Here is a 288,358-nt window from a genome sequence, read left to right as displayed (position 1 = left end):
ATTCTATGGTTCTACGAAAGAAATCTGAGGCTCTATGTTCTTCACCATATGGGAGCTTGTGTAAGACCTGGAGAGAACCTGTTGTGCTGGAGACCTTTTGATCCCATGCAGCAAACTCTTGTGAGAAGACCTAGGACCACCAAGGGCACTGAAGCTGCTGTTTGGCACCACAAAGGTGCAAAGTCCAAGAAAAAGCTGCCTGAGCACTGCTGTTTCCCTCTGCAACCCATTTTTCATCAGATCCTCCTCCTTGTCATCCTGCTTTCACCCCAAGGACACAGCATGTCTGAAAGCGGCCCTCAGAGGGGGCAACACTCAATTTCTGGCACGCTGAACAGAGCACAGAGAGTGAAAATCCTGATGCAAACAGCAGAAAAAGCTGCTGTTCCTTTTATGAGACAATTCCCCTCAGCTCTTTGACATACATCGCTTTGTTTCTTCTCCCGTTTAGGAAAATGTGCAATTATGTGCATAGCTGGGACGTGGAAGCGCCGCGGCGGCTCTGCTGGACGTCCCGCGCCGGCCGAGCTCCCAAGGGAGCTCCTTGATCTCCTCACGCCTGACTGAGGCCCTGCACCAGGCAGAGAGATTAAGGAAAAGTCGGTGAGAATTTAGGCACGCTTGGCTCCAACAAGCCATTTGCACCAATTCACAAAGGAAAAGCATTGGAAATGTTTCCAAAAATACAGGCTAGTCGTGTGAGTTAAGGCTGCAAGGGAGCCTAACGCACAGACTTTCCCCATAATCAGGGTTTACCTCAACTCTGTTTATTCTGTAAACTCTGGTTTCTCAACAGAAACAGCTCATCACGCTACACCCGAGCTCGACAGACACGCAGAAAGCCTTTGTAAAGGGCTAGCAGGAGAGCGAGCCAGCTGTTTCTTTCATGAAAACTGTTTGTTAGCAAACTATCTCATCATTTTCCAAGCATTTATGGGGAAAAAAATAGTATTAATAATAACTGCATGCAATCAGATGCTGCCAAATTGATGGCACTGGAAAGTAAGGGAGTATCTCAAACCACCCTTTACCAGGGTGGACAGTAGCAGTGACTGTCCCCAGAGCTCCTGCTTAGAGGGCTTTATCCTAGAGACAAGTGAATTATTTAGAGCAAGCCATTTGCCAGACTGCCTTTTTTCATCTACATATGTACTTTTCCTTTTGATTAAGGGAGTGGATTTCTAACAGGCCCTTATGATTTTGCAGCTTTATTCTTCAGAATTATTGAATAATTCCTGGCCTGCGGCCTGTCCGCAAGCAGCTCGTTTTGCCACGAGCCTGAGCAGTGTTATGGTGTCAGTGGTACGTGCAGCTTGGGGCTTGAGGCCACCAAGGCAGAAGAGAGAGCTCACATGGTGATCGGAGGACAGTTGGACTAGGTCCTTTCCAACTTTGTGATTCCATGATTCTGTGGCTCATCCCAAAGGCCAGAGTGGTGCTAGCCAAAATGGGATGGCAAGGCCTCTTTTGATTGTGATAGGACAAGGGGGAGTGGTTTTAAACTGAGACAGGGGAGGTTTAGGTTAGATATTAGGAGGGAGTTTTTCACACGAGGGTGGTGACACACTGGAACTGGAGGTTGTGGATGCCCCATCCCTGGAGGCATTCAAGGCCAGGCTGGATGTGGCTCTGGGCAGCCTGGTCTGGTGGTTGGCGACCCTGCACATAGCAGGGGGGTTGAAACTAGATGATCATTGTGGTCCTTTTCAACCCAGGCCATTCTATGATTCTATGATTCCTGGGGCAGAGCTCAGCTGCCACATAGTGCAAGTGGAGTTTGTGGTTGCTCTGTTCATGGCAACATATCAGCTGCCCATGCAGTGATGCCAGATTGACCCTGCTGAATCCCCACAGCTAGCAGCAGAGGTATGGATCCTGCATGCAGATGTCACCACCTGGCCCATTGCGTTTCTGTCTCCATCATTTTTGCAACCAAGTGTCAGGGCTGAATACCTGTTTTCATTTATTCAGCATTCGCTTGGCCATCAAGCTGAGTTTCCATTACAGAGGTGCATGAACAGGATCAGCATGAATTCGCTTTTCAGAATCAATCAGTCAAACATATTTGAGAAAATAAATGCATGCTGTTTTGTCTTGCTTGATATTACTACAGAACAGACCCACCAAATGGTGCGGAGGGGAAACAGTGATTCCCCATGCACCAGGGTGGCTAATAAATTGAGGGCAACACAACCTGGATTAAATTCAAACCACTGTAGACTCTTGACTGTATTACTGCCAAATCCTGAGCCACCCAGTCCCTCTCTCCCTCACCCCCAAAATTATGTTTAGATTCAGAACACAAAGCCTAATTGTTTATTAAGGAAGTGGTTATGATGGGAAAATAATGACGCTGTGGAAGAAAGAGCAGGAGGGTTTTACAATATGCAGTGGGATTTATCACCATCTCCTTCAGATCAGCTCCCTCACCCCTTCATTTTTCCTCTGCTTTTGCTTTAATTCTTGCTGAAATAGAAGTGACTTCTCTGGCTGTAGACAGAATGGTATGCAAATCCTACACAGGATGACAGATTTGTATTGATATCATGAAACAAACAAATAAAAAAAGATTAGCTTTCCTTTTATTCAAGCTCTATGAGACCTTATGAGAACATGTGGCCTTATTTAACCCCCATTTTCATCTCATTGAAAAACTGGTACAATTACCAACCAAACATCTTTTACACCTTTTTGTAATTTTTTTGCTATATCTCCTGCTAAAGACAATAATTTCACACCCGGAAACTGGAGATAATTTTTCCCTTTGAGGATGCAAGATTGTCAGTTGGCACCTATTGTCTCTTCTGCATTATGATAACCATGAAAGCAACACAAAAATCTGGAAAACATGGGCACGTATATAGTCCGCTCAGAATTTAGTGGCATGTTCCCAGGATCAGTCATCTCTCTCTGTCTACTCCCACTGAGCTGTACATGGAACAAACTCACCCTAAGGAACTGCCAGTGGCAGAATCAGAAGTTTCCCAATAACTGAGCTAGGCACAAAAAACCCCATCTCATTCCTAAATCCACAGCGCACACATCATGTATATCTTTACTCAGTGATGCAGGATGAGTCACAAAAATGTTAGCTCAAGATATATTTTAAACTCCTGAGCTAGCACTGTCCTGAGACAAAAATTCTAATTTTGCTTCCTGTGGGCATACTTTTGAAAGCAGATTATAAATCTAAGTAGTGAAAATTACACTCCCTTTTTTTCCACATAGGCAGTTTTGGACGATCAGGATTTTTCACTGTAAAAACAGCAAATTGCCCACACAAACAATTTACATGCACACCCAAAACCACATACTCCAAATCCCATGCTCCTGTTCTCCACCCTTGCACAGCATGTTGCTCTCCCTTCTTTTCAGCTGCCTGGTTGGTCTAAGCCTGGCTTTCTGAGATTGCCCCTAGCCTTGTAATAACTAATCAAGGCCTTTCCATTGGCGCAGAAAATGTTTATGCTCTAAAACCAGCTGAGTTTTATTCATTTCTACTTGGATACAGTTGGATCTCCATGTTGATTCCAGGTATTTCAACTGAAAAGCTGTGTTGAAACCATTTTGAATATCTAGTTTTGAATGCCAGGCATGGAATGAGTTTAGAGAAAGTTGGTCCTGTAGCAGGGCACAAGACAGCTAGTGCTCAACAAGATAGCTCTTCTAGCCAGAGCGGCAAAGCTGCTCTGCCTAGGCTGCCTAGCAGGCTCTTTTTCTGCCAATATAACTACACTGCTCCTGGGAACTCCTTCCCTGCTTTTAGAGCCAGCTGAGGTTACCTCAAGGTGCTCAGATGACCTTGATCACAACTGAAGTCCAAGGTCCCCAACCCCTATCTATTCCATCTGTGTCTTAGTTCTGGGTTTTTTTTGGACCAAATCAAGTATATCTCTCATAAAAATGAAATCCAGGTAAAATTCTGGGAACAACTGATTTCAAGGGTTGCTCCCTGTGAGGTTACAACTGCTTTAGGTCCCTTCTCTCTATCTTCCAGTAGGTTTTCAGAATCACAGAATGGCTGAAGTTGGAAGGGACCTCTCAAGTCACCTTGTCCAACCCACTGCTCAACTAGGGCCACCTAGAGCAGGTTACCCAGGATGATATCCAGATGACTTTTGAATATCTCCAAGAAGGGAGACTCTACAGCATCTCTGGTCAATCTGTGCAGGCATTCATTCACCTTCACAGTAAAGAAGCATTTCTCGATGTTCAAATGAAGATTTCTATGTTTCTCAGTTCTCTCAGACTTTCTTGATACTTTATCTGCTTCAGTCCCTTCCTTGGTCTCCAGTATGGCCATGTCAGAATGGGACACGGCACTCCAAGCGTGTCCTCATCAGCGCTGAGTTAAGGGAATAGATCATTTCCCTTGACCTGCTAGCAATGCTCCTCTTTATGCAGTCCATGATTGCATTAGTCTTCTTTGCTGTGAGGTCACACTGCTCACTGATGTTCAACTTGTCCACCACAAACCCAAGGTTCTTTTATACAAAGGTGTTTTCCTGCGTATACTGGCACTCAGGATTATTTCCCTCCAGATGCGTGCTCAAAACCTTATTGGTGTGATCCATGCTTGTTGTCTTGGAAAAAAAAAAAACAAAACAAAAAACTACTTTGCTTTCATTTAGAATTTATTTCCAAAATTCAAACTTTTATAGAACCAAAAAAGAGGGAGGGGAATTTTGGCTATTTTTCTCAAAAAAAAAAAAATATATATATATATTACTTGATGACAAAGCCATATTTTCAGCAAAAAGTAACAAATCAGACAATTAATTCCATTCTACCCTATGGGCTGGATGAACATGGCTGGCGTGCACAAACCAGAAGTTTCTTGGAAGGGGAGAAAGCCAAGAAGGCATCAAAGATAATGGAAAAATGAATTTGCTTTCTGATCAGAGGAGAGCACCAGGTCATGAACTCGATTTGCAGACATCTTCTGTATGTTCTTCAGTATTTGTTTGATAGAGTTTGTAATATTTGCCAGAAGCAGCAGCTTCTACTAGATCCCATGGGAAGTCAATCCCCAGCAAGCAAAGACATTTAAGTGTTTCTGTTTGCTCTCTGCGTTTTTTTACTTCCCATGCAATTCAATACTGACCCTTACTATCTGGTCACTCATTATCAAAGAAAATGGGATCATAAGAACACCAAGAAGTTAGTGTAATAAACAAGAATCCTGCTCAATAGCTAGAATAGATCCTGAGAAAATTCTTGGATCAGTCAGGCTCGAGACAAGTTTCAGGAACCTTGAAGAGGCCACTATGGATACTGGCTATGTAATATTTGGGATTTGGATTTTGTCCCATGCCAACATGGGATATGTGTTTCCACCATGTGTCTTCCAGTCATGATCCAGAGTTTAACTTGAGTAAGAGGATTTTCAGCTGTGCAGTTTGAACAGATTCCCCTTTATGATGGGTGAAACTATCCAGTAGGTAAGGAAATAAATTGTGCTACAGCAACGAACCGTCTCGGGGACATTTTGCTTACCAGTATTTAGTTCTTCAGTAAAAAGACAGCATGATGTGCCACACCAGTGCTGAGTGTGGAGAGTAGTAGAGTAAGGAAGTGCTGCAAGAAGCAGCATTATTCAGTCACAAGAGCAATATGTTACCTCCAGCCCATCCCTCTGCTCCTTCACATAATGCACTGGATGAATTTTCAAGAGGTTTTGACCATGCTGTGTCATCCTAGACCTACCCTGGAGCATCTTGACAGTCAGAGATACACACAGGAAATTCACTTAGCTTTTTAGTTGAGTGGGTTTCAGTTTACTTTGGATCCCAGGTCACCATCTTGAGATCTTTCTCCACTGAGTTGGGAGGGAGCCTTGAGTAACTACAACTGTACCTCAGTAAGTTTTTTTAGAGAGACCTTAGTGATAAATGTAAGGCAGATTTTCCAAGACATATCAACCAGAAAATGGTGGATCTTCTCCATCGCAAGTTCCCTTAGCTCACAGACCAGTTCTACAAATAGCACACACCATCCCACCATCCTTCTCACCTGACTTCCCACTAGTGACCAGCACCTACCTGTGAGTTGGAGGCCATCCCTTGCTTTTTGTGTGGGAAACTCAGCACATGCTTTTTGGGAGGTGCCCAGACAGTGCACAATCCGGCTGCTTCTTGCTACACAGTGGGGTTTTCAAAAGCTGCCAGCGCTGGCCTTACTCTGCTTGCATTTAGTAACACAACAATTTTCAAATCCATCATCTTTTTCAGTAATTAGTGCATAATAGTATTCAAGCAGTATATCATAATTAGTTTCTCCCTTGAGACTCCTCTCTGCCACACACAGATTCAGAACATCTTTATTTTCTTCTAAAAGGCATTAATCTTTACTATCAGGCATTTTGGCTTTTTCTCCCATCCCAGGAGAAGCTCACTTCTCACTGTGAGTCAGTTAGGCAAACCTACAGAGCTCTGTTTGGACTAACACATAAATCCAGTAGCATTTCAACACTGGACTGCTGCTACACTTGGTCCAAAAGTTTGTCCCAGTCAATGTGTGCAGCCCTCTGCAACTCACGATGTTTTGAGCCCATGCAATACTTGCACAGAGGTGTGAGTAGCTTACCACTGAATAACTTACTTCGATCTCTGCTGGTATGTATATATATATATATATATATATACATACATATTCTTTTTAAACAGTTTAGGAAGGGAGAGGAAAAGCATACTTTGGTTTTCAAATGAGCCTTTTGGTTTCCTTGCACCAATCTGCTGATGTTATGTGAGGCCATCACACTGACTGTGAATGAAGAACTGGATCTGGCCTTTGCTCCAGGAAGAGGGGGGTTAATTTGCCTGAGTCCAACCACTGGACTTAAGAGAAGAGGGGATTTCACACACCACTGACTTCATAGGGCCATTCCTATTTACTCTGTGGATGAATGGAGAAGCTGTCCCAAAATACACCATCCTTCTGCTGCTCAGCTTCGGGAGATTTTAGGGTGGAAACAGGGGTGGACCCCAGCTCTGCCTCTCATCACTGGATGTTCATTATGCATGTAACATGCTTTGCTCTTGAAATTTATTTCAAGGTCAGAGAAACTTACCTTCTGTGTATATTGGGTTGAGACATATTTTGTTAGCAAAATTTATAAGATGGCTTGTTTTAACAGTTGTTACGGTAGATTGATTGGGTAATATTTACTTGTGCTATAATTATCTTATTTCATAGCAGCGAGTGTAAGGAGGCAGCTAGGCGTGCTGAAACCAGAATAACAGAAATCAGGAGCTTCGCAGCAGGAGGCAAGGTGTTGTACTGTATATACTGTTGTGTCTTGTTATTTATATCAAGCTAAACTTGTTTTTCCAGCTATTTGTGCAATTGACCAGCTACCCAATAAATTACATCATTTCCAGCACTGAATGGCACCATGACATGTTAACTAGGAATTTAAGCACCAGAAAATAATCTTGACTGACTTAAAAGCGCAACTATAAAAGCCCAATGAAAGCTAATTTTCTGAGGCAGGATGGGGAGGGGGAGAGGTAGGAAACAGGCGGGAGGAGGAGAACGAGGCTGGGAGACAGACAGAAAGAAAGCCACATGCACAGCCAGATTCACAGATGTACACAAGTTTTAAAATTCTTAGTCTAAAAATACATTCCCTGTAAAAATTCACTTGTAGGCTGATTGCTCTCTCCTCCGTGTCTGAACCTACTCTCTCTTCTCCTACTTTCAGGTGTAGACCGGCAACTGCTTAAGGGTGAACTGTGAGGAGCTCACACATTAAATATGTGTAATGATATGCCCCCAAATAGAATTGCAAAAGCGGAGATGCATTCCCCACCTTTATTTTAAGCTCACCCTGTAAATAGCAACAGGCCAATGTGGAAAGATGCAAAAGCTTGGGAATTATCTATTTTTTATTATTTTTACCAGACAGACACAAACTTTCTCAACCTTTCACATAGGCAAACAACCTTGCAGTGGCACCATGGGCTGAGGCAGTGAGCCTGGGGAAGGCTGGTCCATTTCCACAGGGCTCAACATGTTGTAGCATCGGAGCTATACAGTCCAGGCAGATCTGTGGGTCCTGGGTCTCCCCCAGCCCACTCACAATGGTTCCACTGCCTGGGTCTCATTCTGGCACAAATTCAGGAAGAAGGAAGGATCTTCAAGTTTTCCAGGGCACATGTAACCCAAGGAGCCTCTTCTATACAGTGGTGTCTTCTGTTTCCTGGGTAGAGGAGGTCTCTCCCCTCTCATGCCATTGCAGCCCAAGGACCTTTTCCCACAGTCTGGCACCAGGCTTTGTTCCACCAACCAAAGCTCACCACAAACCAAGGCTCATGTAACCTTTGGTTAATTTTAGCTTAGGAAACAAGAATCCTGCAATTGCTCTGTCTGCTTGTCTGCCTGTCTTCTAGCCTCCCCTTCCCCTCAGTACACACACCCTAATAAATTCTGAATCCAATTCCATCTAATATTAAGTGAGGGGAGAGAAGATAGACCCAAATTTGTGACCCCAGTGAGGGAAGGACGCGCCAAACCCAGCTGTGATATTTGGCAGGGCCAACCTGGCCAGCCAGCACAGGCTTACTGGCTGGCAAGTGAGCATACATGTGGGCTACAAATGTGTGCCTCATGGGCTGGGGAGCTGGAATGAGCCGGGACACCAGCAGCTAGAGGATGCAATTCTGCAGAGGACAAGGAGGGAACAAACCATCCCTGCTCCAGCCACTTACAGTACAATACATTTCTCTTTGATTTGCATTGTTGTGTTGATGGGAGGGATTAGGTGAGCAGGTGGACTTTGTTTTTTGTGTGAATGCACAGCGTGGAAATTGGGATGTATATAACTTACATATATAAAATCCCAAATGGTCCAAAATAGGATGACAGAAACTATTCAGGATAGCTCAGTCTCGTCTCCTTTTTGTATATATGTATTTTTTTTTGCATGGCCACTTACATGAGCAGAGATGTCTGTCTCCCTTCAGTCAAAAAGCAAGGTATCAGCCCAATCTCCTGGGTATCAGGGCAAAAAGCAATGGCCTTACGTTGCATCAGAAGAGGTTCAGGTTGGATATTAGGAAAAATTTCTGCTCAGAAAGATTGGTGAGGTGTTAGAATAGGCTGCCCAGGGACGTGGTGGAGTCACCATCTCTGGAGGTTTCCAAGAACCAAAAGATGCTCCTTCATGTCTTGAGCAAGTGGGCTACTTACCTTTGGGGTTCGCAAATTTCTTGCCCATGCATCCAAGCAAAGAGTGACCACAGCATACTGAAATACAGAGATGCCTGGAAGAGCCTGAAAACCTGGAGGATCAAAGTTCAGAGCAGCTCTCATTGTCTTTCCCCTGAAATCCACACATTTATGTGCCACAACATCCTGGAGTGAGAAGATTCATAAGCTTCCTCTGGCTTTCTGTCTCCCTCTTAATGTCAGGGTGCTCAGAGAAACTGGAGCTACTTGCACTTTTCCATCAGTCCTGCCACTTAGACACAGGCTGCCACCTCCACAGACAAGGACAGGGCCCTTGGTCAACAGGTTTGCCCAAGTGTTAGAGTGCAAAAGCTGGCCCTCTATCAATGGGGTTTGATGCTATTTAATGGGATCAGCCAGTTCCACCCAGTGCTGGTTGCTACAAAGGCTTTTTCTCATGTCCCAGTGACGTGTTATGTCTTAACGTGTGTGGTCATATCTGCAGTCGATTTGTGCAGATCTTTGTTCTTTGCACATGTTTTTATTGCCTAGGGGGCATGCAGCAACCAGCCAGCAAGCTTTCATGGTGCCCAGTCTACTTGGCTGTTTATACAGTTAATGCTCCGTAGCCAAAATAAGAATCTGCAATATCAATTCCTAAAAAGTAAAGCTGGATGACAATTCCAGAACAGTTTGGGATTGGCAGCACTTTAAGGATTCAACACAGCCAACAGCCTATGGTGTAGCCCAGGCACATCTCATTTAACATTAGAAATCTACTCTATTGATTGAAGAATCATAGAAGAATCATAAAATCAGAGAATGGCTTGGATTGGAAAGGACCTTAAAGCCTGTCCAGTTCCAACCCCATGCTAGGGGCAGGCTGCCCAAGGCCCCATCCAGCCTGGGGATGAGGCACCTTCAGCTTCTCTGGGCAGCTGTGCCAGGGCCTCATCACCCTCATACTGAAAAATTTCCCCAAACATCTAATCTGAATTGGCAGCTAGATATCCACCTCACTCTCTGATAACAACACCAAAGAAGCAGCAGGTCATAGGGCAGTCTGTTCCATCTCCTGCGGACACTTACTGAAGCTAAGATGAAACATCCTGCAGATGTGTCTCTGTCCCTCTCCTCCCCATCAGCTACCAAGGGAGCCTCACATGGCTCCCTTTTCAGTGGCCAGTGATAGGTTTTGTCCATCCAGTGATATTGCACAGGACTCAAAGCTCTTCTTAGATGAGCCCCAAAGCCACAGGTAGAGGGAAGAAAACTTAATAAGAGGTGATCTGTGGTGCCTGTGGACATTTTTCTGGAAGAAGTAGAGAAGTAAAATGTTCTATTGCCTACTGCCAGCAGATATATGCTCATTCCTGCTCACAGAGCATTTATCATAAGACAATGAGCCAGCAGGCACCCTGACAAAATTATTGCCCATTCAGTGGTGCTTGAAAGGTCTCCCAAACCTGGCACGTGACATTACTGTAGCCCAATAAACAAAGAAACATTGCCTGGTAAGTAGTAGCAACCCAGTTTCAGCCAGCAAATCAAAATTTGGGGAATTAGCCAGGGTGAGATTATTAAGAGTGCAAGGAGTTTAGAGCAGTAGGGGAATATATACGAGAATTTTCAGAAATAATTGAAGTTTCAAAATGGTCCCACAAACACGTTAGTTATAAAAATTGAAAGTTACCGTGAAATTGTTTTGACATCACCAGCCAGAAAATGCAGAAGGAATATTTACGTATTATTACTGATATAAAGTGAAATAAAACTTACCTTATCTGAAAATAATAATTCATTTACATCCTGGCAATCACAAAAGTTCTTACCTCTATATTCAGTTTTGAATTCCTTTGTTTTATCGCCACTCTCTCTTCTGCTTTTCTGTTCTTTCAAATTCTCTCATGATTTTTTTTTTTCAAATTAAAAAAAAGTAAAACAAGAACAAAAAGTTTGAGGATTCTTGAGAATTCTATCGCTTCTTTCCTACCTCCAACAGTCTTCCTGTTGGATGGATGGAAGGAGGGAAGAAGGGAAGGAGGGAAAGAGGGAAGGAGGGAAGGAAAGAGGGAAGGAGGGAAGGAGGGAGGGAGGGAGGGAGGAAGGGAGGAAGGGAGGAAGGGAGGAAGGGAGGGAGGGAGGAAGGGAGGGAGGGAGGGAGGGAGGGAGGGAGGGAGGGAGGAAGGGAGGGAGGGAGGAAGGGAGGAAGGGAGGAAGGGAGGAAGGGAGGAAGGGAGGAAGGGAGGAAGGAAGGAAGGAAGGAAGGAAGGAAGGAAGGAAGGAAGGAAGGAAGGAAGGAAGGAAGGAAGGAAGGAAGGAAGGAAGGAAGGAAGGAAGGAAGGAAGGAAGGAAGGAAGGAAGGAAGGAAGGAAGGAAGGAATCACCAAGGTTGGAAAAGACCTCCAAGGTCATCCAGTCCAACTGTCCACCTACCTGCAAAATTTCCCAACTAAACTGTGTCCCTTAGTACAACATCTAAATGTTCCTTGAACCTCTCAAGGGATGGTGATTCCACCACCTCCCTGGGCAGCCTATTCCAGTACCTAACCACTCTTTTGAAGAAGAATTATCATTATTTTCTTAATCATTAAATGTTATCTGTAATCATACTTCTAAATATCAAGAATACAAACTTATTGGGGGGCATAGGAGAAAATGGTAGACATAGGAGAAAATGATACTTTGTTTTCCCCACTCTGGAAGAACAGTACAGCGTGCCCAACTCTTCATTCATGAGCATCCCTGGAGAGATGGACTGGGTGGTTTTTGGGCAGCTTGCCATGGGACAGACTGTTGTCTGTCCTGGTTTTTCCTGGTTTTGCCATTCCTTATTGCCAGGGAGAGCTTGAGCAATCATTTCCATCCACACCACTCTCACATGCACTCTCCTGCAATGGCAGCCTCTCCAGAAAGTATCCCCACACCAAACAGGTTAAGATGTAACAATGAAATCAGAAAATGTCTGGGGCTGCTTTTCCACACTCTTAATCCTTGATAACAGATTAGCACACCAGAGTTTCTGAGAGAATGTAATGACTCCTTCCCTATGCTTCCCTCCCCCCTCCTCCCCCAGCAAACCTATGGCTGGAAAACCTATAAATGTGCTATTTCAGCTGTTTTAAGCAGCTTATCATGATTTTCTGAAAGTCTGGCCTCAAGATTCTGAATCTCCTTCTTAATAACATTTAATGCTACCATTATGTAATTGAATCCATTTTGTCTGTGTGGTGGGAATATTATTAAACTGTAATTCATTTCACTGTCTTGATGTACTTGGATGTTCATGTCCAAGTCTGGAATGTCAAAAGTTTTCAAAAAAGAGGAGAGGAGAGGAGAGGAGAGGAGAGGAGAGGAGAGGAGAGGAGAGGAGAGGAGAGGAGAGGAGAGGAGAGGAGAGGAGAGGAGAGGAGAGGAGAGGAGAGGAGAGGAGAGGAGAGGAGAGGAGAGGAGAGGAGAGGAGAGGAGAGGAGAGGAGAGGAGAGGAGAGGAGAGGAGAGGAGAGGAGAGGAGAAGAAAAAAGGAAAGGAAAGGAAAGGAAAGGAAAGGAAAGGAAAGGAAAGGAAAGGAAAGGAAAGGAAAGGAAAGGAAAGGAAAGGAAAGGAAAGGAAAGGAAAGGAAAGGAAAGGAAAGGAAAGGAAAGGAAAGGAAAGGAAAGGAAAGGAAAGGAAAGGAAAGGAAAGGAAAGGAAAGGAAAGGAAAGGAAAGGAAAGGAAAGGAAAGGAAAGGAAAGGAAAGGAAAGGAAAGGAAAGGAAAGGAAAGGAAAGGAAAGGAAAGGAAAGAAAAGAAAAGAAAAGAAAAGAAAAGAAAAGAAAAGAAAAGAAAAGAAAAGAAAAGAAAAGAAAAGAAAAGAAAAGAAAAGAAAAGAAAAGAAAAGAAAAGAAAAGAAAAGAAAAGAAAACCACCACCTTCCATTACTAGCTTGAGCTTTTCCACAAAGAAGAATTATCAGTTCTTTTATCACCCCTGTTCTTATATTTCTTAGTTTTTTACCATAACTGCACAAAACCCAGAGGATTCCTATTCATTTGTCAGAGCTTCATCCTTTCCTGATATGGGGAGATTCTTCATTATCCTGATTTGCTGAGTCTTAACTTTTCTGCCAGAGAATTTTTGGAAATGCAATCATGTCAGGGATGGTACTTTTTTACATCTGTTGCCCCCTCCATATTAAGTGCCTGGCTTGTGGCCAGCCATCTTACAAGTAGCCATATTATTATTGAAACCACATGCTCATTAGTGAGGCTGGCACTGACTCAACAACCACTGTCCGAGGCTAACATTATATTCCATTATATCCCAGACAACAGGACAGTATAGCACACAGTTTGTTCAGGAGAACAAACTGTCTCCCTTGACAAAATCTGCATCTTAAACTGTCAGAACTGCAATCCATTTTCTCTCTTTGTATGCGGGCTCTCATCGTTCACAGAGAGATGTGTTTTGAAAGAAAATACTGCAGCACCAGCTTATCTGCTAGACTTTTAATTTCAAGGTTTGCAGGGACAGCAGGAGTTCCTGGGCCCTTCTCGGGTGGGTTTAATCACTTTACCCCTTGGGAGGCATGCAAGAGTATTTCACTTAATATACAGGAATGACTCATAATCATTGCTTTCAATTAGGAATGTCCTCTGGGATTTCTGGGAACGGTGTTCTCTTAGTTGGGGGAGGGAAAAGAGAATAAGAGGGAGAAACATGGATGGACTCAGACCAGTTCAGACCAATTTTTCCAAAGAAATGCCTTTCAAAGTGGGTAAGCTCCCACTTTCTCTCATGCCCCGAAACCATTTGTCTTACCCACATAATTATTAGTGCAGTCAATAGACATCAGTTTCATAGTTCAAACCAAGGATTTAACTGAACTTCATCTTGCACCAAAGCCCTTCCTTGTTTATTTTTGACAACCATAAGAAATGACACTAACCGAGGTCAGAAATGCTGGAGAATAGTGTAGGACATTTCTAGTATTTCTCTTTCAACTGGAAATATCTGCAGCTGAAGGTCAGTTCTTGTTCTCTTTGCTGCAACAGGTATTACACTGATGCCTGTGTACAGTCTCAGGTACAATATAATTTTTTCTCAAAGTCTTCTGGACCGACTTCAGCTCTGCGATTTCTCACAGCAGTAACCTTATTCCATCACACTGCTTTCATGCTGGTGACTGAGGCTTGTAGAATCACCAGCGGTTGAGTCCAACAGTTTTCAAGGTGGTACAAAAGGCAAAAGCAAGATCATCCCACCCTCATCTGAAACATGAGAGAAGAGCACTTTTCTTGGGTTTAATCATAACTGTTCTTGTACAAAAGTACTGTGCCCTGTTCACAGAAACAGGAATAAACCTGCATTTATCATAACTCAAAGAGAAATAAAGGCTTACATGAGAAAAAGCAGTTATACATTCTTGCTGTTCAGAGTTTTATAGAGGCAAGATCCATTTGCAAACACAAGCTATAAGAAGATAGCAAATACGCTCCTTTTCTTAGAGGAAGGGAAGGGTTAACCCTGACAAATGACATGCTAAATTTAGAGTCATTTTTGCATGTGGTTGCATGTCTAGTTGGAACAAGTCTGCCAAAACTCATTTTACTTATGACCCTTTACAGCTAGCAGAGAAAGAGGTCCATTGTTTTCTTTGTATTAGCGAGATTAAAAACACAGTCCCCCCAACTGAAAAGACGAGCACTGGAAATACTGTCTGAAGCAAAAAGGCGCGTTTTTAATTCTTAATAAACCACATACAGACACACATCTATCTGTGCGCATCCAACACGTGCAAGCATGTGCATACCCTAGAGGTAGGAACCCACTCTATAAGCAGCTACGTGTCATGTGGGTGAAAACAAAATGAGGGAGAGGGATACATCTCACTTCAAACCCTGTGGCAGTCTTCCCCTGGTAGCAGGCCCTTGAGGGACGCCTTGTATGGTGGAGTCTGTCTGCTCTCCACCAGATGCAGCTAGGGAGAAATGCAGATGTGCCACCTCCCTCCTGAGGTATAAGAGACAGAGTGAAGTGGATGTGCTGGGGATGGTTGCAGCAGGGTATTACCAGGTTATTGAGCCCCAGGAGTGAGATCAGAAGATCTGTGGGTCCAGCCAGTCTCAACAAAGAGATCAGCATCCACTCACTTCAGCTTTGGCAAGTGCGTGCTTAGGATGGGATCGATTGGATGTAGATGTCTGTGCCTGAACTAGTCACCACAGGGCTCATTTGGCATCCATAGGGGGAGAGCCAGACACTTTTGGACACGCTTCATCTCGCTGTAATGCAAAATGTCTTAAATACATCTCCATGGACTCTCAGGGGAGGTAGATGACTAATGCAGGTGTGGACTTCTACAGGCGTGACATCAGCAGCTAGCTGGGATGAATCTCACCCTGGGTATTATACTGTTCTTCATACTTATTGCAACAGGTAGTCTTTGCCCTTCACCTGTTCCTGGTGAAGAACTGCCATTCTATATTTTGCTCTGTATGACAGGGCTCATGGAGGAGATCCTCCAGCATAGAAAAGGAGTCAGTCATGAAAAATAGCAGCACAGCTGCATTGCTTTTCTATGCAGAGCACAGAGGCTGAGCAGCAGGACTGTAATAACTACTTCTACCTATACAGACCCTCAGTTATCAATCAGTGGTCAAGAACTCCTAGCTCCTTTCCCCTCAGGATCAAAATATTTGTCTTCTGGTTGCAATATGGACACAGACAAAATTCTGGGTTTTCCTTTGACCTGTTGAGAGTCTCAGTGACATCAGATGTGTTTTTCTCAGGCACAGTACTCTTGGAGATGTAATGCTTTCATGTGCACAAGGTAAAGTTGATACAACAAAGTCATATCTTACCCCCACTGAAATGGGTAGGAAAAAAAATAACACGGTGTAGAAGCTATTTTTCAGTTCAGAAACAGAGGCAACAAACTTCCAGACTAAATCTGAAGGAGAGAAATTGCTCTGAATTTGCTTGTGTTAATCAGCAAGATGATTTGGGAGAGATGTTTTCTACTGGTGGAGCAAAAAGGTGTGCCAATGAGAAGTCCTTTTGTGACAGATAACAGATAGACAAAGTGAGAGAGAGATAATCATCACCAGTAAATCACCAAAGGGTTAGCTGGAAGGAACTGGAAAATTATAATGTGCACGAACCAACTTCTCAAGCAGCTTAGGCAGAATTTAGTCACCCATGTCCAAATATGTGATCCACAAAGGATTTGCTTAATCCTTTAGATGTCTGAGAGTCTGTAAGCACTTGAGCTTGGACAGGAAAGCTTAGTTTGGCGTCAACATTTCTGCTGCAAAGCATGCCCAATGGAACCATGATACCGACTGAGCCAAATACTTTTTCTCCATCTCTGCCAAAGGCTGTGAGATTCATGGATTGTGCCTCTGCTTCTGGAGGCAGGATCCAGTAAACATGTTCAAAGCACACCTAAAGCTCCCTGACAGTCCTGGAAGTTCAGTATGTTATCATTAACAGGAGTTGTAGTGAGAGTATTGTATAATGGCTCAGCAGTTAGTCCATGATTTCCCAAAAAGAGCTACAGAGAGATAAACTTCTATACCTTAGGATGGTCAGACTCCTTCTCACTCCCTCTCCAAGGAGGTATCCTGGCCACCCTGCTGTGGACTGCACCAATTGCTGGGAGGCAGTTCCTGATAAAGAGGATATAGATGAGCCTCAATGACAGAAGGAAAATGAGAATTCATGAGACCAGAGAAAAGACAGGCCATGCTCTGCAGTCTTTTGCTCTGGATATTTTCCTCAGCAGTGGGGACTTCTGGACTCTCACTTTTTGAACGGTTTAGGATCAGTTCAGCCAAACCAGCAGGATTTCTGAGTGTACACAGCTGCAGAGTTGTAGTTTTTTTGGCTTAAATTTTGGCACCTGGATACAGTCTAAATCACACATAAGGCTTCCACATCTTTCTTTGGATTTTGTCCTAAGGGCCCTATATATGTGCATCCACGGCAGGGGCATCTATGGACCAATAGATCTTGGGATCTTTAGGCAGAGAATTGCTGACAAGGATTTGCCACACAGCTAGGTGCTGTCCTTGTTGCCCCATTACACTACCCTTTGCTTGTGCCAAATTCAACAGCCCACCAAAATCCTGCTGTTTCAAGCAGATTTGAAAGGTGCAAATGGTTGCATTCAAAGTACTGACATGAAGAGGAGGGCACCAGCATGTCCCCCTCTTATCCATCCTACTGACACAGCTTCCTTTCACTCCAGATGATTGTCAGTTCATAATCAGGGCCACCAACCTGTATCCAGATGTATCAAAAAGACTTGATAAACAACAGGAAGGTTTTAAAAGTACCCCCACCCAATACAGAACAACTTATATTTTTCTGTTTATTTTTTCGTAGTTAAAATCCTCACAGGTATTTCCATTCCACAGAAGTTTCTGTACTTCTTCGATGCTCTCCATCTTTCTGATGGCAGTGATGTCCCAGAATAATGACTTTCATATGCTAAATATATGTTGAATAATTGATTTTATCAGTTTTAATTTGCTATCTCAGTTTCACTGTGTGTTCCCTTGCACTGTGTGTAGGAAAATTGGTGAGGAAGAGCATCTGTGATTCTGTGATTCTGTGATCTGATTTATCTCCCCAGTTCTATTAACTAGTTTGGATAGCTCTACCATACCCTTTTCTTTTTCATTTCCTCTCTAAATGATCCTAACCTTCACAGTCTCTCCTCATATGGAAATCATTCCCTGTCTCCAATCTTTTTTTTATTGTCCATCTCCCTATCTAGTTTTCTGTTTGCTCCCTGGGGCAGGGAGACCAGCAGCAAGCACAGTATTCCCAGAAGCGGAATGACTATCATTTATGCCATGACACAGTGGGATGCGGTGTTGTCAAACTGTGAATTCCATTTTGCACTTGAGCCTCCATTTTGTATGACAAACTGAATGTGCCTAGCTCCAAGCCAGGATGTGTAAACGCACTCCAGTACAGCTTGCTGTCAAGGAGAGGTATTAGATGCTACCCAAGAAAGTCATTTTGTAGCAGTCTGGACCCAACAACTGCAATTGGCTTTGAGCAGTTGGCCCAACCCCAAAGGAAAAATAGATTTTAAACAGAAGGTGCTGGCATGCCTGGTGGATCTGCAGCTTCCCAGCCTTTGCACATGGCAAAATGAAAGACACTTTGCTTAGCTAGGTATGCTGCACTCAGCAGACACGCTAAAAATTATCAATAGGAAAAGAAATCCTCTTGTTCTGACTGATGAATAGATCTCAGATCCACCAAAAAAGGAAGGTTGTGCAGAGGGGAAGATGCATTCTCCAGATGCTTGTTATGAGGTAAGTTGTACGGTGACTTTGAAAACAAAAATGAGTGTGGAGGTCCCATGTGGCAAGGAAGTGTCCAACCATGACTGCCAGCATGGTCTATGTGGCATAATATAGGCTGGCTCTGCTCATGGGTTGTCTCCATCCAGCCCCACACTGCCCTTTCTCAGAGAAGTTAAATGAGTACTGCCCTGCAAGATGGGCCAGCATCCTCTATCCAAAGGTTTTCCTTGGGCATGCAGCCTCTGTTGCTGCCATCCCATCTACCCAGGGCATTGGAAGCACATATCCATTTTCACACATGCAGTTACAGCCACTGAAAAGAACCCATCATGTTCCAGACTCACTCTTCCTCTATCTTTGTGCTGCTGAAAACTGGCCCCTTAGTCCTGACACATCATACACCACTGCCATAATCAACCAGTGCATGACAATGAAAAACAAGATTGTCAGCTTGATACTTGATGGGAGAGAAAGGCAAGACGTGTCCTCAGGGTTTCATAAAAGCTGAACCAAAGCAGAAGTGAAAAAGCAAATTCTCTGGACGCTAGGAAAGGCAAAGGCTCTGAGGCTTGGTTAGAAAAGCAGAAGTGAAAGAGAGAAGTGTTTTCCAAACAGCAGAGGCAAACTGGAAAAGAAAAGAGAATGGTAATGGATGCCTTACTGCCTGTGGTGCAAGCTTTGGGAAGCAGTTCTTGGCTTTTGACAGTAGGTTGTTACATGCTTTGCACACACAGCAAATAAATATTTCTTTCCCTCTCTACACAATTTATTCTCTTCTGTTGTAGAGTCTGGACAATTATTTCTGAAACACCTATGTGTTGTTTTGGCTGGAGTGTTTTGTGCACTTTTTTTTACTGTTTATAACCAAGTTAATAGACTGAACAGCAAATGCCCCCTAATTCACACTGGATACTCATTTTTGATCACTGGATTTACCAAATTAAAGCAAATGAAGAAAAACAACAACAACAACAACAAACAAGGATAATTAATCAAAATATGCACTTACTTCATATTATTGCACTGTAATTATTTAATCTGTGACTGTCTATTTTATAGAAATTTCAAAGCCTCCATAATGCAAATCAAAGCTGTAGAAGTTTCTCTTTTATTAAGTATTTGCTGATAGAGAGTAAAGCTTGCTTTTCCTCTGGCCTCTCTCTGTGCCAGGCAGTGTAAAAGAGGAAGGATCCTGTGTCCTCTGCTCTGAGTTAGTGTACACTAGGAAAGCAAAGTACATGGAAAATTATCTATATCTGAAGGAAAGCCCATGGCCGCAAAAGAAGAAATGATTTTCTGATCTTGCTGTTAGTAGGCTCATCTTCATGAACAGAGAAAAACTACTGGGGCTAAAGTCATGAAAACCCTGGGGAGTGGAAGGAATGGTGAAATATATTGGAGATTAACATTTGCTTCTGGTGTCTCACTCCAGAATTCAGGTCTGTGAAATGCCATTGAGCTTTTGGATAGCTTTGGGGGCAGTTTAAAGCTGGCTTCTCCAGGACTTCCTGATTCCCTAGACATGTTGGATAAATCCATCTCCCCACAAAATGTGAATGGAGGAAGCACAACAGCAGTGGTACTGCTGCCTCTTTTCTGCACAAGCTTAGTGGGAATACTTACTGAGTATGTAAGAAACTGGGTTCAGTGTCTTCTTCCAAGGGAGTTCAAACCTCCTCAGAGAGAATTCAGATACTTGATCTATTCACTCACTGGGAGCCAATCAAAGTACTTCTCCTAAACCCCACAAGTCCAATTGGTATATCCCACGTAGATGGAGAAGTGATGGCAACAAAGGAAACTTTGGATAAGTGATAGAATGGGAAGCAGTATTCTCATTTACACAAGATGATCTAACTTTTTTACCCAAAGAATGGATTATAGTTATCCCCTAATCAGGAACCTGACTGTCTCTTACATCATCACAAGAAAGGCAGCAGGCATCTCTTCCCCACTTACATTCAGACTTGCAAATCTGGAGAGTACAGGACTCATTTCACAACCTCAGGCTCTGCTTGGCAGGAGGAATAAAACCTGTGCCCCCAACACAATTTGTACTGTGAGAGACTCAAATCTGCTCCTCCAAAGCAGGAGCTGCACTAGGGCTTCTCAAATTCCAGATAAATAGAGACCTGTGGGGTCTCTTCCTTCTCTTCGCTCCTCCAAGGTCTCTACTGCGCCCCAAGGCAGAAAGAATGGAGAAGACTCCAAAGCAGTTTGGAGAAGGCTGTTGGGTTCCTGCTCTGACTCTAGCTGATAAATTTGTTAGTAGACCTCAAGTCAATAGGTCCTGGCTCTCTGTTACATTAAAGCTGCCTTACAAACCTTCGCAACATAAAGAAGTTCAAAATGTAATTTATAACTTAGCCAAATTTGTTTACTTACACTGACTCCACTGTAAATGTGAATCAGCCTAGTAGGCTCCACAGGTCATTGGGGTTTGTTTAAGAAAACACCCACACTTGATTTGAAGGAACTACTATTAGCCAAGAAATCACAAGCAATAATTTTCCATTTCTAGGAATGCAATAGCTCATATTCATCAGACCAGACAATCCTCATCAGGGGGCAAGGGCTGTAACCAGCTCATCTGTAGTGGAGATTTCTAATGTATGCAATTTCCAATTGCTAGTGGAAATTCATGCAAAGTTGCCAGATAACATTTATCAGCATACAGTGAAAAAATAATAATAATAGTAATAAACATAAAAGAAAAAGAAAAAAAGAATTCCACTGAGAAAAGGCTTTTGGCCCACATTTTTCTATGAAACCTGAGTGTCTTTCTTCTATACTATCTCTAGCGTATAAGGAAGAATTAACCTACTTGATACAGGAAAGCTTTGTTTCAACAATTATCCAGTGAACTACACTAAATACAATCACAGGATTAAATGTATTATTTGAGATTAGTTGGTTATTTTGTATTTTGAGAGCGAAGTAGCATAGATTTACTATGTCCAGAACAGACCAGAACTTGTCTGCAGTCTGTGCCTTGAGGAATAGATTCTTTCTGACAATCCAATCCAACAGTGCAAGAAACACCTACCAATCCTAACCAAGATAACCTTCTCCACAGAGGTATTTGAAGAGAGGGACAAACAGAGCCCTTCCAAGCCCATCTTTATTCCAAAGAATTCTTACATATTGCTCTATTCACCAAAACATATGTGACTGGGAGAAAAAAAAAGAACAACTTCACATCAACTCATTTGCAGATAGTCAGGCAAGCTTTGAATGTTCTTGTTTAACCAAACTACTGCCTTAAGAAACAAGCTCTACTGTCATGTTAAGCTCTGGCAAATGCAGTAAACATGTCTGGATCCAAACCACATTATAATTTGTGTGTGCCCTACTGTGGATCGATCACATTAGTGTTTTTATAATGTGTTTTACACGTGAAGCAAGGATAAAAGGCTTTTAATGCATGCTGTAATGAGGCTGCAGAAGAGAACATGCACATGAACCAAAAAGAAAAGAAAAATCTACGTCTTTGTGCTCAGAATCATTCTTCCTCTTACATCAACTGTACAAAATAAAAAATTACAAGAAAATTATTAGAAGTAGAATCATGCAAAAGCTGCAACATAAACTTGTCACTTCTGCTTGAGATTGTGGAAAAATTCATTCAGGTATGGACAGAAATTTCTCCATACCAGTGTTGCAAATCCTTTTGCATTCACTTTTTGGGGACAGTCGAATGGTCATTTTTGCAGCCATGAGTGCTCTCATTAAAATTAATGTTAAATTGATGATAAAATTAATATTGCAGAATTCTTGTGCAAAGTCAAGTTGAAATTTGTAATGGAGAGGAATTGCTCTGGAAAAAAAAAGATTCCAAATGTTGAACAACCTCACCTAGGAAACATTCCTTGCATCCAGCCAAAACAGCTTGAATTTCAGCTATCAATATGCTGAAGACAAACTGATTGCAAACAAGCTGCAGACCAAGAATTATTCAGCGAAATTAATTGATGAATCACTCTGAATAAATGAAATGATGATCAAATGAAAGAAAATTGTGGTCAGATGATGGAAACTTTGTGAATGGAAAAATGGAGGTGAGATTTATTATGTTACTTGTTAGGAGCTATTTGTCCTGCGCTGCCTGCTGCCGTGTGCTAACAGAAAAGCTGTAGGAAGCGTCTGCAGAGCAGAAGAACAGCTTATCTGGTTCCATCCCAAAAGGTTTACAGTGGCAAAAGGAAGATCAAAATCTTGTCTTTAGTGGATTTTAAGCAATTGTCACCTAAGAAAAGAATTGGATCACGTTCTGAATATGTCTGAAACCAAGTTACTTCTGACTGAGTGACTAAAGGGTAGATATACACACTCCCAGGGGTACGTGTTTCTCCTATCCAGTTCTGCAAATGGCTCAGCTTTCCTCACATTTATTTTCAATATGTGATGCCTCTTTCCTTCATCTAAGATCCTTGGCTCTGTGTGAGGATCTATGCATGAGGAAGGAAGATTGTATCACCATTGACAATAAAACTACAATGCAAAAATGCAGCAAGCGCTTTGGTTTATGAGTGCAAATAAAACATTTCACTGGAACACACTGCGGACAGATTTATTTTCACTTGCTTCTTTATGAAATGGCTCCCTATACCACTGCATGCATTTGCACACACATGCAGGCAGATTAGAAAAGAAATCATGCTGGTTCTTGGTTACCCCCAGAACTGACAGAGAGTTAACGTATGGTCCAAGAAGAGTTTTCAAATGGAATTTTAACCTTTTCTTCCAACAGAGATTCATGGATTTGATTCCTGTCATCACTGAAGCCAACAACAAAACTATTGTTTATTTCTGTGGGAAAAGGATCAGGTCCCTTATTTGCAATTTTGGCTTTTTTCAGAATCATGTATTTTTTTATTAAAAGGAAATAAATCCCTATCTGCATTTAATCACACAACTAGCATGAAAATGAACTCAATGAATAAAAATGTCAGGAGTGGGAAACGATAGGGTTCTCTCTTAGCCAAGTTTTCTGTCTAAAATTAGCCTGCCTTTCTGGATTTACTGCTGTTATTAAGTGAATGTCCTTTTGACAATAAAGCAGTGCTTCTTGGATTTAGACAGTGTTGTGAAGAATATGATAAAGTGCTCTGTGATGTATGACTTTGATTGACTCAAGGGACCTTACTGTTTCGATGCTGTGGTCTGTTCTTTGTTTGCTAGATGAAGACTTTCTGTTCATTTAATACTCGGTTCAGGACCAGAACTTGGAGAAGGATATGTGTAAAGATGTAGAGTACCTTGTTTCTGCCATGCTAACATGATGAATTATAGCGTATTAAGGAAGTGTTGACACATGTGGGAATAGGCTCTTGACATTCTTGCCAGTAATTAAGGCACATTGTATGTAAAGTCACTAAAAATGTTGGAGGCTTATTCTTTGTTAGAGAAATTGTTTGCCAAGTGGCGTTACGCGTAGTCTTGATGGAAAATACTTCTATCTTCAAAATTGTTGTGGTTCGCACAATAATGAAGGCAACAGACAAAGATTCATTAGTCTGAAAATATTTAACATTTCCAAGACCCAGATAGGTGATCATTTTCCTGCTGAAGAGAAAAAAAGTGCAGTAGGACCACTGCCTCACAGATAAATCAGCTGAATGCTACCAAAATAGCCACAGTGCTCGAGGAGATGTTGATCATCTGCAAGAAGCACTTGCCCCAAGAGGTATTCTCCAGTTACATCTCCCCATGCCCACATCCATGGCTTCCCTACCAAGGGCAGCCTCCATGCCTAAGCAGGGGGCTCTGGGGTCTTAGTTTCCTCTGGGTTTTATATCGGCAAGATCAGTATGTCAGTCTTGTGTAAACACGGATCAAGCTACTCACGCTACAGGCTCCTCCTATCACTCACTCCAGATGTGCTCAACAGAGATTTAAATCTTTCCTTGGCTTTGTTCCTATCACCAGTGAATGGTGCACATCTCTTCAGCAGTCTCAGGGCAGGCTCAGCTGGGAGTTAGCTGGATACCAGTTTCCTCAGTTGCCATTAGGGAGCTGCTGAGTTCACTGTAACCTAGACTGCCTCGATCTTCCCTTTCTTGCTTTAGGATATTTTACTTCCTTTCCTTCTGAATAACATTCTTTAAGACTTAAAAAAAAATCATGAGATATTTCAGACAACTCCCTGTTAAATCCTATTATCCCACTTTAGATCGTTTTTTTTTAATGTGTAATGCATACACTTAGCAGTAAGTTTTTACTCAGAGAGTTGGCAACTGATGTTTAGTAAATGCTGAGAAATTTGGGCTGAGAGAGAACTGAGTACTTGATTCAAAATTACACCACTGAAGGAAAGACATTAGGTAGACAGAAGAGCTCTCATAGGCTGCCATTGGCTCAGGCATTTTGTATGAACAGATGCATATTTCTCAAAACAAAAATTCTCAACAAGACCATGCACAATGTAGCTGCTGAATTAATTTCATCACAATTGACATGCTGAACAGCACCAGTATCGGTTCCCAAAAAGTGGGGGGGTGCTGCTCCTCCATAACAGGTCTGTGCCCCCTCAGGCACTACTCAGCTCCATCTTGGGGTAACACAACTTGTATAGCAGCTGGCTCTTTTGCAAGCAGCACAACCAAGCAACAAATCTCTCAAAAGACAGAAGTGATCTGAAAATTGTTTCTAAGAAACTTTTTAGCCTTTCTTTTTTTCTCTACTTTCTGGTACTCTCTTCAGTATCAGAAATTTCCCCATCGGTTTTACCTAAAGACATATGCTTAGATACGAATCCCAGTGCCTATTGATTTATTCAAAACATTTTGTTCAATGGATTGTATTATTTACATTGCCAAGTTCCTTTATACTTCTCCATTGGCCAGCATGGCCTCCAGAGTATACCAGCCAAATATATAAACTCTACATATGTTTCTATTAGAGCAACTAGTCTTACAATTAAGTCCAATTAGTTTTTACTCTCAAGAATTTAATCACATCTATCATAACACATTCACTACATCAGAGTTCTATTTCTTTTTTTTTTTTTCCTACCTCGATAGAGATTTTCTTCAATTTTTCAGCTCCTGGGATTATATCAACCTTCCAGTTCTTTGAGGAAATGATAAAGGGAAAAGGATGACGAATAAAAAAACTCCTGAATGGTGCAACAGAGGCAGGTAGGGAATTGTGTTACGAGAACTATGGGCACCCCGCTAAAGCCATCAGGCAACTGGCTCAAGGAGAGCAGAGACAGACATTCACGCATCACGGGCCAAGTCCTGCAACCGACTGCAGCCGTGATTTGTGGAAGGCGAAGGTATAAAAGTGGTCAAAAAGGGATTATCCAGATTAGCGGAGAATAGGCCATTAGTGGCTATAAAAATGATGGCTTAGCTGCAACCTGAGACAGACTGCTGGAAGGGCGGAGAGGAAGCAACCCTCCAGCCTGCCTCACGCTCCTCTCTTCCCACCCAGCCACTGTTTACGCCTTTTTAGACAATTATTGGTTTACCGTAACTTCTAGCCTGACCCAACCAGTCTGGCAGTCCTGACTCCCTGTATTTTCCGCACAAACATGTTATTTTGAGTGGTTTGTTACACAAAGATGCTAGACTGTTTGAATAAACCCAATCAAACATAACATAGGCCATCTTGTTGGGGGAAGACTGAAGATGCGCCTTCATCTGCAGTTCTGGAGTCCTTTTTGATCCCGTTTAACAAGACGTGGAAGACATTTAAAAGATTCCAAATGCTGCAATGAAAATGATTCAAAGAATTAATAGCGTGGGAGGGAATTTCTGCAGGAGATATAAGTAAAAAAAGAATAAACAGGACCATTTATTTTACAATGGACAAAGGAAAACATATGTTAAAGATATATATAATACAGCATATGTAGAAGTCCAAATGCATGTTTCCAACCATACTCTTTCAGCATTAAAAAAAAAATGCAGTCAGAATGAAACAAAATGCAACAAGTGAAAGAAGACAAATTTGTTTGCAACTCCAAAATACCTTTTGAAACTTACTCCTACCACATAGCTTTGAAATAAATATATCATAGTAAGCAGATTCGACTGTTTTCCTAGGGAAGAGCTTTTTCCCTTCTCTTTGCTCTTAGAGGGTTTCAGTCCTCTTTTCACTTGAGAAGTATCAGCATCATTGACGTTTTTCTTTTTTCAAGCTACATTTTGAAACGTGCTTTTAAGTCATGATTTTTTTAACAGTTAGAATAAGTTAAGGAAGAATCTCATTTTCTCACAGTTGGCATTGGCATTTGTATGCTTTTTTGTTCAGAGTTGGTCTGTCACTTCTTTTTTATGGGATAAAGATCTTTTTCAAAATGGGCTAAAGACAAAAACATCAGAAATGTTGCTATTTTACTTTCAAAAGTGAAAAATGAAAATGAGAAAAAGTGATGGTGATAAGCAAGGAAATTCTTCATATCAGACCATTCCTCTTTCTGAAAGTCCCATCAAAATAAGTGCACTGACTTCCCTTTAGATCATAAAGTTCAAAAACAGATAAGAAAATGAGAGGAAGAGTAAGAGGAGTCAGGCTGAGAAGTAGTACGCAGAAGGGAAGAGACATAAATAGGTACAGTCCCATGTATTACCTATCCATTAATTAATGGGTTAATGTAATTCTAGAGAGCAAGCAGGTAAGCACAGAAAACATAGTGACAAGTAACCTCCAAAGAAGTGTTCTAGCTGTTGTCAGCAATGCTGGGATATTACTACAGATAAGCAGTGAATAAAATGCAATTTTTCAGTTCCTGTATTTCTGACAAATACTTATGCCCAGTTTGGGATCTGATCTTGTAACTCTTATTCATCTGATTTAATAGTGTCCGACCAAGAAACACTTGTAGGTCATCTTCTGGAGCTCACACTTGGACTTTATTAGGACAAAATCTTAACTGAAGGTAGTGAGAGTTTTGCCTGAGTCAAATCCTAGCAAGGACTTCCAGGTCTGGCCCAGTGGGACCACTCTCAGGAGTAAGGGTTGAATTGTTATAACACAAAATACCAGCTGTAGTTACGTTAACAGGATAAAATTTCAAGGGGTATCCAATCCCAGTGCCTCAATGTAAAGCTAATCACCAGCTGGACTAAAGAACAAATTTCCCCTCTGGTATAATATCACACAATTATATGCATTATGAGGGTTTAAAATCTGGCATTGGCTGTGCTATTGTTGGAACCAGGAGAACCACTCTGGTTCCAACAAGAGGCCATTCATCTGCACTAATTTGTAGGTTAGGGAAGGTTTTAAAATAGGAAGTCTTTTCTTATGCAAATAGGGACATGGTAAGAAACCAGGAGCCTGCATCTATGATCTGATCATCACATCACAGAGGTTGGACATCACCAAGCCCACATGCCAGGGCAACCTTCAAAACCAGATTTCAGTGGCATCATGGTGTAATACAAACCTTAAGGCTGGGCCTCTACACAGGGGTGAATTTAACTGCTATTTTGAAATCAGCTTCTAAAATATTGCTAACAGCCCTCTAGCTCAAAGATTTGGGATGTAGGAATAAAAACAGGGAAACTAATTCTGATAAATTATTCTCCTGAAGAAATGCTGCCCCTTTCCTAGCTTTGGCTGGATTCACATGAACTGTATTTGAAGTACTGAGCAAACTCTTTGTGCAAATGATGAGTACTTTCTCTTTTGAACGATGGCTCTGAGCTGTTTCATAGCTGTGTATTTGGGCATGCAATATGTATGGCATCAGCTTGTTAGATATGGAGCACCCACTACAGCAGAGTAAGGCAACCCCAAAGAGAAAGAGATTCCTCCCTGCCATATTGCTTAAAGCTGCGACACATCTCCAAATCAGAGAGCCTCTCTCTTCCCTGACTGGGGAACAAGTTCTTCCACTCCTTTCAGCTTTGAATTTTCCAGTGAAGGAAATATTTCCCTGTAGAAATCTTGCATGTATCATCTGTTGTATATCTTATATTGGCCTTCTGCTCTGAGTCTTCTCCTGCATTCTTCCTTCTATGTACCTGAGCATGATCACTTCCCTGCATTGCCAATAGCATTTGGTGTCTCAAACAGTGATGTATAGGGACAGGATAATAAAATCAACCTCAGGTATTTCCAGCCCAAGCCTTTGCCTTTACATGCTTTCTGTATGCATATACAAAATTGAGAGGAATTACCATAGTAAATAATTATGAATGGTCTTTACAGACAGATATGAAGACAAAATTCACCCTACTCTTCTTGAAAGTAGCTGAGTGTATGTTCCAGTGGAACTGCTACAAGTGGAAGACACTGACCCCCTGGTGGCCCCCTGGACAATGACGCCTAGACACATTTCCTAGGAGCCACCCTCATCAGACTCCATACTGGGTGCCACTAGACGTAGCCTCCATTGGCAGATACTTTGAGCTCTCCTTTCTCTGAATCTGCTGCCTCAAAGTAGGCTTTGATCTGAATTACATGTTTCTCCAGCTATGTTGCTCAGCCCATGGCCACGCATATTATAAACTGCCATTGTAAGCCTGGACATGATCATGGCTGTCATCTCAGCTCCATGTCATCTGAGTATAACTCCTTAACATAAAACTTATTTATTAATTTTTAAAATCAGCAGCAGCCTTGACACTTGTAATGGGAAATTCTGATATTCCACATTGGTAAAAAAGAAGGTGGTGACAAACTCCCTTGCATGAAGAAGCAGCTGGACTCCACACACAGCTCAACACCCTCACATTGCAGTGATTTTCAAGGGGTGCCACTTCCAGGATTGCAGCACGCCAGTTACACTTCCAGCTCCAGATATTTCTGCACTTAAACTCAGGGAACTCTTTCTGTACCTGCTTCTCTTATCTACTTAATAAAAGCAATCTGCCATCCTGAGTAAAACTTAAATGCAACAAAAATGCTTTGATAAGTGCAAAGAATAACGTAACGCCTTCAGTAGACAGGTATTAAAGAACCAAGTATGTATTCCCAGCTTATATCACTATGGTTATAAACACATCAGAAAATTCCCAAAAGTGTAAGAAAGACAATAACCAGGGTAGATGAAAAATCAAGATCTTTGGTAGCGATGGGGAATGGTGCTGTTCTGCAGTGAGGGGAAGACGATGCATACGTTAGATAACATTACAGCTCTAATTTAATACTTTATACCCCCAACATCACCAGGGTGCTTTTACAGAGCAGCTACAAAGGTTAACCGTGTTACACTCCTATTCTGGTGTAGCACACTCCTGCTAATATTTGAATTTAGCACTGCACAGCATTCTAGAAAATGGATCTGTTAGAAAGACAGTACAGTGCATCTGAAAGAGGCTAAAATCTGAGGCATCTCCAGAGTGACTCAGAGGAGAGTACCCTTTCAGTGGGGATAATTTACAGGAGGCCCATTTTGTTATTTAATACGTTTATCTGTGATCCTGTATAAAAATCTGCACCCATTCCTTGCAAAGCCTGTGGATGACACAAAAATCATGGAATGGTAAATAATGAGAAAAGCAGATCCATCCTACAAGCAATCTGGTTAGTGTGGTAACCTGAGCTCACTAGGAAAAAAAACCCACATGTTTTATTTTGCCGTTAAGCAGAATTCTGAGTATCCCAAACAGTTTGTACACAGAGGATGTGAGATGCATTTAAGAAACAGAGACTTAGAAAAGGATTTGGAGGTCACAGCTGATAACCAGCTGAGCTGCACAGTGTTCCCCATGCAATGCACTGACAAAGAGAGAAGACGGCTCCTGGTATGTCCAAGCATGGGACTATAAAACATGAAGATGGAAGGGCAGATGCTCTCTGCTCCTTGGACTATTAATAGTAGCAGAAGAGAGCAGGTCCAGCTCCGATGTCTGTGTTTTAAAAATGACTACTGGCAAACTGGAAACAATTCAAGAAAGAATTTTAAATATACTTGCAATTGGCAAAAGCTGTTGAGATACTAAAAAAAAAAAAGTGTGGTTCATCTAATTTATCCAATAGAAGAATAAATGGTGATTTGTTTGTGGTTTATAACAGAGCTGGCTGGGTATTCTGTCTCAACAATAGAAAATGAAATTTCCACACATATTTCTATAAAGAAAAAATAACGTTACTTTTCCTTCAGGACAGGCAAAGTGAAATGTTTCACTTTAGGTCACTCCACCTCAATTTGTTCTGTTTGAGGAAACTTTAAACTTCACCTTCTTGGGAATGCACTTCTCCGCAGCTTAGGTACCTCCTTTCTTCTATAAGCCAGCCACAGGGTAGTTTGTCACTTGGTTTGGCGTCATATATAACATTACAGGAGCTGCAGTACAGCCAAGAAGTCTCTGCCTAAGTTGAATAAGGATAGTGTTTGTTCAGGCTCCAATTCCCAGAGGAAATGCAGTATTATGGGAAAATATGGTTTTGTGTTCTTCTTCTTATTATTTTTTTAATATTGAATTGACACAAAATGAAAGCTCTTGTCAATGAATTCAGGAAATTCAAATAGCAAGGGTCTTACACTGTAGAAAATGATAGCTTTGTTTAGATTTGTTTGTGTGTTTCCAGTTTGGATTTGTCCTGTTTTGTTTGTTTTGTTCTTAAGACAACTTTTTGTGTAAGAGAAAAACAAATGCTGATGAGTTGTATCTGCCCACTGTGTGAAAATTCCAAATTTTGTTTGGTTTTAGCTTACAAGTAGCTGTATTATGTTTCTGATACCAGGGGGATCTCCGAATTAGCAGACAGAGACACGACATCCAGTAGGTGGAATCTGACACTAGATTAATCCAAACTAGATAAATGCCAAGATTCTAACAGGGGAGGGAATTAAACACTGCAACAATTTATCTAGGAATGGGACAGGCTCCCTGCTGCTTGCATTATTTGAAGTCAGGCTATCTCCTTATCTGGTCTAGCTGGTGATTCAATCCCAAAAGCTGTGTTGCAAGCAAAAATACCTCCAGCCACGGTATCTAAAAATCCAGGCAGTAGCATTGCATGGACAGAAACTGCTAGAAACCCTGTGTCTTCAGGGCTGGAGAACTTTGGTTGGTTAATGTTGTACATATCTTTCCCTGTCCATCCATAACGCATCTTCTGTGTAATAAAACATTTCATGGAAGAACCCTGTAATTGCTCTGTGGTTTGAGGTCTGACTTGTTGGACACAGCTTCCTTGAGCCCAGCCAGCATCTCTGGTTCCAGGGACATGACCAAGTGTGCTCCAGTCTCCTCTTGCTTGCTTACCTAATTTTCTGATAGTAGTTTCCAAAGACACGAATAACATTGCAAATGGTTTGTTCTGGTTCTTGGCCCAATGGAGGGCATTTAAAACCCAGTGAGAATATTTTTATATGAGAGGCTGAGTTAGTGTAAGAAGCATTAAGAAGGCTAGTGAGGCACGTAGTGAAAAATCATAGTAAATGTAATGCTGCCACCATTGCTCACCTCAAACAACATCACAGTAAGAGTTAACCCTTGTTTTGGGACTGTTGGCACAACAGATGGAGATGAGAGGCAGCAATGAGTAGAGCAGGACATTCTAGGCTCAAGTTATCCATCCATAGAACAGGAAAGCCTTTCAGTAACAATCTAGACCTTTCTAAGGCCAACTATACGACGCTCCATTAACAAGCAACCTCGTTCTGAACACAAAGGAAAAGTGACTTTTCCCTTTTCTTCACCGCAGTTGGTCAATAGCTTTGTTTTGGTCTGCCAGCCAGGTTGGATTATGAGAAAAAAGCATTGTGCAGGGACTGTCTTTCCATGTGCAACATCTCCTGTTGGTGTGCTGACCAAGCGGCTTCACACTCATGACACTACCGCTGACCTTTCACATGACAAAGTGTTTGAGAGCCATGGTCAGTGATGTAGCAGGGGCTAGTTAGGTTTCAAAACCTACAGTGTTTGAGCATGGACCTTGCTGTTCAACAACAGAACATTGAAAGCCCAAACAAATGGCATTTCATTGGAAGTGCCATCTCACTTCTTAATGTCTTATTATTCAAGTATTTGAATAATGTTCCTTATGGATTCTCACAAGATAGTTCTCTCTTGTGGACGAGCTGTAGGAAAATAACAGCCTCCCACTTTAAAGAGGTGGAAACAAAGTTAAATAAAAAAGAGACTGATGTCACAAGGGCTTTGTGTGAGATGCGACCAGGGCTGAGGGCTTGCCTATCTGGGAAAAAACTCCCCAGCATCCACAGGAGCTCTTCAGACACAGCTGAGGAAACAATGCAAACTCTGAACGTCCCAGGTCTGGCCTCACTCTGGGCTCTGTCAGACTGCTCTAAAATTAGACTTGCTGCATTGAGCCTGCCTCGGCAGCCTCAGGAAGCAGTGGCAGCGCGTGCCAGCCTGGCGTGATCCTTATTCAAAAGAAGGGGGAGCAGAGAGGCAGCCCCAGCCCACTCCATAGTCAGCACTGGGTGGAAGCCTCACCGTCTGCAAGGGCTAAACAGGGTGAGGTGGGGCAGTGAGAACGTTATTATTAGTCCTCATGGGAGATTTTTCATACAAGCCCTGCATTTGTTTGATAAATCTGAAATGGACAGTGGAAACTTACTGCCATCAATGATGTGGAGGAAAAGTCCCCCCTAGAGAAACTACAGGCCCCATTGTGTCCTGCAGGAAGGTGGGAGATGAAGTCCATCTCCCTGCTTGATCTGACTCCTAGTTCAGCTTCAGGCAGAGCACATCAGTCATGCTCAACTGAGCCTACATTCTGCTGAGATTTGGGCTCCTGCTCAATCACTAGCTTCTCCCTCTGGTCCCCGCAATGCCTCAATCACTGGGAGCAGAGGAAGGGAGGACCTGAAAGACATCCACGCTCCATGCTACCTGGGGAGGATGGCAGCACCTTTCACTCCACGTACATGTGGGAGCTCCACAAAGCACTATATTTCTCTGGAGTAAAGCCCCTCATACACGCTTTTTCCTCAGACAATGTGGCTCTGCGTTGCTTTTAATGAGAGATTGCAGCATCTAAGCATTATGTTTCCCCATGAAACAGAGACCATCATCACACTAAGACGTTTAAAAATTAGTTCTTCTGCAGTTCTGTTAGGAACTTATAATGTTGACACTCCTGAGTGTAAAAAGGGGAACTTTTCTGAAGTTTGGAGAAGAAGGATCGGTTTACTCTCTGCTCTTCAGGAGCAGCACACAGGATCGCCCAGTTCCCAACGCCTCACTTTAGGAACGTTGGTTTAGCTGCTATCCCAGAGCCCAGGCACAGAACATCAAAACAATATCTCCAAGCATTCAATAAACAATGACAGTCCCCGAAATAGCTTTCTAGTGTTCTTATAATGTACTTCCATGCATCAACTTATGTGACCTTGAACTGGTATCATTTCTCACATGGGAATTTTCCCTTAGCATTTGTTGCTGCAGCTCTTGAAGAATGAAGAATGAAGTGCTGGACTCTTAAACTCCTTCGTTTCCTTCTTTCATTTATTTTGGGTCTGATGGGGAAAACATATGACTGGATATGCCTTTACAGGCAGACAGACAATCTGATAATCACTGGTTGATTGGACAGTGACTCCAAAAACGGTCTGTAGCCAGTTCATTCTCCTTTTGTAACATCATCAGGCTAGGTGGGATCCAGGAGGGAAGTTACTTTTATTAAATTTCCTTAAATCCTACAGCCAATATCCACCATGTTCAAGCCTTCTGAAGCGGAAATTTTGGAGCAAGACAGGTTCTTTTTTGCTTATTTACAGTCATTATCCAATATCTCTTTTCAGAGATCTATATGCATGGCTGTTTCTGTGGGATTTTTGGTGGTCCTTATGGGGTTTGAACAAATGTAGATTTTCAAGGAGCAGTTGTATGTCTTCCCAGGATGTAAAGATGTGACCCCAAAAACCCCTCTGACATTTCACATGTAGGAAAGGCAAGGGATCCCATGATCTGCATCCTCCCTAGAATCACAGAGTCAGAGAGGTTAGAAAAGACCTCTGGAAATCACTGAGTCCAATTCCCGTGCTAAAAGCAGGTTTCCTACAGGAGGCTGAACAGGAAAACCTGTGTGTGAGGGTGCTCTGCTGCTTGGCAGAGGAGACGCTCTATGGGCACCAGGTGGTGGGAGTGGATGGCCATGGAGTGGGTAGAGCAGCTAGATCTTCCCATCCATTTCCCTACTGCCCTCTCTTTTAAGTCCTTCTGTGCTTAGGCCTGTTGTTCTCCAAACTCTCTTCTTGTTCTCCATTGGAGAGATCACCTTAGTTGAGCTGCAGAGAGGGGAAAGAGGTCCTGGGATAGTGGGCAAAGGAGAGAAGCCTAATGAGAGCTGGAGCACCTGAACAATGGAAGGACAAAGAGACCTGATTGGGATTTGGGATCTGGGTAGTGAGGCTCCAGGTGGGACAGGCATGACAGCTCCCTGATGAAAGCACCTGCAGCTTTTATGGATGCTGAACTCTTTGCCCACCGTGTCCCTCGGATGCCGTGGTTCCTGAGGGCCTGCTTTACTGCAGGAGCAGGGAAGGACAGCCTCGGGCTTCTCAGCATGTAAAAAATACAAGGGCTCAATTACACAGAGGCACCTCATAAAGTACCCCTTCAGAACATGTGCGGATTTACAGGAGGGAAGTGAGTGGCCCTCAGGGGGCTTTTGCTTGCTTGTTAGTGCTGGCCGGACCCCGGGATGTGTCCAGCAATAGCATCATCTCATTTCCTTAACACTGTTGTATGCTGAGGACATGCGGGATGAAGCTGGGGTGAAGCCTGGGGCAGCACAGTGATAGAGGAGCAAGCATATCCCCATCAAGCAAAAAAAAACTCAGATAAGCCTGGGAGCACAGAAAGGCAAAAAGCATAGAAAAAGAAGAAGAAGAAAATGAGGCCAAAAAAAAAGAAGGAAGAGCAGAGTGGAAGAAAAGGAGCAGGGAAAATGCAGGGTTTCAGGGGGAGGCTTCTCTGCTGATATGTGGCACAGTGAGCAAAGAGACTCCTCTGAATCATGTGGGGAAGCACAGGAAGGAGGGACATAAAGGAAAGAGTAACATAATGAAGGAGGAAAAGCAGGAGACAGGGAGAGGTAGAGAAGAAGGGATCTGACTAAGGGAAGGAAAAAATAGCATCAGAGCAAAGAACTTCAGGGCAGGGAGAAGGAAAATGATGAGCTGGAGAAGCTGAGTAGGGGAGCAGAGAGGGAGGAAACGAGCATCCAAACGAAAAGAGATAAAAGCAGAATAGTCCCAGAGGAAATGAACTGGGCACACTGAAATAGTGTCAGATATAAATAAATCAGACAGGAACATTTGGACACTTGGAAAAACGGGAGGAAAAATATGGTGTGATATACAATAGCAGGAAAAAAGTGGGGTGATGGCAATGGGAGAGAGGGAAAAGCAACAAAGAGAGAGAAAGGGAGTGAGCCAGATAGCCCAAGCGGTCCCGACATATTTACATGCACACTTTGAGGTGTTTGCTCTAATGAGCAGTTAGGGAAGCAGAGAAAGTACAGAATAATGCAATCACATCGTTTATATGGGCAAGTGGGGATTTTGCAAGCCAGAAGATATATGCACGCAATAATTGTTTGTGAAAGTTGGGAGGCCAGTAATTACGGCAGTAAATCATAATCCTTTTAATATATTATCAGTTTGATACCCAAGCAGTAAATGCAAACGCATATGGTTTTTGTGCTTAAGAAGCAGCAGGAAACCTGAGTGCTAAAACAAAGGGAAGGGAGAAGCTCAGTTCTCTCTCTCTGTTGCCTGAGAAAGCGTAAGGAAACTCACTCCCTCTCTCCTTCCTGTGAAGGCCATCGTTACTGGAGTTGCCCAGGGTAGTAGTTCGCATTTAATGGGAGTGCAACTCCTCCAAAACTGAAATTTTGCAGAAGATTTTGATTTTGCTATAGACAAAAAACCTATGAGGAGAATTTAAACCAAGCGTTTCACGTTGGGCGACTTCAGTTCAAGCCAGAATTTTAGAAAGCTGATGTGAAACTTTCTGTTTCTTTTCATTTTCAGGCATGAACAAAACACATTTGAAATTTACCAAATAAACGGAGTCTAAATTTTGTTTCAGCTGTGGCTCTGCAGAGGCAAACATGCCTCTGTGTGTGCTTGTGTGTGCATGCATTTCCCCATAGGCAAACAAGTGAATAAAATAGGGGGAAATAAAGAGAATAAACAAACATTCAGAGAGTTTATCCTAATTTTGAGCTGATTGCAGAGGAAAGCCATTGTGTAAGCACTCTACCAGGCCATCTGTGTCTTTTTTTTTTTTTTTTTTTTTTTGAAGGGGTTCGATGATCGTATTGCAGGGAGGGAGAAGGGAAGATTATTAAGCGGTAATTTGGAACATTCCTTTAATAAAAGCACAGGCCTATGTTCTAAGATGGTGCAGGATAAGAAATGTGCCACAGCCTTTAGTAAGCAGCTCCAGTGATTAATTGTCTTCTTGTTTAAAAATACATTGCTTTCTTCTCCTCTGAGTTGCCCAGTTTCAACATCCGGCGGTTGGATCTTATCTTGTCCTTTGTCTGCCAGATCAAGTTTCTGTTCCCCACGTAGATATTTATAGATCATGATCAAGTCTCCCCTTAATATTCTTTCTGTTAGATAAACAGAGTGAGCTCCTTGGGTCTATCGCAGTAAGACACGCTTTCCAGAACTTTCATCATTCCCATGGCTTTTCTCTCTGAACCCTCTCCAATTTATTCAGTACTCTTCTCCAACTGTGGAAATTAGCACTAGGAACAACATGCCAGGGACGGTCCTGGCTGTACCAAAGACAGGCATAGCCTCCCATTTTTTATTCAGTTGTGTCAGGACTGGATCTTTGGAGGACAACCTTTCCTGCCCAATTCATGTGCCATACCATTCCGTCCTAATTTATAGCTTCAGTCGCCACATCTATCCTCACGCTCCCATTTGGTTCAGTGGTGAATTTTAGATATGAGTTGTGGCATCCTCCTTCCAACTTCACCTACTATGAGTCTTGCAGGTCATCTGTGCAAGGCTGCTGCAGGGGAAGCCAGATGCAGAGCTTCTCTGCCACACAAACACATGTACCCCAGCCCATGACAGGGCATTTGGCTCTGAAACAGCAATGGATGAGCAGTTTGTGGGAGTTGGCAAAATCTGGACTGGTATCAACACTACACCTCCTGTGGAGACTCCAGTGTGAGGTGCTTCACCTGCTGTTGCACTCCTGGTTGCCTGAATTATTTGCTAATGTAGGTAAGGCTGGTGATTCATGGGATCTTACCAAAATACTGAAAGAAAAAGCCTTTCTCTTATAGCCATCTTCTCAGACCTTCTACAGACCAAAGAATTTTCTTGACCTGTTCTTTTCAAATTTGTGGACAGAAGTTGTTCAAGCCTTTCATTTAATGTACCTCCATTATTAGCTGATGTTTAATGTTTTCCTGAAATATTGTTGCAGTGGAAAATACATCATCACTTTCAGAGGATTATAAATTTTCACTTGTTTTTTCCAACCAAATCAGAAAGCTATTCCTGTCTTTTCTGTGTTAGTATAAATAATTCCACCATTTCTATCTACTGAGAGAAACATCACTGATAGGTTTTCTTCACCATCATACATCAAAAACTTCTTGTCCTTAACATGTATGATCTTTAACTCTGCTGGCCAGATAATTCCTCTTATATTTCTTTTGCTTCCCTTATGAATTTATCACCATTCCTATCTCCTGATTTAGATTAATTTCTGTTGCCTCACTCTTTTGTCCAATTTTTACATGTGGGCTTTTGTTTTATAGAACAGCTTTCACTTAAGCTATGTTGTTTTTGTTTTATAACAAGTATGGCTTTTTGGTAAAAATGTTTTTAAACAGTTTGCAATTATCATTCACATTTTTCTGTTTAAATTCTCCCAGTAGATTTGTATTATAATTGTTTTCAGATTTATAAAACTGGCCTTTAAAAAACCAAGAAAGTGTATTACTGTTTGTATTTTACTCCTTTCACACACAAAAATAATCAAGACACAATCTTGTGCACATAAGCAGCCATTTCCTTCAGTTCTGTAATCAATTTCTCTCTATCTGTCATAATTAGATCAGATTGGTTTTTTTTGCTGAACTTCAGTACATTTCAAATGCTAACAGAAGAAATAAAGGCTCTGCAGAGTAATTAGGGAGGGATGGACTCAAGTCCCTGCTCCACATTTTGCAGAAAGAAAGTTTTAACCCTTGCTGTCCTGAGTGAGCACCCTGACCCCTAACCTATGACCTTTTCAGCAATACCCTCCTAATAAATCAAACCTTTCTTTCCCAAATGTATTCTGTTTCAAAAATAGCTTTAAATGCTCTCAGGTGATAGTGACTTTTTGGTCAAAGTTTTACCTTCTTATTTATCACACCTAGAATGAGAAAATTATTTCATACACTCCCAATACGATGATTTAGTTGAGTCACAGAGGAAAAAATATCACTATTCACTTTTTTTTTATTATTATCCATCAGTTAATATTCCACTTTTGCAAGTTAACTCACTCAGTTTGGGTACTGTTACATGAAATATATGCCCAGTTACCCATCACCGATGAGTCAGGAATGACAAAGAATGTTGGCCTCGTGTCCTTGGACAGCGCTGTTCTCTACTTGCTCTGAAGTCTGATCTTTACTCAGTGAAAATATACTGGTCCCTTTTTTAACTTCTTATTTACTATTACTTTAATATCTTCCTGGCTATCCAAGCCAACCCTTCTGTTAAGAAATTGTTCCTCTTTCTATTGAGTCAAAAATATCCAGACTTTACATACTCCTTGGGGAAGGCAGACAAACATGCTCAAAACCATCCTTCCACTTCCAGACCACTTACGCCACTCACCTATCTGCCACTCCCCTACCCTGCCTTTCAGGTTGTCTCTCTCTGCTTCAGGGATCAGAGCAATCTTTCAGGAGACCACCTGGCTCATTCAGAGTTGTCATCACAGTGTCTTTTCCTTTGAATGCAGGGTAAGAAGCTGAATGAGCCTAGTAGTATAAGACTCCGTTGGTATTTCTGAGACCTGTAAGGTTTATACGTCTCTGCTACCCAGTGCCCCCAGCTCCCAGCACTCTATTTGTATGGAAACACTCTTTCATTCCTTACTGATAGTACAGGCTGGGAGCAAAGAAGCCACTGAGAGGAGTCTATCAAAAGAGACTGCAGGGGACTAGGGATGTTAATGGGCAGTGCACAAGTACAGGTGGTGTTTTGCCCTCTTTTTTCAGTGGCAGCAAGGAATACTGAGAGGACCAGGAAAACCCATTTGATAACAATGTGGCTAAGAGGCCAGTGCCACCTCAGGAATTTTGGCTTTTTCAACCCTGGGGTGGTTTACTCAATGCCTGGCCTGATGTGTGCAAATGGGATCTACCTGGGTCAAAGGGGAAAGAGAATTCTGGCCCAGGACCTGTCTGGGTTCATTGGCAGGGCTTTAAACTAGGTTTGAAGGAAGAAGGGGCTGATAGTGAACCTGTCCATGGCAAAGTGTGGGGTAGCATAGCAAAGTTAAAGGGACAAGGTGCTAGAGGGGGCCCTCAATCTGCTGCATCTTATGATGTTGAAGGCAACAGGGACACTAAAGGTACAAACTTCAACTAAGGAATTATCTTCCAAGAAGGTGGCAAGGTAAGCTGCCCAGCTGAAGTGCCTCTACACTGACACACACAGCTTGAGAAACAAACAGGAATCAGAAACCACCATACTACTGGATGATGTAGTTGCCATGACCAAAATCTGATGGGATGATTTTAATGACTGAAATGTGGCTATTGATGGCTACAACCTGTTTGGAAGGAACAGGTGAGAAAACAGGAGGAGGCATTGCCCTCTACATCAAGATAGGAAGAGAGTGTGAAGAGCTATCCCTAAAGAATGGCCACAAGCAAGTCGAAGGCCTATGGGTAAGAGTTAGAGACCAAGGCAACAAAAGGAGCCTTGTGGCTGGGGTCTACTACAGGCTACCTGATAAAGTGGAGCCTGTTGATGAAGCTTTCTTCCTCTAGCACTGTGACTGCAGGCTCTTGTCCTCATAGGGGACTTCAACCATCCTGACATCTGCTGTAAAAGTAGCACAGTGAGATGTAGGCAATCCAGGAGGCTCCTGAAATATATCGAGGGTAACTTCCCAAGCCAGGTAATAGACAGCCCCACCAAGGGGGATGCAGTGCTGGACCTGTTGCTTACAGACAGGTGAACTGATTGGTGACATCAGAATTGGAGGTTGCCTGTTGGGCTGTAGTGACCATGCAATAGTGGAGGGATATCAGACAGGCAAAGAGTAAAATCAGGAAGCTTAATTTTAGGAAAACCAAATTCCAGCTCTTTAGTTAGTCAACAAAATGCCCTGGGAAACTGTTCTCAAGAGTAAGGTAAAGTGGAGCAGAGCTGGCAGATCTTTAAGGAAGCTTTCCTTAGGGCACAAGAGTTCTCCATCTCCAGGTGAGATGGAGCATGGCTGAACTGGGACATGCTGGTCAAACTAGAGAGCGAGAAGAAAATGCACAGGAAGCAGAAGTGGGGAAAGGTAACCTGGTAGGAGTACAGGGAGGTTGCTAGACTCTGAAGGGATGGGGTCAGGAAGACCAAGGCCCTACTGGAACTAGACATGGCAAGGAGCACAAAGAATGGACAAGCAGAAGGTAGAGGCATCCAACAACTTTTTTTTTGCCTCAGTCTTTACTAGCAACTGCTCTACATGCAGCCCTCGAACAGATGGTACAGAAGGTGGGACGTGGGGGGCACTGCCTCTCCCACTGTAAGCAAAGATCAGGTTCATGACAGCCTGAGGAACCTGAACATCCATAAGATGATGATGAGATGCAAACCAGAGTCCTGAGGGGATTGGCTGACATAGTCACCAAGCCATTCTCAGTGATATTTGAAAAGTCATAGTTATCAGGTGAAGTCCACAGTGATTGGAAAAAAGGCAATGTCACACTCATTTTTAAGAAGGGTAGAATGAATGACCCAGGGAAGTACCGACCTGTGAGCTTCACCTCAATGCCAGGGAAGATCATGGAGCAGATCCTCCTGGAAGTTTTAGTGATATGGGATAACCAGCACGGCTTCACCAATGGCAGGTCCTGCCTGACCAACCTTGTCACTTTTTATGATGGTGTAACTGGATCAGTGGACAAGGGAAGAGTCACTGATGTCATCCATCTGGACTTCAGTAAGGTTTTTGACACAATCTTCCATAACAGCCTTCTCTCTGAACTGGACAGATATGGATTTGATGGGTGAACTGCTAAATGGATGAAGAACTGGTTACAAGATTGTACCCAGAGAGTGGTAGTCAGTGGTTCCATGTCCAGATGGAGATCAGTGATGAGTTGTGTCTCTCAGCAGTCAGCAAGTTTGCAGATGATACCAAGCTGTGTGGTGCAGTTGGCACCATACAGGTGGGATGGGATGCCATTCAGAGAGACCTAGACAGGCTCGAGCAGTGAGACCAGGTGAACCTCATGAGGTTCAACAAATCCAAGTGCAAGGTCTTGCACCTGGGTTGTGGCAAGGATGGAGCACAACACAACCCTGCCAAAAAGGACTTGGGGGAACCGGTGGATGGCAAGCTGGACATGAGCCAGCAATATGCACTCACAGACCATAAATCCGAATGTATCCTGAACTGCATACAAAGAAGTGTGGCCAGCAGGGCAAGAGAGGTGATCCTGCCCCTCTACTCTGTGCCAGTGAGACCTCACCTGGAGTACTGCATCCAGATGTGGAGTCCTCAGTAGAGATGTCAACCTGCTGGTGCATGTCCAGAAGAGGACCACCAAAATGATCCAAGGGAGGGAACACCTCCGTTATGAGGACAGGCTAAGAGAGCTGTGGCTGTTCAGCCTGGAAAAGAGAAGGCTCTGGAGGTAGAGCTGAGAGTGGCCTTTCAGTATTTGAAGGGGAATTGTAAGAAGGAAGGGGACAGACTTTTTAGCAAGATCTATTGTGACAGGACAAGGATAAGCTATTTCAAGCTAAATGACAGGAGATTTAGATTGGATATAAGCAAGAAGTTTTTACAGTGCGGGTGGTGAGATACTGGAACAGGTTGCCCAGAAAGATAGTGGATGCCCCATCCCTGGAGGCATTCAGTCAGGTTGGATGGTGTTCCTAGCAACCTGATCTAGCTGTAGGTGTCTCTGTGCATTGCAGGGGAGTCACACTAGATGGCCTTTAAGGTTCTCTTCCAACTCAAGAAATTCTATTATTCTCTGATTCTATGATTTGATGGTTCTAAGACTCTATGATACATGGTCCTCTCCCTGCAGCTGGGCTACATCCACACTTAGCATTGGGCATCAGAGATTTCTTTACATATGCCTGTTTAAATGGACACAGTTTTTACTTTCAAATTGGTAACTTGTATTCATCATCTGTGTTGTAGTCATTGCTGGCTTAGTCCTGCAACATATCTTTTCATGGGACTACACTGCAATTTAACTGGAAGCAGGTTGTGATGCAAAGACAATCACACACGTGGTAAGTACTTCTCTGTCCTGGGATTCGCTTCAGCTACTTTAGAGGGGACTGATTTGAATGTGATAGCTTTAACCTAAGAAGCCCAGAACCTCCAGAGAAGATCTTTCCAAAAACAAATACACTGTGATGCATCTTTCAGAGATGCAGGCAGTAGAAGCACTGATGACTGGATTATACTTCCTTCAATTTAAGAGAGAGATAGCCAACAAGATGGAAGGAAAGAAGGCTACTGGAATTAATCAACATGGATTCACCAAGGAGAAATCACACTTGATCAATATGGTAGCCTTATTGTCATCACTGGCTGGGTAGATGTGGGGATAACAGTGAATGTTATGTACCTTGATTCAGCAAGGTATTTGACACTGGCTCCCACGACATCCTTGTAATGAAGCTTAGAAAGCGTGAGATAAACTATTGGACAGTGAGGTGGATTGAGAACTGGCTGCCTGGCATTCCTCAGAGTGTTGCAGTCAGCAGCTGGAGGCCTGTAGCTAGCAGTGTTTACCAGGGGTCAGAGCTGGATCCAGTCTTGTTCAACATCTTAATCAGTGACCTGGATGAAGGGATAAAGTCCATCCTTGGCAAGTTTGTTGATGATATGAAGCTGGGAGGAGTACCTGACACACTGGAAGGCTCTGCAGCCATTCAGCAAGACCTGGACAGCCTGGACTGTTGGCTGGAGAGGAACCTTATACAGTTCAACAGGGGTAAGTGTAGAGTACTACACCTGGTGAGAAATAAGTGCATGCATCAGCACAGGTGAGGGGCTGACCTGCTGGAATAGAGCTCTGCAGAGGTGTAGTTGGGTGTCAACAGGTCGGCCACGAGTCAGCAGTGTGCCTTTGTGGTCAAGAGAGCCAATGGTATCCTGGGGTGCATTACAAAGAGCGTGGCCAGCAGGTAGAGGGAGGTGATCCTCCCCATCTACTCTGTCCTGGTGAGACCACATCTAAAATACTGTGACCAGTTCTGGGTTCCTCCACTCATGAAAAACAGGGAACTTCCAGAGAGAGTCCAAGGAAGGGCTACAAAAATGATTAAGGCATGGAGCATCTCCCATAGGAGAAAAGGCTGAGACACCTGGGACTGTTCGGTCAGGGGAAAACTGAGGGAGGAACTTATCAATGTTTACAAATATCTAAAGTGTAGGAGTCAAATGAATGGGGCCATGTTTCTTTCAGCAACAGAACAAAGGATAATGGACACAAATTGTTCCATACAAACACAAGGAAAAATTTCTTTATTGTGAGGGTGACAGAGCTCTGGAACCAGCTGCCCAGAGAGGTCGTGGAGTCTCCTCCTCTGGAGATATTCAAAACCCACCCAAATGCTTTTCTGTGTGGAATACTCTAGGGAACTTTATTTAACAGGGGAGTTGGACTGGATGATCTCCAAGAGGTCTCTTCCAACCCCTATGATTCTGTGATTCTGTGTAAGATACTCCCCAAAAGCTTCCTAGACTTCATAAAACCCTTCCTGCAGTCTGAAACCATCATATTTATTGACTCTTAGGACGTACTACAAAACTCATGTGTTGGAGTAGCTCCTTGAGGATCCTTAGGGGTACTGGTTGATGAATGGGGTGTCAGTGTTTATTTACTTCAGTTTGGTAGAGGAGTGAGTCAATTATATTGCATTTTGGTTTTGCAGTTTTATTTTGGCAGAGTGCTTAGAGCCTATGTAGGACCATATTTTATTTATTTAAAATATCTGGAAAAAAAAATTGAATAAATAAAATGATGCAGTTGGTGTAAGATTTATGATGTCCTGAATTTTCCATGATTTTAAGTGGTTGGGTTTGTACATGACGTGTTAGTCAAGTATGCAGTCCATTACCAGTCTTGTCTGGCTTTTGAAACAAAAGGTCTTTTGTTGTGGTGAATCATAAAGAAAGCCTTGCAGGTCCTATTTTTATGATGACACTTACAAGAAAGAATCCTCACAAAGTCCCATCACCCTTCCTGGAGTGCAAGGGTGAAGATTCATACAGCAAATATGCTCCTATCTGTCAGTCTCAGAAAGACTAACAGTGAAAAAAAAAAAATAGTAATTGCTGAATAACTTTGCAGTTTTTGCCATAATTTTCCCATAAGGTATCCAACATATTTGCATCATTCAGCAACAAACAGACAGAACCATAAAGTCTTTCAACGCCATTCAAGTGGTTGTGTTCCCTACTAATTTTTCAATCAGATTAATTAACAACAAATTGATTGCCTACCAAGCTCAGCTCAGTACTGACAACTGTTTGCCATGGTGTAGTTGTCAGTAGATTTGTGAAAAATACTTTTATTTAATAAGATAAGCTGAGTGGGTTCTAGAACACACCATTTACAGGCATTGTACAGTCCCATGAATGTTAGCATCTTCAAAGCAGATGCTCAATTTTGCCAACTCCTTGCTTAAATGTCCCAATAAAATACATCCTGAAATCACTGGGAGCCTTTCTGCTGGCTTCAGTGGGCATTGGGCTAGCCTCTAAAAGGCTTTCAAGGCTCAACAGATGAGCTTTTAGAGGCTTTTCTGACTGTTAGGACAAGCTTTCCTTAAAATAAATTTTGATGTCAGGAAGACTCCCTAACACATTTCCCAAAGGGCCATGAAAAGTTTGGCTGATCACAAATCCTTCCACACCAAACAGAAACCTTCTAATATGCTGGAAAGCCACAGATAGATCTAGGAAATTCTTACGTAAAGAGATTTAAGGTAAATATGGAAATGAATAGATTAGAAGAAAATGTGTAGGGTGAGTTATTAACGGAGGTAATCCAGGCCTCCTTACCCATGTGCCACCATGTGCTCTACGTTCTTCCTTAAGCCTATCCTAATGTGTTTTCCTTAAGGCTCTTTTCCACTTCCTTAGTTCATGAAATAAAGTAACATTAGCTCGTCTCAGTGTTAACAGATGTTGTGAGGAATTATTTTAAAGTCACTCGTATCCTGTATCTCTCCATATCTTTTAGCTCTATTGCAACAAATTCTAGGAGTTTTTTTCCAGGAAAAGAAAAAAGAAAAAAAGGCGAGGATTTACACCGTACTCTCACTATCATTAAATAAACCCAACATGAAGTTAAATCACTGCAGTCAAAGTATTTTTATGTGTCTTAGGAATCTTCCTGTATCTCCACTTCTCCCTTGAGCTGGCAGAAATCCAGTGTGGGACACAGCTGTACACTAAAGGGACTCCGGAAAATCAGAGAGTGGTGAAACTGAAGGGCAGAGAGAGGCCATCACATCCACCAGTCTGTGCTTTACAGGCAAAACTCTCCTAACAAACCTGATGTTTCAGAGGGGAGAGAGGCCCTAGTGGATGCTGACTGCTTGCAATTTTTCACTGCTTTTCAGCAGTATCCCTGCCCTTATGCAGCCATCCTAGAAGAGGAGAAATTGCAATCTTATTTCAGTGGAGAAGGGATGAATGGATAAGTAGCGGTAAAGTTTTAAAAGTACACTTCTAGTAAATTCATGTGAGCATGCAAAATGTAGGCTACTCACCCGGAGCCAAACAACAGGAATGCTAAGGAGCTTCCCTGATAAGAAGAAACTCAGAGTTCAAGGAAGGCAGTGGGAAAAAATCACATTTACTTCAATAGGCTGCAGCTTAGACCCTTGCCATTCCAGAATGTGCTGGAAGATACATTTAGGGAACACTTTTTTCCAAGTTTTTTATGTTGTTTTTCTTTTAAATCTCAGTATTATAAATACAGCCCATGCACTGTGAAACTTTCAACTCTTCTTCTGCCAGCTCATCTACAAGGATTGTGAAGTGACCTCAACAGCCAGCGAGTGGCACACATGCTGCAGCGGCCTGGCCTGAAGTAGGAATTGGCTGGGACACACAACCATTGCCACCAGGCGGGTACCATCAGGTTTCTTTGTGTCAAAAGATAGGGCAGGAGGGAATACTGAAGCTGCAGTGCAGACATTGGACTCATGCTCTGGTCCTGTTTCACTGTAGTTTTTTCATCTTCATGGCTTTGAGATAACAGAGCTAAGAATTTAACACAAAGATCCATGTTTTTCTATGCAGAGGTCTCAAATTCAGTCTTCTCGATCATCGAGGGGTGAAATCACCCCATTTCTTGCTTATAAATGTATCTGTGATGTGTTAAGTATACACAGGCATGTGTGATCCTGTGTTAACAGAAAGACGTAATGGAAGATAAGTTTACTTAACTATTTTTATTGTTTGTTGTTGATTTGAGAGTAACTCCACACAGTGGCTGGCGCTCTTACATCTCATTATCTTCAGAGAAAGCATGCACTGAAATAGGACTGAATGGAGATCATACTTTCCTCCAAATAGACTCCCCACAATTCCTCCAGCATTAACAGGATTGAAGCAGATTCATGTCGGGGCGGAATTTGGCCCATTGTCATCTATCTGAATGCGCATATGGTATGCTGTAAAGCCAAGTATTTATGATGGCTGGACCCTGAATGTGAAGAGATAGGGCTGAATCATATTCATACAGTCAATGAGTGATGACACCCTTTTATCCAAACAACAACAAAAAAAAATAATGTCTACTGGAAGGACAGCCTGGGGCAGTATTGCCTTAGGAAAACAAAGGCACTTGGTTTGTTGTAGCGTATGTGGTAAGAGTGCCGACAGATCAAGCAAAAAACACAGCTTAGCTCAAGAAAGACATTTATATCTACCCTGTGGATGGGACCAGGTGTCTGGTATTTGCAGATTACACAACAGGGACCAAAATAGAAAGCAGTTACAAAAGTTTGATAACAATAGTTTTTTTAAAGAAAGAAAGAAATATGAAATGCAGTTCTCACATGTGGTCACTGTTGCAGAAACTTGGGTCACACTTGACTTACAAGATAAGCGGGGAAGCAGTATCTTGTCTGGTGGCTTAGTGGGGAAGTGGGAGGAAAATTACTCAAAAAAAAATATTGCGGTTTATATATCTGTGAGCACCAAGTAGTTACAGTATTTGTGAGAAACTCTTTTCCTCTGATGAAATGCAGTGTCTTTTGACCCTCAGGCTGCATTTTTGCTTCTTTGGTTCTACATCTGTTAATCTGCCCCAACTCCAGCAGCCCCTGAAAGAGGACCAGCATGATACTGGGCAAGGACTTCATCCTTCAAGCTCTGAGGGGCACCTTGTTTCTTGGGGTACCGAGCAGCACAGCAGTACCCCACTGCTTCGTGTTCATTTTGGTGTCCACTTCCACACCCACACAGAAGTGCCACCATGCCCAAGCCATCAGTCCTTAGGGCCGCCCTCCATCTTGCCAAGGAGTGTTTCCTGAAGGTGCAGGTAAAGAGCAGGCACCTTTTCTGGATGGCAAATCACAGGGTTCCAGCAGTGCTGCTGGTCCACCAGCCATCCACAGCTGTTCCACATCTGTCCATGTGATTTCATGTTCCTCATAATCACTTGTTTGCAGCACGAAGGCTCCCAATCATACGCCCCAGGCACGCAGTATTTGTATGATTTATTTGTGTGTTTTATACCGCATAGAGAATACATATATGTAATGCAGCCATGGCCATGCCCTCCTTGGATGACAACATTGCAGTGCAAACATCACATCACTGATGCCAAAACACAAATATCATAAAACAATCATCACACTATTGGGGCCATAAACATCACAACACCAAGGACCTAACAGGCTCAATTCATTCCTTTAGGCAGTGCTCCAGGAAAAATGACCAAAAAAAAAGGAAAAGAGAGGGAGAGAGAAAAGGCAAAGTAGATGCATGGAACATAGAGGTGGGGAGTATGGGTACCTTCACAGACCCTTTCCCATAGCACATCCCCAGGAGGTTTCTATCTGCACTTTATTAAAACCAGCTCTTCTCAATCCAGATTCATGCATCTCAAATCGGTATAAACTCTTGTAACCACATTAGTCAATCCAGACAGATTCATCCATTACTTAATGCATTACTCAGATTTCAGTAACAGAAGGTATGTGATCTAGAGTCAAGTTCTGTTATGCTTGGATGAAAATAAAAACAGAAAAAAATGCTCTTGGTAACTGCACCTGTGAGACAAGATTCACTGATTTTGGGAATGGTGGCTAAATGTTTTCAAGGAAGTAATTTTTAAAATCTGCATTTTTTTTCAAGCTAACAGCTTTGTTCTGATGATCATGTAAAAGGCCTAATTGACTAGCAACAAGAAATCTCTGTCAACAAGAAGCAAAAGAATTCTTTCCTCATTGAAGTTTCAGTAACTAGGTTTGGTTGTCTGTAGTTACCCCTGCAGTAGCAGGGCAGCACAAAGGATCCGTGGCTGTTCACTAGGAAACCAAAACAGTCAGGAACAAAAAAAACACATTGAAGTTAAAATGAGGAAATCATGGAAATCATGCTCACTACCTCATGAGCAAATTTGTTACTCCAGATTTTTTTTTTTTTTAAGGGAGAAGAAAGAGAGAAAGAGAGAAAGAAAAAGAAAGAAAGAAAGAAAGAAAGAAAGAAAGAAAGAAAGAAAGAAAGAAAGAAAGAAAGAAAGAAAGAAAGAAAGAAAGAAAGAAAGAAAGAAAGAAAGAAAGAAAGAAAGAAAGAAAAAGAAAAAGAAAAAGAAAAAGAAAGAGAGAAAGAAAGAAAGGAAAGAAGGAAGGAAAGGAAGAAATAAAAAGAAAGGGGAAGGAAGGAAGGAAGGAAGGAAGGAAGGAAGGAAGGAAGGAAGGAAGGAAGGAAGGAAGGAAGGAAGGAAGGAAGGAAGGAAGGAAGGAAGGAAGGGAGGGAGTATCTATAGCTGAGTGTTGTTTAATTTCAAATTTATCTGTAAGAGCTTGTGTGGGCAGGAGCTAAGTATGGTTTTCTGCCAAGAAATATCTCCCAAAGGTTGTGAGTGGTTTGGAAATGAAGAAAATACATGTTAAAAGGTAACGAACCTCTACCACTATTCACCCCCTCTTGGTTGCACACCCAGCCAAGCGTTAGTGAATTCCTTGAGTTCTTGTGTGTGATTCATGGCTGCATGCGTGCTGCCTTCTCTCAGTAACTGCCTCTGCTGGAGGTCTTCCTGCTGGAGGATAAAGAACTTTTTACTTTTTTGCTGTTGCTGATAAGGAAGACTCCTTGACCTTTTAAGCCACATCCCCAAAGATGAAGCAAGAGTCACAATGACAAGTGGTGTTTCCAGCATTCCCATCCTGGTTTCTGCCCCAAGCTTTCCGCTTCATCCTCCTCTCCAGCCTAGCACAGTGGCAACTCCAAGGCATCAAGACAGGTAGAAGGAATGAAATGCCTTTGGGACTTCATAGGACCTATGTGGACCAGGAAGATCTTCCCAGATTCTCATCACGTCAGAGGAAGCATTGCTCTCCAAGCCCACCAATACCAACATGACTTCCCTTCATGCTGCTACTCCTCTACATCAGCTTGGTACCTCCTTAGCTAACCTCACCTAATGTACCCTTCTGTAGTCCTTCCAGCCATCGCCACTGCCTGCTGGAGTAACCACACAGACGTGTAAAGGAGCAACAAGGAGAGTGATTGGCAGCAGGAAGACCTGAAGAGCCAAAGTACCTGTGAGGACCAAATGTTTTGCTTGCCTCAGGTTCAAGACCGCCCCTGGGGATGGTCCCCCTTATTGACATTCAGTCTAGAAAAGAACAAAGAGCAAATGTATTGAATCAGAGACGATGACTGACACTGATAATGAGAAGTGACCTAAAGGTCATCATTTGGCTTAGGCCAAATGAAGACACACACTTTAGTCCCCAGGTGAAGTAGAACTAGTAGAGCTTCAGGAGTTCAGCTCTGTGGTTGATTGTGGCTACCTCTTCTCTGCAGGAATCAGGCTGAAGACCTCAGCATAATTTTACCCCATGGTCCTGGCTGCCAACTTCTTCCTGGCACTGCCACGCATGGAGCCTTCACCAAACACAGTTTGCTGCTGCGTGCAGCCTGATGAAATTTGCTGTTGGGGTGACACATGTCACTCAGACCCAGCAAAGGAGACCTTTTGAGTCAGACTTTAATTGTAAGTGTAGAAATACCAGGAGAGTGTTTGGGAGGAAAGCCAGGAGGTGAGTTTGTGAGACTTTATATCTGCAATCTTGTCGATGTGTGTGTTGAAATCTCCCAGGATGACAAGTCAGAGTATTTCATCACCATTGTCAACAAGGTATCAGTGAACTCCTTTATGAACCCTTTAGTCTGTAGAGGTCTGTAAATGAGCATAAAACTCTATGTTAGCTTTGGCTCAGGTTTCTATTGTCCGATGAATGAATTTAAACCTTACTCGCAGCCTCAATTAGAGCTGCCAAATCCCACCCAGAGGAAGTATCTGGGGCAGCAAACCGCTTTATCAAACCTCTGTGCCCCTGCACTTAGCTGAACTATTTACCAATTGCTATGGACAACCTGCCTGCATTGCAGAAAAGACCATGCACATCCAGGGACGTTTGCATACAACACAGATGCTTTCTTCTGACACCGTTCATCAATTGACAGGCCCCCTCTTTCCCTAGTGGGCAGTGTATTCTCTCATCAAGGACTATCAAAAGCTCCTTTGACCATAATCAAATTGTATAATCAAGGGCTCCAGCTGTTCACCTGCAGCCACCTCTAAGTGTTGGATTTTTCCTCCAGGTGTGCAGCTGGCTGCATGATTTCTCTCTGGTTTATTTCTTCCTTACTTTGCTCTGAAGTTTGGCTGCAGCCTGAGGTGCAACACTGATATGGCTATCAAGGGTAATCTCTGTGACTTTTTGACATCTCCTGTGGTAGCAGAAGTCACTCCAAACCCATATTTTAAAACTTCACTGTCAGCTAAGAGACCACTATTCCCTGTAGCAGTGACAGAAGTCCTCTCAGAAGGGCTCAAACCATTGGGGGACACTTTTCGGAGGCTCATCCACTCCCACCTTCCCTAGGTTTTCATGAAGATTGTTTGAATCCCACTCAGATTAATGCATGAGCCCCTAGCTAAGGAATCCAGTAGTAAGAACATCACAGCCAGCAGTATCCACAACTCCACAGGGAATCAGTCAACCATGCACACTCCAGGTTAAACCAGGAAGACAGTGACCATGATGCTAAGCAAAGGAAAGCACTCTTTTTCCATGCATATAACATATGGGTTATTTGTAAAAATTGCCACTAGTCAGCAGCAGTATGTTACTCACATGTGTGGGCAATATGAGGACAAGTTTATTTCCAAATCCCCTTTCTCCTATCAGTCCCTCGCCTTTGATTTTATGTGGGTTATCCAAGGACGAAGGTTATCTGAGGTCTTATTTTCAGCAATAGATATTTTTAAAGGACTGGAGGTTATCTGAGGTAGAAAATAACAGTATTTTGGAGAGTTTGCAGCCCCGCCTAGTATCGTTTAGTTGAAGATATGCCCACATGCACGACTGGTCAGTTCACTCTGGTAATTTAACAGCGTTGTTGAATTCCTCACTGATGCAATGGTTTCACTTGCTAACTTTTATAAATAACACTTTCTAAAAATCTCTGTTTACCCAGGACATCCTGGCTAACAGTGTTTTGGCACGGGTTCCTCATTCCTTCATCATCTTGCAGCAAGACCTCAGCATAGCAGTCCACACAGACATGAAGCTGTCAGCCCTTCCAAAACTCCAGCTCAAAACTGAATAAAATCTTCCTCAGTAGTACAGATTAACAAACCGTATTAAACTTTTTCTTAACTTTCTACATTGCCCTCCCAAAACGGTTCATGTTCACAGTCTCAGGCTTTCCTGAAACAGTGAGCATGGACTGTGACATCTAAAAGCTCACCTGAAGCTATAGGAAGAAGAGTGGCTAGCAAGCACAACTCTGATACATTAGAATTATTTACATCAGGACAAAAACTCAGCTGCGATCATTTCCTACAGGCAGACCTCAAAGCATGCAAGAGACCACCCAAAAAACTAGAGGGCTTGAGAAATCTCATTTCTACTGTTGCTATACACAAGTGTACACTTGTTTAGCTCCTTTTTGCTCTTAAAAATCCAAAACAACTTCCATGGAAGAAAAGAGAAGTTGGCAAAAACACATGACCCCATGCAAGACTCTGCCACCATGCCCATAGCTCCCCATATCCCCAAGGAGAGGAAGAGGGAATGCTATAAGACAGGCAGTCACCCTGACCAACATCTGCTGGATGGGGTTGAGACGTCCTGGTGATGAGATCACCCCACCTGACCCACGCAGGTTTTATACCAACTCACAGCAGTATGTTCTTGAGCATGGGTTGATCTGGAAGGAGCTTGTCCTGCAAGACCTCCAAATCATAGAAACAGCCACAAGCCAGGAGCCTGTGTCCTGCTACCTCCACGTAAGCAAACATCGGCAATTTGCCCTTTCTCCTGAAACCTATGCTTTTGTTTTAATTGAGCTGCTGAATAGAGGACACCGTTGTGGCTAGAAATAGCATATTTTGAGGTCAATAATTCAATCTGTTCTAGAGAGGCCTACTGCTGGTGCTCTTGGCAGCACTCACACGGTGCTGCAGTCAGCCAGTCCCCAGGAAGCACTCTCCCTCACAAAGCAATAGCGGTGCAAGTGGCCAACATTTGGGCTTGGCTGCCGAACCAGAAAAGGTTTTCAAAACTTTAGCTCAGATGAACCTAAATCATTTTCTTGAGACACAAAGGGATGGAGGAAACTGAAAAGTGTCCTTCACTTTTATTAAGCACCTCACAGTTCCATTTTCAGCCACCTGAATGAAAAGAAGAAGGAACAAAAGGCCAGGCAGGTCATTCATTTCATCCCTTTCCTATCCCACAACCCAGCAGTCAAAGAGTCCAGCATATGAGTAATCCAAATTCAGTTCTTTTTCTCTCTCTTTTTCTGAAGGAATTTAAATCTACAGCTCCTCACTCACTTTCATGAGAGGGTTTCAGAAACATTCCTTCAGACATCCCAGGCATGACCCAAAAGCAAGTGATATCTGGTCCCCAGGAGAGACCAGGAGAATCTCTCCCTGTGATATGTGGTGGTGAATAGGCTCATTGGAGTTGAAAGAGTGAATTTGGAGCCACCCAGACAGAACTGCAAGTCACACCTGGCTGTCTCACACTTTCAGCAAATGCCCCATTGAGTTTGTGATTGCATGAGGGGATTAGGACAACATTACAAGTTTTGGAAGTGGCTCTCATGCACACAGAGCTCTACAGGCCCATAGGTTTGTGATTCATTAGATGATGACTCCAATCTCATGGATGGATTTTGTTGTTTCATCTCACTTTTTTTGAAGCTTCAGCTGCAACTGCAGAGAGATCATCCATCCCAAAGGTCCACACTTCGGTCCAGTGTTCCACAGGCCTGAACCTGCTTGGTATAAGAAAGGTTGAAGCTTGGCTGAAGAAGAAGTCAAACCTCTCTGCAGCCCATATCCACAGAATACTGAGCAGCTGCATCTAATTAGGAATAGCATTCTGGGGTTGCTGCATATGATGTTGATTGTATAAACCCTTTCATTACTCTCCAATGGAGAGATATAAAAGCACTTAGAAGAAAAAGACCTAACAAGCTATGTTAAAGTGGGCAGTGAAGATAGTAAAGCATCCTTCTGGAGAAGTTAGTTTGGAAAGGGCAACATCTGCATATATTTTTTAGCCCCCCAAAAAAGATGAACAGAAAGGGAGACTTTGACATGTGCTTGGAGGAAATCGTTCAGCATTAAGAGATTGCAGAAAAACACCCAGATTTCCTGCTGGAAAGGATGCCATGGAGCCAAGTCAGGTTTCCCTGCCCCTTCTGGGCAACGTCTTTAACCTCAGCATTGGTAGAAGCACAGAAAGTGCTCATCTGCAAAAAGTACCAGATTATGAAGGGATTCCTTGTCCCTCTGAGCAGTTTGTGTCCATCTGTGTAACTGCTGGTAGCAGTCATTATCTCTTCCAAAAGAAAATGAACAGCGTTTGAAAAAAGAGAACAACAGCAATCTTTGCCTCACTGGGACAGGACCACCAAAGAGTTGTTGTTCTTTTTAAAGAGCTTATTTTACTAAAAGGGGGTAAAATGTGTGTCCTTGTGAAGCACTGTGCATACATGTCACTTACAGGACAAACTGCATCTTTTTTTTTATAAACAAACATTGGCATCCATGTGACATATGACCTTTGTTCTCTTGGCAATTTTTTTTTGAGAAAAATATGCATCACTACCTCAATATGTTTTCTTAGAGTGCAGCGCTTATATTAGCATAGCAGTGTCTTACAGCATCACTTCAGCTAAGCTTGTGTCAGCATTTCCATTACAACTAACCCTCTTCAGGGCTGTTTGGATGAAGCAGGATGCATAAAGGACTGTTTAGAGGCTGGGTTTCAGTCTACACGTTGAAAGCATTTGTTTTTGTTAAGTCAGAAGATGGCCAGGCTTCTTGGCCTCACATTTGATCAATCATGACTTCAATCCTATTCTGGGCAGTGGTGGTTTTGTGGATAGGATTGTAGCTATCTTTTCATAAATAGGAAAAATATCTTGCCAAATGACATGATTTTAACATGAGTTTTGCTGTATGCATTGCTATTCCTAAAGGTCCAGCTCCTGGCTTGTGTAACTTCTGAACAATTCCTATTTTGCTTTTGTTAATTTGCTTGCTGCTATTTAAAAAAAAGTAAAAGATATTTCTGAAAGAAACCAGGGCACGTGGATCTTAAAGATTCTTATACCTCACATCAAACATAAGAACAGCCAAAAATATTCACTTTAACTACTATCTTTAACCTATAACCTTGAGAGGTTATAGGCCAGTGACAAGATTCACGATGCTCAATGAAATAAACTGGCAGTGTTAGCTGTGCAGTAAAAGGGCAGAAAACTCAGAAAACCCTCCAGTTCAACCCACATAACAACTGTAATTTAATCAGGAATTCTGGGTTGCAATATGATTACAAGTTACAGAGAGGAGAGAAGCTCCATCTATGGCAGCCCAAGGTTTTTGCTGGGTTAGAGCACTGTGCATATATTTAACCAAGAGGCAGTCCAGCATTGGGAATGTTTACGGTCAGACAGCTCAGACAACTGGAAGGCACCACAGGATAAGAGCGTTGTTGTGATTATACAGAGAAGTTGCAGATACACATCAGAAAATAAATTTCAACGTACACATATCAAGAAGCAGTTCTGACACAACCTATCACAACTACAGATCTTTTGAAATATGAGGTTTTGCATGGTTTGTGGAATATTTTTTCAGTGCAAAACTAAAAGAAAAATAAGGTGGATAGCAGTATAATTTACACTTAATCAATATTTACTATGTCAGATGACCTTAGTATATAAATAATGCTAAATATTTTCCTAGTGAACACCAGACATATTATATATGAATTTATTAAATATTTATCTGACATTAGAGAGAAATTAATGAAACTCTAATAGTACATCAAACGACAGCCTTGAGTATCCTTTAGCTTATTGGGAAATATCTATGAGTGTTTTTTTTCTTCCCACCTCATATATATTCCTTTAGGGTAGGAGACTAGGAAGTTGTCTTCCCTTAAGGAAGAAATGAAGAGATAAGACTTTTTACTGTGAGGGTGGTGAGGCACTGTCACAGGTTGTCCAGAGTGGTGATGGATGCCCTATCTCTGGAAACATTCAAGGTCAGGGTGGATGGGGCTCTGAGCACCTGATCGAGCTGTAGGTGTCCCTGCACATTGCAGGGGAGTTGGAGAAGATGGCCTTAAAGGATCCCTTCCAACTCAAATGATTCTATGATTCTATGATTTGTCAGTGAATGACGAGAAAAACTTATCTGTAATTAAAAGATATGGAGGAGTGATCATCAAATCTACATTATGTTCTTAACATCTGACATTGCAAAGATGAGCAGCCTGCCTGACAGATTACAAGAAAGGTGCAGTGCTGCAAAGCAAAATAACGTCACAGACCATAGAGGACATAGGCACAACCAGCACTGACCTAAAGCACCTTCCTCTTCCCAGGAAGCAGCAAAGAGAGGGAAAATCAGGATCTCCTCTCCCCAGGGAGCTTTCTGCTTCTCAGATGAGGACACTAATGCAAAAGGATACTCCACCATCTCCGGAGAAAATGTAGCAGGAGCTGGCTGGAACATCTCATGGACATCCATCTGCCTACTATTTCCTTCTTGCTCTTTCCAGCCCTAGCAGATCAGCTTTCTGGACTAGCGTTCATAGGTGCCTGTGGATGGAAGGGGCATCCTGAGCACCTGACTCCAGCAGCCTCGATCACCCATCTGGGTAGTGCAGCTCCCAAGCTGTCTGCCGAAAGCGAGGAAGAAGGAAGAAGGAACATATGACTACAAAGTAGAGGCTTTGGGAAACACACACCATTCTAGGCACCCAGTCATGTCTGCAGCACCTTTGAGACTGGGTCCTTCTCCTTTGAACAACGTTATTCCTTAAAAACCCATGCTCTTTTCCCTCCTTGGTTACACTGGGGTTGTGAATCTCCCTCTAAACTGAAAATAATGTACATTGCAGTCTTCTTAGTTTCAGGGGCTTTGACATGCCAAGCACTTTCATGCACATTAATCAAGCAAAAACTGAGAACTGGCACAGGTCTTTCGTAGTTCAGTTTGTGCTTTTAATACATGTTCTGTGGATGCCAGCCTTACTATTCTTTATTAGATGGAAAGAAGCTCTTCTATTCTTAAAATGGGTTTCATTGAAAAGCAAAGCCACTTCTCTGCATTTATTTAAGAGCAGAGCTAGAATAGAGACCAGCATGATGAATTTTAAACAGAGTTCACATCTGGTCCAGAAACCACAATCAATTTATTGCTGTATCTGAAACATTTTCAGCATCTGTCATATAATATATTTTCACACGTTTCTAACAAGACATTTTCTTGGACGTAATATAGACAGGTATATCTGTCAGTTCAATTTCATGCAAACGAAACAGAAGAATTTTTGGCGTGGTTTATTATACTGTCTTTGGAGCAGTGTAACTATCATGTGAAAAGGGTATTATTTAAGGATGCCAGAAGCTCAGCAATTTCTTCCAAAACATGGAACTACTGACTACGCAGCAGATTTTATTTTTTTTAAATCTATACCTTCCATTTTTCCATTTTGATTGAACCCGTTATCCTATATATCTGAGGGAGAGGTGCATACCTTGCTATTGTAAAACCTATCTTAGCCCACTGTGGGAACTGTTTCATTTCATGTTAAAAGTAGAATCTCCCACTCACAATGGCTATTTCATCACAACTTTATTCCAATTTTTATTAAAAATTAAATGGCAGTACAAATCATATTAAAATCCTTAAGAGCTTCACGTTTTCACCCAAACCTCTCACGGGCTTTCCCACACAGAACCACAGATGTATCAAATAGCTCGACAGCACTGCAGCCCTATAAATAGGCACGCCAACTTGCCCCCATATTGGCCCCAGTACAACCATTTACCACCTCATTTTTGGCTACATAAACTGCCTCTAAGCACTTTCTCATTTGAAAACCCTGGGGTTCCTGTAAGAGCTCTGCATCAGCACGCAAAGTCCTGTACTCCTCACCCTTTCCCCTGTGTTCATATAAGATCGTGCACAACCATTACTTCTCCGATAAGACAAATAAAAGGCAGTCAGGGGTCTGGGATGAGTATCATGTCTTGGTAATGGTTTACTTGCTTCATTTGCTCTTTATCTCACTGAAACTGTGAGAAGATGAAGTTCGTCGCGGCAAACTGGTGTGCATCTTCAAGAGAGCAAGCCTGCACTCCAGCAGTAGGCACAGCTCAAGAAGTGGGGAATCAGACGAGTCTGCTGTAAAACAGTCTCCCACCACAGGAGGAAGGCCCTGGGATGATTGAACATCTGTTCCTCTTCAGTCAGTCTCCATCACATTTAGGGTGACATTTAGCTCCTTGTGTTGAGAAGGAGAACTCAATTTGACCATCCAGGAGTGGTTGATACCACACGGCCTCTACCCAGCAAAAAGGTTTTGGTCTTTTGAAAATTGCTTCGACACGGGCTGCGGATGCAGAAAACCTGCAGGAAAACCAGAGGAGGAGGGGGAGGTTTGATGCCCAATATCGTGGTGGGAAACAACAGCTCAGGGTGCTTGCTGGCTGGGCTGTGGTGCTCTGGGGCTGGCTGCTGCCTCTGTGCTCCCCTCCAGGAGAAGCTCCAGCTCGTGCACAAGACAAAATGTGGAGCCTGAAAAAAAATGCTGGTGCGATTTCTATTGCATTTTAATCTGAAATAAATCTTTTCATGTTGTTCTGGATAAGGCTGTGATGGTTTGAAAGTTTGCTCTTATTAAAGTGAAGTTTTTAACTAATTTAAAGAGATCGTGCTCTAACAAAACTTCGGAGCCTGATTCATGCTATCACTCTCATTTTGTTTTTCTCAGTATTAACCCAGGTTTTCACAAGCAGATTCTCTCAAGACATTTTATGTGGGCTTGGTTCCATAGTAAAAATAAATATATTTCCAGTGAATTTGCCACAAGAAGCTTGCCAGCTCCTTTTAATAACTTTAACCATTTAACTGCTAAACAGTATAACAGGTAGACAGCGCTGAGCAACTCCACGTCCCATCTATGTCTAATTAGAGGCATATTTCAAATTATTGCACTGGTATCTTGGTGAAATGAGCCTGTAAAAGATATAATGACACAAGACAGAAAAGGGGTTAAGGAGGTATACCTCACACTGTGCCATGCATTGAATTAACAAGAAAGGAAAGGAATTTTTTCACAGAAGAAATTAGGTGATATGTGACATATACTTAGAATTGAGCTTTTCCAATATATATTTGCAATTATTTTAGCCTGAAAACTGGGGTACTCTAATTCCCTTGTGGCTTTGATGGGCTCAAAAGTTCCTGTTTAACAGCAATGTTTTAAAATTACTGCTCGTTGGCTTTTAGTACCAAGTCATTCAATAAAGTGCAGAATTGATGGGTTACAGAAAATCACCTGTGGAAAGAGAAGATTTTATCTTTCTCCAAACACTGTGATATGTGTTGCCAAGATTTATAACTTCCCTAGAAGCTGGAAATCCAACTTTCTCCAAAGGCACAGAGAAGTAAACGGCTGCTCTGCAATAAGAAAGCCAAATCTGGGGAAGAAAACGGTCTCTGAAGGAAGTGGGAACACTTAAATCTATTTACACATCTGCAGCCGTTTGGGACAGGTGGCATTCAAACAAAACTTAAGCCACAAATAACTAAGAGAAAGTCCTCACCTGCATTAAATTGTGCAAGTGGGTTGTTAGGAGGACTCATGCAGACAGGGCTGAGCTTCACAGGCAGGTGGGATCCGGGGCTGCAGATGGATGGTGTGCAGTGGCAGGATGGTGAGGCACTGGCACAGGTGGTGAATGCCCCATCCCTGGACACCCAAGGTCAGGCTAGATGGGGCTCTGAGCACCTGATCAAGGTGTGGGTGTCCTGGCTCATCACAGGGGAGTTGGACCAGATGGTCTTTAGGAGTCTCTTCCAACTCAAACGATTCTATGATTCCATGAAAACAGCTTAGGTGAGCAGAGCACTGAGCATGAAATCTTGGCACAACAGCAGTGAGCATTTCTAACGATCAGATTGGCATTTAAAAGACAAGTTGGCACTTCCAGCATCTAGCAGATGTGTGGTGCCAGGCCATATCAAACTAGAAACTGCACAGCTGTGCTTTGGACTGTAAGAGTTTCAGTTCATAAGGCAGTGATCAATTTTTCCCTTTCTCTGTGTGTGCATTTCTGTAATATGTTTCTACTGTCTAAGCCTTAAATATTGATACTGAACATATGTATGATATGAAAATCTGCAGACATTTTGTGCTTTAATTCTGCAGGGATAACTCAGCTGTCTCCAATACTAAACATGCTGTATGAGTTGTTCAGTGGTAAAGAACCTGGGACCCTTGCATTTCTTCAGCTTTTCTTCAAAACTCCATTTGTACACATTACAGTTGTTTCCTGTCACTGCGTGACATCTTGAAGTCATAGGAAATGCAGGTGTGTACCCAATTTGTTTGCGATAAGCCATGTTTTTCACTTAAAGACCAGTTAAACATCTTTCAAAATAAGAATATGGTGGATATTCCTCCAGTGTTCTAAATGTGCTATCATCTACCATAGGCTGAATTACAAATGAAAGACAAAACTCCATTGTACAGACACTGCTATAGAGTTCCCTGAAAGTAATTCTGAGGCAACTTCTGACCAAAAATGAATCTAAGTCCTGCATTTGTATTGCGGGTTCATCAACACCCAGTGGGTCTGTTCACTTTCTTTGCTGATGCCCAGGGTTTGTTTCAGACAAAGCCAGCCTGGATTCCATCCCAGTGGGCATTGCCTGTATATCTCACATCCACAAGAGAATGTCCCAAGGCTGCATCGGGCTGTAGATCTCAAAAGGCTCAAAGGAAAGAATAGACTTCTTTTTACAGCATGCAACTCCATCTCATTCCCACAACTGTTCAACAAATGCTCTTTCCTTCATAGAAGATGTTTGGCTAAGTTGCCAATGAAGACATTCATGTCCTGCCGATATACAACACAAAATATTTTTTTGCATGCTTGCAGCACCAGTGCTCAAACTCATGACAAAAATTAAGCAAATAATTGGTTTTTTTCAACTCACTTGACAAAAATTGTTTGGGGTTGACCGAAACCAAATAATTCTTAGTGTCTCCACCCAAAACAAACCACTTCAATACTTCAATCTAACAAAAGGTTTCTTTCAAACAAAAGTAAATACAAAGCCTTTTGTTTTCCTGGGGAGTGGAAAGAGGAAGGGGAAGTACTTTATTAGTAGTTTTTTTTTTTTTTAATTAAGGCTAGGTCAGCCTCTAAAATTAGAAATCTCTAAACAAACAAAAGAGGTTTATTTCAAGTATCAAGTCAAAACGTTTTGATTTTCTCCTTTCCCTCTCAGAAAAAAATTAATGACCTAAAAATGCTTTTTCAGCAGGAAAAGATGAGACAATTTCAGCCAGATCAACTCCTGAATTGTTGCTTTCAAAAAAGAAAAGCCCTTTGCTGTGCTGCCACTCAATCTTCAGCCCACAGATGACTGGGATCAGTGCTGTAGTTGGGTGTAGCTTGCAAAACCATTGCAAAACAGTTGTGTTTGAAAGGCAAAATAGTCTCAGTTTTCCATGCAGCCAGTGGGTGCGCAAGCGACTGCCAGGAGACACACAAAGGTCAGAGCTGGCTCCCTATTGCTGTCAGTTCCCAGGAGGGACATCCTCAGGGTCCTCAGTTCTTCCAGTGAGCCAATAGATGACTCCTTGGTTGAAAATTACAGGTCTTGGTAGAACAGCATCATATTGTATCTAAATACTGAGCACTTTATTCTCTCTGCCTCTTCCCCTTCCAACTGGTAAACATCAGAGGGACACAAGATGGCAGTAGTTTTTTTGTTTTTCCTTTTTGGGGGGAAGGGTGAGGTGGCTGCTACAAAGAAAGAGGCAGCTCTAGTGCGCTAACTTGGAATTAATTGCATGAACATACCTGGCAATTATCCAGTAACGAGCAGAGAGGAACAGAAATACAGAGAAGGCCTGTTTCTCCTCACTTATTCTCATCTGTGCATGGGCATAATGGTGCATGTCACCCAATGCATCTGGCAAATCTCATCTCAGTGTTAGGCAATATCTATAGCCACTTCTGCTCTGCTCAGAGAGAGACATCTGCAGTTACAGAAGATGAATCCCACCCATTGAGAGATCCAATGTCTAATGCTAAAAACAAATACAGAAGCATTTGGAGTGTGCTCCCCATTCCCAAAAATTTGTGTATTTTTCCCAGTAATCATCTAAAAGAGTAGGACATCCAGGAGCCCTGGGCCTCCAGCTGAGACATCTTGTCAACAGGCTGCAGGGCTTTGGTGGCATGACCACTCTTGCTTTTCTTCTTTCAGGCTGACAAGGGGAGATGACAGGCATTTCTGGGTGTCCTTCTGGACCAACAGGGACAGAGGTGCTGTGCCGAGAGGTGGAAGCTCTGAGCACAGATCCCTTCGGGATGAGTGAAAAAAAACTGAGCGTTCTCCCGGCACTCTTATCAGACCATGGTCTTATCATCTGAAGGGTTGCCTCCTGAACTTAGCTGTAAAACAGGCACCACAATACTCAGATGAGAGTAATTATAGGCAAACACAGCAACAGTACTCTAGGATTCCCACATGAAAATTATTTATGGTGAAGAACTGGGTTCAGGTTTTGGATTTGGGCACCTAAATTCTACTATAATTTCTCATTGGGCACCTAAATCCTCAGCTTCTCTTTTGTATATCTGTATATCTTAGCCTCCAACTCTCTTAGTCAGAGAAAGGTCTGCCAGCTGTTTCTAGAAGACTGGGAACACCTCTTCTCTGGAGGTGTTCAAGAACATGTAGATGTGGCACCAAGGGACATGGTTAGTGGCCACAATGTGTATGGGCTGGCAGTTGGACTAGATGATCTTAGCAGTCTTTTCCAACCTTAATGATTCTATAATTCTAAGTTCATCAATGCACACAGAAACTTTCAGGCTGACTGCTACCTGAGGGTGGGTCCATACTTTAAGTACATGAAATGGCACAGATTGGAAGTGTGTTATAACCATCACAAGCTGCACAGATACGAGAGGTGACTACATGCAGTGATATGGTTCACTGGCTTGTAACTGTTGTGATGAAGTTGTTCAATCTGATTGCTTTCTGTAAAAACAGCAGAATAGTGAAAGAATAGTTAGCTGCAGCACCTCTATTAGCAGTCATGCACGTCCCTCTACCACTGTACTTCTGTTGACCTCTCCAGTGTGCTCTTAGACACTTGTGCTAGCCATCTGCATTGCAATGCCTTCATGTTGCATGAGGGAAGAAGTAGTAGGCACCATTTCCAGAAAGCTGTTTATGGAATGATTGCTTGAGATGATTTTATTCTGGGCAAATCACATAGTCCAGTGGGACAACTGCTAAAGGTTAGGAGCTGCTGGAATTAAAGTACAAGTCAGCACTCCCAGTGCTCCTATCCACTTCAAACCTCAAACACAGAAATAGTATAAAGAAAACTTCCAGATCTACAGCAGTGTGATATATAGTAAAGAAAGATGCTTTTCAGGGCCAGAAATCTGGCTCTCTTAAGCAAGAACTAACTACAGCTTTTTGAGTGGTCATAGGAAAACACATGCTAGCCAAGTTACCCCAAAATGTGAAGTCTAATAGACTGTAAGTTCAATATCAACAGGGATGGTGAACAACCAGTGGACCCAGAAAGGTCTATGAAAGCTAGGGATGAAAACGGGAAGGGAAGGGAAGGGAAGGGAAGGGAAGGGAAGGGAAGGGAAGGGAAGGGAAGGGAAGGGAAGGGAAGGGAAGGGAAGGGAAGGGAAGGGAAGGGAAGGGAAGGGAAGGGAAGGGAAGGGAAGGGAAGGGAAGGGAAGGGAAGGGAAGGGAAGGGAAGGGAAGGGAAGGGAAGGGAAGGGAAGGGAAGGGAAGGGAAGGGAAGGGAAGGGAAGGGAAGGGAAGGGAAGGGAAGGGGAAAGGGAAGGGGAAAGGGAAGGGGAAAGGGAAGGGGAAGGGGAAGGGGAAGGGGAAGGGGAAGGGGAAGGGGAAGGGGAAGGGGAAGGGGAAGGGGAAGGGGAAGGGGAAGGGGAAGGGGAAGGGGAAGGGGAAGGGGAAGGGGAAGGGGAAGGGGAAAGGGGAAAGGGAAGGGGAAGGGGAAGGGGAAGGGGAAGGGGAAGGGGAAGGGGAAGGGGAAGGGGAAGGGGAAGGGGAAGGGGAAGGGGAAAGGGGAAAGGGAAGGAAAGAGGAGAGGAGAGGAGAGGAGAGGAGAGGAGAGGAGAGGAGAGGAGAGGAGAGGAGAGGAGAGGAGAGGAGAGGAGAGGAGAGGAGAGGAGAGGAGAGGAGAGGAGAGGAGAGGAGAGGAGAGGAGAGGAGAGGAGAGGAGAGGAGAGGAGAGGAGAGGAGAGGAGAGGAGAGGAGAGGAGAGGAGAGGAGAGGAGAGGAGAGGAGAGGAGAGGAGAGGAGAGGAGAGGAGAGGAGAGGAGAGGAGAAGAGAGGAGAAGAGAAGAGAAGAGAAGAGAAGAGAAGAGAAGAGAAGAGAAGAGAAGAGAAGAGAAGAGAAGAGAAGAGAAGAGAAGAGAAGAGAAGAGAAGAGAAGAGAAGAGAAGAGAAGAGAAAAGAAAAGAAAAGAAAAGAAAAGAAAAGAAAAGAAAAGAAAAGAAAAGAAAAGAAAAGAAAAGAAAAGAAAAGAAAAGAAAAGAAAAGAAAAGAAAAGAAAAGAAAAGAAAAGAAAAGAAAAGAAAAGAAAAGAAAAGGAGACAACAAGATTTCAGGTCTGATTCTGATTGCACCTTGCTGTAAATCATAAGTCACTCAATTTAGCCTGGAAGTTAAGTGAAATCAATTTAGGACCCTTAATTTCTAGGGAACGATAATTATTTTATTCCCTTCTTTCCAATTCGAAGCAGCTCATCAAACATTCAGCTGGCTGCAGGCTGTAGAAGAGCATTTCTCTGGACGAAATCAACCCTTCTCCCTCCTTCAAATCCCCCGTCCTCTAGTAAAACACTTTAAAAACGTGTAAGAGCTATTTTTGTTGGGGTATGCCCAGTTGTCCCAGACATAATATAGACTGCCTCCCTTTCCAAAATCAACTCAAGTGGCCACTGTGAAGCTGTGAATTCAGAGACATGAAGCACGTGGGAGCACCAGAAGAAGTACCTTGTAAAACAAAGGTAGGTCTTTCCCCTTCTCATGTCAAATCACCTGCAGCAAGGCAACGTTTAGCCAGCAAGTGGCTGCCTGTTCTTGGGCTCTGAAGACATTTCTCTCTGCAAAGCTCTGTATTTAGGTCCCATCCATTTTAGAACAACTCAATTTCTGTGTGGAAAATTTTAAAAAATTGCTTCAAGATATATTTCTTCCTACATCTGTCAGGGTAATGTTACACATCCTGATCCGCGTGAGAGATGAGCAGACTTGGACGTGTCTTGGTTTGAAGCCAAATTCTACCAATACTAAAATGTGCTGCTTCTCTGTCCAATCCAGTATCCAAACCAGATGAAAAAAGAAGCTCACAAAACTCTTGAGAGAACCTGTGTGATTCTTACCTCTGCTCACACTTCAGCGGTTGCAATAGCACTGAACCCCCTCCAAACAGGGTTAATTCTGTCTTCCCAGTTTAAATGAAAATGTTCTCTTTTTCCCATGTGAGCTTGTAAAGTCATGGGAACGTATCGTGCTGCCTTCCTGACATAAATCAATGGGTATATTGGAGGGACAGCCCCCAAAACGAATACTTTTCTTGCCCTTCAGCTCCATTTCACCTATAAGCATTTGCCCACATCCTGGAATAAAAAGCATGTTTTCTTTGCCTCGAATTTACAACTTTCATATTTCTACAGAAGTTGGCCATCACCACACAGCTGATTAACAGCTTGACCTAGAATCTATCAGGAAGATAAACTATTTTATAAGAATGACAATTGTAATCCATCCAAGGTATCTACAAACACAATAAAGTGAAACACAAATGAACTTTTTCATGAGGATACTTTCTAATATAAATTCCAGTTTTGCTCTCTTTCAGACATATCTTCATGTAGTATGCAATTGCCAAAGTGTTCTCCCTGCTTCTGTTCAGATTATGAACAAATTCATCATTCTGAATACACAAAAGACTAAAAAAACTACAAAGAAATTATAAACTGTAATATTTTATAGATTTGGGCTGCTAAAATGTGCAAGTTCATGCTCTTTTCTAAACTACCACATAGACTAATTACAAAGTATATTAACAAAAACTAGTAGGGACAAAAAAATTCAAATTATAGATGCCTTGTATGTAACATATCTTAAAGATATAGCTGCTATCCCTGCAGACTGCTGCTCAGCTGAGGAACTGTGTACGTATCTTTGGGGCACACAGGATTTCAATGCTTTCATAACAAGTAAATTTCTCTGCAGAAAGAAGCTTTCTGTTCTGTTTGTTTGTTTTTGTTTTAAAATCTGTCTTGAGTGAAAACATACACTCCAATGTGTCCTTCAGCTTTGGCATAGCACCTTCTATCCAAGGAACCTGCATGACACCAGCTCTGTTAGTAGGAGAGCACTAACATTGCCAAATTCACCCCACAGTAGAGAAGGCCACCATCTCTACTTTGAGATAGAAAATGGATTCAAGTAATCCTTCAGCAATTTCTGAGACCCTAATCCCTGTTGCTGGACAATGCTCCTTGCTTTTTCGCACAATGGGCTGAAACACCTCTACCAGCTCTACCCTGTTTGTCTGAAAGACCACCTCTACTGAAGCGCTCAACTCCAAAGAGCTGAAAAGTCGACTGCTGTTTGAGCTTTGTTTTTCTTTTTCATTTGGCCTCAGACTCTCTTCGAAGTTGACGGTTTCCCATGCACATGGAGGTTCCCCATACACATTCGTTAAGTATCCCACCTCTCCAAAAGCACCTGTCCGAAAATGCTTTTCTTATAGGATGTCCATTCCATATGTTTAAGTTTCCTTGGGATTTCCTTGTCAAAGCCAGACAATATTTTTCTTTGACAAGACATGAATTCATTTCAGGAGAGCAAAAATGAATTTGGGTTGAATCGGACTAATCCAAAATCTTCTAGGGGGATGGACAGGGAGATAACCCTTTTTTAAAAAGTGATGATCTCTTTTGAAATAGAATATTAATTGTTTCAAGATCAATGACAATTTAAAAAATAAAAAAACACCAAGCAAAAAAACAAATGAAACATTGTTAAATAAAAGTAGTGAATGACCTCCAATCCAGAGTTTACATTTTACTAACAACCAGGTAATCTGTCTTGAACACAAACAATTTTCTTTTCTTTGTTTTTTTGCAAATAGTGAAACGACTCCTTTCCAAAGAGGGCTTGAGCTGTTCCTCCCTTTTTTTGCTTCTGACACTTTGCAAAAAAACATAACCTGTATAACATGATGGTTTTTGCACAACATAACAAAGCAAGTAGGGCTGTGCTCCCACTTGCCTGCTTCCCATGTGGAACCAAGTGTTGGTCATCAGGGCTGGGTTAATCTCTGCTGATTTCAGAAGTGTGAAAAAGCACTTGGGTCCCTTGAAAAAAAAAAAAGGTTTTGCATTAGGATGAGATTAATTAATTAAGGCCCTGAAAGTCTTTTTCTCCTTGCCAAAACTAAAGGGAGTTTGGCCACCTAGCACAGACAGCGATGCATGGTCAGGATGAAGCCTATCCAGAGCAGAGCCAGGTCCATAGGCTTGTCCTAGGTAATACCTTCCACAATCCGTGCCCCAGAGGATGCTGCCTGCCTGCTGACTAGAAGACATCACTTTGTAAAACTTTGCATCCGTTCATCTTACAGTGTAGAAACAGATGAAGAAGGTGGAAACACGCCAAATAAAGATTCCAGACCTTACAGTGCCTTTGCTCACTTGCCTGAGATCCCCACATATTACTGACAGAAACTGCAAAATCAAGGATTTCTTCATCAGTAGCTGCTAGAACAAAGGATTTCTGTTAAGTGGGATAATGCATAATAGCTATTTTTATTAAAATGTCAAGAGGTCACAAATATGAAATTACTGTGGTTTCTTTTAATGGAGCAGTATTGAGTTCTGCTACTGGATTTTCTCTTCAAGAAGCTGAGAGTGATTTACAAGCCTGAAAGCACTATAATAAGATTACCAAATACCAGCTTGAGATCAGTTTTTAAAACAAATACGTATATGTTTGGGTATCAATTCATCAAAATAGCTGAAACTACCCCTGGATTGAAGGTGAGAACAAAAGTTAATCATCTACTGTAACCAACTGTAATATTTTTTAATTGGTCTCACACTTCGTAATTTCAACATGCTCTTTAGCAAGGTGAATGTAAATAGTGCTGGTCTGCTCCTAGATAGTGTGTCACTGCAGTGACACCAGCAACTCAAGGACATTTTTCTTCTTCTAGATAGTTTCCAGGAAAGTTCTTGGCAGTCTGTATAGTTTTATGCTTATTACTGTCTATTATTACTTTGACTGTTTATTATTATTATTTACTTTGACAGTTTTCGCAGGGGTGCACAGTGAAAGGGTGAGGGACAACAGTCACAAGTAGCAGCACATTGCAAAATCTATTAGCATGTTAGGGGGAATGATTTTGCCAGGAAGGACATCAGATTCTGGCATAGGTTGCCCAGGGGACATGTGGAGCTCTCATCCTTGGAAATATTCAGAATTTCACTGAGCAACCTGCTTTAACAGAACTGGATGTCGAGGTTGACTGTGCTTTGAGCAGGGCTTGGACCACAGAACCTTCAGAGGTCCTATTCAGCTATCATGTGCAAACTAAAGACTAAAACCACCAGGTTTGGGATTCCTTTCTTTTGGCACGCCATCAGATTGAAGCAGTTGCTCAACAGAAGTGTGAAGGATGATTTACTGAGGTAAAAAACATCACCACAGAACGAACGTTGGTGAGGGAGATCAAAAGGTGAGCTGAGAGCACAGCCATACCCTCAGCACACCTGGAGACCTGTGTAGTACCAGAAAAATGACTTTCTTTTTCCTTAATAAAGACAAATAATTTATTTCCAAGCCTTTACACTTTTATTGCAAGCTGCTACGTGTAAATGGCTTTGTTTGTTTGTCCTGTAGTTTTATAGCTGTATGCCTTTGTAATTAAAGGTGTTTTAAACTGATATGTGTATAAAATTGAAGTGGGCAAGTGGAAAAAATAAACAGAAGGAAAGTTTTTAACTGAAGTTATTTGAATTGGCTGTGATGTCCTTCCCCACTAGCTAGTGAGGTTTTAATTAGCACTGAAGATCATAACTGGAGATGAAAGAGGCCTATTAGGTCACCCAGTCCAGTTCTCTGCCAGTTCAGAATTGTGCCCAACAGTGTATTTCCCAGTGTTTTGTCAAGTCCAACATTAAGCCTGTTCATTACATGAATAATCTGCTCTTTTGAAGTAGCAGGAGGGGAACTGCTCGCAGCCTAGATGCAGGAATTTTTATACAGTTTATAACAAAAAGGAATGATAAGTGAAGATGCAATAGAAATATATATGCAGGACTCCTCATGGGGTAATTATTCTCATTATTCTTATAGGGGAGCTCACACGTGGCCCAGTAAATATGAAGGATGAGCTAAATGTCATAGCAGGGATTGTGGGGAAAACGTTTCACTGCTCCACTGCAATGAAGCTGAAGGGGCCCAAAAGAGGGAGGGAGGAGGAACTGCAAAGCCATCTTTACTCAGCTCCTCCTGGACTGGTCAGTCCTTGTCCAAAATAAATCTCTTTCGCAGCTCATTCCTTTTTTCTACTAATTTAGAGAAGGAATTTTAATATATTTAAGAAGAAAAAAAAAAAAAGTTGGGTGACAAATCTCATAAAAAAAAGCAGCCAGCTGTGTGTTGTCAAAAAGAGGCAAAGATTTCTAATTGACCAATGAATGAAACCAAGGATCAGAACAGTGAGCATGAAAATTCCACTTTAGCAGGTGGAGACAGGAGATCCAACGCACCCAATGGCGAGGCATCAGTGGGATTTCTTTAAATTATATATGACAATTTTCTAACTGAAAAAAAAAAAGCAATCTTGATCAAAAAATATAATTAGCATGGACAAATAGCATCAGTTTCAACTGCTAGCATACTTTAATAGAGTTTTATATGGACAGATAAAATTTATTCAACTTCACAGAAGACCTTTCCAAACAAAAAGAAAATTAAGAGCTGCATTATCTAGAGTTTAAAAGAGAAGAAAAAAATAGTAGATGAGAAATTGATCTCCTGAAGAATTTTCTTAGATAGTCAAAAGCATAATTTCATAACTAAGAAAGATAATGATGCTGAAAAAAAAACCATCCTGGTGAAGGAAAATTGAAGTTATAAATAAAGGAGAAATATATGACAGAAAGGTGAGGATGGAAGAGAACAATTAATATAAACTAAAAGCTGAAATATGGAAATCTGCTGTGGAGGACCGAAGAAATCAGAACAAATTACCCAGCTTTCAGGGCTAATATTAATAATAGAGATGTTCAGAAAATAGATGAATCTTTGCAGTATTTTAAAAAATGATTCTAAAAGATGTCTGAATTGCAGAAAAAAATATGCATGGAGGCAGAAATGTTTGATATCGAGTTCTGTCCTATATATGGAAAGTATGGTGAAATGTGAATAACATATACATATCCTATCAATAAGATAAGAAACTTTTTAGCCCATCACAATAAGAAAGAAGTTAAAGATCTACTGAAGATCTACAACTATTAATATGAGGAGGCCCATAGAATGTACACCTGAAAATCATTAAAATTCTGCTTAAGACATGAAGCAGCCTACTTTTACTCGGTGTTGATGCCTATTTGAAAGTTGGGGTCATTCCAGAGACTCAAAGCATGCAGTGATGGAGAAAAATACAGAAAGAGCAGGCCATGTGGCCCAGGTAGCCAAGTGTGGGCATCTGGGTGTCAATCTTGGGTAACATTTAAGAGACAGTAATTACAGTGATTAGATAAATAGAGTGATTCTATCAATGAAGAATTTAAGGACATAATTTAATTATCAGTTTAGATTCACAGTCTCAAAGCTCTCATCATCCTAGGAATAAAGCGGATCTCGTGTTTATTAGGTTGTTAAGCATCCAGCTACAGTACACACAGACTTCTAGGACTAATTCAGCCCCCTAAAATTAGCAATATATGCAGTCATTAAGGACTCCAGTAGCTGGCTAAATGACACATCCAAAAGCAGTTATCATCTGGCAAATGTTCCATATGGGTGCACCTGAAGGGGAGCTCTGCAGCAATCGGAGCTATGCTGCACACTACTCAGCTCACCTTTCACCAGTGGCCTGGGAGTAATAAAGCATGTTTTAAAGCAGCCAAATGCAGAGTTGCACACCTAATGACAAGGAATATGGAATGATGTGACAGCATGAGAGCCCTCAGCAATTTGGATTTTTTCACCAAATTTTCTCATCAAATGGCTTTAAGCCATAACGATGTGATGATTAGGTCAAGCAGAAGAATCCCCAAGGAGATGAGAGCTCCAGCTCTGTAGCATGATGACAGAATTTAGCTGCTATATGGGCACTCACGGTCAGATTGTCATAGCTGATGAATTAGCACCACAGCCTCAGCAGGAGTGGTAAAACAACAGGGAAATCCACCCAAAAGTGCCTTACTCAGGTAACACGGATGGAGATTTAAGTCCTTGGTTGGACTGGAGTTACCAAGGGACTCAATTTTCTCCTGCTCCAGGAGAGCATCACGGCTTTCTGTGAGCTCTCTGCTGAACCAGAATGTTTTCTAAACCTCTCACAGGTGAAAATACATTCAGTTGAACAAATGTTTTGCCAGGAGGTCAATCACTCTGTCCCCTTACAGATGACAAATTCACTGCAGAGCAGTGTGCACCCGGGCATCACCCTCAAATAGGTGCCAAGAGAATGCTCACAGCAGGCCTACCTACAGGTCTGAGATATAGAAAATGTTTCCCTTGTTCTGGCAAGACGAAAAGATCTCCTGCAGTTCTGCCATCTGCCTGCTTAAAAGGCTAGTCAAACACCTGAAAGGATGCCGAGAGAGCTTCAAAATGTTCTAAAAAGAAACAAACTGCTTTAGAGAGAAAAAAACATATAGAATAATTGTTTTCTTTATTTTTCTAGAAGCAAAAAAAAAAAAAAAAGAAAAAGAAACTAAAAGTACTGGGACACAATTTTCTCAAATTCATGGATAAAATACCGTACACCAAAGGACTCTGTCACCTGGCAGAGAAAGGCATAACAAGAACCAATGCCTGGATTCAGCTTCCAGCCAAATTCAAATAGGAAATAAGGCACAATTTTTAACCACTGGAACAAACTACCAAGGGAGTGTTAAAGTCTGCGTCCCTGAATGTCTTCAAATCCAGGCTGGATAAGTTTCTGGATTCCATGATTTAGCCAAGCTCAGACATTACTGGGCTTAGTAGGAGGCTGACTGGGCAAAATTTAATGGCTTGTGATATACAGGGGGTCAGGGTGGTTGATCTAATGGTCTCCTCTGGCCTTAAATTTTGTAAAAGACTTCAGCCAAACAAAAAAGCAAGTGCAAATGACCCAGTGGTTGCAATATATTGCTCCAAGCGGGCTTGACCAATTTAAAATAATTATTTATAACCAGATTCTTTCTTAATCACAAACAGAAAAAAACCAAGTCACTGAACATAGTTCACTCAGAGAAAAAAACACATTGAACTCCCCAAAAATAAAGATGTGCAGGTCTTTTTACAGAATCAAACCTTGATTCTACAAGAACAAAAATGGTATACGTACTTAAAAGTCCATTTAGAGCTTGGCATGGAGCTATTGCTTTCTACACCAAGTGCAAGCATACTTCAAGGGCACTGGGGATCCGATTACTATCCTGCAAAGTGTAGGGGTTGGCTGAACAACCCCAGAGTAACTCAAATACCAGGGAACCTGGCCTATTCCCTGTCCATAAAATACACAGAAAACGATCCCACTCCCTGACATTTTTTCAGCTGGGACAGCTGCTATAACAACTCAGAGCTTTTCAATCTATATACAGAGCTCATGTATAACCTCTTCAAGTTTTCAGCGTGGAACTATTTTTCTTCCAAACCCATTTTGTTGGAGCTACCAAAAGCACTCAGGGAAAAGCTGTTTGATAGCCTCGAGGAGTGGGGGGGCACTAAATCAATGAAGAATTTAAAAGGCAGGGAGGGGACCAGGGGGTAGAGGAGTAGGGAAGAAAGATTTACAGCAAGCAACAACATACAGCTTGAATCCGATCCAAGAGGAGCCACGGGGGGCTGGTGCCAGTCATCACTGATGAAAGGGCTTGGATTTGTCAGGGAGAAAGATGCAGTGTAAAATGGTGTTCAAAGCCCTGGTGTGAAATTGCATTACGGGGCTGGTCACCGTGAGCTCTGCCTGAGCAATGACTCCAGGGCTGTGTGCTCTGGGCTGCATACCAGTCCCCTCCTTCACGTCCCTGCAGCTCCCGCGAAGGCAGCGCTCCCCACAAAGCCGACGGGGAAACGCCGTGTTTAGAGAATCGTTGCTTCGCTGGATTTAACTGTTGAGCAATGTTTTCCAGCCGCTTGACTCTCCTCAAGGCCTTTGTGGGGTAGTTTGTGATGGTTTTCGGCTCGGTGGAGGTTTGCTAAAGTTGTGCTCTTCTCAAAATCCTCCTCGTGTGCCCGCTGATAGGGTGGTAGAGGACTCGGCAGAGTGGCTCAAAGCTGCTCCTCACCCTTCTCCTACACCCTGCCCTTCCAGTGCCCCTCTCAGCCACCTCCTTAGCATCAGGGGATGGGGGGGACTAAAGCAGAAGACTATAATTTTCTTGATTTAAGAGACTGATGGGTCCCCATTAGTGTTTGGCATGGGGATGTTACCCTTGGCTATGCTCGTACACAAGGGCAGAAGTTTCCATCAACAACTTAAAAGCCTTATAATAGAGGCAAAAAAAAAACCCACAACATAGAGTCAATATAAAATCTCCACCAGGGAAATCTGAAGCATTTAGCAACTTGAATGCAAAACACAAAACACCAAATGCTCCTGCAGCAATGCACAAAGCCATGCGCTGTTACCTTTTGACCGAAGAAGTCAGTCAATATTCAAGGTCTTATTGTTCCCAATAGACTAGAGATATTAATGACAGTTCCAGACACTTCTTTGATGCAATACGATTTAGTTTAAAAGACTGTAAACAGAGTCTTATTTCAATGAACAAACTGGGAATCAAGCAGCTGGACACTTGCCTTGGTTAGGTTACGTTATACTCAGAAATGCTTCAGAGCTTCCTCTCAGAGTCACCATTCAAGTTCTTCCTCGCTGTCTTCCTCTAGGTGCTGTTGCTCAGACAGCACCAACCAGAGATACACAGTATTTATTTATATCCTACAAGAAGGGCCAGCAGCCCCACATCAGCTCCTAGGCAGCTCCCCACTCCACCTGCATCTTGGGAGGTGTCACACCTGCTGTATCAATCCATCCAGCCCAAAATGCATCTCACTGTATCGACTCTGATCAAGAGATGTCCAGACCCTGGCCCTTGGAGTGATAACTGGTCTCTACGCTGTCATTCCACTCTTCAAGAGCTGCTCCAGGGCTAGTGAAGTAGTGTATGGCCATCTGGCTTTTCAGACAGGCCAATCAACACCCCAGAGTGAGCTCCCCTCCACCTCAAAGCAGAAAATGAGATTATTTCCAGAGGTGTTCATGAGACACTAAGACTTTTTCACGAGCAGCTCTCACCCTACAATATCTCATCAAATGCACAACAGCAACATCTACTGAAAATTCCCCTTTTATTTCACTTTCTAAAATCTCACCCTCGTAGCCTCTTAGGCCACAGGTTTTCCTCTTCTCACACCATCAATCCCCACTCCTTAGGGTTGAAAGTTTGAAGTCTCTCTGTACCCCCCTGCACCAGTTCTTAGGGGCATACACATTGCGTGGTTTTCCATGCACAGTCTAGATTTTGCACCAAGGAAATGCAATTATTGTTTTCAGTAGAGTTTCATTGGCTTGTTGGGTAATTCAGAATCAAGGTCCCTATGGAAAAGCACAGCATTATTTCTGTCACACAACCCAATAGCTGTCCCATACCATGGCCTGGTAGTTCTGCCACACAATACCAGAAACTTGCAAGAGAAAACCTGGCTTGAAGTGTGAGTTCATTTCTTGCTGCTTTTTTTTTTTTTTTCAAGCTGACTTGCACCGTCACTACTGCCATAAACAGCCCTGACTTCTCCATCAGCTATTTCCTTCTTCACTTCCTCCTGCACTGAGTGCGTGTTTTTCACATTTGAATAGTACTTGCAAGCTCAGAAAAGCTCATCCGACTGTGACTGAAACTCTGGCACATAGCTTGATTTTTTATCCCCTTTTACTGAACTTAATTTTTGCATGATATGCAGCCAACTTCAATTTTTCCCCTTCCCTCTATATAAACAATATTCCTCTTCCAGATATTTCTTACACATTTGATAAAATGTGTTGCATACATAAGATGACTTTGGCACAATTTTATAAAGATTTGGCATAACGGAATATACTAACTCAACTTTGATTCACTAAAAAAATATGTCATTAAAAGCTGTATACACTTCTGATTTTACTGTATAGCAGTGATTGACTGTTTGAGTTGTAAGTGATGAAGGCATGGCCAAATATAAATAAAAGCTGTACACCACCTTTCAAAGACGTGTCTTTTATTTATTTTATAGGAATGGATTATGTTCTAAAGTTTTCAGGAGGTGTTGCTTTTACCAGTGGCACTTCTGCAAGTACAGCAGTGTTAACCTTGGTTCCCTGGCCAGATTCCAGTGTGGTTAATTATATTCTGCACACTGTGAAATTCCCACATAATTTTCAATTAAGGAAGTTATTTGCCACTTCTCCCACTCATTGAAAATTGTTGGTAAGACCTGCTGCATACAAAATGGCTGCTGTGCTCCATTCCAGTGGTGTCTATATGATAGCCAACAATCAAGAGCAGAGACTACTTGGATAAAAAATAAGTTTAGTCTTTGGTTCTAATGAAAGTCACCAGAAATCCTCTGGTCTCATTCCTCACAAGCATAAAAAGGACAAGGTCTGGGAATGTATGAAGATATTTAAATCCATGCTTGAAGCTTGCTTTTCTAGAATTATTTGGAGCAGATCTGCAGCTAAACTTGAACCAGAGTAGAAAGAAGTTTGCACTAAAAGATGCAAATTTGTTGTTCAGTCCTTCAATAGAAGGATTACATCTGGCTCCTAAGGTCCCTTAAGAAGAGGAAACATTTAAGCTACCATTCATACCACCCTTTGACAGACCACCTCTGGCAGGGAGACCTCCAGCAGTGAATTTTCTTCTTGCTGGACAAGATATCCTCAGACACAGCCAGATATATTGTATCTTGCTGTATGCACATGTGGGTCCCCAGCACACAGTGCCCCAGCAGACTCTGTGCTTGTTCTCCACCCCATTTGCCACCCCAGAGTGTTGTTGTTGCTCATGGGAATTGGGAAAGAGCAATGAGAGGGAGATATCATCTACAGGACAATGACCCCATGTCAGTAGCTAGAATCTCATGCCAGACACTCAACCAAACGCCTAGCTAAGCTGCTGGAGAGCCACTTCCAAAATGATCAAACCTATCATCCAACACCACTTGTGGCCTAGCACTTTCAGCATCCACTGATGAGGCCAGATCATTCTCCAGCCAGAGAGCAGAGAGGATATTGCCAGGACCACCAAGTGCTGCAGACTTCACAGATTGCACAAGGAAAGGAAAAGCCCTTGTGATTCAGCACTGAGATTGAGAAGGTGCACACAGGAGAGTTCTGGCCAAATCAAGGCTGAAGTTGGCCACGGGCTATGCCAAAGTTTCTCTTACAAGGAGGATGTCTGCTCTTATATCATCACATTCTTCCCTGTCCTTGTCTTCAGTGACTTGTTCCTGCTTGGCCTTAGAACACTTGAGTATTGTTTCTTTCCTTCCAGCCCTTCCAAGTTTGACTCACTCTGTTACTATTAAATTAAAATAATATTATATAATACTTTTCACTAGCTCTTCTTTCACCTTTTTTCTTCATATTCTCCATTCCCCATTGTCACCACTACAAACTGCTGCGTTCAAGATGGCCACTATGTGCTGGCTTTCCTTTTTTCCTTCTCATCAGAAACATATCCTTTTGTGAAGAAATGAAGAGAAAATTATTTGCTGTGTCCTGTATTTTTTTTCTTCCCTGGCTGAAGATATCTCTATATCACACAGATCAGCTCCTTTTCCAGCAACTTCATGTAACACAGTCACAGCACTCTATATACTGGACTGGACCACCTTTCCTAAAGGTCTGTGCTAAATATATATTCCTCCTTACCTATCTACATTTTACATATAAATACATATGTATCTGCCAAGACTTCTGTATTGCAACATCATCTTAAAATTACCATGCTACCAAAGTCTCCTCTCACAAGATATCTTATGAACAGATCCCCCGGGTACTCACTTTTGCCCAAAGGTCATATCTGAGCACTCCTGTCCCCAAGTATTCTCCAGATAAAGACTTCTTGCCCCTCTACTATTGTACACTCATTCCTGAACCCTGTCTCATGACTCATAAATTGTGAGATTTTAAGTGGGTATATTGAATTATTTTCAGTGTGAACGGACAGAAGCCTGGCTGAGTGAGAGGAGAATGGTAGAAGAATCCAATCTGGCATATTTTTCTACTGACAGTGCCCTCACCATCTCATTTATTAAAATGTTCTAAGAAGTAGCTTATCCCATGTCTATGTCAATGTAAGGAAGATCTCTCCAGGCATTACGTTATATTATGGATTGCAACAATTGATGTTGGCTATGCCAGAAGTACTGTTTCAAATACAGTCACTGTTTTGAAGGCCAAATTGTTCAATAATGGCCTACATCTGTCAAACAGGGGCACTTCCACTGACCAAGTGATAAATTTAATCCATGAGAAAGCTCAAAGCACATAAATTATATTGTTCCCTATCCAACTAAGCTAGAGAGTGGTTAACTCACTGTGAAGCAGTTATTTTATAACATCTGAAAAAAAATGTTCATAATAACGATTCTGTGGAGGCCCTTTTAGAAGTGGGTATAATATTGGAGTGCCTGTGGTAGTGACCCCCTGGGAACAGCCCCTTGTAAACCATTCATAAACAACATGTAGAGGGGGAGCTCTGTGTGTGGTCCTGACTTGATCTTGCAACTTTGGAAGCCGAACAGCTCAAGGTGGATCCATTTCATAATTGCCTTATTTGTTTTGAAATCTCTCACCATCCTTCAGATGACCTTCATGTGAATACGAGGCAAGAACTTTAATTATTATTGTACATAAATCTAATGCTTATCACAGAGGCCCTCAATCTCTGCTGGAATCTCTATGCATTACTGCAATAAAAACAAAGTCATACTCCCACTAATTACAAAACTAGAATTTATTCTCTCCATTGGTAAGTCTGATGTCACCAACAGGGCTCACAGACCAAGCCCTGGTAACTGGCAGACAATAAATTCTATGAATGCTACGTGACAGACATCTATTTTGAAGATCCCTCTCAGCACCCTGACTTCCCGTGAGTTTCTCAAAATAACTTGGTAAACAACTTCTAGCGCTGATGGCAGGGGCACCGCTAAAATTGGTCCCTACTTGTCCACACAAGCCCTGGGATTCCAGGACTTGAGCAGTCCGAGAATTCTGTAGCCATACTGGGCATATGAGGAGACATAGGTTGCAGTTTCTTGGCGAAACTGAATTGGTAGTGGCATTCAGACCACCCTAGCTTGTAATTTTGAAAAGGTCACCTCAAAGGCCACTGGTGCAGGCACAGGAAGTGACTATGTTCTTATTTTATACCACTGCACTGCAAAAAAGTCCCAGTGACAGAAAGAAGTAGCAAATAGCTGAGGATCTAACATTTCTGAACAGTCTGCTGGCAGAAACAAACATAGGAACCCAACTTTGCAAACTATTCCCTCCCCCCAAATACTAATTAATATAATAATTCAATAGCAGTGCCTTGCATCAGGAAGGGGAATATTTTGAATGAGCTATTTATAACTATGAAAAAGTCTGCCTGCCACATTTCAGAACAAATAAGGCGTTGTCCTTGCCAGAAGGAGGTAAAATTTTATTTCAAAACTTGTTTAACAAAAAAATGTTACCAACAGAATGTGATGAGCAGGAAAAAGAAAAGAGATTACCCGAAGGAAAAGTATGTGGACCTTGTCTCATCAGGATGGAATATATACATTTCTGCTAAAAAGAGAAAAAAAATACCTTCACAGAGATGTAGGATTTCTTAAATATCTGAATGGAAGCAGAACAAGGACGTATTTCCTCTGTGGGCATTAAATGGAATGTAATCCCATTGCCTCTCATGCTTATCTTTATTTGAATCAATAAAACCAACTAGGAGAAAAAAAAGACTGAGACAACTATTTCTTGTGTACCAAGGTTTGACATCATCTGATGGGAGTTTAATTAACAGTTAACTTGGCCTGTGCAATTACCTAGCGAAAGCAACTTGATAAACCTCTGGCTGTAAGTAACTTGCAATTTGAGATGAATTTGTTCACATCTGGCTCTGGTCCATGTCAGAGACTGGGATCTTTAATGGCTAAGGACTCTTGCAGATATTTAGATGAGCCTTCTGTATTGCTGCCCAATGAAAACAGACCATTGTTTGCTCCCAATGTGATTGTTGGGAATATCACCTGTATTTGTTCTTCCCTAACAGTAATTACCAATTGACATGGAAGTATCTGGACATCAGCATCCTGCTGTGCTTCAGTCTGACACACAGATGCCAGTGCTATCACTTGACATGCAGGAGCAAGGAGAATGTTGATTTCTCCTGGTTAATATCTAAGCATCAGTTACCTAAGCAGAAGATTAACTCAAAAGAAGAGTAAGTAAGCCTATACTGAACTGTATAAACAATGACGGTCAGGTCATCTGTATTTTTCACTTGAGGCTCTTCTAATTAACTTATAAGATGTCTCATAGATGTGTGATTTGGAAGAGACATTCGTACCCCAAATTCACATTGCCTGGGCTTCTCAGTAACATTACACTTGTGATTTGTGGGGTGTCGGACTCGATGGTCTCTTGTGGTCCCTTTCAACCCCTGCAATTCTGTGATTGTGTGACTATTCCCACAAAATACAAGGACTTGTGCATGGGAATGCATGCTGGGTGAGCTGCTGCAGCTATCCATTCATCATGCAGGGTTTGTGACCTGCTTCTCTCACTCTTGCAAGATCTTGTTGATGCTTTAACATTTAACCGAAAAGAAGCTGCCTTGCTTCTGATAAGTCCAGGAATACTCTTCATTTGTGACTCTACTGCTAAGCTAAGCAGCACCTGGAAAGGGTCTTGAGTCCTGGAAAGAGCAATCATCCCTACCACTGAACCACAAGAATGGTCTGATTACAGCAGTGGTTGGGCCCATGCCAGCTAGTACATCTCCCAGCAGCTGCCAGTCATTGTTCAGGAGCAGGACAATGTATAGGAGTGGGGCCAGCAGGCGGTTTGCTCACTGCCACCCTTCCCTGAGCACGAAGGTCCTTGGCTCACCCAGGCTTCTGCCACTTCCCAGCAATGAGGTTGGATCCAGGCACCATGAGTGTACTAACACACACAGCCTCAGCTCCCAGGAAAAAAAGCTGTCAGAAGATGTAAAAACAAGCAGAGTTGCTCTGGACTTGGAAAAAAAGTTACGCCGAACATTTTCCAAAGTTAAAAGGAGAACTTCATTGATGATGGAAATGTCACATCATTGAAGCACTACTGGATGAGTTTTACACAGGAAGATGTGGAATTACGCTGATCTTAAAAGAATTTTCTTTTTTTTCATTTTCATATTAAAGTATAGCTTTGCTTTCACTTTCTCTTTTTCTCCCTGTTCTTCCCTTGCTCACTGTAAAAATAGAAGCAGGGGTTTGGGATAAAAAGAAGGAGAGATGAGTGGTGTTCTGCTCTCATTTGTTTTTCTTCCTTTCAGATGACAATAAGGAAAAATAAACCATTTCTCCTGCCAGAGAAGAAAGAGACACAAGATCTATCTAGCTACTCAAAAGAAGATGGAAAATGAGAAAGATAATTTTTGGTAAAAAAGAATTAATAGACTGAGGGCCTAAGCAAAGAGAGGTAAGGCATTAGAAGCAAGGTTGCATGTAACGGTTGACTGGAGATGAAATCCATCTGGAGCTGACCAGCTGCTGTGAGTGTTTACTCAAGCTGTACCAACACGACTCAAACAATGAGTCTTCTGCTGGTTCAGGTCCAACCTCGGTTCTCCAGCTCAGTCTACACATTCTGGGTGTCTGCATCTTTTACAAAAATAAATAAATAAATAAATAAAAGCGCCGAGGTGAAAAGAAGGGTTTAATTTGGCATATGGTGCCCTTAGATGGGAAGGGTAGAGACAGAGCCTTCTTTCTACAGCAAGGAATTTTGTTTAGTTTCCTACTTGGGGAAAAGATACAAGCACTGTAAGGCACAAGCAAAGGGAATACAGGGTGATATCGGTCAAGAAAACACTGAGAGAAGAAAGCTCAGAGAGTCATGCAAGAATGGACACTAGTGATTAACATTAATCAAGTTCCTTTGAATCCGAAAAGTTGAATGCTTGAAATTTGTTTCATTTGCAAACTAAATCCAGACATGATCAGAACTGAATCAGTTGATACACAAATACTTTTCCTAGGGAAGACAGAAGTGCTAAATACAGTCCAAGATCTGATCGTTCCTTGTTTGTATTTCTTGTGGAAGCTGCAGTCTAAGCCAGTGGCAGAATTTGGTTTGTTCAAAGACCTCCAGGATGTGATTGTTCCAGTCACTCATTCCTTTCCTTTGATAATGCACTGATTTGACAAATTCACAGGTGAATCAATTCAGAAATAAAGAAATCTTTTTCATGCAAAGGTAGCCTTGGAAATTTTCCAGTGCTTCACAAAGCCTGAAGTAGAGACCAGTACTCTCACCTCTTATTTGCAAGACCAGCTCTTGTGTAGCACAGCAGTATTGCCATGCAATATCTTGCACAGAAGCATTAAGGAAAAAAAAAAAAAGAAATAAAAGCCATGGAGACAGTGCAAATCAGAGACATTGCTAAGCATTTTGTCATTTGTGGCTGATCGTGCTTACATGATGATTATCCATGTTCAGTTTCAGTTATTCAACAGGAATTGCCAGCTGAGACTGAAACTCTGGTCACTCTGTGGTCTGAGTCCTGAGAGAATAGAGGATTTCATACTACATTACATTTTGTAAACAACAATTTGTTGCAAACAAAAAAATCCCATAAGTATTATTTATCTTGATGTAGATCTTAAAGTGTTCAAAAGCTAATCCTAACCTAGGTTCAGTAACAGATTCAATAGTTATAAGCCTTTTTTTTTTTTTTTTCCTATTTTCTTATACAAAAAGAAAAGCAATTGCCATTATGTTCTAATTTGTAAACATTTTATTTGATGCTTGAGACTGGAAACTATGTTAGTGTTGTTTGTCCTGTCAAGGGCTTTGGAATGGTCTGAAGTCTACAGAGCTACATCTGTTGCTATTTATCATGTTTTTTCCTATCTCTAAAACAGTTTATAAAATGAAGAAAAATCTTAATCATTGCAATTAGATTTCAATACGGGGACTTTTTCCTCCTAACAGATATCAATTACTCTTTTTTCTTCCAAAGAGAATATAGATCTTGTAACACAGAGAATCAAAATGCTGTTCAGTTTTCCACCTTGCTTGTAGATGCAAATTCATGTAGAGACACCAGCTTAGAAGAGGACTAACAGCAGAGCAGCTCAACTTGCTATCCACGTTTCTGTCCTTTGCATGTTCTTACACCTGGATCATGTATGGAGATGATACTTAGAGAGATGTTTTAGTGAGGAATATTGGTGGTAGGTGAACAGTTAGTCTAGATGATCTTAGAGATCTATTCCAACTTTAATGATTCTATGATCTTCATAGCAGCACAGAACTCATCACTACTTTCCAGACAGGAATCAAACCCAACATCCATCTTAGCACTGTTAAAACATTGTTTTAAGCACAGAGCTGGAAAAGTTCTGTCTGCCCCTCACCCACAGCCACCAGCAATTCACATTCATTAACATAGTTTTACTCTCACAACACCTTGAGGAGGTGAGAGGCGAGGAAGGAAAATATCATACCTGTTGTATAGGAAACTGAGCCAACGATTGAAAACAGGTTTGTCAAATACCATCATAATACCCTGTCCTGTCTGCTATTTGTCAGCTTTAATGGCATACCCACTGCTGTGCCAGAGCCAGAATAGCCCACTCTTTCCATGTTTCGCCCCTGCAGGACAGACACAAAAAAGGGCAACCCACCATCTGTGCTTTTGAGTAATGCCTGGGTCTGGCAGAAGCAGTGGGATTTTAGCATGCAGTTAAATATGATGTAGTCTACTTGCAATTAACCCATTCCTAAGGCACAGCCTAGAAAGAGGCAGAGACAGAGTGCAAAGCAGAAATGAAGAGGCCATCAAGACTGGCAGCAGCATCAGAGCTGACGAGTTATAGAGGATGGATGGAGAAAAGCTTTACACTCGATGTTTAAAGAAAGCATATTCTTGAAATAGAAGAGATATGATCTAACAGTCAGAGCCAGAGACAGAGGATATGTATTCAGTAATTATATGGAAAATGGCTCATGAAGGGACTCAAGGATAAAGAAAACAGAAGTAGGAAGACATCCCAAATCTTAGCCCTCCTCCAGGTAAAAAAACTGGGCCATACAGGAAAGTTTCAGCTTTCCGAAGTGAGACACCAATTCTGAAGAAATTCATCATCAGTATCTCTATCTCATCTTCCTAAGAAGATTTTGAGTAAAAATTCTTTTCTGATATTCAGCTGTATTGACAACCATGGAGCTATGCTTTCAACCTGCCTTTGTGACACTCCTCTTCTTAAATGAAGAACAGTGTGGACAAATTTTTAAATATTCTGCAGGAAAATTATCACAACTCACATAGTACTTCCCATACACCACAGCATCTGCATTTGCAGATAGTAAAGGGAAATCCCCAGTTACGGTCCATCACTTAGGAGCTACTTCCTCTTACTGTTTTTACAGTTGATAGAATTCAGAATATAAAGATAAATGGTTTAAAGAAGTAAGAGTAGAGTTGGCGTAGTACAGTACAGCTGGGAATTGGACTAGATGACCTTTGAGAGTCCATTCCAACTCAAACGATTCTATGATTCAAAGTACAGCAGCAGTTATCTTTAACTGAAATTATTTCAGTTCTGGTTACATTTTGGCCCTATAGCAAAATAATTAATAGAAAATATGCATAGAAAACTGATGTTTTCAGAGACACAATTTAGCTAAAATACTGAACTTTTGGCAATGGCTGCCATTGCGAAACATCAACCACAGGTAAGTATTTTGATTTTTGTTTTATTTGAAACTTTGGCTGAGATTATGTGAGAAAAATCCAGCCCAAAGCTCTAACCAACTGCTTGAACTGACTGCAACCACTTTTTGTATGATTTATTATACTGATAGGCAATTCAGTCATTATAATATGAGGAGTGCAATTCGATTTCCTTTTAATTTCTCTTTTTTCCCATTTTAAATAATTTTCACAATTATTACTGAGGTAATGTTACTTAGCGCTCACATTGATTGCGGTTTCAAAAAAAATATTCGTTTCCAAATTCCCAGCCTTTCTTTGGCCCTTTTGTCATACTGGTAGCTTCAAAAAGCCCATAAATCTAGTGCAAGAAACACTACAAACCATTTGTGCCACAATCCTGAAAAATATAAGAAATATATAGGGTTCAGGAGGCAGGTGAGATGTTTTCTAGCATCTAAGTACAACATGCAACAAGCTAGTCTGTCTTTGGAAATTACAAGGGCCAGGAAAAGCTATGGATGGCATAAAGCTCTCTTTATTTCATCTTCTCACCTAGCCCCAGCGGTACTTTGTGTGCATCCATTAGCCACATTGACAGCTCCTCTATTACGCTCTCAGCACAGTCAGAAACAGTCCACATCATGAAGAGCTTCCCTTTGAAAATGCTGGGCATGACTCAAACAGAGTAAGGAACACCTATTTCCTGCTCAGATCAGCATTTCTTGCAAGGTGGTTAGGAACCAACATAAGTTGCTGCTTTCTGCACAATGTTACTTGAAAGCAGCCCTTTACTTGTAGTTAGTCTTAAATTTGCAAAAATAGAATCATAGAATCAAAAGACCTCCAATAATCAGCCCATCCCCACCATGCCCACTAACCATGTCCCTCAGTGCCACATCTGCCCTATTCCACTCATCCCCTCCAGGGACGGTGAGTCCGCCATCTTCCTGGGCAGCCTGTTCCAATGCCTCAACATTCTTTCTGAGAAATGTTTCCTAATATCCAACCTGATTCTCCCTTGGCGTAACTCTCATTTCATCACTATTATCTGGGAGAAGAGGCCAATACCCACCTTGCCACAGCCTCCTTTCAGGCAGTTGTAAAGAGCAATATGTCACCCCTGAGCCTGTTCTTGAAGGAGAAGGTGATGAACACTAGACAACAACAAATCCATGAGTATTTTGGTTTTCAGTGCAATGAAGACTTCAAAACAGCCACATGAAAGTTAATAAAGTTGCCATAGAAAACAGCATATGCTTACACAGTAGGAACAAGAGAATATGCATTTAACATGCTTTATTAGTAAAATCAAAAAAGCATTGAAACTCCAGCATAATTTGCATACTCACAATCTCAGTGACTTTGCAAGAAGCAAATGACTCTTGCAGGAATAGATCCTTTTTTAATTTTCTATTCCCTTTAGCTTCTAAAACTCTCATCTACATTCTAATTGTCGTCACCTTGAAATCCCTTTTCCTGCTAAGTAATTCTATATTTGCCTCACTTCTACATCATAGTGCCACAGCTTTGTCAAGCCTTCCCTTTCTGAGGATCCTGTGCAAATAGGACTAACAAGGACATTTGTGACTCAGGTATCTGATCCAGTTTACAGCAGTTCAAAATAATAAATCTGTATTCCAGATAACTGATGCATTCAGCTGTTCCATTACTAGGAATCACAAATCTCTTTCAAGATTTACTGTTAACCTTTGCCTCCAGAATGGGATGCTCACTTCTGTTATTCTAAATATACTTATGTCTTTTACAGAAATGAACAAATATTTATTATAGGTATCTCAGAAACCTGTTCCTAGTTCAATAATTCAGTGCTAAATGTTTTAATGTAACATGCTGTAGCTTAATCCTCAAAGGTCATGAACTCCTTGCAATTTAGAGACTGGATATCATTTTTAGGGAACATGCAGACATACTTTGTTCCAGCTTTACGTAAAAACTCTCCAATTTATCTGTGTGGATACTGTGATGGCTGTGACAGCCTATTCTGAACCCGTGAATCTGAGCTTTTCTCCCTCCTCTGTGCCTTCTGAGCACACTCGTGGCACTTGCAGTTCCACATTAGGATAACAGTCACTATTAAATCCCATGTTTAAGCTTCATTTGTATATACCAGATGCTTTTGCATGCTTGGGATCACTGGCTTTGAGGTCTGCAGAGGGTTTTCCCTTGGGCAGGCTGGAAGAAATTTGCTTTCTCTGGTCCTTTCAGGGTAATGCATCATGCATCGTCTCCATCCATACAGTCACAGCAGCACAAGAGGCTTCCTGTTCTCCACCAACAGCACTCACGTTTTGACAAGTGCAATACTTCTACCCCCCTGGGATCTGAGCAAAAGGTGACAGCGATGAACAGGAGATCAGACATAATCTCTGCAAAATCTATGAAATGTGACTTGGCTCCAGAATCTGAGCACATTGACTCAATCTTTGGAGAGTCTGGTTTACTACCTTCTAAGTCACCAATAGCTAATGTAATTAACAGTGCAAACGAATGTGACAATCGACTCCTACTACACTTACTTGTACATGATGTCATTTGGAAAGGATCAGTTGCACAAATTACCAGAGGAACAACTGGATCAGGAAACTTGGGGTTGCTCTGCAACAGGTACAAGACTAGCCTGTGGAAGTTATGTGTCATATTTCACACTTCACATAAAACAAGTAAATGGCAAGTGCAGCTCCATACCATATCTGTGGTGTAGGTAGCAACATGGTCAGGAATTGTCATTATCTCTGCAGAGAGAAAGGCACAGTGGCAATGGCATCTCTGCAAAGAAGCACTTCAGCTGTAGAAAACTGTAACCTTAATTTAGGTTTAACTCATCTTTCTTTTTTCTACCTTCCTTACTTTTATGTAGCATCCCGGTTAATTAATTAATTCTCTCCTTGGATTAATAAAGCTGCATCGGTTTGCACATGAACTGTCAACTTCTGGTTTCCAACAGTCAGACACGACCAATTCAATGCTTCCTGAGACAGCTATAGACAATGGCATGATTGTAATGAGTTTTCAGTGCTCCCAGTTAAGTCAGTGGACTCAGTAGGTACTTTCTGGCTCTAGAAAAGTCTATGATGCCTGAGTTGCCGCACCGTGTGTTAGTATTTTAGCAAATGTTTTTACATGCAAGTACACAAAGCAATTGGTAAGATACAAGACCAATGTCATGAAGGATTCCTTAGAACCCTTTCAATCTTTACAGTTATTTTATAGAAATAATACATAGAAAAGTGTCAATGTCTAAGTATGGGAAAGCTTTTAAGGAGTTCAGTAAAACTTTGGAGAAGGCATCCAGTACAGCTGAAAAATATATGTGTGTATTCTGTTCTTCGTCATTTCAGTGGTATGCATGGTGGTGTGCTTAGCACAAGTTCAGTGTTCATTGACACTGTACAATGAAAAGCAATTAATCAAACCTTATAAAGAAATAAGGAAAATGTAGCAGCCCTAAAATGTGTCAAGCTTGACTTCTCCAAATTTATTTTCTTCCTCTGTATAAATCAGACTTTAATTTACACTAATTGTTGTGGGTTGAATGTAAAAGGTATGGCTAAGCAGCCACTGAATGTTTGAGTTTATTTCAAATATTTGGACATATTTGGTAAGATTTTCAGACCCTGCTCCATCTCTGTCTCTTCTGCTCTGTGGGAAGGCTGCTTCTTAACAGCTTGACAGCCCTTCCCAGATTTCCCCTGCACTGGGTTGAAGTGGGTACAGGACTCAGCTGGGGTTCTCAGCCAGCCTTCCACGTTTGGGACTTTAGTTAATCACCTTTCTTCCCTTCCCTTTCCTCCTACTCAGATCTCTCATAAATGACAGAGAAAAGCCATTTCATATCTTATCTATGGCCTTTATAAGAAGAAGATTGGAAGTTCCTAGTGTCATTCCTGACAGAACAGTGAAATCCACACAGTAAATTCTTTCCCATCACTAGCACTATTTTTTTGGTAAGCAGTAGATTCATGCATTATCCCTATAATCTCTACAATGATCTCTCTGCAGTATGTCTTTAGTTCTTGCCCTAACAAAGCTTAAGCCAACATAACATAGAAATGAAGAATGCTCCTGCTAGCCATTGATATGTGTGCTACGAGGAGACATGAAGGCTTTTACTTTGCTATTGCCAGGGCACCATGTGAAAGACACAAGCTGGGGTTGTTAAGAACACAACAGCACAATAATCTCACCCGGAGAAAAATTGTGTTGCTTAATCACAAGGAGAGCTAAATCCAGCCCAGACACACAAGAGGGAAGAACATCTGCTTGTGAAGCAGTGTGGCTACCAAACTGGCATCTTGCGTGGAAACCAAAAAGTTGTTCACTGTGGCTATGCATGTCTACAATAAGTAAACATTAAAACAGAAGTAGCTTGGATAGGGAAGGCTCCTGTGCCATGTCTGATCACTCACTCATTCTTTCAGCTGTGGGCCGTCTTCTGCTGCTGCTGCATTTCTTCTTGTTTTATTTGAGCCAGGGAATGAGGGCAGGTGGGAAGGAGGGAGAGCTCCTCATTGCTGTCCCCATCAATGAAAGAGAGTTGGGAAGAAAGGCGAAAAAAAAAGGGAAAACAGCCGAGCCCAATATCTCCATCACTGCTACCTTTTGAATCATAGAGTTGCCTACACAAGTTAAGAAAGTCAAAAAAAAAAAAAAAAAAAAAGAAAAGAAAAGAAAGAAAGAAAGAAAAAGGGAAAAAAGAAAACTGGAGAGACCTCTAGACCTCTTCCTTGCATCTGCAAATTTGCTATGTGGGTTTGTGCAATTTCTTAAAATCTTCTATATCTAAGATACTCTGTTTGCAAAGTGGAGGTAAGAGGTTCTGTCCTTTAGAAAGCATTTTCAAAACCTCATATGAAAAACACTTAGTGGTATGTCTCATTTTTACCAGTGCAGCTGTCCTGCTCAATTTATTTCTTCCTGGAGAAAGTGTGCTCTACAAAATAAGTTAATACATTTTCTTGGCTGTGTTTCTTCCCACAGTCCCCAGTTTCACTGAACATTGTAGCAGACAAGCAGAAGATACCGTTCGCAAAGTATTTTTCTCTTAGAAAATCAAAGGAAATTGATTGCTTTTCCATATACTCCCCTTAGTCAATAGTGAGCTCATGCACAGTATCAAAACCATACTTCTTCAAAAATATACATATATCATATTTTATCTAAATTTTAACTATCCTGCATTTCAGCAGTCTACTCTAAACCCAAGCTGCAGAAAGCAAAGGTAAGCTCTTGCAGAAGGAAGATCTGCCTGCTGTAAGTGAAGATCAGGTTCGAGACCATCTAAAGAACCTGAAGGTGCATGAGTCCATGGGACATGACGAGATCCTTCCACAGGTTCTGAGGGAACTGGTGAATGAAGTTGCCAAGTTGTTCTCCATCATATTTGAAAGGTCACAGTAGTCTGGTGAAGTTCCCAGTGACTAGAAAAGGGTAAACGTATCCCCCATTTTCAAGAAGGGAAAAAAAGAAGATCCAGGGAACAACAGGCCTGTTAGTCTCACTTCTGTGCCTGGCAAGATCATGAAGCAAATTGTCCTGAAGGCTCTACTAAAGCACATGGAAGATAAAGACGAGGTGATTTGTGGTAATTAGCATGGCTTCACTAAGTACAAGTCATGCCTAACAAACTTGGTGGCCTTTTATGATGGAGTTACAGCTCCAGTGCATAAAGGAAGAGCAACTGACATCATCTACCTGGATTTGTGCAAAGCATCTGATGCTGTCCCATATAACATCCCGGTCGCCAAATTGAAGAAAAATGGTTTTGATGAATGGATCACTTGCTGGATAAGGACTTGGATGGATGGTCGCACTCCGAGAATTGAGGTCAATGGCTCAGTGTCCAAGTAGAGACCAGTGATGAGTGCCATTCCTTGGGTATCAGTGCTGGAACCAGTGTTATTTAACATTTTTGTAGGTGACATGGACAGTGGGATGGAATGCATCCTCAGGAAGTTTGCAGACAATACCAAGGTGAGTGGTGCATTTGACACACTAGAGGGAAAGGATGCCATCCAGAGGGACTAGACAGGGTTGAGAGATGGGCCCATGCAAACCTCAGGAACAGGGCCAAGTGCAAGGTTCTGCACCTGAGTCGGGGCAGTTCCAAGCAGGGATACAGGTTGGGCAGAGAATGGCTTGAGAGCAACTGTGAGGAGAAGGATTTGGAGGTGTCAATTGCTGAACAATTCAACGTGATCTGGCAATATGTGCTTGTATCCCAGTAGGCCAGTGGTATCCTGGGTTGCATCAAGAGAAGCATGACCAGCAAGTCATGACCATCACCTTGAGGGACATGATTCTTTAACATGATTTTGCTGGAAGCTTAAAGACTCAGGTGGACACTATACATTGAAGTGTAAGATGTGGCAGTTGCTGTCTGTGGGAAGACCTGTTTGGTAGACTAAGGCTCTTGTTTTGAGGTAATATTGGAGATTTGTGTAGTTGGGTAGCTACATATCAGCTAAGATAACTATGTCCAATCCAAAGCCCTTCAATGTCTATGACTCTTGAATGGTTTTAGAGTATCACAGGATCATAGAATTTCTGTGATTTTTTTTTTTTTCTGTGATCTGGCAGTCTGTGCTTGTAGCCCAGTAGGCCAATGGTATCCTGGGTTGCATCAAGAGAAGCATGACCAGCAAGTCATGACCATCACCTTGAGGGACGTGATTCTTCCCCTCTACTCTGCTCTTATGAGACCCCATCTACAGTACTGCATCCAGTTCTGGGGCCCTCAACACAAGAAGGACATGGAGCTGTTGGAGCAGGTCCAGAGAAGGGCCACAAAGATGATTAGAGGGCTGGAGCACTTCCCCTAGGGCTTCCCAGGCTGAGAGAGCTGGGGATCTTCAGCCTGGAGAAGAGAAGGCTACAGGGGGACCTCATAGCAGCCTTCCTGTACCTGACGGGGGCCAACAGAAAAGCTTGGGAGGGACTTTTTATAAGGTCATGAAGCAACAGGATGATGGGAAACAGCTTTAAACTGGAAAAGGGTAGATTTAGACTAGATATGAGGAAAAAATTCTTTACTGTGAAGGTGGTGAGAAACTGCAACAGGTTGTCCAGTGAGGTTGTGGATGCCCCCACACTGGAGATGTTCAAGGCCACGCTGAATGGGGCTTTGAGCAACGATTCTATGATCCTATGATACTCTAAAACCATTCAAGAGTCATAGACGTTGAAGGGCTTTGGATTGGACCATAGTTATCTTAGCTGGTATGTAGCTACCAACTATACCAATCTCCAGTATTACCTGAAAACAAGAGCCTCAGTCTACCAAACACATCTTCCCACAAGACAGCAACTGCCACATCTTACACTTCAATGTATAGTGCCCGCCTCCAGCAAAACCATGTTAAAGACATAAAAGATATACAAGGGGAGATCTCTGCAGCATGCAGTGAACTCAACCAGCAGTACCAAATCCAGACACCATCCCCCTGTTCTTGTGTACATGCATCTGATACCTTGGCAAATCAGGTCTAGATCCAGTGAGTCAGCAGACAGAGTGGTGACCTGCTATGTGTTACCATGTGTAGTCTTACAAGCCACACCGTACACCAGAAAGGAAATGCTGGCAACAGAAGGGGAAAAGGTCTATAAAAACATTCTGTACTCCCGTATATGTGTTTTGGCTACAAAGTTCTAGATATTGCACTCTCCTACACCACAATTGTACTGCACTGAGTTCTCATAAGTCTTTACTGTCATGACCAAGGGATCTCCTCAATATCCTTTTTACATCAATCATAAATACATCATACATATAAGCACCTCATGCAAATGCATAGTTACTTGTGATTAACTAAACTCCTCACACTTTATTGAGCAATGAGTCTATAGGTAGGCATAAAAAAATGTCACCTGAAATATTGAAAAGAAGCTTTGATGGAATTTGGGAATACTTGGGCTTCACTTGGCAGCCTTGGGATGGGTAGAAATGTTTACAGATATGCAAGAGTACAGTCCAGGAAGAAGTAGGCATAAACTTAAAATCAAAATTTTACACTACACCTTTTACTGACACTGGCAGTTCCAGGCATGGTGATTATCTATCAGGCCTCCCTTAAAGATAGTGCCATAGTTTCTAGACTACTTTTATTCTGTGGTGTCTCTGGACCCAGATTTGAAGCAACTATTTGCCAAGGAAAGATCTGATCCCATATTTAAATGAGAATTCTGTGGCAGAACAGCCATTGATACTGCACAGGTATTTAAAGATGAATCACCTCATTGTCATTTGGGAGAATGTTTCTGTTGGTTTTGAACATCTCTCTGAATCCTCAGGGTTCTTATATCAGTGCAAAATCTTAGCGTGCCCAGTAGAAGGAGGTTTCTGTAGACTTAATACACAGTGGGGAAAGGAGATGGATATAGAAAGGCAAATGATTTTTGCCCAACTAACAAAGACATTAAAAACAAACCACAGTCTGCTGTATGGAGCTGGCCTTTTGTATGCCAGGCCTTTTTTTTTTTTTTTTTTTTTTTTAAGTGAGAACAATGGAGCTTCTCTCTGTAAGAGGAAAACAGGGAACACGATCTGGCAGCCACATGGTCAACTCAAAAGAAAATCACACAGGATATACTCTTGAAAATTGGTGGCCACTACAAGGGCTACATCCTTTACCAACTTTCTTCTCATTTAGCCCCCTGATATGGAAGGCAGGGAATGCAAACTGGCTGTGAGAAGAAAAAAGAGAGATTGCAGGGACACAGCATCTAGGTATAACTGGCCCACCAGCACAACCTCCAGCAGCTCCATCAGCCCACTGCCCTCATTCTAGCAGAGTAGCTGCTCTGTCTTGCCCAGGGAAGAGGCTATGGCGTATAGATGGCTGACACTCAGACCCACACACCACCCTGACATCCTCACACAGTCCGTGAGATATCCCCAAACAGATTTTCAGCTCCTAAAGGGCTGTGCCACCATAGTTTGACACAAACTTTGCAGCATATTGGCCTGCTGGTGAGTCTGAAGGCTCATGTCATCTTGTGGACTTACAGAGAAAGACTTGAGGCATCAGGCTTTGGAGCAGCTACCAAGAGTTTGGCAGAGAGAGGCCGTTGCTATTTCTGCTGTAGATTTACAGAGGAAAATTTTCTCTGCTTCTACCTTCAATTTTTCTGGGTTTTCTGTCTCAGTGCATGCCCACATGAAGGCAGGCACAATAACAGCACTTTAAGCGATGCCTGCTGTTGTCTTTTTCTGCCTATTCTACTACTAGAACTAACCTCTGGACATTTCACCTAACTATGATGAAGGTTTCAAAATCAGAGAAGGTTTTAGGGCAATGCTTCTCTGTTTGTTTTCCTTGCTTCCTTTCCCTCTGAAAGGGTACAAAAGGGCAGAGAAGAGGGATGAAGCACTGAACTTCTAACTATACCTAAGATGCAACCCCTCTCTCACAGCTTACACACACGTAATTGGTAACAGTGATCGGACTGTGAACTAAGACCATACAAATTTCCTCTTATTTAGCCAGTTCTTCACCCTTGCCCCCTCAGAAAAGTCCCTAATCTAAATCAGATCAGGGTAGTCAGGAAACATACAGGCCACTACAACGAGCAAAACATTTGCAAGTCATCCAGAGACTCAATTTCCTTCCTAAAGGAATAGCACAACAGGATCTATTTTGTAAGGAGAAAAAAATCCTTTTCTGGGTGCCTAGAGTAGGTTTGCTGTCTCTTTGGCTCAGCCCCTTTGGAGCATCCAGGAGCTGAGGACAACTCATTCCCTTTTTAATGATTTTTATCACTACCTTGCCACTTCCAAATGTGGAAAAAATTCTAGCATTATACTGCTAACACCAAATAAAAACTTTAGTCATTTCCACCCTCTCAACAATAAAGAGAGAAAAGTGATGATAGTAGAATTTTATTGGCTTTATTTAAACAGGCTTCTTCTCCCCCAACAATACTGTGCTACTACTATAAAACTTTTCTGACACATTACTTTAAACATTAGCGCATGGACATGCCAGCTCTGCACTTCAGGAGCTGCAGTTCAATGCCAAGAGCTATTAGTCACATTAAGAAGTCTATTCACAATACGGCGCATAGAGAAGAGAGCGTCTGAATCCTCCCCATTGCAGCATGCTCTGCGCCCTGTCCCCCTCCCAGGAGGAGGCCAGGCTTGCACAGCGGGCAGCAACAGGGGGCCGCTACCCACGTTTGGAAGCACAAAATATTTGGGGGAAGAAGGATCTCTTTTTCCCCTGTTTTTAAGGTGAACGCCATACCCGGTCTTCTGCAGCGCTCCACAGAGACTGCTGCAGTCAGCTGAGGACAAGTGATGAGAGAAGGGAAGAACAATGAAGTTAAGCAAACAGAGGAATGTCTCGTCTAGGTCTGGGGAACTTCTAGTCTAAATACATAGCCATCCTCCTTCAGTATACATGTGTGTGCTGCTCTTTAGGACAAACGATGCCTTTCTTCTCGGCCTCTTTGACTTCGGCAAGGATTGCACAGCTGGGACGATGACTTGTCTCCTCTTCTTATTAAAAATACTTCTTACAAATGCCGACTGTGTCTACGTGTTCCTCTGAGTCACTTCACCAGAGAAAAGAGAAAAAGAGAAAATATTTTAAGACCCAATCTATCATCTTCATGCGCTTATGCCTACATTTAATCTGGTTTGGGATGAAAAAAAGATATCTAATGTTATTAAAAATGGTGATTTATTAAGTAGCCATCCTGGGTGTTTATCCACCTATGTTTTTTCCCCATGTATGGGAAAAAACAAGAGCATCTGAAATGATCAGAGTACTCTTAAGCAAAGACAGCCTAGCCAAAGAAGTGAGATTATTTCAGCAGAGATGGAGAGAAGAGGCAGCATCCTGAAGAAAAACCACCCATAAAACTGTAGAGGTCTTAACCACGCGTATGAAAATAGCAATATTGGTGGGTTGTTGTTTCCTTTATTTACTCGTGCATTTAAAACAAGCACATTCTCCTGCTGATCTCAGGCAGTGCCAGTGTGTGACACAGCACACATGCTGAAATACAATATGGAAAATGTGTACATACACTGCACAGGAGAGGTTACAGTCTGCAAAAACGAATGTTGCGTCCATATATCAATTGAAATGGCCTGCAATTCAGGGAGTAATTGTTTTGAAACAATCTCACATGAATTCACCTTCACGAGATTAGAGGCTGATGTCACCACGAGGGTGAAGTCATCAGCAATGACTTAAGCTAATGGGATAATGCCAGAAGAACTCGATCTGTGCAGAACTTAACTCCTTCCAAGCAATGAGGAATGCTGGGAACTATTTACTTCTTTTGTTCACAGTATTTCCTGAGCGCAGTTTAGCACAGGAAAGCTCACAGTTGACTAATGGGGACAGGGAATGAAATCTCCTTCCTACACTGCTGCTCATGATCTCTGTAGGGAGATTTTAAAGCTGTAAGTCTCGAAATTGAACTTCAGGACAGAGAAAATTGACAGCAAGCTGCAGGAATAATTTTGTAATGTATGGTCAAGTTCCTGTGGTACAAACTGGTGGGAGTAGTCCCTGCTCACTGAGGTCACCAACACAGCGGGACCCTGCAAAGAGACTTGAGACCAGCTTCACATTCATCGCAGAGAAAGACGTAGAAAAGAGATGTCTCCCACAGTAACCACAGCAAGCTTTTTAATACATAAGAAACCAAGCTAGCCGTAACCGCAAGTGATGTGGCTGATGCTAAGCCGTAATGGGTAGTGGTGCCAGCGTGACACAAGTTGGGTGTCTTCCTGAGGTAATAGAAAAGCACATGATTTAGAGTCAGTGGCATTAAAAATCATCGGAGTCATCCTGGAAAGTACAGATATTTTTGTTGGACTGTGTAATGCATGCCTATGTGGGAGTGGTGTGGGATTGGGCTATTTTCGGCATGTGAGCATTGAGGTGTGACAAGACCGCTTTGAGGATCATTCGATGAACAGTGCTGGTGGTGCCACTCCCTGGTCCTGCCTAGAAGCTTGGATAAAGCAAAAATTACTCCAAATAATGAGTCTGATGCCTGAGAAGAAACCAAGAGATGGTCATGATCACAGATGCACATCTGTGTGGTACAGCTCCACGTACAGCCATAGCGCCCAGGTGTGCTCCAGCACTGCTGCAGCATGTTCTACTCTGCTCTGATGCAGATAAGATTAGAGTTTGGCCCTCTGTCGCCTTATTGTTTTTCATGTTGCAAAGCCAGCTATGTGATTTAACCCCCTTTTACTCCATTGCACTCTTGCAAATATTTCATTTTTGAAGCTTGAAAGAAAAAAAACTGATCACTTCTGCAGTCTCTCAAAAGATTATGTTTTGGGTTGAAATGCTAAAAGGTAAATGTTGAAAGCCCCTCTACTATTATCATAGAATCATAGAATCCTTAGAGTTGGAAGGCACCTCCAAAGGCCATCTAGTCTGACTCCCTGTAATGAACAGGGACATCACAGCTACATCAGGTCGCCCAGGGCCTTTTGCAGCCTCATCTTGAAAGTCTTCAGTACACACTGTTTGAATTATAAACATGGAGATGTACAGTTCTAGCCAACAAGGACTTATGTATCCTAAAAGAACTTAAGTTACGACCTTTCCAGCCTCACAGCCCATAGGCCAGACATTGCTATGTTCATTAAACCACCATCTTCTCCACCAAGGAGATGAAGGATGGCTATTCAGGCTGCAGACACAACCAGATGTCTCCTGTGCCCACCCAGTGCCCAAATCTGGTGTTGCCACAGAGAGGTGGAACAGTTGCCTGTCCCGTGCTGCCAGCCCTATGGCCATGTCATTCACAAGGGAAAGTGGATCCCAAACGAAACTGCAGCCTTTTTGGACATCAAAATGAAATCATATGCATTTTTTTAAAAACTAATCTATTCTATAATTACAAATTGCCATGTACTTAACAGCATGTTCTCCTGAGCAGGAGGTATTTGTTGAATAAAGAAGCTACAGCTGCAAAGGACTCCATGCTGTTTCAGGGCTAGCTTGTCCCCTTTGTTTCAAAGGAGCCATACCACACCAGACAGAGGAATATGTAAGTCACTCAGAAGCATACTGCAAGCAAACATATTACTCTTCTTCCTTCACTCTTCCTCTGCAGCCTTCTCACAGGCAGCTCACCTGTAAAGCAATCTCTCTATGCTAAGTATGGATTAAGTGAGTGTGAGATCATCACAGTCGTGTGCTGGAATAAAAGACAATTTTCACACAGGTATTCATGGCAGTTTTGAAGAAATGAAGAGCCTGTGGCTTGGGAAATAGCTCAGTTTCTGCATTTTCTATTTGGATGTCTTGTTCTGGCTTCTAACCAGGACAATGAATCTACCATTCGTGCTAGCACTGGGGGGAATGCAAAATGGTCAGTATCTTCTGAAACCTTTAGCCAAGAGGTAACTTCTCAACCCAAAAACATATTTATAAAACCAAACCAACAAATTAAGACCAAGAGTATTTCTGTGATTTCTAAAGAGTGAGAACTACCTTGCCTTCACCCCAAAACCAGCCTGACACTGGCATGAATAACAGTGTCTCTGTAGGGCTTTCTGAACTGGCAGAGTTTAATGTCTCCTCTACACATTTCTATTCAGGGGCCTCATCAAAACACCACAAAGTTGAGTGAAAAAAAAAAAGCCTCCAAATTCTTCAGCACAGGCTCCTCTGACTTTGGAGGAGAATACAGGAGGCCCCTGACAAAAGTGCAGTGACTCAAATTCCCTTTACAAAGATGATAGAAAGAAATTCTTTATTGTAAGGGTGGTGAGAAACTGGAAGAGATTGCTCAGAGAGGCTGTGGATGCCCCCTCCCTGAAGACATTCAAGGCCGGGCTGGATGGGGCTTTGAACAACCTGGTCTAGAGGGAGGTGTCCCTGCCTATAGCAGGGGGTTGGAACTAGATGGTCTTAAAGGTCCCTTCCAACCCAAACCATTCTATGATTCTATGATGAAGTTTCTTCAGAGCTCATTTCGGATCACAGATAGGCTCCCTTTACCTCTAAAAGTTCCTACCTCCTTCCATTGATTAAAGAGGGACCTGGGGGAGACCAGACACCTGACAACTGTCACATGTATGCTCTTCAAGTTCAGTGGATGGTGATCAGCTTTTCATGCTATGAGAAAGCAGCCAGTACATTCTCTGTTCTTTCAAACTTGGACATGGATTGTGGCATCCAGTTCCTCGAGAAACATTCTGTATCATTCCTCTGAATACAGGCCTCTGGTGAGACCACCTTGTCCAACAAATGTAAGAGAGGAGGTAATTCTACCCCTCTCATTATCCTAGTGTGACTTACATATTGGCCTAGGCTGAAGGCTTATAAAAAATACTGAGACCTTATATCCTGCAAACCAAGTCCTGAAAAGGGAAGTTTCTACAATCTTAATTACAATTTGCTGTAGGAGGTCCAATCCCAGCCAGTTCTCCAAGGCTTGTGGCAGCTGACTTATTATTCTAGCACGCTTGATAGAAATACAAAATTATATATCCTTCTTTGTAAGATGACTTCTTGGGCTCTGGCGCTTGCTGGCTGTCAGTGGATTATATATTGGATTTTTCTGTCAGCATGTAATAAAAGGAAAGTTTAAAAAAAAACAACAAAGCAATACATGAAATAATTCCATTCATATTAGGTTTTGTAAAACCCACCAGCTAGAATGGGGCTGGCCATGTATGGATAACTGAATGAAAAGGAAGAGGTCTTCAGTCCTTACTGAGCTATAGAAGGGCCGACCATTAATTTCATTTTTATGCTACCAGAGAGGTCTGGGGATTTCCTGCTACTAGCTGTGCTCACACACTATAAAAGATCAGCTCTAGATTTTGCCCACTTTATATACCCAGACCTGGTGTAACTGGCAGGAGAAGCTTACACTGTGCTCTCTCCCAAAGTTTATCAGAAGACTTTCCCTATGCTATGCTGCTGAGGTTAGCTAGAGAAACACCAGGAAATTACAGTGGGGATGCCTTCACCTTCCCCTTCCTCTTTCCACAAAGCTCAAGCTGCATGCTGCAAAGCAGAACTATGAATGTCTATCCTAAATGCCTTTGCAATTTTTTTTTCTCAAGAGCTTGCTATCCACCATGTCACGTTATTTAACACACAGATAGGTGCCCCTACTCAGTCTTCCCCAAGCAAACAACCCACACACATATTCAGCAACACTGGTCTGTAATCACAGAATCATTAAGGTTGGAAAGACCACTAGGATCATCTAGTCCAACCACTAAACTATGCCTGTGACTGCCCTAGACTGTAAGTTAGTGCAACATCTACCTTTTTCTTGAACACCTCCAGGGATAGTGACTCCACCACCTCCCTGAGCAGCCTGTTCCAATACTTCACCAATAATGAGTCCAAGGGGATGAGGTGCACACATCAAACATCATTCAGTACGAGGCATGTCCTTGTTTCCCACTTCAGTCATCTCATTTTCATTCTCTGCATCATGCAGGAGCCAACTTTCACACAGCAAGTAAAATCAGTCACACGTCTGCTGGAGGAGGCAGCACCAAAATAGTTAAGTGTGCCAACAGAGCTGCTTTTTTCACTGGTTGCATTTCAGGTATGATTTTAGTGAACTGGAGAGAATAGGAGAGTTAGCTTGGTTACATACCTACTTTCTGATTCAGGAAAAGAATTTTTAATGGTTTTACTAAAAAGTCCTCGGATTAACAGAGCTACTTAAAAATGACCCACAAGTCATACCGTATCAAGATTTGCACAGATGAACTGTTCTTCAATTCCTTGACAAGCAAGAAACAACAAAAAGAACAAAATCATTTTATTTTGGATCAAACACAATTTTAAAGCACACATTAATTTCTGTACTTAAGGTTGGGTACATTTATAAACACAAAATGCCACTTTGGAAATAACACAAATTTAAAGAAAAAAAATTATTTTTAAAACAACCCTTAATATTTTCAACCAAAATAATTTGGTTGCCTCAATACAAATTTTGCCAGCAGCTCCAGTAAACCCAAATCTGTATTTTTTCTGCACATAAATTGAAAAACCAAACATTTCACCTAGCAGTAATTGCATCTTTAGTCTTCACGTTGGAGGCAGCATATTTTCTTTACTTATCCTCAGCATCTTTGGTGGTACTAGGGAATTTGAATAGTAAACACTGAAAAGAAAACCTTCCTATTTGTTATCTCATTTTTAATCCCAGCTTTCTCCTTTGTACATTATGACTAGGGAGCTCTGCTTTTCAAAAACATAAGGGAAACTCCTCTGCTAATCTGTCAACAAGCCATCCGTCTGTAATGTCTGCTCCACATTTGTTTTGCTATGTCACTATGTACTGAATGTTTGATGCAGATGTTTTGACACCCGTGGTAGAGCAAAATGAAATTCACTGTTTCCTACCTCCAACACCTCCAAAAGATTTATTTAAACAATAAATCTGCCTTGCTTTTTAAAAATAATGGAGTACTCTGTGACAATGAGTGACTTCTCAATACCCTCCATCAGGATGTCACGCTGCTTTACACAAATCACACCAGCAAGTCCCATTAATATTGCAAGCTCTTTATACCTTCTATAAGAATACAGAAGAGTGATTTGACTTTTATTTTCAAATTTATGTCAGAACATAATGCTCACTTCTGTTAAAGACAGGCAGAAAAGAGTTTGCAAAAGACATCTCCTAGATGAGTAGCCCAAACGTGCAAAGCCAGAATTAAAAGACTCTTGTCAGTCCCATACGTTGCACCAGTAATTGTGCCAGACATCTTACCACCTGAGAATGGATGGAAAGACATCTGCTTTCTTTCAGACAGTGCCTTACGCTGAGCACTGAGTTTCTGCTCGCTCAATCCACTTTCTTTAAGTGCTTTCACACTGGGAGAAGGGAAGAAAAAAAAAACAATTCCCTCTTTCTAACCAAGCTGACATGGGTCATGCAGCTTGTGTAGGAGATGATTGGTGTGAGGCTCAAACCTGCAGGTTCAGATTTTATTGTTAGCAGGTCAGGAGATATTTCAAGGCTATGTTTTTAGCAAAGCCTGTGAAGTCACGTCACATGGGTGCTGCTGTGTACATAGGAATAAACTGTTCTCACTTGGTTTCATAGGCACTTTGGTAGGTAGGAACTTGTCTCATTGAACCACAACCACAGACCCCCTGGAGTCACTGGGTTGAGAGAGGCTGTTCCCAGGATCAATACAACCCCCTCATCTATTTTAGTTCAAAGATCAAAGGGATCACATCCTGAAGTACCTTTTTCTAGAGAGGCTTTCAAAGAGCTCCACAAACTGGCTGAGACTAGATGTCTGAATATAGGTGGATTTAACCTGTCCATAGCATTAACAGCAGATGAACACTTCTAAGTGTTTTGCTATCTCTCTTAACTGCAAAGAAGATCCTTGAAAAGTTTCTTTTAAATTTAAAGTGGAGAGAAATACGTCACAGTCACATTTTGAGTCTGTTCACAGTGTGCCCAGCAGACACAAGCATTTCAGGCCTGAGAAAGCCCTCAACCTGCAGAGCCAGAAAATGAACTCACAGCTGTGAAGATGATGCCACCTGGACTACTTCCAGAGGCACTAGGACCATCATAAACTCTCATATGGCCACCATCCAGCAGCTTGCAGTTGAGGCGGGTTTCCTGCTAACCAGCTGGGTGGATGAGACACATCAGGAGGGGCACATCTGGGGCAGGGGAAATAAAGAGGACAGAAACCAGGATAGCAAAGGGCTACTGACATCCACCACCAACTCTTTTTTTGTCTATAATTTGGCTCAGTAGAAGACTTGGTGATATTTTTAATATTTTATATCTCCTCATCCCATGATCTTCAAATAATTGCATCTCCGCACCACTTTGAAGACAGCCATGCTTTCCTCTGTTCCATAACATATTTCTACATCCACACTTCCTCATTATGCTCATCACATGAAAAATAAACATTAAGCCAAAATTTCATCTTCTGGATCAGCGTGTTTGTTGGAGAGCTGCGGGCAGTGCAACTGTTTCTGCTTTATTCATCTCTAGTTACAGAATCATAGAATTATTAAAAATAGAAAAGACCTCTAAGATCATCTAGTCCAACCGTCAGCACATCCCCTCCATGCCCACTCACCATGTCCCTCAGTGCCACATCTCCACTGTTCTTAAACACCCCCAGGGACAGTGACTCCACCATTTCCCTGGGCAGTGCCTCAACGCTTTTCTCTTTTTCAGTGGAGAAATGTGACCACAAAGACAGAGAAGCAGTATGTGTCTTGAGAGGAATAAGTTAGAAGTGTTTTACTTAAAAAAAAAAAAGCATTCCTAGGCCTGAGAGGAAGAACTGTCAACATTCTGGATGCACTACCTGTGCCAGGTTCTCTCCTGGTTACATACCCTTCAAAGGCTGATAACACCAAAGATGTGTACCATTTTCACACATTATTACTACTCATCCAAGAAGAATACATGAGCTGAATAAGGAACCGTGGTTATCTAAAATGTGATAGCGAAGCAACTACAGTTTTTCTGTTTAGGGATTTTTAGTCATTCTCCCATTCCTAAGCCTGCTTTTGTAATTTTGAGGAGATCTGTTGGTTTTCAGCTCCCTGTCACACTGTGTAGCCAATTCAAGCTAGTGAATAGAAATAAGTGCTCTGGCTGTTTCAGCTTTTTCAGATCCTGAGAATGATTTGGTTTCAAATTTAAAAAAAAGAAAAAATGCTACTGATCCATTAAAGAGAACCAACTACATGAGTTCTAAATGAGTGAAAGAGGAAATTAAGAACTAGCAGGTGGCACAAGTAGTTGTATATGGCTCCATAAGCACCAATTTAATCTGGCTGACACTTCCCAAAATTAGCAAAGACACAAATCGTGTAAATCAAGATGAAGTCTTTCCTCACCAATCAGCTCCTTGCTGGTTGTGCTTTAACTCTGGACTCTTTGGAATTGCTTTGCCTTTCTGGGGCTTATCTGGGGATGGAAGTATTAAGCATCAGGAACCAAATGCAGTGTCCAGGTATACTTTCACCAGAGACTAAGGGCAAAAGAGAATGGCTGAGCAAGACACTGTGTCTTCTTATAGGCATTTCCAAACAATGTTGGTGGGTTTTTTTCCAGTTGCCATGTTGCATTGTAGACTTCTGTCTGTTGTACCATTCTTTGTCACACATTCTTTCAACGGAATGGGTGCATTTAATTCAGAAAAGTCTGGATCAGAAATAAGCATTGAAGCAAATTTCCAGGTTGTCTCCATGTGATGTGTGTTGGTTAACATCACAGCGCGAGCACAGAGCACACAAATGGATTCCTTCTAAAAGAAGCCATTGCTAAAGGTATGCCAATGGAGTCAACCTGCTCCATCAGATAATGGGCATGCTATCCAGGCCAGCTAGAGCCAGTGCAAAGTAAACCACCCTGAGACACTAATGGTATGGATGCCTAATCCTTAGCCACAACTGTTTTGCTTTACAAACTGTCTATCTGAATCACCTGCTAGTTAATGCAGACACAGTCAGTAAATGCTACAGAAAGACAAGGCTAAATACTCTAGCTAAAAACTTGATAACGGCTGTGAAAAGAACATACTAAAGCAATGGAAAAGATTTCTAGCAGTTGCTATATAAACCTTATCTTTGTGTGAATAAAGTTAACTTGCATTACAAGCTTTTCCAGAAGTACATCTTATTTCAGGTGTAACCTGACTTTACATTGCTCCTCTGCTACTCTAAATATTTTAGAAAGGCAAGCCAGATCACAACTGGCATAGTTCTCGAGGTAAACTTTTAAGTCTAAACTGTTCACAGAGCAAATGAGATACAGTCCATGATCCACAGCCTAAGAAGTCACTTGTGTGAGCGCACCACAAAGCCGATCTCACAAGAGGGTTGCATTCCCATTTAAGCTGAGATCAAGGCTGGGCAGAACATCAGAAGGATGTTTACAACTAGGTGGGGACTAAGCATGTGACTTTTTTTCTGAGGTTCTTTCAAATTGTGGTGGGTAGGGGACAGGTGATTCTGTAGGTGAAGGATGTAAAGACAGTTGTTTCTCCCCTGCTAGTGGAAAATTTAGTCTGCCCATTATCTTTGGAGAAACCAATAAAGCAAGTATGATGTTCTAGGACAATGGGATGCATCAGCAGAGGGGTGACCAACAGAGCAAGGGAAATGATTGCCCTCTCAACTCTGCCTTCATGAGGCCCCATCTGGAGTACTGCGTCCAGGCCTGGGGGCCTCAGTACAAGGAGAGTACAGAGCTGTTGGAGCAGGTCCAGAGGAGGGCCACAAAGATGATCATAGGGCTGGAGCACCTCCCTTATGAAGAAAGGTTGAGGGAGTTGGGCTTGTCCAGTTTAGAGAAGATTTTGGGGAAACCTCACTGCAGCCTTTCAGTACTTGAAGGGAGCGTACAAGCAGGATGGGGACTGACTTTATACACAGTCTATTGATAGAGATAGGACAAGGGAGAATGGCTTTGAACTAAAAGAAGGGATAAATGAGGTTAGATGTTAGAAAGGAATTCTTTACTCAGAGAGAGGTAAGGTACTGAAACAGGCCACCCAGAGAATGCCCCATCCGTGGAGGCGTTCAAGGCCAGGTTATTGGGTGGAGGAGCCCTGAGCGGCCTGATCTAGTGGATGGCAGTCCTGCCCATGGATATGGGTTGGAAGTAAGAGATCATTAAGGCCTTTTCCAACCCAAGCCATTCTATGGGTCTATGATTTTATGACATTGTATTCCTGACTTACTGCTCTCTTTATCTGAAAATGTGAAACTTTAACAAAGTCACTGTCTCACCTTTAGGATAAAACAGACATGCTTACATATGATTTTTTGGGTTGTTCTGGTTATCTTCTCATTGGTTTTATGATGATGTGAAGCTAGCTTACCATAGCAGTTTCTCCTGATTTACAGCACTATAAGCATTAAAGGATCTGGCCGCTTGGGTGTGTGGATATTCCAAAGGGCATGAAGCCAATGGATAAATGGAGTTACTCAAGGATAACACTGATCTCTTTGAAATACAATGTGGCATATCCGATTTCTATTATAAAATGAAAATAACAAAGAAAATAAAAGAAAGAACCCCATCTCCACTTACAGGAAGATATTTTACAGGATGTGACACCACTGAGAGTTGGCAACATTCTCTGTTCAAATCCGTAGATCTAATACCATTTCAAAATCAGTCCCTGATCTATTGCCATCATGCCTGCTATTTGAAGAAACTAGAGCTCTGATCTAAGAGCAAATTCCTTCTGAAGAAGGCAAGTATTAACACATAAGCTCACATACTGACGACATGCTTAAATGTTTCCCTAAGCTGAGTCCAGGAATCGGTAAAATATTACATAAAAGGAGTCCATTTCTAGAGGAGCTGTCCTCATTGCACACATCACTGTACCAATTTGCTCATCAGCACCATTGACACAAAGATGCTCACTTCATTGTTATTATTCAGACTAGTGCTCCTACCTGCCCCTTGCTATCCACAGCTTATTAGTTTTCAACCTAGTTTCTTTGTCTGTTTAAAATTTTAATTGCCAAATCAGAAGACAGGAATAATAACGTGTAAAAACGGTGGTCATCTGCACCACGCAAATAAAGAACATTAAAATGTCACAGAATAAAATGAGCACTGCATGCATCAAAGTCAGGATCCAAAACATTTGGCAGACATTCACTCTACTGAAAATGAGAGTGAACTCCCAACATATTTGCAAGCAGACAAAGGGGCTATGTTAACATCATTTACTCATGTAAACCGTTCAGCCAGTTTTACTAAAAATGAATTGCAGTGAACTGCAAAAATCTTTTGAGTTTGGAAACAACTTCTAACAGCACTCAGTGGGCCTTGTCTGAAGTAACAAGTTCACGCGATGTGCTTATGTCTCTTTGTACAACTCTTACTTTGTATGATTCTTATTAATTATTTGTACTGTGATGATTTCTAAGAACTCCAGGAATGTACCAGGACCCCATTATGCAAGCACTGTACGGACACTGGAAGAGAACATGCACAGCAAAGTTGAAAGTAATGTGCAAGTTGCACTGTGTCAGAATATGCAGTACTTTGGAAATGAATTTGTAAGTATTTTTTTAAAGCATCTACCATTCAGATAATGGACTGAAATACCTTTGGGAAAGCTCTGCATGACAGCATGCATTCACATTAGACACAGTAAATTTAAAACCCTCTCCCATGTTACACAATAGTATTAGGCCTTTCGAGCTCTGCTAACATGAAAATGTCTCAAGACTGTTGTACTTCTGCTAAGTACTTTTAAGGAATAAATGAATAAATGAAAAAAAATAAGGTAGACAGTTATATACACTTATAATTCAATAAGATAGTTGTGTCATATTAAACTATGACTAGGCTTCCTGAAATAAATCAAACTCTGAAATAACTCTCCATTTATGATTCACACAAACATGTTTTATTGTTAGCACTCTACAGATGAAAGAAAGAACATGTAGAAAAGCTGTGGAGTGTTTCTTTGCTCGCTGGAATGAGAGTTTTGTGAACATAAAGCACAAGAGAAGCCTCTTTATTTAGATGCCTCTTTAGTAGCTGAGTCACGTACATATTGTTGGACAAGAAGGAAAGTTTAAAACAGCCTGGCAAAATCTTACCTCCCGGGGGTATTATTTTCTAAATTGGAAATATCATCAGTGTTTTCATTATCACGGCAAAGGGCAGTGCTGTAGCTTGGCCGATATTTTTCCACGTTAATTTTGCAGTAACACTCTAAGATAGTGTATGAAGCAGAAAATAAGCAATCAGCAAGCCTGCTCAATTTTTTTCCACAAGTGTGTGCCTGCAGTCCTTGCTGCCAGTATGCTTCTGTCTGCCTCGCCTGTGTGCCTGCACTGCTTGAGAGGCAGCTGCATCATACTTGTTCTGCCAGGGTGCCACCTGCACCCAGGGCACAGCAAGGGCAGCAAACCCCACCCCCAACACCTTCTCCCCACTCTCTGTCTCCAAAGCAGGATGGGTGCCGCCAACACTGGGCAGCACCTGCCATCCCCTCTGATTCCCCCAGCCTGGGTGAGGATGGAGCCAGTAGCAAAGAGGGAGGACACCACCAGCCCCAGATGGTGACAGCTCCAGGAGTACACATCCATGGGACACATGACCACAGGCATTCACCAGGATGCTGAGCCCCCCATGCTGCACCTTGCCATGGGTACCATTTGAAAAGGCCCCTGTCACACACAGCTGTCCAAGTCAGCACCCACAACTCAAGATGCAAGAGCACCAAGGATTTGTGAGGGGGAATGATAATGTTTCCTCTTTCACTCTACATTTCTTTTGTAGTAACTCCTGATGTTGGCTTTGTCCTTTTGACAAAGCAGTGAGCAAATGTTAACTCTTTCCTGAGGTAAAAGTAAGCTAGAGCTATCATGATCAGTGTGTATGCATAGCAGGTCTTATTTTTCCTTTTGTGTTTCACCTTGCATATTTTGACAGAGAATTCTTAGTCCTTGCTGGTCTGCTCTCATACAAGCATCACTGCTTGAGACCCAGTCACTCTGTATAATAAATAAAATCACAGAATCATTAAAGACAGAAAAGACCAGGAAGATCAACTTGTCCAATCATCAGCCCATCCACTGATTTTTTTCCTATTATCCAGCATGAACCTCTCTGGCACAACTTATGCAACTCATAGCAACTCATTTCAGTTATCTTTTGCTTTACTACCTAACATAATTTTTAATTACCCTTCAACACTGCTATCTTGGTACCAACCTTTCTATTAGGGCATTTGTGAGGATATCAACCAATGTAGGTGCCCCTCAGGCAGCCTTTCTCCACTGTGTAAGTTAACAACTTCTTACTTGTCCTTTTTTCCTGTATCTTTCAGTCTTATATTACTCTGGATCTCCCATCTTATTTCATAACAGCTAATTTTGAGAGTTTTTTATGAAACTTTCTGCAAAATCCTATCCACTATTTATTACCCAGACAAGATTTACCCACAGCCTGCCTGTGGACAAGAATGCGTAATTTTTAGCTTAGCTTGTAGACAGAGTCTTGAAAGAAACTGCGTGTTTCGAGCAAACGTTTTCAGCTTTTTTTTACTTTGTATAGTCCCTGGGGATATCATAACAATAAACCAGTAAAGAAAAATTTTCACTCTGGCATGAAAGTATGACTTTCATCTTTACATGTGCCAAGTTCTGTGAACTGGTTTATTCTTTCGGTTATGTCAGCAAGCAATGTAGATGTCTAATTACCTGATTTGTGGGTAATCAGGTATTCAAATGACCTGAACTGTGCAATTATTTATGCTGGCAGATTACAAATGGAAAACTAAGACCAGGCCGTAAAAATTTGATCCTTTGTGTCCATAGTCATAATAAAGAAGTTATGGTCAGTGATTGATTATAGGAATATTAAAATGTAGGGGGAGAAAAAGAAGAAAAATAAAAGAAGAAGAAAAAAAAAAGTTTAATTTGTATTGTACTCTCATGTTTAGGAAAAAAAAATGACTGCCATTATCTTGACATGTTTATCACTTAGAGGCTGAGCCAGTTGTTATTGTATGAGTTCTTTCTGTCCTGTAGCTGACAAATACTATCATGTACTATAAAAATCATTATGGCTCATTCTTGCAGCTGTAATAAACTAGGAAAACAAATACAGTAACCATTTACATATGAGACTTCATTCCTAGCACGCATCCATTAAGTTTGTAGCTTAACATTTAGTTGTATGAGAGCTGCTCTGAAATTAATGCCTCCTATTTATTTCCACTGAAACCAAAACAAATACAGTGAGCACAATAACACTATTTGACAAATTATCAGCTATAAAGCACTATTTTTTGACACAGTCACTTGCACTAGCTATGTATTTTCACCAATGATGAACAAGAGCTGTGCTCATAAAAATCTGCACCAGCAGAGCTGAGAACTGTTTCACAGCTGTTACAACAGCATTGTTACTAGGAAAACGCTGCCGACACAGTCCATGTTTTATCAGTCCAAACAGATGGAGGGCACCAAATCCAGACTATATGATAAGTGTAATATATCTGATGGGTGTAATAGGACAGTCCAGCTAAGATTAGCAATGTGCTCCATGGTCTTCAAACAGGCATGAGGTCTGGTGTTATCACGTTACAAGAGAAAAGTTGTCTTCTCCTCTGGCCTGACTCTGGAAGTTGAGCCTTTAGCTCAGTCAGCATTTTGATATAGCAGTCAGAGTTGATGGTTTGTTCAAGTTCCAGAAATCCAGAAGGATCAACCCTTTCCTATCCCAGAAGACAGTGCACACCATTTTACCTTCTGTGGGCTGTGTCTTGAAATCTTTCTTCAGATGAGAATTCATATGTCACCACTACATGGACTGCCATTTTGTCTCCAACTCACAGTGGTGACATCATGTCTCATCACCAGTAATGATGTGATCCAAGAAACTGTCTCCTTCAGCCTCATATTTGTTCAATAGTTCCTCACAAACTTGCATATCATATTCTTTCTATTTCTGTATGAGCATTCATGGGACCCATCTGGTGCAAACACTGTAATATTCCAACATTTATACCATTGTTTTCAATATAAATTCAGCTCCACACACAGCTCCTTGGTTGCAATCTGTTGACTCACGTGGTACACAGCACCAGCATCTGCCTCTGATGTTGTGGGCCAACATAGAATGCATTACTTTCAGAGCAGCTCTTATAACTGGTATGGTCAGAGACTTGCCAACCACAGCTGACATACTTCTAGGAGTAATGAGGGTTTTCTTGTATGCCTCAGCCATGGCACTCAATCAGGACCAGATGTATATCATTTCAGCATCAATTTCCCTTCTGAACCTGCTGCCACTGTCTTGCCCTGCTAAAACAATCAAGTTACCTCACATGTCCCCAGGTTTTGCCACTTTTTCATTTGCCACACTTGAAAATACTTGGAATACCTCATGGAATATTTTACACTCCACTTTTATCTTTCACATCAACAAAAATAAAAAGGATTGAGATTATAACATAGCTGTGGACACCTGTAGCACCAAGCAACACAGATGGCTTTTGCTTTCATTTCTGAAAAGACAGGTGTGCTCTGAGAAGCAAAAGTGATTTCAGGATGCTGGAATTTCCAAAATCTAGATGCATGCCAAGCAAACAGAACAGATAAACACACAGCATTACACGTAATACCATACTCCAGGGTGTATCTCAGCACTTCACACTTGGGTCTTTGTGGCTTCACGTCCCATCAAGGGTATGGATGAGAGCTGCTTTAGCTGGATGACCAAACTTAGCACCTTGTAGTATCAGACAAGAGTCAGCATCCTTGGAAGAGCTAACCTCATCCAAGACAGGCTGGGAAAATGCATGAAAAACATCAGATCATGGGTACTTCTTCCATGGTCTGACACCCTCCAGACGATTCACCAGAGCTTATGTCATTCTAACTCTCTGGAAGAGATCTGGCTGATGTTAGTCTCCATGCCTGGCATCATTATGGAAACAAAAATTATTACCAGCCAGTACCTGTGATAAAAGCAGCCCTACAGCTCTGTATTACATCTGCCTGATCACCTGAGATGTTTTCCACATGTACACACTGCTGTGGTGTATAATGGGCTATAAGCAAAAGCAAGAATAATGGTTCAAGATGAACTTTCACTAACTCTTCTATTCATTTTGGATTTGTTAAGAAGAGACAATGGTCACTTTTTTTTTCCCTGAATGTTCTCTATCTAACCTCTGGGATGCTCCTAGAAGAGATGCTGAGCATCAGGGTCAAAAACCAGCTGAGGGCTGTCTTTCATCAAGTAGTGCAGATAAAGCCAATAGAGACAAGAGCATGCAGAGAGTTTATGTCTGCTTCCTAAACACCAAGGAAAGAAGTTCCTTTCAATTTGATATATATGTTGATGGCCCATTGTTTTAAAATCCTTTCCTTTGAACTGCTTGCAAACTACACCATTGAAAAAGCAAAGGCTTGGTGTTACTGACTGCCTGTTAAACCCCACCAGTCCAAGACTCTTGGCAAGAAGAATCATGGGTAGCAAGCTCAAGTAAGGCAGGCTGAGTAAATGCACTGCAACAGAATGATGAAGGCTCTTCTGAAAAGTAGAGGAAAATCTCACCTCGGGAGACAGCCCAGTGCCAGAAAAGCTAGCAGGGATCCAGTAACCATGTTCAGAACAACATTTGACCAGAACAAAACAAAAAGTTCTTTTAAGAGTCTTTCCCTTAACCACAAGAAATACTTCAGAACTGATTGGCAAGTTTCTGTATTGATTGGCTTCAGAGCCTGATTAGATAAGACAAAGCCAACTAATGAGAGTCACTAGAAAAATCTACTGGAATATCATCTGTTGAGATGAACTTCCCAAATCCTCAAACCAGTCCGTTTAATAGATCTTTTATCTAAACATACCCTGATGTTACTGATAGTATTGTGTACAAACAAAAGATGGGGTACTAACAAAAGGGCTTCATGAAGAAAGGTGACTACTGTTCAGGAGACAAAAGGAGAGCAGATAACCTGGGCTTTAAGTCCAGATGTAAATAGTGGAGGATAAACATCAACACATGTCATTCCTTACCTGTAATTCAAAATCCTCTATCACCTCCAAAACATAAAACGGAAGCCCTAGGATATTTTTATTAGATGCCTCAAGCCACATCACACTGTTACCCATTACCCCCCCAAGTAGCACCTTGATATTGGACACCATCTAGGGCAAATGCTTTTCTTAAGCTATGTGTTCTCCTTATCGCCTTTCTTTTTACTTGTTGTTTTTCAGCTATTGTATTGAATATGCCTGAAGTCCTTCTTCCATTTTCACACAGCTCTTTTGGAAGTGAAAATCTTGCTGACTCGGTAGGGGTTTTGGCTGATTAAAACCTGAGTGAGGGAGGCAGAGCAAAGCCCAGCATATGTGCTTCAGCCTTTTCCTTTCCATTCCTGCTTTCATTTCAAATCTCTGCATTTTCCACATGGTGGGAATGCCTGTTGTTGGGAGTGATTTGGGGGTACACAGGACATGAGGAGAACATTCAGTGATACACAATCTGTTGGGAACTACGAGATGCACAGCACTCATTTAAGACAGATGTCCAGAAAAGAATCCAGCCCAGTCCTGAGCTCGTGAATCAACTTGAAATAATTAATAAGTCTAAAGAGGAAAAAAGAAGTCTGAGCAAACTGTGCACTCTAAATTTCCTCCAAGGAGTTCACCTGGGAAAGGCAGGAGAAATTCCTCACCCTGCTCAGGCTCACACTGACAGGAGGTTAAGCCTCAGGGATGTTCCAGCGCACTAAACTAGGCAAGGGGTTTTCAGAGCTGTTATCTGTTTTAAAATAAACATTCCAGTGTGTATTGTTATCATATTTTGCCTTGCTCAAGTCATTTAGAAGAAAAAACTAAAGGCTTCTGAATATCAGTTTCAAGTGGTATTTGCACAGCATCTGGCTCATGTACATAGAAAAAAATGCATATGGTCTGTTCACTTTTCTGTTCAGGTTTTTATCTAAGGAGGACTTTATTAGAGAAAGGCAGTTGCTCTTTGGGATTTATTCAAAAAAGGGTGATTATTAGGCATAAATGGAAAGGTAGGCAGAAGCCCAACCTAGTGCTCCTCCTTTTAGGCTTTCAGCACACCAGCAAAAGGTCTCCTGCAATATCATACAGCTAGAAACTCCAAGAAAAATGGATGCTTTAAAAATGTTGTTTTCTCTGCACCCCACAATCTGCTCACAGGCCTTATGACTCCTGATCTGGAATGCTGATGGTCCCTGCAGAGCTCGCGTGACACAGTTGTGTTTTGGTTTTGGTTTTTTATTGGGGTTAAGTCATATGTAGATTCCTTAGATAAGACAGCAGCAGCAAAGCTGCTGTGTTTCTTCTGCTCCAAGCAGAGAAACAACCAAAGAGCTGTGCAAGAGTTTCCCACCCTTGGCCACTAGCAAGATGCAGGTAGCAGAGCAGGCAGGCCAAGATTTGTTTCTATTTGGATCCTCGCACAGCTACAAGATACATTCAGAGCTGATTAACTTAACAGTTAACTGTTATCTTAACAGTCCTGTAATAAAAGTTTAGCCTTCCATGTCAGTGCAAAGGTTATCAACTTGTTTCTGAAACACTGATTTGCTGTAAATCTACAAGAGAGCTTGGATCTGTAAATCTACAAGGGACGGCTCAAGTGGTCCCTTCACAGGTGACAAGGGGACAAGGCTGGACTCTGGGATGCCCAACAGCTGTCAGTGGGCCTGAACTCCAACCTCACATCCTCTCCAAAGGGAAAAAGACACTGATTTCTTTGTACTACTTCAAAAAGCTTACCATGTTAAAAGGAGGAAACCAATTGGAAATCTCAGGGATTTGTATCTCTGTTGGGTATCTCTAACTTGGAAATCAGAGCTCCTTCGTGGGGTCATGTATAGACAAGTCAATAATATGGAGCTTATCCTGGATTTTGTCTTCTCCTGCCTAGAGGATAGGCAGGTTTTCAAGGGCAAAGTGCCCAGGTAGGGGTAAAGAAAAAGGGTATGCACGTGTTAGGAAGAGCTCAGGAATCAGCATGCAGATTTTGCCTACTCACTCTGATGTTTTTACACAAGCTGGGCAACTCTGAAAACCTGCAATTGATTGTGGGCTCTGAGTCCTATAGAAAAATCTGCTTTTTAATGCTGTGTAATTGTTGAGTGTTTTATAATTACCCACAGGTTTAAACTGTGGGTAACAAACAGACTAATGTTAAGGATTTCCTTGGCTGCTGAACTTTGAAAGCTGCTGTATTTTTTTCCAATGACTTATTTACATCAAAACTGCCAGATTCAGTTGTCTGTGTATATGATTTATTAATGAGAACAGAACCTCCAAGACAAATTTCAGCCAAAAAAAAAAAAAAAGGCACAATGAGCATTTTCTAAAAGCCAAAGCAATGGGTAAAGTACTCAAGGACTTTGCACCTCCAATATGGATGAATCAGTTCTAATACAATGCATTAGCAGGAAGGCTTAATACACTTAAACACAGTCGCAATCTACAAAAATGAAAAACACCCTATATTCTGTGTCCAGGAGTGCTTTGCATCCTGAATTGGACAGAACAAATGAAGACAAAAATCCGCCTGCTATCTTTTCTCAGAAGAAACTGAGCTGAGTTGAAATTGGCTCAGAAGATAGCAGCTAGTAGTAGGAGAATGGGAATTACATCAGGTCATATTTAAACCATGTATCCCAAGATGAATTTATTCACAGCCAACAAAAACAAGAGCCTAACATTTTGTTCTCGTATATGCTGTCTGCTCTAAGGGTGTTTAAAAATCCGTCTGTTGAAGAAGCAAAGCATCACTGGACTTTGTTTTCATTCTAGGTCTGCATTCCTGCCTTGCAGTAATTATATTCATTGACACTATATTCATGAGTTACTTAATTTGGGCATACTGGAAAAACAGAGTACATTCGCTACCAAGCGTGCCCTTTCCATGTGGAAAATCATTAAAACCTCAGAGACGTTTCAGCTCTGATGGGAGGTGTCTTTCACTAAGTTGAATCAAACCATGCATATGAGGAAATGCTGACAGAATGTTGCTGAGTTGTAAATTATCTACAAATGTGAAATTGTTCTGTGTTAACTGTGGTGTTGCTTAAAATAATATTTACTGATGATTTATCTCCCGAAGCCACATAGGTAATGATTCTGTTTCCCTCATTTCTGCTTCCACTTTGTACGTTAAAATATGTTCCCTGAGAACTTATGTTGTAATGGATTCTGGCTTTTCTCATAATTACCTTGTTTTATACCTCTGCTCATTGACACACTTTGGTTCTCACTGGTAATAATTAAATTCACATATGATTATGTGTTGCTTTGGCATCTAATATACACCTCACATACTCGTAAAATATGTATGCAGTGGAGAGTGCATTTTCAGATCTGCATGCATCCCATTTGCTGCATTCAAACATCATAATTGAACTGGAGTCCAGCTGCATTAGGAGCTATCTGGAAGCACCCAACAATCAACGGAAAATATAAGAAACACAGCAGCCACACTCTTACATTTAGACTGCCAGAAGCATGGAGTATTTCCAGTACTCTGCCTAAGTTAACTGGATCTCTAAGTAAGTCCTTGCTTCATTTTTACTGAGTTCCCACGGAGGTAAGTCCTGGTTTCTCTGAGCCGAAGTTCATGCTGTGAGGTATGCATGCCCAACCAGAGCTGCACATCCCACTCGTGCAGGGATGGTCTCCCAGTCAACACCTGACGATTCACCCCTCCTTTCTGCGTTAATTTCTGCCTTTTATTAACAATGATCAGAAACAGTACACCAGACACAGGCTGAAGGCTGGTGTACAGCTTCAATGGCTGGCCCTGTTTTGGTATGAAATGTACGTTAAACCCTTTGCACTGCCAGGCAGCAGGAAGAGAAAAGCTGGTCTCATAGTTCAGGCTGCTGAGTGCTGCTTTAAAGAACTGAATCTACCCTTGCTGCTGCAGCAGATTTTCCGTGCAACATCAACTTAATGAAACCAAACTTGTCACTCCAGTTAATTAATCACTTGTGCCTTTTTCTTTTCCTGCATGCTCAGCTTAGTAATCAGAGGTCCAAAATGTTAAGCACACACAAATGCAAATGGAGCCAGCTTAAACATGCCTGAATAAATTTGTGCTGCGTAATGCTACACTCTACCTATAATCAGTGGAGGAAAAGGAACAGTTATGTGTCTGTCTCACCACGTCTGTCTCACAATTCCTTGGCATGCATGAGACACCTACAGACAGGAGTGGCAGAGCAGAATTTCAAGACAGGGAGCTCAAGTGCAGACAGCCCCGCTGATGGATATCTCAGCCAGGGAGATGAACCCTTCCCAAGGAGTTTCAAGGGTAGCTTGGTCAATTAGTAGGTGGACTTGAACTTAAATTTGTCATGGGCCAGCGCTCTTTATGTAAAATAAAGGACATCAGGAAGACTTTAGTTTCTCCAATGTGAAGGTAATTCTTTTTGGGGAATGCACCCTACAGAAAAGCACAGGAAAAAGCCTGTCTTTAGCGACAACACACAGTGTAGAAGACACAAGGTCACACTTCAGCTAGTAAGGATAAAGTACTGGCACAAGAGTACCAGTTCCTCAAGGAAGGTGGTTGAAAGGAAAAGTCTATCATCTAAACCAAGGAGGATCAGCACCCATAGCGACCCACACTCTGGCATTTCTTTATAGGAATAACTGATTTTGCAAGAGCTGAGAAGACCTCTTAATGTGCTTTTAATACACCATGACCTCCATCTCTTTGACTCTGGCAGCTGAATGCTTCTCTCTCTCTGGCAAAACTGAAGAAACTATAGAAATTGATAGCTGTAGAAGTTATACACTGTTCTGTATTGAAAATTTGCTCTCTTAGATGGCCTTCACATTTGTACTAGCTACACATAAATACTAGCTACACAAAACTGAAAATCCCCCTTCCTAAAGACTGAAATCAAGTTCCTTTTATTTTGTTAACTCCATTCTTCCCCTGATTTGCTCAGTCATCGGAAAATTAACTCCAAGCTGTGAGAAGGGGCACTGGTGGCCTGCTACAGAGAAGGGGCATAAAGGCCCAGCATTTAATCAATATGGCAACAGTTGTCTACCAGCTGTAATAGCTCATGCTGGCATGGAAAAATGTAGTCAGATTCCCAAGTGATTCAGGCCTTTAGAGTGGTTTACCCTGAAGCTCCAGAGCCTCCACAGCCCTCAGATCTTTGCCAGTGCCTAATCGAGGCCTTTATCTTAATCAAGAAAGCCACCAATGAATTAAAACCAAACAACATCTCCATGACATGCTGAGGCAAGTCTGATCTTCTTGGGCATACAAAAGCAATGCTGAAACTTTTCTGCCATAACCAGGAAGCAATACATAAAAGCTTGTTTTTTAAAAGAATATTAACATAGATATGAAAAATGCAATTTTAGACGCTCAAAAAAAGTAGTTCATTAAAACATCAATGAGGGTTGGAGCTCCTTGTGGAACCAGTGGGACTGGGTCTCTCAAAGCAATGCCACTTATCATCGTTGAAATACTACAAGGACATTCATTAAAGGAAAACAGAATGAAAAGTTTTCGTTTTTCTAGTGAGTCAGGTGATCAGTAAAATCAAAATATACCAAAAGCACAATTGCCCAGAAAAATTCTGTTACAGACAAAGCGTTACTGTGGTATTCTGCTACTAGCAACTAGGAAGACACAAAAAGTGATAGCCCTAATATCTACTCTAATACTAATATCTACTAATATCTACTCGTTCCAGGAGAACATCCAAAGGGTGTAGCTCTTTGGCAGCATCTTGGTGGAGCAGCCAGGATCCGAGAACTGTCAGCTGCACCATTTGGCCCTGAGACTTTAAGGTTCTGCACAAATTAGTAGAGTGTAATTGCTTATATGATTTGATGACAGTCTAAAATGAATTCTTGCTGACTTTGAAGTGGGGTTAGGATGACATGCTCCCCTGACTCCTGGAAATTAATTTCCATGGTCAGGTTGGCCTATACGAAATTTAATCTTTTTCTTGCAGTTTCTTGAGATTTTGAAACCTTTATTCAAAGACAAAACAAAACAAACAAAAACTAACATTCCAAACCAATTTCTTTGATTCCCTCAGAAAAACGGCTGCTCAGCCTCTAGCAATCCCTTACAAACCCAATTTCTGCCTCGGGAAGGTAAGATTAGGCCTTTAATGAGCACTTCATCCCAGGGATTGATTTTTGGTAACGGAATCTCTTTTGGTTATTTTTTATTTCCTTCCCTTTGTTATTACTGTACTTTTATCCTTTTTTGTCCTGGTGTGTTTTTCCAGACCCTGGGTCCCATATTTAGTTTCCTTCACTTCTCCAAAGCTCGCCAGAGCCATCCTGGTTACCTGCCATGAGTATCAGTTTCATTCCCTACAGCTTGCAGGGCAGGGAGGGAGGAAAACTGTTTCCAGTCCAAACAGCAGTGCCACTCTAGAGATCATTTGGCAGGTTGTGCAGCCCAAGAATGAATCACTGCTTGCAATGCTCAAATCTTCCTCCATTTCTCACTTTCTCTGTTTGAGGGAGCAAGGAAGAGGTGGTGCCAGTGGCTGCTACATTTAGAAACGCACAGAGTAGATGTAAGCAGTCAAGATTAAAATTAACTTGATTGCTATTCTAAAGTCATACGAATACTATGGCATAATGCTTGCCAATTACTGGAATTATTCATTTTTAGCCAAAACTGAAAGCTTTTAAGTGAATCAAATCACCTAGCCCATGTAGCAGCTGTAGCCCACTTCCCACAGGGTGCCTCTGGTTTTCTCCTATACTCCTAAATGACTAACGGTGATTGCTTAATTTTTTTCTGTAGCCCATGCTTGCTCTAACTAGCTCATTCTTCATCTCCAGCCACAAGTTGGTAGCTTGCCCTGAATCCTTTCTGAATTCTCAGTACCCTCCTCTTTCAACTTTAAATTGCGTGTGTGTGTGTTGGTTTCCTGCTCTTAGTCCTGCTGTAGTCCCTTACTTGAAGACTTTAAACACATGAACATATTAAATACATAGAAATCACACACGGTGCCCTCTCCTCCTTTGCAAGATCCCCCCCCCCCTCCACTGTTAAGGATGGAAGATCAGGAGCACAGCAGTGAAACGCTTGCAAATGCTGCTGCAGAGTAGCAGTGCTTTGTGTTGGGGTCAACCAGCATGTCAGTGGTACCCCCACGCTCTGGTGGGCTTTGCACTTCCCAACATCAGCTCGGTCCTGCACAAACCAATTCCTGCAGGACAAGGGAAAAATCTCAAAGGAAACAAATATGTTTCGTGTCTCATCTTTCAAGGGTCAGTGCTTAAACTCACAAATCCATCCTCTTTGACATTATAATCTCTGGTTGTAAAGTGGATTTAGTGGTTTAACATTAAAATTTCAGGCATAGTTAAGGCAGGGATTGCAAAAGAGTTAATAAGCAAAATAGTTTAACAAACTTTGGCAGAGAAGATTGAAAAGCTCAAATGGTCTCCCAGTGAAAATAGTTCAGCCCTGGCTTTGCCAGTCTTTCCATTAAAAACTCTCTGAGCTTTTTTTGCTTTGTTTTTTAATTTGATCAGTTTTACTACTCCTGAAACTTGGAGACTTAAGCGCATGGGAGAAAGCCAGTCAAATTTCAGGTAATGGTTTTGCAAGCGTTTACACTTCTGCCGGCACGTCTCAGCCCTGACGTGTGATACCTCTGCTGTTTAACTTTTGGACCTCTGCTGAGCAATCCCTGGCAGTCATGACAAGTGGCATGGGCCTCTGTGTGGACTGGGAAGTAGCAGAAGGTCTCCACGTTCATTTTGCTGGTGACCCCACACACCACAAATGAACTTCTGTCTCCAGAGGAGGCTGCACTCATGGCACAGCCACATGATGCTCTGCAGGGATTCCTGCACTCGGTTAGGAGCCTTTCTTTTGGTGACGCTGAAATGTTGGCAGAAAAAATCTCCCTGGTATTAGATCAGTCTTGTCAACAAATCCCTTCTCCCTCCAAAAATACACGAGGAGCAGGCAAGGGACCTGACCTAGGCTTGGAAGCACATCCCCCTTGACGGCCCTGTGCATAAGCATCTGTGCTTGCTGAGATGGGGGGGGTTTGAGCATGGAACAATTCTGGCTAAGTAAGCCAAAAAAACAAAAATGTCTCAGGCCTCCACAAATGCTAAAAACAGCAACTCCTCCACCTTTCGAAAGCAGAGTCAGCACTCCCTCCTACACTGGCTCAACTCCCTTGACTCAGCTCTGCTTCCAGCCAGCGCCCGGAGACGTCAAGCTGTTTCAAAGAAAGCGACACAAGGTTCTTATTTTATCTCTTGTCACTCTTTGATTCAGTACTTTTGTTAAATATAATCAACGGGCCTCTTTGATAAAGAAAAGTAAGTCACTCCTCACTGTCCATGTGTGTACAGTGTCTCGCGGCTGCTCCACTCTGCAGCGACTGCGGAAAGGTCACGCTTGTTGTTCCGCACCATTATAATGCGCAGTGGGACTACATTAAAGGAAACCACAATAAAAGACGCAATCTTCTCCCACCAAAACCACTTCAAAGTAATCGGGCTCTTCACATTTAGCCAAGAGTACTTAGGTATATGAAGAATGCTAGCGTATGACTTTTAGCAACAGTTATGGCAGATTTATGAAGCAGCCAAAAAATATCTGAACTCTGAGAGGAGATTGAAAACATTAAATACTTAAAAATTCTGAGATTAAAATAAAATCTCACCTTAAAATGCAGAGGTACATGAGCAGGTCATCCACTGTCAGCAAGGAGATTTCTGACCAGGACAAACTGAGCCAAGAAACAGATGTGCACCTGCTCTATAAGGAATGTACGAGGAGCAGTGCTGCATCTGGCATTCACTTCTTAGTTTGGAGAGGGATGAGCACTTTGTTCATGCAAATGTTCACTCTTGTAGTGTCTTGTAGACATTTTTAGGCTTGCATGCTAGTGCTATGACTGATTAAGCCTGATTCACTCACTGGTGACGAGATGCCAAATGTTGACACCAGGTGATGAGAGATCAGGGTACTCAGCTCACGCATATTTTCTCCTGGGTGATTCCTCACCTTGTACAGCTCCTATTAATGAAATAAATGGAAAGAATCAAAAAAGCAAACTGTAAGGGAAAGAAAAGATACAGAGGATTAAAAAGAGCGTGACCAGCAAGCCAAGGGAGGTGATCCGCTCCCTCTGCTCTGCTCTGCTCTGCTGAGGCCACATCTAGAATACTGTGTCCAGTTCTGGGCTCTCCAGATCGAGAAAGGCAGGGATCTCCTAGAAGGAGTCTGGCAGAGGGCCACAAAGATGATGAAGGACCTGGAGCACATCCCTGATGAGGAAAGGCTGACCAAGTTGGGTCTGTTCAGCCTGGGCAAAAGAAGACTGGGGAGGGGATGTCTGATTCATGTTGATTAATACCTAAAGGGAGGTGGGAAGCAAGTGGATGAGGCCAGGCTCTTCTCGGTGCTGTATTGCAATAGGATGAGGAGCGATGGCCCAAAACTTGAACATAGGAAGTTCCTACAAGCGTGTGGAAGAACTTTTTACAGTAAGGGTGACGGAGAACTGGAACAGGTTGCCCAGACAGGTTCTGGAGTCTTCTATGGAGATATTCAAGACGTGCCTGGATGCCTACCTGTGCGACCTACTGTAGGGAACCTGCTTTAGCAGGGGGGTTGGACTCAATGATCTCTTGAGGTCCCTTCCAACCCCTGCGATTCTGTGATTCTGTGATTCTGTGATTAATTTGTCTCAGGCATCAAGGGATTACAAGCATTACAAGAGTTGAACTCAGAGCACTGCAGCACAGGATGGGCAGAATGTCCCAGTCTCTTTGCTGGGGCACCTCAAGAGACCACATGGATGGAAAGAAGTGGAGAAAAGCTCCTAGAAATGTGTCAATGCAATGCTGAGACTGGTTTCCAGTGCCTCTGGTTGGATTCAGGGATGTAACATAGCACACACTTGGTATTCTAGGCAGGGAAGGTGGGAGTTGTGTCATTTAAAGGGATGAGTGATCCATTGGAAAATAAGGACAATGAAGAAGAGTTTCTGAAGCGAGTTGGTGTGATGATTTCATTTTTGGTAATCCTACCAAAAAAAAAAAAAAAAATAGATACAAGGAAAAGGTTTAAGGGAAGAAGTTGCAGGGACAAGTTCCTACTTCCCATGTAGCTTTGGGGAGAGAAAAGACACTCATCTTTGCCATGTTCCCCTTCCATTAACTTACACAAACAGCTCTGGACCTAGAACCAGGGATCAGTTCAGCTACACAAGGGGGTGTCTGCTCCTCTCCAGAAATTATATCAACAAATTTCTTCTGGAGAAAACTGTGACAATTTCTTGCCAATGAGCAAGTGACAAGTATGTATGTATAGCAACAACTTTCCAAAATAGAAATTCTGCAGAACTGGAGGGTGGAGGGAGGTTAACCAACACAGACTGCTACAACTACCGTTTCTAAATCACTCAATTTGCATGTCCAAATGTGAAATCTCTCCACAGGTCTGACTTTCAGGAGGGTGGAAAATTACCTTTTATTCAAAAAGTGCAGGTTCTCAGGTGTGGGTAAGTCCCAACCCTTCTCATGTGAAAGTCTTTTGTCTATATTTTTCAACACAAAAAGAGTTTACCCACTCCTGTTACCTCTCTCTGGTAAATCTTTTCTTATTTAAGATTTTTTTTTTCTGAATGCTACCGAGTTTGAAGATAGACATGAAGTAACTTGTGAAGTAGCCTACTATCTGCCTTGTATATCACTGTTCGTACACTGGGAAAATAAAGTTCATCATCTTGTACCTACACTATGTCTCATCTATCTCTGGTAGAGAAAAAGCCTGACCAGCACAACTCTCCATTCACAGGTAACACACCACAACCACACCATTTGTAGGTAAGGACCTGCTGAAGCCTCTGGGAGGTGGTAACCTTCTCCAACATTTAGAGATGATGGAAGACAGAGGCGGCTTGGAGGAGGTGTGCAGAGCAAAGCAGGGATGGTAGAGGAGGGGTAAGAGCTAGAATAATTGTTTGTGGGGGAGAGGTGGAAAGAGTAAGGAAAATATGCGCAAATTATTGTTTCATGAGCTCTGTGTGTGTGTGCATGACTCTACTCTCTCCAGGAAAGAGGAGTAATTCTGCCCAAGGTGCCTACTGCAGCAAGAGCCAGCAGGTAACTCTTTGGAAGCAACCCTTTGCAAAGGGCAAACACAGCATGTACAGCAGAAGAAAAGTCACAGAGACCACGAAGACCTTGAGGACCTCAGTGGAATATTATACTTGCATGGGCAAGGAGCAGAAAGGGCTCTTCCTTATTCCTAAGCATTCCTCCATTACTGGGGAAATAAGCAGCCTTCCCACCGCTCCCAAAACACTCAAGTCAAAGGCAACCCTCATTTAGAGCCCCGCTTATCCAAATACTCACATGCCGTGGAAAATAAACCCCCACAGGTTACCTGGTTCTGCAAGATGTATGGCATCAGCTTTGCCTCTTTGTCATCTCTGAGGGAGCTTCCACAGCTAGAGAAAGGGTGACAAAAACAAAACAAGCAGAAAGAGAAACCAAGAGAGAAAAAGAACAGTGGGAGCTTTAAACAGAGCATTTGTCTCAAGGCTGCAGTGCTGAGGCATACTCTCTGATAAGTGGGTGCAGTACCATGCTATTCCAGTGGTTAGTTTGGCCTCTGATCTAAATACAGTGCGCTCTGTTTTCTCTCTAAATTCATATTGCATTATCTACTTACATTTTACAGCTACCTAAGGAGTAAATAATTTCCTCTTTTTGACAGGCATACTGGGAGTTTCAATCTGTCACCCATTTGCTGTGAATATTAGTAAAACTGCTTGGGATTTTGGCTGACATCAAGGTTAACAATGCACTGTGCCTATTTTCTGGTTATGGAGAAATTCTCACGTTATTTCTGGAGTAAGCTAATAGTGGCTGTTACTCAGAACAAATCTTGAGTTTGTGGTTGACTTGCTGCCAGCAAAGGAAATAATGCTACTACCTTTATCTCAATCTATCTTAGCCCTCTCAAGTACAAATTTTTAATATTGGTTCCAGTTAACTTCTATCAAAGAAAGTAGTGCCTCTGTGTTGTAAAATGCACTGCACCAACTCCCTTGAGTAGTGGTAACACACCATTTGCATTGGTGGGAGCCAACCCAGTGCATTGCCTTCCCAGGTTCTTCAGGGGCATCGACTTAATTCTCATCTTCAGCTGTATGCTTTTTGCTGCTTTGCAAAATTTCCTCATCAAACAAACCTGCCTTAAAAACAATTACTTAAATAGATGTAATTGCACTTTTTAGCCCAAGAACAAAGACAGAAATAACATCCACATCACACATCATACCCAACCAACTGCAAACACAACAGCAGAGTAAAGCAGAGCAGTTTGCTTTCAAATTTTCATTTACGTATTTGTATAAAAATAGAGCCTTCAGGAACAACAAAATATATCTGGAATTGGAGTGTTGCATATACGGTCTCATTCACACTAGTGCTTGGAGTAACATTTGAAAAATGGTTTAACTGACTGTGTTCAAGCTCTGTTAGGTGGTTGCATTCACATTTGAGATCCCATCCACCAGGGACTTCAGAGCTCCATTTGTCTCTGATGTGGTTACCAAAGAGTGGAATATTTCTAGCGTGACCAAAATTTAGTCATGCCTCAATAACTTCACTCAGATTCCATATCTTCAAGGCTGAAAGTGGTTTGAAGGGCACAGCTCTATCCCTGCCATCCTCAGGACGTAATTTAACCCTGTTCTCTTGATCTCCTTAGTTGATGCAGTTGCACACACATCACCTACCCCACTTATATGCACGGTGTTGTCGGATGGATCATAACTCCTAGGGGTGTTATATCCAGTTAAGAGAGTTTCACCACATGGGCATTTTCTTTTACAAAAACCTCTCCAGGATTAACACAGGGGAGCTTGTATTCTGCCTATCCTTAGAACTGAGGGTCTCAAAGAGCTCCATAATACGAGTAACGGGCAAAAGCACTATCTACTTTTACGATGGAAGGCGATCAGTGTGTGAAAGGTCTGTGTGATGTGGTGACGACAGCAGGAGGAGACGGGGCTGAGTGACTCAAGCTTTCCTTCCAGGCCCTGTTACCGTGAGGGCTCCCAAGGGCTCCTCTCCTGCTATAAGATAGCGCAGTTCTTTCCACTGACGTGGAGTTATGTCCAGCTCCATGAAAACTGAGCTTGCTCCTCGATTTGCTCCTCTCTGAATGTCAGGTGTGCTATGAAAGGGCAGAAAGAAAAAAAAGAAAAAGAAAAAAGAAAAAAATAGGGATCTTCTGTCCCTTTCATCTCACGCCCCAAAAACCAGTGGCAAGATTCAAATCCTGAGAGCAGCTTCCTGATGACTGATGGTGATGAGGCTCAAAAGAAAATGAGAAATAGTAAGAAAGCGCAATATCGGTCTGCATGCAGTCCAAAGATTTTTCTTTCCACCCACGCTTTTCCCTTTTACTAACCTAGGTCCAGGTTTCTCTCACAACTGGAAAGGTTGTGCTATTTAACGGGGTTTGGAGCAACCATTTTCTGTAGTTAGAAAACAAAGCAGGTCAAGAGGCAATAGATGAGACTCTTCTCAGCTTCACAGCGCTTTCTCAGCCAGCAGGTCTTCTTCACAGCTGTCCTTGGAACCACTTCAGGTTACTGTTGGAAGGTGGCTTGCTTTTTAAAACCTCAGTCCTGTGAAGGCAAAACAAAAAGAGGCTGAAGCTGATTCAAACATGCTGATAAAACTTTGCATTCCCACACACACAGTCATGCAGTTAGGAGTGTCAGTGGAGTCACAGCCTGTGCTCAGCTCCATTCTGTCAGTATAAAGCTGATCCAGCTCAATACAGCAGCTAGAGTAAAAGAAGGCAAAAGTAAATAATCTTTTACAGTTTCAGGATGAATTTCATGGGCCACTCATTTTGAAAAGTGTGTATGTTTGTGGGAAGTGAGGTATAGAGAGGATGAGTGTTTTTATAGCAGAGTGCAACAGAGTGGGATTTTGAGAAACAGAAGATGTGATCCCACAGTGGATTGCAGAACAGTTTTTACACTCGGAAAGTGTTGGAAGGATGAATCATAAGGACGGACATTTAATAAGTTTAATAAACCTCTCCCCAAGATTAACAGCTTAAAGGCTAGTGGCACACATGCTTTCCCCTTACCGAATGAAATGCATTACACTTCACCATCCAGTGGAGTAAACTTTAAAGGGGATGTCCACAGTGGGTCAAACTGATTTTATCCTTTTTGAAAAGAACTGTGAATGTGAGACGTCAAAGCTCTGACCAGTCCCTAGGAGAGCACATTTTTCTGGAGCATAACAGAAAGTTATGTTTTGTGTGTGGCACACTAACACCCATCCCACATTTTTTTCCATGGATTCTGTGTTGTCTGGGGGTATTCTCTCAGGAAGCCTGGAGCCATGGACACAGCACCAGAAATCCCCTGCCCCAGCATCCTGCTGCATGCCTCCCATCCTCTGTAGCTGCATTTCTCCAGCTCCTTGCGCTCTTACGCCTTTATCTCATTAGCCAACTTGCTCTATCTGCCCACGGAATTCTCTGTCTGATGAAAACCTCCTGCATGGCTTTTCCTGGTCTCAGTGCTCGTCTGCTCTCAGACATGTAGACATAATATGGTCTGAGAAGATCAATTTCTTCTTTGAGGTCCAGTCTTATCTCCCAGACAGTGGTTTATGCGGTGGATTCCCTGGGGAATTTTTCTCTTCATACATGGAGACGTTCCCTTGGCCAAAAGCTAGTAATGAATATGGCACATTTCCAAGCTGCACCATAAGGGCAGACAGGAAGGATGCGCACCCAGGCAGGCTTCTCACACTCAGAGAACTGCTTTGAAGCCTATAGAGAAGCTTTGCCTCTGATGCAACAGTCCTCCCAACTGGGTGAAATACTCCAGTCTCTCAGCATGTGGACTGTACATCATGTGGATAGTTGGGCTTTTTTCCATTTCACAGTCTCAAATGTGACCTGGGGTGCTTCATAGCTGAAGTCCAGGGTTCTGTTTTTCTCCCCAAGCAGCAGCGTTCTGTTATCATCAGACCCTCAGGTCTGTTCCTGCAGTGGGTGGTGTTAATGACCCGTTGGCCACCGTACCAGAAGCATAAAGGATGAGATCCCAGTCTCCAGGAAGCAAAAGCCAAGAGGTGATACAAACTTAGGGTGATTTTCTCCACTCTTCAGAGATGCTGACCCCCTTTCCACAGGTTCCTTATGCCTGTAGGGACTCAAGAATGTGAGCTGGTCTCCATTCACTCATGGCTCTTTCCTCATCACCAAAGAAGAACAGGCCTTGTAGCCTCACTTGGGAAGCCAGCACCCTGTATTTTGTAGAAAGCAATGTAAGCTGGAGCGTTCAGGCCAGACACGCACTTTTTCCCGTTTATAAACATCCACATCTGGGATTTGATTAAGGGTCATTTCTTGCTATCAGCTGTCCATGGCTGTACTGATTCCTGCCAGGAGATGAGCAGGCTGCTCCAGAAGGCCCACGGCTGAGGGCAGAGGAAAGTGAGCAGGTTACCCCAACAGACCCCAGGGCTGTGGGCACAGCTCATAGGGCACCAAAGTGCCTCAGCAGTGGTTTCTGTGGATGCTGGCATGGAGCTGTCCCTCAGGGACCAAGAGGAATAGCAACAGCCATCAGCTGCCACATGAGAACTGGAGCCAAAGCCACCAGCTCCCAGCTGTATAAGATTAACCTGCCTATTTCTCCACACCCCAAGCCATCTCCCCTTCTGAAGCAGTGCTAGTAGTGGTGATCAGTCCCACCACCACGTTTCCCACTCAGACTGGCTTATGCATCCCACAAGCTGCTGCAGCAGAGACCATTGTGGGGATTCTTTCTCCTGCTACTTGCCCTACCAAACCCTACAAAATGCAGTGTCCCCTCCTGTTGTTTCCAGAAAACATGCCTGTTTCCCCAGGAGCTGCCTGATAATTTTTTCCTACTTTTCCTCTAGAGGGACCCTTACCCTGATTTTAGTTTTATTAATTCTGATTAAAACACATTTTAACTACTCACTAAAACCAAGCTGCTGACCCTGCTGAGAAAGTGGTAGTGCCACTGTTCCTACTAAGTCTGTCCCAAAACAAAGGGGAGTCCTGTGTAAGAAATCAGGACAGGACTCCTGTTGTGCAACTAGCAAGTTTTGCTGAACCGTACAAAGCAAATATATTAGTGTGTTTGGTCTTAAATGTAATTAAATATTTCAGTAGCTAATTAAGTGAAGAAAACAAATCAACCACATGTTTTTAGATACTGGGTACATAAATATTAAATTATTACAAAAGGCATATGAAGAGGAAAATGCAAACATTATGCAGATTTTAATTTCCTCAATTAGTCCTAATTCCCCCTGAGCCTTACATTCATTCCCAGTGATTGCAGACAGAATAATCACTCAAAGCAGGACATCATTTAATAAGACACAGCAGCTGAAATGCAGGGCTTGTCACCGGCCCTGTGTTGGCAGTGTCAACATGGGGGCACTGTCGCCTCGAGCAAGATCCTCAGCCACAGGGGACTGTGGTTTGAGATTCTCATGCGTACAGGTAGGTAGGTGATGTGTTTTTCACACTGCTCTGCAGTCTATCTGGGAAGATCTATCCATCAGCATCTGTCTCCTAAAGCCTACAGAGATCTATTTATGTAACTCCCTCTCTGGAGGAAAGGTGCTGGGAAAGCAGCCAACAATAAATGGAGTGGGTGTGGGAAAATGAAAAATAAGCAAGCAGAAATACTACATAAAAGAATGACCATATGGTTTAAGCCACAAGCTCTATAAGTCACAGCTATAAAGTTGGGTCTGATAACAGATCCAGCCAAGTAGGTGCGTAGGGCCAGAAGCTCCACCAAGACAGTCCCACTGGAGGGTCAAGCGTGAAGAATAAATATGGACTCAGAAGCTCCACTGAGCACAAAAGCAGCCAGAGCTAACCTACAAGTAGCTCTGCCTTTTCCCAGCCAGCCCCAGACTTGCTCTGCCAATCTGCAGATGATGTCCTGCAGCCTATATTTGCAATGGCATCAGTTCACTAGCTGCAGTGAGGAGAAGGAAAAAAATATCACTTAGACTTTTTCCTTCCCTGTTTGCAACCTTCTTAAGGCCTGTTTGGTGGCTTCCAAAGCAACATTACAAGTAGATAAAGAGAAAAGCTCATGGGTAAATTCTCCTGAGAGAACATTCCTATATAATATAACATTCCTCTCCCATTCAATATTAAGAAATGCATAGGCTGGGACAGAATTTAATGGGCAACAACTGTATCTCAAAAAGCAAATGAAGATCTTTGCTCTTCCCTTTAATCTTTTGTGCAGGGGCCTCAAAGCAGCCTGCTGTCCTGATGCATGCTGCCAGGAGATGTGTAGGAAATGCTCCTGCTCACAGGTACCTGGTGTTGGGCAGCTAACTGTGGTGTACTCCATGGTGTCTTTTGGACAACACTCACAGAAACTGAAGTGGGTATTAGGGCAGTCCATAGCAGAAGCATCTAGGGTGGATGATGCCATCAGTCACTTTGGAGAAAGGAAGTTGTGTCTTAAGCTGCACCTGGGGGAAATCAGGTGAATTGTCTTCCTTTAAGTCAGATGCCTTAATTAGTTCCAGCATGCCAATCCTCCAGCCTGTTGGTGAGAGGGATCCTAGGATTGGCAACAAAGTCACAGGATAGACAGGTCAGCTTCTTAAAAGGAGAAAGCACTTTTTTTTTTTTACACTAGCTGAGGAGCTGAGATGCTATGAAAATCCCACCTTCGCTACAGCAGGATGAGAGGTACCCACCCAGAAATGCCAGTTTCTCTCCACTGACTTCAAAGGGAGCTCACTTTTGGACACTACATCTGCTCAAGGTCAATCCCATGTCATCACTGAGGAGCTCTGTCCCAACTGCTCCTCCTGTGGCATGGAGAGGTCTCAGCAGCATAGGCCTATGTTTCACATGAGACATCTCTCCTTCATCTCGCACTGAGATTGCAGAACAGACCCATAATATCATCCTTCAGCCCACAGAATTGAATCAGAATTGGAAAAGTGTCTTCAAATATTCAGTCTGATCTGCTAGGACTATTCTGTCTGGTCAGCTTGGACAGGCATTTGGCAGAGGGGCACCTGCAGCTTGGCAGTAACGCTGGAGGTGAGCACAACTTGGGCAGATACCATCAGATATCCTAATGTGTTCGTCAAGAAAGCACAAAGAGGATGAACAGGAGACATTTTTTGGTGCCTACTTGCACCCGTGGGAACAGTGAGTGTAAGCAAATCATTTATCCTCTAAAAGCTTCCTGTGGCAACTAGCAGCCAGATAGTTTGGCAGATGATAACAAAATGCACACAGGGCAGATAGGACTCGAGGGCACTGTTATATGTACAGCACAGTTCAGTGCTGTCTACAGAGTGATACCACCTTGGAAAGGAATGAAGAAACTGAAGAAATAGCTCACCAAACTGAGAAAAGGGGTGACAAACAAAATGAGTGCCCACTAAGGTCATTTCTCCCCTGCCACCCCCACAAATAAAATGGATGCAAGCAATAGTAATGATTTCTAAAGCAAGCCATTTTGCCTCTTGTAGAAATGGCTCAGAGAATGGAAGCCTGAGACACAACCACTATGTAAGATCATCAAACCAATACTCCCCAATGTACTTTTTGCAAAACAATTTTTTTTTTTTTTTTTTTTTTTTTTCCAGCAAAGACTTCTTATCTGCAGGATTAAGTGCAATTCTTGCCAGATACTTTTTCAGCAGGAAATGGAATTTTTAGTTGTGGTTATTCAGTTCTATTTTTCCTCTTAAAGCAATGGTTTTGCGGACAAAATTTCAAATTTTCATTTAAAAAAAAATAATCCTGTAGCCCAAAGCATTTCAGTACTTTTGGTCCAAATCCAGTTCAGACTCAGTAGTGCTTCAATATTATCCTCTCTGATCTGGCTTTCTCCTTTTCAAATTACTTCTTCCCCAGTGCAGGCTGATGTTGTATGTAAGGAGACACCAAGGCACCCTGGGAGCTGTGGCATAAGTGGGATGTCTGACCCTTGCAGAAAAGTGAGACACCATCACCCCAACACTGTATCTTTAACATCGCAGTAATTCCCAGGAGACACCAATATCCTATGCTGGAAACCAGAATTGTCATTTGCAGCTGAAAATAGTCACATTTCCTAGTGAGATTTTCCAGAGTGGAATGTGGAGCAGGTCGATGGGGAAAAAAAATCTACCCTTTACCTGCCATGTCAAAGGACGTATATGCCCCATTTAAAACAGAGCAGTAGTTACATTTGTCTCACCAGGGTTGTCCAGCAGCACTGGCTCCCCTAAGGTAAATGATGGTGGGGCAGAAGAGGGAAGAGAAAATCATCTGCTCATGGGGGAGATCATCTCAAATAACCTCTAGGGGATTGGGGTGGGAAATGGGTAAGAAGTGGGTGCTTATTTGAGAGAGGCATTGGTATCCCTTACACAGCAATGACTTCATCCATCAAACCATAACATGTTCTATAATTATACAGCACAGCCATATGAGCCATCAGCCTTCTCCCCACTGCAGGACTGTTTTTTCTTTCTTCTCCTCTTCTCCCTGCTCTGCATGCATCCAGTTCTCACAATGAAAATCTCTAACACCCTCCCTATACTCTGCACAGGTGAGGCTGCACCTGGAGTGCTGCATCCAGCTCTGTCTCCTGGACATCCTGGAGAGTGTCCAACATAGGGCTGCCAAGATGACAAAGGGACTGCGTGCAATGTGCTGCTCTTCAGAGGCTGCTGAATCAAAAAGCAGACACCCAGGATCACTTCTGACTTGGGGTCCAACACAGGGCAGCAAAGTGATGTACCTTTCTGCTTTAAGATTTCATTTTCATTGCCAAGTCCATGTCAGGCATTATGATAAGCCTCTCAACTTTCCTTTTAGAGTTTTCATTTAAAAAAAAAAAAAAGTGCATTTTCTAGGAGGTAGGAAGCTCAGACTTAGACTGCTGTCTGACTTAATGTGTGTGTATTTTTAAAAACAAATGAAAAATGTACTGGATGGATATGGCATAACAATATGTAAGCCTGAGGCATCAGATGGTTAGAAAGCTGTATTGAGTGTGTGCACAGATGTAATTCACTGCAAGGAATATGTGACACCACACAGCAGTTCAAAGTAGCAGGCTGGTACTAATTACTATGCTCTTAATGACTTCATCCATCAAACCATAACATGTTCTATAATTATACAGCACAGCCATATGACAACCAAATGCCCGGCCACTATTTCATAGAAGATGGTTACACAGCAAAATTCTCTTTTGATCACAAAAAGAAAAGTTGAAAAATAATCAGAATTTAAGTTGTAGGTTCTCCAAAAATGACTTTATTTCAGCCTTGTAACCACTGAGTGTCTGGGAGGGGTAAGGCTGCATACAGAGAAGGCAGGGAGGCACTGGTGGGACTCACCACTTCGCTCAGACCTCGGATGTCTTTAGCCCATGACTCAGACTATTTTAGGGCACCTACTATACAGACATGTCTCAGCCTAGGAGAATTGTGCGTCTCCACAAGGAGAGTAGCATCAAACCTTGTCCCAAGGCAATGGCCTTAGCACAATCAAGAGGCAGTAGGAGGAGGATGGAGTTTGTCTGGGATGGATCCCGAACTTTCCCACAGCTGTGGCAGGGCCTTCCCAGGGTCTGGGCGCCATCAGTGCTCACATCACCTCCATCTGCACCAGAAAGATCATGTCTTGGCTCTTTCCCTCTCAAAGAGAAGCACACTTGCACTACGTCTACCATCCGCAGGCACCCTCCTCCCCAGCAAAACAGCACACTCCAGTGCACACACTTCTCCCCTTGGGGAGAGGGCGTGAGATTCAATCTGCGGCAGATGTTCTTCACACCACTGCGTGAACTATGGGAAGATGCTCTGGTGCTGGGGCAGGGCTCAGGCCACAAGTTTTCTGCAGCCTTTTCTATATTCTCTGAGAAGCTCTGGTCCCTTCATGGCTTCTAGTCGCACAGCAACACCCTGCTCAGTGGTGGAGCACGGATGGAAATGTGTGCAGTTCATCTGCTCATCATTGGTGCGTGCTGAATTCACCCATTTCCCCTGCACATCAAGAAAGGTGAGTTTCCCACGTTTCCATTGACTATCTCACCGCTGCTTCTCTTCCAGAATCGCTACGGAGAGTGTTATACAGGAACCTGAACAATAAAACTACAGATAATACAGAACATATCAGGACAAACTACCTATTCCCAAGCTAATAAACCGTGAAGCTAACACTGTACAGATATCCTGCAGCAGACACCTGCAAGCCCTGGAGCTGGCTGCTGGCTGCTGCATGTCGCTGCGGGGGGTCCGGATGCATGGAGCTCTCCTATCCCGAACCTGCTACAAGGAAGAAGTTCCCACTTTATAAACCTAACTCACACATCAAAATTAGAAGGCTTGTCTCCCCAGAGTTCCTCTGTAGAGCTGAATGCATGAAACATTGAATAGGTGAGGCTGATACCTTTTCTGTCAGGAAAATGGTCAGGAGCAGACCTGAATGCATTAGATGGTGATATCCCAACTCAGCAGAAAATTACTGAGTTTAGTGAGCAGGTCTTGTCCTTAATTTGGGAGAGATGCAATGTCTGGCAAGGGCATGACACAGCCCAGCCAGACAAGCTGAACAGATTCTTTCCAGCCAGCATTTAAAAACACAGCTATCTTGCAGGAAGCCTCCAGCATCATAAAGCCTGTGTAACAGCAGAGTCCTCAGGCATGATACCAGTGTAAGGAATTTCATCCATCAGTTGCCAGTTTTACCAGTCCACAGGTTTTGACACAGTTATTGATGACGTCCAGCAACTTGACCTAGAAATATGCACTCCTGATTCAGAGGTGCGAGCCACTCATCATGCAGAAACAACCAAATGCCTGTAGTAATTTAAAATAGTGCTTTATTCCAGGAAAAACAGGAAAAAAATATTTTGTTTTTACAAAAGGACAAAATGTACAGTGCTTGTTCCCATTAGAGCTTCCTAAATCTTTAGAGTATTTCACAATTCAGTTATTGCAATTCATAAGCATCAAAACAAAAGTTTAAAGTGGCTTTATCCCAGTAGTAAATAGTGAGAATATTCACCTCTATGTTTTTTTGCAAGATAAACATAAAAGGTGAGAGAGACCTGCATAAAACAAACCTACTTTCCATTTTTGCACTGCAGAAGCAGCACTCCCAACTTGGATTGAACACTGAGAGATGATTTCACAAAAGGCAACCACAATTCCTTTGCAGCAACATTAATACATTAATACTTCCCTTGAACAAGCACTCAGAAAATTCATAGAATCACAGAATCACTAAGGCTGGAAAAGACCTCCAAGATCATGCAGTCCTACCATCCACCTACCACCACCATTTCCCACCAAACCACATCCCTCAGTACCATATCCAAATGTTCCTTGAAAACCTCCAGAGAGAGTTACTTCATCACCCCCCTGGGCAGCCCATTCCAACACCTGACCACTCTTTTGCTGCAGAAGTTTTTCCTAAAATCCAGTCTGAATCTTCCCTGGTGCAACTTGGGGCCATTCTTCTATGTCCCTGAAATGGCACCTCCTTTGTTGTTACTCCCAATACCCTACACTGACAGCCACCTGTCATTTTCCAGAGTTGTCAGCAGCTGGGATTTTTTCTGAGTACAATGAAGTCTGATAGTCACCTCAGTGGCATTTCTGTGCTTGTCAGTGACACAAAGCCTCCCAACTGCCATCATCAGGGCTTTCTTCCCATCCATGCTGGCAGAATTACATACAGAGCCTCTTAAGATGGCTTGTTGGTGGGGACCATATCCTGCTGTACTGTCACCTGACTGTCTGGAGCTTTTTTAGGGTGGTCACACCTCCCACAGCCTTCTCTTCTCCTGTTTGCCAAGTATTTTCTGTGGACTCAGAGCGCAGGAATTTCTGAAGCTGTTAGCAGAAATATCTCACACCATTTGGGTTTGCTTATAAAGCCCAGGGCCATTTTGCTTATGGCTTTTTAGTAAAAACGTGGTTCAGCATTACAAAGGGCAGCACAGGAGTCTCGTGCAGCTCCTGAAAATGTTTGTTAATGAAAACCTGAGTCTAACATCTCTTTCTTTTTTTCAGAGTTATCTCCCATTGCCATCATCACTACCATGGCCACCACGATGTTCCCTACAAAGAACAGGGCACGTTTTAAGCCCCATCTGTTGCTGGCTCTGGAGTGGCCATGTATTCCTACAGGCCAATACCTCATAGCAAATTCTCACCCCCACACCCACAGAACTTCCTTGTCAGGGATTTTGTCAGAAGTTTCAGTGACTGAAGCCAGCACGTCTCACCCTCCTACGTACCATCTTGTTGATGTTGCAGAGTAGATCAATAAGTATAAGCTCAGGAAGAATTGTTTGCACCTAAAGGAGGCAGAGTGGTTAACCACAGTGACCCATTTCTTCACAAGCACAGAGTCATCATCTCACACCAGGCCACTAGAGCAAGGTGACATTCTGCCTGACAGCACACTGACACTGACAGGTGACGCCAGATTATTCCTGCAGCACTGCAAGAGTAAACTCCCTGAGAAGGTTGCTTCTGTGGCCCAAGTAATGCCACACATAAATTGGGTGTTCTTAGGTTTATCCTGCACCTTGTCCCTTCTTGTGCTCTGTGTCGGATCAACAGCAACCAGTGCAGAGAAAGATTGCCTTAATGTTGAGGTGTCGATTCAGTCTGCTCCTTGTGTCACCTCACTAGAAACACATGTCTCTGTTGGTTTCCACTGTGCAGATGAAGGCTCATTGCAATTATGTTTTCTACACAAAAGGTGACTGTTAAGGTCAAGTTCTACATTAGGCAGCAGCTTGTATTTTGTGCTGTGCCCTGGGGTTGGATTTTTTACCTTTAAGTCCTTGGATACTATTAAAAACTGTATTCCACTGCCATTTCTTGAGCTGACACTGGCAATAGGCTGTGACATGAGCTATCCCAAATCTAGTTTGTGTCTCTCAAAATGAAGTCTTGTAGGTTGTCCAGCTTCTCCAGATTTTTATACTGTCTCTGCTCGCCTACCTCCCACCTTCACTTAGGCCACAGCAATCTTGTTTTGTAATGAATAGATGAACAGAGAGAATTGTGCAATCGTAGAATCATTAATGTTGGAAAGACTTCTAAGGTCATCCAGCCCAACTGTCAGTGCATCACCACCATGCCCACTAACCACGTCTCTCAGTGCCACATCCACACTGTACTTGAACACCTCCAGGGACAGGGACTCCACCACCTGCCTGGGCACCCTGTTACAATGCTTTACTGCTCTTCCTGAGAAAAAAAATAAAAATAAATCCTAATATCCAACCTGAACCTTCACTGGTGCTACTTGGGGCCTTTCCCGCTTGTCCTATTGCTGTTACTGGGAGAGGAGGCCTATCCCCACCTCACTGTAACCTTATTTCTTCATTGGTCCCATTTAGAGAAATTTCATTTGTATCGAGTGCTTTTCATGGTTTTGTTTAGCAGGGCTTGTGTTTGTTTTTTAATAGAAGGCAGCCAGTCCCTATGTCCACAGGAAAAGTAGCACATGGTGTTTCTGACACTGCCACTCTCCACCATGGTTTTCTATACAAAGACAGTAGCCAGAGAGTTTCAGAGTAGAGCTGGAAAAGCACCAAGACAAAAAAGACAACCAAGAACAATTAAAAATGATCACGCCACTCTGCATCCCACGTACATCCTTATGTTAGGTCATCGTGGCATTTCACAACAACACATAACCATAGAAGTCCAAATATCTTCTGTTATGCCCCTGCGCAGGGAAGGGTTATGCCCTCTGAAATGTGCTGAACCCTCCTACGGTCACAGAAGAGAGAGGGACAACTGAGAAACATCACAAGAAATATCACACGCAGAGACCAGATGCACCACCACATCCTGCTGCCTTCAGAAAGCAAACTGCCTAAATGGTCACCACAAGAAGTTAAATTAATTAAAATCTTCAGTATTTTCTCTCCATCCCTCACTCCTTGTTAGAGTCTCCATCCAACCTTTTCCTTCTGCTGCCAGCACCAGTGGCCACATACTGCTGACATGTAACCTGTCTTGCATTTGGCCTTTCTATCTTTTCCTGCATCAACATACAAAGCTTTCCTCTAAAATCCCATAAGGAGACGCACTTCTCAGCTCTCTGTGGCTTCCCAATGCAATAGCAAATGCCAGCTGCTACTTGCCTAGGTCACAGTGAGAGAAAGGCTCAACAGAAGAGCCAAAATACATGTTGGAAGTCAATGTAATAGATCATGAGTTGGATCAAGGAGGCAGAAAATGACTCACTAGTCAAGTTGGATGTTTCTTATTTAGCCTTTGAAAAGAAAGCACAATAGGAGTGTTCTCATGCTTGCAGTCTTGAAGAAGGGCACCATGACATTACATCAACCAAGAGATTACTTTGCTTTCAGCATCACGACTCAAAAAAAGTTAAACACATGCAATAACACTGCATCACAGAGAAATCATCCTCTATAAAAAGCCTGCTTCATAACAGCTGACTGTATATTATCTTATTTTGCCTATGGGAGATGAAGAAAAGGGAACTCATCACCAGCAACACTGTCTCTATCATTAAAGGCCAACACGCAGGTGATGTTTCACTACATTTATGCATTTATGAGTAAACTTGGCAGTTCATAATTGTCTGACGTATGAGAGCCTGAAAGCATTTTGGATAGACTTAGAGAAGGTACATTTTAAAGACTAAAATCAATAGACTTCTATACTTTAAATGGGTAAAATCTTCAACACTGAAGGAAGGACTGCAGGTGCACACATATTTATGTACACACACAGTATGAGTATATGGAAGTGTCCAAGCTGTGGTGGTCACAAATGAGCTGCAAAGAAGCAACACCATATCCACCCACTTACTTTCTATAGCCCACCTGTGTACATAAGAGATCAAAGGCTTTTATGCCAGAGCCCACCTGTGTCTGCAAACTATGCGTAAGCAATGCATTACTTCAAACTTTAAAAGACGTGAAGAACAAGTCATTGTATCACAGGACAAATGTGCTTGTGGGCAAGCCCCTATGCACCTCCATCCTCCTCCTTGAGGGAAGTGTAAGAGCGTAACAAATTCAGAAACAAAATGCTGAAACCCAAGCTTGATATCTTTTGTGGTGAGTGTACAGAAACTATTATAGCACTATGGGTTAATGTATTCGACTTAACTCAGATGAGACTTTATCCACGAGATGAACACCAAAGCTTGGGCAGAACAATTCTACACAAGCCTCTGAACACCAGTAGACACTTTGCAACCTCCTTTGCTTCCAGTGCTTGGAGGAAGGCCGAGGCAGCTTTTGCTTTTGGTAGCTGTTCTTGGCTGCTGGGATGGTCCCTCTTTGCTTTCCTTCCCACTACAGCAGCGTCTCCTTTCTGCCTTCTCTCCTGAAGACACAAAGCCTCATCGTTTTGTGCAGGCCTGTGGCTGGAAGGAAGTAGGTGTAGCTACCACTGCCCACTTGCAAGGGCCCAAAGGACACTGTGAGGATAATAGTGGGTGTTCTGCACATTAGACAATGATTCCTTCCAGTATATTTATCACGGGAAATGGTATCATCCAACAAAGAGGGAATGAGGCCAAACTCATTGAACCCCACAATTACTTTACTAAAAGTCAAACATCCTCAATTCTGAAGACCAGTTTCTTTGTCTATAAACTGTGACTCATGACTTCAAATGTTTAAAATGCTTTGAGTGCTCTTAATGGAAGGTGACGTAACGGATGGTTTTTGCTGTTCTTACATCCAGAGCAATAAGCATTTTTTCCCTTGAACAGTTCCTTGAAATTAACACGCTTGCTACACTTCATTCAATAACACCAGAGCATGTTACCAGGGAACTCATCGTGCAAACTTCAATACGAAGAAAACAGAGAACCTACTGCAATAAAACACATCGAGAATAAAGGGGATTTTTTTCTGACTCAGACACTTATGAAAGAGCGTGGGGTGGTGTGCAGGGGGTTGGAGAACAGAAAAAAAAGTGATCATGAGATGGTAATATTCCTTCTGAATAGGAGAGGTACGATGGCATCTCATCTGTTTGAAGCTGTGAGCAAACACAGATTCTGAAGAAACTGGAACCACAGAAAACTGATTTGGTTTTGAAAGTTCTAAAACCTTTGCTTGGAAATAATTTCTCTTACTTCATTTTCATTTGGGTTTTTTCTTTTTGGCATTACCTTGGTCACACATTTATTTGTTACTGAATTTATTACTGAAGGATCTCAATCCCAGCTCCTTGCACTACACACACATTACACCTGGGTGAGGAGCTGCATGTTCTGACCAATGTCTCGTGTGCCAGCTGACTTTGGAAAGGGAGACTTGGAATTTTTTGAGTTCAGTCTTTTTATTCTTTTTACAGTTCTCTGTTCTCATCTCCTCCCCCTCTGCATATTTCCTGTTTCCTCATCCTGTAATAGTTATGTACACTTAAACAGGGGATCAAACACCTTTTTGAGCTGTTGTTGTCAAGTTTTATTAACATTTCCCACATCGTTTCCTGTTTTCATACTGATACCCCAGCAAAGTTCTGTATGAGTGAGCAATGCAATTGGCCAGTGCCTACTCTGAGCTGCTGGTAGAACATTCTCTTCATAGAGCACTGACCATCCCAAAAGATGCTATGTTATTGCTGCAACCACAAACTCAGGAAACATTAAAGGAATAATTTCACCCACCGGCAGAGTTCAGCCAGCATCAAGGGAGATGAGATAACCCCCAAATATAGCAAGGCTGGACATGGACTTAGGCCAAGGAGCCACAAGGTATGTTGCATGTGCCTGACAACATTTTGAAGCTGCACCTAGTCTGTTCTTAGCCTGGTGTGGGTACAAAGCCTCCACCAAAAACAGCCAAAAGCATCGTCTTCCCGCTGCTTACAGCACCTCCATGCCACATCCCGTTCCCAAGCTCATGCTTCCAGCAGCACAGTGTCCTGTAGCACACTGAAGACAGTCACTAACAGATTTAAGAAAATAAAGAGTTTCCATCAACTTCAAAGCAGATGTTGTAAGAACAAGCTTTCCGCTCAGAAGCATAGCGTTCTATTAATATAATCTTTTGCATGCAAGACACCCCAGTCTATAGGAATAGAAAGCCATAAGAAAACTCAGTGACTAAGCACCAAACAATAGCTCTATGGAGCTTGCTACATTGCTCTCCCATTTAAGAGAAATCCCTGAAAAATAGAGCAATATTTCTCTATGGAAACACAAATTATGTGTGTCAGTAAGAAGGAACAAATCGAGTGCTTTGTGTTAGCCAGCAATATTAAAAGCAGCGGACACATCAAGGAGCACTCAGAACATGTCAGACAGTGACTGAAAGCAGTAGGAAAAAAGCCTACGTTCTCCCACATCAAGCTACAATAGGGTTTGAGGGAGAGGAGTGGAACTTTACATGGTTTGAGGCTTAAAAAGAAGCCAAATCACAAGAGAAAGCGATTTAAATCCAGTGTGACTGTGCTTCTAACCAGAAGCCTGTGTAAAAAAGGGAACAGAGAACTGTGTTTTTCACAATTTTCTCTTGTGGTGTTTTGCTGAGGCTGTTACTTCACAGGATGTTCTATTGTCTTCATTGCGATGATGCACAGAAACACCCTGCGAGCCACTGTGGGCTCTGATACAGTGCCTGGTGACATGAAAGGAGTGTTTTTGCTTTAAAGAACGGCAGACTGAAAATCAATATCCGAGAGTTTTGCCACCCACACCAGGCCGGCAACCTCAGTGAGGTTTTAACGTAAAGGAGAAAAAACATTCAGCCTTCTGCCCCAGGATGAAGTCTGTTGAGTGCTAAAGCCCTTGCTCTGGGGGGTTGGGGGGGGCTGGGGACAAATGTTGAGAGCAAGACTAGCCACAGGATCCAAAGTTAAGCTCTGGGAATGTTCCATGCCCTTCTGCTCCTGTCTCAGCTTTTATTTCTTTCTCCCTCTGAAGATCTTGTCTGACTACATGACGCAGACAACTTGCCTTGGATCTACAGTAATGTCATCTCAAGTCATTCAAAATTCATGGATCAGATCCTCTAAGTTGTACTTTTGGTTAAATAAATCTTAAGATTTATTGTAGTTGTTGTAATTGTTTTTGAGATGCTTTCAAAGAGCCAAGGGAGGATGGAAAGAGGAAGACTGATTTTTCAAACCTTTCTTTATTATGCTGAATCCACGTTGTTTTTTCAAAAACACTCACAGCTGGGATCGCCTTGCAGCCCAGGGCTGGGACTGCAAAAGAAAGCAGCCAAGTTCTGTGGGGAAAATTTGTCAACACAGACCTGGATCTCCATAAAGAACATCGGCAATCATGTCTTTGCTCTGAAGACATGAAATGATGGTCCATCCTCAGAGGACAAGAAAGCCAAGCCCTGTACCACAGAAAACAAGCTACCTTTGTGTTCTTCAGCCTAATGAGTGCTAGGGTTTCCCTTTTCCCCACCAAACAAGACCCTCCAACAGTGACAGGTAGAGATGGGACAGGGATGACATCCCACCTGGAGCTACGCTGGGAGGAGAAGACTTGGAGGTACTTACCTCCACCAAGATCAAAACCTGCCAACTGTCACCCATGCCCATCTATAGACAGTGGCAGCTTGGGTCAAATTGGGCATTTCATTCTGGGTTACACTGGAGAGGTTAGAGCAGCAAGCCCTGCTCATGCTAGGCTGCTTCTTGAGCCAAAACGAAAAGGCACATGCAGAGAAAAGCTCCAATAGCCCCTTGAAGACTAAGATCCACCTTCACAGACATATCCTTCACCCCACCAGCTGGCCCATGAGTTGGATAGGGCAAATCCTGCTCAGAGCCTCCCCACTGTGCAGGCCTCTGCTCTATTTCACACCTGGGAGAGGAACTGGCCCACCTGCAAGTGGAGAAAACCACTCTGACCCAACCATCACCACCCAGACCCATCCATCAGCATTATGCCAAATGTGCTTCTCCTGATGTAAATCTGTCCTGTAGAGTACTACCCCTATCCCAACTGACTCACTGACCTCCACTTCCACATTTCTGAGCACCAGGTCCCACTTAGCTCAGAAGCCACTCAGCTCAGCAGATTCCTGCAGCCAAGGAGATCTCCCTCACCCAGGGCAGAACCCATGATGGAATCACAGAACCACAGAATCACAGAATCATTAAGTTTCAAAAAGACCACTAAGGTCACCTAGTCCAAACATCAACCCACCACCACCACGCCCACTAACCATGTGTCTCACTGCCACAAATGGGATCAGCAGCCTTCCCAGCATTTGAAAATGGTGTAGAATCATAGAATCACAGAACAGCTTGGGTTGGAAGGGACCTTAAAGAATTTAAAAGGGTTCCAGTCTCCTGCCACAGTCCCCACAGCCTCAGAAGCTCAAGCTTCTGAGGGCTCCATACAACCTGGCCTTTAACGCCTCCAGGGATGGGGTGTCCACAACCTCCCTGGGCTATGGTTTGCCCCTGCTCCCAAACATCTGCATGTTTTGTTTTGCAGATAAGTAGCGGTGCACACCCCAGCTGAGCTGTGGGGCTGTGTGCCTGCCCTTCTTGCCAGTCATGCCTCTGCGTGCCTCAACATGGGTGAGTTCAGGGCACAAAATGTACAGCAAAAATTTTAAAAAGGGATGAGGCAAGCCAAAGCAGTGCCTGAGTATGAGCAATTTTATATTTAGTTGTTAGGCATCTACACTTTGCAAGAGGAGTTGAAGGTATGGGGCGGAGGGGGGATTGTCAGTGTCACAAAATGTCAGCAAGCTTTTCAAGCAACCACCAGAAAAAAAAAGTCTTTTTGGTTTTTTTACACCTACGGAGTCTTATACGTTGTCTTTTAGACGCCCCAAAAATTCCCCTTTGCACTTTTATCATTCAACATCACTCCAGAGTTTAGTCAGCCTAACCATACCCTTTTCCAGTGTTAGATAAATTGCATCTTGAAAACAGCACTGACACAAATATCACGTCGTCCCGGAGCTGAGCCACATGCGAAATCTCTATCCTGTTTTTCTACAGAGATGAGTAAGATTTTCCTATGTAATTAATATATAATATCTTTCTGTGTATTTATGTAAATATATAGAGCAAAGATACCACCCTGAAGATAACAATTTGCCAAAGCACTTTTTGCATTCCTTCAGTGCGGTTGCTTGATTTGCCTTTTACTGCACTTTAGTCATGTTTTCACATTTGAAGAATTCTCACTGAAAATAGACCTCGTACTGATAACAGAACCAGACATAAAAGCGGTCGTAATGAGGAGTAGCAGTAAACATCAGATTTGCAATTTGCTTTTTATGGATTAACACAGTGAAGTATTTAAGTAAAGTTGAATGAATTATAGTATTTAATGAGGTTAAAGTGCATAATCTAAGTTGCTTGCATATCTTCAACAGTAATGGTAGTTATCTGATAATGTGTATTCTATGGCCAATTTTGCCACTTGCAGGCATACAACCTTCCTAAAGACAGTGGATCTCTTTCTTTAAGTCCTGCATACCATAAGGAAGGCTGCAAATAAAAACAGAGATGAAAGATAGTTTACAAAGCCATAAGAAAACAAAACCCTGACTGGAAGAGGTGTATGTTCCTGAATGTCCAAAGCCAATGCTATGTCATTCTTTCACACACTGCCACTGCAGACGTTTAGGAGCTCAGTCAGGCTTGGATTTGATCTTTGTTTAATAACACAACAATTAATTAGCCTAAAATAATGAGGCAGAACAGAATATTCATTTAAGAGCTAGGTTTAAAAACTGCAGAATAGGAGACACGTTGCCATGTGATAAGTTGAACCATTGGATCTCCTGGAACAGAGTGCTCTTCAGATTGTCACTGCTCCTCAGACAGCCAAAAAGGGGGCACAGAAGGACCAGACTATGAAGAAATGCATCCAGCTCTATTTGGTTATGTACAGGAGGCATTTGTCTGAATGCATTCATTCATAGCAGCAGGCTTTCTGGCGTGACTTCTCTTGCTGCCCAGATCTATACAGCACCATATCATGTGCTGCAGCAGGAAAGTGGTGGGGAGGTGCTCAGCTGCAGGCCGCTCTTGGGCAAAAGAGCTCCAATCCTTTGAGCACACTTAGCACAGTCCTTCCTCCTCTTCCTTCCCCCTTTTAGCCAGACCTTGTTCCTCCCAGCTCAGAGTTCTCATGTTCAAACTAATGTCACTTGTGAAAGCAGCTGCACCTGCAGCACTGTGACACCTGAGTCTGACCATGGCAGGATCCAGAAGCTCATCTCAGAAGGGGCAAACAGAAACATTTCTTTTTCCCCTTTTCCTCCCATATCTCATCACATCCTGGTCCTTGGAGCCAGGAGTCAGCATGGGCACGGCACAAATGACTTCTGAATGAGCAGCACCTGCCCTACTTGCTCCATGCAGTCAGATGTGCCTGTGTTGTACAGAAACTAGGATAAATGACAGGAGTGTCACTCCGGAAGCCTTTATTTTGGTGTTGTTTTGTATATTCTGGGTTAAAACCTAGAGAGAGAGGAACCTAGAGAGGAACAGATCTATGTCTGAGGCCTGTCTGAGTAAGGGCTAAGGCAGGAATCTGGGATTTGGACTGCCATGAAGGGAAAAATGTACCAGCACTGAGAAAATTACAGAACCACAGCACAGCTGAGGCTGGCAGGGCCCTCTGGGTACCTCTGCTCCAGCCCATGCCCCAGTAGGAACACCCAGGTGCCCAGAGCCGTCCTGGGTGGCTCTGGGAGATCCCCAAGGAGGCAGATTCCACAAATAAGTATTACTGCACCAACTGTGCTGGTGTCCATGTGTTTTAGACTTATCTGGTATTTGGGGCAGGAGAGTACTCTGGGTACCACATGAAATTTCCCTGCCACCAATCAGATGTGATCCCCATCTATCATTCCCAACACCCTTGAGCAGAGACATCCCCAGATGTGGACAGGGACCACCTTCCCCAAAGCCACGTTTAGCCACCCCCAGAGGCACAGCAGTATTTAAAATACTACTGCACACAAAAATGTGGGAGAGCCCTGAGAGAGCAGAACTGTAACCATGGGTGCATTACTAACGCCTCACTCCTACACAGGCCAGATCTTACTCAGCAAACACGGTACTTACACAGGCAGCTCACTCAACGAGGCTGGAAAAATCTCTTACAGCTACAAGAAGGTAAGCAGCTTTCTCTCGTGATGTCGGTTTGGTGATCACGATTAGCACTGAGGAAAGGAGAGAGGGGGCTCTTGGTTTGTATTAAAGGAAAATATTTCCATGTGAAAGGTGACATGGAGTTTAATCAAACAGAACTTAATCTGAAAATATTGCAGCCCTCAAAGCCAGGCTGCAATCACCAAAGATGATTATCGGGATCTGCTGTTTTTTTCAGATCATCATTTGCCCAGAGAGGTGGTGGATGCCCCATCCCTGCAGACACCCAAGGTCAGGCTGGACAGAGCTCTGAGCACCTGATGGAGCTGTAGGTGTCCCTGTTCATTGCAGAGGAGTTGGGCCAGATGGCATTTAGGGGTCCTTTCCAACTCAAACGATTCCATGATTCTATGAAATCTTTCCCATTGACCTTCAGGTGGTAGCTACGAGAGGGGCAGTGAGCTGGTTCTGCTGTTTGTAATGGAGGATTTATGACAGATGAGGTGTTTAAGTGCTGCATGTACATTGTCCATGGTGACGTTATGTCACAGTATTTGGGTTTTCAGCTGTATCCATAGAATGATCATCAGCACTAATTATGATGTTCATAGTCTTGGTTCTTGCTTTGCTTCCTCCTCCAAGCTGGGCTCACTGACATTAACACATATTAAAGAGCAAATCCACCGTCAGACCCAGAATATCCTGCCACCTCCCTACCCTGCTTCTTCTTCCTGAAAACCAAAAAACACTAACTGCTAAAATGCTGCTTGAGAGCAGGAGAGAACAAGCACTGTCTGTTCTCCTTTGAAGCCCCAACAGCAACCACACAGATCCTGCGATACTAAAATGATGTTTACAATGTGATAACAGCCCTCTCCCCGAGAAAATGGCACTGGTAATCATAAAAGCAAACACCTTGGGCCATCCCTATTGAGCACAGCTTCCAATACTGGTCCCAGGGGAGCCAGGCTCCAGTGCTCACCGGGTGCAACATATCCCCTGACCCACACTTGAACCCACCACTTGCTGTTTGCTTCTGCTAATCTAAATCTGGAAGCGCGCTGTCTGGTCAGTAGCGTACTACAAAACCATTCAGCGAAATGCTCTAGATGCCATAAAAGCGTGCCTGTGCTTGCAAGCAGGGCTGAAAATTGACTTGTAAAATATAGCCCGCGCACTGCTCACAGCCTGCATCGCAGCCGGCCCATGTGCTGCTGCGCAGGCACCTTTGTGAGGCAGCCAGGCAGCAGCTGTGTGCATTGCAGACATAGTGGGTGGGTGTTTGTCTGCACACTCCACAGCTGTCCTGGCTGCCGTGGAAAGCACCAGTCCTGCTGCTGGTGAGAGCCGTCCTTGGGCATGTTGTGCTCTGCAGGGCTCTGCGGGACCCATCTGCCTCCTGCAGGGCTGCAGGGCAGCGGGCTGCATCTGGGGGTTGTGCCCTTGTCCTTCCCCAGCACTGGAGCTGTGGTGTCCAGCTCCCATCAGTGTGTAAACCTTTAGTGGTGTTTTTTGCGTTAAAGCTGCATGTGTGTTTGTGATTTCAGCATTTGTAAAGGACACTATTAATCCCTCCATAAATTTTCTCGTTGTGCACTGGTAAGGAAAACAGCCTTCAGTTCTGATACAAAAAATTGCAGAACCACGGCATGGCTGAGGTGGGAAAGTACCTCTGGGTCCCTCTGCTCCATCCCCTGCCCCAGCAGGGACACCCAGAGCAGGGTGCCCATCCAGGCAGCTCTGGAAGATCCCCAAGGAGGAGACCCCACAGCCTCTGGGCAGCCTGTGCCAGTGCTCCATCACTGCACAGCACAGAAGGGCTCCTGGTGTTCAGAGGGAACCTCCTGTGCTCCAGCTTGAGTCCATGGCCTCTGGTCCTGGCACCGGGCACCACTGACAGAGCCTGGCTCCAGCCTCTGGCATCCTCCCTCAGGTATTTATGGACATTGATGAGATCTCCCTGAGCCTCCTCTTCTTCAGGTGAGCAGTCCTAAACATTTCAGAACTCTTCATTTCCAGTTTCATCAGCCCATCACGAGAGGGAATCTTTCAACCACCTCTGTATCCAGAGTCCAGCTTCTACTTGCACAGTGTCAGGAACATGAGCCTTCAGGACTGCATCTTCTCACTGCAATTTCAGCAGACCTAAGGGTTGTGTAATATGTGGTCATGAACATTAATGATCCCAGCTGTCATAGAATCATAGAATCATAGAATCATAGAATCATAGAATCATAGAATCATAGAATCATAGAATCATAGAATCATAGAATCATAGAATCATAGAATAAGGTTGGAAAAGACCACTGAGATCATCTAGTCCAACCATCAGCCCATCCCCACTATGCCCACTAACCATGTCCCTCAGTACCACATCTGCACATTTCTTGAATACCTCCAGGGATGGTTCACTCTCTCCCTCAGCAGCTGTTCCAATGCACTCTTTCTGGGAAGAAGTTTTTCCTAATATCCATCCTGAACCTCCCCTGGTGCAACTTAAGGCCATTCCCTCTCATCCTATTGCTGTTACCCGAGAGAAGAGGCCAACCCCCACCTCACCACAACCTCCTTTCAGGGGGTTGTAGAGAGTGGTAAGGTCTCCCCTGAGCCTCTTCTCCAGACTGAGCAATCCCAGTTCTCTCAGCTGTTCCCCATACAACTTGTCTTCCAGACCTTTCATGGCTTCAGTGTCCTTCTCTGGACACACTCCAGGATCTCAACATCTTTCTTGTAGTGAAGGACCCAACACTGAATGCAGTACTCAAGGTGATCTCACCTAAAAGCAGCTGGAGTCACTTTTCCTATTGACTTTCAGTGACTGCTGCCTCCCTCCCTCAATGAATAGTAAGGATCCCTATAGTATAGGCAAGGAAGATGCATGCACAGACATCCATAACAATTTTGAGAATACTTGCTTGTGTTTAGGTATTTCTAGTAGAAGCTGGAGTTCTCCACACGTTGTTGTGGGGTCATTTCTGGGCTGTTTTTGAGTTTTGGAGCAGAATCTCCATTTCAATCACCCTAGTGAGAAGGCAGTATTTTTTAATGTGAAGTGTTTTCTTTTCAGTTGTGTTTTATGTCAACATGTGAATAACTCCAAACACACTGTTTCTGAGCTTAAACATCACATTTAGTTTTTAAGCAGACCCGTGTACTTTGCTCATTCTGATTAAAATCAGAATCTTCAAATCTTCATTACCACTGCCAGAGCTCAAAACCTCAAATCAAGGAGCAGTGATTGCTGTGAAGCAAGTGAAGGTCAAGCGACCCAACCTGAACTAGTGCATGACCTGTTGAGTAGCAGCACTGCGCACAGCAGTGCATTGGAATTGGAGGGATGTTAAGGTCCCTTCTAACCTGAACCATTCTGTGATTTCAGGATTCTATGAAACAGCTTTGGTGCAGGACATGGAAACCATAGTTCCAAGGCATGTAGCATCATCTGATGAAAAAGAGAACAGCATTTCTTGCAGGGTCAATATCATGTTGAAGGGCATTTTTCTAGGCTTGTAAGAAGTGGGGAAAGGTCAAAAAAGGAGCAGGTTCTTTAAGAAATCCTTGTCTGATTATTTTTGTTCTTTTCACATCACCTATGAAAACAAATTTGCCCTTCTTACCTCTCCCCCCATCAGAAGTTGTAAAGAGGGGCAGGCACAGGGAAGATTTTGGGGACGGTTTCTCAGCCATCTCCCCCCCCTGGCATTTTCTGGTGCAGTGAAGATATCTGAGAGCTTCAGGACTTTGCCAAGGGGAACTGGACATCTTCAGGGAGCTCATTATCCTTGGAAGAAACCAATTAAGAAACAAAATGAAATAGGTAGATCAGTTCTTTCCACTGAGGCTGTGGTCTGGTGCTAGAAGCAAACCTGAATGATAAATCACATATTGTATGAAACTATGAAATCATACACTTCATGGAGAATTGTATGCTAGAAAGTGTCCAGAAAGAATTACTTTCATTGCCCATTGAGGACCATCTATCTAAGAGCCAACAGGCACTGGAAGCTGTTCCACTGACACTCCCCACACACCCACTGCTCTTATCAGGCCTTTGTTCCCCTCAGCGCCAGGCTCTTTTGGGGTCCTCCTATGCTCCCATCGTCTCAGATCACAACAAATTCTTTGTATTTACAAAATCTTTATTAGACTCCAGAGGCCACGGATGAAGACAAAAGACCATAAAAACATCCACAGGAGGTTGGACCAAAAGTCCCTCCAGCCCAATATCCTGTCTGTAATGCTGGCAATAGCAGATGCTGAGGGAAGAGCACAAGGCGAGGGCAAGCCTACAATAAAACTACCACGATATACTCTTTCAGCCTCCAGTGAGTTGCAGGTCAGGGACTTCCTGACCCAGATAGGGTATGTTTGTGTTTGAAGGCAGGGAAGGATTTGAACCTCTATTCCAAGCATTTGTGTGCTACAGGAAAAAACACTTGACCCAGCTGGAAAGAAATAAATGTTCGCTATAAACACAAAGCTGGCGGAAGCAGACTCAAAGGCCATTTCCAAGCCCAAGGCATGAGCTCCAAGGAAACACTCAGCTTTCTAATGCCCAGAAGAATCTTTTGCCCTGAGAAACTCCTGGGGCAGTGCTCACCAGAGCCCTTTCCCCTCCCCAGGGGTGTCGGCCTCTTGTCCCATGTAATAGCAACAGGATGAGAGGAAATGGCCATAAGTTGCACCAGGAGAGGTTCTTGTTGTATATTTGAAAAAATTTAGAAAGGGTGGTAATACATTGGCACAGGCTGACCAGGGAGCTGGTGTAGTCACCATCTCTGAAGGTGTTCAAGAACCACGTAGATGTGGCACTGAGGGATGTGAGTTAGTGGGCATAGTGGGAATGGTTGGTGGACTAGATTATCTTAGTGGTCTTCTCCAACCTTAATGATTCTGTGTCTCTATAGGGGCCAAAACGCGAGCCGCACCCGTGTGCTTTGAGCACATGCTGGCAATAGGCCAGGCCCGGGCACCAACAGTGAAGCCCTCCATCACTCAAAAGGCCAAGCAAATATCCCTCTGTAATGCTTGGCAGGGACGCAGTGCTTGCATGAAGGCATGACTGCTCTTCAGAGCCACGCTACTTCTCTGCCTGTCACCACAACCCCCACAGAAATCATTTCCTGTTTTATTTTTACACTGTCATAAGCTGCTGCCAGCATGGGCGTAGGGGGTTGGGGTAGGGACGAGGTGCCTGGACACACGTCAGCAGGAGGTCAGCAGGGCGGTGTGTGGTGGAGAGAACCCGAGGAGCAAGAGGCCAGAGCCAGGCTCTGCCAGTGATGCCAAGTGCCAGGACCAGAGGCCATGGGCTCAAGCTGGAGCACAGGAGGTTCCCTCTGAACACCAGGAGCACTTCTGTGCTGTGCAGTGATGGAGCACTGGCACAGGCTGCCCAGAGGCTGTGGGGCGTTCTCCTTGGGGATCTTCCAAAGTCGAACAGCAAGAGTCAACACCAGAATCATCACTCCTTCTGCTTACAGTAATTGCAGCAGAAAAAGTCAAAAAAGGGAACTTCAAAGGGCAAATGGTACTAAATGATAAGCTAGACCAGCTGCATTACTGCCAGCATTGCCTTCTCCTCTGGGTCCCAGCTTCATGTTCAATTTACACTGGAATAAGTCTGCTGCTCCATCATACCCTGCCACGTTTGTTTTGTGTTCTTTTTTAATTTCCCTTGAAAATATATGAAGCGATTGGCACAGACTGGGGGAGGTGACGGTCAGATCGAAAGGCAGAAATGAAATTCGGAACAAACCAGCTGCTGGAAATTGTTTCACAGGTTGTGGAGCAAATTGCTCCGCTTCACTTAGAAGCCACTGTGCAACACAGGGCCTGCCTTTTCCACGGGGCAAAATGGGCACTGCTGAGCTGTTTTTTTGTTGGTTTAGTGCAGTAAAATCATTCGTGAAAAGGCAAGGGTTTTTGCTCAAAGAGGCTTTTTTAAAATTCACCAGCCATCCCTTCCAGCCACCAGGATAGCTGTAAAATTTGTCTTTTTTTTATGCCAGAACTCATGTAATTTCCATGGCTGTGAATCAGGACATCTTCATTCTTGTGGCATGTTTTTCACTTTTATGAACACTAATTTCACTGCATTTTCGGAGCGGTGACTTTAGCCACAGCGTGGCTGCTGCGAAGTTCCCACGGCTACCAGTAGGACTTTTATGTGGGAAATCTGTGGGCAGCAGGGAGCCTCCCTGCTTGTATCAATAGGAACTTCCCAAGCGCCTCAGACTGACATTTTCTTAGCCCGGATCGGAGCACACATGCTCTCATTTAGAGCTCCCTTCTCCGAAGCTGAAGGACATGTGTGATCATTTTAGCTCCGGCAGTTTTCTAGCAGGCCTTTTGCACACAGAGAAATCCTGTGCAAATGGGATTTTTCCTCTTCAGCCACCAGAAACCCCATCCTGCAAACTGCTGAGCAGAGCACCAAGGGGTGAACACAGGAGATGCCAGCCAGGGCCACGTTGACCCCAGGCCCCCATCATGTTGAAGATCATGGAGGAAGCATATAAGAGTCCCACCAGTGTGGATGCTGCACTGCAGACTTCCCCTCTCAAACTTTTTGAAATTTGGGGTGCACAGAGCATCAATCCAGTGTGCCTCAACACCACAGAGACATCAATTTTCTTTCTTTCTATGTGTCTGCTGGGGCTGTCAGGCCACCGCCAGCAGTCATCCTGTCCCACAAGAGTTTCCCAGCCCTTCGCATCACAGCCATGCATTCCAGAGATGGCCAGACACATAAATACATCTTCTGTGCTTGCACACTGGAGGACTTTCTGCAGCTGGATAAAAGAGCATGATAAAAGCATATATATTGTCTCCACCAGTCAAAAAAAAAAAAGGGGGGGGGGGTTGAATTTTTGTTCTCAGAAGACAGAAATGCAGTGGGAGGGCAATGGGCAAGTTATACAGCTTTGGATTTATTAAAGATAATATATTGCAGGGAAAAATCAGCTGTGGTGGGACACTGTGTTTACTGGATGTTTAGAGAAGACCACACAACCCACAAACACGACAGGACCACGCTCAATGATCATATCTCACTATCACTTCCTATTTGCAGAACTGTAATTGTGGGAATTCTTAAGGTCCATAATCACTAAAAATGGATATCTGAACTCAGAAACCAGGGAGGCAGAAGCCCTCAAGGAATTGTTTTCCACTTCAGTTAAAAAAGAAAAAAAAAAGAAAAAAAAAAGGCTGAATTCTTTGTCAATGAGAGATGGTCCAGTTTTACAGCTTTAGATTTGGTAAAAGAAACACCTGGCTGCCTATCAGTAACAGAGCGGAGTCTGATGAGAACAGAGGACAGAGATCATCACTCATTTGTCATGTGTAAGGATTTCATTGATGCACATCATTCCAGTGCAAACTGGTAATAACTGCTCAGGGTTGCCCAGAAGAGCTGTGGGTGCCACATCCCTGTAGGTGTTCTCAGCCAGATGGGATGGGGCTTTGGGCATCTGGTCTGGTGGGAGGTGTCCCTGCTACATGTAGCTCAGAAGGTTTGAAATGGAAAAAAAATGGGAATATGTTTGCTGTTGTTGCAGCCAGAATAGGCAAAGTGTAAGTGTGGTGAGGACTGTAGCAGAAGCTAGTATCTTCCTCCAAACAAGATATATTGAGGGGAAAAGAAGTAATAATAACCTTTCTCCAGCTCCAAACTATCACCTCTCCATATCTTGATGGCATTTGATAAGCTTTCAGTGTAAGTCAGAAAGAAAAACACGTATGCATTGCTGCTATGGCAAAAATCCTGCTATACACCTTCACCAATGGCTGGTGCAAGAAGACCAAAATGTTTTGTCTGATGTTGTCAAGTGGCCCAGTTCTGTAAGGTGGTTTCAGTGTCTGTGTGTGCACATCCATGCTTTTCCCCTTTAGAAAGCTGCTAAACACCTTGTCCAAGCAAGCTAAATGCAAAAGAGGACTCAAAGCGATTCCTTTCTAAAATCTGTGTGAAAATAATCAACAAAACAGGAGAGAATAAATATATGATGTCAACAAGCACCTCAACTGAAAGTAGGGCTGTGGTGTGAACCAAAGTTATTAAGTCACCAAGATCAGTGCAGGGGGAAGGAGCCATAATGTTTCAACACGGAGAATGGCATCAACAGCAGCTTGTGCTCACCCATTATACAAGCCCACGGTGCTTCAGTAGTCATGATGTTTGAGCAATCCCTTATTGACATGAAGAGCACATTCACAGAATACCTGAATCATTATGATTGGAAAAGATCACTACCTGGTCCAACCATCAACCCATCATCCACGGCCACTAAGCCGTGTCACTCATGTCCAGAGTATGGAGCTGGAGATGGGGTTTTGCTGGTGAGAGGAGCTAAAAAATGAGAAATGTGCCAAAGAAAATGAGGGAGCAGCAAAAATGGGATAAAAGATGGAGGAGAGCAGAAGGTCAACAAGTTGGTCTCACTCTGCAAAACTTGTAAAGGCTTCTTGGTGTCGAGTCATGTGAAGGGAAAGTGGGTGGCTCTTGAGACACAGTAAAAATGAGAATTAACTCACCTACTAAATTCTCAGTCATCTTCCTCTTACAACCACTGCCAGGAAGTCTGATTAATCAGTCTAAGTTTAAATAGAACAACAAAAAAAAGAAAATACTATGCACTCTGACTGGTCCATGAGGAAACCATGAATTTGCTCTTTTAATAATTAAAACTGACCCAGCAGGTTTTCCAGAGCAATCATCTCTCATTCAGAGAATAAAATCTTCTCCACCCATGTACGTGGAATCTACTGCATTCTCTGCCCAGATAATCGCATTGTTTTGCCCACTCGGATAAAGTTTCATTTTGTGAGGTGGTTCCCCAAATACCACTTGTTTTTCTTCTGAGAAAGTACTGAGTAAAATCATTCCAATGATGGAAGTGTAGATCTGTTTCAACTACCTAATTGGTCATCTTTTGCAGATTTCTATGGAAGAAAAAAGAAGTTCACTGTCACTGCCAACATGAGATGAATATTTTGCTGAGTATGACTGACAAATTTTCCACCCCAAGTACACTGCAGTAGGAGGCATGTCTCACAGATCTGTGCTTGATTTCTTGCTGTACAAAACCCATGTACTCGTACAGCTTGGCTTGTGCTGTGTGAGCTTTGACTTTCAAAGCCAGATTTCTACGCATCTTCACCTTTGGATATTTTTAATGCATCTACTTCACTGAATGAGAGAAATATCATTAACATTTGTGTCTCGAGAGTTCTCGTCCAGGTTACACCTGAGATGTAGCTCTCAAGGCACTGTGTGGGGAAAGGTTCCACCACATTTAATCCCCTGGAGTACTTCTTCATGCAAGTCAGTGAGAGTAAATCTAATGCAAAATGAGCAGAGGAGGCAGAAATGAGTCTGCAGGCAAAACCCCAGTGAGTCAAAGTGTCCCTCAGCGACGACATCAAATTGCTGGTAGAGGTGAGGCAGCCCAAACACCATGAGGAAGGTTGGGGCTCCTTGGTGACTGTGGAGGTTTCTTTCAGATATGAGCACAGTCTGAAATCTGAAGTCCATAAAAACCTTTCAGGCACTCTGGCTCTAAGAGAGAAGAGAAGGTTTTGGCACTGAGTTTGAACGTACCAGAGCAACTGGTGGCAGTGCCACAATGGAAAGAAAAAGGAAGCAGAGCTGAAGAAACTTCTGAGAAATGTAAAGAACAGTTAACTGGACAGGAACTGAACAAATCATCAAGTGTTATGGGAAGAGGCTGGTTCCTAAAGGTATATCCCATGCAGCCTTTCTGTTTATAAAGTATGTATCAGAACTCCAGTAATCGGAGCTGGACATTTGGGGTTGGAACTAGGTGATCTTTGAGTCCCTTCCAACCCAAGACTTTCTATGATTCAAGTCATTCTGCAAGGATTAACCTACTGGACATGAGAAATCATATACTTTAACAGTGTCTGTAAATGAAAGGCATCATGGAGTTAAGAAATTACACATCTTTGTTATATAACAGCACAATTAAAAACAAATAATGTATTACTTCATACGGCCATCTACTGAATTTCATCAAGACTAATTTCATGTTCAAAATCTCACCAGCCTTTGCCTGCTATCAGATAGAAAAAGGGAAATTAGCACTCTCTTTTTCATGTTTCAGAACAAAAGCATGAGCTTTGAAGCGCTGCCTTTGTGAAAGAAACAGTTGTGGCCTGCTAAAACAAGCAGTACTGAAAAGGTTAACTAATTTGGTTTCCCTGATAAGTTTATCTATGATCAGAACTGAGTCATACAGAAAATACTCCTACAAGATTTGACCTTTTACTTGTATCCCACACTGAGATAATATTATACTTAAAATGGATATCAATAAGAACTTTGTTTTAAAAACTATATTTAAAATAAATTACTTTTAAATAACAGAAACTGTTTTCAATTAGCCCTGTTAAAGGAAATCAACTAGAAAGTTATGTATGCTTTTTTATTTTCTTTATATAAATTATACCCAGGAGTCCTATGATAGCAGCACTATACAAACTATGCACTACCTTTATATTTATTTCTTATCAAAATAAACTTAACAAATTAGATTTGTTTTTACAGCACTTTATATCCAATAATGACAATGTTGTATTGGTCCCAGGATAAAAACAATGAAAGTAGCAGCTGAATGGTATTTTTATTAAGAGTTAACAAAAATGTCCTGTGCAAACAGAGTGTATAAAGAAAATTAATTCCATAATTCCTTATGATGAAGGCATCCCTCTCTTTTTTCTTTTTTTCTCACAATATCAATCTCATTTGGAAAGATCGTTTTAAGGGGAAAACTGTAAGTTTTAGCATGACTTACTCAGCAAAATGATATAGCTGAACTTAAACATTGCTGACTGCTACGATTTAATATTAGGACCTGGCAAATGTTTTGATAACTTAATACTTTTTAAAAGAAAACTTGTTTGTTACTGAAGATTTTGGGAGCTCAGAAGAAATATAATCTAAAAAAATAACACAGCTAAAGATCCAAAGAGAGGTTTCTTCTTTTTCCCATTTTTTCCATTTCCTCTACCTTGAGCTGGTTCCTCCATGTGAGCACATTTAGAGGCCTTTTACTGGTGGCAGATTCAAATATCTCTGAGATATTCACCCTACAAACTCAGCAAGAGTCCACGTTTTCCTCCAGCAGTGGAAAAATGGCAGGGCTAATAGTCTGGGGTTTGTTACTAAAAATGAGTCCTCACACCAAAAAAAAAAAATTAAAACATTGTTTAGAACATGTGGTTTGCTGCTATTAAGTTAACAGTGGAAAATCTCATTACTTTTAATTTTATTTTGTGGTGGGATCGTTTCGTAGACCGAGGCAGATTTTCTCTTAAGCAGAGCTTCTCCTCCTACCTTGCAGCATTCTACTCTGCAAGCAGCTCTTTGCACAGCTCGCCTCGATGTTTCAGGTCGAAGTGCTGAATTAAAAAAAGAAAACAGATTTTTCCCCATGTGTGCCTCTCGTGTGCCATCCTCTCCAGCTCTTGCTCTGACAGAGGAATGTTCCAATGAAGACCCTGGGCTGAGGATGTTCTCCATGCAGTGCTAAGAACGTATCTGCTCCTACTGAAAGCTCCAAAGGGGCAAATAAGGCATCAGACAACTCCTGATGTCACCTCTATGTAGGAAGCCCTGTGAAGAAGCAAGGTGTAACGTGGGTGGATGAAACAGGGGTTCTGGAGCTCAAAGTGGCCAGAGTAGAAAAGATTGTAAAGGTTTCTGCAACAGATTTCTTGCCAAAGTTTGGAAGCCTCTCATCTGATTTCTGACTTTGGATTGAGGCTACGACGATTTACGAGAATAGAGGACCAAATGTGCAATTTAAGGTGAAAGTATTGCCAAGGCAGAAGCCTTGCTCCAAGCTTAAAAGCTTCTATATACATACATACATATATATCCTATTTATTGTGACTCAAATCTGAAACTCTTATGGTTTACAATACAAAGTGATATTCGGGGTCACATAATATTTGCTTTCAATCAGCAGCCCAGTGGATTTCCCTGTAACATATGCTTGCACGTGATAAGACTCACTCCTGTGCAGAGGTGAGCCATTGTATTGTAAATTCCACTTGCAATACAATCCTTATGTAACCCAGCTTGTGTATTTCCAGATATCCTTATATTTTTAAGTTCAGCCATTCCCCTGGCACTCAGCACTTTTCCAGGTCCTGGTTTGTCATGAGAATTTGACATCTGCTTCCTGAATAAACAAAATATATGCACATAAGATCACTGATGATCAGATACTATATTTCTTTCGAACATCTCTCTAGTCCCCACTTCTCAACAAAGCTGCCAGAAGCTGAGCTCTACATTCAGATGATGACTCACTCAGCCCCGCTGCTGCCAGGGCCTCACTTTTCCATCAGTGGTCATTTTGGGAGCTCAGGTCAGTCTCTCAATATTTTTTTGGAAATCAGGGAAGGAAATGGATCAGCTGCTCAGTGCATACAGGTCTTATGGGGAGTGGCTGAGGAAACTGGGATTGTTTAGACTGGAGAAGAGGAGGCTCAGGGGAGACCTTATTGCTCTCTACAACTCCCTGAAAGGAGGTCATGGCAAGGTGGAGGTCAGCCTCTTCTCCCAGGCAACAGCGATAGGATGAGAGGGAATGGGCCTGAAATTGCACCAGGGGAGGTTCAGGATGGATATTAGGAAAAACTTCTTCCCAGAAAGAGTGGTAAAGCATTGGAACAGGCTGCCCAGGAAGGCACCGTCCTAGGAGGTGTTAAAGAATCATGTAGATGTGGCACTGAGGGACATGGTTAGCGGGTATGAGGGGATGAGTTGGTGGTGGACTAAATGGTCCTAGAGGTATTTTCCAACCTTAATGATTCTGCGATTCTTTGATTCCATGAAGGGAGGAACTCTGACTAGTCTGAATTCCCAAACACTCAGCAATGCTCGGCTAGAAGTGCCACTGTACGGGCACAGCTCATATGTTTGTTTCCAGCCAACTGCACTATGATTTTACAAAAAGCTAAAGCAAAGCAGAAGGCTGCTCATCGCTTCATTTTGAATAAGAGTGCCTGGGGAGTAGGCGTCTGATGTTTGCAGTGGCATGAGCACCTGCAGTTTGTGGGCTAGTGTGGAGGAGCAGCAGATGTTCAGTATCTCTGCAACATCAGGCCTTGAATTGAACATACATGATTTCAAGGATGACCTTTCAGGGATGCAGTGAGTGCCTCCTGCCATTTCAGGACTGGGTGCCACTTAGAGCATTATCAGAGATTTAGGAAATGAGTTCAGAGCTGGATATGAAAATATATGGATCATTGTCTTAGAGATGAACAAAAGTTAAATGTAACCAGGCTGAGACAGAAAAACTTTCATCTCTTGACAGATGTCCAAAGTTCCATCTGAGACTGAGAGCAAGCATTGAGACTTTGCTGACAGTGATGCAAAGTCAGTGATGCTTTGGAGCTGCACTACCCATAGTGAAACCAGCTCAATTTTGACATCTACTACATGTGCAATTGAAAAGTGAACTTGCAAAATGGGGATTATTTTGAGAGCTAAGTGAAACTAGCTTGTTCAGTCTGTAGAGCTCTTGGGTTCACTTTCTTACGTTTTGCTTTGTACGGTTCTATACACCAAGAGTTTTGCTTTGAGTTTTAGGTTCAAACAAAGCAAAACTGATCGCAAAGCACTGTATTTTGATTTTTCAGATTGAAATTAGGTCTCACACAGAAATTTTCAAAAGCCAAAGTGCAGAGCACTGGAGCCTGCATTTCAGCCCAGTCCGTTTCCAAGCTGTCAGCCTGAGGCTCAGAGCCAAGTTTTCCTTACGTGCACTGATGCTGAGAGCTGCCTTCTCTGTGCAGTCCCACATCCACACAAAACTCCCTAAAACCACCCGATTTTGCAGTTTCTTCCAGGAAAAATAGGTGAAGCCATCCCAGCGTTGTCAGATTTAACTAACGTCAAATAGCGCCAAGTTAGTAATTGTTACCTTCAATAGATTTGTTTCTAGCTAAGTCCACGAAAATTATTACAAAAGCACATAAATCCCAAGCTACAGTTAGCACTATTTTCTGCTAGAATGAAAGCCGCATGCTTACCTTTATTATAACAGACATGTCTTGCCAAAAGCAGTAGGGCAGAGTGTCCAGAAACACCCTCCTGAAGAAAGCTTTGAAGAAACACCTACTTAAACATACTTTCAGCCTTTATTTTATCCACTTTGCACATTTATTTTCTTAGCAGCCCTCGAGCCCAATGGTTAACACGTTGGATTATCGTTCTTACTGGCCACAGAAAATCATTTCTGTCTCACTTACAACAGCACTTATTATCATACTTCCATGCTCATCATTTAACTTTCCACTATATTAATAACCTGGGCCGATTTTGCCCAGCAAGCAACCTAAACCTTCTGACTTTGACAGAAACCTTGTGTGCTTGTTTCTCTTTCTAACCATCAAAGAAGGTCACTGAGCTACCCTAGGTATCAGCATTTTTCCTGTGTGATTCACTCACACCAAGCAAACCCTCTAGACCAACATTTCTTCCGTTTCTGAATTTGTACTTAACCAATAGGATCAACAGGCCCCCTTCTCCGTGGGTGGTGATAATGTCAGTACACCACTGCCCAAATAACCTTTCCCTATAGGGAAATGCTAACATTTAATTCTTTAAATTTAAACCACATGCATTTTGGTCTCATAACCGTACTCTGCATTAACTGCCTTTTGTTATTCATTTGTATCACTAAAAACCTTAATGAAACCGGTTATTTAAATTGGAAATGTTAAGTGCAGTAGACATCTAAAATTTGGGTATGAGCTATAATACATCAAAATATTTAAATAGTAACTAAATATTTTACCTAACCATTGTAAACACATTTGCAGAATTAATAATGACACAGCCCTGCGTATGTTCAGTGTAAAGCCACGTCTCCAAAGAGCTGTTCTCTTCAGTCCTTTGCAGGGAACATAAGCAACAGCCAGAGAGGCTTTTGAATGGTTTCTATCAGTTACCTTCATCTTACCCAGAAACAAAAAGTGCCATTTAAGTACTGCATATGTGAGACCTCCGCTAAGGAGAACAAATTACGTGTGAGTTGGCCACATGCTATTTTCCTGCTGGTGTTCTCTGAAAGAGGCACTGCCACTGTATACATTCCTCACAAACATTGCCGTGGGGTGACCACAAACGCACAGCTGCCAGCGCAGTGCAAATACTGACATTTGGGACCAGGACTCAGGGACTCTATTCAGACAGCAGGGAAGCTAAGTCGTTCCTCAGCAAAATGTAACACAACTAAAAGTATTAAAAAAAAAAAAAAAAAAAAAACAGACAAATTAGGTCTTAAAAATTTGGGGGGAGGAGGGTAAATTTTTAAATTTCTTCAGTATTAACACATGTGATGTAGATAATGGTTGCGTCAGTCTGTGCTTACAGTCATTATTTTAATTACATGTTTCATGTCTCAGCATAAAGATTTATAAAACCTTTAATGGCTGATCACAGAGTTTCGATACCAATCCATTATTTTTTGAATTGGCTTTTTCAGAGCATACGCTACCTCCCAGGTGCAGATTCACACCATCTTCTTTGTTTTTCAAATAGGAATTCTGTAACTCATTCCACAAGCCAAACAGTTCACTACCCAGAACCAGTTGGGAATCTTCCTCTGGACCTAAATCACTGAATCATAGAATTATAGAATTGCTCAAGTTGAAAAAGGCCTTCAAGATCATCAAGTCCAACCACAACCTGACCATACTACCCTAACTCTAACAGCCCACCACTAAATCATGTCCCTGAGCACCACATCCAAATGGTTTTTAAACACATCCAGGGATGGAGACTCAACCACCTCCCTGGGGAGCCTATTCCAGTGCTTAACAACCCTTTCTGCAAAGAAGTGTTTCCTGATATCCAACCTAAATCTTCCCTGGTGCAACTTGAGGCCCATCTTTCCCTATTCTGTCTTGGGGAGCTCACTGGGGCTGGTAAATCATATAAAAAACAGCAATCATTGGAGATGGCTGCAGTAACAAGAAGCATCCTTGGGGCTTGTTCACAGATTTCAGGATGCTTAGGTTGCAGCTCTCCATGGCTTCCTATAATTCTTTCCCATCTCACAGTCTTTCAGTTATATAATTCCCAGTCCATAAAATGCTGTTGCACACTCTGGGATTTGGTAAAAATGTTCAAAATACCATTGCTCCCTTCTAAAGAGACAAACCAGTCCTGGTTCTCTGTAGGAGTGTTCCTGTACCTTCCTCCTGCTCAGACTGCTGGCATGAGTGACACGAGGAGAATGTTTGTTTCTCCTCTCACACAACCACTGCTGCTGTGCCTGGGGGTTCATCCTGGAAAAGATTCATACAGACTCAATAAGAAAAAAAAAAAAAAAAAAAGAAGGAGTGAACAAGAACGATTTTTCTGCTTCATTTGCAAATTATAGAATTAATATTTACACGATTAAACCCAATTTCCTGATTGCTTTGCGGGTCACCCCATGCTATTTTCTGTAACAATTTGACTTTTAAACTTCTGCAATAATAATCCAAATTCCTGTCGATCACAATGCTACTGACCGATAAAAAACAGTTCATGGGAAAGTTTTATCTGCCTATACAATCCTCATTGATTGCCTGTAGTGAATTTCAACCACAGTTTGCTACCCTCTCACAATTTGAGCTTCATTATGAGTTATAGATTTATGCACTACATTGTTTTTATATGTTATATTCTAGAAGAACATTCAGTAACATTCAGTCCAGCATTGTACAATGCCTATATAACCACATCAACTAATATATTCAAGGTTTTTAACTTCCCTCCTATTCAGCAGACCATCAAAAATGAACCTGATTAACATAGTTTTGTAATTACTGCATGTATTTCTCTAACTCTCTGTAGCTGAGTGCCTGGTACCTGAAGTTACCACTTTCTTCATCAAAATTAGTTTGCTGCATCGTGCCCCAGTCTGAGGAATTATGCTTACTTTTTCCAGACTCCCAACACTGTCGAACCTCAGACCACCGTGTTCTTGCTGGGAAGCCCCATTTTCTCAGTCTGAGCCTGTGTGCGTTATCTGCAAGGGAAAGATGGACTGTTCAGTGCCCCAAGCCCTGAACCTCACAGCTGTCTTCTTGTGCTCTCCCGCAGCATCAGCAGCTCCCCACCCGCACACGGGTTCAGCTCAGACACCTTAATTCAAAACAGACCCTTGATGGCATCCTGTTAAACACAATAACCCTCTACTTGCTAGATACGGAATTACTTTCCTGCCCCTACTCCTTGTTAAACATGGATAAAACACCTTAGGTGGAATTACTTTCACAGCTGTGCCACTTTTAATTTTGTTAAGCCTTTGTAAAGGCTTATTGGTTTGTTTTACGGTGTTCTTCTACAGCAGTATCAAAGATGTAGTATTCAGTAGAATACTGAATACTGAATACAGAATACTGTAGAAGTATTCAGATGCCCACAGGAAGGTACCCAATGCCCTCTGGAGCAACCCAGAGTATCTGCAGCACCTGTAGTGGGTTGACAGTGACAGTGTGGGACCTGCAGGAGATCTGCACCATTGAACTATCAGCAAGAGGCCAGCTGGGATTCCCCAGAGGCTGCAAAGCGACACAGGAGGGCTATGGTTAGGCACGTGCATTTCTTCCAAAATTAACACAATAAAGTATAAAATAAAGGGGAAAAAAATAACTAAACAAAAATTAATATGATCACTTAACTAAAAGCTTGGAAAGTAATACACCAAAAATATAATTTCACTTTGATATGCAGACTAAATCCCATACCTACCTACCTGTATAAAAGCCAGTTGTAGATAATCGCTGCAAATCATCCAGGTCCCATAAAAACAAAGTGCATAATGGAACAGCTAAATTCACTGCACTTTGATACTCTTTTTACTTCATATTTTAGACGACTGATACATTTTTAAAGTTAAATACTGAAAACGATAATTGCTTTGAACTGTTCTAGAGTGAAGTTTGCTATTTTTTCTCATTCAGCAACAAAGTGTTTTGTACCGTCCAAAAGAAAAGCATTGTGACATTTGTATTTAAATAACTTACTGAAAAAGATACGGACGCCCACGGCACAATTATTTCCCATCACTTTATCCTAAGTCCAAATTTTGAAAACATAAAACTAATTCACATTGTAATGTATTCCTCAGAGCCAAACCTTGGAGATTGTTCTCATCTTTCCCCTGGATAAACTCCTTCCAGTACCTAAAGGGAGCCTGCAGGAAAGCTGGGGAGGGAGAGTGTAGTGATAGACAATGGATAATGCCTTTAAAATAAAAGAGGGGAGATTTAGATTAGACATTGGGAAGAAATTCTTCACTATGAGGGTGGTGAGGCACTGGCACAGCTGTGGATGCCCCAACCCTGGAGGCACTCAAGGCCAGGTTGGATGGGGGCTCTGGGCAGCCTGAGCTGCTGGCTGGTGCTGCCCACAGCAGGGGGTTGGGATTGGGTGGCTTTAAGGTCCCTTCCAACCCAAGCCATTCTGTGGTTCTATGAAAATTAGGCAGAATGCTATTTATAATCATCAGAGCTGTAATGTGTTGGAACAAACCTCCAGTGGAATACAAGGTGGGCAGTACAGCTCCTGCATGGATTTTACAGCAAGTTTGGCTTTAACAGCCAGAAGACCAGGCTCAGCAGACCTGGAGTCCTCAAGCAATAAGCCAGTGGTGTCTTGATTCTTCGTAATTCTGGCACAGCTTTCTCGATGTGGTAATCAGAAATCAAAATTATGCTCTTTATATTAAAGGAACCTGCATCTAATAGCAGGTGAACACTTAAGTGGTGACATAACTATTAAAATAGACATTAAAATGATTGTGTGATTCTTGAGTTTCGTTTATAAAGTAGAAAGCGAAACTCTACTGTTCTTTACTTCAGACTCAATCTGAAGCAATTCTGCTGATTTCAGTTGCTTCAATGAGTTTACTTCAAGCTTATATCAAAGTAAATGAGATTTGCATTCATCACCTTACTGTGTATGCCCTTTGGGGAAACTAAAGCCCAAAGCCCATCATAGAAACTGATGATTATCACTATTTGACAGTCATCATGGGAGGAGAGTTCACAGTGGTGAAGGTGACACACACAACTGCAAAAGGCAGGAGACAGCATTAACCAGGCATTGGTTTGCTTCAACCATCCTCTGCCCTCTGTTCATTATATGGCAGGGTTACACAGTGCAAAGATTCTGAGAAAATATTCTCACAGTCTGCTTCAACGTAGACCAGCCAACTTTGCCTTGGTTTTTATTTGGAGCAATGTATCCTTCAAAACTGTATTTTAAAGCAAACTTTTTCTTTCTTTTTTTTTTTTTTTTTTCCTGTCACAGCCAAATTCTCCAGTTCTGGGATTCACAATATTTTCCTTTTTCCAGAATGACACCTGCTGGTGGGAGAAGCATGGATGAATTACAGATATTCTGTGGTTCAATAGCAGCTAACCTAACCATACTCTCTGAGCGTGCTCATCACCTGTGTCCAGTAAAGTGTTGATAATAGAGATCTGGAAATGTAAAGATACTATAAGGAGCACGTTGTAGAAGCAACATAGTTTTCAAATTTAATATTTGCTCTTACTCAATCACTAAGATACCATCCACCAAAGCAATGCTTCAGTGGTGTTTCAGTGTCGTATCCTACTACTATTCTGGGAAGCCCACTGCATGGATATGTCAAATTGAGGTGAAAGCCTGAACGAAATCCTTCCTATCCTATGCAAAAAGCTGCTGTGCTGCTTCAAACCTTTCAGTGTGAGTAAAACCAGCTGCTAACGCTATTATTGGTGCTTAACACTCCAGAAGATTAGCATCTCAAAGAGAAGCATTATGCACATGTCCCTCAACTGGTATACGAGGACATAGCTAGGAGAGACAGAAAGCAAGCTGTACCTTTGCCAAAACGATGACAAATGCTCCTCAATATGCCAGGCAGCATTAGGATCTGTAATGGATTTCCGTACCCACAGCACCTCTAATGTCTGGGGCTGCTGGAGAAGATTCCAGCTATAAAGGAGCCAGACTTGAGCTTTTCATGCTTTCAGCACATTCACAGCAATATTTCCAAAAGTGATTTCCAATGCTCGAAACATCCTCACTGGGGAAGCACAATTTTATCTCCTTTTTCTGAGATACTAATTACCCAAAGTCCCCTGTGATGGCAAGCTAAAGCAGAGGTGCCCAGGACCCTGAAGAAAACATATATATTGGACTACAAAAAATCTAGAAATCTGGATTATTGAAGCTGCTCTCAGATAATTGCAGACAGTAACTTGTGGTCACATACTAAATCATATTTTGAGACCTGTATGATTTGAGCCCAACTTATGAAAAAAATGTCCAACTAAACAGTGAAAGAAATTCCAACTAAAAAGAAAACAGTATCAGAAATTAAATTCAGAATTAGAATTCAATGAATTCTTTTGAATTATTTGCAAGGCAAACATAGAATCATAGAATGGTTTGGGTTGGAAGGGACCTTAAAGATCATTTTGTTCCAACCCCCTGCTATAAGCAGGGACACCTCCCTCTTGACCAGGTTGCTCAAAGCCCCTTCCAGCCTGGTCTTGAATGCTTCCAGGAAGGGGGCATCCACAACATCTCTGGGCAACCTGTCCTCCTAGTGTCTCTCCACCCTCACAGTAAAGAATTTTTTCCTCATATCTAGCCCAATTCTACCTCTTTCAATTTAAAGTCATTTCCCCTTGTTCTGTTGCTCCATGCCCTTATAAATGTCCCTCACCAGCTTTTCTGTAAGCCCCTTCAGGTACTGGAAGGCTGCTATAAGATCCCCCTGCAATCTCTTCTCTTCTCTTCTCTTCTCTTCTCTTCTCTTCTCTTCTCTTCTCTTCTCTTCTCTTCTCTTCTCTTCTCTTCTCTTCTCTTCTCTTCTCTTCTCTTCTCTTCTCTTCTCTTCTCTTCTCTTCTCTTCTCTTCTCTTCTCTTCTCTCCTCTCCTCTCCTCTCCTCTCCTCTCCTCTCCTCTCCTCTCCTCTCCTCTCCTCTCCTCTCCTCTCCTCTCCTCTCCTCTCCTCTCCTCTCCTCTCCTCTCCTCTCCTCTCCTCTCCTCTCCTCTCCTCTCCTCTCCTCTCCTCTCCTCTCCTCTCCTCTCCTCTCCTCTCCTCTCCTCTCCTCTCCTCTCCTCTCCTCTCCTCTCCTCTCCTCTCCTCTCCTCTCCTCTCCTCCAGGCTGATCAGCCCCAGCTCTTTCAGCCTGTCTCACAGGAGAGGTGCTCCAGCCCTCTGATCACCTGCCTGGCCCTTCTCTGGACTTGCTCCAACAGCTCCATGTCCTTCTTGTGTTGGGGTCCCCACAAGTGGACATATATTCAAGTGTGTTCCTCTTGAGTAAATCATTACAATATAATGCTATGCCATACCTCATCACAATGCCAGAAGGCAAATTTCTGTGCTGATTAGAGAATCAGAATGCAACATAGGAGCCTTGGCTTGGATTCCTGGATTTGTCACTGGCCTCCTATATAGCTCTGAGCAGACAGCTTCACATCTCTGTTCCTCCAGTTCTCCCATCTGTGAAAAGACAATAACATTTTTATGTTTTATGATTTATAAAGATAGCTATGTGATGGATTTCCAAAGATTGCTTTTATTTTGGAAAATACAAGCACATAAAAAAAGGGGTATATTGCTGTAAACTCACTGGATAATAGGAGACACATGAGGCTGTTTGCTTCAACAGATACTTCAGAGATAGAGTTTCTTCAGATGTATTCCTTGTAAAATTCATCATGTCCAGCCAATGGTTGCATATACTTCTGGTTTTAGAGTCCTCGTTTGCCATGGCAAATGAAATGCATGCACGTTATAGAAACAGCCCAGAATCCAAATAAGCCTCTGCAAAAAAATGAGAGCTCTGAATTTGGTCAAATCTTCCTACTCTCTTAACTCAGCCTATTGATCTCACACTGAATGGAATAACCTTACCATTGGAACTACTTCCACATCCTTATCTTTTTACTCCACCTACGACATTCTGAACTTCTACCATCAGTAGTCACCAAGTTACCAAGTACTTGTCCCAGAAGGATGAATGCTATGTAACTGGACATCACTTACCTCTCACCAACCTGAACAGCAGTGCCTCTGCACAGAGGAAGTAAGAATGCTCCAGAGCATTGCATATATTTCTATTTCTCTTTTTCATTGCCTTTTTTTCCCCTTTCTAATCTGCTTTCTTTCATTTGGGTTCTTTGCCATTTTATAACCCTACCCTGAACACCAGAATGACAGCTATTGATTCTCCATCTAAAAACATATACTTTCAGCAGAAGCATCATATATTTTAAGCTCTGTTAAGAGCAAACCAGTGGTAATCCACACTGTAGTCTGAATCCACACAGGACCACTAAACACTGCACACTGTGCAGGATGTAACATCAATTCATGGAGAGAAAAATACGTAACAACCTCACCCAAACTAGCCGCAGGTAAACTCAATTAGAGAATTGCAGCTTCACTTCTCCTCAATTCCTCTCTTTCTACTTCACTACTTCTCTCCATTCTCCTCAGAGAAAAAGAAATATTAAATACTGTGCTGTACCACAGCAAATTCCTCACTGAGATCCGTCGAGGTGAGATTTACAATATGCCCTTTTACCATCAAATCAAAAAGTTCCAGATTTGCATATCATTTTCACATTTTTTTCCAAAATTGGTTATTTCAATACTTCTTTCTATTTACTAAGTACATTTTTTTTCCTCCAAGATCTGTTTTAAAGACTTGCACCCTTGATCTTTTTACCCAGATTAACAAAGCTGCTCTTGTCACCGTGACTCTTCCCTTTTATAAGACACTCAGGCATGTGGTTTCATACACCTATTTTGTCTGAATTCTGGATTAACAGCTGCCCCATTCCACTTGAGTATCCAGACTTCGCCTTATTTCTTCATCATTTTAGACCAGAGGTCCAATGCAGATTCTATTTCATCTTGCCCCTGCCTTCACTGCAGAGCAGCCTTCCTTTCTTCCTCAGTCTTTTCTAGATGAATAAGTTTTCCTTCTATTGGTTCTTACTTCATTCCTACATATCCTGCTCTCTGACTCATCACTTTCTCTGTCAATTCCTCTTCTGTCTTTGCACTACCTACAGATGTATTTTCACTGGTGATTGCCCATCAAATTACGTAAGGTGCCCTTACCATTTTTTCCTTTGTTTGGGATACAAGTTCTGGATAGTTTTTACACTTGAGGGAAAAAAAGAAATAACCTCTACAGTTCAGCTCCTTGATTCTTCTTGATGCGGATCACTTCAACAGTTAACTCATGTAGCTTATCAAAACTTTTTATCTTCAAAATCAGGAACCTTAACTACAGTTCTGCTTCTATTTAGTCTTCTATTTAATGCAAATGCAATAGGCTTGTGAGTATTTGTTTCCAAGTTCCTTATATGTTGATTTTTCTTTTCTTTTTTTTCATGGTCTTCATCAAAAGTAAGTCTAAAATAGGTTCAGTTGAGAAGTCATTTGGTTACCTACTCTATCTATAGGTATGGGCCCTACCTTGAGAAGTAAGGCCCTACTTCTGCATGGAGATCACAGAATGAATCATAGAATGGCCTGAGTTGAAAAAGACCACAATGATCATCTAGTTTCAACCCCCCTGCCACGAGTAGGGTAGCCAACCACCAGACCAGGCTGTCCATAACCACATCCAGCCTGGCCCTTGAAATACAGAGTTACATGTCTGTATGAGATACAGATGTGATACATCTAGGAAATATAAATTATCCCAAAATATGTCATTTCCAGTTGTATTTATTCATCTAATTATACTATTTGCGACCTGATAATAAGGATGGGATGAGAGTTCCATCCTTATCATAGTGATCCATGAGATTACTGCAGCAGTGATCTAGAATGATCCCTGCTTGTTTTAACTAATGTTTCTCAAAGGAATTTTAAGGCACATTTTGTGTTCAGCCAGCAACAAGTCTGCCCTTTTTTTTTTTTTTTTTTCTGAGGGACAATTTGAGACAAATTATTTTTTTCTTTTAGAAAGCCAGTATATAAAATTTTCAACTGCCAAAGCACATGCATAATCAGATAGCACAAAACCTAGGGCTGCTGGACTTCTGGCTGCACTAACACTGATGTACCTCAAAAAAAGCAGCTGCCCAGCAGTAAGGAAGCCTCAGAGCTGGATATCCGAAAGAGGTAACAAGTCTGAGAATCTGGGAGGCCTGAGGAGGAGAACCAGGTTTGAGCCTCCACCAGCCTGGGAGGAGGGAACGGGAGAGCTGCAAGCCCTCTTCACAGATATGGAAGGAGCTGGCTGCGCTGAGGCAGGGTGGGAAACCAAAATTATTCCTTTCTAATGGTGTTCCGTTCTAATAGGTTGGAGCCCACCCTAAAGATGAGCTCACCCACTGTTATGTCCCATTGCACCCTTGCTCAGAGCATCCCAGAGGCTGGCCCAGCAGGGACCCAACTGCCCCCATCTGCTCCTTTGGGGTTCCACTGCCATACGTCAGAACATTGAAGTGGCCCTTTCCAGCCCTTTCCCACTGGGAACGTTTTGACACTGCTCTTCCCTACAGAGCAATAGCATTTCCAGTTACCACTAAAATATGTCAAACTTTCACAAGCGTTAAAAATGTGAAGCAAGAGCAGCATTTCAGCCACCAAATGAGTAATACCTCTGAAGAAGACTTAACAAAAAGTTTGTGGGAATTTTTGTCCAGCTTTATTTACTGCTACAAATTGCTTACCAGATCGAGCCTGTTCAGACTGCTGTGCTTGTTACACCAGCAGAAAAACAGCTTTAACTCTGCAAGTCCTTTTTTTCTTGCAGTGTACTTTCACTCACTTTCACTAACACGATACAAAAATGATGCCTTGGGATTACAATTGCGTGATGGAAACTTTTTACTACACTTCAGTGAACCTTAAGGGAAAACACGTACATATATACTGTGGATATTATGTGGATTTCCAGGAACCCTGTCAAAATTATCTCATGAAACAACATTAAAAAAAAAAAAAAAAAAAAAGACAACTAGGAAGAAAACTGCTTCATTAACTTCTTCCATTACTCACACCAAAGGGTAGATGTAAAATCAAAACTCAAAGCATTATTTTCAGAAGCCTTTTGAAAATGTGGCTGGGTTTCCTACCCTATTACCTCTGTGAGCCATGCAGACAATGAGTAGTCCGTGATCTTCTGAGCATCAAAACAACACCTAAAGCAGCAATGTAATTTCATATTACGGCCAAAATGCTGAATTATTTAATCCGAACCACAATGTACTTTGCTTATACATCTGAAAAAAGAAAGAAAGAAAGAAAGAAAAAATAGGGTATGATGAAACAGAAAACTCTCTTTGTGGTTTTTTGTATATCATCCTTGCCACTTTCATAATTAGAGGACATAGGCTACCATTAAAGTCAATTGCAAAGTTCTCGTTGACTTCAGTAGATGTAAACCAGGCATTAATATTATGCTTTTCAGTTTTCTTGAGGTTTAAACACCCCATAAAATAAATTTACAGATGAACTAGTAAATGTACACTTACAAAGAAACCTCCTAAGGAGTCCCTGAAGCCATATTTTTAAATGCTGCCATTCATTTGGTTCCTATCGACCAGATTAAGGGACTGTCAAACAAGGGTGCATAGATCAAGAGCTGCAATAAGAAATGCTGAAAATACACTCCAGAAGTCTAAGCTCAAAAATATCATTTGACATACTTGACAAAATGGACTTAGAAGAGGGTTTCAAGTTATGTGACATGTTTCACGAGCACAAAAAACCCTATCTATTTATTTATCTGCCTATCCATTTCACTGATCTGTAAATGAAAACATGTACAGTAGACGCAGCTATTTTTTTTTTTTTTTTTTCCAGGAACCCTTTCAAAACCACTCACATAAAAATACAAGAAAAGCTAATTGAGAAAGAGAGTCTAACTGATGAGAAGTCAGAAACACTACCATCCGGAGCTGACATTTTCTTCTATACAACTATGTGCCCATTGGGCATAATTTTTGATCTTGCAGACTTTCCACATGTAAAACTCCAATTGACTTCAGTGCAAATGAATGAACTGCAGGATCTAATTAAGCCTGATGAGGTTTGAAAAACAATCTCATACGCTGCCTGAACATTTCCATGAATTACAAAAATTTTCAAGATACTTTGCCTAGCTCATTGCCAAATAAGCATCTGCAAATATTTAGAAGGATAATGTGTAAATATAAATATAAGGTGAGCATTAGATGATAAGCAGATAGAAGGAGCTAACAGTTACCTGAACTGACTTGATGAAGGCTTTATTAATGGAACATCATACATGACATTACCATACAAAGAGTGGTGAATGATGGATGACATTTGCATAATAATCTTGCACTACTGACACGAGCAGAAAGGCCCTTTTGACAATTAATAACCACTTGGGAAATGTTTGCCTATTACCACACAGAAGCATGGTAGGAGAGGCAGGGATATTGTCCAGCTTTCCAGGGTAGAATTCAACCACCTCAACTTGTTTTCTTTTTCTACCACATCCTGATTCACTCAGGAAAAGCCTTGCTACATGTGAGCTTCTCTACATGTGAGCTGGAGTTCTGCAGTTGCCATCCATCAATTCTGCTCAGTGCTGATTCATCTCCGAAGCAGATACATGCTAGATGTATGGCCAAAACCATATGAGAATAGACGGCATACTCACAAAACTCGAGTCCGTGTTACAATGCAAACATGTTTTGGAAGCAAAACGAGGCTGCAGAAATCAGCCTTTTATTCTTAATTTTTGTAAACTGATCCTTGTAAATTCAGTGTTACCTTAACATGGTGTTCTCCATATACCTGCTGTTACAAAACTAATGAACCTTACCTGTTCTGCATTCAGATGTGGAGTACTCAGTACAGGAGAGACATGAAACTCTTGGAGCACATCCAGAGGAGGGCCACAAAAATAATCCAAGGGATGGAACTTCTCTTCTATGAGGACAGACTGAGAGAGCTGGGGCTGTTCAGCATGGAGAAGAGAAGGCTCTGAGGTGACCCAAGAGCATTTCTTTCAGTATCTATAGGGGAGCTGTAAGAAAGAAGGGGACACTCTTCAGCAGGGTTCGTTGTGATAGGACAAGGGGAAATAACTTCAAACTAAAAGAGGAGAGATTTAGACTGGATGTAAGAAAGAAGTTATTTGCAACAAGGGTGATGAGGCAGTGGCACAGGTTGCCCAGAGAGGTGGTGGATGCCCCATCCACCCAAGGTCTGGCTGGATGGGGCTCTGAGCACCTGATGGAGCTGTAGGTGACCCTGTTCATTGCAGGGGAACTGGACCAGATGGCCTTTAAGGGTCCCTTCCAACTCAAATGATTCTATGATTCTAAGACTATTTCCACTATGTGGCATCATACCCACAGAGGGCCACCATCTGGGATGGTGCCCTCAGGCCCACACAGACTAACAGAGAGACTGATGGCAAAGAATCACAGAATGGTGGGCTAACTGAGGTTGACAGGACCTTAGGAGTTCATGTGGTCCACACCCCAGTCATAATAGGACTAATGTCTACATTATGTTTGGCTCCCAAGGCCTTCTTGGCCATTCTTTATGTCCATTCAGGAAATTGGCAAAGAAATCGTGCTGAAGGCTGGCCAACAAATGATAAAATTTGAGAGCCCCACATTTCCTTTAAGGGCAACAGGGACAGGCTGCAGCTCCAAGTAAAGGCCAGGGGCAATACCAGAGGGGTCACTTCCAGCCCAGCCACTGGTGCACCCAGCTGGTGACTGCTCAGCCATTCTGTGAGGACGATGTATGGAAAGTCTGAGCGTGGAAAGGAGCTGTGTGAGGCAGAGAAGATGAAATCTCTGGAAATATTTGCTGTTAGGTCTTAGTAAATCTCTATGGAATATTTGGTAACTGTGTTTTTTTCCACTTCTTGAAACAGTCGACCAAATTTGAAAAGCTTTGTGGAGATGGCAAAAGACATATACCTGATTCAAAGGAAGAGAAAGGTCTGTCTTTGCTCTGAAACCTCTTAAAACTCAGGGTCGCATTATTATTATTTCTTAAGTAGAATAACAATTTTGTTGTTGCTGTTTTGTTTTTTTTTTTTTTTTTTTTTAACCAGCCTTCTTATAAGAAGTTAAATCACTTTGACTAATACTTAAAAAAAAAAAAAAAATTCTAGAGAATGACACCCCATATAAATATATTTGACCCAAATGTGAGTTTGGCTAAGTTCTAAACTGAGAACAGAATCTTATAGCAGAAAACATTAGAAAAACTTCCTCAGGGGCAGAGCTGCCCATCCTGCCTGCAATACTGTTTGTTAAGCACTCTGGAATCCGTAGACACGAACAGAACCATGTAACCAAAGCTTCTGGTCTGCATTGCCCCACTCCCTCTTTCTGCTGCAGTAACTTACTGTTAATTATTGTTATGAACCACAGCTGGCTGGTGGGAGCACCAGGCAAGCATGCTTTCCTCTGGAACTAAACTCCGGGAAAAGAAAAAATTCTGAATATGCATTGCATCAGGATTAAAGACAAATTCTGAAGTTTGCTTCCAGAGAAAATGCTGGTGCATTCAAAGCCTATTAAGGTACAGGGGAGGGAGTGCCAAAGGACGAGAGCACTCCGCAAATACAGCTGCAATTCCATGAAGTCAGAGCAAGCAGCCCACAAGATGAAGTAAGTAAGGGATGCAGTGTAACAGCCCATAAAAAAAAACGGATCTTGCTGTTGAAACCATTTGGACCACGAGACCCAAAAACTGATGATATTAAACATAAAAAATACAGCCGTTGTCTTCAGGTCAGGTTTTAATTGTGGATTTTATCTTACAGCTCTAAATCCCAATTGTTAAAATGTTTCCTCTACTGTAATTATTATTAAGGTATTTCTTTTTAGGCTTCCAGTATGGGACATCACTTACTGGTAAGGGATCACGGGTGAACTGTCCAACCTGTCATACTGAGCAGAAAGTTTGCCACTGATTTCAAAGAGCTGAGATTTTTACCTGCAGGAAATCAAGGTAAGTGGGAAATAATACACATTTTATCCAATTAAAAAGCGAAGCTCATGCATTTTCAGGTTCTCAGCCCACAGACATTTCCTTTTTCTGTCAGAAAAATACAGTTGGGAGGATATGTAACGTAAAGTACAAAAAAGGTGCTGTAACACAGAGAAGGCCAAGGGGGCCAAGGCTGTAAATTCCTTCCATCGACATGGTAATCTGTATTTGTAAAAGGCCAATATTGAGCAGGCAGCGAAAACAGAAATGCATAACCACATCACATTGTTCCACTGCCAAAAACATTCATACTAATTTCCACCATCAAACGCACAGTATGATTACTTAAAGGGTTGTTGTTTTTTTTTTTTTTAACCAATCCAACTTATAAAAACAAAATCCTCAAGATGGTGTAACTTCACATTTTCATATTCTGTAACATGAATATCCATCAAATTGGCAACAATCCCTACCTTGTGTACAAGCCTCCTTCAGGGTCATTAATGTGGAATCAACTCCTTGCAGTAAGTAAACACTTTTTTTCCTTGGTTTTTATGTTGAAAATTGAAAATTAATCTTGCAAGTCATGTTGAACCAGGAAAACAGGGTTGACAAAGCAAGCACTGTAGTCTGATATCTTTTATTAGGCCAACTTAGAGTTCAAAAATATGCAAGCCTCCTTGACCACACACAAGTTCATGTATGCAGAACTCCAGGCTGGACCCATAAAATGGATTAAACTACTTGCTTTGTCACTCCATATATATATATACACACACAGTATATGTATGTACATACACAGTATATAATGAACACGCATATACATTTTCAAGGCTTCAGAATAAACTGTTCTTTGATGCAGCTTTAAAATAACAGCTCTGAAGGACTTCTGCTGGTTGGCATGTAACCATGCTATGGGTCAATGGGTTCCATAAAGAAAATGAGCAGTGCACACAACAAATCCTACTTCTGATTCCTAATGAGTTGTAATTCCTATGCAAAAACTCACGACTCCTGCTAACTGCTAAATATTATTAGCAGTTCCTTGCTTTTAATGGTAATAGTGAGAATAGCTGGCAATATGCTAATATAATAGGAATAATAATGTAATTCACACCAAGCTTTGTAGAAAGAACAATAAAGAAGGTTACTAAACTTACAACTATAACACTTCAGAATGTCCTCTGCAAGTAAAACCCTCTGTAAATGGATATGTCTCTCCTGCACAAGAATTCAAGTGTTTGTAATGTTGCTACGTGTCCAGAGCAAGGTGTGTGCATAACCTGCTCACCTCTGCTTTTCCTCCCACAAGCATGTATAAAGATCACCGCCCAGCTCTTCAGCAGCCCTCCATCCAGAGGATGAGTCATCTGCCTGCACAACAGAAGGGCACTGGTGGGAGATCTATTCCAAAGAGTATGCAAAGAATTACAGGAACGAAAGGAATTGCTCTTCTTTCTTCAAGTTCTGGTGACTGGGAAACTCCTTAACGGTGTTTCATTAAAAGGGCAGTCATGCCAGTAAAAGCTAGCTCTGCTAGGACAAAAACTGAAGAAGCAGTGCCTTTCTGCAGCGTCAAACCTCTGTGCCACTACCCTCAGCACTGCTTCCCAAGTGTGAGTATCAGCACTTGTGTGGCATCTCTGCATCCCTCATCTGCTGGAATTCAGCCAGCATGGGCTGTGGCAGCACCTTGTATTCTAGTTGTGTATGCCTTGATAAGGGCTGGTGGATCTAATCTCCTTACATCAAAGGTGGCTCTGATGCAGGCTGCTAACTCATTCTGAGTGCATTTGAGGCCGTGGCTAAGTATTTGAAGACTCATTCCTGTATAATAAAGGCTGTTTGTGACCAAAGAGCATCGCAGATTTGCTGAAGAGCTTTGTCTACCTCAAGTAATACATTAATGGTCTCCTAACATTCAAGGATGATCAACATTTTGATCCTCTTACCGGTGAACTGGGTCTTGGGGAAAAAAAAACTATTGGTAAGTGGATATACTGATTCATAAGAAACCTGAAACCACCTTTAGAATACATTTAAGATGTTGCCTCAGAGTCACCCTATCCACCTGAAAATAATATGGAGGATTAGACATAAAAGCTAGGACTTTATTTATCCATGAGCTGAGGTAATGGCTACTAAAAATGTGGATTTCATTGACAGATGACTTAGTGAACGTGATGACAGCAGCTCAAACGTGGCTCCATTAAAGATAAAAGTAACATGCTTAAATCTCATGAGAAGGGATTTTTTTCTTATTGGTAGAGTATGTATGTCAAGACCTTTAGAAACCTAAGAACCACATAATGAGAAAATAACGAAGAATCAGCACTCGTAAGTGTCTGACTGAAGTTCCCACTAAATGGGCTTTGATAGATCATTTTTCTCCTGGCAACAAAGACACCAGAAGGATTGTCTGGATTGTAGCTCTTACTGCAACCTATGATGAAAAACACTTCCTATAGCCAAGTAGAAATCCACAGAGAGGACTTTCTCCCTAGAAATAGCCACGCATTTTTGCACTTCTAGAGTGAATCTAGTCCAGAGGTATCATCTGAGAACATCAGCACCATCAGAGGCACCATCAGAGGCAGAGGAGATGCCAAAACAATACTGGACAAAAATATTGAGCCACTGTGTTCCTTGAAGACAGTTTAACCGGTGACTGGAAAGATACTGAAGAACTAAAACCAAAAATGAGTTACGCTTTTGGTTGTGAGAGCTCAGCCTGCATTGTTGCAGAGCCAGCTGTACAAACTTTGCAGCCTTTCCTTGTGCAGCTGGCACCAGTGAGGGTGGCTGAAAGGCGAGCTGAGAGCTGCCCCCCTTCCTCTGTGGGATTCAGTGACAGCTGACTACTGCTACTGTACGGGTCTCCTGGAAACACTGACCTTAGTGACAGTGATGGCCTTTTTTGGCCCTCAGTATCAGCCCTCCCATTAACAGGGCACTAAAGGTGAGATCTGTTTGGTCACTGGAGAGACAGACAATTCTAGCATGTCACGGAATCATAAAAGAAATGCCAAAAACACATAAGATGAATAATTCCCCAGAATTATCTACTCCTTACCACTGACAATAAACGTTGCCTAAGGTGACACACTCCGGTGCAAATATTCATAGAATCATTTTGGTCAGAAAAAAACCTCTACGTTGATCATCAGGTCCAACTGCTAATCCCGTACTGCAGGCATCTACATTTAGATCACAAGAATTCCACCCTAGATATTTGCATTTTGGAAGTAGAACGCAATGTGACGTGGATGCACTTGTCAGTTGATATTATCATGTCTTCCACGTTACAAAGACTGGCTATTTTGACTTCCAGATCTTCTCCAGGCATTCACAATGAATGCCAAACTGCACATTTGGGAGGATACTGGCCTATTTCTTAAGAGTGGAACACTGATTATGGCCACAGCATTGTACTTCATTAGCATCTGTTAGTATGTTAATATGCAACTATGAAGTTCAGTAGTAACAAACTATCCCTCACTATAAATCCAGGCAAACACCAGTGCTGATCTACTTCTTTGACAAGGAATCAAAGGACAAAGACTTGCAGAACTGGAGCTGCTTTCCACCCATGCATTGAGTCCTGCGCTGAGAAAGGATATGCTGTGTTTTATCAGACTTGGAGAAAAATGTGCTTTTTATCTTGCTTTACAACAAGATTACTCCACAATAGTTTCCTAAGGAAAAACAAAGAGTAGGCAGGTGAGAGGCAGAGCTGTTCCATGTGAACAAAGAGATGAGAAAGGGGTATAATTGAGGCTCCTACTTCCAGTTCCTACTGTGGAAGCTACCAAACTGCTGTAAAGTCCTTCTTAAAGACATTTATTATATTATTCCAATCATTTTTCCAAGGTAGAGTAGGCCTACAGATCTCATTTGATACATTCACAAGGAATTAGCACTAATTAATGATGAAGGGTATAATAAATAAATCTGCTAATCTGACCAGATGTAATTAGATAAGAATGAGATGAACTGAGTTGAAATGTCTCTAAACTCCATTGGTTGCACTGACTAACTTGATCACAAAGGGCACTTAGACACCCAGCTCACATGTGAACACCTACACTTACCCCAAATACCTAAAATCTTTCTGAGGCTTCACAACTTGCACTGCTAGATGAGTGAGTATTCCAGACCAGCTTAGTAATGAACTAAATGATCTTAGAAAATGCAGGAAGAGTCTGAAAACAAAGGTAGACAACTCTACTGAATGAGAATAAGGCTCTACACTTAGGCAACACATAGAAAGTGAGGGACAATAGGCTAAGAAGCAGTTAACAAAAAAAATATGCTAGGATTATAGCTGAATAATCTGAAGATGATTCACCAATGTTGTATTGTTATGGGGAAAAAAAAAAGCAGTCATAATAGTAGGATGCATGATGGGAAGTACGCCTTACAAGGCATGTTAAGGAATCTTTCCATTCAGTTTGGCATGGATTGCATTGCTCAAAGCTTTGGGCACTGTACATTGAAAGAGATGTGGAATAAAAGCAAAGCTGTAAGTGGGGCTGGAGGTCAAGAAAAATAAGTTATTCGCAAACTACTTTAGGTCAAGAAACAAAAGATATAGCAAGAGACTTGCAGCAAGAGGTTCAGGTTATAGAGCAGGCTTGTTCAGTTAACATGCACATGTCAAAAATAGTTTTCTGAAATGATTAAGCACTGGAGTACACTATTGAAATCTCCATTCTCAGAAGTCTTAAATAGCAAGTTTGTAAAATATCTGTTAAGGAGAATATAGGTATATATCATTCTGCCTTGTTCAGATGGAAGGAGAAGATGGATTCTATAACTGAGTGGTAACAATAAATCCTAGAAATACAGAAATAAAAATCTGACTTGCCTTTGTCAACAAGTGTAGCGTATCCAGAATTAGAAACACTCTGACTTATTTCATTCTTCCAAATAAAGCCAGCTGGTAACATTACCTGTTCTTAAGACAACAAAAACATTCTTTTAAATGGACATGTTTTAAAAACAGATGACCAGTTAAGTACTTAAAAAAAAAAAAAAAGTAACTACACATCAACATCATTGCTAAATATGAACGCACAAACCAAGCAATATTTTAACATTTACTGTATAAAAATCAGAGTTGTATTTACAGTCACATGAACTACCTGGCATAGTAAACACATGCATATTCCATAGTAAATACCACACAGTACGTGCAATATCATGCAGTGTTTTTGTGTCTTTTTAAGCTGCTTGTAAGCTCCCTGAAACAAAGATACCAAAGAACATTTTCTGACTTGAAGGAACGAAGCAGCAGCATCTCTGCCATATGTAAAGATCACTTTCCTTTTCCTCAGCGCCTTCCCTGTAGACTGATGTTAGCACAGATCCAGAAGTATGACTTCATTCTTTGATCTTTTAAAAACAGATGGGCTGGGGATCACCATGAAAACTGCAGCTTCTTAATCTTCTAACATAACTGCTAAGTCCATGTACCTTCTTAGAAATCGTGCCAGTTGTTTGCACTGAGTTAAGGCAATTTTCTGGCATTAAATTTCAACGACTCTGGCTGAAGGTCAAAAATACTTGTAACTTGTTGTAGAAGGCCCCAGCATATCCCCGTATTTCTGTGGGGTCTGTGACAAAGTTATGGAGTGTTCCAGCAAAGCAATGTTCAGAAGTAGAAGTGTAAACGTGGCAATTCACATTTTAAAGCTACGTGTTCTTTTGCATCTGAACAGAAGAACAAATCACCTGTTGCCCTCCTGCAATGAATTATCACCTCACTGCTATCTATTTCTTCAGTTTTTACCAAGGTTTAGAATTCAGCTGAGTTTTCCAATTCCCTTTCACATCAGACATTCTTATCTATATCACAGTACTTCAGGTAAAAAGCCAGTGTAAATGGTGTTATTCATGGCCTGCAAACCGCTGTAGTTAAATACATACAATGGCTCTTCTATCAGCCTCAGGAAAATGCTCTTCAAAACTGCTGGTTAGCACATTGGTCACTTATATACTGAATCTAAAAGGGCGCTCATGCGTGCCACCAGGATTTAATATCCGTGAGTCCATAAATTGACAAGCTCATCAGATGCATCAGTTCACAGTAGAATTCCCATGCTGATGTTGGCTTCCATAAGCCACCAAACAGCAATACAGAAGCCAGCAGATCCACGGCAGGCGCTGTCATCTGGAGCTCCATCAGCAACGCCATCAGTAGCCACAGGTTAGCATGGACAGGTTAGCTCTGTCTTCTGGCTCTGTCAAAAACATGATCAGGATTTGTCTACACAAGGTGCCCTGGAAAATCAATCTGGGTCAGCTGAGTAAACTATATTGGATTTAAGCTCTGTGTAAGTTTTCATATTTATGAGTGTTGGGTGTTTAACACTATTCAGTGTTTTAACATTATTTAGTATATCTGAATTTGAAAACTATCAACTTTCCTACCTTACGGAGATGAGTTTTTGATGCCAAGAACTCCAGCACTGGTAGGTTCTTAACAGGGACTTGCAAGCAAGATTTATTCAGGTGTAGGAGAGGCTCTGTGTAAATCCACAGTTCTTAACTAACCTGCAAGAAGAATGATGGTAATAATGAGAGAATTGATAGTCAGCAGCCAAGAAGCTCATCTCTGTATACAGGGTTATAACAGGAGACATTTGGGTGCTAAATATTTAGACAGTGCCCTGCTGACATCGAGTTTTCCTAAAATTCAAGTTCATGGGGCACTGTCAACATGGTGGTTTTGCCCCTCTTTCCATAATAATTTATACAGACCAGAAGTGACTTACACAACCGAAACAAAAAGCAAAACTACTTAACTTGCCAATATACATCTAAAATACAGATGTCTACATCTGACCTGTCAGATCACACTGTACATAAAAGTATATTTCTCTGTACAATTCCCCTCCAGCACAGATTAGATGGATTATGCACTCAAAATATGTATTTTTCTTCTGTGTATATAAAGCAGTGTGATATGACATGAAATACACACTGTACACTTCTGGAGACAAATTACATTAATGTATACTGAATTTTCCATTAGCCTAATATTTGTTTCACTTTGGCATGCCCTACTATAGATGATTGAGTTAATGGGTGCAGGTTTCAGATCTCTGGATGCACATATGTTTTACATCCCCCGCCCCTGTGCAGATCATAGAATCATTAATGTTGGGAAGACTTCTAAGGTCATCCAGCCCAACTGTCAGTGCATCACCACCATGCCCACTAACTGCATCCCTCAGTGCCACATCCACACTGTACTTGAACACCTCCAAGGTTGGTGACTTCACCACTTCCCTGGGCACTTTTTTTTAACATATCTGAACGAAAGTAATATTTTAATATTTTGCTTTTGGTTTGTTCCAGAGATCCAAATGTTTTCTCTTTTTTTCTTACAACTAACCTCTGAAGGTCGCTCGTTGTGTTCGCCATTGTCTCAAGACACTACATTCAGCTGCAGAAAGGACAGAGGGAGAAAAAGCTCTAGGGCAGTGTCTCACATAAGACTGCTCTAGAAACTCACCTGCCCTTACCGTGATACCTTGTAAACTTTGCCAGACGTTCCTCAGCTCATGAGCCCCACTCCTCCAGCACAACCTCAGCCAGGCTGATGCCTCCGTTCACAGACAGTGCATTCACCAGGGGCCATAACTTGGCAATTGCTGATCCATGCTCTTTATCAAAGCTTAAATTATGTGCAGCTAGTCTTTTTGGATGAGACTAGGTGGTGACATACTAATCTAGTTTCCTTCTGTAACAGGATAACAGATGGGAGAAGCAGGAGGTGTCATATCTTGACTGTTATTGACACTGACGTGCATTATTCTTCTACCCTAGACAGAAAACACAGTTTAGAGGAAAATAATATAGGATGAGTACAAAATGGTTATGAAGCCATTCACCAGAAGCATTTATCAACAGAGAATTGTTGAAATTGAAGGCTGTATAAGAGTAAGTCTGGGATTTCTCAATATTTTCATTACCAACCAAAAGGATGGAAGATAAAATACGCTTATTCATTGTTGCAAATAGTTCCAAGCTAAGAGAAGATGCCAGCTCACTGGAAAATGGGACTGAAACTCTGATGATCTTGACAAATTGGAGAAATAGTCTTGGGGGCTGTTTGAGACACAGCAAAAGAAAGATTGGATGAGCTCAAAAAGGAGAGATCAGAATAATCAGAGGTCAAAAGCCATCACCTCTGTGAAATAAAAAAGACTGGTATGGTTTAGTCTAGAGATTACAGAAAATATGCCAAGAGAACAGTGGTTAAACACTGACACAGATTGCACAGAAGGGTGTGAAATCCCCATCCCTGGATGTCTTTAGGAACAGGCTAACATCTGTCCAGCAAAACAAATGGACAGCAGGTCAAGGGGGCTTAGGGAGAGGCTGAATCATCTCCAAGCTGATCCTGTCATCCTGTCATCCAGGATCCAGTCACTCTGCATCTTCTAAAAAAATTTGTTGGAAGTAGCCGTTGTTTAGAAGAATCGTACAAAGACCAGCATTTCTCATTCAGCATCCTCAGGGTTGAATGAACCTGAGCTTTTTGGTTGTTAGAAATTCAGTAAGTCCGCTAGCTCTCAGAGTTCACTGCGCTAAAGCTAAGGCAGTCAGACAGCCTGCTTTTATAATGCTTCCATTGAATAAATTTGCAAAGCTGCTACCTAGAGTCCACATTATTGCTCAGCGCCACTTTGTTAATTTGGAATCCAGATCTGGTGACTGATTTAGGAAAACAGTTCAGCTAATCCCCGGTGAATAGAAATCCTCAGCCTAAGACTGTATGGCTCACCAGATTCCCACATGTGCAAATGCAGCAGTTGCCTTGCAAAGGGAGGCTGAAATATCCAGTACAAACCTCAGGGGGGGTTCACATGACATGCAGGAGCTCCAAAAAGCAGAGGTAGAGACAATTGCAACCTGCACATGCCTACATGCAGAACAACTTTTGTGTACATGGAAAGTGCACATATGTATTCTAGAAAACAGTTCTGTCAGGAGAACATGCAGAGTTAAAAATTATAATTCTGCTAACCTGCCTTGCCTAGTTTCTTTGGTCAGTGAATACAATTAGCATGTATACTCCCATGATAGCAACAATCTATATATTTTAAACTGTTTTCACGTAATTGCCTTCTGCATGATAAAACAGAAACATGTCTGTCATTACAGGAAAGCTGTGCAGATTGCCTTCTGGCTCTCACGTAGCCCTGGGCTGACCTATTGGCCTTTGGGAAACAGTACGAGGCCCACATATTCCCTCAGATTTGGTAGCAGGTGGGCTAGGATAGTCCTGAGATGCTCAGAGAGGCCAGTCAGGGGTATGTTATACATTGTGCCTGCTCCTGCAGTAGCCATTCAAACTCAGAAGCAAATAAGTAAATGTAATTTAATTTAAATATATATATATACATATATATATATATCTTTATTATTATTATTATTATTATTATTATTATTAGGAATACAAAGAAAATTGATTATTCCTCAGGGTTTTTATAGAGACTTAGTAATTGCTTTCTAAGGAGTCCTTCTGAGTGGCACTGCCTTCCTGCTTTAGTAGGGGTTGGACTCCATGGTCTCCAGAGGTCCCTTCCAAGCCCTACAGTTCTGCGACTCTGCATTAGAGAACAGCTTGAGTGCAAGTAAGAGTAGCTCCTACTGTAGCCCAGTGCAGAACTTCCACCCAACCACTTCAGAGGAATCCCCCTGATAGGGTTCTTGCATCATCTCACATCATTTACAACAAGAGCTTTGAGAACACTGTGTCAGCTGTCCAGTTGTTGACTTGAATGCAATCATGGTACCTCAGGTACACGTCATCCTTTCTTCATTCTTGCTGGGCCTTCCCATCCCATCCTCATCCCATAGCATTTTTTTTTTTTTTTGTATGGGATTAATCTTGAAGACTATTGGTACCTTTCCAGCAGGCCAATGCTTCTCTCTTATTCTCAGGAGGGCCAAGATTTACCCCCACACCATCTAAATGCACTTGCATACTTACACCAGCCAAAGAGAAACAACTGCTCAGGATTCGGTTTGCCCAATGATCCCAGGTGACAATGAAGGACTTGAGTCCTACATAAGAAACCAAGTACCAAGGAATTCAGGGTGTTCTCCAGTGCATGCCAGTCTCACATGATAAATTTAGCCAACATTTCTGAACTTACTGATTTAAGTGCATGGTGGTGATGGATTGAAACTGATGGTCTTGGAGGTCTTTTCCGATCTCTGTGATTCTTTGAGTGGGCTTGGCAGTGATGCGTTGATGGTTGGACTTGATGGTCTTAGAGGAATTTTCCAACTCTACACATTGCTGGTCTGTTTCCTGTAATCTGTAGGTACATATATAAAGCAAGGCTACAAGTAGGCAAAGATATATGTAGATTGTGTTGACTAAATTATAGAGCTTGCATCATCAGGTGCACTACACTCAATGTTAGCTATAACGAATGGCAAGCTGCATTTGCTGAAATAAGGTGGTGATTAAGTGATGAGCAAATATTTTCTGAATATCATTTTACACTGACACACTTTTAATAACAAACAAGGCATCTTTTTCATGTAACATTTTATAATTTTTATCTGTCTTGCTTCTAACCTCATCCTGTCTGGGCTATAATGCGATGACCACATATTGGGAACGTGCTGCAACTCACTGGAAGCTAACAGAACTGCTGCAGGGAGTAGGGTGCCTTCTGGGTCCCCAGAAAATGATCATTCCCAAAGGAATGCTTCGAAACTAAGCAGGCAGCATACAGACAGGAGCAGGGGCTGGGGCACCGTGCTTACACAGCCGTGACTCCCCAGCCGCAAATAGGCACGCTGCCTCAAACCACTTCCATTTGTATCTGCACGGACGGATCTCAGAGATATTGAGCAACGTTTCTCTGTGCATTAGCCCTTCAGTACGCAAATCCTCCCCGTTTCTCTTCCCGGAATTCCCCCTAGAGCAGTTACTAATTAGAGGCAGAGAAGCAGCATTAACTTATCTATTAAAACGATGAAATGTAAATTCAGATGGATGCAGAGAAACACTTTTTCTCTATTTACTCTTAATTTACATCTCGATGAGTCAAATCCCCACAGTCTCATCGCCAAGCCAAACAAATTCATCAGCGATTGAAGTCGCCCCGTGGGATCGTGCAGCACCACGCACGTCTTCAGTGAGCGCTATTGAGAAGGTGCGCCAAGAGCTCCACCGGCTCGCAACGTGCGGGCACTGGGGGGCGGCTGATGTCCCGGGGAACGGGGAGGGCTTACAAAACCCGCTGACATAAAAAGGGAGGAAAGCAGCAGGTGTAGAGAAAACAGAAGGAGCCGACGTTAGCAGCTGGAGGCAAAATACTGATTTTTTCCATCCAGGAGACGCGAAGACGCGGCCGCTCCTCGGGCAGAGAGAACGCGGCGCTCCCTTCCCTTTCCTTTCCTTCCCCTTTCCCGCAGCTCCCGCCCAGAGCCGCCGGTGTGGCCGAGCCGCAGCCGGGGGCCGGGAGGAGCTCTGAGCCCGACGGCGTCCCGTCCGCCCCGCCCGGCCCCCAGGTGCGGCTTCAGCCTCCGCCCTGTACGCTTCGGCCCGGCCGGCGCTGCTGTCGATGCTCCTCGCTCTCAGACCGTCCCATCACACTCCTAAGCACCGTTTCGACTGCCCCACACCATCCTAGCGCTGTCCTCCTGGAGCGAACCCCTCCGGATGCCCTGATTGCGAGGGTCCCCGCGGCCCGGGACAACCACGGGGGGGAGGGGGAAAAAGGGGAGGGGGGGCCACACAGCTTCCAGCCCAGGTGCGGTGTTTGCAGTTTCCACGTCCAGTTTCCACGCCTAGGACAAACTCTCTCGGGGTGTCAACTTCGCAGAAAATGGCCGAACGCGAATTTTTTTTCTGCGTTTGCACTCGTTTTGCATTTCCCCCTCCCGCAAAGTCGGGGCTGAAGCCAGGAGATAAAGAAGCGCTGAGCGGCCCGGGATAGGCAGGGAGGGAGTGGGGAGGTGAAGGCAGAACCCCGGCTCCGGCCGCAGCCCTGGGGGGGACACGGAGAGCTCCGGGGGCAGCGACCGCTGCGCGGGTGTCTGCGGGGAGAGATAAGGGCCGGGCCCGAGAAACTGTGACAATGAAATAGCGAGAAGCGGGGATCGCTTGGAAGCAGCTGCAGCTCCGCCGGGTCGCTCAGAGAGGGGCGGGGGGCCAGCGAGCGCACCTGGCAGCGGGACGTGGGGCAGAGGGACATGGGGACAGGGGGGAGGAGGATATGGAGACGGGGGAATATAGGGACAAGGGGATATAGGGACAGGGGGGAGGAGGATATGGGGACGGGATGGAAGGAGGACATGGGGACAGGAGGATATAGGGACAAGGGGATATAGGAATATTAGGAACGGGTGGACATGGGGACAGGAGGATATAGGGACAGGGGGATACAGGGACACAAGGACACGGAGATTTGGGGACACGGGGACAGTGGCAGCGGGGAGAGGGAGCCCGACGGGCAGAGCGGGAGCAAAACTGAAAGTCCCAAATCGCCCCAACACGCGTTTGTCGGTGCGATGCTGGGGGGTGAAATGAACGGAATTCACTCACAGCCTCTGAAAGTTGTGTGTTGTCTTGCTGTTCTGTCTTTTCTTTTCTTTTCTTTTCTTTTCTTTTCTTTTCTTTTCTTTTCTTTTCTTTTCTTTTCTTTTCTTTTCCCTTTCCTTTCCTTTCCTTTCCTTTCCTTTCCTTTCCTTTCCTTTCCTTTCCTTTCCTTTCCTTTCCTTTCCTTTCCTTTCCTTTCCTTTCCTTTCCTTTCCTTTCCTTTCCTTTCCTTTCCTTTCCTTTCCTTTCCTTTCCTTTCCTTTCCTTTCCTTTCCTTTCTTTCCTTTTTCCCCCTGGCTTTTTAGGCAGCCGGGAGTTACTTTCCGCGTCGCTGTCGCTACGGTTTACGTATTTTCAGCGCACCGCAAAGTTTCCATCGGTGAAATCCCCGCACTCCCCCGCAGCCGCTCAGCTGTGGGGACGCCGGGACCCGCCCGGAGCAGCAGCACAGCCCGGCCACGGGCGGCCCCGCCGCCACTCCCCGCGGTGTCCCCGCGATGTCCCTATGCCGGTACCGGCACGGGGCACCCGCAGCCCCGAGGAAACCACGCCGGGACTCAAAGCCGCTCGGAAGACGGTTGTTGGTTGCTTTAGTTTTTGTTTGTTGGTTTTTTTTTATTGTTGTTGTTTCTTTTTTTCTTTCCCCCAGCGGTATTGCAGTCTTTTCTGACTGTCTGAAGATTTTCTTTTTTGTCTTTTTTTTTTTTTCTCTTTTTTTCCTTTCCTTTTTTTTTTTTTTTTTTTTTTTTTTTCGGTTAATTGCTTTTGAGATCCTGCTAAAAGGTATCCGTCGTTTTTCTTTCAGCGTTAAGCAACTCTCCGTGCGCCGGGGCAAATCGAAGTCTCGGGACGTGCAGCGCGCTCAGCATTTGCGTTCGGTATTTTTAACGACGGCACTGAAAATCGCCGCATTTAATCGTGCCAAAATAAGGGGATAACGCGGTCATCGGCCACCTCAGCTCACACCAAATCTACGCCAAGTTTAGGGGGGAGGCGAAACGCGCAGCGCCGGGGGAGGGAAGGGGGCACGAAATGAGGGGCGTGGGGATATCTGCGAGGAGAAACGCGTCAGAAAACGGAGGGACAGTAAGGTGCCATGGAGGGGACGAGGAGGGTAATGGGGCTGGAGAGGGGGAGGGCTGTGGCACCGGGGTTTGGTTCGCGTCGTCAGGGAGAGCTCGGGGCTGGGGAACGAAAAGGAAAAAGGGAGCGGGCGGCCGGGGTTGTGCGTGAGGCTCCGGGACATCGGCTCGGGGACGGCGCAAAGGGAAGGAAAGGGAAGAAATGTGGGAAAAGGACAGAAAGAAAGAGGAGGGAAGGAAGGTAGAAAGAAATACAAAGAAAGAAGGAAAGAGAGAAATAAAAAGAAAGACGGAAAGAAAGAAAAAGAAGGAAAGAAAGAAAAAGAAGGAAAAGACAAAACGCTGGGAAAGTGCTATACCAGCGCAGGTTATTGAGGTTTTTCGCTAAAGGCTGTCACGAACTGCAGAACATATATATATACATATACATATATATATATATATATATATAAAACCTCCCTCAGCCGCTCGTGACGAGCACGTTTCCAAGCCTCCGCCGCTAACGTACACAGAACCAAGGCTACGGCTGACACTTCCCAGCTACGTAGGAAAAAAAAAAACAAAAAACAAAAACCCAACCTCGACTCAATTCCAAACAACGACTTTACCCTCGGCCAGCCCCCGCCGCTCAGCTCTCCCCGCCCCGAGCCCTTCCCGCGGCCCCCGCAGCGCTCATAGGGCCGCACCGCCCCGCGCCCCTCCCGCCCCGCGGCCGTTCGCTTTGCGATGCGAGGGCTGGGAGCGACCCTGCGGGGATCCCGAGCGGCGCTCGGCCCGGCCCTAACAACAACCTGCTCGCCTACACGCGACGGGGGCTGAAATAATAATTACGGAATGACGCCGTTCGAGATGCACAAAAAGTTTCCAGACCGAAAGAAAAAAAAAAAATATATATATATATATATAATGTGAAAAAAAGCTCCACGCTCTCGGTAGAAGCGCCTCTTCGCTTCGACGCGCGGACCGCATCCATCGCTCTGTGGCTTTCCCAACACGTCTCTTTCTGAGCCCATCCCGTCAGTTTAACCGTGCGGGGCCGGAGGGGTCGGAGCGGCGCCGGATCCCCCCGGGGCAGCGGTGGAGCGCAGCGGGGCGCGGGGCGGGGCGGGGCGGCGGCGGCGCGGCCGGAGCCCTTCCTCGGCCCTCCGAGCTCTTCTTTTCTTTTTTCTTTTCTTTTTCTTTTCTTTTCTTTTCTTTTCTTTTCTTTTCTTTTCTTTTCTTTTCTTTTCTTTTCTTTTCTTTTCTTTTCTTTTCTTTTCTTTTCTTTTCTTTTCTTTTCTTTTCTTTTCTTTTCTTTTCTTTTCTTTTCTTTTCTTTTCCCATTCCTCTCCTCTCCTCTCCTCTCCTCTCCTCTCCTCTCCTCTCCTCTCCTCTCCTCTCCTCTCCTCTCCTCTCCTCTCCTCTCCTCTCCTCTCCTCTCCTCTCCTCTCCTCTCCTCTCCTCTCCTCTTTTTCCCATTCCTTTTTATTTTTTTTCTATCCCCCCTCCGCCCCCCCCGCGCATCCCTGCGTTTCCCGACGTTACACCGCGATTTTTCCATCACATCAAAGGGAGGTTTTTATTTTATTTTATTTTATTTTTTAATATATAATTTTTTAAAGCGCTTTGAAAATCGTACAGGCGTTGACGCTCCGCTCCGTTTGGCGGTCCCCGAGCCCGGCCGCAAAGCGCGCTCCTGGAAAACGGCGTTGGGACCGCGGAGCATCGCCCCCAAATGCCCACAGTCACCGCCGCCAGAGCCCCCTCCGCTTCAGGAGGAGCTGGGGAAGCTGCTGATGCCCAGCATCACAGAGAGGGCTGGAAAAAGTTTTGTTTTTATAAAAATGGGGAAGGAAATGGGATTCGATCTCTCCATCCCCATCGGCGCGTCCCGATAAGGTCCGAAAAGTTCGCAAAGAGAGGACGAGAAGTGAAAGCTCCCCACCCCCAGTCCCATGGGCACGGGGAGGCAGAGGAGCGAGGGAGGCTGAAGGCTTCTTCCCAAAAGAGGGAGTTCCTGAGGTCATTTCAGCCTTTTCATCAGTGTGGATGTAAAGGAAAGCTCAGCGGCCGGGAGCTGCCCCGAAGTACCCGGCACTGCGCCCGCTGTGCCACGCCGGGGCAAGCCGTGAGGCCCGAGGGTGGCAGCCCGCTGTGCGACCGCTGCCGCTTCTGTGTCACACAGCGGGCGGAACAGCGAGAAGCGGGAGGGAGGTCGGGGGAGGCGGGGGGGGGAGATCAGATCAGCTCCTTGATCTGTCCCAGAGGAAAGCAGCCCGCGGCCCGTGGTGACTTTTGCCTATGATGCATTTAGTGGGCAGGGAGCGGTCGGTGTGCCTTCGGGAAGAGACGTGAGGCTCTGAGAACGTCGGAGGGGAGGGTGGGGAGGGAAGAGAGAAAGAAAGACGAAAGAGAAAAGAAAGAAGAGAGAAAGAGAGAAGGAGAGAGAGAGAGAGAGAGAGAGAGAGAGAGAGAGAGAAAGAGAGAGAGAGAAAGAAAGAAAGAAAGAAAGAAAGAAAGAAAGAAAGAAAGAAAGAAAGAAAGAAAGAAAGAAAGAAAGAAAGAAAGAAAGAAAGAAAGAAAGAAAGAGAAAGAAAAAAAAAAAGAAAAAAAAGAAAGAAAAAAAAAAAAGGAAAGAAAGAAAGAAGGAAAGAAAGAGATTTAAGAAAAAGCACCCTGAACCTAACGCAGCCCTTCCCCTCACGGCTCGCTCCACGCTCACTGCAGCACCCTTCTTCTCACCAAAACCGACCCCAATTAATGCATTCCCGGTGCCTCACGCTCCCTTTCCCCGTACACTTGCGAGCACAGCGCGCTGCCTGCCCGCCCTCCGCCCGGCCCCGAGCTCTCCCCGCAGGCTCTCCGGTCCCGGCCTCTCCCATCGGCCCCGTCCGGCCCCGGGGCAGCTGGAGGAGCGCATTTCGGGCTGCGGTTTTGACTTCCCGCACAAAAAAACTCTCCGTCTTTTCAGTGACACCGCGCGCTGTCCGCCTTCGAACCGGGAGATATTCGTTCGTTTTCTTTCTTTCCGTAACGACGAGGAGGGAGCGGGATCCGGAGGGCGCAGCCCGAGCCAGGAGCCACGGGAAGCCGCTTTCATTTCATTCCTCCGGAGCCGTCCGGGAGCGGCACCGAGCCCCGCTGCCCCATCGCCGTGGGCCGCGCGCGTTCCGCAGGGACTCTTCTCCCGAAAACCCCGAAGCGCGATGAAATCCACCGTCTTTCGGGAGGGGAAATCCGCACGTCTCACGCGGGCGGCTCGGGGGGGAATCCCAGCTCCCGCCCTGCCCGGCCCGAGCCCGCTCGGCCTCGCCCCGCTGTCGGCGGGAGGGCAGCGCCCCGAGGCCGGGGGAGGACCGAAGCCTCCGCCCGCACGGGGCACGTCGGCCTGCGGCCCCGCGACCGCGGACAGCCGGGTCCCGCGGGGCCGGGCCGGGTCTGGACGGTGCGCCGCGTGGAACGGAGGCCGGCACCGCTCGGGAACGCGTTCCCTCGCCCCGACCGCGGGGGAAGGCCCTCCTCTCGTGTTTGCAGTTTTCTTTGTTTACATTCACTTTAGAAAACATTGGCCCGTGGCCAGCAAAGTGCGCTCGCGTTTCTCGGTGGAAAGCCGAAAGCGATCCGGCCCGAGCGGCTCCGCGCTGCCCGTCCTCCCCCCGATCCCGCCGGGGTCGGGGAGCAGCGCGCTGCCGGCCGGCTGCACCTGCGAAGGGCACGGGTCGCTCCTCGCCGCTCGGCCTCCCCGGCCCCGGCCTCCCCGAGGCCGCAACAGGTTTCTCTGCGCGCACCGCCTCCCGCTGCGGGCTGCGGGGCGGCGCCGAGCCGCGCCGTGCCGCACCGCACCGAGCGGAGCCGCGCCGTGCCGCCCGCCCCGGCACACGGAGCCGCGGGGCGCGGCCCGGGAGGGGGGGGCCGGCGGGTGCCCGAGGTCGCGCGTGTGCGCCGGGCTGTTCGCCGTGTCGCCCCCCCTCCCCGTCCCCGTCCCCGCGGCCCGTCCCCCGGCGAGGAGCGAGTGCCGCCGCTCCGCCTTCTCCTTTTCGCAATGTTGACGCAATCTATAAATAGTGGAACAAAAGGAGCAACTTCCTCGCAGCTTTGCTGAAACTGCACAAAAAAGGCAACCGGGGGGGTGGGGGGCGTTATTTTGATTTGATTTTTTCGCCACCGCTTTCAAAAGCGAAGCCTCCTTCCCCCTCCCCCCGCCGCTCTCTCGCTACTGGAAGATTACAGATCCGTGCGCGATTATTTTTTGATTCCTCGTTGTCTGCTGCGCTGGCACCGTCCTGCGAGCGGCGGAGCGGCTCGGCGCCGGGCTTCCCCCGCTGACAGTAAGTGCCGGGCGGGGAGGGCCGGGGGGAGGCGGGAGGCGCTCCCCGCCCGCCGCGCCGCGCCGCACCGCGGGCCGAACCCCTCTCCCCACGCGCGGCTCCGCGCCCCCACGCGCAGCTCCCGCGCCCGGCGGGGTGCTTTTATCGGCGCGGTGGGGGTGTTCACGCGTCTTCCCCTTTCTCTTCCTCCTCCCGCCGCGCTCAGCGGGAGGTGGGGGGGATGCTGGTCACGATCACGCGTGTCCCAAACACCCCCCTGCCCCCCCAACCCCCCGCGGAGGGAGAATTACATCATCCCTTCTGTAGTGATGCTACCTTAGCGTGCGCGCACCCGACACCTCGGGAGCGCGCATCCTCCCTTCTCGGAGGCGCGCGTTCCCCCCCACCCCGGCTCGGGCTCGGAGAAAGGCGCGCCCCCGCGCTCACACACACCCGCGCCGCCGAGTGTTTACAGTGCTGCCCCAGCCGTATTGTGACGTCGATTGAGCGACAGCGCGCCTGGCCAATGGGACGCCGAGGCCCCGCCCACCCCTCTCTCTCTCTCTCTCTCTCCCCCCCTCCCTCCCCCGCTCTGTGCGCGGCTGTCACGCTCCGCGCGCGCCGGCGCGCGTCCGCGGTTGGCGCGCCCCACGCTGGTGCTCCTAAGCTCGGGGTGCGGGAAAACAGCAAAAATGCTTTCTTTTTTTCTTTTTTCTTTTTTTTTTTTTTTCCCCCCCTTTTTTTCCTTTTAACCCCGCGCAAAGATAACAGCGCCTACTTACCCGCTTGCAAAGCCCGTAGCAAAGATCAAAAAAAAAAAAAGTGGTTTTTTTTTTTTTTTTTTTTTTTTTTACACTTTTGAAACTTGTTGCGAGTTTAAGGCAGCAGTGCAAAATTCTCCCCCGAGCGGGCACCGGCTTAGTGCGGGATTTAGGCAACCGCCCGGCCCTGCTCGGCAGCGCACGGAGTTTTTAATGTGTTAATGGCTCGGGGTGGCTTCAAAGAGCGTTGCTGTTTTGAAGTCCAGGTGTTTCTATTTGCGCAGAAAATCGAGCGGGGAGCTCTGAGCTCCTACTGTTACTAAAGTTAAAAGGAAACAAAGTTGAGCTGCTAAGTCGGCAGTCTGGAATGAGTCAATAGTGTCTCCTTTGTCCTGCTAGGTTGTAGCTCCGCTCCGTTTCCTCCGCTCCAGCGAGCGAGCGTTTCGCCCCTCGCCTGAATTCTCGGTACATTCTGTACGCATCTCCCCCTCGCTAAGCGCCCCGGCAGCGGGGCTCAGAGGGGTCGAAGCCTCTCCGCGCTGCGGCTGCGGCTCGGGGCAGCGGGACGGCGCCGTGCAGGGCCGTGGGCTGAGCCAGCCGCCGTGCCGCAGCGCTCCGGGCGCGGTCAGCAAAGGGCCCTCGCGGGTTGGCACAGACGTCGCCCGCTCGCTTCTCGTTTCCCCGCGTCTGTTTTGCTTTTTGATCGCCCCAGTTGCGTACGCGGCTACGTTACGGCCGTCCCTTCTCGTACGCGGCTTGAAAAAGGCCGTCCCTGCGACCGTGCCCAATACTTCAATTCTTTAAATATATTTTAGCTCTTCGCTCCCGGCTCTCTCCAGAAATGCCGCCTCGCAGGTCCTGCTAGTCACACGCGGTTTTCCCCTGTGGCCGTGAAGGCCTCGGCCGCGAGTTCCTAAAGCTTTCGTTTCGAGCTCGCAACGCTTCCCTTCCGCCCCACCGCTAAGGCCGGCCCCGGGTCGGGAACGCGGCTGCGGGCAGCGCTGCCCCCCCGGCCCCGCGGCAGCCCCCGCGTCCTGCTCTGCGCCGACAAGCAGCGCCGTGCGGAGTTAACGAGGCTGCCGCTTTTGGGGAGCCCGCACCCGGCCCGTCTGAGCTCCGAGGTGTCCCCTCCGGATGGCCGAACTGTTTAACGGCGGAAAAACGCAGCGCTTGTTGGTGATGGGGAAGGTGAGGGCAGAAAAAAAAGAAAAAAAAGTTTTAAAAAATGGAGCCTGAGGCACAGAAGGAGCGGCACGGATCCAGCTGTCCTTTTATAGTAAGTGGTGTTTTATAGAAAGTGGGAAAGGAGAGAGAAGTGCCTCCCTTCCCGCAGCAGGACAGGGATGGTGCAGCCCTTCTCATCGCATTCCTGGAGGAATCTGCACGCAGCTCTCGGTTCTTCTCATTTCTGGAAACGAGAAGTGTCGTTCTCAGCAGTTCCTCCTCTTGAGCCCTACTGCCGGGTCCTGCCTCACCCTCCATGGTGCTGAGGGATCTCTATAGAACAGTTTTCGAGCTTAGCATTCGTGCTTCATAAAAAGTCGTAAGTGACAGCTTTGATGAGTAGTTTCTCTAAGTGCAGTTAACATTCTTCATACTGCGTATGTGTAAATGCTGTTAGTTAACCGGGGCGTTGCTTTAGAACGTGTACAAAGGAGGCACCCAGCACAGACCGAAAGCAAACTCTCAGCCCAGGTCAGAGCCACAAATATATCAAATATAAAGGATGGCAGCACGTTAGGAAACCTGCAGTAGTTCATCAGGTGAGAAACAGGCGCTTCAGACTGCACGAAGAATTAAAAAAGAGATGTGCAGAAAAGGAGGCAGCGTTAGCTGGCAAAAAAGGATATGAAAACAACTGTACTTTTTCAGGGCTCTTCATATCCTTGTTTCTGGCTCAATGTGCTACGTGCACGAACATCCTTTCTTATAAAAGAATAAATTTCACAAAGATCCCACTGTATGGCAGTGTACTGATTGGCTGTCACAGCCCCTGGCTAAATATTAATGTTGGTCGCTTTTCCAAGTCAAATCTATGAGCCACTCTATCTGGAGAACTTGAAATCTCTACCCGCAAGTGAAACTCCAGTACGGTGCTTTTCTGACTTGCACGTTGTCTGTCCGTGTTTATAAAGATTTCCTCAGTAAATTGCTTTTCGTTTGACAATATTTTTTCTTCATGTGTTGCTTAGGGAAATATCAGGCGGTCTCTTTTGATCTGAGCCTTGGTTTGTTGAAGTTTTACAATGCTAAGCAGCGTGACAAACACTCAGGACTAACCAGAAGGAGCTCCCCATCGGTGCAACCCCTTTGGTTTCACAACCCCTTGCAAGCTTAGAGCTATGATTTACATAGCAGTGAGGGAAAATGAAAATGAGGAGGCAGCCCATTGCGCCGTGTATTTTCTCCTAATGCAGACTAGATTAAACCTGGCCTGTGCCACGAGAACAGCAAAAGGTGAGAGCAAAGGCGAGCAAAGGATCCTCCCTCGTAACGACACGCACGGTTAATGTTCTCTTCACCCAAGATAGTAAACCAGACCCAAAACGGGAAGGAGGATCTGGGCTATTCTTTCACCTCCCTCCCCACCCCCAGGCTCTGAGCCGTGGAGGAAGGATCGAGTTGCACTATTTTAAAGCTGGAGCAGCATGTGCACCTCCTCGGTACAGTGAGAGCACTGGGAGCAAAGCTCTCAGGGCTCCCTGCTCCCGGGGCTGTGTCTTATCCACAGAGCCAGCCTCCAATTCCCCTCCAAGTTCCCTTGCAAACGTACAATATTTGCAGGGATGTAAACAAATAAGAAAGTTATTAAGCTGACTTACCTTTGGCACGTGGCTTTGAAAGCTTCCTGCTCGACGCAAGTCACAAAAGCCATGCTGTCACAGTAGCTCAGCACTGCAGGTAAAGTCGACCTGTAAATGAATGAAATAAAGAAATCGAGTGCCTTTGCCTAATTTCCTAAGCTTAAATAAACTGGATCGATTAGCATGTTGAAAAATATCATTGCTATGTCTTTCTTCCCACCACCTGAGTGCAGATGATTTCAAGTTACACCACACAGCTGATGTTAGATCTGTGCCAAGGTAGGAGACGGATGATGGTTTGGAATGGAAGTTTAGGTTAGGGCCATAATTCTGTCCCTGCCTCCAAACTTTTAAGATCAGGACAGTTAAAGCTGTCCTACCCCTCACTGGACCAAAGAGATGAAATATGCATACAGGATCTCCATGCCCATGTGTGTTAAGGAACTGCAGAAGGAAGCCACGAGCCTTCCTCTGTGTTGGAACAGGGAAAGTTCTGGGGAGCAGTAGGAGATCCAGCACAAAGCACTGAATAGATTCTAGTGCCTAACTCAGTGGTCGATAGCCCTGCCCATGGCAGGGAGCTGGAACTGGATGCTCTTTGAGATCCCTTCCAACCCAAGCCATTCTGTGACTCTGATTCTATGATTCCAGGCTGTATAAAAGTACACAGAGATGAGAGAAGCTGTATAATCATGGGGTGACAAGATACGAACGGTTTAACCTTGTCTTAGCCACTTCTACCTGGGCTCTGTGAGTTTTAAAAGGAGCAAAATCTCAGTCAAGGCTTAAAAATACATTGAGCTCTACAGATAAAAAGCTGTATGTCACATTCAGCTACCCTTAATGTAGTGGTGAAAAATACCCAATTTTAACATACAGACTGGCAGACATTTCATTTGAAAGCAGGAATTAAAATAATGACAGGTTGTGTCACGTGAGAACACATTTACCAGCAAAACTGTCCTTTTCTGGTGCATGAAAGTCAACCATACGGAGAGAGAGGCTGCTGGAAATATACAAGGGGCACAAAAATGGAGGGAAAGATGAGGATTTGAATGGAAGATGCTAAGTTTGATGACCAGAGCGTTCAGCAAGGCTGTTACCCTCTTTACTTTCTAATGCTGTGCAAATGAATTCTCTTGCAAATCAAAGGTTCTGCCTCTCTGTGCCCCTGAGGTCATTCGTGACCATGTCCTGACCCTGGCAGTCTGCAGTGGTCCTCAGCACAGGCACACACCTCCCTAACCACTGCAGCCCATGTCTGCTGTGCATTGCATGCTGCTTCCCACTTCTTTGTTTTTATTTTACAAATCTATTTTTAAAAATCCTTTTATGTATTTCTGCATCTTTCCTTGCACTGAGAAGCTCCTTGATACTTAAGCAAATGTTAAGATATAAGCAAAAATATAGGAAGATAAAATTCTTTCAGGCCACTTTGCATAAAAAGGCTTTTATGGAAAGCAAAATCTTCGGCTGAAAGAGGCTGGTGTTTACACTGTCACTAAAACTTCTGCTGAATGGGGAAGAAACAGTAACGGCAGACAGCACTTCAAAAGGAAGTTCTGTTATAGCACAGAGGAAAACAAATTAAGTTCTTCCAATGTATAAAATATGTACTCAATGCTGAGCTTCTACATTTGCCTTCAACACTGAGCTGTGAGCGTGGAGTGCCCCACTGCAAGTTGTTCATGTACCCACCAGCCCTACTGCTCAAACCTATGCAGAGAAAGAATTAATACAAAGGCATTCATCGAGCACAAAACTGAGATATTCTTTCACTGCAACTTCTCCAGCTCTAACAAAGGCACCATTCAAAAAATAAAAAATAAAAAAGCATTTCAAAGAGCAGTGTAGATGCTGGGCATGGATCGGCTCCTCACTTAAAGACAGAGGCCGCTAGCCCAAAGGAATAACTCAGACAACGCAGACGCTCCAAGTTTCAGACTTTCAAGCTGGAGGCCTCCAGTTGGAACTTATCTCTGTTTTCACACATCAGTAGGTTCGGTGGAGTTAGAAATACCCAGCACGTACAAGGAAAACAATCTCTATCAGTGGATACAGCATGAACACGATAACGCAATGTTTTGCAAGCCTCGAGCAATTGTCAAGCCACTGCGCTTTGTCAAGGCAGCACACTTGACTGTCAGGGTCATCTAACCTCAGGTCACCTTCTACCTTTCCCCCTGGCCAGGTCCCAGCACCTCCATTTACTCCCCGTAAGCGGCTGCAGCACCTTGGAGGCAGGGGCAGAGGCAATGGGTGCTGCTGCCCCAACACGAGCAGCAGCTGCCTGGATGCATCGCTTTGTGTCTCTGAGTTAAACGATCCTTTTTAACTACCTCTCCAAACAGAGAAGAGAAGGACCCTGCCTTATTCCGTCTGTTTTGGGATGGATTTATATTTGCGTTATTTTATTTCAGTGTTCAAGGCCCTTATTCAATTAAAGACAGCCACTCACAAAACATTTTGGTCATCCGGATTGTTATTCCCTCACTGCACAATTCTTACTTATTCTCCTATAAAGCAAACCTCTGGTTCTTAATTTTCACATCTTGTGATAGAAAATGGGGGTTGATATGATGGTGTGATAGAAATGGGGGCATGATGGTGTGATAGAAAAGGGGGTTTTCTTTACTACGGGTTTAAGCCTTCCAATTCTGATTTGTAAACTCCGTGTAGACGGAAAGCGGAATTCAATTAAAAAGTAGCAAAAGAGCACTTCATTTTTTATCAGTTTAATTAAATAACCGTGGATGTACGTAACGTGTAAGAAAAAGAATAGCCTGATCAGGACATAGTGCACTGCGAGCTGATTTATTCAGCAAGGACTAATCACTGCTAGCTGGTGAGCTGCAGTGATTGTTTCTGGTCAGCACGACCTTCAAGACTTTAGGGCTGGTACATCTCATCCTCTCGCAGTCTTCACGCAGGGGCTCGATGAGAAAGAAAAGGAGATTGCCTGCTTTTTCATCCCTCAATGGAGCCCTCCACTTTGAACGTAAAGTAAATGAGTACGTTAAAAGAAGGAAAAGCTATCGGAAGCAGCTTCAGCATTCTGTGGGTTATAGTTCCAAGCGCTCTGGCAGTGACTCCCACCCCTTCAGTGGTTTGACTTGCTCTAAAAATCTGGCGTCAAAAAATGTGTCGTGTAGCATTTTTATTGTGTTATTTTAAAATACCTACAGTAAATGTAACCTTAGAACAGGCTGCCCTACTTCCATATTTAATTTTAAGTGGTCTTGTTAAAAAAAGAAACATTTAATTTAAATAAAATAAAGTATACATATATAACTCATTAAACTTATATTAATCATTCCAGTAGGCCACAGAAGCAATAGAAAATGTGGATTCCCTCTTTTCTGATTTATCAGCCACTTAATGCTACGGAGCGTTCAGAACAGAACGGGTTCCTACTGTGCCTGCTGGTGTACGCATGAAGTTAAAGAGACAGAGCCCTGGCAGAGAGGTTTGCCTTAATTTGCTCAACACCTGAGGTGTTAAAAGTAAAGCCAAACAGGAGAAGCTTTTTGCTTTCTTTTTTTTTCAGTAAAAAACAGCACTGGCTGTTCAAGTGCAGGTTTACCAGCGCCAGGAGGCAGAGCGTGGGAGGATGCCACAAAGGGCCCCAGATCCTCCATCCCCTCCAGTTCCCCTTACCCTTGAGTTCCACTGCACTCACCCAGGCCCATGGACTGGCAGTCGGAGAGAGTTTAAACGAACCAGGGAACTGAATGTAAGCAATAATGGCATTAAGCTCTGCTAAAGATAGAGGCTTCCCATTGAATTTCCTTCCTGCGTGACGCTGGAGCATAAACCTAGCACCAGGACCACTTCTCAAGTGGAAAGGAAGAAAATTATTACTGACAAGGTCCAAAGACTGGGATACTGGCCTGCTCAGTTTTGAATTGTGCCTTACAGATCGGCATTACAGATCTGTGGATTCAACTGATTTGCTTAATATGGATCAGAATGTAATTCCTGCTCCCAGATTACTGTGTTGGAAACCAAGCTATCCCATGAATTTTCTAGTTTTTGGGGAGGTTTTTTGGTAGTTTTTTGTTTGTTTGTTTGTTTGTTTGTTTGTTTAGTGGACTGAAAGATTTCCTTTCTTGTAGCAGAGAGAATCTGAAAGCAAGCATAAGGAAGAAGAAAAATCACTGGTCAAAATTACAGTGGTAACAGCAAGTTTCTAAAGAGATCAATTTTGGTTTAGGTAAAACCAAGATTAAGCAAAGAAAAAGAGAGAAGGTAGAGGCATTTCACTAACACGTTACTCGGGTTGGCTCTTATTAGTTGAACTGTAGAATGGTCCTGAAAGTATTGTTTCATTACTGTAAGATTGGGCTGTATTTTAGAATGGAAAAGATGTTGGGCTGTCCATGAACCCACCTCTGACAGCAGGCATAGGCCAGTTCCTAGCCAAGTGAGCAGCAGGACCAGGACCAGCACACTTGACATTGCCCATGGTGCCAGTACCCAATGTTTAGCTCGGGTGTGTCCCTGGTTTGATGTGATCTGTCTGCTCAGTGACCTTCACTAGAACCCTTCTCACGTTCTTCTGCAGCCCCTCCTTGGGTCCACGTGAGCTATTTGTACTACATGTACTATCTGTACTATCTTAAGGCAAAGAATGTCACAAGTATATTACCCATGTGCATATAAAATAATACAATTTATTATACTATTTGCTTTGAACTTGCCTACTGCCAGCTTCATCCGATGCACCCTCATTCCTGTATTGATAGCGAAGGTAGAAAGTTGATCCCTGTCCATCCTTTTCATGTGCCATTTTAAAATATTTATTGCTATGTTGAAGAAGCATCGGAGGGGCAATTAAAGACTGAAGTAGAGGCCGTAGTCTCTGTGCTGGAAACCTTTTTGTTCTTAGCTCTCGGGCACTGTTCAGCCCACTCTCTGTGGCAGATGCTGGAGCTGCTCTTGTACAGAAGGCCTTCCAAGATCCCAGGGAACTGGAAGCTCCACCGAGCACACTTGGGGAGAGCCACTCTTTCCCACTGTTAGGGATGATGCATTGGAGGAAAAGATGCAGTCATGCATATTGCACTCTTAAAGCCCTGCTGGTCTTTCTGCAAGCAGAATCTAGAAGAATAGCAGGGAGTGGAAATAAAGAGAAGAAAATTTGCTATTCCACAGAAATTAGCCCCGTTCTAAGAATATCACTTGCTAAGAATTAAAGCTCAAAGAATCGGTGTAAAGTTCAGCTGAAAGCTGAAGTAAAAACGTGAAGTAGTTCAAGCCTTTCTCTAAGGGAGCAAGACTTTGTTTCTGGAGTTTGGCAGCAGACCTTAATCAGGCAGAGCTGACAATAATTAAAACAGCAGAAGCTTGTGAGAATTTCCTAGTATTTCCATAGGAGATTCGTGGAATATATTCTCATTTTCCTTGCTACGTGTTTTACAAGGCACAGGAATGTCTCTCAAGCAGACAGAAAGGTCCAGTTTCTATTGGTGAATAAATATTAAGATGAATAAGTGGGACCCATCTTCATTCTTAGGTAAAAATATGAACAGAGTCTGTTCAGAAACCTTACTGCAAGGTAAGACATATTGTGTCCCAGTACAGAGACATTCTGTAGAATTCCAGGTAGTGTCAAAGTTCTTAAACAGCACAATACTACTGAAAGCAGAGGTTAGGGGAAATGCTGATGATGCAAAGATACATGAACAGAAAGTCTTCCAATTTAGGTTTAAGGGTAACTTTAGTGAAAGGTACTCTGTGTAAGACAAAATATTCTGTACTGCTGTGAAACAGTTTCTGTCAGTAAATTTCACACTGGCAACACCCAGACCCAGTTACAGCCATCCTGGGTTTGGCTGCAGGATCTAATTATTTCTTCAGAAGAATGTATTTGACTAAGCAAGTAAAGAGACAGTGCTGAAAGTTTCACACAACACAAAGAAAGGTAAAAGGAAAAGGCATCCACAACTCATGTTCCTAGGCAGGTCAGCAGGGCATCTTTCCTGGAACTGTCAGTGTCGCTCCTGGTAGAATGGGGCACCTACTCGTCATGAACGAGCCCATTTAGGATTTCCCATTTGAAAATGGTTCCTCTGGAAGACTGGCTCCCCATTATGGTGGTTAGATGGACTGAAGGTCAGGAAGGGTCAGAACCTCTTAACAATAACCCCAAAAGTTCCCTGGTGTGTGTCAAGTTACTGAAACTGTGTGTGTGAAAGTTACTGAACAGTCTTACCTCTCACTGGCTCGCTGACAAAACATATCATTGGTTATCACTTTGACTATCAGCGCTCGTTCAGCAAGCCTCTGAAAAACAAAACCTAGTGTATTTCTGGTTCAAGGCAGTGGGTCCTGACTCAAAGATACACAGAGAACATCTCCCAGGCATCACAGAGACTTTCAGTGGGAGCAAATCCCTGTATCTGAACAGGCTCCAGGCACATCCAGTAGGAAGATGACACCATACTGAGGACATGTGATTGGTTTGCCCCAAGTTTCACGATGAGAGGACTTCATGTGCCACACCATTTGATTTGGTGCTGGGCAGCAACAGGTCAACTCTGTGCAGAATGTAGACAAAGTACAGTATGCCTTGTGAGAGACCGTAAATGCTAAAATGCTTTCAGTGAGCTTAACAGATACTTGGGAGTGAGTTTAACTGACTTGCTGCTGTTCAGCAACCCTGTAAACACGTGTTTCAAATCAGTGTTGATGTTTTTTTAGGTCTAGAACCATTGATTCTATGGTTTTTGACCCGTGTGACCCGAGCCAATCACCTGTTGTGGCACTACACTTCAGTTTATGGTCTTCTAAGACAATTGCTTTTGGGAGAGAGACAGGAAGAACACCAGAACAAAATAAATATGTCTCTTGGTTCACGAGGAGGATTTGTGAAGGGTTGCTCTCTGTAGAACTAGGAATCTGCTGTGTGCGCCCCTGTATAAAGGATGCTTTGCAGGCTGATCTTGAGAATTAGGGATTGGTGAGGAAATCACGGATCCAACTTCAGTCCAAATTTGAAATAGCAAATGGAAGTGTCACAGTACTGATGGCTCACAGCATAGGGCTAGCCACTCGCCCCTTCTGGAAGGAAAGTGGTAGGTACAGCACTTCTGTTAGCAATCCGTGGTGGCACATTTGCTTCTGCAATCTGTTGTAAAAGAATCTGTTTCTGGTGTTTGTTGTTTGTGACTGGCTGGATAGCTTTTCAGGGAAAAAGGGATAGAGAAGGCACAAGAGCAAGTCACACAGCTCTATGGACAGCACAGACACTACGGAGGTGATCACTGCTATCAGGGCTCTAAATACATCAAGCACTTAACACAAAGCCAAGGTCCCTGCAGGGAGCATCCAGAAAATAAAAATAAAATAGTTCTTTTCAGGCCACGGACTTTCAAACACATGAATCAAAGAGCCACCATATTGCTGGTGACTCTTTCATCCCTTGCTACGTGCACGTGCTTGTGCTTGGAACCGCAGCCCTCCGGCCAACTTCCCTGTCAGTGGGCTGTGGGCACCAGTGTGGCCTAGAAGCCCAGAATCACAGCTTTTAAGACACTTAGTATGAGACACTGTCTTAAAGCATAACTGTAGCTTTATTCATGGAATTTAGAAATAAACTGATCTTTTTTTTTTTTTTTTCCCCCTAGGGAAATCCCCTTCCTCCTCCCCCCACTGTCTGTTTCCTTGTGTCATAAATAGGATCTGAAGAATCATGCTAGGGAAAATATTAAACCTCAGTAACTCATGACTCTCTTATCTCTGTAGAAGGAGACATATCTGGTATATTAATTTAAACTGTATTTCTTAATAGTCAGTAGGAGACCTAATTTACTGCATGAAATTAATTACAGTATTACACATAAAAGTTAAATGAATCACACAGTACTTATATTGCACTGTTTCCACCTTTGTGGTATGATGGAAATAATGAAATCATGAATGTTTGCACTCACAGCACTGTTTAATGCCCTGAGGACAGAGAGCATAAGGGTGCTTCAAGTAATCCACTGACACTGTCTAATAATTAGACTCTGCTCGTCCAAATTGTCCTTGTGCTCACAGGGCACATACACACCAGCAATGAACTCTATCTACTCAAGCACTCAAGAAACCAGAAGTACCCCAGCTGAGTTATTCACATGCTTCATAAAAATTGGGCAATTAAAATAATTTTCTGTGCTTTGGCCAACTTAGATGGAAAGCTAGGCTACAGAAGTTAACATGCGTGCAAACTACATTAAGAAAGCATCCTTCTCTTTATTACTGTTCCTGTGTATCACAGTATAAGTATGGAGAGCCCCAAACTACATACAAACTCTAGTACTCCAGAGAAAATATTTTCTTAATTTTGACCTTCTCTTAACTTATTCCTCAAAATTGGCCACGGGACTGTCTTTCTGAAGTACAGTTTATAGCACTTTGGTCAGTCTAATTTTGATTATGCTAAGAAACCAGATTACCATCTCTTTAAAATAATATTGAATCTGTTAAGACAGAATAACTCAAAACAACTGCACACCATGTTTTCCCAATTCTATCCCACCTTCCAATTATACGTTCTCTATAGAACTACAGAACCATAGAATCATAGAACAGCTTGGGTTGGAAGAGACCTCAAGGATCATCGAGTTCCAACCCCTCTGCTGCATGCAAGGCCACCAACCTCCATATATAATAGTAGAACAGGCTGCCCAGGGCCCCATCCAGCCTGACCTTGAACACCTCCAGGGACAGAGGTCCTCTCTGGGCAGCCTGTGCCAGCACCTCACCACTCTCTTGGTATACTTTCCTTGTATCACTCAGTCCATCTTCGATTAAAAAAATCTTCTGTTCTCTATCACATCATTCCAGTTTAATTGTGTATGGTTGTTTACCTCACTCAGTCAAACAGCATATATTCTTTTTCTTCTCAGCTGCTCCTTAGTAATTCTTACTGCTTCTAAATATCTTTATTTAATCCATAAAAAATGTTTTCAAAGTTTTTAAGTGCCGCAATCATTGGCACCTTTGAAATAGCAGTTAGAGCATCCTATACTATTAGTTGTAGGGTTTTTTTTTCTTGAGTATCATATTATCTGAAGTAGATTACAGACAGCTCGCTGAGCATTGATTTTCTTAATCGCCTCACTGGGACACGTGGAGAAACTACACTGTCTTCCTAATAAATCACCTCTGGTTAACAAAATCTTTTCTTCAGTCTGAAAAAACAATACAAACAGATTGATAAAATATTAAATGGGAATGTTGAAAATATAGTTAATATTTTATAACTTCAAACTATAAATGTGAATATTCAATTACTAAAATTAGAGACTTTATGCATACGTTGAAAAGCAAGTTATGAGAAGTGGGCAAGCTTAGATTTTGATTTGAAGTAAAAGAAGCCTTCACATTTTTCTCAATTTGTTCTATTCATCATTCACAATTCACATCATTCTCTCTTCATGAAACATCTTGGATCATAAGCTACTACTTTGATTTTCGTGAGAAAAACTAAAAAGTGTGAATTAAACCTTCTGAGGTTATTTGCTAGACGTGTTCTTCCCAAAGCTTCTCAGAAGAAAACTGGTTTTCTTCTAAACTATATTAATATAAAGGAGCAGTAGTATGTAATTTATATTCTTGTTCCACAGTGCTGTGGGAATTCTAACATAGGGCATTCTTTGCCCGTAGCAAACAAACCTATAATGCAGTCAATTACTGTTGGTAAATAAGACTCCTAAAATTACATACATCAAATTGACAACAATCTTTGTCTGGACTGCTTTGTGTTTTATAGGCTTTGAGACTATAGTGGTCTTCTTCTAAGTCAGTTCTCAAATAACTTAAGTAGATGTCTATTTCTACTTTAAAAACTCCTTAAACCAAGTCCTGGTCCAGCCTAGATGACTCACGTGCTGTACAAAAGAGGAACGTTACACTGGAGCTCCTTGGTTCCAGAGCAGGATAACAAGACAGGTCTACAGAAGTGAAGGGTTGCTTCTTCTTTTACTTTCTTACTTAAGCCTCCCTCTCTGGGAGGTTAACTAAGCAGAAATCATTTGAGTCTCTGTATGCTATTCACATTTTTAATACAGCTGTTACTAATAATTGAAATGTTTCTCACACAGTTTGAATGAAGGTACAAAAAATACCCATTTTCACATATTCGCAGTCTTTGCTGCCACAGACCAAATACAACAACTATCACTGCAAGAGCAGCACTTCAATCTGAAGCCTTTAAGTATTGTTTGAGATGAACACAGAAATTCTCCAGCAGTGAACAGATCTACATTTTTACTATTTATCACGATAATAAATACAGTTAAAGGCTTTTCTCATTTTCCTTCAAATTGAGTTTCTTAGAAAGAACAGATGTGCTCATCAGGATTCTGAGCAGACTGAACATTGTCAGGATTCTGAACAGCCAAATGATCCTCATCCCTCTGTATCCTTGCTCTTCTGTGTCACGTATTTTATGTCCTACCGAAAGCATACATGTGAATGATTCACATTATAATCAAGGCCATGAATGTCAGTAACATGATCCATACTTTTTCTTTAATGTTGTTTTTGACTACAGGAAAATAAGATAAATTGAGGTTTGGAGCACAAATACAAGCGATACTTTCTAATATCACTAACTAATTTCACTTTGGGGTTCCATTATGACAGCACAGATACTAGGTTTCATTTTTATTACTAACAGACTTCACTTATCACAGCAAAAAACAGGCTGCTAACCACAGAAAGTAAAATTGATCATCAAAATTCTGGTTTTGCTTAGAAGACTTTTTCAGATACTCTGTAAAGTAATACGCTCTAGTTATCTATTTATGACTTAAAAGAAACTACATGTGTTTTGAATGCAGTATATTTCCCCATAATATCAACAAAGCCATACATACCTGAGAAGCATGTGCTGGAAGTCGAGGGAAAAGTGCATTGCTGGTGCTGGAACGAAGGCACACAGCCTCCTGGGTGGGGGGTCACATAGTGCAGTCAGGGTACCAGTGCTGCCTGCACAGATAGGTGAACTTTTGTCCTTGTTGACGATCTGCAAATACAGAGGACATGCATGTGAAGTTCAAAGTTAAAATCGGTGAAAATTAGAATACAAAAAGGCATACAAAATACAAAAATACCTCTGTTGATAAAAAGATGCCTGTGTTTTTAATGATTTATCGTGCATTCAGACTAGCTAATTTCATTTCTGCATTTCATAATTTATTTTCAAATTACTTATTAAATTCCAGATTATTTATTGAGTTCAGTGGAGCTAATGGAGTTAGGAAAGAGGATAAACGCACTGTGATGACAGAAACTCATTGTTTAAGGTGTTCTAAATTGCCAGTGAGGAGGATGCTCCAGCATCTCTGGATAGTACAGTTCCAGTCTTTTCCCATCCTTGGACTCAGAAGTGTTTCACAAATATGTGGCCCGTTCTTCTTTGCTGTAAATTAAGATAATCTTTTCTTGTCCTTCCACAACAGGCTACAAAAGACAATTGATGACTGTCTTCTTCACAATAATCTTTAGATGTCAGATTCTTTTATTTTCCTCTCAGTCCTTTCTTCTGTAGACTAAACAAACACAGCTTTTTCAAACTGCGCCTTATAAATCTCGCTCTGCAAAAGCCTTTTCACTCATATGTTCTCCTACAGATTCTCTTCTACCTGGACATTGAAATCATTTCCTTTTTCTAGATTTTATTTTAACACAGTGATGCAATTTTATTTGCTTTTTTCTTTTTTTTTCTGGCCATTTCGCTCAAGTGTTTCTTGTTTGCTTGCTTGATTGATTTTGTTTCATCTGTAAAAGTACATGCTATCAATATCCTCTGGAGTTTTGCGGTGTTGTAGAGCAGTAGGCCCCGCAGAGCCTTGAAACAAAACACAAAACAAAACAAAATCTGTCCATTTTTTCAGTCACTTTTTTGCAAATCAGTAATGACACTTAATTCTCTTTGAATGATTGGCTTGTTCTCATTTTTTTTCCTTTCAAGTAGTGGATTAAACAGGGATTTTGTATGCCTTCTGTTTAGTAATACTTAACTTTTAGGTGTAATGCCTAAAACGAGAATGATAACATTCTTAATAAATGAGCAGCCATACAGATGGACAGAGAAGCATAAGTATTTTTTGCTTTAAGAATCAGGCATAAACAGAAGGAAGGTTTGACTCAAAGCCCACGTCCCTCTCCCTTGCCTCAAAACAGATCATAGTGCCTTCTGAATCGGAGATACAAGGACGCTGCTAGCTGAAATATTCAGTGGAGTCCCTTTTGATGTTTACAGAGTTACTAGTTTGTGGTAAACGTGTGTCACATTCTGCGCTGTTTTCAATATGAGTTTTGTCTGAATAAAGCCGAAATATTCTGGACCAAGAAAAATAAAACAAAGGATGTAAGATAACAGATCAAAGAAGTGCTTTAAATGCTGCGGTGGCTGTCTTTCTTCACATTTATTTCCAGCTGCCTGCCTTTGGAGAATCTAGTCTCTTTACATTTTTAACCAAAGATAGTTTATCCCAGGAATCTCCAAATTATTTCCTTGGAAAAAAAGACAAAAAGTGAAAAACTGGTCAGAGGTCTATGACATGTAGCCCAGATTTTCTGCCTCTTTGCTCTACTTCACTCGCACAGACTGTACCACTATACCACAGTCACATATGAAAGTTCTTCTAAGAAGTGGTTTCTTCGGTTTGGTTATACTTTTTAATATTCATATCATCCATTCTTAGGGTAGTTTCATAATGAATTCCTGAAATTTAGTAGTTGTTCTCTGTAATCTAACTAACCTAGCCATTTGCAAAGCATCCAGACCCCAAAGTACCCAGGTGTTCTCCCTGAGACAGTGGACTTTGTGGCTCCAAGCAGCTCCTGCTCACAGCCATCCATTTCCCACGTCAAAAAAGCCTTTTTACACCTTCTCTGATGATTTCTGATGCAGTCACCTCCTGGACATGTTGAAGCTTGCTGCCCACAGCTCCCAAATGTAATGGGAAAAAACCCTTTCTCTGGGAACAGAGAGGCAACCCCTCAGCACGTGGCTATTTAAGCAAGAGTGATGGGCACTGAACATATTCACAGTGAGCAGAGAAGCAGTTTACAAACACTTCTCCAGCAGCCAGTCGTACCTGTGCTATCTGCTGTATTTTTCCAAATCTCTTTTCAGAGAAGCCTTAAAATGACTTTTTTTCCCTCAAAATGGGAACTGCCAGCTCTGACAGTTCAGACTTTAGGCTCAGAGAGAAGTGGACAGCTTCAAATATTTTGTTTGTTTCATGCCATTTCCTGAAACTGAAATTACAGAATTTTACATAATGCATTTGCATTTCAAAATTACAAGGTCACTGTAAGAACTTTTTTTTTTCCCAGCCAGATATGTAATACATGTGACATTGGCTTTTTTTTTTCTCCATCCACGTGGATGCAAATCTACTTTCTTCACCCTGATATTCTCGTGCCTTTACAGATGTTATTCTGTTATTTGCAAAAACAGAACTATACCGAAGGCAAAGGCATAGAATCAGACATTAATACTGTAGATGTGATTTTGCTGAATGTATTTCCCCACTACATTGCACATATGGATGCCAGCAGTACAGTAAGGCCAGAAAAGGCCACTTAGTTCCTCCAGAAAAGCTGCTCAGTCTTAAGGACTTGAAGGACTTGCTCTGGACTTTTTAAGGACTGCTTCTCCAAATAAGTTACGCTAGTTAATCTATAGACAAATCTATGCCTGAATAGCTGTTAAGATGGTCTATTTGTTTCCCAGCATTACATTAAGAATTGCTTCCTACTATGCTGTTTCCAAACACCTTCTCCCAAATTCTCCTTCTCAACTTCTGGCCATTTTATTTTGATCTGCAGCATCCTAAAATTTTGCCCAATTTATTTATTTATGTCCCTTATATACTGAATAAATTTAGTCAGTATCAAGCATACAGAAATTTTAATCGAGCAAAATCAAGTTGTTTGTGAATTTAGTAAATTCAGTAAATTCTCATGAGAGTGGTGACCCTGTTCTGAATTGTAGGTATTTTCCTTTGAACTGCCTGTGACACTTCATACCAGAATGCCTCAAACATTATAGGTGTAGTTGTAACAGCACTATACATAACAACTCCTTATTAATTAGCTCCTTAATTTTATCTATTTTCAGACATAACATATGAAGAGACAGCATCCTTCTTATAATCCCTATGAGTTATAAGTTTGAGTTTACATGTTAGATTGATATTTCAAGAGCTGATTTTGCCAAGTAAAGTACAGAGACCCTCAGCACTCACCAGAGAAGCTGAAGCCCTTGCAGAATCTGCACATTGTTTTCTCTCTCTACATCTGAGTAACTTAAATGACAGTATTCAACTGAATGCTAGCAGATCACGTTCTAATACTGTTCAACTTGCCATGTTTTCTCTCTCTCTCTCTTTTTTTTTTTAATGTTTCCAAAGTTAAGCAGTTAATCCCAGGTCTTAAAATAGACCATGAATGTAATGCTATTTCCTCTTTTTGTGTATCCCGCACGTAGCTTTCTACAACCTGTAAAATCAGAAGCAACAATGAAAACAACGGGTGACCTCACTAGGTCAAACTTTGACCTGGAACCTAATAGTAATTACATCACATACTGGCAAACTGTCCAAGTAATTCAGAGATTATATTAATCCTAAGATATTATTGCATATCCCTTTCAGAAATCTGTACAAATATTCAGTAAAGCACTTATTCCATCATGTGCAGGATGAGATCACTACTCCGAAGTATGCCCATTTCAGCATCAGATCCTTCTCAAAAGAACAAAACACCATAACCAAACACATTATATGCCAGGCTTGCATCCTAGAAGGAACTCCACATACGTAGGACTCAAAATACTTTATATTAATGAACTAAATCTATTTACCCAGTCATATGCTAACTTCTTTGGGTTGACAGTTGAACTAGATGATCTTAGTGGTCTCTTCCAAACTTAATATTTCTATGATTCAGTTTTTTTTTATTGTAACCTTGCTTCCTTGAAAAGAATCTTCATTCACCTACACAGCTTTCCAATTTCATTTAAATATACAGTCAAGTGAGCACTGCTTTACCTTTTGCTATTCTTCTCTGACTTTAACTTAGTGATTCATTTTCAGATTTTCTTTGTTATCTTTAAGTCACTTTACATCAGAATTTATACATTCATTGACATTTCTGTTGAAGAAACCATAGTCTGAAAGGTAACTGTAGATGAGTGGCTTTCAAGCCATTGCAGTTTTATCTTAGAGCAGGCTGTACAGCTGTAATCACCGCCAGGTGCACCTCGTTCATAAGGCTGATCTGTGTTACTGAGCTGAGCAGGGCCCAGATGTGTGCTTGGGCTCTGCCATGGGACAACCTATGGCTTTGAGCTGTTAGCGTGCTTTTTGGTGTGCTTCTGGGCCAGGCCGAGAAGCACTGAGCTGAAGGCACAGCCAGGTGTGAGGAGCAGCATGGGTTGGGTATCGTGCTCAGCAGGCAGTAAGGACAGCTGCCGCTCAGAATGGCCAGTTGTGTGCATGGGAGCTGTGACACGCTATCCACCTGCAGCTGCACCACAGCCCTTTTGTTTTCTAGCGCAGATGCCTAAGAAAATAAAGGCAGAGACTCAGTGCATTGCCTCGTGCTCCTGTTATCAGAGAGCTGCTGGCATGGAGAGGCCCCAGTCAGCTCCCAGCGGCCACAGCAGGGGGCTCGGCCTGCTCAGAAGCGGCACAGAGCTGGGCCATGGGTGCTGTTGGATACCTGTCCGTATTTACAGTTACCGTGTTTGTTTGCTGTCTCTTCAACTGGGGAAATCTGTTTTATCTTTGCACAATAGCAAACTCACAGTTTGCATTCCCAGTTCCTTTTTTTGTTTAGTATTTTGTGTTTTACTTCACTGAACATTTGTTTTCAGGGGAACCTTATTCTTATTTTATTGCAGTGTTAGTGCTGAACCAGCTTTCTGCTGTCACTTCCCAAACCCTGCAGTTTTCTGCCACTGATGTTCACAATGATTCCTGTTTTTTCTGGACCGTATATTGAACTAGAAGTACTGTACATACTTAAGGTCTTCATTTTAGGTTTGTTGTTGGTTTTTTTTTTTCCTGATTACTATCAGATTCAGGACTGAATTAGCTGTCATTACTTCTTCTAGAAGTACTGATAAAAAATACCCTCTATCTTGGATATAATAAATATAATATGAAAAATATTCTCTATCTTACCAATATCTTGTAGCCTATTTGGGAACACTCTTGCACATAATTCAAAATCCTCTGTTAAGCTTTTTCACACCCTTATTTTCATATACATAGCACTGTCCTTCTTCCCAGCCCTATAGTGAGTCACATGAAATAAACCTTCATCTTAGCCTTCGATCTTCCATTTCCATGTGTAATATTATTGCTGTGTCTGCCAGCCATGTGAACTGCAGGGGCTGCATGCAGGGTGGCTGTTTTTATAAATTACGCTCCCTCACCTGATCGTCCTTATATAGAAACAGATAGTTATATTCTATTTATGCCTTAGCCAGGCCTGTTTGTAATGGAATCAAAAAGCATTTCATGGAATTTGTTGTGGCACTGCACCTCTCAAGACCACATGCACCTAAGCTGTGTTTATGAACAGAAATATCTAATTTCACATGATTATTTCCTGGAGTTTCTAGATTATGTATATTTTCACATCTCAGTGGAGTAGCATTCGCTCAACGTCATTCTTCTCTTGCAAGTGTTTCCCTATGGCTGCATTGTTTATTTGCTCAAAAACTTGTCTTGCTTTGTTAGTATTTCCAGCTATGCTCTCCTCACTATTCTTCATATATTGAAGAGAGAGAGATTTTAACTGGTTATTTTTACTGAGACATTGTCACCCAAAAATTGCAATTAAGAAACCCAACACAAATTTGAGTGTAAAAATACTTCTGTCTTCAAACTGCAACCCTGTATTTTAGGTTAGTAGTACAGTTAAACAAGCAATAGTTTTGTACTTTATGTAATGCCAATACAGTACTCCCAAAAACAAAGTTGATTCTCCCATGCTAATTCAGTTTGATGTATTTCCCTCTAACAATAATATGCCAATCTTAAAATTATATTATTTTTCATGATAAGACCATGTTCCATAACTACTGTAAAACTGATAAAGGTATTAAGTAACAGTCTGCTTCAGGATGTTATTATGTTACATTAAATAGTTAATGAAAAGGACAGAACTTCAGCAGCTATAATTTAACTGTATGCGTGCCATTTTATATAATGTGAGGATAATGCTAATAGGCTTTACATAGAAGTCTTTCTTTCTCTCTCCATGGATAATTTTTGGTATGGTTCATTCGATAAAATTAATTGCAGCAGATCCATTCTAATAAAAAACTTACCACTGTTATTATACAACCCAAATCCTCGTCTTCCATATAACTACTTCTGAGTCCAATATTGCTCTGCTTTCTAATTCTTGTATATAAGGTCACCCTCATACTCAGAAAATGAATCTGACTTTAAAAAAAAAAAAAAAGCTCTTTTAATGGACTCAAAATTATGCAGAATTCTTGTAATTACACTGGTTTAAAACTTCTGGGCATCACAAATGATATTCTCAGCCACACTCATGCAGTTTGTCATAAGTTACTATCATTACTGTAAGCTATCGTAAGTACCAGAAGAGGCTGCAGAACCATATTGTACATATCAGAAAAATTCCAAAATGTCACTATTTTATCATGTACTTAGTTTTCCTTTCACTGCACTATGTCAAATCCAAGGAGTTCAGATTGTGCAAAGAACATTTAGTAAAGATTACAAAATGTGTAGGTATCTACCCCTCAGAAAACATTAACTTTTATTGCAGATTTCTGCTGTAACAAGCATGATTTATAAAAAAAGATCAACTACTTTTATGGACGTACATCTTCTAGTTGTCTTTCTTTTTTTTACTTTAACTGTTTCCATTACTGTCACTACAAAGCTCTCTTTGTGCTAGCATTTCCTCTTAGATCTATCTGCAAATAAAATCTAAATACTCCTGCAACGCCAATTATGAAGGCAGAATGTTTGCTTTCTTTCAGATGCTCCTTTTAAATTAGCAATCCTATACTGAACCAATACCTTAAATTTGTATTTTTATGGGAATGTTTGTGCCTGTCCATAATTATTATGCCACTGATGTGGATGGCATGGTTCCCGTGAGCCATGTGTGGCGTAAAATACTTTAAATGCTGTCACTGAGTGGTTAAGTTTCTTATCTATTGGAAGTCCTGAAACAGCACATCTGCTCGGTGTTTAGAAATATGTATGATCGTGCTTAAGGCAGTAGTTTAGGCTGATGGAGGTATACGTGAGAGGAAAATGGATTGGTTTTGAACCAAGAGAGTTAGGAAAGTCCAGTGCGAAAAGGAACAGGAAACTTAAGCTAGTAAAAGGAAGTAAAAAAAGAGAAGACAGAGAAGGAAACAAACTTAACAGAAGGAGAGATTTTTAAGCGATGGGTCTGAATAAAGAAAGTACTACCGCAGGGAGGAGGAAAATAATTTTATCCTTCAATAAGTCAGAATTTGCCAGTCCACAACCTTTAAGATATAACCCACTTTCTGCAAGTGAGCCATGTTGGTCTCCAAATTAAAAAAAAAAAAAAAAAAAAAAAGACTAATGCTATATTTTGTTAAATTTAAATGACTTTAATGTGGTTCACATTTGATTTTACATTTCTACAAACATCTTTAAATTACAAGTTCATTAGGAAGCCAGCACACTTAATTTGCAATCACAGCAATACTTCTAGATGATTCAAAACCGTACAAAAATCAAATCACAGCAGTGCCATCTTCTTCTCTTTCTGTCTCTTCACTACAGCACTGTCTCTCACAGAAAACACTGATATCAGCATCAGAGGAAATGGTCAGCAGTCATCCAGATCAGAAGTTAGGACAGTGCTCTCAGGACGGGAGGCAGGATGATCAGAGAGGGAGCAAATGAGAAGCTTCAGAAGAGACAGTAGCTAAAAAAAGCCAGGGAAAGATAAAAAGACAGAGAAAGATAATATGATGAAAAGGGACAGGAAAAGAAAAAACAAGTAGGAAATACACAGGAAACAGTGACAGTAACAACTGTACTTATTCATTTTATAACCGGTACAAGAAGAAGAGTGACAAATAAAGGTGAGGAATAAGGTAGCTATTCTTAACAAATAGAAAGGCCTACAGAAAAGACCCAGCATGGCTTAGTTATTCCTCTCCTCTGGTGACAGTCCACTCACTTGACTTTTAGTTTAAGCTAGGCAGTTAAGGCAGGATTCCTGTGAAGCCAGTAGTCTGAAACGGGCACCTCCAGAGGGCGATTCATCCCATCCTAAGGCTTAAATTTCGGACTCTGAACCGTGTCTTTGGAATGTTATTAATTTCTTGAAGTTCACTAGGTTTCTGTGAGAATAAGTAACACTGAATACTTACAGGTAACAACGCTAAGATTAAAGTAATATGAAAGAGAGCACATTTGCAACTTCCTTTATTCTGAACAAACAAAATTTACTAACAGTTTTCATCTGCACAGAATATTTATGTCATGTTTATGTCATCTGCACAGTATGTTTGTATCATGGGTTTTTGTTGCTGTTGTTGTTGAATTATTATTACCAAACATTAATATATTGAGCACAAAAAAAGAATTCTGATCCAGTCAAAATTAAGTTTGCTCTTCTGTTAGGCATATCTATGTACTACTGGGGCCTTAAGCTTAACTCCTGTAATCTAAAGTCAAAGTTTGGCATGACTGGGATTCTATATTCCCAAGGTTAAGATGTGATTCAGGAAATATCACATGTATCTGATACTTAAAATGGCACTGCTGATATTTCAGTCATTTGCCACCAAATTCAGTGATTATTTACAAATAGGATACTCAGATTTTAATGGTTACTTTAAATGAGCTATACTTAAAGACGGGAGTCAAGGGTGCAGGAGTGGTTTTAATGTTGATACATAGTCCTGTCTGTGTGCAGAAGCTCCAGTCTGAAGGGATAAGCTTTTTATCCCCCTACACCAGATTGCCAGCCCTGATGCAAAAGCAAGACACTGCTCTTAGAGAACTGCAGTACCAAAGCATAAATAGTAAGAAAAGAGGATGGGAAAAGGAGCTTCCTCCTGAGCACTGCTCTGGGGAATTTGCAATACACTCCAATGGGACAGTGTTCAGAGTGTGCACTTTTTTGCATAGTAAGTCTGAGACATAATCCATACCACCACCACCATACCATAATTCATATCACCTTGGAGAGCTATGCATGTAACAGTCTTGCACATACTATGTTTTCAGTGACTATTTCAGGATACAGCCACCCCAATCCTGCCTATTATATAAGGACAACATGGATCTGTCAATGCAATTAAAAAGATGTCTTTAAAACCTAAATATTACCCTGCTTGAAATACAGTTCTGCACTGAAGAGTTTACATCATCTAAAGAATGACAGACTTTTGATGGAACATAGTACAACGCTAATGCAAAACAACATGATGGTAGCAGCTAAATTTAACATACAGCATGAAGTCTGTTATCTAGAACTTCTCAAAGTCGTGTCTGCTTTTAATTTCATTTTCCTTTTTGAATGAACAGAGCACAGCTACATTAGTTTTTCAGCCTTCTTACAGTTACTGGGTGCCCTTACAGACTGCTGTCCAAGTTCTCCTGTGCAATGGCACAGATGCTACACATGAAAATGAATCCTGTAACACAGCAATTCGTAGTGTAATTCTTATGAAGGCCTGTATCTTTTTATTAGTAGAAATTAATACTGTGCTGTTCTACCTTCCAAGAAGTAGATGTTATCACCCAAAAATTAACTGTGAATTGGCACTGGTGGTGCTGTCCCTGCACCACCCATTTCTGTTCCCAGTTTTGCAGGGATGCACTCTGCTGTGCATCAGCTTAGGGCTCAGTGACACTGAAGTGGTGCTCAGGTGGAAAGCTAAGGTGTTTTATGCATAGCACCAAGTGAATGTAAGAGAACAGGAGGTTTGTTAAAAAATAAACAGTTTTTAGCATTATAACTCATGAAGACCAGAACTACTCATTATATAAATATTAATTGTGCAGTTAAAAAAAAAACCCATACTTTCCCAATTTACTCTGCTTTAAGGCCATATACACTCTTTAGAAACATATAGACATATAAATGAACAAACTAATGAATTAAACCTTTTTTTGCCATCTTCCTAATTTACGTTCTTTTATTACAGATTATGGATGAAATCCGTACGCTGATGTCTAACTGTAATGAAGGCTCATGTGAGTAGTCTGTTGATCTATACCTACATTTGCTTACAAAGTGACTTTGCCTAGTCCGGTTGAATGATGATAAATTAGCAGTTGGAGTTTATGTATTTATATTTTTATAATATATTTTAATATATTTATAGTTTTCTGCTCAGTCTCACTTTCCATTTAAGTTCTGACAAACTGATGTAGAGATGGATAAACCTCTTCTTGATTTAGACGACCACTTATATTTCATATTGCTCTTTGAAGATAGTATGTAAAGTATTGGCTATAAGTGTTCCATCTAGAATGAATAGCCTCGAACACGGTGTGGACAAAATTAACAAAAAAACAACTTGAAAAACAAGGCCAATTTTCACTTCCATCATTATTACAACAAAGTTTTGCACAGAATTTTTGCCACTGTTGAGTGTTACAGCCTTTCTGTATGCCTGTCCCCTGCCCCAAATGCCAGTGAGTGGAATTAACAACAGCAAATATATGTATTTATATATATATTACTGGCTTTTTTATTATTTGTGTTTCCAGCAGTGTTTTTAGATGGCTAGGTTAGGAAGACAGAACATTGGGGGAGACATTTTTTAGCAGGATAATGCACTTTGTGATTTAGGTTGCCTCAGAAAGATCATTTCAAGCCTTCTTTAGAAGCAACCACACTAAGGCAAAAATGGAATAAAGTACGTCTCAGCACAGCAGTTAGTCAGAAAACAAAAGTTTCAATCTATCTTCCATGCAAGCACAAAGCATTACAAGCCTGAGCACTAAACATTATTCCTCCCCTTTCACCTTGTTATTTCTCCTGTGCTCATTACACTTTCATCTTGCCCTTCCTTCTGTAAATCACAGAATGGCCCAGGTTGGAAGGGACCTCAGGGATCATGGATCTGCAAACCCCCCCACCACAGGCAGGGTCACCAACCTCCCCATTTAATACTAGACCAGGCTGCTCAGGGCCCAATCCATCCTGGCCTTGAACACCTTCAGGGACAGGGCATCCACAACCTCTCAGGGCAGCCTGTTCCAGCACCTCACCACTCTCTCTGTAAAGAACTTCTCCCTGACATCTGACCTAAATCTTCCCTTCTTCACCTTAAAACCATTTCCACTTGTCCTGCTGTTATCTACCCTTTCAAAGAGTTGGTTCCCCTCTTGTTTGTAGGCCCCCTGTAGGTACTGAAAGGCTACAATGAGGTCACCCCGCAGCCTTTATTTCTCCAGGAAAAGTAAAGGAAGTAAAGTAAAGGAAGGGAAATTTCCTCCTCTCCATCTGATTTTTTCCTTTCACATTTGCTTTTCCCTATTCACCTGCACATTCCCTGTAATTGCAAAACTTGAAGGATTATGGATCCAATCCTGGGGGGAAATACAAAGCTTGTGCATGCAATCTTTTACCAGGGACAAAGAGCGATTACTTAAAATTTAAGTGTTTATATTTCCCCCTTTTTCTGAATAAAGTTACAAAATCACCAGGAGAAAGTTTAGTCCTAAAAATCTATGTAGGTAACTGTAATCTGGTAAGGTAGAATGAGATCACCGTTCTGTGCAGAGCTCTGCTCATATAGAAAAACAAAATGATTTTTACTGATCTGGAACCACACGATTATTTCTGAATCATTATTTTTATGCTTAGCTGTTATGTGAAGTGAATCCACCTCTCTCCTTTGGTAGTAATTTTAAATGATGCACTGAATGCTTTGGCAAATGCAATGACTCGTATCTTTAAGTACTTTACGAGCATACAGGAAGATACTTAGAAAGAGATTTTAAAAAGCTAAAAAGTTAAGACCAGTATATTGTACACAAATTAAGTTCTTTTTCCCCTGTAACAGTTCCCAAGCAACATTTATTACCTATATCCATTACATACATTTTTAGATGTCAACTCTTCTAACCACACAATCTATTTCATAAGATTTCTAAAGCAGTGTCATAGCCATTACATCAAATGCTGTTTCACAGATGGTTATCAACACTTGGTGTTTCACAGATGGGATAAAAGAAAAAAACCCAACACCTGAATTTAAAAAAACCACCAACACAGTAACTTGCATTTAAAGATATCCCCTTAGAAAGTGGCTCTCAATCTCTCTGCAGAGTCTTGCGGTTTCATGAACAATTTTTAAGTGGGCTGCAAAATAGTAATTAAAAAAATGAGGCATACTTCAGAAGGCTTCAACGTATCAGCAGTAGGTGCCATCATCCACTGGATTTTTAATTTTTTTTTTAAGAAGGTCCTAGATCACAAGGAATTGTGAATTAGAAGAGATTAGGCACTAGAAATCCTGAACTGTTCTGCTTCTTGGTAAGATAAACATTATCAAAAAACTGTATTTCACCACAAAGGAAAAAAAAAATTGTCACATTCTAATGAATAGGAGGAAGAAGAATGAACGAAATCCTCTTTGATGAGCAGATTTCAAATGATGGGATACATTCCACATGGAGAAGATGCAAACTATCTGGTGAAGCAGAGGCATTATTTTGCTCCCAGGAGGGGTTTAAGGGGCCTTTTGTACTACTGTGTGTCCTTGTTTCTGGAGTAAGCAGGAAAGTAAGGTTTCCAGCTCACAATCAGACAAGAAGCTGGGATTCCAGAAGACATGGGAGAAAACAGGTAGGGAAAGTGTGCAGTGAGCCTGTGGTAGAGAGCTATAGCCATGTTTGGGGTACTGACTTCCAGCTGACCCCAATGCATTTATCCAGCTGTGACCTCTCCAGCTCCTACAGGAATCCTGTCCTGACCCCTGCCCCTAAATCTTTACTCCTATACACTGATCTTCAGCCCTATCCATACACCCCATTGCTGCTTCTGTACCCATATGCCTTGCTTATAGGCATATTTATCCCTCTCTCCAATCGCCCCCAGGTGACACTGGTAAATAACATTTTCTCATGCTAAAGTGGTAGAAAAACACTCTCTTGTATGTTTCTTTCTGATACAAGGCAAAGATTTCCTCCTGACCTCATACCCAGCTTGGCCCTGTGCATGTGAACAAGACCAACCATATGCACTACACATATTAGAACACTGAAAGGTAACTGCAGAATCATATCAGTTAGCAAAAGACATTTAGTAATAGTAATATAATATTAATAACAATAATATAAAAGCATTCACAAAACTCACTTCCTATATATGTATCAAAAAAAAAAAACAGGAATAGGAAAGATGCAACAAAAAAGGGTTACACAGAGCATGCTAGCCTGACAAACTACTTTAATTCTCTTAGAACACTATTACTGTAACTTTTGTTTCCAGTAGTATTTTGTTTACATTTCATATAATACATATGCTACAATCTAATTTTAGATTAGACAGTAGACTTCTTCAGGATAAACACATTTATACCATTTGAATAAGATTTATAATTTGGCATATAATTTGGCATTTCTCCACTTCAACACCACCGTGATTACAATATGTTGGAAAAGATATAATCTCTGCAAGTTGTTTATTGATGTGCTTGTACGGTATTCATGACAACAGAAAGTAACCTACATTGGGGCAACTGAAAGCATAAATACATTACGATTCTGGAAAACTGTCAATGTGGATAATATTAATAATAACAATAGGAGGCTTGATAGGAGGAAAAGGAAGGTTTTTACAATTAACATCCAGGCAGCTTATATAATTAAAGAGTGTGGTCAAACAGAAGTGGATTTTTTTAGAGTAATAAACTGATCCTGTAATAAGACATGCTGATACTCATAAGAAAAGCTTGCATCTGCTAATGTTGATAGAAAATCAGATAAGCATTCAAAGATGTATATATTTTTTCATTTGATTAAGATGAGAAGTCTAATCTTTGTGCGATGGGGACCCAATCCTCACTTCTTAGGCCACTAAATCCACTATTCATGAGCACAGATGGAAAGGAAGAGGAGCAAAGACTATTAGTGATACTTAGGACAAGGCAACAATTAAAAAAGCAGCAGCTCTGTTACTAGTTCCTGGGAAGGACATGGTGGGGACAGAAGGGTTACTGCTACCAGCTTGATCTTCCTGGCTCCCTCTTGGGAACCTCTTGCTGCTGCTTCTCCTGCAGAGGCATGTGGCCTATCTGATGTTGAAAAAGCAGGCAGTGCTCTCTACCTTTTCATACACACTAGAAGAGCAGAGCCCAAATTTCTGGAGCAAGTGATTGCTGTCAGCCCTTAACATTTTTCACAAAACAGCACACACCCACCTGATACAACTTTTAATTGAAGGTGCTATTTAAAACACCATTAGATATGGCTTAGCCCAATTGCTGTTCAAATTACCATAGCCTTGTAGCCCATCAGGGGTTAGTGGACCACAGCTTGGAAACCATTCCTGCCATTTCAGAAATATGATGATGTTCCCTACTCCCTCCCTCCCTCCAGACCTTCTGGATGCTGTGTTAAACATTTTTGCTCTTCTATCTGATTTCCCCTAAGATTGATTTTAGGACCTGCTATTTGCTTCTGGCTTTCTGAAATAGCAGCAAACTGACATTCTCCTTTGCCCATACATTTGTAAATAGAAGCAAGGCCAATATGACCATAACATTACTACTGCTAGACAAAGGAATAGACAGAAGCATAGTTTAAATATCTATAGATATATATATGTATATCTTCAGGTTTAGGAAGAAGGGACCAATTTACATTTGATTTATATTTAAAAAATTATCATCAGACAACAAGGCCTACAAACTTTTATTTACAGAAAAACTATAATTCTACACAGGTTGGATTTTGGCCACGGCTGATCCAGGACAAACAGACGTGCAGTTTTGTGCCACAAAGCTATGGCAGATGAAACTGGTATCTTCTGCTATCTTAAAGGTCACCTACGATACAGAAAACTCTGTCATCAACCAAGAGCTCCTTGTTATTCTATTCTAAGAAATAGAGAGTTAGAGTCTCCTATTAAATACTTCCACATATTCATGGTTTTAGAGATCTTTCTTACATTATTACTCCTCAGCCAACATTTTTCCAAAATGAAGAATCCTGATTCAGTTACTGTCCCTGCACAATAACTATGCCACATCTTCATCATCTATGTCTATATTGTACGCAATTCTCATCAGTGCTCAAAACTGACTAGTATGCCAGCATGACTCCTTTGTTTCAAGTACCATTTTGCATCAACTCCATCCAGAATGATTTCAGGAAATCAGCAGGAACTGCTAAAAATCCATGCAAACGTTAGGAAAAGGCTTGAGAACCCAAGCTTTTCACAGCAGCCAGACAGCACCCATCAGCTTAACAATTAAACTTCACCTCTGTGACAGGCAGGAATTCCAAGATCAAAGTCTGTATTTCAAGCTTGCCTAAGGCTCTGAAACCCTAAGAAATAGGGAAGTAGAACTTCCAAGCTGCACTCCCTGTTAGAACAGCTGCAAGTCCCTGCCTCCTGAACGGCAGGGCTGGCTGCAGCCTGCAGAGCTGGCAGGTGATGGGGTGATGACCCTCTCTGCTGACAGGTCTGGTTAAACAGAGGGTCAGCCATACCTGGCCTCTGGGACGGCCGTGGCTCCTGCAGCACCACAGCCCGTGCTGTGAGATCCTTCTGCAACTCTTCAGGGTGAACGTCAGCTCTGACTCCAAATGCACAGTAGCCTTTTATCATTTCTAAGCATTATCACTGCACTTTTTCATACCATTTAGGAACAGGTAAACCAGAAAAGGTGCCAGTACAAATTGCTGGGAAGTGGTGTCATTAAAGCCACCCATTAGTTGCTATAGTCTTCTTTACCTTGTAACATTTATTAATCCACAAGGAATCTTACATATCTCAACACTTCACTGTGTTAACATCCTTTGGTGACAGACCTTTTTAAAAATTTTTTGGGTGACCCACTCCCATGTATCTGTTTACTGCTTCAAGTAATAAGCAAAGCCATAAGACAAAACTACCTTGTACAAAAAGTCAAGGTGATGGTTGTCTATCCATGTTCCTAGTAATTATATTCTTTATCACATTCGCTGGCATTTTGCCTGCCATGGAAGTCAAACTTATTAGTACATTAGTCCATGATCATCCCCAGAGACCTTTTTAAAATGGTGTCACATTTGCTGCTTTCCATTCCTCTGTCATCAACACCAATTTAAATGATAGATTATACAACACAGTTCACAGATAACCAGTTTCATTTCTGAATTTCTCTAGAACTACTGAAGGAATAATGTGCTATCTGGCAATCTGCTAACGCCTATTTAATCAAGTAGTTCAAAAATCTTTAATTGATATTTAAAAATTGAAATACTTCTTATAAAGAACAACTTTCATATGGGACTGTTCCTAATCTCCCTGGAATAAACTGCCAGTGCAGGGGTTTGTCCACATGTTCCTTTCTGCAATGGCTTTGCTTTTAAATGTTCTATCTCTTGAACTCAGTGCCCTGCTAGCAGAACTAACTGAAAAATTAAAGCTTATAGATTTTACTTTTTGCTTTTATGATTTTAGCCTGTTCCTCCTCAAAATCTTTTTGCCCCTCCTTACAATAGGTCTACATTTAACTTCCCAGAACTGTGCTGTTCTCTTCTTTGCTTGTTTGGATTTCACTCTTTGAAAAACATCTACTTATTCCTAGTAGCTTCCCTTATTGCTCAGTTGTCATGAATTCTTATTCACTTGGATCAGAATTAGAAAACAAACACTCTGTGTCTCTCATGGCCTCTTATAATTTCTATTTGAACGATTTCTTCATTGGTATGCAATTCCTTTTTACAGTTAAACAATGCTGGATTGTTTATTTATTTTCATCATTTTCTCTCATACAAATGTGACAAACTTCAGTTTGGTATGATGTGCCACTACCAATTGTCTTTCCCATAGTTACTTTGTCAACCAAGTCCTGTGCACTAATCTAATCGAAATCAAGAGCTGTCCTCTTTCTACTGGATTCTCTAGGTAGTAAAAAATTAGTTCTTGATGGTAGTTAAAAACACAACTTATGCACGATGGCCTAATGTTAAGCTTATCCAGACCACAGTTTGAAAACTGAAAACTCTTGTTACTCTCAAGCTTCTCAGTTGTATAGCCACTCTAGCCTCCTGCAGCACTTCACAGTCACTGTGTCCACTCTGTCAGCTCGTTCAGAGCTCTTGCCAGGCTTCTCCTATTCAGATACGGAACAGTTTGTCATTATATTTTATGGTTTAGCCTGATAAATTTAACTTATTTGACTAGTTAGCATATAGAGACCAACAGACCAATCCATCATCTCTCTATCAGCAAGGCACTAACATTTCATCATCTCTGTTATCATCTGTATGCTGATATTTTGGTGTCAGTTTGAAAGAAGGAAAAGGGACACATGCAGGCCCACTTCCAGAAACAGAGTGACATACCTGAGGAATTCCTGTTGCAATTCACACTTACCACTCTTCTGAAGAGTCATTACCTTCAAGGTACCAGAGAAACAGAGCAACATGAGGCAACAATGTACCTAGATACTGAATCAAAACTAGTGTGGGTTCCTTCTCAACAGAGAATCAAGTGGCATTTGACAAGAACTGACCAACAGAATGGCCTGTGGTTATTGAAGATTTCTGTACCAAGAGATGCTGTGTCAGGAAGGGAATGCACTAAGGAGCAGAAGGACACTATGGAAGTATTTGAATTCCTTTAATCTCTTGTATACACTGGAGAATTTTGTAATACTCACATTAACTTCTTCTGAGGAGGGAGAGTCTGCTGTTACTGCTGTGGAGAAGATAAAGAGGGATGTTTTCTGGACACAATGCCACTAGCTATTGACTTGGGTTTGACAGCTGAGAAGACCTCTGGGGTGCTACATTTTCTGTGTTGGCAAACTCACTTCTCTCCCTTTGTGAGGCCTCTCTTTGGAGCACCTTATTTCTGCATTAAGTATGATGTGACTCAAGGCTCAGCAGAATCCAATGGCTACGCTGCAGTATCCAATGAGTATTCATTATTATTTATTTGCTTTACCACAAATCCTAGAAGGCTACACGCTGGACCACTTCTCGTTATGCTGGATAAGCATACAACAAAAAGTCTACATGCTTGAATTCTATGTAAAGAGACAACAGAGATTACTGCAGAGTACAAAGTATTACTGTGACAAGCATTGGTATTAGTATACTTGTACAACATACTTATTTTCTAGTTGGATTGTCATAAGCTTCATAGTACATAAAACTTTTAAGATATTAAAGGAAGACAGCAAACAGTTCTGCTCATGAAGGAATCAACCAGTACATGAGAGGCAGCTGAGGAGAAAGTATCCAGTGTGAAAATTTAACAACTGAATGATGGAAGCTGGCATCATATGTTGATCAAAATCAGAGTCAACCTCTTGATATTGAAGGAAAAGTATCAGGTAGAAGTAGTCTTGATGGGCCTTGAAAACAAAGACAGATAGCTTATCTTTACTGCTTTAAATTGAAGGAGAAAGTTTAAAAAGCAAAGGAGTAAATCTGGAAACTGATATTTACAGTAGCACTTGGAACACATAATGACAAGACTACATTTGTCAAGGCAAAAGAAGATTTTCTAATAACGACATGATCCACTGAAAACCTGGATGAAAAATACAAGCAACCCACAGAGAAGAAAGAGCATCCCTGAAGGGTTGGAAAAAGATTTTGAAAACTAAGATTTAGCCTCGATTTGATGACTTAAAGCAAACAACAGCACGATGGTGTCATTCACCGAGGATGCAGAGAGGTTTTGTGAGGACCCCAACCTAAATGCGAAAAAATTACTAACAAAAGTTGTATCTGGAAATAAAGAACTGATGACAACACTGAAGAAAATTTTCATGCATTAGATCTGCTTAGGAGTAGAAAAGAAGATGGGAGGAGGTATATGAAGTGAAACATGAAACATTGTTCTTCCTGTACTATGAAATGAGAAGATTCTTTCATGCCACATTTATTACTAGGTTATTACAGCTACCTGAGCTACCATGTTTTGACTTTCAAGGGTTGAAGAAGAATAATGTTCATGACATTGTAATTTGATGGGTGCCTCATTCAGCAAACAAAAACATGCTACATCCAGCTCAAAGACAGGACAGCGGTGATACAAGCCAAGCACAAACAGCAGTGGAGAAAAAGATCTTACAGCTTAAAGTTAAAACAACTAACTAACACACTAAGCATTCAGGCACATTCCTTTCCTCTTCCTTCGTACTGTACAGAACCAAGGCTATCATTTCAGCTTGCCACTGAAGGAAAATTACTCTCCTTTGCTCTAGTTTGGTATTTCCAGCCCTTGAAGTATTCCCAAACCTACACAAAGTGTGCCCATGTAGCAAATGCCCACACCCTAAATTCCACCAACATCAACAGGATCTCTTCATGTCTGCTTTCTTGCCATTTCCTCGTTTTAGTTATTTACAACAGCACAGAATGGGTTGAACCAAGAAACAAGCAGATCAGGTGCTCAACCACAGAGGTTAGCAGCCATGAGTACTGAGACCTACAGCAGGAGACAATTCAGAATTCCTTTTCTTCCAAACAGTATTCTGTAGCAGCATTACCTCAGGCAGAACAGAGCCAAGCCCCTACATTCTTTCTCTCAAAGCAAGGGAACTTGCTTTCTTGAGAAGGAGATGCAGTCAGAGCGGCAGATGTATGAGCTGCCCTCTGTGGAGATGACTGAAAAACCAGGGGACTCCTCATACCTCACTAATATATCACCTTGCTTCTTTTTCTCTTCTGAAACTAGATCTTTTCTGAGGCACTTTTTTTTTTTTAATCTGGTATGGAGAGGGAACTTTTTGAAAGGGTAAATAACAGCAGGACAAGGGGAAATGGTTTTCAGTTGAGGAAGGGAAGATTTAGGTCAGATGTCAGGGAGAAGTTCTTTACAGAGAGAGTGGTGAGGAACAGGCTGCCCAGAGAGGTTGTGGATGCACCATCCCTGGAGGTGTTCAAGGCCAGGTTGGATGGGGCTCTGGGCAGCCTGGTCTAGTATTAAATGGGGAGGTTGGTGGCCCTGCATATGGCAAGGGGGTTGGAGATTCATGATCCTTGAGGTCCCTTCCAACCTGGGCCATTCTGTGATTCTGCGAACATAGGAGGTTGGGTTTGGTTATTGTGCAATCACCTCATGTCTCTCTCCTTTTCTTTCCTTTGCACAACTTAGGGGAAGTAAGAATAAATATGGTACATAGAACTAAAAGATGAGAATAGTTAACTATTAGAACTATGCATTTTAAACAAACAAACAAACAAAAAAAAAACATTCAAGATTTTAGATGCAAAGTGAAATATTCAGTGTTCTCATTATTCCAAAGAAACATTCAATGTTCTCAAATAATCGTTTCATCTCATATTGAAAAATAACTCCATTTCGTGTTCAGAAATTATATAAGAAGCACATAATGTCCTGTAACAAAAATGATCTCATTGCATTTTGAGCTCTCTTCGAGATGTTAAAACTTAAAATGGTTAAGTTATGAGTTTGAACAAGAAACTCTGTCTTCTGCTTAGCACTAGCCACATTTTAACACGTGTAGACCACTGACCTCTGTTCTTAGTTGCAGCTGTCATCTCTAATACTCTTTTTATACAGGTAATTCAGTCACTAACTCTCCAAAGCCCACACAACCTCTCCAAAAAATTGCAGAGAACTGTAGAGAAAGACATTTGCTGGAAGTTTTGAATTAAATAGGTAAATCAACCAGATACTTGATGAAATGAAAAGTGCCAGTAGCTACACATTTCAGTTCTCCTTCTGCCACATATTCTTCTGTTCAGTTCCTTGTTTCTTTTTGAGTTTTGTTTGTTCATTTCTTTGTTAATTGGACTCCCAAGTCTGTTTTTGATCTGTTTATGATTTCTTCTTTCGTCTTGTTCTTTCTTCAAATTAATTTCATGTTACTTTTGTGCCAAGCAAAAAAATAATTCTACAATCCCTTAATCTTTACTACCCAATCACTATCTGCATCTTTGTTCTACATTGAGGAATCTCTAATGGGCCATGCCTACAAATCCTCTACAGCTTTACACTTCATTAATAATTATTCACAAATTCAATACCGATTCTAGTTCTTCCATTTTCCAGATATAAGATTGCCTTCAGAACATTTTTGTACTTGAACACCAGAAAAGAAATACACCATCATAAAAAAGGACACGGAGTTTATAAAACCATTAGCGTTGCACAGGTAAAACACCTACACATAATTTTTGCTCACTGGATATAAAAATAGGAATCATAGCAAGGCCTGTACCCATAGATACAAGAAAAAAAAACTTCCTCTTCAATACAAGTATATTTATAGTTATTTTGGGTGAATCCACTGACATAGGGTATGGATAATTATCACCGATTAAGCACGGGGTACATAGTTAAAATTAAATATATAGTTCTTGCCTAAGAAGACTATAATTAATCAGCATGTGTGATCAAATTGCCACTCATAACGTCAGATCAGTTTAGTTTAATTTAAGCAAGTTACTTTGACATGAGCATAAGTATGTATTTATTAACATTTCAACGTTCAACTCAGCAAGACAATTATGTTAGTAAATCTGCTTGCAGTAGCTACACAAATACTGGTGGTATAAACAGTTTTTATAGATCTATAAATTTGGAAAATTTTATGGGTGAAGATAGAGAGCAGGTCAGAAACACATTATTCTGAAAGCAAAGGAAATAAAGAAATTAAAACCCCCTACCTAACAGCAGTGCTGAAGGACTCCAGGTTCACGTGGTGAATTACCCAAGAATAATGATATCCCTAATGGATATATATTGTCTGTATGCTCTAAAAAGAACCAGAGTCGCACATAAATCACACCTCTTGATTAACCCTTTTATCATTATTAGTTTGTCAACATCAGCAAAGACTAACTATTGAAAAATTCAATCATTTCAGTGTACTTACAGCTGAATTTTCTCATCATGTGACCAACTATCCACAAAGCCTCAGTGCCATTAAGAAGTTTTGAGGAATATATTATTTGGTACTGCCAAAAAAACATAATTAAAAGAATGCATGTAAATTATATTTATTTTCTAATTCAAAACTTTTTTTTTTTTTTTAATGATTATTTCACGTCTAAAGTACAGTTGGGGGAAAAGCAGAACTTACATTATCCCAAAAGGCAGGTTCCAGCACAACCCATGATACACTGACAGAATTCACAGTAAGAAGGCACAGTAGGGTCACACAAACAGAACCCCGCACTACTGCAGAATCTCCTTAATTTCAATAGGGCCCTACCCACATATAATCAGTTACAGAGTCCGCCTATGTGGGAGTAACAACAGTGAGCACAGGACCCGTTCCTCCACACACCTGCAAAAATATTGGGATAAAAAAAAAAGAAATTAAAATTAGTAACATGCAGCAAAACCTTCTGATAGCCCGTTTTATTACAGCGTTTAGCACATAATAAAGGAGTTCCATACATCTTTAAGTTGCATGTTATTTATAGGAATTTTTAGTTCCTTTTTTTTTTACAGAATGTTGACTTAAAATTGCTTACAGGCCTTACATGTAGCAGCAGCACATTATGGGAACTTTTACTGATATGCATTTGAAGGTGAAATTTAGATGTATTTTTAATTATTACTTTATAAAAAGTCATTGTCATAGTTGCTTCTTAGCGTTTAAGTCTGCTTAAAATCAGCATACAGTCTGGGGAGACAGCATAGGTTAGTGAATTTCTGAATTTCTGAGGTCTTCATGATCATGATCCCCCAGCACAGGAGGGATGTGGAGCTCTTGGATCAGGTCCAGAGGAGGGCCACTAAGATAATCAGAGGGCTGGAGCACCTCTCCTATGAAGAAAGGTTGGGGGAACTGGGCTTGTTTAGCTTGGAAAAGAGAAGGCTCCAGGGAGATCTCATTGTGGCCTTCCAGTACTTGAAGGGAGCATATAAACAGGAGGGGGAACGGCTGTTTGCAAGGGTGGATAGTGATAGGACAAGGGGGAATGGTTTTAAACTGAGACAGGGGAGGTTTAGGTTAGATATCAGGAGGAAGTTTTTCACTCAGTGGGTGGTGACGCACTGGAACAGGTTGCCCAAGGAGGTTATGGATGCCCCATCCCTGGAGGCATTCAAGGCCAGGCTGGATGTGGCTCTGGGCAGCCTGGTCTGGTGGTTGGTGACCCTGCACATAGCATAGAAACTAGATGATCACTGTGGTCCTTTTCAACCCAGGCCATTCTATGATTCTATGATTCTATGATTCTATGATTCTATGAAAGCATCTGGCCACATATAGCAGCATCGAAGACTAAAGCACTTGAAAACACATGATAAACAGCAGTCGATTTTAGATTAAAAGTGATCTTTTTTAAACAAAAAATCCTTACAAAAATCAACTGCAATCATTTCATAAATTTAAGCTCCTATGGAAAACTATTTGAAATGCAGGAGGTACAAATGTAATGTTAAACAAATACATACCACCTCTTTGCCATTCACACAAAACTTAACATTTATGATTTGACCTCACTGTTCTTATTAAAAATACATCTACGTTGATCTTTAAGAGGCATTTTATTTTCAGTTACAGTGCTTTTCTATATCATAAAACATTTACGAACACATTAACTATGGTTTCCATGAAATAATATTTAACTGGTGACACTGTGCAAAAGCACTGATGATAAAGGATATAAGAACCAGATCCTAGGAACATGCAGAAGACACTTCTTCATTCCTTTAATTTAGATGCGGTTAAAGAAACAACAATATTTAAAACAAACAAAAGCTAAGAACACATTAAAGGATCTGACAATCTACCAGAAGAATGAGGAGTTCCATAAAGATGGAATGCAGTCTTTTTTTCTTCTCTACTTTTGGTTTTCTTTCTGAGCAACTGGTTGTTCTCCTACTGGCTGTGATTTTGTCAAACAGCTGTTGTAAACAAACAGAAAATGGAGAAGAGTATCACAGTTTTTTGTTCCTTGCCAGGCTTAAAGCTTTCAACTGGGCAGGAGGACAAGCAAAAATTTGAAATCCACATTTCAGACGTTACAACGAATTTCAAGGCAGTTGTCTTAGAAGTTATGGAATTTGAAGTGTTTCTTCTCCTTTTATTCCTTTTAAAACTTTTGGTTTATATGCATGACTTATAATGAAAAATTCAATTCTTTCTAAAGATCAGTGCTCCAGCTCTAAGTTCTGTTCAAAAAGTGTCTTAAGATATAGAATCATAGAATCACAGAATGGTTTGGGTTGGAAGGGACCTTTAACATCATCTAGTTCCAACCCCCTGCTACAGGCAGGGACACCTCCCTCTAGACCGGGTTGCTCAAAGCCCCATCCAGCCTGGCCTTGAATGCTTCTCCCATCTCATGTTACACAGAAAAAAATTAAAAATACCAGGCATCAGCCACGTTAGCCTGCTTGAGCCTGCAAGTGTGAACCAACACCTGAGCCTACCTGAGTGAACTGGTACATCTGGCAAGTGTAATGTACCATTTCTTACTGACTGAGAACGAGCAGACTATACTGTTTGGGACAGTCAGTTCTCTAGGAGCCCATGACCATGAAGCTTGGGAAACATGGCATTATCCAAGATGCAGTGCAATGTGGTAATTTATGCAGTCAGATCCTAATACTGCTTCTGCCCCTCTGCCTAGCTCCACATCTTTCTCCAATAAGGAAATTAACTGGAATACAATGCACTGCTCCAAGAGTACAGATTGTAGGAGAGGTCAGGGACACATAGCTGCAGTCCAAATGACAGTTTCTGAGAAGAGCTGAAAACACTGTTACAAATTTGACAGCCTATGGAATATCTCAGAGCTGACACTCAAACCATCAAAGGAATGAAATACTGAAAATGCCTCAACAATTCCCTTCTCTGATAAGGACAGGAAAAATGTGCACCTAGGTATAGACCACCATAAAGTTGAAGGATACACGATTGGTTTGGGAGACTGGAAGACTCTTGCAAAAGGAAGGGTTTCTTTCATGACCAGCAAAATAACAAAGTCTACTTACTTACTAATGTGCTTGACATGCCCCAAAATACTTGTGCAGCAATCCCAAGCTGACATTACCCTGGCTGGATTCCCACTCCCTTCTAAATAATTTCCCTAAATTCCTTCACAAAACACCAACTTCTTACTACTGGGAGCAACGCACATTGTGACTGTCAGACCAACCAAGGATGCTAATTTGCAAGGCAGCAGGTTGAATGGAATAGAAAATTTCCATGCTGAAGCTTTTTCTGTCCCGGAGGCACACATTTGAGTCATTTTTCTAATCTCATCTGCTAAGTTTCATTGAAACTGTAGAAACTTGACCTAGTGACCTCTATCTCTGTATCAAATACAGCTCAAATGAAGCAGTGGATTGAAAAGTTACTAGGAGAAAACTCATTCCTATATCTTGTTTTATTCAGAAAGTGGGAATGAAAACACAGTTGTATAATCATTGTGAAAATAACTATGAATTTTATGTCATTTACTGTTTTCATTCAGGAGTCACACCACAAACTCAGCTATAACACAACACAGATTTTTACAGGGTAGGAGTATAAAAGAATCCACAGAATAGAGACTGCTTCCATAAAACTGCCTTTGTTTTGTCCCTGTGCAAAGCACCCTAAATATATGTCAATTCATAAAGGTGAAAATTTAACAGAAATAGAATTTTATACATGTTTTGAACCTACCAAGAATGCAGCGGACTGCTCTTCGTGTAGATCCATGCTTCTCTTCCAATTCTGTGTTGTATCTCCCAAGGCTTAAGAAAAGTTCAGTGATACACAGCTTAGTAACAGAACACTGACATTAACTTTAAAGAATCAATCTATTCAGCGGGTTTTTCTGCTTTGTTTTCAAAGAATAAGCATAATGGTTATTAAAGAATCACCTTAAAATCCTACTACTGCTACCTGGCTTCAGATCCTAATTATCCCAATTTAGAGAATAATTTTTAGTAACGAGCAAGTCTCAGTTCCCTTTTTGAAAAATGCCACCCACTGTGCTCTTCATAGCCTTTCTATTGCTCTAGAGACAAAGAATAGTCAGCATAGCAAAGTTAATAGAAAATTGGACATTACAGGACAGGTTAGAAGGAAACAATGTGAACAGGACCAGAAGTGAAAACGACTTAAGAAAAAAGGGATGGAATAAAAGAAACAACATTACTTTCCTAGCAGAGTAATAAAAATGGGATTTTCAAAACCATCCAACTTCTATTGAAGCAAAAGAATTACATCAATTCCAAATATGCTTTTAGAAAACCTTTAAGCCACTTATCTTTAAGCATTTAACTTTAAGCATATGGAGTATCTAAACTCTACTCAGCTAAACAACTGAAGTGCTTAAATTTAAAAAACAAATGTAAATCATCTTGAAACCATTCACCCCGTTTGTAATACCAAGCTTACATACACATCTGAGCCCCAACTCCTTACCCTGCTTACATGCTGACTCACACTTGGGCTGAATCCAGCCTATTGGTTCTCAGATAGGCAAACCCAAGTATAAAATGTGAGGGACTAAAGTGCATTCAGACTTCTCTCTCACAAGCTGGACTCGTGCAAGTATTATGACTTAGGTACAAGACTAATTGTTTGGTGAGACTAATTGTTTGGTGAAGCAGAGTGCTAATAATGAAATGCTTAAAGTTAATTCGGGAAACGGGTCTCAAAAAGAAAACTAAAGAAAGTGCCCGAGAAAGAAAAAAGAAACTGAAAATTAAATCTGGATTAAAAATAAATGACCTCTGGGTTATATCTCAGTGCACTCTGCCTGAAAACCGCTGCTTCTTTTTGGCTTAAGTATTAAATCTCATTTTTTAATATGCAAAATGGTAACTAACTCTGACAAAGGTTAAATTAGTTCAGTGTTTGCTGACAGTACAGTAGTAATTCTTAACACAGAGGGTCATTCAGTTATTGGTATAAAGGGCTCACCATTTCTTCTGCCTTGTAAACACACCTGAGCTTCCAGTCCTGCTTTGGTAGAGAGCAGGGTGAGGGTTAATACCCAGTATTCCAACCTCTGTGGTAGCAATCATAAAGGGAGGAGGAAATGTGGACATCGTAAGCTGCTAGTAGGGTTCTATACCTCTTACTCCTTACTCTACAATACAGTTACTAAAGGAAAACATAAATTGAGCCACCGAAATCAAAACAGTGAACCAACAAAGTTCAGGGACATCTCTCGGCATCCTGTGAACTTCTGGTCATTGTGATCTGCCTCCTAAACTGCAGATCATTGTATACACCGTTATTTTAAGCTGTCACCTCTCTCAACTACCAGGAAGCCAGCACCAGTGCTTAACAGCTACATTCTCATGTCCTCTCCCGCTACTAATATTCCACCCTTCACCTATAGCTATAAAAAAGGAAATTCTCTCTTTTTAAAATGCATGCTTAATAATCCCATATGTGTAAAAATCATTATTTTGTTTTGGTACAGAGCTAGAGCAAGGTTGAAGACCTGACTAAGGCAGTGAGTTACTGATAGAATTAGTTCCTCTCTAGATTCAGTTCCCTTCTCACAAAATGGTTAAACACAATAACGTTTTGTTCCTTTTATGAGAATCATGAGCATTACTAAAATTTTACAAACGTTTTGAAGCTCAGATTTCAAAATTTCCCAGAAATTGGGAAACTAGAGAAGCAAATGAACAATTTACATCACGCTGTCTTAAAAGAAATGAATTGAACAGCATAAAAGCAAACAAATTAGTGCTAGCTAAAGCATTTCCAGACCTCTCACTCCTGTATTAATTTCAGTAGCATTTCATTTAAACGCAGGAATACATATTTGCAAAGTCTGAGTTTCAGTCTTTCCAACAATTCTGCATATCCGAGCTGTGCTGCACTGATTGGTGGTGCTGATAGAAATCCTCCTATGAACACAGCTGAGCACATGCACAGGACTAAGGCTAAATCAAGTAATAAAAAAATAGCTCATAAATTCAGTGTATCTCTAGCAATTATTTGGAAAAGTCCAGGATGAATAAGAAGATGATGAAGCTGAAGAAAGTAACAAGCGAAATAGCAGGTGGGAAGGTGAAAAATCAGGTTTTGGCCCCAGCAATTATCCTACCAAAACCAATCTAACTTTGATAGCAGTTAAATAACAGAATTGATACCAAGAAAAAAAAAATAAAAAATAGAGCATCCCCTCAATAATTTATAGCCCCGCCAACCACACTTATTTTCTCACCATTTGATGAGTCCTCTTCAGTGTAAGGCCAAAGTTCGTGGGTGCTGTGGAGAAGATCACTTGGCAACTGCTCTGCTGTAATTAATCCATAAAGAATGGGCTTCAGTTTTCACAGATAACGAACCAGCACATTTCACAACCACTAACATGCAGAAGAATTTTTACAATGTTTAGAAGTTACAGCCAGGCTGTTTTAGCAAAACTTCACCACAGAACCTAAGTTTAATAGCAAATGTTTCCCGAGGCCTCAAGGATATGTTCATTATGGGTCAGGCCTATGGCTGTGTTAGAGTCAATACTGTCAGGTCTTAAAGAAAGTATCATAAGCCCAACCTTTGGATTATACCAGCTGCCTTTATGCTGTGTGAAGCATCTTAGACACTGGGGAAAAAAAAAAATTATAGGGAATTTAATAAAAAAGATGTGCATCCTAATCTAGCACGTCCTTCCTGCTGTCCTTAATACCAAGAGAAAGATCCCTAGATCAGCTCTCAAATGGCAAATTCAGAAGTTTGTTTTCACAGCCATTGAAGTCTAATGAGACCGCACAATAACAAATGGTGCACACTTCAGTCCTTGCTACATGACAACCATAAGCAATGAATTCTAAATCCTACGTTTGTCAGGATACATCAGAGATTTAATGACCACAGAAAGAAGTAGAAAAGCCAAAAATGAAAGGAGATGTTCAATTACAGTCAATTATTAAAGTAGATTATTAAACAGAAACTTCAGCTGGTACCAAACTTTCAGAAGAGGTCTGAGGAGAGGCCTTGGTGAATCTCTAACAGAGATCCAGCAAAGGCTGGATAAGCACCAAAAGCAAGGCAGGGCTTAAACTAGAAAAATAAATACAAAAAAAAAAAAGTTGGAATTTCTACTGGCTATGCACACATATGCCATACTAAAACAGGGAACCCAAATAATATGTTGATGTGCAATTACTTGAAAACGTTATTATAACTGCTCCATGTTGGGTGTACATTGGTAGCCTCCATTTGGTGTAACTCACTTAGCAGCCGGACCAGAAGAGAGTGGAATAATATGCAAGTACCCAGGCAGACCAAAGAATCCAGCTACACAGTTACACAGTAATGACACAATGCCAGTTTTCATTACAACAAATTCCTCTAATCCTCACGGTTGTAAAATAAATCTTAAAAACACATAGCAAGGTAATTTGCAAAGTAAAGCGTGCCTGAGTCAAAAGACAGCCTCCAGCTTTCTAACCATCCCTGACGAGCTGGGAGCTCCTGTGCCTTTCTGGGAGATCAGGACCTTGCTTTGGTTGTGCCACCTCACAGACAGATCCTGGCAGTTTGGTATACCCAAGTGTGATGCCTGTTCCATATAGGGAACTCCCAAGTATAGAAAGCCAGAAGGAATGTCATCTCAGTGGTGTAGGTGAATTCGGGGGTGAATTCCCCCCGAAAGTCCCTCTCTTCCACTTAATGATGATTTTCTATAGAACTTTAAATGACAGATTTAGGTTCTCCAGATCCTCCAGGGCCTAAATCCAGGTTTCCCAAAGAAATGCCTGGGTCTCCAGACTACAGCCTCGTGTCAGCAGTTTCTCTCACCTGACACAAGAGAATTTACACAACTAAGGGAAAAAGCTGACATTTATAGAGACACACTTTCTCAGGAGCTGGAGCAAGTCAATGGGATGAATACACCCAGGAGCTAAGGGCCACCAGGAGCCCAACCAACCACATAGTGCTTGGAGAACAAAATACATGACTTTGACCTTGCCTCACTACTGTAAACACACAACACGTATATTGAAAAAAAAAAAAAAAGACAGATAAACTCAAAACATTCAACTGCACATGCTCCTCCCCCTGGCAACAGGAGAGCAGATAACATGACAAATGCTGGTCATGTCACGTTACAGCAGTGGAAGATTCTCTGAGAACGTAATGACACCCTCTGAGGAGAAGTGCCTGCAGTGGGGCATTTGCTCTGCCAAGAGGTGTGCAGGTTGTGCTTCAGCAAGGAATGTGTGAGGAAGGGAGTGCAGCACAGAAATTGCAGCTCTACCCTCTATTAGCTGCCACAGCAGATAGGACTTCCACCGTTCTGATGAGCCCACGTTATCTGGAATGGAAATCTGATCTAAAGAACTGACATCGCTTTTGTTAAGGCTCAAAATCCCTCTCCCCTGCCTTCTGTCCTCAGCTGTGCCCCTGCTGTGACTCCTTGGCTTTGCCAGTCACTGAGGAAGCGAGCTGACAATCCTCTCCCAGATGCTGCAGCCAGAGAGTGCAATACCCACCTCCTATTGCAGGGGCTGTTAGACAAGAGTGACTGCCCTTCCTTGCCGTTAAATATTTAACCATCCTGATCCTAAAATTATGATAATTGTGCATTATTTAGCTTCAATCCCAGAGATACGGGCAGATGATGCAAACCGAGACTATTGCATTGGCTTTACGCTTCGTGCAGCCCTAAGTCATACTGAGAGCAGTGATTGTGTAATACGACTTCCAGCTTAAGTCTGGAACAGGGGCATAACGAAGCACAGAACCACACACAGGATTGGGCCTGTGTGTGTCTGCGAGCACGTATGGGACAGCAGTGTGCAGAAACTTCAGTGCCATTAGAAATCCTAATGAAACCTCAGAAATGCCGTTTGAGAGGACAATAGTGTGATCCCTATAAGAGAATACCACATCCTGGTAAAAAAGGCCGACATCCTATCTGCTAGATCTTATTTCTGCATCACAGTTGGGAAAAAAAATGGGTGCAAAATAGCAGCTAGAATCGCTTTAGGGCAAAACTATCCGTAATCTAAATACAGACGAGCGGTATCGGCAACACTGTATTTTTTATATATTTTTTCAGTGCTCTAATTGCTGTTTCTACCACAAAATCCTGCTTTTGTGGGCACAAAAAAAAAAAAAAAAAAAAAAAATCCAAGCCGTTGGCTGCCATTCCTTTCAGTGCTTATTGAAAACTTCACTCAGGGCGGTTTTAATCAGCTAAGCCTGAAAGTGTAAATATATGGCCAATCATTTATACTTTAAAAAAAAAAAAAAAAAAAGAGGGGGAAAAAAAAAAAAAAAAAAAGATGTGAGGAAAGAGCAGCTCTCTCTTTTTTTTTTTTTTTTTTGCTGAGGACTTGCTTTGGGAAAAAAAAAAAAAAAAAAAAAGAGTTGGCTCTGTAGCGATCCCGAGCTTCGGAGCTGAGGCGCAAGCAGCCGCAAACGGGCGCGCTATCAGCGTGCGGTGCCTCACGCACCGCTCGGCGCTCAGCCGGCGGCCCCGGGATCGCGCGTTTCTGACGGGCAGCGCACTTCTCGTAGCCATGACGGTCCGAGCGAGCCCGGCAGCTCGGAGCTCTGCGCGTCGGTCGGTTAAGGGAAAGAAAAGAAAAAAAAGAAAGAAAAAAAAAAGGCAACGAGCGAGAGGAGAGTGAGAGCGCGGGCCTGGGAGCGGCGGTGCGCGGCGCCCGCTGTTCTCTCCCTCCCGCAGAGGGAAGCCCGGCGCCGGGCTCAGGCGGACCCGCCGCAGCCTCACGTCAAGTGCAGAGCGCAGAGGTCCGGAGCGCCTCCATCTCGCTTCCCCCCTCCGCCGAATGGGGCTGCGAGCGCGGGCCGAGCTCCGTCCGCTACCTGACGGCTCGGCGCGGCTCCGGGGGGGCGGCGTGAAAATGAAAGTTCGCTTCTTCCCCCCCCCTCCCCTCCCATCCCCCCCCCACCCCCATCCTCCCCGCCCCGCGTCCCCGCAGCGCTATTTTTTTTCAAACCGGCTCTGCGCGGGGCCCGGCCCGCACGGCTCGGCCCGCAGCGACTCCGGGCGGGGCGGCGGGGGGGACCTGAGCGCGGGGTCCCGCGGGGAGGGACGGGGGCGGCGGGGGGAAAAGCACCGCCGCGTGGAGCAGCCCCCCCTTCCCCGCGGCCCCTTTACCTTGACAGCCGGCGGCGCTCCCCGTCCCTCCGTCCCCTCGCTCCGTCCCTCAGCACCGCGCCCGCCGGGTGACATTTCCCTCCCCCCTCCCTTTCCCCCCCCCCTCCCACCCCCCCAATCGGTGGCGGTTGGGTCGGCAGCGCGGGAGCGCGCGCTTGAGCGAGGCGGGCGTGGAGCGCGCGCGGGCGGGAGGGGGGGGAAGGGGGGGGGGGAGGGGCGCGCTGTCAGCCCTCGCCGCGTCCGTAAGCGCCGCTCGCTCAGCCCGGGCCGCGCGCCCCCCCCCCCCCCCCCCCCCCCTCCGTTCCCGGCATGCCCCAGGGCGCGGGGCCGGCCCTAACGAATTTGAATGAAGAGCCCTGCTCTTTCGGCGCCATTTTCGAGTGATGCCCGATCGCATCGCTGCCGCGGGGGAGCCGCGGAGAGCGCGGCCGCCGCCGAAAGCCGCTTCGCTCCGCCGCCGGCCCTCGCGTTTCTCTCTCCCCCTCCCCGCCGCGCTCCGGAGCGGTGCCACGGGCGGTAAGAGCCGGGGGGAGCGGGCGGGGGGCGGCTGTGTCAGGCGGTGCTCAGCGCGGGGAGCGGCCGCGGGCAGCCGGGGGAGGGGGGAGGGGGGATGGGGAATGGGGTACGGCGCGGTGCCCGCTGTGACAGCCCCATCTCCTGCCCGCACCGCGGGGTGCGGCGCTCGGGACGCGGCTCCCCCCACCCAACCCCCCCCTTCCCCCCCCCCCCCCCCGCGTTCCCCCGCGCCGCGCATCGCCCCCGCTGCTCTCCTTCCCCGCTCCCTGCTGTGTTTTCGTAACCCGGATTAATGCCCCTCGCGCTTTTTCTTCCCCCACCTCCACTTCTTCCCCCCCCCCCCCTCCAAAAAAAAAGCATAACCTTCGCTTTCCCCCCCCCTCCATTTCTCCCCCCGCATCCCTCCCCCTCCCGTGTCAGCAGCACATTAACATTAACTTCTCCCTGCTCCCCGCCCGCTGCCCCCCTCCCCCCCCCCCCTCCCGCATCCCCCCCCGCCGCTCCGTTACCCCGAGCCGTGGATGGCCGCTCCTTTTTCCCGGCGATGTCCTCCTTCCCCCCCCTTCACCCCCCCCCCCCCCCCCCCTCCGGACCCCTGGGCCCGGCCCGGCGCTGCCCATTCACCTCCTCCTCTCCGCCTCCGGAGCGCTCCGCTCTGTCACCCGGCCGCCGTTCGTCATTGGCTCTGCTATTTTTTGGTGCCTGTTTCCATGTCACCCTTCGGCGGATCGCGATAGGCGATGAGCGGCTGCGAGCGGCGCTCCGTGACACCGCCGCGCATCTCGCCGCTCCCCCCCCGCTCCGCTCCCTTTCTCAATCCGCGGTTCGGAGCCGCCGGGATGCGGCCGGGTTCGGCCCCGCGCATCGCATCGCCCCGCGCCGTGCCGTGCCGCGCCGGGGGCGGGCAGCGCTGCGGGAGCGGAGCGCGGCGGCGGCGGCGCCTTAAAGCGAAACGCAAAAGTTCGCCTCTCCCTTTTCCCTCCGTCCCTCCCTCCGGCGCGGGGCTGAAGGTATTTCGCGTGTCACGCAGGGATCCCCGCCGCTTCGCTCGGCTCCTCCGAGCGCGGGGCGCGCACCGCACTTTCCCAGCGCCGCTTTTTCCCGTGGAGAGCCGCGCCGCTCCGCCGGTTTGTCCCTCGCTGCCCCGATAGCCGCGAAACGCGGCGGGCTCTCGCTAGCATCGCAATCTCGGAGTCTCCGCCGCAACGCAGCCACTCGTTTCAGTGCATTCGCGTCGCGGCTCGGGAAGCGTTTTTAGCGGCGAGCATGGGAATGCGTGCCGGGCCGCCTCGTCGGGCCGCGCTCTCCGCAGGGATGAGGGCTCGCGGAGCGGCGGCACCCGGCAGCCATCCGCCCACCGGCACCGACTTTCGCTTTCAGGAGCTCGGCGTCCTGCCCCGCTCGGTGCCGCACAGGTGCGGGGCGTTTTTCAACACCGCTCGCCCGGCGTCGGTCCGCAGCCCGCGGTTCGTTCCCGTTTCTCATTGAAATGAAAGCCCGCGCCCTGCGCCCGCTGGGCTCTGTCGCTCCGTCGCTCCTTTTGGCTTTCTTATTTCTCGAGCTGCACCGTTCCCATATTTTATAATTACATAAAGGTGGGTGTGGCTAAAATGAAAGCAGTAAGCGATCTAATATCGATACGCGGGCTGTGGAAATTAGGTTTTCCTTCCTTATAATTGACGTGCTCCTCATTTTGAGACACTTAGGGGGGTTGGGGGGGGGGGGGGGAACCGTGTAGCTTCAATGGACCCTTGTGGAACTGCTTGCATTTTTCACCTCAGTTAAAATGTCAAACATTAACTGGATGGCTTGGCCCTGCAGAAGGCACATTTGGAGGAAATATCAAATGTGCTTCAAGATCGAAACCTGTGTATTTACACGATGGCGATAACTGAAAGCTGAACTTCTGTGCTTAGTGGTGTTTCTTCGCTGTGCCGTGCACTGCGTACACGTACTTTCTTAATTTTTTTATTTTTTTTTTCAGACTTATTTTTTTTATCTCAGCTGTCAGAAAAACATCCAGATAAGCTTCTCTTGCCCTCTTAATTTTTTGGTAATTTTTTGGTAATTTTTTAACATATTTTTTTGCTACTTTTTCAATAGCCCGGTACCAAGAAAAACCCCACCAAGTTGTACTGAAAGTTTCCAAGAGGTGCATTCTCTTTTCAGAGAGAGAAACCTTGTGCAGCTTGGAGGCAACTGTGCTGTTTGTAATGCTGAGGAGCAGCAGCAATGGGAAGGTGTGGGGCTGTGGGCAGCGTGTTGCGGTGCGGTGTACAGCCAGGCTGTGTGTATGGTCACAAGGTGTGCGAGGTGCTTTTGCTGCTTGGTTGTCGATTGGGGTTTTTTTGTGCGTGTGTTTTTTCCCTTTTTTTTTTTTTTTTTTTTTTTTTGCTTGGCTTTTGGAATCCTGGGCTTGTTCCTGCTCCATCCAAAGCGCAGTGTCACAGGAGGGATTTTGCTCCTGAGCTGTGGGCTGCGTTTCCTTAATTCTCCCAGTGCTAATGAATCAGGATGTGAGCAGAGTGCAGCCGGGGCTGCAGACGCTGCCTGTCAGTGTGAGCACGAGGGGAAGGTGCACAGCCCATCCCTCCCAAAGGGCACGGCTGCCCAACAGGTGTACAGCACTGCTACCTATTTGAGTGGGCTGCACCCAGAGCTCTCACCTAACAGCGAGCATTGCTGCTACAGCATCCTGCTGCTTTTCAGTTGCATTGGGAAACAATTACCTACCGAGCACCTCCTGTGTCCTACCAATATTCTGCAGACACTTTGTTTCTTGGCTCCATCATCTGCCCGTGCCCAAAGGCCCCTTAGCTCTCATCCCAGCAATTTACATTTATTAAAGTTGTCAAAAGTGCAGTGCAGCTTGGCCTTGTCCTGCCTGCCTGGGGAGGAAATGGGGGATTACTCTGTGCCGTTCTCTATACCAACAGGGAAATATTTTTTGATATTTTTTTTTAAATAAAAATAGCTTTGTGTACACATAAGTTGTCTTCCACAGATGCACTGTTTGTACTTATTTATATAAAAATAAATGTACACATATATACATATCCTAAACACTTAACATCTAACACTGGAACCTGAGATCAAAATGATGATATTTTTTTTCTATCACTACTAATACCAGAGAAGTGTTGCTTGCCCACATTCCTCGTGTACATACTCTGACTCTTCACACAGCCTTTTTTTTTTTTTGTTATTTAATGGTGATGTACTCTAAGGCAGGAGGACTGAAGATTTGTCCCACAGATGTGAGGGGGACGTGATGCAGAAGGGAGGTGTGTGGCATGGATTCCTGATGCCTCATTTCCCTCAGTCAAAATGCTGCTTTGCCATTTTATTTATTTATTTTGCAAATTATTGGCAGGAGCTGAGTAGGATTTTTTTTTACTTTTTTTTTTTTTTTTTTTTGTAGGTAACTGTGTGTTAATGCACAACAAACAGAAGAAGTTAGGCTTACAGGGGGAAATGGTATTTTGAAATTACCCTAAATTTTGGATGCTGGACAGTATCAGAAATGGTTACAATGAGCTAGGTAGAAAAAAACCCTGCCCATTGTTTAATGGGGTGTGAGGCAGTGTCTGTGCTGAAGTTCTTTTTTAACCCTTTGCTGCAAATCCTAAAAGCAGTCTAGCTGCAGTGTGAGGAGCTGTGCCTGTCCCTGGGCCAGAGAATGGGAGCGGGGCTGGGGGGCAGCTCTCAGCTCAGCCCCTGTGCTGCTGTGTGCAGGGGCAGCAGGGAGAGCAGCCAACACCTGGCAGTTTTTGACTTTAATATTAGCATCTGATCATATTTTAGCACATCATCTCTAATAATAAAAAAAAAAAACAACAAAAAAGTTATCTTTAGAGCGAATATTAATGACTTTGTGTAATTCTGAGCACTTCTTCCTATCTCGGCAGTGCAGTTGCCAGTTGTGAGGATGACCTCGCAGGCACACACACACACACATTCATTGCCACATACACACAAGAGGAGAAAAATGTCAATTCTGTACATTGAGCTTCTATTTTATGAAAACTTTCCCAGTGTGTTGCTCTGAGATGATACTATGCTCACAGCTGAAAAATAGCTGTGGCTCGCAGGGATGGTTGTTAATGTCTGAAGGAAGCCACTGTTAGAAGAAGGGGATAAAAAGTGACTTTTGGGTTTGTTTTCAGAAACTGTAATGAGTGTATCCACAGTAAATGGATTATTAATAAACTTTTCAACGTCTGATCTAGCTGCAACTGATTATTTTATTTAACATGAGCTGAAATTCACAGGAAGGTCTCAGCTGAGAAAGAGATAATTACACTCGGCTGAAGGCTCAGCCTCTGTTTTCGTAGAAGGTGCTTTTCTGTGAGCTTGCTTTCAGTATTAGCTTGAAGGGTATTAAATCTTAATATGAGCGTGGGGGGGAATTTTGAGAAGCATTTTTGCGTTTCTGCTTGAAGAGCAGAAACTTTTATTTTCGTGGATCCTTCCCATAATTTTTTTTTTTTTCTTTTTAAATAAGGCAAATTTTCTGTTCTGATTAAAGCAGAGTGCTTATCAGAGCTCTGTAACTATGGGGATTTTTTTTAGGATTTTTCTGGACTACGATGAAGGAATAAAGGGGCAAAATGATGGGCACGTTTGTCAGCAGGTGAGCTGAGCCGAGGCAGCTGCTGCCACGTTTGTTAGGCACTGCATGTGTCACGTCCTGCTATCTGCAGTGAGAAAAGCTCCAATAAATGGAAGGATGGGGCTGTGTGGATGCACTGCTTCCTGCAGTAGATATTTGATACAGTTGTTGCCTCTATCAGCTTATGCTTTGTTCCTACCTGAATATTGTGGCCAATTTTTTTTTTTTTAGTTTTTCCTCTTCCCAGTAAGCTTTTAAATTTTTGCTCAGAGAGCATTAGATGACTCTACAGTTTCTCCTACACCTTCTGAAGCGGCTAATATTTGTGCAGCTACATTTTAACAAACGTAGCAGTGCTAACTGCCCTTGAAAAGAAGCAGCTGAAGCTCCTTCAGGAAAAACGTGCGAAGTTCAACCCTGCTCAGTCAGCAGCACCGTCTGGGGAGTGTGGCAGCAGTCATCACACACCCATTAAGCAGTTTGTACTCAACCTGTTTGCTGCTTTCAGGGTGGAGGGAGAGACTGGGAGAGGTTCTTCTCTCCCCCCCTCCTTCCTTCCCCCCCCCTTTTTTTTTTTCTTTCTCTTGCTTTCATGTTAAAATGCTGCAGGAAGAATGAAAGCGGGGCATGCTAATCTGATTTGTTTCGAGAGGCTTCTGATAATAAAGAGGCATATCACAGGTGTTCCCAATCAACTCGGTTTGGTTTAAAATATATCTCTCTCCCTCTTTAAAATTAGGATTTCCTGTAACATAGACAATGCGAGGGTCAGCCCGATGACCTCTGTCTATGTTTGGGGATCAACCATGAAACTGTGGGTGTTGGAAATATGTTATAATACATGACGTTTTTATTGCAGGTTTCGACCTTTCAATAGAGAGCTGATTTTGGAGAACGGCTTAGTCCTGTGATTGAAAAACTCTTTCTGGAAGGTTGATGGAGCAGGAGCATGGTATATATTATATTAACATTTCTCTATTACACATGTTCTTAATTTAAAAAAAAAAAAAAAAAGTATATGGTGTAACTTCTTTTGGATTATTCAAAATAGGCAAGTTGTGCTGGGTTTGCCTGAGTTTTTTCTGTTTGGTAAAATAATTCTTCTTTACACTCTGTCTGTAAAATTCTAAGAGGCTGAGTAAAAGTGAGGCATTCACACGAGCTGTCTTCAGAAGGAAATGAAGTGGCCAAAATTTGTACAAAAAGCTGAGTTTGCAGCAGCCTTGGTCATAGAAGTTATATAAATTCTCTATATAGTATTGTTCTCGTATTCTTGTATTGGGAATTAGTCCAAGTGAAATGTTGCTAATCCAAAAACAAGGTATAGAGGAGGTAGTGTTTATTTTTAAGTAACATTATTTTGTTGTTGTTGTTGTTGGGAGGGTTTGGTAAAGAAACGAACAGAGAGCTGAGTGCACTTCAATGTAGTGTGCAAAACTTATTTTTAAATGTGTTAACAAACTTGCTGCTTGACGAGCTAAGAAGCAGGAAACGAGACAAAATGGGCTTCAGAGGTCCCTACCTGTAGCAAAGCAGGCAGAAATTTAATTTAATTTCTCTATTTGTCAGTAAATAGATTTTTCTATAGCAAAACAGCAAATATTTAAAAAATAATAAATAGGGACTGGCTACACTCATACTGCAAGTCCTGCTTTGCAACAGAAGTACTCATTTGGCTGAAACTGAGAAATCCATTCAGAGTAATCATAACCTACCTACTTGCATGTGAATAATCTTAACTAACCATTTCTAAAAACAATTGAAATTAAAATAGTAACTGTTCTTGGATTGAGTAAATTTGTTTAAATACTAAATGGAGCAGTAAAAACTGTAAAACTTTATCTTGAGCGAAATATATTACAGTGCAACAAATTTTATGAACATGTCGTGACTTTAGCAATTCCAGCTTTCAGCTGGAATCCACTTTTTATCCTTAATCAAATCTGTCTGTCTTCAAGAAGGCATTTTTTTTTTTTTATTTTGCAGGAAGTAATTGTATCAGAAAATAAGAGAAATTTGGAGGAAAAAAAAATTGTAGATGATTCTGGTAACTGCTAATTTGTACTAACCAAATCCAGCAAAGTGTAAATTGCAGCTTTCCTCAGTGTTGTAAGTAATGTCCACTACACCCGAGGAGCAGCTGCTTTTGCCACTAGAACACCTTCTGGCACAGATCTGGTTGAGGCAGACACATTCTGAAGGTGTTCCTCATATAATGAAAACTATACTGTGATTTTTAGGGGTTGCGAAGACCACCTACAGGCAGTTATCAGTTGAGAAGGAAAATCGTGACTACAGAAAGTGCAGGGATCCAGAGGAAAAGGAGGGAAACAGAAGTTTCTATGAACTTAGCAATTTGTGATTAGTGAACTGGTGATTTTTCATTTTATTTCCTCTTTGTGATTAACAGTTGTAGTAAAAGTTTTTTTGATTAATGCAGTTAGAGTGCAGTTTGGGTGACATGTCTAACATGATCCCAAAGAAATATTTTACAGTCTGTCCAGAAGCTCTGCACTGAGTGTAATGCATATGGGTTTGGGTGGTGGTTTCTTTTTTTTTTTTTTAATCCTGCTTCTCTTAAGAACATAAAGATTTCACAGAACACCTCTTTGAATTTGTTCCTCCTTTCTTCTTTTTTTTCTAAATTTTTACTCTTTTTTTTTTTTTGTCCCTGTACAAAAGCAATTACATTCTTGTTAATGAAAATCAGGATTATATTGCAAGGCAAAAGTATCTAAGGCTCCCTTGTGACATATTTAAAAGGTGAAAGTTTGATGGAGTGTTCCTTGGGCTGACACGAGTTCAGAGTATTTCTTATAGATTCTTATTCAGCAAAAAAAAAGATATAATATCTGGTTCACGACTGTAAATCAAAGGATTTTTAAATTTAGGGCCTGAGCCTGCAGAGTTCTAAATACACAAGTAGTCCTAATAGCTCACTTCCACAAATAAAGATTTGCAGAATCATGTCGGTAGATCCAAACTTTTATTTTTTTTAATGAATAAAAGATATCAAAGTAATTTGAACTTTGGGACAAGTTAAATAATTTTTTTTTCAGGAGCCCAAAGGGGAGAGTTTTGCAGTAGTGCAGTTACAGAGTGTGACTCGTGTACAAGCTGAGCTGTCTCTCAGGAGTGCTGTAGTTGTCAGTTACCATTAGAATCCATTTTTCAAGTGTTGATTGGCTCTAGAACAGTTTTTTTGCTGAAATTTGGCCTACATTAATTTTGTTGTAGAGCTGGTCAGCATGTTTGCTGTAGAAGTGCTCAGCGTGGCTGTTTTGTGCCCCAAAGAGCAGTGAAGCATTGCAGAGAGCTCTGGGGTGTGTTTTAGTTTCTAACTCCCTGTTTCTGCTGTTGCAGTTCTTATATAGGCAAACTACCACTGATTTTGTTGGAAATTAAGCCTGCAATAAGGGCTGCGGTGCTGGCCCCTTAAAAACTGTTGGTGTGGCTATTGCAAATAGTGTGCTCGACTTCGTGGGCTGTTTTGCAATATCTAGTTGTAATGAGCTGAAGAGATAAAAATGTGCAGGCTTCTTTGCTGAAGTGCTTCCCGTGTGCAACTTTCCATGGCCGCTTTTACCACTCGCAGAATAGGTACATGCTTGAGCCTCTACAGACCTTGTTGCCTAAATCATAATCTGATAGCTGACATTGCAGGCTTGCTGCTCTGCTCGTCTGAAGGAGCTGCTGCAGACATCTTTGTCAGCTCATCAGTGCTTTCTTTAAGGACTTCTGCTGCTTTTTTCAAAAGCAACTTAAATAATTTTCCTGAAAGGGAGATGTGGCTAGAAGGGCACCCTGTGCCTGGTTATTACAGCTCATGTAAGATCAGCCCTCCTTTGAAACCCCTCTGGTAGCTCAGACGTGGCTGATTTAAATTTAGAAATCTGAAAGAAGTGAATTTTCTGGATTTTGTTCATTTTAACTAGATCCAGCCCTAATATTATTTTCAAATGGAGTTTTGTGTACTGTTGAATTTAAATAAACCTTAGCTTTTGTTATTAGGCTAGAGATCTAGTGAAACATCTCTATGGCAAGGATTTGAGGCTGGTGTACTTACACTTCAATTTTTTCTTCTCTGTTGATGAAGTGATCCTGCGAAACACTTGTAAAAGAAGAACAAACGACCCACAAAGTCTTCGGGAAAAATAGTTAAAAAATGCTAATTGCCATATTTAAATGCTTATGCTTCCCCCTCAAAGCCAGATGCATGAAAATAGGCTCTTGCTTGTATTTATTTATTTATTTCAACAACAACAACAACACAAAAAAGCAGTGCAGAAATGTGTGCAAACCCAAACTTTTAAGCTGTGGGTAAGGGAAGAGAAAAATATAATTAGAGTTATCATAAATGTTCAGCTACTGTATTGACAGCTTGTTAACCTACCTTGTTTGGGACTTCTGCTCACACACCAGCAGGAAAAAGAGCCTGTATGAAGATGTGAGTGCTAATTCAGTACTGCTATTGAATAAGCCCCTGTTTCTGGCTTTGTCAAGTTTGAATTTATTTTAAATACATGGATATCCACAGTAGCTTTTTAGTTCTGAGTCTGTTGGAGGGGTTTTAGGTTTGGGGTTTTTTTCTTAATTTTTTTTTAATTTTTTTTTTTTTTTTTAGAACATGTTATACTCTGTTGCATTCAAAATTTTTACAGCAAAATTTTGAGGAAAATTACTGCTTTTCAGTAAAATATGGTAATCAATTTAATTCAATTAACTAAGATAATTAATTTAAAGCAAAGGATCGGCGGTATCTATATTTTTAATTTGTACAGTGCTTAAAAATTCTAGCAGTCTGCAAATACCTCCAAAGTAATTACACCTTTCCCTTATTCAAGTCAATGTGAAGAGCTTGCTTCTTATTTCTTGTGAGTGTACTCTGTTGGTTTTTTTTCTGGATTTTTTTTATGACTTCAAACCAAAAATTTTCCTGATTTTATCCATCCATTTCTTAGTTGTTATGAAGAGGAATTTTTAATTATTTTTAATTAATTTTTTTTCCCTAGAAGAATATGGGTTTAAGCACTAATATGAAAGTTAACATAAATATTTTGGAAATATTGTAATTTTCAACATGATCAGAGTTCCCAACTTGAAATGATAATTTCCTACATCAAAATAGTTGTAGTATATTATAATTCACTTGGGCTTGCTGAAGATTCTGGGGAGGCCAGGAATTCCAGTGCATCTGAGAAACAAAAAACATTTGATTTAGAATTTCTGTATTGTCAGAGCAGTGTTTTCTCTGGTTGAATAGGCAGATACTGTGGTCTGAAGGGAGTTAACACTCAAGTTATCCTGCAAACACTTTGCTTCCCCCTGTTACAAACTATTACACGTCTTACTACAGATCAGGAATTAGAAAAGGAGGATGCTCCATCTGTTGTGAAACGTTGTAACAGCTCTTATGAGAAAGCCTGACTATAAATATATGCAAAAGCCTATTGCAGAGCAGAGTTCTGACACAAGTCTGACAGCAGCAGCAGTACCTTGCACAGGCAGACAAACCCCTTAGCAAAAGGAGAGTGGTCTTCTGCTAATGTAGTCCTCCTGATGCTCCCCAGAAGATTTCTCCAGGCTCCCAGGAGAAGGCAGATTGATGCTGTCAGCGACAGGCACAGTAGTTACACAAGCAGCAGGGAAATGTGTATTTTTCTTCATCTGTTTTATAACCTGAGTCTGTTTCAGTTCTCAGGCAGTGTGGCTGTTACTTCAGGGGCTGTAGTGCTGTCTGACAGTCATTTCTTTGTTTTATTCTTTAAAAAAAAAAAAAAAAAGGTTCCTATGTTGATTTTCAGTGTTGTGTGTGTGTGTGGCTATCAGTAACCTATCTGAAATGGAAGGGTTACCAGGTCCTAAATTCATTACCTCTCTGATCAGTTCGAGAGTAGAGGAAAACGTGGTTTGAAATAAGATCAGAAGAAAATGCTTGGGCTTTTCTTTCTGGAATTAGCAGGTTTAAAATAAGGACTGTTGTTTGCACAGTGCCTGCTTGCATCCAGGTTTGGAGTGCAACTACAAGATCCTCGAATCAGCAGGGAGAGAATAATTCCTTCTAGAGTGTTAGTGCTCGTAGGCTGGGCTCTGTTTTTACACCACCAGCTCCTCAGTTTTCATTAAAGTTTTGATTCCAGCTCTGTCACTGTAATTACAGTGGATCTGGCTGTCAGTGCCTCCTGTTTGTTTCAGGAAATGATATTTTTGTGAAACTGCATAAGAAACTGATGGAAGTGTAAAATACAAGAATGTTCCTAAGTTCCCTCTTAAACTTGCTGTCCTTGATTTTTATCTCTCTATTTAGAAGTGCAGATTTCCTCTTGCATTTTTGGTCTGTAATCCTCACTTTGTCAATCTCTCAGTCTTCTGACATGAAAATGATCCTTCAAAAACGCTGCTCGGTTGTTGTTTTTTTTCCTCAAAGTTTTATTTTTAGCTTAATAAAACTTAAGTTGTTGACCCACTTTTCCATTATGTAAAAACCTGAGCAGAATTTGTCATTGAGGCAGGAATTTGTGAAGGCTAACACTAGAGGGCAATTCGAAGCAAGAGTCTGCCTGCCCCGGAGCTCTTACGGTCCCTCTTGAAAAACAGGGAGCCTATGGGGGCTGTCCCTGTGTCCCCCAGACCGCAGCCAGCCTCTGTGATTACACTTCTCAGTCTTCTATTTAACTCTCTTTTCGCATCCACCACATAACTTGAGGGTATGTTTGAGTGCTCTGCTGAACGAGAAGGAACTTAAGCCAGGTCCTGTGTTTTGCTGCATTATCAGTTAACAAACCCCTTCTTCCCATCTCCTTTCCTTCGCTCTTGCTGCTGTCAGAAAGGCATAATGCATTCGGTGGCCTTCTTTTGTTTTGTTTGTTGGGTATTAATCTGATCATAACGTGCTGCACTGAGCCCTCTGGAAGTGATGCGAAAGATGCTGAGTTTGGGGAGGTGAGGTGACATTGTACTGAAACTGAAATGCCTTTTATTTCAAAGAAAATAAAAGAAAATAAAATGGTGGGTGAAAAATAGTCTGAATTTGCTGCATTGATAGCTGAGAAGTCAGGTTTTGTGGAACTGATTGTAACAAATTTACAGCAATACTAATAGCCAGGAAAATACTGCTAAATTATCTAGATTAACAAGAAAATATACTATATTTAATTTTTAATGAAATAAATTTATAAGAGATCAGACGGGTAGATGATGCCTGTAATTTTACCAAACCAGTATATGAAATGTAAAAATGGAGTTGAAGTGAGATGATCACTCCCCCACAGTTAAATACAGCACTTGATTGCTCATCTGTGTGTATTGTGAAGGATTTAAACAATTTACATAACAGTGCATTACATAATAAACTATAGTTTTCACAGGTTGCAGTGTTCATTGTGGTCTACTGGACATCCTGGTCGCTTGTAAACAGCAACCTGTAGTGCAAAGGGGTGATGTCATGGTTCTTGAAATGCACTCAAGGATTCTTATTTTAGGAATGCAAATTCTCTCACTGTATCAAAACGTATGCATCCAGCAGTGTAAATGTCTGTAAGTGCCGTGGTACAGATTTCAACACAGGGTATTTTATAGATGTGTGTTCACATCCATCTGTAGAGTTGCACATTATGTATTACAGGAATATGGCTAGAAATATTGCCATGCATTGTTGCAGTAAACATTTACACCTATCTCTGCAGGTCTGGTCTGCAACTTCAGTGCAGTTTGAAAATGTAATCTGCTGGCAGTGATGTGCCCAAAGTTAATCAGAATTTGTGGAAGGGAGATTGTTTCATTCTACAGCTTGTAGTCCTGACCTGGATAAAATTGACAAAAGGAAAAAAAAAATAATATGAAGGGAGGGGGGGAAAAAAAAAGGATAATAGAATGCTTCGGTGATGAAAGTGTCTGGATCATAGAGGAGGATTTTGTTTTATTTGGGGAGGATGTGGAGAGTGGGCAAGGAATTATCACTGACCATGGTTATTAGCTAGAAGAAATCCTAACTGCACATTAAACTCATTCTTGAGAACATGAATGTTTAATACAAAATCAAGCTGAATATTCAAGTGCTTAAACCAAGCATGCATATAAGCTGCTAAGAAATTGAATTCTTAGTACTCTGCAGGTAAAACACTATCAATTTTTGCCAACATGCATATTTTATCTTTTTTTTTTTTTCTTTTACTGGCTTGATTTTTGGCCTTAAATCAGCTAGAGAAGTTCAGTTGTTAACATTTCAAGCTGTCTTCAGAATTTTATTATTTGAAGAAAGCAAGAACAAATGTGTGAGTATCAGCAGCGTGCAGAGCAGTGCTGCGATATTGTTCTGTTCTGCCTTTAAGCAGGTGGTTTCTTGTGGCAGGCTGGAAGAGAGATTCTTTCTTCCCAGCTTTTGACAAAAAGATGACGCATATGTCTCAGAATTAGAAGGGGAAATCTGCCAGTTTGCATCAGTTCCTCAACTTGTGGGTTGCTTTTCACCACAAGGAAAATTGGTATATTCGCACCAGTGCTTCTTGAGAGATGAGGAGTAATCATTTCCTTCAGAAAGTGTAGGATGATTGGAGTAGGCCCTTCGTATGTTACACTAGGCTTTTCCTATAAGATATCTTTCAAATATATTAAATATTTAGGAGGAAAAGAAAACAAAGCATGTTCTTAAATGCTGCTCTTAATGCTTGAAATGCATGGGATCGTGCATCTTATAACTTATTGCAGGGTAAAAGCAGAGGAATCTGCTTCCTTTAGAAAATACTGAGCTTTTCTTCTGCTGGAATTGTAACTCAAAAAAAGCCCTGTAGATCTCCATAGCTGAAAGGTAAGTTGTTTTGCTTTGTTTTTAACCTAATCCTATGTATCTCAGTCTTCAGTTCCAGCCTTAAATTAAGTTAGTAGGGCTGGGGGGAAAAAATTAAATACAGTGAATTTGAGGGCTAAAGATATTTGCTTTGTTGAGAAAGCATTTAATATGAAGTAAGGAAGCTCTAATTTTCTACAACGTCATGCTGTAGACCTGCTGAAAAAAAAAGAAAACCAAAACAGGCAGTAGCTTATATGAAAGAATCTGAATTAGCACTAAGGTTTGGGATATGGGGGAGAGAGTTCTCACAATATCGAGGTTTGCTCAAAGGGTGCACTGCTAACTGGCCATTTATTTCAAAAATAATATATTTTTTTAAAAGCTGGGTGCTGACTGTTAAGGTATTGGTATCTTTTTGTTTTGTGGCTATTTATTAAGCACTTGATAGGGCTGATAGTACCACTTAGATTTCTCAACTGCTACTGTGGTTTTAGGCATTGGATTTTACATTTTTTCTTAATATATTAACTTCTGGTTAATTCAGTATGGTTTTACTTTAAGCTCGTTAGTGAAATATTGAAAATCCAGCTTAATATAAAGCCTTAGGAGGTACCCAGCATCCTCATCTATTTTTTCCTTTTTTTTTTCTTTTTTTTTCTCAAGTGGATAAAGTTCCTTTCATTTAGCTAAACTCTTGTTTAGGGCATATCCTAAACACATCTTGTTTTCTAGCTGTGGAAATGAACTTCACCGTTTAGCAGTCAGCCTTAGAAAGCACCGTATTCCGTGCACTAGCTCAGTCTGTGAGTCATAGGTCTCGCTGATGGGGGAGTGGGTAACAAACCTATAAATGTTTTTGAATGGGAGTATTCATGTGTGTGTGCTTGTGTGTGTGCAAATAGGTATCTTTTGTATGAATAAGGGGGGGGAGGGAAATGATCGGCCTTCCATCGGGGCTGCTGCTCCTGCGTATTTCTTCAGCTACTGTTGACTTAAGAAAAAATAAGTAGGTAGTATGACCAGTAACCTGTACCCCAAAGATGTTAAAGGCATCCAAAACTTGTGCTCAAGTGACTGCTTACATCGTCAAGCTGTAGAGATAGAGCTAAGGGCTGGAAGAATGACAGCAGTTGCCGGTAGGTGTTCCCCTGATGTTAACTAGAGGATTCCGTTAATAGTTGAGTCAATCTCTTCTAACAGCAGTTTTACCTTTCGTAAGTCATACGTTGTCTGGCATTACATAGAAGTCATGTAGTGATGATGTCAAGAGACAGAAGATAAAGACAAATTTACTGTCTGGGCCAGAAGGCAGGCTCACAAGAGGCAACTTCTTTCAGGACACGAAAAGCTCTTTGTTCTGTGGCCTTGGTCTTTCTGTGCTTTGACCCTTATTTTACAGCGTTGTCACTCTGACCCTAAATCTTTTGAAGCAGGCGGGCAGCAAATGTAGCCCTCTACAAGTGGGGTTGCATTCTGAGCTACGGGCCTGGTTCTCTGTCTTTCAGGCATTGTAGTTCCTTGCAATTCAGAGAGGCAGCAATTGAAAATTAAAGATGGGTGCTGTCGTCTAGACGAGTAGGATTGCATAGCAGGGTCATTTTTAAAAACATATTCACTTCTGTACGTGTTGCTTTATTGCCATCCTACGATTCCTTATGATTTACCGATTTCAGATAAGATGGCGACTAGGAGGGCAGCCTGGCTACAGCTAATTATTTTCCCCTTTCCCAGCAGTAATTTGGAAACTGATCCTTCTGTAGAGGACAGGAAGAGCTTTGGTGTAGATGCTAGAGTTAAAATACTTAAAAAGCAGTACCTGCCCATCTTTCTTTCACAAAAGAGTGGGTGCCAGCTTAGAAGAGCACAGTGTTTTACACCAGGCCTGTGTCTGCTGCTTGGGCTAAAAGAAAAAACCTGGTGAGAATTTGGGTGGGGAAAAAGGGAGCTTCCTTTTTTTAATTTAAGAAAGCTAGAAAAAAAGGGAAAGGACAGAAACCTAAAAGTTTGCTGAGATGTTCTGAATCTTTATCATTTACCTTTATTCTTTTATAGAACAAGCTAGGAGAAATGTGATATATTTAAGAGGAGAACCTGTTCCTCTGCCTTAATAACTTTTCACTGTACAATGTGGGGGTTTTGTTATTTTGGCAATTCTTTTTTTTTCTCTTTTACCAGTAAAGTTCTACATGTGAGGTTTCAGCAACTTAAACTGTAAAAATAGGATAATCTTTTCTGGGGGTAACGGTGTAATTATCTAAAAATGCACATTTATTGGAGAATTGGAATAAAAAGATTTTTTTTTAATCTTAAAGGATGTCATAAAAAAAACTTTCAATTAAAAAAAAAAAAAAAGACATTTAGAAATTGAAGTTGTGTTTGAAAAATTGAAGGTGATCCTGGCTTTCTTTTTGGTAGGTTCTACTGACCAGGTATTGATCTTTTTGTGATGAAAACAGTAGGGGGGGGTGGGGGGTGGGGGGGGGGGAGGAAGGAAGAAATATTTTAATAACTACAGTAGTAACATATAAAACATAGTTCCTCGAACATTGAAAATAGTGTATTTCTTTTTCTAATTTTGTATGTATCCTCTCAAGCAGAAAGAGTACAGATTGAAAGTGTTCACACAGTTTTCGTCTTGCATGTATGCCAAAGGTGCAGAGAAGACAGATTTCTAAAAGTTGTATGCATGCTGCAGCAGTGCAAAGAGGGATGTGGGAAGCTATTCTGAAATACAACTTTCCCAAACACTGTTGGGACACAAAGCTTGTTATACTTCATGAGTTCACATTAAAATACCTCATATAGAAGTATAGTTAATGCATCAACATCTGACAAAACACTTTCAAGAAGCTGGGAAAAGAGGTGTGAGGAGTTGGTCTTATTCAATTTTATTTTTAAGCTAGAGTCAAAACTGAAATATACATTGATAATATTTGTCTGCTGTCTGTCAGCTTCCCTTAGGGCTCTTTTTTTTTTTTTTTTAGCTCTAGCAAGAAAAAAAAATAGTTTCAAGTCTTGTGCTCGATTTCTCACTTCAGATCTGAGTACCTTTTAGTTTCTTTCCTTCCACAGAGCATTTTGATTGCCGTCCATCACTTCCACAGAAGCCTCAATATTGCCATTCCAAATGACTCTCTTTATTTTTGTTTGTTGACATGACTGCAGTGAAGGACTGGTGCACCTCCTACAACAGAACATGCAAGTCAGGTCAGTGTAAGCCATGGTTGGAGTACTGAGATGAATTTAAAGGGGTTTAGAGCTGAATTTAATACTGATGGACCATAACTGCATTCTCAGACTTCCATATATTTTTAAACTGCAGACTTTCTTAACATTTTGGTTTTTTTTTTTAGCTGACTTTGTTACTTTATGTTTATCTTTTGCAGTAGCTCTCCAGATAGTCTAAATATGTTTGTTTATGATCCTTGGAGGAATGGCTGGCCACATGTTATAGATTCTCCAAATTTAGCAACAGTAAATTTCTGTAATCAGCAGTTATCTGCTTAAATTTCATTAGTAATATTTTACATTGCACAGAACTTCTGTCATTGTCTCAGTCTCTCACTGTGTATACACAGGAAAAATTGTTGACACGATTGTGAAACAGTTAACAGATAAATACCCTTTTTTTCCTCAAAGTTTGTGTGCTTGACCTTACCCATAATTTACAACCAAAGCTGCAGAGCAGTTCTAGCTATCTCTGTTCAAATAATCTTCCTTGTGTTCAGAAAATTATCCAAAGCACTGTGTCTTTTTAATGCACATTGATGCTAGTCTTAAAAATATTTAGCTGCTTGGTAGAAGATAGGGGAAGATTTATGGGGAGAGTGTATAAGCTTGATCCTGAAATGACTGCACCTTTCTGTGGTGAAGTGATGCTAATTTATTCCCGCATTACAGTCATTTAATAATAATAAATAATACTAAAAAGAAAACCCACAGAATTGTTAGGTCAAAAAAAAAATTGCTTTTTAGAACTGCAGTCCTAACTGTGAGTTCAGAGTCTTACTATTACTTCCAGATAAAGGTAATTAAGGTATATATTTCTCTCCATTCTTTTTGCTCTCTGGACCACACAGTAGTCTCAATTAAGTTGAGAGCATTAAGTGAATGTCATAGGCTATACCCAAACCAAGTAACAGTGCAGTCGTTGCCAAAAGTGCACCAGTATCTTTAAAATAATGTTTAGAGTTGGTATTTCAATTGAATCTTTCCTCCTTTTCTTGTTATCTGCATGTCACTGAAAGCAAAGGCTGTGAAGAAGCCCTTTAGTCCTAAATATTCATGTCAACTAAAGCAGCCAGTGGAGAGGGATGGCAGAATATTTGACTCGCATCTATTTTAAAATGTAAGTTTTAAAAATGAACAAGGCTATAAATTCCTGCATGTTTGCAGTATAAATATTACAGTGTTGAGCAAGCATAAGACAAGAAGTGAAACTACTATTGTTTAAACTGGTGGGGAAAAAAGCAAACAGTGCATTATCAAGACTCAGCTCCATACACTTTTAGATATCAAAACGTGGATGCTTAAGAATAGAAATGTTTGTTTTTCTTAATACTGTGGTGACAATGTCTCTTCAATTCTGTCTTTTTCACAGAGGTAAGGTTTGCTGGTATCCCAGATTAATTTGATAGAAAGTGTGTATTTGAAGCAAGCATTAACTGTTAATGTGCATGTTTGTGCTGAACAGTGTTTAGGTGGCGCTGACTTGTGGTCTGAAGGGGCAGCTTTGCAAGTTTACCTGCAGTGTAAAAAAAAAAAAAAAAAAAAAAAAAAATCTCACTGTAAAATGTCTGTCATATGATTAAGTTATGCTCTTCTTGGAATGCACAAAACAGATGTCAGAACTGCTGTCTGCACACAACCCCATCTCACATCAGCCTAAAGGGGTTAAACTGGGAGAGCTTGCATATGGGGATGTACTTTCTGATGACTGTGTTATGGGTGCTACATAGCACTGGTGGGAAGCACTGCCATGCTTCTGACTTGAAACTCTGAGAGCCTTCCAGTCTTTCACCCTTTGTTCTCTAGTTTTAAACTGCAGTGAGGTTGGAAAGGGTGACAGTGAACAGCGAAGCTGTGCTTTCATAGTGTATCTGTGTTGCTTTGCAGTGATGAACAAGTAACCCAAACAAAGAAATATGGCTGTGTGTGAATGGTGTCTGACTATCAGCGTGGAAGGTGCACTGGCCAAGAAATATCAGGAGAGAGCTGTTGGTGTCTGAGCACAATGTGCCAAGTAAATGTTTAAGCTTATGGCACATTCCTGGGCATCTGACACGATGTACTATATTTAATAGAAAGGCCTTGGTTTGGTTTATTCCAAATCACCGGGCTGTCAGATTGCTGGCTGGTAGCACCTCTTGGAATATAACTTGTTATTTAAATTAAACTTATTAGTAGCTATAGTTGCCACAAATTCACTTTGAATCCCATGAAAATCAATTCCGAAAGAAAATGGAGTTGGTGTTATCATAAACTCTTTACCATAAGCCAATAAAAAACTGATGGCAGTTTTTTACATTAGGCTGTTCCTTGATACATCAACTGAAACACTGGAATCGAGAAAAGGCTTTCTGACCACCACTATTTTTCTTTTCTTTTTGTTTTTTGTAAGCAGTTTCCCTGCTTTTCTAATTTCATTTTCTATTTTCTTATTCCTTATTTCTCTGTACATGTAAAGAGCCTCCTTCATTGGTATTTAAATTCCAGCTCTTCAGAACTCTTCTATCTTTCTCAGCAGAGCTCCTGCTTGGAGGGGGCCTAGTGGAGAGACCTAATGGAGTTATCTGTACACACGATCCCCTGCTTTTATTGAGGCCTCCTCAGTAATTTGTCCCCCAGCAACAACTGAAGACATAAGGATAGAGATAGAAAAGCAATCATTAGCACGACTGTGTCAGCTTTGTGACCAAAGCACAGAGGTACAAGGCTTTGTGCAGATGCTCCTGGATATCAGTGGATATCTTGCTTAATTATCTGTATGCTTTTTATCTTGGTCTTCTTCCTTTCATCCTTTTCCTGTTTTTCAACCCTTTCTCTCAAATATATCATCTTCAATTGTAACTTGCTTCTACTCATTAAAATGTATTTTTAATAGCAAAGTAGAAGATGTACACCCGTGGTTTTTGTTTTTAATTTTATTTCTTGGTTGGGGGAATTTTTGGTAGTGAAGATCTTTTTAAAAAGTAATCCTATAATGCATGTGAAGTTTTGTATTCATGTTTGGGGAAGGGGGGAAATTACCTGCCAGTTCTCTTAAAGTATTCACTGGGGAAAATAGCGTAATAGTTCTGCCAAGTCTTCATCTCTTGGGGGGCGTGTAGTTTAATTTTAGAGGGATTTACTTATGCAGAAGAGGAGGGGGGATTAATTTAAAAAAAAAAAAAAAAAAAAAGCCCACTCATTCTGAAGCTAGAAAGCTAAAACAAGCAGGCAATTAGGCAACTGAAACAACAGTATCTAGTTTAACACAGCTTAAAATTAAAAATTTGGCCTGGATGTATAAATGAGAAATGCACTTCCAAAGGTATTAAATGTTGTAGCTGTCTTTTTTAAGAATCATGAAATTCTGATATCTTAAGGTAAAACTTACAAGTAAAAGGCAGTATTTGATCTTGTGAGAAATTTTCTTGTCTTTTCCCAGAAAAGTTTAAGTGAATCTTTTTCCTGCTTTCTGGCTAATATCTTTACAAACATATTCTTCTTACCTTCTCCCCTTTTGCTTTATGCATACATAGATGCAGATACACGCAGTGGATTATGTTTGGCATAGTTTCTTTGGAGGGATGATCAGCTGTGACAACATACTGTTGCAGTTAGGTTCCTTTTGCCTTTACATTCAGATTCTACATCACCATGGTACTGGGTAAGTTGGGCCTCTATAATCTAGCTTGCTTATTAATGAAAGCAAAACAAGATATTAAGAGGGGAAAAAAATACATGTAGATATAGTTGTGCATATACAAAATATACTGGAAATGGCTCTCTTATACAGTCTCTAAAGTAGCATTAGTACCTTGACAGTCAATATAAAGTCTTGTGTTGCTGCAATTAACTATCTACTGGCAAATCTCATTTTTAATTGATGCATCTCTACCAACAGACCCTTTTAGCAGAGGCTGTCCTGCTGTATTACTATAGGAGCAAACACTGGAAAGAAAGGAAGGAAAACTTAGCAAACTTTCCCATATGTGGCCTGCAAAACTGCTTTGTGCTTACACAGATAGTCCTGTTAATTTAAGAGGGTGATTTCATCCTGCACTGCCTAGAAGACTCTTCACAGTGGAAAGAAGTACTTGGGTTGAATCTGTGTAAGTTGCTTTTCTTAAAATAATTTGGTATTTAAAAAAAATCATTTGTTTTATGTAGGGAACCATAAAAGTACCATATACATTTAAAACACTGATGTACTTGAGCATGAGAGAAAAGGGTACTTGGTGAGGATGTGAACTGAGGTTTTTCACCAACATCTTCAAATAAATGCAGTGTGATCAGTTTGGGGTGGAGGCAGATAGCAAGTAGCTTGTAGCAGCCTAACTTTTTTTTCTCCTCAGTAAATATCCACATAATCTTTAGTCCCTCAAATTGGATGCCATTGTCCACTTTCTGGTTTGTGGCCCATTAAGGTCTCATGTACAGATTTCAATAAAGTCTAAAGCTTTGTGTAAATAAACAAGCAGCTTGGTAATGTTTTATAAGGATTTTGTAGTTAATACAGTTCACGTCAATACACAAAAACTGTTGTTCAACACAGTTCTGCATTTAGTTCTCAACATAGGTTTCTACGTCCTCAAAGTGCAGTAGACACCTTGGCATAACGTAGCAGCACATAATGGTTTGTGGGTTTTGAAAAGGTGCAGGCCATATTGTGCTGCCTCAAAAATACAAGGATTTCATCATCCTGAAGAGAAATGTCATTTAGGAATTAGTCAATCTTGTGATGCTGATGTCTGTCATACTCTAGCAGCACGTAAATATTGGTGTTAAAACTGTAAATATCTCCAGTATTAACTGTGCTGCTGAAGTAAGGCTAGCCACTTCTGCATGTGAGTCATGAGAGAGAACGTTTGTATTTCCTGAAGCTGCTCTGTTGTTGCTTATATGTTGATTGTTTATGAGCATTTTCTTGGCTTGGTTTGTGTTTTCATCTAGTTGGTAACAATATATAGGAATTCAGATTATCTGATGGCAAATGTGGAGTAGGTGCATATGTAGTCTTGACTGCTTTGGTTTACATGAAAGCTGAATTTATTAAAGGAGTGATCTCAGCCTATACCTGTCTAACAGTGCTTTGGTAAGTGTGTTTTAATATATATTTATTTGTATGTATTTATTTGTATGTAATTATAACAATGACATCACTTTAAATGCTAGTGTATCTTTATTAAGACTCCTGTAGCTATGTTAATTTTTACAGCATTTTCTTAATGGATGGAAATTGGGAAATGTTTTGTGATATTTTTAGCAAAGCAAGCACATACAGTAGAAATACCTTCCAAAATTACTAATGAAACTTATTCAGATCTCTATTTTATATCTTAAATCAAACATTCTTTTCTTAATTCATTTCTTAAACTACAAACAGCTGAAAATTCTAACCCTAAAATTGTTAACTATGTAAGTGACTGTGAATTTACTAATTCTTTTCTCATCTTCCACTGACATATTTCTTTTGCAAGGGAATCTTTCATTGAGACAATTGAAATTGCTGCAGTGAGAATAGAAATTACTTGGGATCCTTTCCTTTTTAAAAGCTGTATGCAAGAACTGTGTGGTGAGTCAAACTTGGACTAATGGTTATGTAAATGTCACTAATTTTAGATACAGGCAAGATCTGAAAGTGTTTCCTTTCAGAATTTTATTTTCTTCACTGTCATGACTCAGTATCACTTGCTAATCTTGTTTTATTAGCCCTGTTATATATTGCCATTAAAACACTTATTTGAAGACTGCTTGTGTTTTACAACTTCAAGTTTATACGTCGTATAGATGTTTTAAATTGAGGGGAAAAAAGGTTTTCTGCACTGGAGATTTCTTTTGACTCCAGAGATCTGCTACTGGTGCAGCTGCACAGGTACAAACATGATGTAATGAATATGAATGCAAGTGGTTACAATTCATAAATTTGCATTGCTTTACCACTTGGATGTTCAGCCTGCTATACATACTGGTGAAAAGTCACTTTTTTTTTTTATTCCTGCCCCTGCTTTGAATTCAAAATAATAAAACTACTTTTGACCAAAACTTTCTAATTTAGTTCAGACCTGAGCACTTCTCAATAGTGAAGCTATCCAGTCCTAATTAGCCCACAGCTTCTCATAAAGTATCTGTGCTTCTGTGTGCCATTTCCCTACTGCGTCTCTTGAGATGCACAGCCAAAATGAGGTTGACTACTCAAAAATGGTTATCTGGCTCAAAGTTGGATAACTTATTTGTAACTGTGCACCTCTGCAGACTGTGGTGTTTGCAAAGGGCCATCCATGCTGTCACTCCCGTGGATCCAATATTTAATATCTCTGGGCTGTATCTCTGAGGTTTCAGAGAGCGTAGATGCAAATCTAAAAAGCCAATCAGAAAGATCTGAGAGCATGCAATGGACAGATCTGTTTGCATGGCATTGCTGTGTGAATGGTGAAATAGACTGCTTTTTTCTGGTTCTCCTTGCAAACCCCTATACTGACACAAGGCAGAGAGTGGGAAGCAGCAGCAGTATGAACTTGCACTGCTTTGTTTAGCCATAAAGGCTAATGTTGATGAAAATACAACTTGAGTATTTGCAGAAACAAGACTCAAACAAGGAATGAAAGTTCCAGTTTAGTTTGATTGTCAAGATGATTTCAAGTGCTTGTGAAAACCTATCCATGTTATTTGGTTCCTAAACCTTTGAAAAGAATGTCACCTTTTTTGCATGGTTCATAGTTGCCTTAAATATTAGTTGTTATGTTTTCCAGAGATAAACCTGCAAGGATGCAATGTCTCCAGTGGTGGAATGGAACTCTCCTACATTTGCAGTTCTGAGGTCCTATGGATTTTGACTGATTGAAGAAAAAAAGGTGTATTATATTCAATCCAAATGCTTATTTTCCTGCTAGTCTTAGGAACTGTGAAGGGAGCAGATGCTTAATTCATAAATAAGGGAAATAAAAGAAAGGCCTGCTTGAAAATATCTTGAGATTAGTTGCTATTCAAGAGTGAAGACAACTGGTGAGAGGAGCATGTCTGAAACTCCTGTGTTTGAAAGATTGGAGCTGCGAACTGATAGGGGAAAGAGATGTAAAACTGGAAAGTTGGAAGGACTGGTACAGGTTGGACAATGATTTAGGGATTTGTTTGTTTCTTGAAGATGGAAGAAGCAGCAGCTTAGCGGAAGGAACCCTGCCTGATACTGTGAAGAGAAAGCAGGGGAAAGCAGGTCAATGTTAACATTTATTAGAATGCGTAGCACTTGAGTCAGACCATGACATAGTAGTTTTTGCTATGAATCACTGTCACTTTCGTTTCTCATCCAAATCCACAGAGAAAAGGGTGTCTTTATTACTACAGTCAGCTACTTCATGAAATTTCATCCTGAAAAGGCATTTCAAAAGTTACAAAGTAGTTGTAAGAGGTGGAGTAGATGTAAGCTATGGAGATCATCTAGTCAACTAGTATAAGCAGAACAGGCCTCTCAGGGCTGTATCTGATCTTAATTTGCCCCCTTGTGTTAGTCTACTATGAAGCAATCTTCATGATCGTATGGAATATTCAATGATAGGACCAGTGTGGTGTGCTGCTGAGTCAGGGAAGATGTTTGTAGGCTGTACAAGGAAGAAGCTCAACCCTGCTACAGAAATAGGTTGAAAATTCTGTAGGGAATGGACCAAAGCCTACGAGCAGAAGAAACTATGTCTTCATGTTTGCGTGAAAGGAGGTATCCTAGGAATTGGAATTTATATTCATTTTTCTGTTTTTATTTTTGTATGGTGTACTAATTACTAGGCCATTGATTTTTGTAGTGCTTATGTTCCTCGCTTCACACGTGGCCTTAAGCCGTTGTGTCCAATGGAAACACTGGATGTCCACATTTGCAGCTGATCTGCGTAAGGATTGTAAACATGAATTTAAACTGTATGTAATGTTATGTCTGCCTGTAGTCTCCTACATATTTCAAGTGGGACACCTCCAACTGTTGGATACTACTGTAGTTTCTGTATCTTCGTGTCACGTTTAAAGTAGGGATGATAGTCACTTGAAGGGTTGTTTTTCTATTTTTGCTTATTTCAGGCTTTGTCTATTAGTTGTGCTACAGGCATGTGTTTCCTCGTGGGATTTTCTATGGCATTTATGACTTCAGATCACGGAGGAAGAGGTGAGCATTGTCTGTTAGTTACCTTGTTAGCAGTTCAAGTAGAATCACTTGGTTAGCACCCTACACAGTTTATTTCCATTGGCAGTTATTCAACAGCTCTCAGGTACTGCTCTATTTTTCAGAATCTGCCTCGCTTATAGTAGTCCTGTGTTAATAAATAAAATGTAACATATCTAATATTGCTCCCTTTTCTTACTGTAAAATTTGATCTCTGTATTCAAAATTTCTGAAATAAACATTAACTATAGTAACATGCATCCAGATTGAATCTTCAGTCTTAAGTTGATAGTGCTGACCAACTTAGCTTCTGCTGAGAGATAGGGATCGTTCTGTAGCTGTAATGTTGGGGTTTTTTTCTGTTGCTTGTAACTGCAGGAGATGCCATAAATGAACCATGGGTTCTGCAGGGTAAGCATGTGGCTCTGCATAAAGGGATCTTTTATTGGAAGCTTCAGTGCTTTGAAGTAGTTTAAAAGGCATAGTATTTTTAAAATCTACCATAAAATACTCTGAAATCTTACGTAGTTCTGATCTTATAACATGTAAAGCATAAATCATAGAACACAGAGTCTCATATGCACACACTTCTAATAGTTTGTTGAAATAAAGGCAAAGAAAATGCTTCAGAGATTATATTACTGGACCAGCTAGAATAGTAGACAGAAACAAATGAGTGTGGTACTTACAGTTCTGTGATTCTCAAGCAAGACAAATTTGGGGCTGACAGAGTCTTCCTGTTCCCCTCAGTATTAGCCTGGCTCTGATGTTTCCATGGTGGTTTCACTGAGTGACTTTGGGTTTGATTTTGGTAAGCTCAGCCAGCTGACTGTGCTTGTTGTGAGAGCAGCAGTGCTGGCACCAAGGAAGAGTTTCCTCCACCCTCCTGAGAATGGCAGTCCAGAATCATCCAGAACTTAAGTTTGTTTCATCGCTTAAACCAGTGTCAGGAATATTCTGGGCCTAAGTCTTCCTTTCTTGACACTCCTACTGACTTCACCTATCTGTTCCCTAAATCCTTCAAAGGAGTTTGCAGAAAATGTAGTCCAGGACCTGTAGGTACAGCATGAGAGAAACATGAATAGAGGCAGTAGAAAAAAATTGCAGGAGTAACTGCTTTCATAGTTATGTGAAAGGCCAGGAGTTTGTAGGCTTCAAGAAAAAAAGATCAGTTTGCCTTTTGTCCTCTCAGAAGTTAGTATAGGCTGTCAGTATTCACTGTGTGCTTTGGTGATAATTGGGAGGAGACTCTGAACAAAGAGAAGACAACTATTCAATGCTGAAGGGGCTGACAGCATCCTTTTCTACTTTTCCTTCGGCAGAAGAATATCTTTACATAAAAATAACACAAAAATGCTCACGTACACATGGATTCTTAGTGTATGGAAATGGCTGTGATACCTTTCCTACCATCAAGGTGATGTGGAAGTCTGTCACTCTTGCAATATGTTATTTTCAGACATCAGTAAAAACGCTGACTTTCTATATGTGCATATGAAGTGAATCTTAGGACATCAGAATAAGAGCGGTCGTGTCAGGCAAAGATAAAAAAGAGTTACCATGTTGTCACCGTGCAGGTTATTTAGGAACCGTGCTTGTCTGATCGTAGGTTGTATGCTTGGAAAAGGTTTTCTAGGCTGGAAATGTAACATCGTGTAGCCAGACAGCCCCCTGTTGGCTGTATTGTTGTGGAGGCTCCAGGAACCAACTGTGCTCAAATCCAACAGTTTGTTGCACTTGAGCTGTTTTTTGAATGCCATATCTCAAATAGCAAAAACAGGGGGGAAAAAATGTGTGAAACAGTTACCTGTGAATCAAGTTTTATTCCATCTGAATGAGGTAAATGTCAGAGCTCAGTTAAAGAGTATCCATGTCCAGTTTATTAATGGCTTTATAGAAGCCAAATTTTAGAGAGATGAGAGAAAATATAGAAGGGACTTTGTCCTTGTGATCAAAACTTAAGATTAGGCAGACAGTAGATGTGATAAAGTATGATAATGTCCAGTGTTTAGATTAACTCCTCTTAAGAAAGCAGGTAATAGATTTTAAAACATACATTTGCCAACTATCTGTGAATTAACAAGGTATAGATTCCAGCCTTATTTAATGATTGGGATTCTTGAAGGCACGTCTACAATATCTTCTGCTATTTAACCAAGTGTAATTTTACCAAGAGACTTGCTTTTTAGTTATTCATTCCTGCTTTTCTTCGTTCTCTTCTTTACTTAAGTTGCTACATGTGCAACAAGCTGGTTACTTCCAGTTGGTGTTTTCCTGTATATAAGGACATCAAAAGCCCTTTTTTATTTTTTACCTAAACAAACAAAAAGACAACCCTAAAATACTGGAAAATTAAAGGACATGTATTAAGTATTAACAGTTCATAAAGGAAACCAAAAACCTGTCTTGTAATTATCACTGTATATCCATGTAGCAATGGGATAATGGATACTATGTGTATAGATACTATATGAAAGCAGTTATTGTCTAGAACTGTATGGTGTATCCTTGCTCAAAAGGCACTGTTCATGGTGGAAGTAGGTGATCTGTGGAGAGTTCTCAGGACAATGGGTGACTCGAGGAGATTTGTCAAGAATAATTCTGTTTCAAAGGCACTTCTGCCCTGCATTAAGCAAGACATTTTTTTTCTTCATTGGATGTGGGTGAGGGTATAAAAGGTCATCTTCATTCGAAGAACTGGATTTTTAGCTAAAAATCTGGAGCTATAATGATTGCAGAGACACCAATGTGAAAGTAGCCTTCTAGGGCAGAAGGCTACAGCATGAGAATTGAAGTGCTTAAAGACTCTCTCTTTCTCCTTTTCAGATGAATTGTAATCTGGTATAACAGTTGACAGTAGCAAGAGAGGGCAAGGATACATGCTGTGCTTGAAAAGGAAGAATGGGAAAGATAGACCCAAAGTCACTAAGCCTGGTGAGCTGCTTAAAAATTGGCATGACCACCTAAAATCATTCAGACCAGTGTAAGATATTGGCTGAAGCAGTTCCAGGGCCAGGGGGCTCACCTGGGGAACAGAACCCAGGTTTCAGGTTCTTCAGAAACCAGGGGGGATTCAAGTTCACGTCTCCTGCTTCTGAAAAATAGTACTTGGGGAAAGTTGCCCACAGATGTTCCTCATCTTTCTTGTTAAATCAATGATATGTGCAGAAAGGCATAGAAGTCACAAAACGGTTTTGTTCAACGGTTGTTGGCAGTGATAACTGTTAGCATTACCAGATGAAAGCAAGCTGCAGGTAGGATTTCAAAGGGTAGTGGAATTTGTTTTTCTTGGACTAACTGCAGTTCTTTGCAAGTTCTATATTTTTTTCTTAAGATGTTTCCTAAGTAATAGTAAAAAAGTTCATACAGTAAATACAACAGCCCATTAAAATATGCTAAAGGAATACCTTATGTTTTCAGTAGATGAACACTGAGATAGCTGAATATTTGTGAACTAGATCACAGATCTCTGTTATGCCAAAGTTCTGTTTTGAGTTGCTGGAGAGAGTACCAATAAAGATGTCCTTAAACTGCTTTATACTCTTGGGTTTTCTACAGCTGCTGAAGAAAGGAAGTAACAGAATTAAAGAAGGGTTGCTCAGCAATCAGCAGTGATTCACCTCTTCACTAGTCTGGATTGCTTTTGTTTTGTTTTTGACAAGAAGGTTTTACGCTCTCCCTCCCCCAATTAGTGTGATCTACCAGAGTCTGCTCCGGGTAAGAGATTTAAGCAACTTGCTGTGAACAGAAAAGCTACAACTCTTCTCAGGAGTGGTTACTTAATTTTCAAACTGTGATTAAACTATAAGACAGCCTCAAGGCTTGTGTGCAATTTATACTTCATTCAAGCAATTCTAGTAGCTTAAAATATAAAGTTTACTTGGCAAAGCTGTGATAGCATGATCCTATTATTTTATGCTTATTCAGGCATATTCAGCTTTTGAAAGACACTGCCTTACTCTATGAAGGTATCATCAGTCTGTTTCTTCCAAAACTACACCTTTCTCTGAGTGTTGAATTACGAGCAGCCAGCCAGTGTAGGGCAGTGGATATTTTTAAAGGTAATTGACAAGTTCTTGCCTGTATCTCTACTTTTTCACTTTTATTTCAGAGTTTTTGTAAAAATAGCATCTGTTCCTGATGATTTGTAGTGTTTATTTCTCAGGCTGCCAGTAGGCTCTTCCTTTGAGACTTCTAGGCCTAAGTGAAACTCCTCTGATTCCTCATAGAGCATGCTCTCAGGACAGGAATTTGTCACTCTCTGTATTAAAAGCAAATCGTATGTCTTGAACTCCTTTTAAATTTGCCTGTTCCTCATCTTGGCACTACATAGACAAAACCAAAAAAACCCAACCAACCCTAGATTACCAAGAATACTTGTAATTCTTCTCGCTGTATATTTATACCCAGGCACCACATTCAAGCACTGATTGGTACTTGTGCATCTGATGTTCTTGTACATGGGTGTTGTTCTGCATCATATGTGAAAGCAACAGCTGTAAATCAGTGCATGAGCAGTGTTAATCTGTCCAGCCCCTTGTTCTCCAGACTGACAGTGACTGAACAGAGCTCTTCATTAGCCTGTGATATTGCAGGTAGTTGTTTATTATTCACTAACTTGTACTTCAGTCAGCACTTAAATAGCTGCTAAGATTGGTTTTAGAAATGGTAGCATTTGTTATTTTCCTGCTGGATGAACTGCTTTAGGCTGGGAAGAATTTCATATCAGTACATAACTCATGAATGAGTACAACTTAATGCTTAATGGTCAGAGGCATACTACATAATGTAGCACTGTTATTAAGGGCTGCCTATGTAAGATACAGCTTACTTGGTTTGAAGAGCATTACCTGTATCTTCAATGAAGGCCAAAACATCTTGCCTCAAGATGTGATAAGTGATACAGGCATCTTGTCTCTGGTTCTGGTTTGCCTGAGCAGAAATGCTGAAAAAGAGCAGAACCTACTTGTTCTTCCCATTTTGTGCTCTCATTTGTCAGCAAGTCTCCTGATATGCCTTGGCTTTGATTAGAGGGTGACAAGGAACAGAACTTCTGCAAAATCCATCCTAATTTTCTCCTTGCGTGTAATTTGTTTGGAAGGTAAGCACAGCTTGTATGCTAGGAACACTAGGCAGTTTTACGATGCAGGTTTGGAACTACCTTGGGCGTTTCATGGGCTGTGGTCTGCAGTCTGTGAATCCATTAACAGCTGTTGTTAGAGCAGAAATCATCAGTTGCGATGATACTGGAATTAATTTGTATGAGGTTGAGTCACTTTTGGATTGTTCAGCTAAAAGCAAACTAATCAATCCAGCGCTCCATTATCAAATCTGGCTCAGACCCTTAGAAATCTCTATGGGCATCCATCCTTCAGTGATGACTGAACTGTTTTCTACTCTGCTGGTGCTGAGATACTTTTCTTAAAGTCTCCAGTTCCCAGTAAGACCAGTTCCATGGGAAATACTCCTGTGCTCAGAATCAGAAAAGGACAGAAGGATCCTCCTGTAAAGTTCTCTTCAGCTGGATATTCTACACCAGGTAGAGGCACTAACTGTGGTTCAAAGTAGGATGCTTATAGAGATGGAGACTTGCTGCATTTTTCAGCACCTCCACGTTCTCGTTGGTATTTATTAAATGACAAGGGTCCTTGAGCTGCCATCCAGATATTTGACTTCAGCCTTCCAAGAAAGCCTGTTTTTGCCATGTCACGGATTGAATTGTCTCTGTCCACGTCATTCGTTCTTATTCTCACCACGGCAGCTCCTGACTTGTTACCTGCCCTTACTCAGTACAGAGTCTTCAATTGGCAGAAAGATTTACCAGATGCTAGAGACACTCCTAAGTGTGATCAGACTCAGTGTTGTCTCAGGCCAGCTCTCACTGGTAGGAAAACAATCTCCGAATGCAGCAACAATTGGAACTCAGAGTGATGGGTGAAGCAGATGAACTTTTCTATCTGGTGCAGGAAGAGCTACTCTTTTGGGAGGGAGAGATCCAAGCTGAATAGGGCACTGATGATTAATTTTTGTGAATAACAATTTGAAGTGGTAAAAATGGCCGCAGACATAAAATCACTCAGGTTGGAAAAGACCTTAAAGATCATCAAGTCCAACCATGAAGACATCTAAGAAGAAATTTAGATGTGATGCAGTAGAGGCCGTTTATAACAATAATGCTTCCAGAAATTGACATCTTAATAAAAGGCAACTTCTTTATGTGCTTTCTGCAATTCAAGTGGCTAGTAAATGTTTTGTGATTGGATTGGCATAGGCAGGGTCCTGCATGATGTTCCTAGGTCCCCAAGAGAAAACGGTCACCAAGAGAAAACAGTCCCCAAGCACAGAAATCATAGCATAGGCTTTGCAATTGCCTGGAGCTACGTGCCTTCCAGCAAAACACAAAATTTTGAGAGAAAAGGGATTAAAAAAAAGACTTGTTCCTTGAATGTAGCTGTTCACCTGCTTCTTTCATCAGCATGGCAGGGTGTCTGATGCTTAGATCTGGAACGGTGTAGGGTGTTTTAAAGTTCTACCTTTTCCTTTCAGCCATTGAAGTGGTTTTGTAGCAAGTTCATGCCAGGTGTCACAGAGAGATTGGCAGTCTGTTTTAGTTACTTGTTGGCTCTGTTCTTTTCTGGGTTCCATTTTATGGGACCACACAAGATTTTTAGTAACATCACTTCCTTTCTCATGCAAGAAAGGAAAGTGAAAGAGAGAAGAGATCCTACTTTATCTTTTAAAAACAGAGGGGGAAAAAAGATGCTAAGTTAATGACAGGATGGTGTTTGCTTTGGCCTGCCGTGGATCTGAAGAGGTGTGAATACCTACGCCTGAGAGATCAGACACAGAATAATATTTTCAACTGTTTTTTTTTTTTTCTTTCATTTTAGTCACTTGATTAAAATGCCCTGGTTTGAGCTTTCAAAACACTTCCACACTGTTATCCACCCAGCTAAAAGAAGTTATATGATCCCTGTAGCAGTAGTTATGGCCTCCTGTAGAAGGTTGGCATTTGTCATCATCTGTTTCAGAAGAACAGGAATCCCTGTCTTCGTATCCTGAATGTGTTGGATGTGAACCCCTGAGAAATGTCGTCGTGCCTTTCACTCATCATGGCTGTGTCTTGGTACTGTGAGTAGACAAGAAGTTGGGTTTTGAACCATCCACAGAATTGAGATTATCAAAACCATAGCAAAGTTATCCCATAGTTTTATCTTGTTCAATTTCATGTAATGTTGGACCATTCAACTCAAACCTCCCTCAGAAGTACATATCAGGCTTATAGCTAAGCACAGCAAGGTGCTGCAGGTGGGCAGAAGTGTCTTTCTACTTGGAGGTGCATTTTCCAGATGAGGTTCTGCAGAAAATATCTGAAATGAAAGATGAGTCTAGCAAGAAGCAGGTCTTTTGCCCACGCTTTTCCTTGTGCCTTTGTAGAGGTTTCAGGACAGATGAGCACAAGCAAACTTTGAATTGCATCATCATGCTTCAATTGACAAACATCTTCTGAATGTTGGCAGACGACAATGTTGGGGCTGAAGGCTCTGCTTGGCCTTACCAGAGAGGGAAGAAGGATTCAGTTACATCCAGTTACCATTTCTCATTTGCATTTTTGATAGTATGGCCATTTTAATCATTAACTGTCAGCATGTTCCAGGCACCTACAATATACTGAACCATTTTCAGAAGATAGTTTTGGGCAATCACAGATAGCAAACAAAGATTATATGGCTTAAGGACTTATTTGCAAATGGGGAAAATACAGTGTAAAACAATCTGTTGCAGAAGAGGATGCTTTTATGATTTATGGAAAATTGATAGGGAACTTATTTTCTATTAATTCCTCCTTTAGGAATTTGCTAGTAGGGTGCTTTCCACCGTGCAATTGGATTGGAAGCAAAGGCCACCAAAACCAAATGTCCAAGTTAGCAGAAGTATCACCCCAGTGCAGCCAAGGCAGTGCTGGTATCCAGACCTTCAGTGCTTGTCTGTGCAGCCACCAAAAGCCCAGTTACTGGTTCCAGATGTGGGGTATCACGATGACTGACTCAATGTCTGGATCCTGCAATGGCTCACTTCCTAGTGCAGGTACAGAACTGACCTCAAGAGAGATTTTGTTCTTCAGATATGCAAAACATCAGTGCAAGCTGTTCGGCAGATCCACTTATTTGGCAAATTCTAAGTTGCTATAGTCTTTTATATGTCTGTGTCCCACCCTATGTCATTCTGTGCCTTTTCCAAATTCCTGTAGCAGTTGTCACCCGTCTATTCATTCAGCCTATCAGATCTGCTTTTCCTTATCTGACAGTGTTGGAACTTCTGGCAGCTCTGCTAATTCTCCTTTCAATGCAGTAGAATCAGAATAATTTTGTTTGGAAAAGGGCTCTAAAGTCATTAAGTCCTACCATTAACTTAGTACTGCCAGCCCTACCACTACACTGTGTACGCTTCCTAAGCACCGCCATAAAGTGGGTTCCATAAAGGTACCGAGTCCCTCCAGCCCTGTTTGTTATCTTTTATCTCCTCTGTAACAGGAAAGTAAGTTGGGTTTGCTCTCTTCTTTGGTCTCTATCCACTCATAGAGCATGCTCTCTTCCTCTGCTTTGCCAGTGATCAGTCCCTAGGAGCAAGCTGGAAGGCTTATAATGAGATGCAAGGACTGAAGAAGGATCAGCACGTGTTGTGTTGTGTCTGTTGCTGAATCACTGAATTGTAGGGATTGGAAAGGAGCTCTGGAGATCATCTAGTCTAAACCCAGTGGCATGCCTGTCAATTACTTTTATCACACAGTTATCACGGGTAGGAAGCATAGAGCAGTCTTTTCAGAAGGCCCTCAATGAGAGCTGCAGACTGCCTTTGAAATTCAAAGAAAATTGAGTTCCTAACACCAAAGTATGAGTAAAACCCCAGAGTTGATGTTTCCAATCCATTGCCTTTTTTCCAGCCTAGAATGAGGATGGAACAATGCTGTAACATTTAATTCTCAATTTCTGCAAGCACTCAGCTGGCTGTTGTGGCAGTAACTTGCTTAGAAAGCAAAGCATTAAATTCATTCTGCAAAGCAGATTTGTAGACATTACTGTTTCCAACCTTTAGGGCGACATTCATCATCTTTCTAACCAGAAAGAAGCCACCAATTACTGAGCCGCTGCGTTAGAATGGAAATGGAGTAAGAATTCTTGGGGAAATTTACACGTCAGATCACTGCTAGAGATAAAACTTCAGGGGGTTATTTCAGCAGCAACTACGCTACGGTCTAGAACGCCGACGTTCCCTCTTTTTTAACAGAAGTCAGATTTATTTTGATTTGACATGAAGACTGGTGATTTACATCCCGCCCACCCATCTGAGAGCACTCTGAGCTCCAGGCATATCTCCAGCCATTTCCAGACTATTCAAATCACGGTTGGTCCATCCATTCGCTAGTCACAACAAGGCCTTCTGTGACTAATTACGGCCTGACTGCAGCAGGAGATGCAGCTTCAAAGAGTGGGAATCTTCAGATGCGCTAGCAGTTCCCTTGGTTCCCAGTTCTTTATTTATGTGGCTTACATTGAGCTGACAGATTTAACTGGGCCGTTGAAGATATGGTCAAAGCAGCGGAGTCACTCCCTTCCCTTTTATTGTTTTCTGAAGACATAAGAGGCATATGCATCTGTCAGTAGAGAGGAAGTTCTCCATCGCTGGGCTTGCTTTGGGCTTTTACATGCTGTTTCAGTAGCATCTGGGAATAGATCAATATAATATTTGGTAGGGAGTTGTATTTCCTCGTGATGCACTGTAAATCTTTTATTGTAGATACTCCCACTGTTTATTGTTGAAAATCAATAAAAATAAACCTTGTAAAGTTAAAGCCTGGCAAGGGTTCAGCACAAATCACAGGGAAGGAATAAGAGGCAGTGAGTCTCCCTCCTCCTCTTGGATAGTTCCCAGCTTGTTTCCCAGTGAATATTCAATAACACTTTCCAGCAATCTGGGAACAGATTTTTATTTTTTTCCTAATTATTCATAGTTATGCACTTGAATTGCTGTGATCTCAAACAGGACTGACTTCTTATCCACTTTGGCTGCTTTCTGGCGCTGAATTCAGCTGTAGATCAGAACTGCATCCCACCCAGACTATGGGTTGGATATACTTTAGCTTTATCCCTTCCCAAAACAAAGACACTTCAGCCTTGCAAAGCTCAGGTTCAGCGAGTTATTTCTGAGCATTACAATTGAAAATGAGCCAAACAAGGTAAAAACTGGGAACATAAAAGACCTTCCAAGTGCTGAAAAAATAAATATAGGGTAAAATCCAACTATAAAAGAGGTGGAAAATGTTAACATAAGAAAGAAATACAAGATTATCTCAGGTGATGACAAGTTGTCTCAAATTGCACCAGGGGAGGCTTAAGTCGGATATCAGGAAAGATTTCCTCACAAAAGAGCACTCAAGCAGTGGAACAGCCTCCCCAGAGAGGTAGTGGAGTCCCCAGTCATGAAGATGTCCAAGACACGTGCATGTGGCACTGAGAGAGGCAGTGTAGTGATGGGACTTGGTAGGTCAGGCTGATGGTTGGACCTGGGGATCTTGAAGGTCTTTTCCAACCTCAATGATTCTGTGTTTCTTTCCAAATGATCCACTTTTTACAAATGAATCATAGAAACATAGAATGGCCTGTGTTGAAAAGGACCACAGTGATCATCTAGTTTCAACCCCCCTGCTGTGTGCAGGGTCGCCAACCACCAGACCAGGCTGCCCAGAGCCACATCCAGCCTGGCCTTGAATGCCTCCAGGGATGGGGCATCCACAACCTCCTTGGGCAACCTGTTCCAAAGCATCAAGTGAATGAAAGCACCACTCTTCTATCCAGCAGAGACTGTATTGGGAGATGCCATAGCTTGTGGACCTGCCAAGATGTGTATGAAATTAGTCAGTTTAACACGTCATCTGGTTTTGACCAAAAGGCTTGAAAATCACCCAGACTTGTGGTTAATTTATGCTCCGATCAGCCAAATTCAATTCTCCCTCTGCAACTGCTACCTGCTGGGGAAATGCACCAGTGTGAAAGGCTCTGCTGCTGATGCACTTGTTGGATAATTGCCATACACACATGTGCTCTTATTCTTCCTAAAGCAACTATAAAGAAAAGAAGAAAAAGAAGAGAAGGAAAGGGAAGAGGGGAGGGGAAAGGAGGGGAAACAGGTGCAAAAATGACACATCTCAGTTCATTGCTAAGAATAAATTACAGAAAAGCTTTGGAATCCCTGTTTACTAATTTTCATACGCACAGGTTCTTGGTACATGGCCCTAACAGGTCAGGGTAAAGTATTTATGGTTCTTTACAGGACAGGAACTTTCACTGGGGTATTCTTCCACAGCCAAAATATGAGGTACATAGGATGGTGTTTGTGCTGGATAAAAGTTAACCCATGAGGGTGATCTTTCTCCTCTACTCAGCACTGCTGAGGCCACACCTGGAGCACGGTTTTCAGTTCTGCACCCCCCAGTACAAGACAACCTGGAAGAGAGAGTCCAACAGAGGGGCACAACGTTGATGAAGGGCCACAAAAACTTCTATGAGGAGAGGCTGAGAGAATTGGAACTGCTCAGCTGGAGGGGACTCAGGGATCCCATCAGTGTCTATAAATACCTGAGGGAAGCTGCCAGAGGCCAGAGCCCGGTTTTGTCAGTGGTGCCCAGAGCCAGGACCAGAGGCCATGGGCACAAACTGGAGCACAGGAGGTTCCCTCTGAACACCAGGAGCCCTTCTGTGCTGTGCAGTGACGGAGCACTGGCACAGGCTGCACAGGGGCTGTGGGGTCTCCTCCTTGGGGATCTCCCAGAGCTGCCTGGACGTGGCCCTGGGCACCCTGCTCTGGGTGTCCCTGCTGGGGCAGAGGATGGAGCAAAGGCACCCAGGAGGCCCAGCCAGCCTCAGCTGTGCTGCAATCTGTGAAATGGTTGTATCAAATTTTTCATTTTGCCAAAACCACAGAGTATGAGTAATTGTATATATATTTCTTTTTCCTTACACCTTAAAAGATTCAAATCTCAGTGTTCAAAATGGCTGTTACAGCAGTGAAAATAAACTCACTGCTTCTGCAGTAGGTAAAATAGCCTAATTTTATATTGGTTGACATTACTGACAAAAAAAAAATCCAGTTTGAAGTGAAAGCATACAGGTTGACATTCCATAATATTTACTACATGTATGTAGCCTGTAAGCAGCTTAGGAGATGTCGTCCCATAATCACATTATTTTACCCCTGGAAAGCTCCAAAACACCTGTGTCAAGCTAAAATGCCTTATGGAAGCATAGAGAAAATAAACATCTGATAGCAGCACCAGAAGTCTGGAATGATCCGTTTCATTGCAAACCCTACAAACATGAAACAGAAGACTGATCCCCACCAGCCATCAGCATTCCTACATGCTGTAAAGAAATTCACACTTTAAAGCTAAAGGAAAGCTAGATCTAATTAATCAGTCAGACAGGCTGATGTAGCGTTGGAAAGATGGTGTTTTCTCAACAAGAAACAAAATTAGATTCAAATAATGAATCCTTGACACTGCCATGATTTGCCTGTTAGGCAGGACAAAAGTTTCATCATCTATAAAGCCTTATTAACTCAGCTCTCCCATCTCTCCCATACCTGAGCTAATTCTGGCACCTTTACAAACCATCGTACAGGGTTAACATTCCCAAAGTGACCTTCCTAAATATCTTTTCATTTAACAAGCACTAAGAGATGCCTTGTACTATTTTGTTTAAAATTTCACCAATTCTTCCATCTGAAGGACTATTCATCACATTTTTGTTCTTACAGTTAAGGCTCTAAGAACTGACTGTCTCTTTGTTCGTATCTCAAGTATTTTCTGAGGACCTTTATCATTTAATTCTCAGCACTAATGAGCAGCTCAGCGTCTTCAGAGTGTGGGGAGAGGACAGAAGAGTATTTTGCAAGAGACAGTGAGACATTATTATTTCATGAACGCCAGCAGTGGCTTCACAAAGCCATGCTCTCGTGTCTCCAGGCCCACAGCAACATAACTTGTGACCTTGCCATTGCAGGAATTGGTGTGTGTTTCCAAAGCAGAAACAACCTCCAGTCTTTTAGGTTGACATTCCTCCTCCAGCCACTTCTCCACACTGCTTCAGTGAGAGTTGTCAAATTGCTACTCCTTTGCATGTGATCGTATTTGAAGAGCACAGAACATAGGAATAATTTTCTAGAAGGAGTGACTGATTTTCTGTGAGTCACAGAAGTTTTAGCCACAGAGAAAAACAAAAACTGCCCTTGAAAGTACTGCAATCTGGTCCACAAAAACAGCATTGAATCTGCGGTTCTTTTATTTAGAATTAAAGAGGGTGGAGCAGGGAAAGGCAGGAAAGCATTTTTTTTTCCGCCTCCTTTTATAACAAGTTGTTTGTTTGTTATTTCCCTCAATAGCTGCAGTTTCAAATGAGCAAACAAACGAAAAAAAAAAAAAAGGCCACTGGTGCTGACACACACCTCTTCCACCTTCACAGGAGTATAGCAAAATGCCTTATTTCCCCTTCTGCACTCGGCTTTTCCTTGCCTGCACCATCCCAGAGCTCTCCGGGTGTTGGTTTGCAGCAATGCTAAGGCTTGCAGGCCTCTGTGTCCTTTCAAAACTGTAGCATTCCACTTTTTCGTCACTGGAAACTGTCCTGGTGCTTATGAGGTGAAATCCATCTTTGAGCAACGTGTCAATCAGCAGGCCTAGCACGTTAGTACCATTTATCAGCATTCTGTTGTCAGGTTTTATGGAAACATACCTGAAATAAGAAAAAAAAAAAGCAGTTACAGAACACTTGTAATACTTTTCTTGAAGGATGTAATCAAACAACAAAAAAAATAGAACAAAATCAAGTGCTCAGATGGAGCATGCCAGCAGTTGGCTGCACAGACCTACAGCCAACATGCTGGATCTCTTCCCCCCTTTGAGGACAACTTCACTCCTTCCCTCTTTGTAAGAGCAGCATTCCTCAGCTTGCTGTTTACAGACTGAGCAATAAACCCTTTTCCTTCACCCCCCCAACAAAATTTACTTAAACCAGCAGAGAACCCTGAATTCATTGCATTCAGTGCAAGAGAGGTGGACAACATGCTCTGTGTAATCTGTGACAACTTCCCAGGTAAGAGATGATGGAAAGGACAGCAAGGCAATGCACATCCCAACAGCACCACTTCCCACCACACAGGATCTCTCTGGAAACAGTGACATTTATTGCAGTCACCCTGTCAGCAGCTCTGGTGGTAACAAATAAGAAAATCATTTTCACATCACCTCAAGATTTTACTTGGTATCAAGTACAGTGTAAGAATCTATCCAATTGAAGGAACAGAAGTCAAATAAAAGTACTGTTACAAAATACATAAGCTGAGGACTGAAACTGTTCCACAGTTCACAGGGAAATACACCAAACATTTATGGAAAGCACACAAGAAAGACGCCAGCACAAAGACCGAGTCAAGAGAAATTCAGCAGGCTACGGAGCCAAAGCTGCCTTGTTTCAGGGGGGTTCAGCATCAGGGGATGCTCTTCTACTGATATGCAAAGGAAAAGTCCTACCAAGTCAGAATTAAAAAAGGAAAGAATCAGGAATATTCCACTTAAGCAGCCATAACGTGCTCAGCCAACTGTCAGTCCAGTAAAATAATTAAAAATAGATAAAACTGAGGTTTGCCATATAAATAGATGTTGCTTCACAAATGCAAAGTAGTTCTCTCTCCCCTGTGCTTGCTTAGCTGAAGAGAGCTAAAAGGAAGATAGGCTCTATTGATTTTTTTAAGACACAATCAAAGGACTGCTGTGTTAATTCAAATATTCGGAGAGAATAACCCTTTTGGAACTATTTCAATGAAATTTCCATGAAGTTCCAGATGTTCTAGCTGCCACAGAGGACAAATGAGGTTACATTTTCTTATACAGTAAGAATGTGTCCCCATACAATAGAGACATCCAGCAAGAGCTTGTTTTAAAAATATAAGTTGCTATTGGAATATGATACTGCTATCACAAAAATCATTGATTTACAGAGATCTTAATTAAACAAACTTGGCTCTGAGAAAACCCACTGTGTAACCCATAGTTAATAATATACCCCTTCTTCATGGAATAAAAAGGCTCTACAAAAGCTCTCCGGTCCCTGAACTGCCATCTCAGTTCCTCTGGTGCTTTTGACCCTGTTTAACCACCCTTTTTTTCCTCTTTTCAATATGAATGTCTACAGGCCTGTAAGCTAGTGGATTTTATACCTCACTGCTTATTTATTTTGCTTTCTTTGCCTCATTTCATTTCATTTTTCGAGTTTTCTACGAGGTCACTGATGCTATGAAATTCTAAAGCCTTGCAGAGAGAGCACAGAAGAGAGACCCAACCAAACACAAAAATGAACATCAAGAACAGTATTTCAGACAGTCAGGAACATTTTTAAGAACATGATAGAAATCAAACAGGGTACTTCAGAGCTGGAAAACATAACACTAAGCTAGCAGAAAGAAGGAAACATTTTTTTCCTCTGACAATTGTCCAACAGTTTCTTCTCAATGAGCTTGCTAAGTGTGCGGAGTGCACTCCATGAAACAGAAGCCAGGAAGCTGTTTCTATCATGACAAGTCACATTCTGGAGAGTACCTGGCCACAAACCGGTCACCAGCAGAGCAGTCGGTTCCACACTGAAAAACCATGTCGTGATGAGAAGGTCTTTCCAAAGGAAGTGGAATTAGTGGTTTCTGAGAAGGAAAAGGACTGCTCCAGCCCTGCCCTGGCAGCTGCCCCGTAAGCACAGTGATCTGCTCAGCCAGTGTCTCCACGGTGCTACTGCAGGAACCGAAGATCCGGAAAAAGGCCTGCATCTCCTGGAGGAAAAAACGCACCTCCAAGATCTCCAGCCTCGGCTTCAGGAGGTGTTCCTTGCCCAGGAGCTCAGCCAGAGGGTACAGCTCATAGAATTCCGCTTCTCTGCGCAGCCTCTGGAAGTCTGAAAAATCAGGAGGCAGGGAGACCTGAAGAGTCCTCAAGAAGTCCATGATGTAACTGAACAAAGCGCCGTCTCTGTCCACAAAAAACTCTCCATTTACCAGTTTAAACTCCGGGTCGTCACCACCCAACATGCGTGCTAACCTGGACTCGGGGAACTGCAGCAAGGTGCAGGGCCGGGTTACAAATCTCACACCTCCCACACTCAGAGCAACCACCTCTCGACCGCTCATCGCTACCTCAGCTCCGCTCTGTATGTCCGTGACTTGATCTCTGCTAACCCACAGGCCATCTGCAGCAACGTGTGGGGCAGCAGCAGCACTCCCAGGTAACAAAGATGTAAATACAATACTTTTGTTTGCAGGGTTTGGTTGCTTGGAAACTTTGGTTCTTGGAACTGAAGCTTGTAAGGACTACTGGAAGACAGCACACTGATCATCACAACATAATAAATCACGATAGAGGCCGAGGAACATCCCCGAAGTATGGCACCCATTTCTTTTGTTTCCTGGAAACGTGGACAGAATGCTTTTATTCTATATATTGCTGTTCATAGGACTACCGTAAGAAAAAGGGAGATGTACTTCAGGCCACATATTTCAGGATCATATGCTCTTAAAGAAGGGCACTTCAGCAAACTCAAGCTTACAGTTCACTTAAAGCCACTGTTATCCTACAAGCAAGCCAATACCCTAGAAAACTCAATTCCCAGTACATTAAAAGATCGTATCTATATCTTCAATGTTAAAACACCAACAACATCCTTATTCCCAAGGCCTTACACACCATTCCAAGCAAATCATCCCATCTTTTTTCCTGGCTCTCAGAATTACAATCTGGATCGACACGGATGGAGAGAAACTGCTCCACCTGCAACCTTTGCAGGCCTACAACACAAGCTGCCTTCTCACCACACTGACTGTCAGCATCAGAGCCACATCTTAAGGAAGCGTGGCTTCAAAGAAACATGGACAAATCAAGACAACCCAGTGATGTCATGCTGGAGAAGTAAACTGCAAAGAATAGAGTACCTTGCGGCTTGTTCTCTTATCAACATCAGTTGATTTCTCTTTACCTCTAGAATTTATTTGAGGTGTTTACCCTGAATTTGTTTTTGTAGTATAGAACATGTAAACAATAAGCAGTACCTACAGTAATCAGAACACACAGGAAAATTCAACTCGTGGTTTTACAAAAATATATAAAAACACATATACATACATGTATATATATTAATCTACGTATACACATACATTTATTTTTCAGGGAATACAGGTAGAACCACCCTCAGGTAGAAAGGGATTCCAGACTGAACTCTGCACTGTGTTTTGCAGTAGAAGGGCAAGCTTAAACCCTTCAGTACAACACTCTTCTCAATCACAGCTCTCCTATTTGTTTCCAAATCACCTCCAAATTAAGAAAAAAAAAAAAAAATCAACTATGCCCTTTAGGAGTGCTTTCTATCAAAGAGTATACAATTTCTTACTCCACAAGCATTTTGTCATTATAGTAAGTACACAGGCCCTAAATTTCAGTAAGGAAAATGATTTTAAATGAATATTCCATAATCACCACCACAACAGAAGTCCAGGAACGTGTTTTTCAGAGCTGTTTCACCTTCAGTTTAGTAGTGCTCCAACTACGTGAACATTACAGACATTCTGAAAACATTTCAAATCTCTGATTGCTTACAATGAGAGTCTTTAAAAAATAATAATTTTACAATGTTCTACACTTTTTTTTTTTCCATCAAATCTCTTTTACTTCTTACATTTCAGTAGGGACTTCACAACAGTTTGTACTTGCACACAAACTGTGCAACATTATCCAGTACAACCAACGTATAGTTTTTACACTTCTCGCTCAGAAGCGAAGCTCCATCAGTCATCTGTTCCCAGTAAAAGACTGCATGATCAGCTATCTCCACCGTATCTGCCAGATAAGACAAGCTAATGGTAAAGAACTGAGATTTCCAGCACTGGAAGTTGTCAACCACAGACTCCACAAAAGACATTCTGGTGACTGCAAGAATAAGCAAGCAAATGAGAGAGGCTACTATAAATCTGCGTGAAAAGACTGAGGGAATCTTCAATTTCAGACTGTTGTTTTCCTGAGGTAAAGAAAGTTTGTCCACATCAACCAATTTGATTCCATTCCACTGGCTGGTATCAAAGCTCTTCATTGTAGGGGTGATGTCCACATTGGAACAAGGTAAAGGGGTTTCTCTGAGCACCTTGATTTTTTCCCTGAACTCCTGCATCTGTTGCAGAAATACAATGGGTTCAGACACGTCTTTGAAGGCCTCTGCAATGTTAAAAGCCATCCGCTGCTCCTGCAGAATCGAGTTCAGTTTATTGATCTCTGGATCGTAGGCCTGCATCACTGCAAGCTTCATGGTCTCAAAGTCAGAGAGAATCTCGTTTCGCTTCTGCTCCAGCGTGTGCTGCAGTTTATCAAAGAATTCTTTCACCTTGTCAGAATCCTTGGTCAGCATCTGCAGAGCTTTCCGCTTACTGGTTTCCAAGGTATCCAGCCGAGAGAGCGCATCTCCACAACGCCACGTTTCAAAGCCCTGAAACAGGGTTTCAAAAGCCCGCTTCTCCTGGGAATAAGCTTCCTCGATAGAACAGAACACGTGCTTTGTATGGTCACCACGGGTGGCACAAACCCCACAGATCAGCTGCATGTCTGTCCGGCAAAAAATGTTCAGGGGTTGCCCGCTGTGCACTTTGCACACGGGCATTTTTGGAGTTATTTTGATTTTGTTGTACTTCTCCACGATTCCCTTCAGGGAATAGTTGACCTGTAAGCTGTTGACTCCAGTAACAGGAGTTTCCTTCCTGCACGTGGGACACTTGAAAGGGGATGGCCTCCACAGCACGTTCCGCACATTTCCATCCAGTATTCCCTCCAGACACTTTCTGCAGAAGTTGTGTGAGCAGGGCAGGACACGAGGATCATCAAACAGGCTACAGCAAATGGGACAGGTGAGATCTTCTTCAAGGAGCTCCATCATGTCCTAGGAAAGAGAACAAAGATGGTAACAGAAAAGAATGTGCTTCTCCTCTCTGGGAAACACACAAAAGCTGATCTCCATTTGAGGATCTATTTTTTTTCTCAAGGATCCGAAAGGCAGAGCCCCAGATGGGCTGTGACAACCCAGGCCAGAATCAGATCTTCCCCAAAGGGATCAAGTTAGCTGTGGAATCTGGCCACCAGATGGCAGGCACAGGAACGGCCCGGGGTCCAGGCAGAACCATTTTCTCACTCTCAAATAAAAATGCTGGAAAAGGGCTTGCCAAGCGAGGCTTTCCACGTCAAATGAAAATAGCTCATGTGCTAATAATTCAAGGCTTGTATCTTCCTGCACTGATGCAGTATGCAGAAAAATAACAGATAAAAACTTAAGGAGATTTTCCTGCTCCCACCACATTTGTAAATAACCAAGTGAATGTGTTATTGTTGAGCTGTTCAGCACACAGCCAGCATATTTCAAAGAACAGCTGCCCATAATTTTTGATAATTCAGAGCAAAATAAAACTGTTAACTACTTTTACTCATCCACCACCTCTATTTCCAATTCTCACAGCACTAATGCCTCAGTAGTTTCTTCTTGTGGACAGGACCTATAGGAAAAGGATTTACCACACTCCTCAGTGTGGTAAAGTCTCAGTGGAGGGATGCATTCCTCCATCTTCCCAATGCCTCTAAGCCAAGTTCTCAGACATCCTGTCATCAGAGCAGGCTCTAAGAACACAAATCACTAATAAACACCAAACAGGACACCAGCTTGTATTAGCCAAAACTCTTACACACTTAGATTTGAGCTATAATTAAAAAGATGCTTCTCTTGGATAAACTCAATCCATGTTATGTTTTAAAGTATGTAATAAAATGCCTTTTATAAATTAAAAGATGTATCACAAGAAGAGCATCAAAGTAGTCCTGTAACAAGCAAAGCATGAATGAATGAGCTCTTTTATCTAGTTCTGATGTTATTGCTATGGTTCCTGTCCCCTCTAAGAAATATAAAATGGCAAAGAAAGAGAACCAAGAGAAGAGCTACAAGGAAAGATACATGCTGCATAGGACAAGACTAATAAAATACCACTGATCCTAGCAGAGCACAGGGAAGAATGGCAAGGCCAGTCCTGAGTTTCCTTCACAACTAGACAGTGAGACCTCACAGTTTCCATGCTTCTCCAGCAACAAGGAAGAGGGGAATTCCCCATGTTTGCTTGGATAAAGGAGTTTGAAAGAGCTGCCAACTTTTCTACTCACCCTGAGGACCAAGGTCATCAGGTAGAATGCACCTGTTAGAGGTAGGGACAAATGCTGGAGAAATGGTCTAATTACTCCATTTGCCACCTAAGGTTTCCTTTAAGGCCACAGATCTCATTCAGAAACTTCATTTTCTGTAAAAAGAAAGCAATTTTGAAACACCTCTCAATGCTGGTACAAGCAAAGTTTCTCTCTTGCATTCTCTTTGTAATGGTAGAAAGAATGGGATGAAGGGAAGAGGGTGATCTTGCTCCTAAGCTCCCAAGTACTCCTCCTTAGGAATGATTCTCTTTCCAGCCTTCATTCATTTTAGCCATAGTGGCAGCACACATCAATTTTGCAGTTAAAATGACAGTTCTACACCTTTAATAACTGGAAATTCACCATGCAGAAAATATTTATTCTGGTCCACCTCCTTTACCAGGAAGGATTTTGTTTCTTAGTTAGGGAACTGGAAAAGAAACAGCAGGCCACAAGTAATGCAAAGCACTGCAGAAAACACTACACATTCTATCAAAACTTTAGGGCAAACACTGAAGGCTTTCATGCTCCTAAAAAATACAAAAGCATATGCAAAAATGTTTTGTGATCCATCTTGGTGCATTCCAGGACCACTTATCCAATGAAAAAAACTACGCTTTATAAATGCAACCTAATTTCAAAACCATTGTATGACAGCATTACAAGCTTAGGATTTTAAAAAAAGAAACGGGCAAATCTATAAGCTTTTAGTTTTCCCCCTCTCTTACTAGAACAGTAGTCACACCAAACCAAATATACTGAAAACTTGTAAGACTGGTTGGGACAGCTGACCTGCCTTCTTCAGGAGGTTAATTTCACAGAGGAAGCTGCCTGTGGACTAAAACATCCCTCTGAAACAGGGAAGGTCAGTATTGGTGTGATTACATGTCAAAGCCTAGCAACTTGATGGGACTCAGTTATCCTTACGGGTTCCTTCCAGCTTGGGATATTCTAACTCCTCCACTTCTCCATTGAGGTGTACTCTGTGTAACTTCTGATTTGAGTGCGAATGGCCCAAAATTCACCACCTGTGGTGCACAGACCAAAAGGCACTGAGGTTTATTCCTTCACCTGAACTACACAAACTCTCTGGGGACAGCCACTGAAGATGTCCCCCACTAGAAAGACCAACCTGCAGAGTTTCATCACCCAGAATGGCAGAACAAATCAAACCACAGAGGCAAAAACAAGCTACACTGTAGCTTTTTACTGAACTCCAAAGACAAATTCATCTGGCATGTGCCTCAGCACAGAACTTGGGTCTGTCAGCTAGCAGAAAGCAAAACAGAATTACCAAGCTTCAAGCGAAACAGAAAGAGAGCTCTTGAGTTGCAAGCTTCCCACAATGACATCCAAGCACTGTAAATGAAACTTAACAGGCCGTGCTTCCCCAAGGAGCTGAACTAGCCAGGAGGGCTCTCATCCCTCTCCCTCTACACGGCCCCCCACTCCTCATCTCCTCGAGTTGCGAGTGACCAGCCTGGTCTTCCTCGGGTCCCTGTGTCCAAGCCACCCAAAACACTGGGCCTGGAGATAAAGGCAGGATAGGAGATGGGAGCTTCTCCTTCCAGCACCTCACTGGGGAGAAGCACAACCCGCCCAAGCACCAGCACGAACATACAGCACACAACTGCCCTCCGGTCCAGCGGCTGCTCAGACAGCAGGGAGCTGCGGAAAGCGGCCACGCTTGGAACCGATTATTTCACCGCCAAAGGTGGTTTTACTTCTGAGGAGCATCAGAAAGATCCAACGCGTACGGCTTCCAGAAAGCCGGAAAGGCCTGGGAAAAGAAAACGACAAGCACAAAACGAGGCTTACGGGGGAAGGAGAGAAACAAGCTAACGAGGATCGCCCCTTCCCGAAGCACCGGGCTCAGAACAGCGCCGACGGCCGCGCCGCAGCCGCACACAAAGGCTGCCCCGCCGCCACTCACCCTCCCGGGCCGGGTCCCGCCCGGCGGCCCCCAGCCAGGCGCCGCGCCCCCCCTGCGCGAAATGGCAGCGACGCCGCAGAAAATGGTCGCGGTTCGGGCGCGGCGGGGCCGGCGCTACCCGAGCTGCCCGGGCAGAAGAGGGGGCGGCGGCCGCCGCCGGACCGGGGGAGGCGGGGAGCGGGCGGCCGCGACCGCCCGACAGCGCGGCCCCCGCCCGCGGGCCGCTCGTATCGAGCCCTGCCCCTTCCCGTGCCGGTCGCTCTCACCTCAGCGCGGCGGCGGACGGCACCGAGGGCCGCCATTCCCGGCCGCGCCGCCGCACGCCCCTCCTCCTCGCTCTGCCGCTCGGGGCGGGCAGCGCTGGAGGAGAGCGACGGGATGAGGGCTGCCCGCTCGCCTCGCAGCCTGCCGGCACAGCGGTGGCACTTTAATCCCTCGCTCGGATACGCAAACCGTACTCGAGATGTCCCAGCACTTGGGCTTTTATGTCTCGGGATGCCTTTCAGAGAGACCTGGGACGGGCTCCAGCTGTGGGCTCAGGACAACCTCATGAGCTTGAACAAAGCCAAGTCTTGAACCTGGGTTACTGCAGTCCCTGCTATCGGTGCGAGTTGGAGCCGTAAGGATGGAGTGCAGCCCTGCTGAAAAGGACCTGAGGGTACCGGCAGGTGGCAAGCTGGACGTGAGCCAGCAGCGTGCCCTCGCAGCACAGAAAGCCAACCCTATGCTGGGCTGCATCCATAGCGGCACAGCCAGCATGGTGAGGGAGTGATCCCACCCTCTGCTCTGCGCTGCGAGACCTCACCTGGAGCACTGCATCCAGATGTGGAGTCCTCAGTGCAGGAGGGACGTGGACCTGTTGGAGTGTGTCCAGAAAAGGGCCACCAAAATGATCCCAGGGATGGAACACCTCTCCTACAAGGACAGGCTGAGAGAACTGGGGCTGTTCAGCACGGAGAAGAGAAGGCTGTGAGGTGACCTGAGAGCGGCCTTTCAGTATCTAAAGGGGGCTGTAAGAAGGAAGGGAGCAGACTCTTTAATGAGATCTTCTGTGACAGATCAGGGGGACATCGTTTCAAACTAGAACTGAAGAAGTTTAGACTGACCATGAGGAAGAAGTTTTTTATAATAAGAGTGGTGAGGCAGTGGCACAGGCTGCCCATAGAGGTGGTGGATGCCCCATCCCTGGAGGCACCCAAGGTCAGGCTGGACGGGGCTCTGAGCACCTGATGGAGCTGTAGGTGTCCCTGTTCATTGCAGGGGAGTTGGACCAGATGGCCTTTAAGGGTCCCTTCCAACTCAAACGATTCTATGATTCTGTCTTTCCCAAGTGTGCCTTGTCTACGCTTTCCCAACAGCCATCTTTATATTAAGAATTTTACTGAACTAATTTTACTGAACTTCTCTTGAATATTTTGGTTAAGGTTATTGACGTTCTTGGCATTTTAGATTCCCCTCTCATTGTAAATTACATATTTCTCATACAACTTCTTTTCCTCGTGTATTTCTTGAGTATAGTTCATTGCCCATTAATTCTTTTGATTGAAATGAGCACATTTTACTGTCCTATTCTGTTCCCTTATAAATAAAGAGGAAACTGCTTGGGTCAAAAAGTGCAGACCAGCTTCCTAGCATATTTCTTCTTTATCTGGACCATCCAATAATTTTCTTGTCCTACCTTGCTTCAACTCCCATCAGATCAGAAAACTTAGACCTCAGGACAAACACAGCAAACACAGTTTCAATTCCTATGCAGTCAGACAGGATTTCTGTGTTTAATTTAGTCATAACATGATAGTCATCAACACAACCAAATA

At 42.4% G+C, this 288,358-nt stretch overlaps 3 protein-coding genes and 1 long non-coding RNA gene across 37 annotated transcripts; 1 reads left to right on the top strand and 3 right to left on the bottom strand.

The window, feature by feature from the left end:
• Positions 1–155,912: 155,912 nt before the first annotated feature.
• Positions 155,913–239,179, bottom strand: LOC116244209 (uncharacterized). Of its 10 annotated transcripts, XM_090132134.1 has the most exons (22): positions 239,047–239,179; positions 235,138–235,212; positions 232,626–232,696; positions 229,080–229,286; positions 228,664–228,954; positions 215,015–215,177; positions 213,141–213,258; positions 206,662–206,810; positions 195,812–195,901; positions 184,459–184,623; positions 184,293–184,366; positions 181,824–182,115; positions 181,686–181,736; positions 180,719–180,841; positions 179,150–179,243; positions 174,209–175,656; positions 172,152–172,355; positions 170,439–170,577; positions 166,959–167,152; positions 166,678–166,828; positions 162,257–162,346; positions 155,913–161,618 (listed from the first exon to the last, which is right to left on the bottom strand). In XM_090132134.1, exons 7-12 carry the CDS (start codon positions 213,237–213,239, stop codon positions 182,111–182,113), a joined length of 582 nt encoding a protein of 193 aa, XP_089988260.1. In that variant the 5' UTR covers positions 213,240–213,258; positions 215,015–215,177; positions 228,664–228,954; positions 229,080–229,286; positions 232,626–232,696; positions 235,138–235,212; positions 239,047–239,179; the 3' UTR covers positions 155,913–161,618; positions 162,257–162,346; positions 166,678–166,828; positions 166,959–167,152; positions 170,439–170,577; positions 172,152–172,355; positions 174,209–175,656; positions 179,150–179,243; positions 180,719–180,841; positions 181,686–181,736; positions 181,824–182,110. The 10 variants fall into 10 exon arrangements, 1 of the variants encoding a protein (XP_089988260.1); XR_016462138.1 differs by lacking the exons at positions 174,209–175,656; positions 181,686–181,736; positions 184,293–184,366; positions 213,141–213,258; positions 215,015–215,177 and adding an exon at positions 204,649–204,972 and having other exon boundaries at positions 179,154–179,243; positions 181,806–182,115; positions 228,873–228,954; XR_016462140.1 differs by lacking the exons at positions 155,913–161,618; positions 162,257–162,346; positions 166,678–166,828; ... (10 more) ...; positions 213,141–213,258; positions 215,015–215,177 and adding an exon at positions 202,008–204,972 and having other exon boundaries at positions 195,369–195,901; positions 228,873–228,954.
• On the top strand, positions 191,850–276,642 carry LOC116244116 (uncharacterized). 18 transcript variants are annotated; one of them, XR_016462158.1, is made up of 4 exons: positions 191,850–192,249; positions 216,993–217,041; positions 245,034–245,126; positions 256,035–276,642. It is a non-coding gene; the product is annotated as an uncharacterized LOC116244116 (long non-coding RNA). The 18 variants fall into 18 exon arrangements; XR_016462160.1 differs by lacking the exons at positions 191,850–192,249; positions 216,993–217,041 and adding an exon at positions 239,399–239,562 and having other exon boundaries at positions 256,035–272,400; positions 273,409–276,642; XR_016462179.1 differs by lacking the exons at positions 191,850–192,249; positions 216,993–217,041 and adding an exon at positions 239,402–239,562 and having other exon boundaries at positions 256,035–256,169; positions 257,215–276,642.
• A 74-nt stretch (positions 276,643–276,716) lies between these two features.
• KCNRG (potassium channel regulator) lies at positions 276,717–280,539 on the bottom strand. Its single transcript, XM_031615708.2, has 2 exons — positions 279,962–280,539; positions 276,717–278,099 (listed from the first exon to the last, which is right to left on the bottom strand). The coding sequence occupies exons 1-2, from the start codon at positions 280,537–280,539 to the stop codon at positions 277,847–277,849; spliced, it is 831 nt and encodes a 276-aa protein (XP_031471568.1). The 3' UTR covers positions 276,717–277,846.
• Positions 280,540–282,082: 1,543 nt separating this feature from the next.
• Positions 282,083–286,944, bottom strand: TRIM13 (tripartite motif containing 13). 8 transcript variants are annotated; one of them, XM_090132095.1, is made up of 4 exons: positions 286,808–286,890; positions 286,230–286,388; positions 284,588–284,721; positions 282,083–283,325 (listed from the first exon to the last, which is right to left on the bottom strand). In XM_090132095.1, exons 3-4 carry the CDS (start codon positions 284,603–284,605, stop codon positions 282,093–282,095), a joined length of 1,251 nt encoding a protein of 416 aa, XP_089988221.1. In that variant the 5' UTR covers positions 284,606–284,721; positions 286,230–286,388; positions 286,808–286,890; the 3' UTR covers positions 282,083–282,092. The 8 variants fall into 8 exon arrangements, with proteins under 8 accessions (XP_089988221.1, XP_089988224.1, XP_089988228.1 ...); XM_090132098.1 differs by lacking the exon at positions 286,808–286,890 and adding an exon at positions 286,542–286,667; XM_090132102.1 differs by lacking the exon at positions 286,230–286,388.
• Positions 286,945–288,358: the final 1,414 nt, after the last annotated feature.

This window comes from Phasianus colchicus, chromosome 1, assembly GCF_987193195.1.
Source record: "Phasianus colchicus chromosome 1, bPhaCol1.hap1.1, whole genome shotgun sequence".
Classification (NCBI taxonomy): domain Eukaryota; kingdom Metazoa; phylum Chordata; class Aves; order Galliformes; family Phasianidae; genus Phasianus; species Phasianus colchicus.
The sequence above is the reverse complement of the archived record's forward strand: the minus strand, read 5'-3'. Positions and strand labels throughout refer to the sequence as shown.

Excerpts from the sequence above, each read along its gene's own strand:
- LOC116244209 (XM_090132134.1), bottom strand. The coding sequence starts at position 213,239 with ATGAGGGTGACCTTATATACAAGAATTAGAAAGCAGAGCAATATTGGA. Across the intron at positions 206,811-213,140 it reads TGGGTTGTATAATAACAGTG|ATCGTCAACAAGGACAAAAG; the intron begins GTAAGTTTTTTA and ends CTGTATTTGCAG. Across the intron at positions 195,902-206,661 it reads TTCCAGCACATGCTTCTCAG|GTCGACTTTACCTGCAGTGC; the intron begins GTATGTATGGCT and ends ATTCATTTACAG.
- TRIM13 (XM_031615706.2), bottom strand. The coding sequence starts at position 286,843 with ATGGCGGCCCTCGGTGCCGTCCGCCGCCGCGCTGAG. Across the intron at positions 283,326-286,807 it reads CCGTCCGCCGCCGCGCTGAG|GACATGATGGAGCTCCTTGA; the intron begins GTGAGAGCGACC and ends TCTCTTTCCTAG.
- KCNRG (XM_031615708.2), bottom strand. The coding sequence starts at position 280,539 with ATGAGCGGTCGAGAGGTGGTTGCTCTGAGTGTGGGAGGTGTGAGATTT. Across the intron at positions 278,100-279,961 it reads GGTGACCGGTTTGTGGCCAG|GTATGTTTCCATAAAACCTG; the intron begins GTACTCTCCAGA and ends TTCTTATTTCAG.